The following is a 243,793-nucleotide window of genomic DNA, read 5'->3' on the forward strand; positions in this document are numbered from 1 at the left end:
ATTTTACAGTGATTCGAAAGACGGACAAGACGGACGGAATAGCACGGGATCCGATCTCAAGCGTTATACGGGGGTTAACGGACTTGTTCGCCAGCCAGAACCTGAGACGTACACTTGACGGACAGATATCGGGTCTTCAGCCAGGTGCGGGGATGAAAGACGGCACAGATTCACAACAGCTCACCCCTAGTTGCGCTCTTCGCCCCCTGAGTGTCCACGCCAGCGGGGTTCTTCGATAGCAACTGAAGTGAGCGTTGAAACAACGGGGAAGGAAAGAGGGTTAGCCACTCCAGAGTGCCTCCGCACCCCCTGAGTATCCACGCCAGCGGGGTGCTTTAGCAATAGGGGTGGAACTTAACCCGGGGTAGGAAGGGATGAAGGGAGGCTGAAGTTCCAATATAAAAGAAAATAACGGCGTGTCGTCTTACCTTTGGCTTGGCCACTTGCACTCACAAGAGGAAAGAAAGAACAGTAGAAAAAAAGAAAAATAACTTAAAAAAACTTCTTCTAAAATTTCCCCCGAAAAAAAAACTATAACACAATTGGTGAATTCTCGAAAATACTCGGCGGCTAATCGGTGGTCCAAACTAAATACGGGAAAATCGCAAAACGGCAGCAAGTTAATCATAAGTGAAAATCGTAAGTCCGGCGAAAATCGTAATAACTCGTAAGTCGTAAGTGAACAATCAGGCTATAATTCGTAAGTGAAGTGGCCTGCGGGGAAACATCTGATTTTATACCCACAGGGGGGGTGCGGAAATCAGATGTGCCCGACAGTCGAAATTCGGTAAATTTGCGTCGATGAAAACGTCTTAATTTCGACTTATCTGTGCTAGCGAACAAAAAACCTCGGTTATCTTCCAATTCAGGATGTTTTATACGGTGCGACATCGTTTTTAGGAAATAAAAACGGGATAAAAAAGGTACGGTATGTTTACAATTCCGAACGATGTCGAAATCCTGAATTGAAAATTCGAAAAGATTTTTCGGAAATTAATTCGAAACAAAATTATTTAAAAATGAAAACTAAAATAATTATTCTAAAATGGGGGAATAGGTTGGAAAACCCATTTTCTCATTACACTGTTTTCAATTCATTCAGTTATAATTTTCAATGTCACCTGCCAAGAATCTTAATAATAAACGCCCTCTATTCGGTTATTCCTCAATCTGAATCATAAACATTTAACAAATTATATGTATTTGCAAAATGTATCATTGAAATATGAACTCTCTCAATATTATAAAATCTTAGGCAAAATGAAGGTTGCTCTTTTTTTGGAAATCAATTCACATAATGAATATATAGAGGTGGGCAAATTTCGATGTTTTAGCACTTCAGTTTTTTAACCAAAGAAGACTGACCAAATCTTATACCCTATTCTCGTTCTCTTTTTCTGAGAAACTTATAAGATTAGTAGTCATTTGTGTGGCCACTTTCTTTTGTTTTCGAGTTATAAGCGAAACTTGGACGAATCCCGATATCGAAATACAGACACTTTTTTATGCAGAAACCAGTGGCATGCTCGGCCTTTTAGCAGGAATTTTTATTACGAAGCTTTGAACCAAAGTTATATTTTTTCAATGGGAACACTAGATTTCTGTACGATTTTTCGAAAGCTTAATTTTTATTGATTTCAAAAATTTATTATATCATATGGTTTTTATCAATATAAATAATAGAAAATCATTAAAAACCTTTTTTCTCAATATTTCTATGGTGTCAACTTTTGATTAGCATGGAAAAATATATAATCGTATGATTACCACAGTCTTCTTGTATTAGTCCTTTCATTATCATAAAAATTTATGAAGTATACCTAGATTCAAATTCTGTGAAAATTGGTAAAAAGCAAAGAAAGAATGAAATTGCCGGAAGGAGTCTGTTCTTGTTATTGGAAAGTCTTTTTTTCTGTGCTCGTCAAAGGTTGAAACCATATAAATATTGAGAAAACGGCCATTTTCTATTATTTATATTAATTCAAACCAAATGATGTTATATAATTTTGAAATAAGTAAAAATTTAGCTTTCAAAAAATTGCACAGAAATCTATAGAGTTACCATTTTCGTAATTAAAAATCCTGCTGAAAATGCGAGCACGCCACTGGATTCTATTTAAAAATTTGCCTGTGTAATGTTTTAATTTCAGAGCTGTATCATCAGTATCACTGGAGATATAAATTCATTCCATTCATTCCTATATCGCCGTTTTCTCCAATTTTCGCTTATAACTCTAAAACAAAAAAAGATGGCCACAAATGACTACTACTCTTATAAGTTCCTCAGAAAAAGAGAACTAGAATGGGGTATCAGATTTGGTCTTTCTTCTCCGGTTTAAAAGCTGTAGTACTAAAACATAAAAATTTGCCCTGTACAAAAAATCTATATTTTTTGAGCAATGAGAACTTCCTCATATTGCACAGCAAACACACAAAAAAACATATTTTCCTTGATCGTACTTACCCGCCATTAATTTGATAATTTCGAAAGGATACATAATTCAATAAATAATGCATTTCTGAAATATATATTTTAGGCAACGTTCTCTTAAACACTTGGTGTGTTGATGTCGCAAAATGAAAAACAATTGAAGGGAGGGCTTTTGCTTTCCAAAATATTAGCAGGTGGCAATGAAAATTATAACTAAATAATTGGAAATAGGACCGTATTCTCAAAAATAAGCATGCAATATGATTCCGTTCGTTCGTTTATCATTTGGAACAAGTGTGTCATAAAGAGTGAAAATAGAATTTGATTAGCAAAATATTCTGAAAACCAAAGTTTCACCACTGATCCAGAAAATATAGATTTTGATATTTGAAAGATGCATCTCAATATTCTGAGGACTGCCCTGATAATCTTGAGATTGCATTATCCATCTTGAAGGGTTATTGGAAGTCAACGAGCCCACAAAATTTCATCAAAACCTGACTACCTACTCATTTCCAAGTTATAGATATCAAAAATTGCCAAAATCCATAAGTCACCCTGTATCTCCGAAACTAATGGCCAAGGTACAAGGTACAAAAAAATCAATTTTCCTGAAAGGCCTATTTGAGCTGCATTCACCATTAGCCTTTGGCAGGGCCGTCGCTATAGGGGGGGAAGGGGGGGAGCGTCCCCCCCCGGAGCACATTCTAAAGGGCGCCAAATAGACCGCGCAGGCGCGAAATCATAACAAACTGCGTGCCCCGCCATCTAGTCGATTCATGGGAACTACAGTGGCGGCATTGTAAAGTCTCGTTGTCAGAGCGGTCAGCGGTGTGAACACATGAGTTTAACCATTTAAAAGCATTTTATCGTATTATGGATCCCTGCCAAAAAAAGCTCAAACCGTCTGGAGCGGAATTCAGAAAAAGGGCGCAGAAAAGGAAAATTGAGACAGAAAAAGCCGCAAATGTGATGGATACATGAATAAAATAAACATAACATAAAATTGAAAACTCTTTGAAACTCAGAAATTTGTCTAGAACACGCTGGGTTGCTAGAGCCGAAGGCATAAAGGCCGTCAATGTTTCCTACGAAGAGATAATTCAACTCCTCCAAGAAATTGCCGAAAAAACTGACTTTGACAGCACCTCTAGACCAAAAAGTTCAGGATTGAGAAAGAAAATTTTGAATTTTGACTTCATTGTAACCCTTTATTACATGTTCAAACTAAAAAATTTAATTGAATCTATCGAGACTCCCGAAATAAATGTGATCGATTGCAATAATATATTAGAATTACACATTCAAATTTTGAAAACAATGAATGAAAATAGCTCATTTATCGATGATTTGATCGCCAGCGCAAAGCAGTTTGCTGAAAAATTCGACATCAATGTTGAAGAAGACTTTAAAAAATTTCATCGGCGTCGATTAGGACCCCAAAAATTCGATAGCAGAAATGAAAAGGAGACAATTTTGGGTTTATATACATTTTATAGAAAAGAGTTCAAACAAGTATTAGACACGCTCATTAATAATTTATCATTGAACGTGATATCAGTAATAGAAACGTTAGATCCAATATTTAAAGTTTTCCATTTTCCGCTGAAATCACAAAATTTGAAACTGGAGTACTTAGAAGCATTGATCAATATGATTCCGCCAAAGCTAGATAGGCCAGACCCACAAGCATTACTTACCGAACTCATGATTTTATTTTCTGATTGCGAATCATGTAAATCATTAACTGAAGTAGCTGGTGTATTGGCAACGAAATATAAAATGTTATAACTCGCCGATTACATTTTAAGATATTTTAAGATTTGTCGTAACCGCTGGTTATGGTACCAGTACTAACGAGAGAACGTTTAGTCAACTTAAGTTAGTAAAAAATGTTCTCAGAACAACAATGTCTGATCAGCGTCTGAACGATTTGCTTCTACTGAAATGCGAAAAAAAAATCGCAGCAACTCTTTCTCTTGAGTCAATAGTGACTTCTTGGAGCCTATTTAAAGAAAAAAGAATTAAAGTGTGATCTGAATAGCAATATTTATGAGAATATTTTCTTGTTTCGTAGATTAGTTTAATTAATCACAGATTTATTATTACACTTGTTACTTAAAATATTTGTGAGGTATTTTCATTTACACTCATGTTCATTTATGATTAACTCTTTAAAAAACTGAAGGTACATATTTGTATTACATATCATAATACACCTTTTTCATATTCTTGTTTTTTCGATATACTGTAAATTTTTTTTAAAGAGGGGCGCCAAAATTCGAATTCCTCCCCCCTCGGAAAAGCTCTTCGCTACGGCCCTGGTCTTTGGCAGACCACTTGTGAAACAGATACACTTCAAAAGATATCCAACTGAAATTTGGTATTGGAAGTATTTAAATGGAAAGTTAACACCTTGGAATATGCCGATTTCGATAGCAAATCTACAGGGTGAATTTTTTCTGAAACACTATGCACTGTTTTCTTTCAAAACTTTTTTTTGTCACCCACTGTTAATTTGAAAAAAATGTAGTTGTAGTTCTGTCGTATATCATATTGATTTCGAGAAAAAAAATTTGAACAATTCTCACGCAATCCACAAAAAAATCCAAATTTTCATAAAAAATCCAGTTGTAAAATACTAGATGTGAAAAATAAATCGAATAAATTCTGCAATTTATCGTATTTGGTTGCGCTAGTAGTTAATATTTTGAAAACCGAGAACGCTCATATTTCCAAAACGGCTCATTTGCGGACCCATATTCATATGATTCTTTTTCAATTATTTTGAGGTCCCAAAATATTGAAACGTTGGTTTTCATTAGTGTTGTCAGAAAAAACTTTTTATTTTTATTTGACAGTGGATAGTAGGTATATCCCTCATAAAATGTATTTATTCTGTTTTCATGTATCATACAAAGATATGTATGGTACCTCGTTGACAACTTTCCTCTGCTTACACTGAGATCTGGAACGAGAAATAGGTTTTAGGATCTGTCACTTGTTGCCATTTCTTTACGCCCGCTCCAATGTTTTCAGATTGTAAAAGTTTGTAACACTCTATTTCAAAAGAATATATATATATATATATATATATATATATATATATATAATTTATTTATTTGCAGATGAAAACAAACACTCCATAATAAAAAAGCTCTTGGAAAGCAGAGAAGAATTCATTTTCCAAAGTAATGGAAAACCTGTTTATCCTTCACACAATTTGTGGGAAAATTTAACGAAGCAGTTATATAATGATCATCAGATTAGTATCAGTAAAAAGACACTATACAATTATGTATTACAAGATAAATATCAAATCAATTCACAAAAGTACAGAGTGACAAGTGAACAGGAATTCGAGGAATTGGAAAGTGATGAAGAAAAGAGCATTGGAATACCAAGTCTTCAATTCAAAATTGTATTATCTGCAGATGAATGGGCTTCAATAAGACCATTCGATAAAATTTATGGAAAGAATTTGAAATCATATGAAGTATTGAAGCCTATGGAATGGACTAATATATTTGCGTCCCACTTCTGGGACATGACCAAATTACCCTGTGCTATTTCATTCAAACGAGCTCAAGTTTATAGTTCTCATAATACAAATCAATATATAAAAATTGAAGGATCGTGCAGAGAATGTGAATCAAGTTTGGAATGTACGGCAAGGTACGTACCAGATTTTGATGGCCGAATGATTTTCGATGCATTATACAAAGGCCCTTTTCGAAATATTAGTCACATAAAAAAAAGGGTTCTGAAAGGAAGTTTAAGGCAAGAAGTGGTGAGTAAAATTATGACGAGTCAAAATTTACCGAACAATTTTAGAAACGAATTAGCCAAAAATATGATGAACCCCGGAGATTATGAACCAGCAAGCCTACCATCCGCAAGTGTGATACGAGAAGCAGTTTATGAACAGAAACGAAACATGAGAATGGATAAGGATGAAAGTTGGTCGATATTCAATTTCAAATTTTCACATCCATACAACATGTACATCAAAGATATTGGCATAGATCGTTTCTTTCTTCATTATTGGTCTACCGTACAATTACATGTATATAATGAATATTGTAAGAATACATTTTCGAAAATTGCAATAGATGCATCTGGAGGTATTGTGAGGAAACTCAAACGACCAGACAACAGGCTATCAGGTGCAATTTTCCTCTATGATATGGCAGTAAGCGATCCTTCAACTAAAATGCAATATTCTGTTTGCAATATGTTGAGTGATAGCATTGCTTATTGGTTGAATAATTGGAAAAGAGATGGGGCCGCAACACCTACAGAAATTGTCTGCGATATGTCCTTGGCATTACTTTCAGGAATAGCCAAATCATTTGGAGGGTCATATAATATCACCGAATATATTAATAACCTGAAACGTGTGTTCGAATGTGCAGGTGATTTTTATGAGCTCTGTCATTTTCTTCATTATTTCGTTTCGGAAAATCAAGAAAATTTCATTTAATTAGTAAAAATAAAGATTCTGCTTGTGCCGATATCTCTATTGGAGTTCTTTTCAAAATTCGATCAAAAATGGTCAACAAATTGTGTGGATTATGCGGGGAACCAGTTAAACGTCAAAGACCCGGACTGCAATGTGGAAGTTTTTGTGCCCGATATTATCACGGGGAATGTGTGGGTATTGTTGGTCAACAACTAGATAGTCTACGTATCGAGGGAATTTCTTGGACCTGTTCACATTGTCGGGGTCGTTCCCGTGTGTCTGTTGCGAATCCGCACTCAAATGATTCGCCTACCGATGATTCATCTCAGGGAACGTTGGAGGAAATCCGCACGGAGCTGAAGATGATAAGAGAACAGCAGGCGATGATGTTGGAGTCCGTTAATTTTTGTAGCAACAAAATTTCAGACTTCGAGGTTCAGATGGCAAAAATGAACACCTATTTCAAAAAAACCGATCAATTATTAGATGAAAATGCAGGGTTGAGGAGAGAGCTGGAGGCATTGCAGGTTAGGATTGCCGACATAGAGCAGGTTTCTCGTTTGAATAATGTTGAAATACAGGGTGTTCCTAAAAAAAAGAACGAAAATCTTTTCAATGTTCTGCAAAGAATTGGGGAGCACATCAACTGCGAGATAACTACGTCTATCGTGGACAGTGCAACCAGGGTTCAGACCAACCGTGCTTCCGGGGCCAATCGGGATAAGAATATTATAGCAGGCTTCACTTCGCGCAGAGAACGGGATAAGTTTCTCCTGGCGGCCAAAGCTAAAAGGATGGAAAATGATGGATCCCCGAGGTTGTCCCTGTCTGGTGTGTCTGAGGCGTTCTATATCAATGAGCACTCAACCTTGACTAATAAACTTCTGTTCAGGGATGTCCGACTTGCAGCTAAAGCCAAAAAATACAAATACGTCTGGGTCAAGAATGGTGCCATATTCTGTAGAAAAGATGATTCTTCCAGGATTGTCTTGATCAAGAATCGGGGCTCACTTGAAAAAATTTAATTCTTTATTTCTTTTTCGGAACGTTATGGATAGGTTGCTGGTTTACGGACAGAACGTTAATGGATTGCGCTCGAAAACGGCAGAATTCAAACTTAATTCACAAAACCTTAGTTATTATTATTAATTTTCGAACATCTTGTATCTCAATATAAGATCTATAAGGAAGAGTCAAAAATTTGAAAATTTGAAATGTTATATTAGAAATTACAATTACCCAGATATAATTGCTATTACTGAGTCCTGGCTCCGTCAATCTGAGATAAAATACTACAGCATTGATAACTATGTGGCTGTATATAAATGTAGAAACTTTAGAACCAGAGGTGGTGGTGTGATCCTATATGTTAAAAAGTATTTAAAATTTGAAGTCGTTGTTAATAAGGAATTTGAACTCCTGGATAAGTGTGAATACTGTCAGATCTATATAGAGGATTACAAAACTCATATTCTGAATATTTATAGAGCACCTAAAAACAAATTACATAATTTCATTGCTAAACTTACTGTATATCCAAATGTTATTGCAATAGGTGATATTAATCTGGATTTGAAAAAGAAAAAATTGAACTTCGTTAAAGACTACATTGATCTTGTTCACAGCAATTATTTTGAATTCCTCACCACATCAAAAGTTACACGCATGAACTCAAATCAGGGTTCCTGTGTCGACCACATTATCATGCCCAGAAAATTGACATGTAGCTCGAAGTTTTATGACACCCCTGTATCAGACCACAAAATGATCAAAGCAAAAATCAGTTTACCCTATTATGAACCAAAAAATAAAATAACAAAAATATTCTCACGAACTGATTACAACAATTTCAAGGAATGCATGATAGAGAAATGTAGACAAAATATTCAAACAACAGATGATTTGATTGGTGCTCTAACCTCCGCAAAAAAAAACGAAACAATGAATTATCATAAAAAAGTATTAAACAACAATTTTTGGTTTGACAATAAAATTAAAAAACAAATAAAAATAAGGGACAATGTTTATCGGAAAATGAAAAAAAATACCAACATATAAACAAATATAAGGATGATTTTAAAGCCATCAAAAAAGAAACTTACTACATGATAAGAAGAACCAAGAAAGAATATATAAGAAATAGAATAAACAAAATTGGTACCAATAGCAAACAGTTATGGTCCATTATCAATCAAACACTCAATATTGAAAATAAAAAGCAGAATAATAAAATCAATAAAATCAAAAAGGATAATATATCTATATCTGAGGATGGAGAAATTGCTGAACAACTAAATGAATATTTCACGGAGAATCCTTCAACGTTGCATAGCAAACTCAAAGATTTTCCTGATACCTTCGAAGAAATAGTAAGTGACAGATCCATCTATTTACAAAAATGTACTGAAGAGGAATTGAAAAATGTAGTGAACTCTCTCAGTACTTCATCTGCTAGTGGAGATGACGACTTGACGGCAAGAGACATCTCATCAGTCTACAATATTGTGGAAGATACACTATTGAACACTATAAACTTTTCACTCAGAACTGGTGTTTTTCCCAAAAAATGTAAAGTATCCAAAATTATACCGGTTTTCAAGAAGGGAAGGAAAGAAGAAGTGGAGAACTAACGGCCAATTGCATTAAATTCTACAATCTCAAAGTTAATTGAGAAAATAAATAAAAAAAGACTGGTTGGATTTTTCAGATTGTCTCAAGAACAGTATGGTTTTCAAGCAAATAGTTCAACGCTGGGACCAGTGGCAGACCTGGTAGAAAATATAATAAAAAAAACAGACGACGGTTATTATGTTGCTACAATATTCATAGATCTCAAGAAAGCATTCGATACAATAGATCATCACAAGCTCATTGAAGAACTGGAGCTACTTGGAATACGAGGACCAGCCTTGAAACTTATAAAATCGTTTCTACTTGACAGATAACAATATGTTGCAATAAATGGTAAAAAAAGCAGAAGAAGAAAAGTCAAAACCGGTATACCTCAAGGATCAGTCCTCGGGCCTCTATTATACCTGCTGTATGTTGAGAGCTTATCAAAGGTGAATCTACCAGGAAAATACTATATGTTTGCAGATTCTTATTTTACCACAATGATCTGAAGGAACTTGAAAGAATTGCGAATAGTGCTCTACTAACATTTTTTAAATGCTTGTGTTGCCACAAACTCGTAATCAATGAAGATAAGACAGTCTACATGTTGTTTAGCTCCATAAAAAAAAGAAAAAACAAACACGATATTTCACTGAAGATAAACGAATGTGTAATCAAGCGTGTGAACTCTTATAAATATCTGAGGTTGGTTGTTGATGATGAACTTGGATGGAGCAATCACGTCGACACTGTAATCAATAAAATCAGCAGTATGATTGGCCTTTTTCCCATATACGAAATTACCTTACAGACAAAGAAAAACTGATGTTCTATAATGCTCATATAAACAGTGTACTAATTTACTTATTAGTCATATGGAGCAATACCACCAAATTCAACATAAATAGGTTGCAACGATCACAAAATAAAATAGTGAAATTCCTATTCAAGTTGCCATTTGATACACCTACCACATTGCTGTATAGTAGATATCCCATTTTGCCTATACACAAGCTCTATTTGCGAGAATCGTACATGTTTGTCTACAAGATCACCAATAGTCTCTTGAAGAACGGCCTTACAGTGGAGAGCAACATCATCCATCAATATAATACAAGAAAAAGATTCAAGCTGGATAAAAACACAAAAACAAACTATGGTAGAAGAAGACCTAGCTCTGCCGCTGTAGAACTTTATAACAAATTGCTCCTTGCCATCAGATCTTCCAAATCTCTGGGGACATTTCGAACTGGTATACGAGAACATTTAGTTGTGTGATTTTATTGTTAATATTCAATATTTCTAACTTGTGATAAGAAATTTATGTAGCAAATGAACTTATACCTTGTTAATATTTCTGTGAGAACAACTGTATGTTGATTAACAGAATAAACTCTATTATTATTATTATTATTATGACTTTAGCCTTGCGGCTTTCACACTCCTCTCCAGAGGAAAATTCACTTATCCCAGATATCTCAGATATCAAAAGGATTAAGCTCTGTTGGAGCCCTTTCCAGGTTTTCGGGCTCGTGGTGGTGGTCGGGTCCGGGTCGCTCCTCGCCTCCTTGCTGTAGGTTGGATTCCTGCTCCACCCGCACTTCCTGTCGGAGCAGACGGTGTTCCTCTGAATTTCCCATGTACTTGCGTACAGTTCTCGCCGTTCCCAGCAGTACCGCCTTCTGCATGACTTTATAGATATTTTCGTCCAACTGAAGCTTCCTCAAGTTCTCTAGCAGTTTCTTCGGTATCAGGCCTGTAGATGATAGGACAATAGGGATGGTCTTGATATCTTTCAGCTTCCACTGTCTCCTGGTTTGTTCCTCGAGATCTCTGTACTTTGAAATTTTTTCAGTGTGCCTATCTAGAAGATTGTTATTATTTGGAATCGCCACATCGATGAATAGTGCTCTGTCCTCATCCTTATTGAGCAATATGAGGTCTGGTCTATTGTGGGTTATTTTCCGGTCTGTGAGAACCGTGCGATCCCAGTAGAGCTTGTGATGTTCATTTTCCAATACAGCATCTGGATGGTAATTGTAATAAGGAACCTTTTTCGAACTCAGAAGTTGGTGTTTCAGTGCCAATTCTTGGTGAAGAATCTTGGCAACGGCATCATGTCTATTTTTGTACTCCGTGCCCGCGAACTTCTGACATCCCCCGGTGATGTGCTGGATAGTTTCATGTGTCGCACAGCCATAACGACAGCTATCGTCCGCCACTGAGGCATCCTTGGCGATGTATTTCATGTAATTTCTTGTTGGAATCACCTGATCCTGGATGGCGAGCATGAAACCCTCTGTCTCAGGAAACAACCTTCCGGAAGTCAACCAGTAGTTCGACGCAGATATGTCGACGTAATCATGGTTGACCTCATTCTGGTGCCTCCCATGTAGAGGTTTGCCAATCAGTTTCTGCATTTTACTTTCTGCAGAGTGTTCGACGGTTTCCAAGTGATCCTGGTGTAGCTTTAACGGTGTGGAAGTATCAGCAACACAAACTACTCGATGGAGTTCTGACGAAGCTGCCTTGCTCAAGAAATATTTTCGAAGTCCTTCAATTTCCTGGGACATACGGTTGGACAAATCAACAATTCCTCTACCCCCAAGATGTCGTGGCAGCTCTGTCCGTTCTATTGAGCTTTTGGGGTGATGTTTATTGTGTTTAGTCAGCATCGTCCGTATTTTTCTCTGTAAAGCTGCTAAATCGGTGGTCGTCCAAGAGATAATACCAAATGAATAGCTCAGCGCCGAGCAAGCGTAGGTGTTGATCGCTTTTATCAGGTTCTTGCTGTTAAGACCAGTTCTCATTATCCTTCTAAATCTTCGGGTAAACTCCTCCGTTAATTCTTTCTTCATCTGGGTCTGATTGATTTTTCTTGCCTGTTTTATGCCTAGATACTTGTATGTGTCTCCTTCCTTCAATGCTTCAATTTCTGCACCTTCCTTGAGTTTGAACGTACCATCTTCCATTTTCCCTCTGGTTATGTTTAGCAGTCGGCATTTTTCTAGTCCAAACTTCATTTTGATGTCTTCCGAGAATCCTTCCACCATTTTCAGCATCAGTTGCATTTGTTTTTTGGTAGATGCGAAGAGTTTCAAATCGTCCATATAAAGGAGATGATTCAGTTTCATCATAGTTCTACTGCCGCTCTTGATGGAGAATCCGTAGTCCGTAGAATTCAATCTATGAGACAAGGGATTCAGGGCCATGCAGAACCACAGAGGGCTCAGCGAGTATCCTTGGAAAATTCCGCGTCTTATTGGAATAGGTCCTGTTGTAATGGAGCAATCTGCTGCTTTCATTTGAAGACTAGTACGCCAGGTTGACATGGCGTTTTTAAGGAACTTAACAATATTGGGATCCACCTTGTAAATCTTCAAGATCGTCAAGAGCCATTCGTGAGGTATAGAATCGAATGCTTTTTTGTAGTCTATGTACGCAGCGTAAAGATTCCTTCGCTTGGAGAACGCTTGATTGCAGATAACTGAATCTATTATTAGTTGTTCTTTGCACCCTCGGCTGTCTTTGGTGCATCCTTTCTGTTGCATGACGATGATGTTATTCCTTTCGCAATGGTTGTAAATTCGATTCGAAATGCACGATGTGATTAATTTGTACATCGTTGGAAGACATGTGATTGGTCGGTACTTGGATGGGTCTTCTGTATTCCTTTGGTCTTTAGGTAACAGGTATGTTGTGCCATGTGTAAGGAATACTGGCATTCTTTCAGGATTTTCAATGACATCATTTATTGCGGAGGTCAATTTGTCATGCATGATCCAAAGTTTCTTGATCCAGAAGTTCTGTAATCCATCAGGCCCAGGTGCTTTCCAGTTGTGCAGTCCTCTGATAGCTGATTTGACTTCTTCAATTGTGATCATGTCATGCTGCATCGGCTCATATTTTATAGCTTCAGATTTTTCATCTTCAATCCATCCGGTATTTCCATTGAACTGAGGTTTCGTTGATAATTGTTCGGTCCAGAATTGTTCAATGGCTTCCTTTGGTGGTAACTTTCCATTTTCTCCATCCGACGATGTGAGTGACCGGTAGAAAGATTCTTCGGACTTTTCGAATGAATTATTGTCTCTTTTCCGGCTATAATTGCTTTTATATCTCCTCAGGCGTTCTGCATACAGACTTAATTTTTGCTTCAGAGTGTCAAGGCAATGGTGTGCTGTAGCATTCTCCGTCTCTCGTTCGGTGTGTGTTCTGTTTCTATCGATGATTTCTTTGGCAGCTTTCACAACCTTCCTTCCGCGATTCCCGTTCAAGTACTCCGTCAGTCGTCCAATATCTCTTCTTAGCCTTTCTGTTTTGTGTTGAAGACGTTTCTGCCATGCTGGCGCGTGTAATTTGTGTAATTTTGGACCATCGTTGTTCGTTCGGCGAATTTTTGCCCCCATGGTTTTAGCTGTCGTTAGCGCTGCACAGTGAAAAACTAGATGCAGATATTCCAATGAACTTCCGTTCTGTAGGTATTCAGGTAAAACGTCCTTATTCAAGATGTCGATTATAAGTGACAGTTTCTTGGATGTATTGAGTCGTGGAGGTGCTACTCGATGAAGAGGATCTGTTCCTTCCAGTTCGGCAAAGTATCTCCTCATGTCAGAGTCAACTTGTCGGTGGAGCTCTTCCCTATCGTCCTGGTATTCAGGCTCACTTGCGTTGCAAGATGGACTTTCAGTATCAGTTTCTTCTGCCTGTTGTTGCCCCGGCATGTGAATTTCATCAGAGGTGTTGGTGTTATTCTCTATTGTAGGCGGACGCTGAAGTTCTCGTTTGATTGCGTCGATTCGGGCCGTAGGTATTAGTTCATTTCTCAGAATTACGCGGTACTGGTCTGCCACCCGTTGTTCAGTGACATTGAGATTTGGGTAGGCGTTGCAGAATTCCTCATGGAGCCTTTTTCTATAGTTGTTCGTGTTCTGCCCTAGTCCCGTGATGGAGTTATATATGCGCACAATAGTTTCATTCATGGACGTTGTCCACTTCATGCGCTTTCTAACTAACCCCGCTTGGGTGAGCACTGGCTGAATATCCTGCGCAGCACCTTCAGCGGTTCGAGTCGACAATTGAATTGGACTCGTTGGTTGCTATTGTTGCTTTGGAGCTGTAGCTTCTTTTGCAGCAGGAGCCCGCTTCCTCAACATCCTACCACCGACGTCCCGCATGCTGTCATGTCCAGCGCCGGCTCCAGACATGCCCTGACGATCCCCAGGCAGCGACTTGTTTCCGAGGCTTCTCGTTATCACCATTTTCATGGGTTTGTGCTCCCCTTTCTCGGTTTGGGTGAGGGGTAGAGAAATGAGATATTATTATTATTATTATTATTATAGTGCGGATGTTTATCTCATTACTGAGAGCAATTTGTGTCATGGAATAAGTGACTCTGAGATCTTTGACTTGTCACAGTATGGGGTCTTCCGTAGAGATCGCGAAAGTGCGGACTGTGCTAAAAGTAAAAAGTGAGGTGGTGGTGTCCTAATTGCTGTGCGGAATAGCATTTCGGTTACTCATCAGCCACATCTTCAAAGTGATGCTGAGGATTTGTGGGTCACCATATTCGACCATCATCATGGTTGGAAAATACACATCTGCTGTGTCTATCTACCACCAAGGGACAACTCGGCCAGAATGTGCTTCACCACTAAACTGCAGAACAATTTTGATCATCTGTCAGGTGAAGCAATGCTTATATACGGTGACTTCAATTTTCCGCACATTGAGTGGACTTCCAGTGAGTGTGGTTCTTTTTTTATTCCAACAAATGTCGATAACACAAACTCACCTTTGATAGATTTTTTGGCATTTGCTGAGTTTTCTCAACATAACTTCATAAAGAACATAGACGATAGAATTCTCGATTTGGTGTTTTCTACGAGAGTTGAAGTTACGGGTTTAAATGAATGCGACATTGCTTTGGTAACTTCTGAGTCCTATCATCCACCAATTGAATTTTATATGCGATTTCCCGGTAATGTTGCACTTCGTGATGAGTTCTCCATATTTCGCAATTTCAAGAAGGCAAATTACATTGAACTAAATAATTTTTTTTCAAACCATGACTGGGATTCCATATTGATGAACAAACCTGTCAATGAGGCTGTCTCAATATTTTACGATGTTCTTGCCGAAGGTTCTGATTTATTTGTGCCAAAAATTATAATAAAAAACAAAAGGTTTCCTAAGTATTTCTCCAAGTCAACTATTAAATATATAAAACAAAAAAATTTATCGCATAAAAAATGGAAGAAATTTCAACTACCCTATTACTTCGAGAAATTCAGGGGATTTAGAAAATTAAGAAGGATCAGTATTTCTGATGATTTTAAAAATTATATTGAACATATTCAAATTGGACTAAGAGATTGTCCGAAAAAATTTTGGAACTATATAAGAGATAACAGAAAAGATGGAGGTATACCAAATAAAATGTATTCTACTGATGAATCTGCTGATACTGGTGAGTGTATTTGTAGTCTATTTGCTTCCTACTTCAAACTCTATCAGCAGGTCCGTCACATATCTGAGCAATATACCAACAACATTGTATTGAACTGTATTTCTTTTACAGCAGATAATGTACTGGAGAAGATTAATTCTATAAATGTACATGAGGGTGCGGGCTTTGACGGATATCCTTCTAGTTTCGTTAAAAACTGTGGCCCCTCTCTATGTTATCCACTTTCAATTTTATTCAATAATTCCGTTGAGTCCGGCACTTTTCCGGACATCTGGAAGGTTGGATTGTTGGTTCCAATTTATAAGAACTCTGGCAGTAGAAGTTTAGTCGATAACTATCGCGGTAAGTTGTCAATTTTTTGCAAGGTTTTTGAGAGTATGGTTCAAGATTCAATGTTCGGTGTTTTGAAAGCCTCAATTATTGACTGTCAGCATGGCTTTTTCTCAAAACGCTCAATCGAAACGAATCTGGTCGTATACTCACAGTATGTTGCTTCGGCATTGGACGAACGAACCCAGGTTGATTCGATATACACGGATTTCACCAAAGCGTTTGACAGAATTGATAACCTTTTGATGACTAAACTTGCCAGGATCGGTATTCATGGGGATCTTCTGAGATGGTTTCCTTCATATCTATATAATAGGTCTCAGTTGGTTACGGCTATCGGTTATAAATCCGCGCCATTCGTGGTAACATCTGGAGTTTCACAGGGCTTTAATCTTGGCCCACTATTGTTTATTCTCTTCATAAACGATTTGAAATCCTGCTTTAAATTTTGTCATATTCTTTTGTATGCGGACGATTTGAAGGTATTTATGAAGGTTGCGACAATCCTTGACTGCATAAGAATTCAACAATATCTCGATGAATTCACTGACTATTGTCGGACCAATATGTTGGAGCTCAATATTAGAAAGTGTATGTGTATTTTATTCTCTCGAAGCACTGAACTTTTGCACTTCGATTATCATTTGAACGACTTTATACTTAACCGTGAGACTAGAGTGAGAGACTTAGGCGTGATATTTGACTCAAAGATGTCTTTCAATCTACATATAGATTATTTAATTGATTCCTGTAGCAAATTACTCGGTTTTCTCTGCAGGACATGTAAAAATTTTAATGATGAGTCGGCCATAAAATCGATTTTTTATTCACTTATTCATAGTAGACCGAACTTTGCCAGTGTTATTTGGAGCCCACAATATAATATACATAAAATCAGGCTCGAGAGACTTTAAAATAAATTTATCAGATTTCTAAATTATAAAATCACAAAAGTTCACGTGAACGAGGGAATGGGGGAGCTCCGAATTAAATATAATATACGATTATTGGAAATAAATAGACTTAATAATGATTTAATTTTTCTTTTCAAAATATTGAATGGTTTCTATGATTCCTCTGAATTGATATCAATGGTCTTACATCATGTCCTTCCAAGAAATACTAGAAATAGGCAGCTCCTTGCAATACCACCTTATAGTACAAATCTCGGTAGAAATTCACCTTTAATTAAAATGTGTATTGAGTTTAATACGTACTGTGGAAGCTTTGATGTCTTTACAATGAGTTTGTTTAGATTTAGAAGAACATTACGAAATATTATTAAACTGAGTTAGAATAAGGGTATCTTTAGAACTGTTTATACTGAGAATTATTTTGTTTTTTTTTTTTTTTTGGACTTGTATTCTGAACACCGTTTTGTTTACTTAAAGTTTCATGTGATGCATTTGTGGGTACTGTTGTGGGATTCATCCTGTTTGTATCCTAAATTGATAAATAAATAAATAAATAAATAAAACCTCTATAACTTGTTGTTTCATGGAATCCAAAAAAACATACCAACATTCATCAGATGTGATGTAGCTCATGTTGTGAAATTACTTGTCCAACTGAAACCATCCATTATCAAAGATCACGAACGAAACAATTTCACGTTAGAAGCCTCACTAAAGTTCTTCTCTGCTCTGATGTAAGAGATTTAGAAAATATTCTCTTTGCAATATTTGTGGTATGTTTGAGTGAAACTGATGGAACAGATAAATCAGGAAAACCAACTCTATCTCAACGGAAAAAAGAGTTTCTAAAAAATCTGATAAGTGAATCAACAGAAGAAAAAATAATTTTAGAAAATGTTTGCGTGGATGAAGGAGCTGACATAGCAAATACGGAATTTCTTGAATATGATGACTGCGAATCGAAGTTCAAAACTTGGTCTTTATCTATTTTGGACAGAGCGAAGACGGCAATTGAGGAAGAGAACGATGGGGATCACGATAATATGCAATACTTGCCATAGATTATAAAACCAATAATCAATTTGTGTAAATTATTGCCGCTTTGGACAGCAGTGATGACACCTATCTTGAAAAATAGTGGAACAGTCTGTTCCAGTGCCAGCGTAGAAAGTAATTTCCATAATATAAAAAACCGAATTTTTCATAATTTTCAATTACCCATTAGGGTAGACGACATGATTAAAAGGCATGTCGACAGCATCGAAGGAGTAATGCGTCTTGCTAGTTCCAAAGTTTCAACAGGCCAACTACTGTTGAAATATCTTCAGAGCCATCGGAAAATTGTGACAAATTAGCTATAGAAGAGGACTTATCTATTGAAAATTGGGGAGGCGAGGGTATTGTTAAGAAAAAACGCCCTAGAAAGTCATATTTAGAACCGCAGAAGGAAGTGGGCTTTAATCAATCTTGCAGAAAAAACTCAAATTATACCAATTGCCCATTTGAGAAACGCTAATGCAAGTGATTTGAAACCAATAAAAATAAATGGATCAAAATATGTCATCACAAATACATGTGCCATAGATTCTCTTCTACAAATTTTAAGTAGTGCATTTTGTGATTCGCCTCAATTCAGATCAACAATCCAGAACTGGTCTGAAGGTGAGGAAATTGCTGAAAACTACATAATTTCTATTGTCCAGAAACTAGTGTCTGGAAAAATGACAGCTCAAGTTTATGAATTAAGATGTAAACTTATGCAAGCAGTTCAAGAAGAACAAAGTTTACCTAATAATTTGAAGGTAATATCATGTGTCACAACCCTTACAGAGCTGCTAAAGAATTTAATGAAAGCCAATTTTTTACCTTGGTGTAAAACTGCTAGGGTTTTCTGTAATGGCTGTAACTATGAAGAGATAATTCGTACAGCTTCTGTACCAGTCAGTGGTAAGGATGATATCGAAAAAAGTGTGGAAACTTCCCTTCCGAAGAGAAAAATCTTTTGCCATAACTGTAGGAGGATGTCGAGAGAAATAGCATATACGATCAATGATTGTTTTCTATGCATGAAATGGACAGATGAAAAGGGAGCAGATCAATGTTGCAAATTGTCGGAAGTTAGAAGTTGCATTTCTCTTCTGCAAATAACTTATAATTTGAGAGGGATAATAGAAATAATTGGGGGCGACCAGGATTCTATAGGACATTTCGTGGCTTATGCAAAAAGATTAAGAGGGAAGTGGGAAAAATACGACGATTTGAACAAGAAAGCTGAACATCATATTCATGAGGATACGAAAGTGTCAACAACCCTCCTGATATATACTTGCCAAGAATATATATTTTTGTTTCTCATTTTTTCTGAAATTATTAATTTTTGTTTGTACTATATATTTATATATAGCCAATTGTCAATAAAGTTTCAGAAGTTTTTTGAATTTCTTCCCCGTTTTTTCAATTTTCTACTGAATAACCACTGGTATATCTATGGGAGATGATTCCCCAATATAAGGGTCCTGTAGCTTTCCTCGAACAACTGAAGAATAGGAGAATCATCACTTGGAAGACTGGACCTGGTCGAAAGGCCCTCCCAGTCAAAAGCAAGATTTGGCCATTATCAATTTGAGTACTGAAGGCATTTCTAACGACGAGGGTGATCCACCACCAAGATCAGCAGAAGATTTTTGACGCAGAGATGATATTCCTCCCAATGCAATTGAAAAACAAGTTATGTACCTATGATTATCTATTTTTTTCTTCAGTCATCATCAAGTCTCGAAATAAGTTTGGATGAAGGCTGTATTATTCGCCTTTTTTCTCGTTTTCTGCTCTGTTTCTTTGTTTCAGATATTTTTTCGAAATGGAAAGAGGATAAAGAAATTTTTATGTCAATGTAAAGGAAGCCCTTCAGTATTAAAAGCTTATTCTGTAAACAAATTTGTCATCACTACACTTCTCAAGGGTAGACAGGGTTTTTTTACTGAGGTTTTTCCCTAAGCTCTTGTATCATACTCTAAATTGTATGGTACCCCGTTACACTAACCTTTGCTAGAACTCATACATATGCTATATTGTTTGATAACTAAAAATGTATTGCTGACATTCAAAAGAATATATATATGTTACGGCTAAAGATAGGTGTGAACATAAACTTAAGATTAGCCGGCTAAACTTAGGTTTAGTTTCGGGTATTGGCTAATGTTAGTTTCTTCTATCTTCAGCCGGCTAAACTTAAGTGTAACCACATCCCATCAGCTTAAAATGTACAAGGCTTGAGGCGCAAATTTTTGGCAATTATAAAAGAATGTAAAGAAATAGTAGGTAATACGAGTGCAATGAAACTATTAATGCAATGCAATTTTTGTATGAATTTCACATATTTTAATAGCAGGAAAGCATTCTGTTAAGCAGTTGAGAAATTGGAGAATGAACATATATTTGTTTCAACTGTGTCTCAACGAATTCTTATTGACGAATCTAAAAATCTAAACGCTTGATGACAAAATTCGGAATTGCTATTTTGAGTGTGAGGGAAAACTGTAGTGTTAAAGATTATTTTTCATCTTGTTATTATTCATAATTTGAAGAGAATTGAATGAGCAAAAGGAGAGAATGAAAATGAGAATGATGCCGCGAACTTCCTCATGAAAATACCAAAGGTCAAATTCTAGAAAAATATAAGTAGAATCTTGTTTGTAGTTAACCGGACTATTTGCCTGATAAGCTTTACGATGAATGCACTTGTATACCCCGGGATGATTCATCAAGGGTGGCGTATTTTGGAACCCGTATGTTCAATGACTCGAGAAGAAATTTTCAACAAAATCAGCTAGAAAAAGTGTTTTCAACTATGTTCATGTTCATAGTTTTTTTGTTGTTCTTTTTTGCGGAAGAATTGGTTCGAAAGAAATTGCAACTTTAGAAATATATGTAGTTCCAATTTCGTAATTTTTCCATAAACCCAATTATTGAATGGTGGGGAAAATATAATTTTGTTAACAGGAAGAATTTTCTATGTCTAATATCCCATTTCCTTGTGGGGTGTCATCATGGTTTTTCACAAATTGGGCTTGATTTGAAGAGCCTAAGCAGATGAAAATAACTGGTTAAATGTTAAATTGAAAACCCATGGGCGTTATGTAATACAATCCCAATACATTCGATGCTCTTTTGCATATTTCAATTTTTAAAATTAAAACAAAAAAGTGGCCGTGTGCTTTCGTTCTCTCCAATCCGTCCATTCATGACTTTCATGAGACATCACCTCTCCGCGTGTACATCGAATACATTTTTAGCCGTTCCGTTTTGGGTAATGTGCACATTAGCCGGCTAAAGATGAAATGCCCTGACGCAGATGAATATTTTATCGAACTTTAGCCGATCCTCGAATATAAACCTAAGTTTAGCCGGCTAATCTTAAGTTTATGCTCACACCTATCTTTAGCCGTAACATATATATATATATATATATATATATATATTTATATTTATAAATATTTTGTTTCTGATTTTATACTACAAATGTACTCAAACACTCTACTTTCATAAATTGTTTGAATCAGTTGTTGGAATATTTATTATGACTATTAAGACAAAAACTTGAAAATAATAATCCTTTTTTTTTTTAATAATGAGATATTTAGATCTCTGCATCTTTCCTCAAGGAAACAAATAACCTCATCACGTGTTTTGAAAATTTTTATTTCAACATTCTTTATCTATCAGCTATATTTACTTTCTTCTGGATTACGATGAAGAATCATCGGTTTTACCACTACCATCCAATTTTCTTCCATTCTCGTCAATTTTACTTCAACATGATTTGCGTTGGACTAGAATTTACAAACATAAAGATTTCTAAATAGAATGCTGCTTTCTCTTCACAAGATATTAGTGTTCTCAGAATAATAATAGTCTCCTTCCTTGTTTCGAAACGTTTTTAATGTTTTGTTCTTCATTCATTCAGCTCCAACTCTCCATAACATCAATAAGCTTGTTGATTTTGCGACATAGTATACGAGAAAATATGAAGAATACTCTTATTTTAGAAAACGTTCATTCATTAGATAGCGTCCAGCTTAGATTCAAATGTTGGGTTCTTTGAATTTTTGGTAATTTCATGGTACACGTAATGGTCATAATGAGAAAAAAAAACAGGAAGACGTAGGTGATACCTTGTGTCCCAAAAAGGTTCATCAAATAGATGAAAAACTATATTCCGAAATTCATTTCATTCGATAAAACCGGTTGTGAGGTAGAACCAAGGATACATTTCTTATGGTTTTTAAACAGCCTGTATCTTTTGAACCGAGCCGATTAGGAAAATATTGTGAAGGAAAAAAAATTTCTTTTGACCTCAACAATCCACTGTTAAAATATGGGATTGACCACGCTGGAAATTACGATGATATGAGCTACAAGAATCTTATTTCTCCAGATCTAAGCTCTTGTATCTCATGCCGAATTATTATTATTATTATTATCATTACAATTAGAGTTAAGAATAACCTATGTAACTCACAATAAAAAAAAAAAAAAAAAAAAAATTACATACGGCTCATGCTTGTGAATTCGGAAAAAAAAATTAGATTAAATTAAAGTAACGAAATACTGTCCATATAAAAGAAAAACTAAGTCCTCCACTGAAAATGAAACACGCACTTCCAACTGGTCACAAGTATGATTATGAGTACCCCGTTACACTAACCTCTGTTAGAACTCATACATATGCTATATTATTCGATGAGTAAAAATGTCGTATTTTGGAGTTAACAGAAACAACATCAATAGCGGAAAAATGAATCGTTTTGTTTAGTCACGGCCAACTAATAACTAAAGGACGGATTGTCTTACTGCTGGAGCAATAAAGCTGTTTATCGAAATGGTTTTTTTTTCGAACAAAGTGCCCTGGCGAATTTGATCACCCATTTTTCGACCAATGGTACTGGTCATTCGCTCGCACATAGCTAGATATCAATGAAAATCGCTGACTTTTACGTGGTCCACCTAAGGTGGCCAAGAAAATTCAATTTCCAAATTTTCCAAACCTATATTAGATTTTTCAGTTTTTTCTTCAGCACTCGACAGCACTTCGCTAGCATTGCTTTTTTTCGAAATATCGATGGAAAAAGCTGGGTTTCCCGGGCTCCACATAAGTTGGCCGGAAATTCAATTTCCAATTTTTCCCGATCTATATAAGATTTTTCAGTTTTTTCTTCAGCATTCGCCAGCATTTCGCTAGCATTTTCGATTTGGAAATATCGATGGAAAATGATGGGTTTTCCGGGCTGCACATAAGTTGGCCCGGAAAATTTAATTTCTAATTTTTCCGAATCTGTATGAGATTTTTCAGTTTTTTCTTCATCATTCGCCAGCATTTCGCTGGCATTTACTATTTTCGAAATATCGATGAAAAATGCTGGGTTTTCCGGGCTGCACATAAGTTGGCCCGGAAAATTCAAACTTCAATTTTTCCAAATCTGTATGAGATTTTTCAGTTTTTTCTTCAGCATTCGCCAGCATTTCGCTAGCATTTTTGATTTTGGAAATATCGATGAAAAATGCTGGGTTTTCCGGGCTGCACATAAGTTGGCCCGGAAAATTCAATTTCCGATTTTTCCTAATCTATATGAGATTTTTCAGTAATTTCTTCAGCATTTTCATTGAACAATTTTCCTCTCCGAAATGCCACAACTTCCGGGCTAACTTGATAGACCTCTGGCGAACGTATATGTTTATATGAACTTTTCGTCTTAAAATTACTCATAGAATATGTCCCTAGAATCATTCAACTGAATTTTGTATATACTATACAGAAAACTGTAGGATCATGAATTCTTTATAGCAAAATGCAAATACATTAACCAAATAGTATGTAGTGGACTGCTTTTTTTTTAATAATGACATAACGACTGCCCTCTAGTGGACTTTATCAAAGACCACCAGTAAGAAATGAAAGGTTAGACAAGGTTTTCTGTACTAGCTGTTGAATTGTAAGGGGAGATGGCGCAAGCGTTAAGAGCCCTCTGGAAGACGCTCTTTTTCAAGTAGGTACTTGAGATCGAAAAGGCAAGAAATTCCTAATGAAGAAGGGATTCATTAAGCGTCCTTTCTTGAAACGAGTTAAACCGGTTTTTCCTGTTAGTTAGTTTTTTTTTTCTGGAGTGAATTTTTGAGTAAGACAAAGCTTGTTTTTTTCTTTATTTTGTTCAGTGAATCCCATACGTAAGTTACCACTCATTTCATTATTACCGTTTCTTAATTTATTAATTTGAAGGTTTTATTGCGAATATGAGGTTTTGGATACTTGATGCATCATATTAGTTTTCATTGTTAAAGTATTTCGTTAATTACTCGAGGGCCAATACCGTCCCCGTCTCTATTTTATGTGCTTCACACACAATATAACTCATTTTCTTTATTGTAGATAATAACATACTTTCTGAGTTTTTCTTTCTTTGAACACGTCATAGGGACGCCAGACGCCATTTTGTACGCTACCCCTTTTTGCTTCCAATTCTATTCCATTTATGATTTGAGGGCTAGTTATTATAATAAACTTGTTTCCTGGTGGATGCGCTTGTGTTATGTAATGTTCATAGTATTAACTTCTTAATTTCTACATATTTTTTTTTTGTACTTATCTTATGAATACGTGTAAATGTCACTGAAGCGTCCCCAAGTCAAGCCAATGATTCGATTACTTAGGTACGACCAACAGGGTAAATACTGTAATTGCATTAAGGACCCTTAATTATCATTTTTCCTTTTCTTTTATTATTATTATTTTTTTCTTCACTGGTGGAGTTGGTCAATACAGGACATATTTGAACGTGATAGCCAAGAGCGGAAATAATTCATATTTGTGTTACGGGACAAACATACAACTTTTGTGGATTTTGCCCTTCCTAGTATCCTGCAGGCCGGGTACCCTTGTACCTGCGTCGATTTCTGAGGCCGGATGCCCTTGCAGCTGCGTCTCTCTCCCCTGAGGCCGGGTACCGTTGTAACTGCGTCTCTAACCCTTTAGGCCGGATACCGTTGTATCTGCGTCGATTTCTGATGCCGGATGCCCTTGCAGCTGCGTCTCTCTCCCCTGAGGCCGGGTACCATTGTAACTGCGTCTCCAACCCTTTAGGCTGGATGCCCTTGCATCTGAGTCTAATCCTTCCAACAACCCCCTGACTGAACCCTACCCAATTCAGAACTGTTGTATGCTGAACGTAACTCATCTCACTGAAGTATCGGTTAAGAGCCATCATTAAGGAGCTGATGGCTGTATATGTAACTGATTCCACCAAGTGTGCATTTCACGTGAGATTTTCTCTCGCCAGTTGAACCTGTTGCCGTAGCTACGTAGAATCATACCTGTATAGGATATTATGTAATTGCTGTTGTTCTAAGGGGAGGTTTTCTCGCAGCTCTTTTTCCTTCCCTCTGCTGCGCCCTAGAGCTATGACATTGGAGATCGTCTCCAATGAAACCCGAAATAAACGTTTCTTGTTTGGGTTTAAATGTGTTGTTTTCTTTCGAATCTCCCAACCTCCCGTCAATTTTTCTATTAGTAATCAGGGTAAGTACTTTGGGTTGCCTACGTAATGTGGAGTCCTACCACAACCAGACGATCACGATCTTTGGCCATAGAATAGTAAGGTGTCTTTAAAGTGCTGTCATTCGTAAGTATCTTCGAAGTAAAAGAATTCTACAAGCATCACTGACCAGCGCAAGGTAATTCAAGGCCAGGACAGTACAGAGTGGTGCCGTGACCAGGATCCTTGTAATGAAAGTAGAAAGTGGAGGTTGAGAGATTCAATACTTAGATATTTTAATTGTTGTTTTTTTTTTTACTTGCATTCTCAACATTTTGAACATTGTTCGAATTATTAAACTGCCGTTAACCTCTTTATTGTACAGATTTATTCACAAGATGGAAGATGCTAACTTAGACCAGAGTGGGCTAGCGACTAGGGGCGAAGTGAGAGCCTTGGGGAGGAAATCCAGCGACAACGGGAACTTCAGAACCAGCATACCCAGCTTCAGACACTTCGGACCCTCCTTCGCATGTCTTACACCGAGCTGTGGGTGCATCACCCATTCTGAGGACCTACCCTACGGAATCACGATCGACTTGTGGTCGTGACAACCCTGGTGCTGTCCCTCAACCCCTGGGACCATCCTTGAATGCTAGCGTGGCAGAGTGGCAGGGGGCGACGCTGTCTTTAATAGCGATGTGCAGCGCTTCCAATTCTGAGGCTCCTACTTATCGGAATGCTGTGCGGGATCATCCAGCGAGGTTCTTTAAGGCGTTAGAGGATCACTTCAGCTTGACTCATACTCCGAAGTCGGACCATCTAAACCTTGCCAAATCCAGGTTACGCGGTTCTGCAAAAGACTGGGTGGAATTCCAGTCCGATGGTTGGTCCACCTATGACGATTTCAAAGGGGAGTTCTTAGCTGCTTTCTGGTCTGTGGATCAACAACATGAAGAACGACGGCGCCTAGGCATGAGGAAGTACCAAGCTACACAGAACGGAGGCATGGCGATGCACTTTCTCCGCCAAGTCAATCGTTATCTTTGTTCTCGCCACCTTTGTCACAGAGCACGATGCTGCGAGAAATAATGCAACAGTACGATACATCTGTTCAGTCACTGTGGGCCTCATTGGACAACCCAACGCTGGCTAACACTATAGCATTTTTGGAAAGGCAGGACAACATCATAAAGTAAAAGCGATAAAAACTTACAAATATAACCCCTTTACATCATCCCTGTCGAATGAATGCTTTTGCTTGTTCTACTGACTTATGGCCATTTGATATCTAACATTAACAATCTGTATATTAACCCAGCACGATAACTATTTCGAAGCTTACACAATGTAGGGGCGTAGTTATATTAGATGTACAAATATTCCGTTGCTAGCAACAAACATTGAGTAGGATAGTAAATATCTATGATAGAGTAGACATCAGTAGGTAAGTAGTAGAGTTTTTTTTTTATGCCTTTCTCAATATGAAAGCTTACTAGAAACTAGGAGAGTCAGGATAACCAAGTCTTGAGGCACAGTACTTTCGAACAAGGGACTAACCTGTTGGACTTCTAAAACCAATTCATAGGGTGGATTACCTACCCAATGACAGCAACAGTGTCGCAGACGCTCTTCGTAGATGCCATGGTGATTTAGGTTCAAACTATTCCAAGGGAGGTCGCCTACCTTATTGCGGCTAAGCTAAACTTTTTCAACAATAGCTCACCCCATGATTCTGAGTTTTGCCGAATTTAATCTTTTTTTCTCTCCATTAGAGAACCCTGAAGACATCTGTGACACTTAATGACGTCGTAATCCATTCTCTGGACAGTAGGGATGCTGCCATTTCTGGAACGCCAGAAATGTGGAACCAACTCTTTTCGTCCAGACCCAACAGAAGTACCTTAAATGTGGCAGATGAACCTTTTTCGATACCCGTAAGCCGTCAACATCCAGGATGGCCAAGGAGTATGCAGTCATGGTGTGGCCAGCGACAAATGCTATCACTGACCGGAGAAATGGGGATACTGATCCAGATAAGGTATAGATGTTGAAGCTCCAACTCTCCTCGTATGGTGCTCCTCGAGTCGAACCTTCAAAGGGGCGACTGTAGTGGACTGCTTTTTTTTTTAATAATGACATAACGACTGCCCTCTAGTGGACTTTATCAAAGACCACCAGTAAGAAATGAAAGGTTAGACAAGGTTTTCTGTACTAGCTGTTGAATTGTAAGGGGAGATGGCGCAAGCGTTAAGAGCTCTCTGGAAGACGCTCTTTTTCAAGTAGGTACTTGAGATCGAAAAGGCAAGAAATTCCTAATGAAGAAGGGATTCATTAAGCGTCCTTTCTTGAAACGAGTTAAACCGGTTTTTCCTGTTAGTTAGTTTTTTTTTTCTGGAGTGAATTTTTGAGTAAGACAAAGCTTGTTTTTTTCTTTATTTTGTTCAGTGAATCCCATACGTAAGTTACCACTCATTTCATTATTACCGTTTCTTATTTTATTAATTTGAAGGTTTTATTGCGAATATGAGGTTTTGGATACTTGATGCATCATATTAGTTTTCATTGTTAAAGTATTTCGTTAATTACTCGAGGGCCAATACCGTCCCCGTCTCTATTTTATGTGCTTCACACACAATATAACTCATTTTCTTTATTGTAGATAATAACATACTTTCTGAGTTTTTCTTTCTTTGAACACGTCATAGGGACGCCAGACGCCATTTTGTACGCTACCCCTTTTTGCTTCCAATTCTATTCCATTTATGATTTGAGGGCTAGTTATTATAATAAACTTGTTTCCTGGTGGATGCGCTTGTGTTATGTAATGTTCATAGTATTAACTTCTTAATTTCTACATATTTTTTTTTGTACTTATCTTATGAATACGTGTAAATGTCACTGAAGCGTCCCCAAGTCAAGCCAATGATTCGATTACTTAGGTACGACCAACAGGGTAAATACTGTAATTGCATTAAGGACCCTTAATTATCATTTTTCCTTTTCTTTTATTATTATTATTTTTTTCTTCACTGGTGGAGTTGGTCAATACAGGACATATTTGAACTTGATAGCCAAGAGCGGAAATAATTCATATTTGTGTTACGGGACAAACATACAACTTTTGTGGATTTGCCCTTCCTAGTATCCTGCAGGCCGGGTACCCTTGTACCTGCGTCGATTTCTGAGGCCGGATGCCCTTGCAGCTGCGTCTCTCTCCCCTGAGGCCGGGTACCGTTGTAACTGCGTCTCTAACCCTTTAGGCCGGATACCGTTGTATCTGCGTCGATTTCTGAGGCCGGATGCCCTTGCAGCTGCGTCTCTCTCCCCTGAGGCCGGGTACCATTGTAACTGCGTCTCCAACCCTTTAGGCTGGATGCCCTTGCATCTGAGTCTAATCCTTCCAACAACCCCCTGACTGAACCCTACCCAATTCAGAACTGTTGTATGCTGAACGTAACTCATCTCACTGAAGTATCGGTTAAGAGCCATCATTAAGGAGCTGATGGCTGTATATGTAACTGATTCCACCAAGTGTGCATTTCACGTGAGATTTTCTCTCGCCAGTTGAACCTGTTGCCGTAGCTACGTAGAATCATACCTGTATAGGATATTATGTAATTGCTGTTGTTCTAAGGGGAGGTTTTCTCGCAGCTCTTTTTCCTTCCCTCTGCTGCGCCCTAGAGCTATGACATTGGAGATCGTCTCCAATGAAACCCGAAATAAACGTTTCTTGTTTGGGTTTAAATGTGTTGTTTTCTTTCGAATCTCCCAACCTCCCGTCAATTTTTCTATTAGTAATCAGGGTAAGTACTTTGGGTTGCCTACGTAATGTGGAGTCCTACCACAACCAGACGATCACGATCTTTGGCCATAGAATAGTAAGGTGTCTTTAAAGTGCTGTCATTCGTAAGTATCTTCGAAGTGAAAGAATTCTACAAGCATCACTGACCAGCGCAAGGTAATTCAAGGCCAGGACAGTACAAGTATCTACAAATAGAGAATCCCATTCCTGTAAAAAGTGTAAACCAATCGTCGTGTTATAACGACATTGCGAAATGTGCAAAAATTGGTGGTACCTAATTGTCCAACCAAAATGGAATTTTGTGTTCAACTGCTGAACTTTTGTGTGACTCACGTATTCGATACAAAAATATTGAGTCATAAACAATAGTAATCTTCTTTAGTCATTAGCTATCCAAGCTGTGGTTCATTACTCAGTTTACGAGATTTCTCTTCTGAAAACTGAATTCTGGCAACATTGTTATCGTTATACACTTCTGATGATTCATGACGCTATGCAAAACTTGATGACTCGTAAGTTGTGCAACGGTATGAATATTAGGCCTGTTGCCATATATACTGATTTTCAGGCAATCTACTGATCTACTGATATACATCATTTGAAGGAAAAGTTGAAAGTTTTTTTTGAAAATCTCAACAGCACAAATCAGCAAAAATGTAGCACAACTTTACAAAAATAATTGAACTTCATAAACACGAAAGTGCTGGGCTTCTAAAATCTCAATTTTTCGGAAAACTAGAAGGATTTTCGTAAAAATTTCAACGGCACAAGTTAGCACACGTCTAGCACAATTGTTCACATATGTCAGAAGCTCTCCTCGGACTGAAAATCGCAAAAAATCAAGAATTTCAAGGTTTTTTGATCCACAAAAATTGATCTGTGGGAGGATATTGCCACAAACTTCATTTTAATCATGTCTGAGATGCCTTCCGTCATTCGAGAATAAAGGGTGTTTCAAATTACGCGGGTTTTTCTTTAAATAAATAAAACACATAATTTGCAATCGTTTTCAAAAACTTTTTATTGGTAATTGAAGTATAAGTTGACATTTATGTACGACAAATACTATCTGCCAAATGGCCTCCTCTTGCAGCACTACAGACGTCTACTCTTTTGTTGAAATTTTCAATGAAATTTTGACATAATTAAGACTCTATCTCACTAATGACACGAATAATTTCATTCTTTAGTTCAGGAATCGATTGATGGATTATTCTTAGAAACCTGGCTTTTCACATAACCCTCAAAGAAAATAGTCCAACCATGTCAAATCACATGATCTTGGTGGCCAATTGACATCAGCGCTCCTGAAGATTATTCCTCCAGGAAATTATTGTTTCAATAAATCAGTTGTGTCATATGTGAAGTGAGGTGTAGCGCCATCCTGTTGAAGCCACATGTCCTCTTCATCAATATTCATTAATTCAGGCCACAAAAATTCGATTATCACCGTACCGGTCTCTTGAAATTTTTTAATAATTCGACCAACAGTGCTTTCAGATGGACGATTATGTAAACCATAAAATTCACGTAATTTTCTAAAAACACTTTTCAGAGAACGCCGATTTTCATGAAATAATTTAACAATTTGAACGCGTTGTTTTATCGTGTACGAAGACATTTTTAAAAATGTCGTACATCATACTTTTTAAATGTCAAAATACCCAGACGAATTCGGTGCGCCATCTATATTTTATTTATTCTTGAAAAAAAACGCGCAAATTGAAATCCTTTATATTCAGCTTGTTAGCAATTGTCAGGAACCAAACCACTAGTTCACCTTGAATATTTAAGAAATGACGCAATTTGACAGTCAAATTTTATGAAATATCGAACTGATATTTCGAGAGATTTTTTTATTTATAGTGAAATCATTCCTTGAGCCTGAGGACACAACAGAATATTATGATATTCATTTTTCATATAACTGAAAACTGCAAGGCCAAATTGTATGGTACAATGGAATCTAATTTGTAATATATGCATCCAAATTTGGAAACTGTTCCTATGATTCCAATATCACATCGAAATAAAACAGCGGCCAACGCATTGGCTGTAAGATTTCACCGATTTTCTGTTCATCGTTTTTTCATCTCATGCTCCTTATCTCCCAATCATCCCCATAGCGCAGCTTCAATCTCGCAGGCGCAGGCACAGGAGGTTCGTGGACATTTTATCTGCAAGTTGAACGCGGGTTGTGTTTCATAATTTCGATAATCATGTATCATGTTTGTTATTGAAGTGCACATAACCAACTGAAAGAACTAAAGTTCTTTTTAGGTATGTTTGATGAACAGATAGTTTAATTAACAGAAATAGGTAATTTGAACCAGTTTTAACGTGAATTGAAGTAAGCCTAGCATTGAAGGAAAACATTGATTATGCTGTGTTATTGCTTGGAATATTTCGGGGCAATTTTCGGCATTTCAAAAGGGGTCAAAAAGTGGGATTCAAGCAGTTCTAATGAATAATTCGAGGAATTTCTTCGAAATTTGGATTAGATTGAGACAAAATCATCTCAAAATTATTTTTCTTATAATTGTTAAGTGCTGATCCTTCATCATGAATTTTTCAAAATTCATGAAAGATATGAAATTTAGACCTACAGAATATCATGTATCATTTCACCTTTCTATTAAAGCTATACAGTTTTTTCAGGAATCATTACTGAAACAGTCTCTTTAGCTCCAATTTTAAAAGAATAATATATTATTATTTTCATATTGAAGAAGAAACTGGTTCAGAAATCTCAGTCGAGTTTCTTCATCAGACAAAGCAGAATATATAGCTGAAACAAGTAAGTTTATGTATCTTCTATTTCGAACATTACCTCGCAGTTTTTGGGCAGTTTCTTGCTGAGGATAGCATAGATCTTTTTAATATGTGAAATTGAAGAAAAAGTTAACGTACGAATTATTATCACTAAAATTTTATACCGCTTATGATTTTTCAAACTATAATTGTAACACTTGAATTGTTAGATTCTTTCTTCTGTCGTCCCTGCTCATTTAAAAGTTTGTTTTTTACCAGGTCCAAATTCATTCCTGCAGGATTTCGAGTAAATATAATGGTCTGATAGATCATTTCCTTGTAGAGACATGTTAGATTGATTTTCACGGAACTTTGAGGAAAGCAGTTGGTCAAAAAACTACATTCAACTAATGCCAACGTTTCGTAGATATATTTCTACTTCTTTAGGGCTACAAAAGAGAAATTTACAGAGATTAAATATGGCACAAATATATCTGGTATAAAAATTGAATAATAGATTAAAAACAATGGTTCCAAAACAAACACATATAACAATTGGTTACAAAATCGTACAATTAAAACTATATACTAAAATTACACTTTTTCGATTTTTCTTTTTTTTCTTTCTATTTGGATTTGACAGGAACACATATTTAAAATCGAAAAAACCTTACCAAAGTCGAACTTATGTTTTACACACAAAAGATCTTAATATTAGCTTGTTGAGCAAATTGGAATCAAACCTGAAGAGAAGCTTAGGAAAACTCCGTCTAAAATTTTGAGGCAAAATACAAATCATCACAACGACGTATTACATTCAATGAGTGTTCCGAAACTGAAATATTTATTTCGATTTTAACCTGTTCAACACAGGTGGAGTCTAGAATATGTTGTTGAAAAAGTTGAATTCCCAACTCACTGTAATGAATATTTGTTTTTGAAAAGATCCAATATATTATCATATATCAAGCTCAAATTTTGTGTGTCAGTTCGGCAATTAACGGTATCACTGAGTTTACTGTATATCATTTCACTGATGGTTCTTTTTGTATAATTTCTTTCTATGTCTAAAACAGAAACCGCTTGAAAATTAAATTGATGTTTATTATTAAAATAGTGGGTTGCAAGGGCCGTCTTTGTATCTTTAGATCTAAATTTTTCTTGACAATCGTATTTGTGCTGTGTTTCGCAATCACGAAATATATACCAAAATATATTGTTTGTTTTTCATTATGGGGGGACTTCTCACAAGTTTTTTCTTTGTTTTTAAATTCAAGTTTTGAATATTCTGCCAACGAGTTGCGTACAGCTACCTCTTTTGTTGGCGCATGTGCGTAGTGGTTAAGCAGAAACAGGAAGAGACAATTCTTAAGAAACCGCCACGCAGTTAAATTCTATATTTTCTATTTTCGCTATTTTCCAAAAGTTTGGACGCATTTCAACTATTTAACTTGTAATCAAGCCGCTATAGTTCGTGAATACACACCAAAGGACATAGTGTTGTGTTCATCTCCAGAAAGAAGGGCCCTTCAAGCAGCAGCAGAACCATCCTTTTAAGGGTAAGTCGTAAATCGTTGGTTTTGTTTCAATATTTATTTAATTTATTGATTTGTGAGGGGTCCTATTCGCTATTATTGAATTTTCAACTGAAATCTCGAGGATTGAGGTCCAATCAGTCCACTTTAATTCTCTCCGGCCTTTAACAACTTAAAGTTCTTAAAGCACCAATTTTGAGCTTTGTAACATGGTCCTTCGAGCCGGATGTTAAGGCCCTTCGTCCTCTTTGATTTTGTTGAAAATATACTCTAAATACTAATTTTCATTTTTTTTTTTCAAAAATTAATTAAATCTCTTTTCACTGGTCATTTCAGGCCAATCGCTTCGAAATAACGTTTTGAATAATTTTAATATATTATTCAATACATTCGTTTTGATTTACCGCAAAATTTCTAAAATTTTTCATTTCCTGAAAATTCGATTTAATTCATTATAAATTCAACCATCTTGAAGATAATTTATCGCCTGAAATCATATGCTCTGTTCAGCCGTTATCAGTGGTCATCCTTCAACGTCATATTTAATATTTATTCAGAGGTTCGCATTGTTTACAAACACAATATTATAGTTGCGTATTGAATTCACTCCTTTTATTATTGATACAAACTTTTAAAAATGTCTGATAAATTTCGTAAACAGGTCGCTCTGAGGCAGAGTTGTATAAAGGAGATGGAAATAATTAACAATTTAGCTATATCAGTTAAAAAGGATCATAAGCAACAAACGAAATTCAAAGTTCGTTATACTTCTCTTGATTTTCTGAATGAAGAATTTCAAAAATATCATAGTGGCATCCTATCTTTGTTATCAACTGATAAAGACTCAGATTTGAACGCAGAAGATGATCTTAAATGTAAGTTTCTTGAAATGTTTTATGATGTCAAATCGATTTATGCTGAATTATTTGAAAACGATGCAATGTCTCCTTTGAATGCGACTGTGGCCGCAGATAAAATTATTTCTGAAATTTCGCACGTGAGGTTACCTAAAATTGATTTGAAACGGTTTTCTGGCGATATCAGAGAATTTCCTGCATACAAAGATATGTTTGATGCCTTAGTTCATTCGAATTCAAATCTCAAACCAGTTGAGAAATTTAATTATTTGATCTCTTCTCTAAATGGTACGCCATTAGATCTTATCAAACACCTCAAAGCAACTAATGAAAACTATCAGTCAGCTTATGATACCTTGATAAAACGTTTCACAAATCCTCGAGCCCAAGCTCGAGCTTATTGGCTCCCTATTGAAAACTTCGCTCCTTTAAAAACTGAAAATCCTTTTTTACTCCGCAAACTATTGGACACTTTCTCTATAAATTTACAAAGTTTGAAAAATATGAACGTAGATATCCAATGTGATTTTGTCCTGACTCATATGTTCTTATCCCGACTTGATCCTGATACTGCTAGAGCTTTTGAGAACGAATACGGTTCAACAGAAATTCCGGAATATAAAACTTTGTTTGAATTTCTGGAAAGGTACTGCAATGGGTTGAACAATATTTCTGGAAGCAGTATTCAAAAACCCATTTCTAGATCCACTAAACCATTAGCAAATAAATCTTCAAATAATTTTCTTGCACGCCGAGATTCTAAAGCCGCACAGTGTTCATTATGTAATGAAAATCATAATCTCTACAATTGTGAACAATATTTGAATAAAACGCCCCGCGACCGGTTTTCATACGCCAAGAGTAAATTTCTTTGTTTTGCTTGTTTGAGTGACATGCATATGTTAAATAAATGTAAATCAAAGTCATCATGCCGAAAATGTGGAAGCAGAAAACATCATACAACTTTGCATTTTGAAAATGAACATTTTGAAAAATCTGTTCCTATAAATTCGAATCGATACCGGAATGAAACGGCGACGCCCGGTGCTGACATTGCCGCATCTTCTTCGATTGCGTTCGATAATAATAATTCGTTCGCTGCGCAACAACGATCCCGTACTGTTATGCTGGGTACTGCATTGATTGAAGTGCGAGCTCGTGATGGTACGCACAAGAAATTTCGTGCGTTACTGGATTCTGGTTCAGAAATTTCGATTATATCGCAAAAAAGTTTTAACGTTTTGAATCTTCCGAAAATTAATTCAGACGTGGTCATTAACGGCATCGGCAATACCCAAGTTGCGAACAATGGCATTGTTCAACTTTTTTTGAATCCCATTGGGAATTCTGATATTTGTTTAACTGTTGACGCCCTTATTTTGCCCAAAATATGTGATAAAATACCTCCTTATCCCTTAGATTCCAAATCTTGGAAATATTTACTCGGTTTACCTCTCGCTGATCCGCATTATTATATTCCTAATGAAATCGATGTTTTATTAGGATCAGATATATTCGCAAATATTTTATCAAATGACCTCATTTATGGAAAAAATGGAGGTCCAAACGCGCTTCGCACCATTTTTGGGTATGTTTTACTTGGAAAAATTGAGAAAAGCCCAGTAGAGATAAAATGCAATTCTTTTATTAATACACTTTCAGAAAATAATTTGGACGATACCATGAGAATGTTTTTCGAAATTGAAACTGTACCTGGAATTAATTTAGATATTCATAACACTTGCGAGGAAATTTTCAAAAATAACGTTTCTCGCTCACCTTCTGGAAGATATATTGTTCCTCTTCCATTCAAAGAACTGAATCCAGCTTTTCCACAAAGTCGCACTATAGCAATTCAACGTTTCCTCGCTTTAGAAAGGCGTCTTCTACGCCAGCCTATTTTACATGAGCAATATTGTTCTGTAATTAAAGAATATCTGCAATTGTCACAAATGGAAATTGTTGATCCACCACAAGAAAATACTAATTTTTTCTATTTACCCCATCACGCCGTTCTACGACCAGATCATGCCACTATGAAGTTGCGTATTGTTTTTAACGATTCCGCAAAAATGCCTAATAATAAATCACTTAACGATTGTTTATTTATTGGTAATAAATTACAGAATGACATAAGCACAATATTATTGAAATTCCGGTTACATTCAGTATGTTTCACTGCAGATATAAAGCAGATGTATCGTCAAATTTTGGTGGATCCTTCATATACAGATTATCAGCGTTTAATTTTCCGCTTTTCCCCTAATGAAAGATTATTAGATTTACGTATAAAAACATTATGTTTTGGCTTCAATTGTGCCCCATATCTGGCGATGCAAACCATTCACCAATTAGTAGAAGATGAAGGTAGAAATATGCCTTCAGCCTCGGTTGCGTTAATTGAGGAGACTTACATAGACGACGTTTGTAGCGGTGGTGATTCTCTAGAAAACGCTTTAAAACTCAAAAACAATATAAATGATATTTTGAATAAGGGTGGATTTCACCTTCGCAAGTGGTCTAGTAACAGTTCTGAATTTTTGTCTAGCATACCTGCCGATCAGATATCTTCAGGCACGCATTCACTTGATTTGCAAGATAGTTGTTCAATTAAAATATTGGGACTCATTTGGGAACCAAAAAATGACTCCTTTCAATTCAACGTTGAAACAATTGATCGCAGTTGTACCAAACGCAATATTCTGTCCGAGCTGGCAAGAATATTTGACCCTCTAGGGTTTCTTGCACCTATTACTTTTTTGTGCAAATACCTGATCCAAAAGATGTGGTTAGCAAAATTAGATTGGGATGAATGTCCGCCTGATGAAATATTACGAGTTTGGTCAAAATATAAGAATGAATTGACATTATTGTCCAACTTACGTATTCCACGTTTCATAAAAATTCCTCAACATTGTATTGCAGAATTACATGGGTTCTGTGATGCAAGTGAACGAGGTTATAGTGCTGTTATTTATTGTAAAGTGACAGATAGTGTTGAAAATATTAATACATTTTTTTTATGTAGTAAATCTTAAGTGGCCCCTTGTTCCAAAAAATTAAGTATTCCTCGATTGGAACTATGCGGTGCAGTACTTTTGGCGAAAGTTTTAGAATGGGTTACAATTACTTACCGCGATAAAATTTGTTTCGATTCCATTCACGCTTACACCGATTCTGAAATTGTGCTTGCCTGGTTGAATTCGTCGCCTCACAGATGGCAGGTTTTCGTTGGAAACAGGGTTTCTTTCATACAAGAAAGGATACCTGCTTCATCCTGGTCACATGTCCGATCCACAGAAAATCCTGCGGACCTAGCTTCACGTGGTATGTTTCCCTCGGAAATCATCACTAATGAAGTATGGTTTCAAGGACCTAAACATCTCCTTTCCATCAACCAGAAGTTCGATATCGTTAATAATTTCGAAACGCAAGAAGAACTTCGAAAGTCTGTTTTATTGGCATTTGAAGAAAAACATTTTATTGACGATTTATTGATAAAATATTCAAATTTTTCTGTTCTTCAACGTATCTTGTGTTATGTTTTACGATTTATTTTTCGCTCCACCGAGCATGTACATAAAGATCATGCTTTATCCCTATGGGAATTAAATCGTGCTACCTTGACATTTATTAAGAGAACCCAACAGTTATATTTCAATGAAATATTTGAAACAAAAAATTTCCCTAAACCTTTTAAGAAATTGAATGCATTTATAGATTCTCAAGGAATCATAAGAGTTGGCGGTAGACTCACTTATTCAAAATTATCTTTTGATAAAAGGCATCCGGTATTATTGCCCCAGCGGTGCAGACTTGCTGAATTATTAATTGATTCCTACCACAAAAAATATCTGCATGCAGGAACAGGAACGCTCCATTTTTTAATTGCTCAAAAATATTGGATTTTATCTGCACGAAGGGCTATACGCTCAGTCCTATCAAAATGCTTAAAATGTTGGAAAACGAATCCTGTTACGTCGCAACCAATAATGGGAAATTTACCGAATATCAGAATCTCTCCAGCCAAACCGTTTTCTCACTCAGGAGTAGATTTTTGCGGTCCTTTTTTCGTCACAATGAGTAGGCACCGAGGAGTTAGATCTTCTAAGGCTTATGTGTGTATGTCCACCAAGGCGATTCACCTAGAATTGGCGTCCGACATGAGTAGTGACGTATTTATAGCTGCCCTACGCAGATTTGTGGCACGACGTGGAAAATGTTCACATTTATACTCCGACCGTGGGACAAATTTCGTCGGTGCTAATAGGGAGCTAATAGCTTTAGCAAAAAAATGCGCTGAATGTGAGTTACTCACTCATCATTTTCTGCCAGGCAATGCCCCTCACATGGGCGGATTATGGGAGGCGGGGGCGTACGGTCAGTAAAAACTCACCTCAAAAGAGTGATAGGTGATCAAATATTAAGCTATGAAGAGTTTTATACGCTCTTAGTACAAATTGAGGCGGTACTCAATTCTCGCCCTCTTACTCCGATGAGCTCAGACCCGAATGATTTATCGGTATTAACTCCAGGACATTTTTTAACCTTGGAACCATTAGGTTCTGTTCCGGATGAAAATTATCAGGACATAAATATAAGCCACTTGAAACGGTGGCAACTTATTCAACAGATGCAACAACACTTTTGGCGCAGGTGGAAAAACGAATACTTGCATACTCTCCAGCAAAGAAATAAATGGTTAAAATCTTCTCATATGCCAAAGGAAGGTTCTTTAGTTTTAATAAAGAATGATAACCTGCCTCCTTTAAAATGGGATATGGGACGAATACTCAAGCTTACACCCGGTTTAGATGGTGTTGCACGAGTTGCTGATGTTAAAACCAAGTCGGGTATTATAAAACGACCTCTGAACAAATTATGTCCTTTGCCTGTTGAATAATTTTCAACACAAATGATATCTGCTGAACAAGCATATGCTACATTTTTTCTTTTTTTATTATTCGTGGGTATTAAATTTTTCATTATATCTCCACCTTGTAGAGATTTAATTTTTTAATTAATTATTAATTTTAAGAGCAAAAGGCTCATTACAGTCGCCTTTGGAGGCGGGAGTATGTTTCGTAATCACGAAATATATACCAAAATATATTGTTTGTTTTTCATTATGGGGGGACTTCTCACAAGTTTTTTCTTTGTTTTTAAATTCAAGTTTTGAATATTCTGCCAACGAGTTGCGTACAGCTACCTCTTTTGTTGGCGCATGTGCGTAGTGGTTAAGCAGAAACAGGAAGAGACAATTCTTAAGAAACCGCCACGCAGTTAAATTCTATTTTTTCTATTTTCCCTATTTTCCAAAAGTTTGGACGCATTTCAACTATTTAACTTGTAATCAAGCCGCTATAGTTCGTGAATACACACCAAAGGACATAGTGTTGTGTTCATCTCCAGAAAGAAGGGCGTTGGTTTTGTTTCAATATTTATTTAATTTATTGATTTGTGAGGGGTCCTATTCGCTATTATTGAATTTTCAACGGAAATCTCGAGGATTGAGGTCCAATCAGTCCACTTTAATTCTCTCCGGCCTTTAACAACTTAAAGTTCTTAAAGCACCAATTTTGAGCTTTGTAACATGCTGACTTATTCTATTTTTTAGATATTGTTTAGTTTGGCCAATGTAACTCTTCGAACAATTACTGCAAGGGATCTTATAAACCAATTCGCTCTGATCCAACATAGGGTCAACGTCTTTCAATTCAGAAAATAATGAGCTACAAGTTGAGATGTTGTATGAAACTAATTTTATATTATTGGAAAACGATTTTATGAGCATATTTATTTTGTAAGTGAGTCCAGGGATGTAATGAAATTTTACATAATATATACTTTGAGTACTATTCTCATTTTCCGCACTTGCACCTATCGGTCTAATTTTAGTGTTGTTATTCCTAATAATTTTATCACTAAATTATTTCGGTTAGTTATTCAGCTTTAAAAGGTCTCTGATTATTCCTAAATTATCTTTGTGAAAAGAGCTGTCGCTAAGATTTTTAGACCTGTAAATAAGGTTTCTAATTGCTGCTACTTTATATGAAAAGTTGCAGTGTGAATTATAATTTAAAATTCGCCCAGAACTAGTCGGTTTTCTATACCAGTTTGTGATCAGAGAGCCATCATTTTTTTTTGTGAACTGTGACGTCCAAAAATGGCAAAGAATTGTCCCTTTCCATCTCCAAAGTGAATTGGATGCGATGATGGAATTGATTGAAAACAGTTAAAAGTTCTTCACATTTGTTGGTCGGAATTATTAAAAACAACATTATTAAAAACTTATGACAGAACTCATTCATGAGTGTAAAAAAAGATTGTCTTTTGACATCCTGGTTCTTAAATTGTACGTGGATGACATGTTTTTAATAATTCCGACCAACAAATGTGAAGAACTTTTAACTGTTTTCAATCAATTCCATCATCGCATCCAATTCACTTTGGAGATGGAAAGGGACAATTCTTTGCCATTTTTGGACAACAAGACACTGCACTATTATGTTCCTTGCTTTCGTATCTTTAATTCTGCAAATTTCGTCGAATCAATTGGGGGTTCCATTTCCAGGGCTTCCAAAACTTCATAATGCTCCAATAATAGTCTTATTCGAAATTTCAAGTTCAGAAATGAGTTTCCATCGAATGGTTTTACATTTATCAGAGTACTAGGAGTGGCCATAATGGTGTTCCAGAACTTTCCTTCGTAGCGTCGTATGGGCGGATTTTGCAATTTTTTTCCACTTTTGAAATATTACTAGCTTACTGACACACTGGATCCATAACCTGTTGAAATCCGTGGTATAAATCAAAAGTTTCTGTAGTATATTTCTATACGATTTATTAATAAATCTTTTGATTTATACCAAGGATTTCAACACGTGCCAGTAATTCTATGGTAGCAACATAAGTCGTAGGGTTTCATGAAATATATTTATTTCCGCAATCATGAGGTTTTCGTATAGAAAGATGATATATCATCCATTGCCTATTTTGAAAAGTCAGATGAAAAGCAGGGTGCTTCAGTTCTTTCCACATTTAGTGTTATGTTATTTGCTTGACACCATTCATTCACCTTCTCCAATTGTACTTGAGTGGGAATATGACAGCTTCAATAGTGTTTTCGATAACAGTAAAGTTCGAATCGTCTGCATACAAAAGAACAATCAAATTTCAAGGAAATCTGCTGGATCATTTACATACGGGAGGAAAAGCAGGGGGCCCAAAATACTTTCCTGCCGTACCCCAGTTTCAGTTTGAGCACCTTCAGAGACGTAGGTAACACCATTCTTCTTGGTCATTGTTCTCTGCGTCCTATTTTTCAAGTGAGATTCTATCAATTTCAGTTGATCATCTCTTATTCCGTAAGCTTTCAGTTTTTTTAATAATAGGTATGTATGATCAACGATGTCAAAAGCCTTACAAAAATCCATGAACACAATTAGCGGTATGCTGCCATCTTCCAGGGCACTTATTTAATTCTTCACCGAGTTCAATATAGCCGTCTCTGTTCTTCTATTTTTCATGAATCCATGTTGATGAGGAGATAAAATCCCAAACTTTCTGATAAAATTATCGACAGTATTTTCTCAAATATTTTGAAGGAATCAGTGAGAACAGTAATCGGACGGTAATTTGATAAATCATTCTTTTTTTTTATAGAGGTTTAACTGTAACGATTTTGAGATAGTCAAGAAATACACCCTCCACACAAGCTTGATTCAACATCTGATAGAGTGGTTTCGCTATTGAACAGATAGACTGCTTGAACAAACACTTTTATTGGTACCTAGATATATTGTCATGAATAAGAGATTTCTTGGCTTTGATGATTTTTGCTGTAATGTAATAATGCACCCTTCAACTTGATCAACGGCTTTCCACTGGTCATGGGGTAATAATTTTTAAGATGTTATACACATAAACTTGAAGGCCTTCGAAGGGAGAAAAATGTGGATTCGAAACGTCGCACGAAGGACAGGTCTTGAAGTTGATATTAGTTCTGGGGAGAATGTTTAAATGAAACTCATGCAGAAATTAACGAATACCTACATCTATTGAAAATAAAATTAGTACTTCTCTACAAACACGTCCTTGGTCGAAGTCGACCTACTGAAATCTTCAATTCTTTTAAACACAAGCAAAGAGCGGAAAACAATAAACCATATTTTTCGTTAACAAAATCTTGAATCAAAATTCAACTTCTCAACTTAGCGCACAAAAACAATCAATATTTAATCAATGGATTTCAGAGAAGCTTTCAGGACTCTGGACAAACAAAAATTTCTACCTTTTTCTACGATCGTCGCTTTTCTGCTGATGCTGATGGAGAACTTTTTCGAACACCAGACTTTCCACGCAAATTGTAGAGTCAGCTAAGACCCACCCCGGGTTGTAACGCTACGTAGAGAGAGGGACTTTCCACGCACAAACCGCCAAGTTTTTACACTCAATCGCACTTCCCGTACTTTTCCGTCGCCAACGATTAACGCTTTCGTTTCAACCTTATCCAAAACTCCTAAAATCCTCGAATACTATTTTAATGATTCCGACTCAAACTGGCTTTAACGTCTTTAACTCCAATCCACTTATATACTATATATACTGTTTCTACTTGAACCAAAATTAACAAAGGTCTGGACTTTTCCTTCTACACAACTTTTCCAAAATCTCTGAGTAGACCGAGTTTCCTATACTATCCTGTGATCTACTTATCGATTTTATTTTAAGTCCCTATATACCTACTTGTTCTACTGATTGACTGACTATACAAAATACTTATATTTCCTATGCCTGTTCGGACTGACTCGAAGGGAAATTATTTTCAGATCACTTCCCCGGACCGACTTAAAGGGGTATTATTTTTGATTACTTTCCTCGGACTGACTGACTAGCTTTTCCGAGTTACTTTTTCTCCGACGCTTTGGGTGGTACCAAAACATTCCAAAACCAAAATCATTGGATGATCATTCTTGATGAGTTGTAAAATCCCAAGCTCGGCTTCTACAAGATTTTTCAGCTACTTCGAATTCTGAAAACCGATTTCCTCTCAGGATCACTAGACCAATAAATCTTCGCTAATCTACATAGCTGAGCATTTACGCCATCACCGGATATCGGAATCAATTACAGATTTCCTTATCGTGTAACATGAAAAAACACTTTCAACTGTTATCGGGGAGGTTATTATTTAAATTCCCTCGACATCAATACCGTCTGTTCTCAAGCGCCTCAGAGTGTCATATTTCCGCATAATAAACGCCTTCGCAGCACGGCTAAAGATAGGTGTGAACATAAACTTAAGATTAGCCGGCTAAACTCAGGTTTAGCTTCGGGTATTTGCTAATGTTACTTTCTTCTATCTTCACCCGGCTAAACTTAAGTGTAACCACAGCCCATCGACTAAAAATGTAGAAGCTAATAGAAAAGAAGAAAGGTATTGGCAAGGCATGAGCAGCGCAAATTTTCGGCACTTAAAAAAATGTGAAGAATAGGAATATAATCAAACTATTATTGCAATGCATTTTTGTATGAATTTCACATATTTTTAATAGCGGAAAAGCATTCTGTTAAGTAGTTGAGAAATGGAGAATGAACATATATTTGTCTTGTCTCAACTCAACGTAATCCTCTTATCGAAGCTAAAAATCTGAACGCCTGAACTTTTCAACTTGTTATCATTTATAATTTGCAAGGAAATTGAATGAGCAAAAGTAGAGAATGAATACAAGAATCATGCCACCAACTTCGTCATCAAAATACCAAAGGTCAAATTCTGGCTGATAAGCTTTACGCTAACTGCACTTGAATCCTCTGGGATGATTCATCGAGGGTGGCGTCAGACCGTATTTCCCCTTTTTTCAAAGGTATAGGTTGGAAAGAAATTGCAACATTGGAAACTATCGTTTCTAGTTCGTAGAAAATTTTTCCGTAAACCCAATTATTGAATGGTAGGGAAAATATAGTTACTTTTGTTCACAGAAAAAAAATTTCTATGTCTGATATCTTATATTCCATTTCCTTGTGAAGTCATATTCTGGTTTTTCACAGGACAATTGGCAATCCACGTTCCTGTTGTCCTGTGGAAAACTCTATATCTAACTTCTGCATGTGAATTGATTTAAAAAAACTTAGGCTCGATTTAAAGAGCATAAATCTCCCAAACAGATGAAAATAACTCATCAAATGTTAAATTGAAAACTCAAGGCCGTTATGTGAATCCTCAATACAATAGCATTCGATGCTTTTTTGCATATTTCAATTCTAAAAATTGAAATAAAAACGTGGCCGCATGCTTTCGTCTTCTCCTATCGAATCATTCAAAAGACATCACCCCTCCGCGTGTCCATCGAATACATCTTTAGCCTTTCCGTTTTGGGTAATGTGCACATTAGCCGGCGAAAGATGAAATTCCCTGACGCAGATGAATACTTTATTGAACTTCAGCCGTTCCTCGGATATAAACCTAAGTTTAGCCGGCTAATCTTAAGTTTATACTCACGCCTATCTTTAGCCGTAACATATATAAGTTTTAGCGATACATCGTTCATATTATCCCTAATTTATTCGAATTCTCTTATTCCGCTTTGTTACAGCATTGATGAGTTTTTCTTCTGCAACAGCAAATAGGTAATAGTTATTTTCTTATCAAGTGCAGAAAGTGATACTTGCCCGCACGAAACTGCCGTTGCCCGAACGATTCGAAGCAGAGTTCGGGTAAGCAGTTGAGTGCGGGTAAGACACTTTCCGCAAGAGTTAGAGACAATATTTTTTCTACAAGCTCTTGAAATATATAAATATATTCATTTCACGAAACAGATCATATCTGCATGTCGTTACCATGAGTTTCCCATCGTTGACGTTCGGTGCATAGAGACATGACAAAATTTAATTTACTCTATAATATTTGCGTGGGGAAAAGTGACTCTTTGCAACTTGAAATGCGTGCGGGAAAAAGGTTGAACGCGCACGCTTGTGGAAAAAATGATTTTTCAGCTTGATTGACATTAGGAAGTGGAATGTTTTTTTTTTTGTATAACCATAAAGTCAAATACAATTATTCAATCTGTGCGGACGTAAAGACGTATTGACGATCACTCCGCCGATACTTTTCAGAAGTGCCAATTGACGTACTTAATTTCCATATTCATATAGAAGCTGGTTGGGGAAGTTTCCCTTCTTAACACTAGGATCGAAAACTTGGAGAGACATAATCGACAAAATAACGTGGAAATACAAAATGTGCCTGAAATAGCTGGCGAAAATCTGATTGAAACTGTGACGACAATTGGTTCCAGTATGAACATTAAAATCGAGCCGAGTTCTGTGGACTACGTTACGAGAGTTCCTACAAATATTAAAGATAAACATAAAAATATAGTTGTCAGATTTACTACGAAGAAAATGCGAGACGATTTCATTGCCTCCTACCGCAAGAAGCGTCTTTCTCTGAGGGGAGTCCGTGGTGGCTTGGCTGTAGGGGGAATATCTGAAAGACTGTACATAAACGAGTATCTGACACTCACAAATAAGATCATTTTCAAAGAAGCCCGGGACCTGGCTGAAGCAAAAGGATACAAATATGTTTGGACTCAAAACGGTAACGTGCTGATCAGAAAGGACGACACATCAAAAATCATACATGTTTCTTCCGACGCCGTTCTGAAAAAACTTTAATTATAGTATAAATTTCATAAGTGTCAGTTATGGCTGAATCCGTTAGTTGTTTTTACCAGAATGTGCGTGGTCTCAGAACTAAACTGAATGATTTGATATTCTGCAATAGTTATATAGTGAATAATGTTCAGAAATGTGATTCTCCTGCTGTCTCGGAGGATAAACACCATCCAGCGCTCGAGTTTCTGCTGGAACTTGAAAATATCAAATCTTTGAAGAAATCGGATGAATACTTTTTCAATTTTAAAAATGCCGATTATGATTTTATCAATCGAACATTGCTTGGAATACCATGGACTGAATTGTTAGATTGCAGTGATGTAGATTCTGATGTTGAGACTTTTTACGGTTTTATTTACGATATTATTGAATTATGTGTTCCAAAGTTCAAAGTAAGAAAAAAATTCCCTTCCTATTTCTCTAATCAATCAATTAAACTCATCAAGCGTAAGAATAAAATACACAAAAGGTGGAAGATTCATAAGAATATAGCGGACGAAGTTGAATATACATAAAACATTACGGTCCTTATGCAAATATAACATTAATAAAGATTTTATGAAGTATAAAAATATAGCTGAAAACGAAATTAAAATTGATCCTAGGAGGTTTTTTAAGTTTGTCTCCGTCAAAAGTAAAGTTTCCGATTTTCCCAACTCTATGTCTTTCAAAAATAAAACAGCAAATGGAGGGCAACAAATAAGCGATCTATTTGCTGAATACTTCGAAAGTGTGTATGCTCATTCACATTTCCACAATCAATCTGGTAATACTGATACTCCTGATGAACTCAACAACTACTTTCTTAGTGGAGTTGAAATCGACGTTGGAGATGTGGAAAAGAGTCTTAATTCGTTAAATGTGAACAAGGGTGCAGGACCCGATTTGATACCCAGTTGTATTATTCGAAACTGTAGCGAAGCACTTTCTATTCCCCTAACTATAATATATAATAAATCATTAAAAACAGGAGTGTTTCCGAAAAAATGGAAGGAGGCCACCATTATACCTATTTACAAATAAGGTAAAAAGGATTTTATAAACAATTATAGACCTATCAGTAAACTTTGTATTTTTGGTAAAATATTCGAATCAATTGTGTACCCTCACCTCCTTCATCTAGTTCAAACTCAAATAATTCCCGAACAACATGGATTTTTTAAAGGACGGTCCATTGAGACTAATTTAATTACTTTCACTGAATACCTTCTTGAAAGTTTAGATAAAGGCATTCAGGTCGACGCTGTTTACACTGACTTTAGCAAAGCCTTTGATAAAATAAATATTCAATTTCTGATCACCAGGTTGAGGGAGGTTGGAGTATACGGTTTCCTTTTACGTTGGTTCATATCCTACTTGAATAAAAGATCTCAATATGTTTCAGTAGAGGGATTCAAATCTCGGTATTTCGCACCGACTTCAGGGGTGCCTCAAGGATCCCACCTGGGTCCACTCTTATTTATTATATATATAAACAATATTATAAGGTATTTCAATACTTGTGAAATACTCCTCTTTGCCGACGATCTCAAAATTTACTTCAGAATCAATGACTATAATGATTGTATAACCCTACAGAGAGAACTATGTAAATTTGAGGAATTCTGTAAAAGGAGCGGACTCATACTGAACTTGAGTAAATGTAAGGTGGTTTCTTTCACAAGAAATAGAAATATTATTCTCTTTCCCTACGCAATTCAAGACGTCGTGCTTGGTCGTTCAACTCATGTGAAAGATCTGGGAGTTGTATTTGATTCTAAGCTCAAATTTGATTTACATATCGACCATGTCACCTCATCCTGTAACGTGTTGCTGGGGTTTATACTGAGACAGAGTCAATGGTTTTCTGACCGAAGAACTGCAGTTATTCTCTACTATAATTACGTTTTCAGTAGACTAAATTTTGCCTCTTGTGTTTGGAGTCCCAAATATGACGTATACATAAACCGTCTCGAGAAAATTCAAAGAAGGTTCCTCCGCATTTTGGTGTACAGATACAACTTGAGTCTGACTCGGGGAGATCCCGGTAACTACTCCACTAGATTGAAGTTTTTTAACATGATAAGCCTCGGTGATCGCAGAGTTGTTGGCGATATTGTTTTTGTCTCTAAATTGTTGAGCAATCGTGTAGACTCTCAAGACATCACTGGGCTGATTAACTTGCATGCGCCAATTCGAAGATGTAGATATCCGGAAATCTTCCATCTACCTTTAACGCACACCAACAGCGCGAAAAATTCCCCTATTTCCAGGATGAATCTAAAAGATCAAATCGATGTATTTTTCCAAAGTGAAAAAACCTTGAAAAATTCACTCAAAAGGGCTTTTCTATCTCGCTATTGAGTTGCCTCACCTCTGGCTCTGCATCTGTTATTTTTCTTTTTTTTTTTTGTTCCAATCTTTCACTTATTATTAGGTATATATATTGGGTATTAGTAATAAGGCACTTTTGTTGATTTTTTGTATTATTACTTTGTGAACACTGATTTGGGTATTGGGTTACCTGTTTGTGTTCCTTGTGAATGAATAAATAAATAAATAAATATCTATACCTGAAAATTGTGCAATTTTTCTCTCTTCTTTTTGTCTCGTGATTCATCATAAGAAACGATGGTTTCTTGTGAAAACTGTGAACAATTAATAACAAATCGAAATCCAGCCATTAAGTGTACTGGTTTTTGCGGGGGTTCTCATCATGCCAACGGAACATGCAGTGAAATTGAAAAGGGTCAGCTGGCCGTTATCACGGGACTACCTGGTGCTGGTTGTCGGTGTTCGTCATGCAGAGGTGGATCCTCGAATCCAGGAGGTGACTCATCCGGTGTAATCACGGAGACATCTCGTCGTTCATTTGGCGGTGTTTGCATCGTTCTTTTGTGGCTACCAATTGAATATACCTAATTACGAAATAAGTAGTTATCAACGAGTGTGCTATAATAGTATACGTAAGTGATACTTACTTTGAGTTACTCATCAAAAATTTGAGAGACCTTTTCTACCCCGACTTCGTTTGTAAACAAACGAGTTTTTCACCCACTTTATTCTGTCAGCATAAACACACGGCTGATAGTATAAACGGATTCTTTACTGCCTACTAATAGGCAACCAATAATACATTATGATGTATATAAAACTACATATACGCTGATAGTTGACACCTAAACACAAACTTCAAACCGAACACTCTTGAGTACAAGGGTGTTAAGCATGGCATCCATGAACCCTGCTGAACACAATACAACAATGTCGAAAAACACTGGACATACAATGAGCTCCCAATCCTACGTAGCTGCTGCTAAAACAATTCCAAAAATCAATTTTCCTAAAAGAGAACAAGCTATAGTGCTACATGCAGAGGACAACCTGAAACTATTCGACTACGTCCAGGCTATAGGTAACATTATCCAACCGAAAAATATCTGTTTCGCTTCCAGAATATCTAACAACAGGATCTGCGTATACCTAGCCAACATAGAACTAGTAGACCAACTTATTAAAACCCACCCAACTGTAACTATAGGTGACACATATTTGAATGTAAGAAGGCTAGTTTCACCAACAAAGAGGATTGTGATTTCGAATATTTCACCATGCATCCCACACGATCTCGTCTGGGAAGTCTTAACTGACATCGGACTACAATTGGCTTCCCCCGTTTCATTCTTGAAAGCTGGTATACCTGGAGATGAGTACTCCCATATACTTAGTTTCCGAAGACAAGTATATATTTTCCCCCCTAACGAGAATTACGAACTGCAAACATCCACCTTAGTCCAATACGACGGTAATGAATATAGGATTTTCCTTTCAACAGACAAAATGGAGTGCTTTATTTGCCGCCAAAATGGCCACGTAGCATCAACCTGCCCTAACCCTCAAACAATACAAGTACATAACACCCAACCACAGACACAAGCCCCAACAAACTATGTCCAAGCTCATCATCCGTCCTCTACGATACCACAAGCGGGTGAGATTCCCGCTCCCAAGAGAGGGCTCTCGGAGATCTTATCATCTTGTGATCAAACCAGTCAACAAGAACCTACCACCGATTCTGACCCTGTAAGTGAGAATTCCATGCCACCCCCACAAACTTCAATGAAAAGGATTCCCGATAACAAAAGAGTCAGGAAGAAGCGCAAAATAGAGGTACCTGAGGACCACACCTTGAGCGACTCCACCAAAACAACAATTTCAACTGCTTATCAAGAAAACCCAGAATCCTTCCATGTACCCTATGATAACCTAATTGCGTTTCTAGAAAATTCTTATGGAAGCCCCTCACCATATAACGAAGCTGAAAAATTCACAACGAATGTGAAAGCACTACTACAGGACCTACATAATATTTACCCATACGTAGAAAGAGCAAGCAAAAACCGAATCACCACAATTTCAAAGAAAATCAAAGAAAAACTTAAGGATGAAGAAATTGAAGTTGAAAGTCTCAATAGCCTTGACACAAATACAGAAGACGACGACCCTTCTGACAGTTCTTCCCAAGTATCTACACACTACCAATAATAACCATCCACCTTCAAATTATTACAATGGAATTGCAAAGGGTTTTACCCACGACTAGAACGGATTCAACAACTTGTCTTCGATACTCTTCCTGACATTCTATGCCTGCAAGAGACGAATTTCAAAACCAGTCATAATCCTCACCTAAAAAACTATTCAGGTCATCACTTCATCAGAAGAACAAACACCAAAGCTAGCGGTGGTGCAACTATATTCATCTCAACAGAAATTTACCACAGAGAAATCAACCTACATACCTCTCTCGAGGCCGTAGCCGTTACTACCTGGTGCCCCAAAAAAATTACTATTTGCAACGTTTATATTCCGCCGAAACACAACCTCTCTTACTCCGAATTAACAGATCTCGTGAACCAATTGCCTACTCCTTTCATCATGGTAGGCGACTTCAATGCTCACAATACGGCATGGGGCTCAGAAACAACATTTGGTAAAGGAAAAGTGGTTGGAGATGTGATAACAGATCTCGACCTCAACATACTTAATACGGGAGAAAACACATATTTCAATGTGTCAACCGGGGAATTTTCATCTATTGACCTCTCTTTGTGCGATCCTACTACAGCGACTCATCTCTCCTGGACCACTCTGGACAGTCTATATGATAGCGATCATTTTCCCATTGTTGTAACAGATAGCATATCCAACCCCTCAGATAATGTTATAAAGTGGAGAATGACCAGTGCTGACTGGGATTCCTACGCGGAAGAGGTGAACTCTCAAGTAACAGCTGCAGAATTCATGAATAACATAGATCAAGCTGTCCACCAATTCACAAACATCTTAATATCAGCAGCGGAAAAACATATCGGACGAATCACAATAAAAACAAACAAGAAGATAGTCCCATGGTGGAATGAAGCCTGCAAACTCGCCGTAAAACAATGTAAGAGTGCACTGAACCGTTACAGAAGAACACGACATCAAGAACACTTGCTAAATTTCAAAAAACTCAAGGCAATCTCTAGAAGAATTCTTAAGGAAAGCAAACGGAAATCTTGGATGAATTTTGTATCTTCAATCTCCCCGAATACAACACCTACTCAAGTTTGGACCAAAATAAAACAAATAAAAGGTCAGAATACAACCTTCGGCATTCCTTCCATCCTTGACGAGAAAGACGAACCCATCACTAGGAGTCAAGACATAGCAAACACGTTGGCGAAACATTATTTTGAAAAAACAGTCAATCAAGATATTCCACAACGCCCCAAGAAACGAACGATGAATATAGGACAGTCTGAAAAGACTATCAATCACCCCTTTACCTTACAAGAACATAAATTAGCCCTTTCCTCTATGAGGAACACTGCAGCAGGCCCAGACGAAATTCCAATGATATTCCTAAAAAAACTGAAGGATGAGACACTGCCAAAACTACTGAAGTTGTACAATAATATCTGGACAAGTCATCAATTCCCCAAACAGTGGCAACAATCACACATCATACCAATTAAAAAACCAGGCAAATCAAAACCCACTCCTAATGTATTCCGACCAATTTCATTGACCTGCACACTGTGCAAAGTTCTTGAAAAGATGGTCAATGCGAGACTGATTTGGTATCTGGAAAAATGCAATCTCTTACATCCCGCCCAATCAGGCTTCAGACAAAACCGCAGCACAACAGATAACCTCGTCATGCTTCAGACAGAAATAGCTCATGCATTTGCAAACCAACAAGACCTTATAGCTGCATTGATAGACATCGATAGTGCCTTTGACACTACAAGTCGAGAAGCGATTTTGAACAAGCTTCATGATATCAAACTTGACGGAAATATTTACTGTTTTCTGGAGAACTTTCTGACCGATAGAAGTTTCAAGGTGTTAGTGAATGGCAAGTCCTCTGACTCTTTTGTCACCCATAACGGCATCCCGCAAGGCTCAGTGTTGAGCACGACGCTATTTTTACTAGCCATCAATGATATCTGTACCGTTATTGAGGCCCCAATCAAATTCGTCTTATACGCCGATGACCTGCTTCTCTTCTGCTCGGGCAAAAGTACCAAAAGTACATGTAAACTTTTGCAACGGGCTCTGAATAGTATCACCACATGGGCTAAGACAATAGGATTCAATTTCTCTCCTTCTAAATCCAAACTAATCAAGTTTACTAGAAGACACCTAACAGTCCCACCACAATTAACGATATACGATACACCCATAGAACTCGTTGATCACCTACACTATCTCGGAATGACATTTGACCAGAAGCTAACGTGGTCACTTCATATCAAGAAAATCAAAGGCTCCTGTATGAATACCATGAACATCCTACGAACATTGTCTCACCATCACTGGGGATGTGACGAAGAAATACTACTCAAAATCTACAGATCACTCATTCGTTCAAGACTTGACTACGGCAGTATGCTTTATTCCACATCTAGTAAATCAAATTTAAAATTGCTCAACAGCATACCCAACACTGCTCTGCGCCTCTCCCTTGGAGCATTCAGATCCAGCCCATCAATAAGTTTACACGTTGAAGCACAAGAACTTCCGCTCAACTTTCGCCGACAGCAAACTCTCCTTACCTATATATCCAAAGTGTCTGCTCTTCCGAATCACCCAGTGCGACACCTGCTTGAAACTTCACAAGAGCCACCTACTATGAAGCCCATGACCTTGCTCTCAATTCCACAAATTGCAAAGCGAAATTTGGGGCCTATAGATGTTACCTTAACATCTCCCATTACGTTTCCGAAACACACCCCATGGTCTAGACACCACCCAAGGCTAAATACCTCTCTGCATAGACACAGCAAACTAGAAACTTTGGGAATAATTATTAAGCAACACTTATTTGAACTAATTGAGCATGAAAAGTTTGACGAAGAACTATACACCGACGCCTCCAAAGACGAGCAGGGAATAGCATGCTCGATCATCAATGAATCGAATGCCCCGGTGTCTTACAAACTCCCATCCATCTGCAGCATCCACACTGGTGAACTCTTCGCAATTTATAAATCCCTTTGCAGTCCTCTTATCCCAGGTCAAAAGCTCGCAATACTCACAGACTCTTTATCTTCAATTGAATCCATAGACAACATTTACTCGAAGAACCCTCTGGTACAGCGAATTCTAGAACGATGCCATACCCTTAAAGCGAAGGAGAATATTTCCACCACTATAATCTGGAAGCCATCACATATTGGTATAACAGGAAACGAAGCTGCAGATCAGGTCGCAAATCAAGCACGAACTTCCGACCTTCCTGTGACCCAAATCCAACTTCACACAGACCTCAAAAATGCCATAAAGCTGAGTTCCTTACAGGAATGGCAAGTCCAATGGGAAGGAGCTAGCACTGGACTACATATGATACAACCCAAAATACATAATCCACCACAAATTAGTTTGGGCAGAAAAGACAAAACCGTAGTGAGAAGACTTCGAATAGGCCACACCAAGCTAAACCACAGCTATCTGATGTCTTCAGATAATCAGCCCAAATGCGAACACTGTCACAATACCCGTCTAACTGTTGAACACCTACTATGTATCTGCCCATATTACGAAGATGACCGACGACGACTTGGGCTGAGAGAGAATCTTGGAAATATCCTCAATTCACAAAATCAAATTGAATTAACTCTTAAATTTCTCAAAAAATGTCAACTTTACAATAATATATGAATTCTCAAATGTTAGTTCTTCAAGCTCCGAATACCTAGATTTATATTTAGAATAAGTTAATGTGTACTGTACCTCGTGTCAATGATCTCGATGTCGAGACACGTTAATTCGAAATAAAATAAAAAAAAAAAATACAATTGATAGTACACCACGAAGAATTAAAGCTCTCATGCACAGCAGCAAAAGGTGGCTCAACAAAATATTAGAATTTCATTTCCAACTACATATGTCGATAAATTAATGAATCAATAATTTTTTCATTGAATATAACGTATTATTTGTGAAAACCATTGTAAGAAGATGTATATTGCACATATATGTATATTCAATTTAATAATTCAATATTCAACACCAATTTTGAAGCGTTTTTAATTTAGATTTTGCATCGAATCACTTGTGCGCATAGAAATCATAATTGTATATACTTACTCTAGAATGCTAATCCAGTAGTAAAAAATGGGGCGAAAAATTGACAGTTGTCGTTAAAGCGAATTCGCGACATTAGTTTATTTCAACTCGAACGTTGCCTAGACTTTCCTACCTTATGTCAGTCGAATTGTTTATTTGGTATAAATGAGGAATAAACATATTTCATTCGGTGAAAAAACTTATTTTTCGATTCATACAGGACTTCTTGTCGGTATCGAACACATGCATGGATGACTAATTGTGTTTATATATGCTTTGTTTTAGAAAATCAGTACAATGATGTTGCAGGATTCAATGAAAATATATCGGAATCTCGGAGATGACGTGTTATAAGTCCAAATAAAAATTTGTCGATAGAGGTATTATTGAGTATTCATTGATTGTTTGACCAAACCGTGAATTGGCTGAAGATTGGAGTTTTATAGCGAATTCCATGGTAACAACTGGTGCTTACTAAAACTCACAACAAAAATTCCAGAAGATCTAAACTTAATATCACCAATGCAATTCGATATTATCGCAGATTCGATTAGATGAACAGATACCTAAGCATTGAGTGCATATTATAAACTCCGTGCAACAATTTTGAAATATCCTGATCTAGTGCAATACTACTATATACCATCAATGGAATTCGCTATCAGAGGAACTCGATAATTCATTCAAGTTTTGAATTTTTTGTTTGCATTTATTATTTTTAATATGATAGACAAGTACACAAGAACATTTCAGAAAATGTGACTTAAAACTCCTTACCTCCGAGCAGATCGTGCAACAGTGAAAAATCAAATGACTGAAAGAAAACGCGTTGTTGTCCGACATACGTTCGTTATATGAATTGTTCCCTCTTCATAAGATTCGATCGACAGAATATTCAGAAACAAGGCAACGTTCTACTAGAAAATAAACTAATGATGCGCATTCGTATTAACGACCACTGTCAATTTTTTGCCGCATTTCTTACTAATGGATTAGCATTCTAGAGTAATAATATATGTTAGCAAATGTTAATTTGACCCCCCTTAAAATATACTGATAATGTCCGACGACGAATGTCGAAGGAAGAATAAGAGTATAGAACCTATGCTCTGTGAACTCTGTGCTCCAATGTTACCTGCTCTCTCTTTTGCACAGGCCGAACAGACTATTACCAAAGAGTAACCAACTGGTTACTCTTTGCTATTACTTGAACTATCTTGTCGGGCGATACGCTTTGTACCTGACCCTGTGTTAGAGCACCTCCACGTGCTAGATAACCGACCGCCATCTTACTTTGTGAATAAAAAGTATCAACCACGTGTTTTATTATTATTTTATTATTATTAATTCTAACATCAGAAGTGGGATTAAATTTCTTCTTTCGAGAAAAGAAATTGAGGATCCTATTTTGTGAGTGAAAATCGTTTGTGTTTTGTGAGAATCTACAAGAATAAGCCAAAATGGATCAGCAAAATCTCAACAAAGCTCGCGAAGAAAGTGAAGCCATTTCGGTAATGCGGATAATGGAGAACCAGGAGTTGCTAGCCAACATGTTTAATTTAAGGAACGACACTGATCACGTGGTGATCGCACAATTGTCGTTAGCCCAGTTTGACTCCGACGATACACCCTTTTCTACCAAGGAGTGGATTGAGGAAGTAGATCGAATTAAACTCGAAACAGGTATGTCTGATACTGTTGTAGTATTAAAAGCTGGGCAAGTCATGAAAGGCCGTGCAGCCCAATTTTATCAAAATTGGAAACCGATTGTTAGAAATTGGTCAACATTTTCTAGGAATTTAGACATAGCGTTCCCTGAGAAAGGAACGAGGCTTAAAGCTAGCATGTTGATGAGTAGTGCAAATTTTAGTTCGTTAGTAGAGTATGCTCATGCCAAGTTGAATTCGATCAGGAAAGTTTGTGAAAAGTTTTCGTGGGAAATAGTGTTGAGCTTGATAGCACATGATATCACAAATGTAGAAGTTAAGAATAGATTATTAGTGCAAGAACCTAAGAATGAAATGCAGCAGCTGAAATTGCCTTCTTCATAGGATTCCGACGCTCCATATTAGTCTCAGATAATAGTAGAAAACTAGAAAAATGAAGCAGCTACTGAAAACAGAATCAGACAAAACCTTTCATGGGAATTGTAAGAACTGTGGAAAATTTAGGCATAGAAAGTTAGATTATTGTAAAAAAACGTTGTTTTAATTCTAATCCAGAAAATAACAGTCTTGAATGTAATTTCTGTGATAGAAAGGGACATACCTACTGAAGATTTTTATTTTGTTAAGAAAAAGAGAGAAACAAGTTCAGTCAAACTTTAGTTACCCAGTGTTCGTAACAATCAATTAGCACATTAGATTTGAATCTAGACTTGTCAGGAGTGGACGAGCGATTAGTAAAGTATTGAATAAATCGAATATTGTCAAATAACAAAAATTTTCAAGCATGTCGACTAACTTAGTCGAAACATACCTAGTGAAAATAAGATACTGGCGCTTTGTTATGTTTCAGGAAAATCAAAACCAATTGCAAAAGTTTGATCTGTTTTGTACGTGAATTCTTATGAAGATTTACTCAAGACAAGCGCTCTCAAGAATGTAAAATGTTCCCGTTGAGCAATCCAGGAGTATAGTATAACGCTGGCAGGTCTCGAACATCAGGTTAGGTTACCGATTGATGTTAATCAGAAAATTTCCATGAAGGTGACATCTATCGAATGAAGAAAAACTGAAGCCAACATTTATTGGACCTTTCGATGTGCAAGCAGTCCTACCAAACGATCTATATGCCTTGAGAAGAGTAGGAGTCCAGAATAGAACCAATGAGATCTTGGCCTAAAAAAAGCAAATTGTGATGAGTGAGTGCTAGTTTCAATGATGCGCCATGATGAAGTGAAATATTCTCATGTCCATCAGATTTTATGTTCTATACTGTTCCTTATGAGATTCTTATTGTTATGTTATGATCCATTGTATTGTCTCATGTTCATTTTATGTTGAATGTTTTCCAAAGCACTTGAAATTTCATGATAAGTTTTCGGTACTTTAAATACGAATATGTAAAATTGACAAGTAAGGCCCAGACGGGATGTCGCTAGGGAGGCTAACTCTGTGCAATTGACAAGTAAGGTCCGGACGGGAGTCCCTAGTTGAGGCTAACCTCTGTGCAATTTCACAGTTGTGATATTGACAAGTAAGGCCTAGACGGGAGGTCGCTAGTGAGGCTAACTTCTGTGCAATTGACAAGTAAGGCCCGGACGGGAGTCCCTAGTAGAGGCTAACTTCTGTGCAATGTCACAAACCTAATTTAACAGTTTATATGTTGTAAATGACAATTTTATCAACTTTTGAAATTCCAAGTGTTTTGCTGACCTGATCTGTAAACAGTAAGCGGTGGTGGTTTTTTTCTCGCTTGGCTCTTTTTTCCACCTATAATAATGCCGCAGCGCGAGCCAGCGCATCAAACAGAGCCATGTACACAAAGATTCAACTGTTTTATGTTTACAAGCTCCCTTTAACAATGTTGTTTGATATTAAGATATTGTTTATGCCTACTAAGTGAAACGAGGACGTTTCAGTGGTCAGTATGACCGTGTTAGCAAATGTTAATTTGACCCCCCTTAAAATATAGGTACTGATAATGTCCGACGACGAATGTCGAAGGAAGAATAAGAGTATAGAACCTATGTTCTGTGAACTCTGTGCTCCAATGTTACCTGCTCTCTCTTTTGCACAGGCCGAACAGACTATTACTTGAACTATCTTGTCGGGCGATACGCTTTGTACCTGACCCTGTGTTAGAGCACCTCCACGTGCTAGATAACCGACCGCCATCTTACTTTGTGAATAAAAAATATCAACCACGTGTTTTATTAATTCTAACATATATAATATGATTTCTATGCTTGTGCGTCTAATAATTTGGCCAGGGACTGTACAAAAAATCTTACAAAAGAACGAAAAAGCGCTGAATTTGATCAGGTCGATTAATAACACGAAATGGGGATCTCATCCGGCTGTTTCTTTGACCTTTTATAGAAGTTTCATTCGTTCCATTATAGACTACGGTTCAATTTTCTATCGTAAAGCTTCTAAGACGAATTTGCTAAAACTGGACAGACTGCAGTACAAATGCATACGTCAATGCTTAGGATCACTAACATCCACGCCTATATCATTCCTATTGTCTGAATCAGGTGAGATGCCGTTAGATTTGAGGAGTAAAGTTCTCGGTTACAAGTTCCTCATTCATATCAAAAGTAAGTGCAGCCAAATATATGATCTTCTTTATAACCTAGCAATAATGGAACTTACACTACCATTATGGAAAAACAAAAAATGTATACCCTTAACTGAACTTTTTATGGAGAACGTTAATAGCTAGAATAATATATATGAGAACCCTATTCATCCAAACTTTGTTCCACCATATTTCTCATTATTTCCCGAAATCACATCAATTTAGATTTTTTAGATGCGAACTTCAATGAAGTCCAGGAATATGAGGCAGCTGCTGAATTTCGAATATACATTGAAGAACATTTTCCAAAACACCATAAGCTACGGACGGATCTGTTATACATGGAAATTCTGGATGTGCTTTACTCGATGAGACAGGGAACGAACATATTCTAGTGCGTCTTCCAGAGAAACATACTTTAACTAATGTATCAAACCGAGATATTTTCATAATAATAGATTCCAAAAGTGTTTTGCAAAAATTGATGTGTTTCAACTTCTCTTCAAAAAATAGTCACCTCCTGACTGAACTTGTTACACATTTATATGAAGCTCAAAAACTAAATGAGAATATCACCTTTTTATGGACTTGCTCACACAGAAACATAACAGGAAACGATAGGGCAGATTATCTAGCTAAGAAGGCGGCCAAAGGTCTAAGAGCTTCAAAAAGGAGATTTTCAGAGAGTGGAAACAAATTTTCGGTAATGACGGTAAAGCGAGAAAATATAAAAATATTGTTAATAACGAACCACTCAAAATACCCTGGTTCAATAAGACATCGAGAAATCGACGTTTTATTGTGGCTATGGAGAGATTAAGATCGTCCCATGGTCTTTGTGGACAGCACCTCCACCGGATTGGACTGAAAACGAACCCACATTTTAGTTGCGGAGAAGTGGAATCCTTCGAGCATATCTTCATGGAATGCCCTAGATATTCAAGTTATAGATCTGATATGATGTCGAAAATTTTCGAAATTTTACGAGTTGGGCCAGTTAATTTTGACACAATTGTTGCCTCCAGTAATGTTCAAATATATGACATATTATACGATTTCATAGTGCACTGTAGGATACAGGTTTGAGTGAACCTGTCGTTTTTCCTCTGTTTTTCTTTGATTAGGTTTTATATTGTTAACCGATGTCTCTTCCCTATGTTGGACATCCTACCATTCCGAGGCTCATTTCTGTTTGTATAAGAAGAGATAAATCACTTTGACGAGCCCCTCAGTGTTTTGTATCCCCGTCTATCCTTTTGAGCTGGTCTTTGGTAGTTGTTAGGTTATACTTGTTCTCTTGAAATGAAAGTTTTGATGATGACTGGATAGTGTGAACACTAAGGTCATAAAACTGAGGGACAAAAAAAAAGTTACAATTTTTCAATTAAAGCGTTTCTTCGAAGTGTTTCATTAGTTTGATTTAGTTCATGAGCATTTTTGTCGTTAGGGGAATATTTTTGCTTGTTTATATTTTTGATAGAATTTCTGTTATTTTCAATATATATTTTATTTTATAATTTTTGTAAAATGGCAAGTCCGTTTATGATCAAATAAATAAATATATAAATAAATCAATAAAATTCATTTTATAATCAAAGAACTTAATGATTGTGTAACCCTCCAGAAAGAAATAAGTAACTTTGAGAAAATTTGTGAGAAAAGCGGTCTCATCTTGAACCTGAGTAAATTTCAGGTAGTTTCGTTCACAAGAAATAAGAATACAATCCTCTATCCCTATGCAATGCAGGACACAGTGCTCTGTCGTTCAACTCACGTAAAAGATCTAGGAGTTGTATTTTATTCTAAAGTTAAATTCGATTTACATATCGACCATGTCACTTCGTCCTGTAATGCGACATTGGGATTCATACTTAGTCAGAGCCGATAGTTTTCTGATTGAAAAACTGCAGTTATCCTTTACTATAATTGCGTGTTCAGTAAACTAAATTTTGCAACTTGTATATGGAATCCCAAATACGACACATATATAAATCGTCTTGAAAAAGTTCAACGAAAGTTCCTCCGCACTTTGGGGTACAGTTTCCATTTAGGCCTAACGTGAGGAGATCCCCGTAATTGCTCCATTAAACTAAAGAACTTCAATATGATAAGTCTCGGTGATCGAAGGGTTGTTAGCGATGTTGTTTTTGTTTGTAAATTGTTGACCAATCGTGTGGACTTCTCAAGACATTACTGAGGTGGTTAATCTGCATGCGCCAATTCGAAGATCTAGGTGGCCGGAAATTTTCTATTTACGCGTAACGCATACAAACAGCGCAAACAATTCCGCTATCTTCAGGATGCTGCATCACTGTAATAATCTGAAGGATCGAGTTGATGTGTTTTTTCAAAGCGAGAAAACCTAGAAAAATTTACTTGAGAGGTATTTCCTATCCCTATATTAAATTTCATTCTCTTCTAATTTTTGTTTTTGTTTTTGCTTTTTGTTTGCTACTTTTTTCTACTAAATGTTCAGTTATTATTATATTAATGAGACACTTTTGTTAATTTTTTTGTATTGTTAATTTGTGAACACTGTTTTGGGTATTGGATTGGATTACCTGTTTGTGTTCCTTTGTGAATAAATAAATAAATAAATGAATAAATAATTTTTTGCACAATTTTTGACTACTTCCTTTGGATCCCTAGAAGGCAAGCGAGACTGTGTATTTTTTTCATATAAGCGGCAACGTCGTAACATTGAAAATATTTTCAAAACAATCCTATGATTCGATCTCTGTAAACTTCTAATTGCCACCAACCTTGAATATAGCTATCATAATATTATGCTCATTCAATAATATAGTATTTTGTATTGATCATTATGAAGATCAAGTTATATTAAATACCATTCATCCTTCTATCTCCATTGCAGATTATGCAAAAATGCAGATATTGGTTCTTCTGATACCTCTTCATCTTGCCCTGATAAACCAATGTTTTGGTCTTCCCGATATTATAAGAATAGGTAAGTTTGAAAAAATATTAAACAATTGTATCATAAAACGTTTTCCGGTTGTGCTCAAAGTTAGTTTAGTTTAAGTTGCATTTCTGAACCAGTTCTAAAATCAGAGAGAATTTGGAATGTCTGCCAAAACAAAACAATCTATTATCACATGCAAATACGGGATTTTTTTTTAGGCATTGGAAAATATAAATTCCGATGTTCGTTGGTAGACAAGTCAACGGATATGTTACGGATTGGAAAAAACCTCGGAAAAAACCCATGAGATAGGCGTAGGCGATGTAAACTACTGAAAAATGGATAGAGGTTTCACTAACAATTCGTTTCAAAAAAATTCGCCGCAAGATGTTTATTTTTATATGATACCACCAGAGATTATTGAGTTTATATTCCTGTTCTTTTCAAGAAAGAATTAAGAGTCTCATAAGAAAAATTTCAATTGAGAAATTCTAGGTTTGATCTTCAGAGAAAAAAAATTAAATGATGAGAAAATCGAGTCTCGATGAAGCAAGTATTTAGTTGCTCGTCTCAAGCATTCTTCATGTCGAGGCATGATTTTAATGGGACAATTTATGAAATTCTGGCACAAATTGGTTCAAATCTTAAGCATTCTGAAACTGCTCCAGATTGTTAAGCGTTTTTTTTTTAAGGTATGACAATTATCTAGACATCTCTACCCAGACTTGCTCGATGCCGTTCAAGTCTGGAGAGCGAGCTTGCCAGTGTATCCTTTCATTAGCATGTGTTTTCAGCGCTTCATTAACTTCATTAACGACTACGGTCAGGACTGTCATCATATGATCACCAGTTAAAATGAAACTATAAATCCCCTTCTCCCGATATAGTGCTGAGCTGAATATTCTTAAGTATTAGGAGGGAAGTGACTTCATTAGACAAATTACTCTTCGTATGAACTCTTTACTGTTGAACTCTACATGTTTCGAGCTTTACAAGCTCATCTTCAGGAGTTAGATTCATACAAGTGAAGCTGCAAAAATATCAAGCGACTTAGCAACAAAACGAACCGAACAAAAAGATGAATCGACGTACAAACAACAACATCAAAAAATTGAACATTGAAAGGTAGAATGTCGAAAAATGAATCAATGAAATTAAAAAAAAAATCATTCTGAAATAAGTCACATCTCAATCTTCTAAAAGAATTCATAACACTCAAATTGCTGACTTCATGTTATTGGACTCAAAATTATATATCAAATGTAAGTGAATCGTATAATAGGGTACTCTAGCGATTTGTCAAAATCAGCTGACCGTTCGTTTCCGTGGGGCACACAAAACTTTTTATTATCACTGTAAAGAGGCATTTCTGAGAAAGTTATAGTCTAATCACTCTAATTTAACGTCAGGAAGAACATCTTTTCCATAAACATGCACAGAACACAATACTCCACCAAAACAGCATGCGATTCAATAGAGGGAAAAGCTTGTGTGCCCCACGACAACGACCGCTTAGCTGATTTTGACAAATCGTTAGAGTTTCCTATAAAATTCAATCGAGCAGAAAACGCTATCAGTCAGACAGATGTAAAAATTATTTGTGAGGTTATGAAAGTCTAACCCCGAACATCAAACCCGGACCATAGAAGAAACTTCGCGGATTGTCAAGCAAAATAAATTGTAAGACTACAAACTCAAAAGCGTGAAGCCAAGAGGGAAATCGAATCAAATCGTACAATATCGCCACATACTGACGATTGGATGTATTCGATGTGTTCAACAAATTTACTCTATAATCTCTCGAAAACTTAGAGATATACAGGGGGTTTTCTTTGTGGGAATAAGGACAAATACTTAAGAACTTTCAAAATATATTTGGCGACGTTTCGCAGATTTTCATCTGCTTCATCAGGCCTCTATAAATTAAAGCTCTATTGGAACACTTTGAACAACATTGAATGCTAACATCAGTCATTAAAATATCTTAATATAAAATACACATATCATTCTCAGAACCGTCAGAAAGGGAATTTTAAATTTTTTTTTCAGAATCCCTGTATAATATTTTGTGGTATTCTTCATTTCATGAATTGAAGTAATCATTCAACAAAATCTACAAAAAAAACTGATTCAAAAAGTATTTAATTGTAGCTTCCGCAAGAGAGAAAGCATTTTAAGTGAAGAAATTCAACATTTTCATAAAACATCAAATATCTCGATAACTGTGAGACTTTCATATGAACGATTTTTTCACATCAGGTAGAGCACATTCTGATCTACTTTCCGTTTTCGTTTGACGTGGTCTTTACGGGACACCCTGTATATCGAACTGCATGTAATCTCAAGATAGCTTATAAACTCCAGAACAGTCACCCGGATTCAACCTATCTTTGTTCTTAACTAAAATTGTTTGTAAAGAGTTGCAACTTCTTATGGAAAATATAATATTATCCTTCTTTAATATATTCAGGACGGAATGTGTGACTTTACGACAGTAAGTAATGGGAACATACACCAAACGGTCAGCATCCACCGGGTTATCAAAACCCAGTGAGTCACTAACAGGGATAGGCAGAGTACCACTTGAAACAATATTGCTAGAGTTCCCATGTATGGGATCAACCTGCAACTGCCTCAAGAGCCACCTCTGAAAAAACATATTGAAAAATTTGTCGACGAAACTGATTGAATACCCATTATTAACAACTAAAGCTACATTCACAATCAATTCACGGGCCGAAGTGCACTTCGGCACGGAAGCTTAGCAGATGGCGTTCTCCGTTACCATTCACAATGAAATTCAAGACCAAATTTCTTGCAAGTCGCAAACTATCACTTCGGCAAGGAATTTCGTGCCGGCTATAGATGATGCTGATGCTTATGTTTTGATCAGTTACATTTTTGATTCATTTGAGTATATGGTTCCAAGATTATTGCGAATGGTAAATTTCGTGCCGAAGTGCACTTCGGCCCGCGAATTGATTGTGAATGCAGCTTTACTGTTTTATATTAAGTAACTCCTTTGTGAACCATAACTGAGACGAAGGCAAAGTAAACAACCTGTGAAACAAGTGATTTAATCCCGCCAACTTATGCGAGAAATGGTGGAAACAGTCAGTTCTTGCCGTTCACAGCATTACCGTCTTCTGCATGACCCTATAGATATTTTCGTCCAGCTGAAGTTTCCTCAAGTTCTCTAGTAGTTTCTTCGGTATCAGGCCTGTAGATGATATGACAATAGGGATGGTCTTGACATCTTTCAGCTTCCACTGTCTCCTGGTTTGTTCCACGAGATTTCTGTACTTTGAAATTTTTTCAGTGTGCCTGTCTAGAAGATTGTTATTATTTGGAATCACCACATCGATGAATAGTGCTCTGTCCTCATCCTTATTGAGCAATATGAGGTCTGGTCTATTGTGGGTTATTTTCCGGTCTGTGAGAACCGTGCGATCCCAGTAGAGCTTGTGATGTTCATTTTCCAGTACAGCATCCGGACGGTAATTGTAATAAGGAACCTTTTTCGATCTTAGAAGTTGGTGTTTTAGTTTTCTTGGTGAAGAATCGTGCCCGCGAACTTCTGACATCGCCCGGTGATGTGCTGGATAGTTTCATGTGTCGCACAGCCATAACGACAGCAATCATCCGCCACTGAGGCATCCTTGGCGATATATTTCATGTAGTTCCTTGTTGGAATCACCTGATCCTGGATGGCAAGCATGAAGCCCTCTGTCTCAGGAAACAACCTTCCGGAGGTCAACCAGTAGTTCGACGCAGATATGTCGACGTTATCATGATTGACCTCGTTCTGGTGCCTTCCATGCAAAGGTTTGCCAATCAGTTTCTGCATTTTACTTCCTGCAGAGTGTTCGACGGTTTCAAAGTGGTCTTGCTGTAGCTTTAACGGTGTAGAACTATCAGCAACACAAACTACTTGATGGAGTTCTGATGAAGTAGCCTTGCCCAGAAAATAATTTCCTTCAATTTCCTGGGACATACGGTTGGACAAATCAACAATTCCTCTACCCCCAAGATGTTGTGGCAGCTCGGTCCGTTCTATTGAGCTTTTGGGGTGTTGTTTATTGTGTTTAGTCAGCCTCGTCCTTATTTTTCTCTGTAAGGCTGCTAAATCGGTGGACCACCACCGATTGATAGCTTTTATCAGATTCTTGCTGTTAAGACCAGTTCTCATTATCCTTCTCAATCTTTGGGTGAAATCCTCCGTTAGTTCTTTCTTCATCTGGCTGTGATTGATTTTTCTTGCCTGTTTTATGCCCAGATACTTGTATGTGTCTCCTTCCTTTAATACTTCAATTTCTGCACCTTCCTTGAGTTTGAATGTACCATCTTCTATTTTCCCTCTCGTTATGTTCAGCAGTCGACATTTTTCTAGTCTAGTAATTATTATGACTTTAGCGTTGCGGCTTTCACACTCCTCTCCAGAGGAAAATTCACTTATCCCAGATATCTCAGATATCAAAAGGATTAAGCTCAGTTGGAGCCCTTTCCAGGTTTTCGGGCTCGTGGTGGTGGTCGGGTCCGGGTCGCTCCTCGGCTCCCTGCTGTAGGTTGGATTCCTGCTCCACCCGTACTTCCTGTCGGCGCAGACGATGTTCCTCTGCATTCCCCATGTACTTGCGTACAGTTCTCGCCGTTCCGAGCAGTACCGCCTTCTGCATGACTCTATAGATATTTTCGTCCAACTGAAGTTTCCTCAAGTTCTCCAGTAGTTTTTTCGATATCAGGCCTGTAGATGAAATTATAATAGGGATGGTCTTGATATCTTTCAGCTTCCACTGTCTTCTGGTTTGTTCCTCGAGATCTCTGTATTTTGAAATTTATTATTATTAATACTATTATTTATTTTATTATTATAATCTAGCAAAATACTGTGGACTGAGTGAATTTCTCACATATTCTCCATTAACTGCATTTGCAAAAAGCTGTGGATCCTCTTCCAACTCCTCTTCTTCAAAATTTTCAATAGTAAGTATGTCATTCATGTCGATGGCTATGTTGTGCAGCACTGCAGTTGCAACTATAATCAGTCGTATTGTGTCTAATTGCAGCCTCATTCCAAATTTCAGAAATGGAACCCTACGTTTCCATACTCTATACTGTCTTTCCACAATATTCCTGGTTCTAATGATCGATTCATTGTATAAATTTTCAGCAGGTGTTCTCAGTTGCTGCAGTTTTGTCATGAGGTATTTTCTAAGAATGTAGGAACCAAATGCATTGTTTTCAAAATTATATTTCAGCAATGAATTGTTGAAAATAGTTTGATCGTGTACTGATCCAGGCCACCTACACACAATATTTCTAATTTTTAATTTGGCATCACTTACGGTTTGCACATTCAATGCAAAAAACGATTTTCTGCATCGAAAAATTTCTGCATCATTACCACCTGGTGAATCTATTCTGATGAGTTTGCAGTCGATAGCTCCAATCACTCGAGGGAAAGAAGCAATCTTATAAAAGTTTTCGGTTATTTCTTCCATTTCAGCTTCTGTTTCAGGCATTTTTATATATTTTTGGCTCCAGGAGGCTATTGCTCTAGATACCCTTTTAACAATTCAACTGCGAGATGCTTCTGAAACACCCATAAAGTCTGCTATGGTGATTAACATATTACCAGTAGCATAAAATCGAAGCGTTAGCAGAAGTTGTTGTATTGGTGCAATGCAGCCGCCTCTGTAACAATAATTTCACGTCCTTCAATATGTATACGTCAACAAGGATAATGGGGAATAGGACGGCCATGAAACACAACTTCTTAACCGAGCGGCGTTTCGTCTATATATATAGACTTCTTCACAGCCTTAGTTAATTGTTGTGTGCTTAAGGTGTAAAACATAAACCATTGAACACATAGGTGTGGATAAAATCATGGTCAAATATTTACAATAAAAATAATAAATTAGAATATACATCAAACTTAAAATATACGAGATAGAAACACACAATAAATGACCCAATTGACCCTAATCATTTATTGTATGTTTCTGTCTCATATATTTTTAAGTTTAATGTCCGTTCTTATTTATTATTTTTATTGTGCATATTTGACGACGATATTATCTATACCCTATGTGTTCAATGGTTTATGTTTTACACCTTTAGCCTACAAAAATTAACTAAGGCTGTGAAGAAGTCTAAATATATAGACGAAACATTGCTCGGTTAAGGTTTCAGCTCCATAGGTCATGACCGGCAACACACATTGATCAAACACCTTCATCTTCAAACATTGTGGTATGTTGCCTCTAAAGACGTTCTCAAGTTTTCTATAGGCTGCCCAGGATAGTGTCTTCCTCTCTAATTTCGCACGATGTTTGTCCCTTGAGATTTGTACCTCGTGACCAAAATAATTATACTTGTTCACCATATCTACTTCGTCATCACCAATGATAGTTTGCTCACTGGGAACTAAATTTGTCATATTATATTTTGTTTGTGAGATATTCATTTTCAGACCTATGGATTATAAAAAGTAAATTTTATGGTTTTGACTGTCACAGTTACCAGAAGAATAATAATTACTAATTCACTGATTCAATGATCTCTGCATTATTGGAGTGCAAAATGCAACTGCATTCCTCGTTATACCATATAATCCGTCATTTTTTTGGCTACCTCTAAATTGGCCCTTAGCTGTTTCATCATTCCTTCTCCTCACTTTTCACCAAAGTTTTTTCCAAGTTTTTTCTCCACCATGTTTGTGCGTCAGTCTTTGTCGGAAATATGCTTCTGTCGGATACCTTGATACTATAATCTTCATCAAATAATCATTGCACATCAATGCACAATACGTATGATAAGCTGAGGTAACAGAATGTCCTCGTTCAAACAATTCGAGGATTTTTGATTCAGCTTCTTCTCCTAGGGGTCTCTCACGTACTGCTTCTATATAATTGAGTTTATGATTATGTCCATGTTTGAATTGGACAATGCACGGACACAGAATGAATGGAACATTTATTTGACTACATCTTTTACTTGTAACAATTTCTTGTAGAAGTATGAGATCATATGTCACCAATAAATTAAGAGTGGCATACTATATTTAAAGATGATATATAGTCACAAAAGCTACCTGTCACAAGAGATAAAAAAGATGCTCTGCGATACACTCGTCCTCTCACACAATTTCTGTAGTAGTGTTTTTGTGCCTTGTTTGGATAGCCTCCATCGATACCGAATTCAGAAAGTTCAGAACTCATGCTTAAGGCTAATATATGGTGTGCGACGTAGGGAACACATATCTCCGGCTCTAAAACAATCTGGCTGGCTGAATATGGGCAATAGGGCTCAGGTACACATGGCCCTTTCTTTTTCAAGATAATGAAGTATGCAACTCCTGCGTACCTCCATCGGAGGCTGACGTATCGAACTGATGTTCATAATTTAAATTTTAGAGGAAGAGCTTTATGGACAGTTCCTCAACATAAAAAACAGATTTTCAAGAGATCATTTTCTTACAATATTGCTAATGTTATGAACTCAATCTCTTCTCTGGATCTTGAACAGTCTCCAACTATATTTAAAAAACATCTGAAAAGACTTGTTCTACAATCGTAGAACTAACTAAGATTAAAATAAAAAAATAAATCAATTAATAGGTCAGAATGTAACAGCGGACTCTCAAATATATTTAACCTCCCTTCCTTCTGTTTCCACATCCCTTTCCTTCCTCCATATGATTCAAATTTCATTAAGGTTAAATTATGCCAAGTTTTCTTCTAGTTTGAGGCTTGAACAGTTTCTGGGATCAGATAACTGCAATTATTAAGGCCTATTGTATTTTCTCGGTGTTTTATTAATGCTTGTAAGAAAAAACTGTAAGAGTTGTATATTTGGGAAAATGACAATAAATGTATTATTATTATATATGCACCGCTTCTGAGATATGGCTCATGAGGTGTTAAATATAAAAACCTATTCTTCTTCGTAGTTTATAAAATTGTAACGACATCAAATATTATTTCAAATGTGAAAATTGAAAAATCGATTTCAATCGGTTTCAAAAACAAACTTCGAATACATTAGCGTTAGTTGGATGTAGTTTTTGTACAACCCACTTTCCTATTTTTCTGTAAAAATCAATTACAATATCTCTGGGAAGCTTCAGAATATCAGTACGTGATGTTATATCTAAATCACATCAGAATTAGATAGAAATCCAAAAATGTCATAAAACATTGGGTATGTTATTTCAACAAACGAGGATAGTAGCTTATTCTTTCACCAACGGAAGTGACAGGAATTTGAAACTATTCTGCTTCATTTGGACTGCATCGTTTGGTGAGTTCTTGAGTTCGATATTGATAAGCTCAAAAATGAGCGAAACCTGTCCATGACTACTTCGAAATGTAGATTTTTATGCCATTCCGATTGGTTTTATTCAAAATTTTCTAGTCATCACTGATTACACACTCGGAATGAACTGCATGAAAAGATTCGTGTAGTCCTCTGTATAATTTCGGGTCGAAAAATTACCCTCTACAAAATGCAAATATCTAACTGTAAAATAAATCGATGGTTAGTCGATGATTGAACTGGAAGCGCTCAAACTATTCAAAAAAAAAAAAATAACAAGCATCAATTTAGTTATAAAAATTTTCTTCCAGGAGGCTTATTCCATCCTGCGGATGACAAGCAAGAACTAGCCTTCAAATATGCTGTTGAAAAAATTAACAGTAACCGATCCATATTACCCAGATCCAAATTGAGTGCCCAGATTGAGCACATGCCACCTCAGGATAGTTTTCATGCATCAAAAAAAGGTAATGCAACTTATTACAACTAACTTCCTACAAGATACACACCGTCGTATGACTAGTTGAATGCACAAGAGGAGTTTTATTTACTATTTTCTAAAAACTTGCTTCGAATGACCTAGCGCTGTCCTAGGGGGCCAGTTCATTCCATTTTCGTCGGGGTATGTATTGTGTTGATCGAAAGAGGTCATATAATAATAATAATGCTTCATTCCTCATATTATCAAGAATACAATTTTATGATAAGTATGGGACCGAAACCATGTCAGCATCTACACTTTCTCGACAAGATGGTATTTGTGTTAATACTTTGAGCGATGGTGGCTTGCTAGAACGATTGAGACCGTAACATTTCTTGACTGTGAATCAGCTGGTGATATGTATCTGAATTCATCACGTTTATTATTCCCCTACCAGAAGGCGAGACCCATTCATGATATACCTATGTCGTTGTTCGTGTGTTTTAATCCTCTTTATTACCATAACATTATATACGCTTTATTTCCAAGTTTACTGTATACAACAATAAGCTAGGAACAAGGTAAATAAATATCTTACAGAATTGAAGAAATAACAAGTTGAATAAAATAAACACTCTATTTACTTAATAAAAAGTCAGGTTAGGACGAAGGGCGCTCACTTGCGTCGTATAAACACTGGTGCGAGTCTGCACTCGAATCCAGTAGCTTGGTCAACAAGATTTTGAATGAAAGACATCACTTTTTTTCATAAAGATTGACATCCAAAAAAAAATTGGATTTCGGTATGACTCAGTCAATGGCAAAATGTGGAACCTATTTTCTTTTGTGGAACCTTAACAGTAGAACGTTATGAATGAGGAGAAAGCATCATTCCTTCTCATAGCTAAATTGAATTTTGATAAATTATCCAATATTTATTTTCATGTAATTCAGTTCTTCAGTTTAGTCATGAATTTTCAGTAATGACCAAATCAATTCAATATTTACAGAGAATTAATAAACATAAATATTCTTGCTGTGCTATATTCATATTACTGAAATATTATTCACAAAAAGAGCACGATCCGTTCCAGATTCATGTCTCTTACGTATGAAAATAGTTGACATCGGTTAAAATTTTAACCAAGAATTTTCCTAACCGCCTAAGATTTTTTGGATTCTTGTGATCTGACGCAACGGATATAATACTTTTCGCACTTTGGGCGAAATTAACTTTTCGTTAAAAGTGCCTTCCACATTCCATACAAAATTACGATGTTTGGGTTGATGTCATCATTGTTTATATTTTGGGAAGATGAAGTAATTCAAGATAAAACCTACGTTCAGACAACGAATATCGATGTTTGAAATTCCATAGCCTACTCGACGATTAATTTTTTTGAACGCAAGTTAGTTAGGATTTCATTTGTCTAAACGCTCTTTTACATGATTCTCCAAATTTCATCATCTCATCATCTCTCCGAGCCAGCTCCTGAGTGATGAAAATATGATTCACATCCGAACCATTTCATCAAAAAATAATCCCATAAAAGATGAAGAAATGTATTTAGAAAAATAAATTATTCGCAAAACCTCATGAACGAGATGATTCGTTAAGGGGAAGTAATACCTCAAGAATCTCCATTCAAAAACGGCATTCACTAGTTCCTAATTTAATTTTGATTTTTTTTAAATTGAAGTTAAAGGACGTCTTGATGCACCCCGTCTCTTTTTTCCCAATTTATTTGTTTTTTATGAGAAAAAAACACTTTAACTTTAGTGTCAATAAAACTTGTTTTCACCATCATTTTTCGACGGTTTTTCGACATACTTCGATAAAAATAATGACGGGGTTTTATTTATTCGTATGGCATACAGGCTGTGTAAACACAAAAATAGAAGTATATAAAAAACAGTACACATATAAATATAGATCATAAGTATACCAAGACAAGCTAAAGACTAACTAAATATTGATATCTAAGTTTCCATGTTAGTGCTGTAACATCAGCCTTAATAAGATCGCTCCAGTTCCCTTGGAAAGACCGTAATGGGCAGTCCTCTCTAATGTGTGTGATTGTATGGTTTGGGGCTCCGCAGTCACACCCCGGAGACTCCACAGCACCCCATCCGTAGAGTGAGTCTGCTCATCGGCCATGGCCATGGCCATGGTAGTTATATCTTCCTGTACAGATAGATTTGGGTTATTCTGTATCTTACGGTCATTCATTCATTCATTGCTGCATCGCGTTGCCGAGAATTAATCTACAAAAAGACCAAAAAAAGGAAAAAAAAAAGAAGAAGAATAGAAAAATAATTAAAAGAAAAAAAAAGTGCGAACAGACTTATAATTTTACAGGGATAATTGGTCTGTGTGCTCTTCTGTGACTGTAGGGACCCAGCCGTGACCTACAGATCCTACCACACTCCGGGCATGGATAGTCAGCAACCAGATCTGGCCGCCGCTGTATTCTTCTCGAATCTCCATTATAACTGTGTACCAAAGACCTCCACTGTGACCTGTCTAACTCTAGTTGTTCCCAGTTATGAATTTGAGGAACGGACATGCTGGGGAAGTTGATTAGTTGAATCAGGGAACAAATTTTGGCTGAAAAAAATAGAGCATTACTTAAAGCAGTTAAGAGAACACCAGTGAGCAGTTTCATAATATAATTTGTGATAATTTATCAGACTCCCAACTCCGAGCAACAAATCTTATCACCACAAAATTTAACGAAGGAGATCATGCAGGACTGGGAGACATAGAGACCGAGGTTACGCGCAATAAACGTTGTTCGTTCCGATTGGTCAATCCATAAAGTAAATCAATGAGTACAGGTATTTTCTGTGGGTCAATCCAAGGTAACGGAAGCGGAAGCAGAGAGTCGTACCCACTTGTCATTATCGGTAGCGCTGAAATCATCGTTTCGAAATACTCACTGGGCAAATAAACTAAAGACAACGGTATCTACCAAGAGACCGTCACAAACTTTTACAAATCTACACATTTCATAGTGAATTTTCGAGTGGAATTGAATTAATTAAAACAATTGCCTAAGCATCTATTATATTATTATAGTTTTGTCAAAAACCAAATGTCAAAACTCTCATGTAGTTCCGTTGGTCCATAGTGAAAAACAAAGTTCTTGTTGAAAAACCCATTATAGTATAGGAAAGTATTCAAAGGAAAAAGTATACCAATTCAGAGAAAATTTAGCAGCATTCAATATTGTTACAATTTTGTTCCCTATTTTTTCGATCGACCTAAGCTCATAAACGACAGTAAAAAATTCAAATTATATTCGGTCATTTCAATATTCATTGGCCATACAAACCCGAATTCCACAACATAAAATCTTAAATTATCGGCTATTACCAAGTTAAATTCGATTCTCCATAGCCAACAGAGATGTTAATAATTCTTGAATGAACTATATTCATATAAACATTTCCATCAAAACATGTAAATTTGTTGACTATCTTGTCTTGTCTATGATTTTTCATTGAGTTGAATGTTTTCAGTGTGTCATCTTTTGAGAAATGGTGTAGCAGCTATATTCGGACCACAGTCTGCACACACCGCAAGCCACGTGCAGTCAATATGTGATACTATGGAAATACCACATTTGGAAACGAGATGGGACTATAGACTCCGTAGAGAGAGTTGTTTAGTTAATCTTTATCCTCATCCTACGACACTTTCAAAGGTAGAGTATACAAAATATGTTTTAAAATACACCTCTCAACAATTGATAGGGATCACTCTCCTTCCATTAATTTTTTTTGATAAGATACTTGATTATGTTCAGTTGATATACAAGTTTTTTCAAGAAAATGATGAAAAAACGATTTTCAATTGAAAATTTGATTAATTCTAGGTTTGAATAACAAAGAACCAAAATTGAATGAAGATACAATTCAAGGTCTCGGTGAGGCTAGTATTCGGTTAGTGACCCACGAGCTTGTCTCATGCATTCTACTCTTCGAAGCATACTTTCGATGGGACAATTCAGGAAATTTAAGTACGAATTGGTACGAATATTCACAAAAACGTTCTGAAGCTGCTTCAGTTTGTTAGTGGGTTGTTTTTAGGAGGATAGTTGTCTAGACACCTTTGCTTAGGCATGCTCGATGCTATTCATGTCTACGAGCTGTCCAGATCAATGAGCTTCCAGCGCTTCATAGACCAGGCGACTTCGGTGAGGACAGCCCTTTTCGTCGATCAAAATACCACATAGGCCATATGGCAGCATTACCATAAAGCATTTTCACTGTTTCATTACGCATCTACTTTCCATTATAGAACAAGAAGAGGATGATGATCTCTTACTTCGATACTATCTCAGTATCGAAAGAAGTTCAACCCATCCGATTTTTGGAAGTCGAAATGAGTAAGGCTACTACAGAAGAAGAACATTCACATTTCGAGAATGACCAGTCCAGAAGTTTTTGACGGTTTAATAAGAGACACTTAAACCTTATGATCACTCGAAATACACAGACGTCAGCGAAACTAAGATCATGAGCGCGCAGTGAAGCTGGCATTCGACGTCATAGACTTTGAAACAGAGACGAGGCCGTTAGTGGAGCTCAATTCCAATGGCGGTCCATATATTTGCGTGGCACATTAATCTCTGTTATTAGTTCACTTACGTGGCGAAGCTACATGCCAAGAGGATGTGAAAAATTGGTGAAATACAGCAAGTCGTCCGACAAGTGATGACGTAGATAAAGGCTAATGTTAAGCTATATTGACAGTAATATGGTATTTTCAAAAGTTCAATTCATTGCACGGCACCACCTAGTTTTATGTGAGATACGTCTATGCGAGGTCAATGTCATTGTGAGCGCTTGTGTGACGTACGAGGTGACGTATATGGCGGCAAAACCCGAATTCCAGATTATTTCTGATCTCCTATTGCTCCTCCTTAGCTGTAGTTTCTTGGCTGACGTTCTGATCCTAGCTTCAAAGGTCCACTTTCAGAATTAGGCGATATCTAAAATATTACAGGTCGCTCAACTAGACGGAAAGTTAGGGCAAACGGGCATTAATCATGTCCACCATTGAGACTCGGTAAATTATGACCATTCGCGAGCGATAACGATCAGTTGTACGAAATGCAGAGACAGCTAACCACCAATTTTAGAATAATTTTTCGTGTATAGTGTAACATCCTAACGGATATAATAATTGGAAATTTAGTGTCCTGAAAGGAGGACGGGTATTATTAATAGTACCCGTCCTTCTTTCAGGACACTAAATTTCCAAATATTATTTCCTTAGCGACGAACGCAATATCGGGCGTTTTTCACTTCCCGAGATATTGCATAAGACTCAAAACCGAGTCGTTGCGAAACATCGAGGGAAAAAGGAATATACGTAGAGATCTATTTTTTGAAAGAACTGTATGACCTGTATGAAAGGTAGTCATTTCTCCGCCAGATGTCACATCTGTTTGTTATATCTCAGATGTTGTTTCTGGCATGGAATATAAGTTCTGCATTTCATTTTGGTTGTCATCATCGATCTGAGTTATGGGGTACTGATGACGGCAAATAAGCCAGAAACCGGTCTACCTACTACTCTTTCGATTGATGACGACACGTTCCATGCAGTTCACTTCTCAATTTAGATTTCCTACTAGTCCACTTGTATTATCCTAACGGATATACGAGTGGTTTATTTATGGGAGAATTCCATACGCGATCCATATCAGTTTGTTGAGCAGCGTACGTTGTAATTCTTCAGTTTGCAACGTTCCCTTCTCGTCGCGTCGCGTCAACTCTAGTATGTTCAACTATATGGTATCAACTATATAGTTATTTTTGCCCGAGAAATCCACGTTATTTTCGCTTCGAAACCTGAGATGTATATAAATTTTGATGTATTTCGAAGAAATTCATTCGATTTCGTACAGTTTCTGTTTGAAATTTTTGTATATATTTGTTTCGTAAAAGATTCAAAAGAGGGTCAATTTATAGTAAAAAAACCTGGGTACAAATCTTGAAAAGCAATTCATATGAGGCAAAAGTTCATTAGTGCCTGCAAAATATTAAACAAAAACAAAAACCTTTTTTTCTCCAACTTTCGAAGTATTCTTTGGAATCCTCCATTGCTAATTATTTCAGTAGACAATCAGTAGCTCCTAGTTGATCCCTTCTATTATCCATTTCCGTACCCATAGCCTCTTATCATTCATCAAGATATATTCCTCCTCAACTTCTTCTGAAAAAGCCGTCAGAATGAGCTTAATTCGACCCCCAACTCGAACAGTGCGAATGCGAACGATTTTTGGATAGTAGCGGTCATATAAGCTACTAAATTACTCGATACTATGCTACCAAACTACTAGCCTGGTCTAAACTAGGTACTCACTCATTTAGTTCAACGTAATTTTCTTTGGTGGAAAACTGACGAGCTTCTTCAAAGTGTAACATTTCACCTAACTTTAATGACTCCGGATTGAAGGGTCGAAGAGAACATTTCGAGTTACATACGAAAGATTGGTACACCGACTAAACAAAAGTGTTCAAAGAAAAACATTTCTGGCTTGTGTGATTATTCAACTCTTCACTTCTGGGTAAACATTCGACAGAAACGGAAAATTTGTTTGATATCCCTCTACAAAATCATAGTATTATCATTCAGAATGGAATAGGTGCACTATTTTCAACAAAGAATTAGTAACTGATCCTTCGAATAGATTTCCTGGTTTTGATCTTCCCAGGAAAATATGGTGTATTCTGAATCGTATAAGAACAGGTCACGGACGTTGCAATAGCATGCTTTTCAGGTGGAATTCAGTTGAAAGCCCTAGTTGTGAATGCGGGGAACCAGAAGAAATCATAAATCATCTAGTTAAGCATTGCCCAATTTATAAATTTCAGGATGGTTTTAGAGCTATACAAGCAGTTTCCGAATTTTTTTTTGAATTGGGTTGTCAATTTTAGGTCAATCTGACATATGGAATCTAATTTTATTATTTTACGTTTTTCTGCTTTTGTTTTCTCTTTATTTCAGATAAATGTTCCTGTTATCTTGGAGAAGACTTTCTGGATTTTCCTTTTTGTTGGAGAAAGAATCAATTTTTGCAGTGCGAGATGCCCTTCAATATGGAATATTTCAGCTTATTTCGTGAACAATTACAATCCACTACACTCACGGGGAGAAAGGGTTTTTTTACTGAGGTTTTTCCCTAAGCTCTTGTATCATACACCAATTTGTATGGTACCCCGTTACACTAACCTCCGCTAAAACTGTATCTCATACACATGCTATAATTATTGTTTGCTGTTCAAGATTGTAATGCTCTATATCAAAAGAATATATATATATATATATATCATTCAGAAAAATTATCATGTCTGTGTTGATACTATCACAGAAATTATTCAACATTGAAATGGCACGAAAAAATACGTCTCCTTATGAATTTTGTTTTCGACTGAATAATATCAACTTGAACCTTTGTAGGCCTATGTGGATCTAGTGAAAGCCTGGGGATGGAAATCGTTTACAATAATATACGAGAATAACGAAGGTTTAGTAAGACTTCAAGAGTTACTCAAAGCCCATGGTCCATATGAATTTCCAATAACAGTGCGACAACTTAACGGTGGAACAGATTACAGGTATTTTTTCGATTAGTTTTCATATCATAATTCAAGGCAATTTGGATAGGTCATTGAAATCATGAACCCCCTATAGAAAATTATACATTGTGTATGAGGTAAATAAAAGAATTACTGGGTTTTTCGGAAGTTGAAACTTTCAATGTATGATACAATTACAATCATCAAATCTCACAGGATACAATAATACGTTCAAATTAAATCCCAACAGAAAGTTAAGGTTATAAATTGATTTTTTTGTCTATCGAATTCAGTTATTACACAAAATTTTTGGATGTCAGACAAATCAACTGATTGATTACTTTGGCTGTGACGGATATACATATTGAGAAAAGAGTAAAGCACATGCTCCAACTGTTCAATTTGATTTCAGAAACTTTTTATGTATATTTGAGTAAATTGTCATGCATCCTCCTATTTTATGCCAGTAATGGATAGAAATTTTGTTGCTGAGGATACTAGGGATATAATTAAGGTTTTTTCATCGGTGTTTTTTTGTTTTCACCTTACTTATGAATTAGTCACAAACATTCGACTCAAATTGAAGCAACGGACGAGTTCAGGAACGTTTGCCAACCTTGTAAATAATAGAAAAAACTCTTTCAAAGGAAACGTATTTTTTTTAAATTATATTTGTGCATTTGGATTGCTTTCATGATTTTACAATCCTTGGAATGTCACCGGCTCTCAAATCTATGTGATATAAAATAAAATTTATATTGGATTTTCAAGTTTTGACATTATTCAGGTGTTCTTTTCGTGAATTATATTTATGATTTCATCAACAGACTAATAATTTATTTATTATCAGACTATGGTTTCATCACAGAACTCCCATAGACCTATAATACATGGACGCACTGTCACGTGACTTTTCAGTAGATCGAGAGGTTGGGTGCATTAGAGAGAGAAGGGCTTATGCGTTCTAATCGAATAAGAAAGAGATGAACTGATTCCGTGTGGGCAATGTCAAAATCATATTTGACGAAGACGTTGCCCACAAGGTGTTCATACATTGAGTATTATTCACATTATATTTATTCTTGAATGAAACTCACATAATTTTTATATTTTCCATTTCGAAGGAAGAAGTGTGAAAGCTGCAAGGCTAAAGTCATAATAATCCATTTATTTCCTATACAGGAAAAAACCCAATTATAAGAAATTAGATGAAATAAAACATTATATCAACTACACCTAGAAAAACTAAATGTACATTTGAGCATTACACCATCAAATGAGAGAAAAGAACAACTCAATAGACACTTCACACAATATATTGCAGAATAGTTCAACAATACCTAACAGAGAATCGAAGTTGCCGTCACAAATCCTAGATATAAAATTGAAAGTTCGGCACATTAATTCAATCGGAGGTACAAGCAAATAAAAAGTTCTTGTGATCTTAAATTCTGCCTTCTTACTGTGAAATTGAGCATATAGCTCTATTATTGGAGGGTAATCAATTATGATATTCCAAACATCAAACAAAAATTTCACTGCTAATATTTCTCTTCTTACCTTCAGAAAAAACAGCAAATCTATTCAAGCTCCGATTATAACTTCATCTTGAATAGATATGCTGTTTTTTCGAAAAATTTCAGGATTTTCCTTGGAATAACAAAATAAATTGTATTCCATATCATTTGGAGTTAAGAGCCGACGACCTTCTTAGGATTGTAAAATGCTCAAAGCAACCGAAAGGCACAAATATTATGAAGAAAAAAACCTTTCCATTGTAAAATTTAAGTCAAATATTTACAAGGTTGGAAAACGTTTCTGAACTAATCCATTGGCATGAAGACAAATATTCGGCTGAACACTATTGATAAGATTCTTTCGACGCCAGGAAATCGTCCAAATGTCGCCTAACCCGAAAGCCGGACGCAGGGTAACGCCATCGAACTGTTGGAAAGCGTTCTTCTAGATATACAACTATATGAAATAGGGATGGTGAGGCGGAAATCATTAAGATTTGTGATCGCAAAATATAATATATTTTTTTATGGAAAAAGAAATTGTTCATTAGGGTTTTAAGACTTCTGAAGTTTTTGTACAGTTGAGTTAGTGAGCTGAATTGCTGAATATCAATATTTGCAATGACTAAATCTTCTTGGACTTCACTTAACTGTATGAACATTCTGAAGTAATGATTAAATTAAAATAAAATGGATTCACATGATATTCTCGATGATTCGAGGATTGAAATTAATATGATATTTTAGGCCCCTTCTGAAGCAAATCAAGAATTCTGCAGAATCGCATATCGTTCTCGATTGCTCGACAGAAAGGATATATAATGTTCTGAAGCAAGCACAACAAATCGGCATGATGAGCGACTACCATAGTTATCTGATCACATCATTGGTGAGTTATTCCATTTATATCTGTCTAATTTGTAATTCGAATAAATTCCGCGAACTCGAACCTCAGATTTATGTGAAAAATCTTGAGTAAGCTTCTTCTACACTCATTACCAAATAATTATTTGACGAGCCTTAATATTGAAACGAATACACTGGACCGAAAACTAATGGGACATAAAAAGCAGATTAGCACAAAATTGCATTTTACGCTCAACTTGATGTATTGTGGAAAAATTAAAAAACTGTGCCAATGTATAAAAGTTTGAAAGTCGCTGTAGTTTTACTTGAGGATGGGTTCATGCCTAGTATTCTCTTGAGCTCGAGATCCACTAAAAACCCTTAACTGCTTCTTCATAGGTTCCGGCCATTTTGCCTATTAACCGGTTGACTCTGGGTTTCTCACACGATCATAGTCGTGTTGATAGTTGTATGCTGCCTATGCTTTTATAGGTTAAGCTCTTCTTTGGTTACTTAAAATCCTTAAATGATCTCTCGGTCTTCGGTGGTAGGTTCTTGACCTTCTAGCTTCTTCTATTGGATCGTAGTCGACTTATCTTCGTAGTTCCTCATTTGGCTTTGTAATAAATCGGAATAAGAGAATTCGAATTAATTTGGGATAATTGAAACGATGTATCGCTAGTAGCTTCATACATTGTTGCAGCAGAGCTGCGAAGGCGTTGGAAATATGATACTTTGAGGCGCTAGAAATCAGACGGTATTAAGTCGCGGGAGTTTAAATAATAACGTGATCCATAAGAGTTGAAAGTGTTTTTTTTCATGACACTCAGTAAGGAGATCTGTAATTGATTCCAATATCCGATGATAGGGACTTCAGAACGGGTGAAAACGGTCAGTCATGTTGATTAAGGAAATTTATTAGTCTGGAGACCCTGAGAGGAAATCAGTTCGCAGAATGCGACTCAGCAAAAATGTGCAGTGTGTAAAATTCTTCGAATGTAAGAGTATGCGAGGCTACAACTCGTCGCAGATGGTGTTTGGCAGACTTGACTGCAGCCTCCCATATTCCTCCAAAATGGGGAGCAGCGGGCGGATTGAAATGCCAGTTGGTCCCTTCAGCAACAAGAGTTCTACAAATATTATCTATGAAGGCAGTAGATTTTTCAAATAATTCCCTAAGTTCTTTATCAGCTCCAACAAAGGTTGTCCCACGATCACTATAAATATCGGAGCAAAATCCACGCCTAGAAGTGAACCTTCTGAAGGCAGCAATGAATTCTTTGGATGAGTAACCAGAGACCAACTCTAGATGTACAGAACGTGTGCCTAAGCAAATGAATAAGGCAATATAACCTTTATAGGTTTTTTGGCCTCGACCAGGAGAAGCTCTTATGTTGTAAGGCCCGGCATAATCCACACCAGCCTTAGGAAAAGGACGGCTAGGTCGAGTTCGAAACTCGGGTAAATTGCTAAACTTCTGATACATTGCGCTTTTTCTGTATCTCAAGCAAGAATGACATTTATGAATTATGCTTTTCACCAGCTGTCGTCCACGAACTATCCAAAAGTCTCTTCTTAGTGTGGCAAGTGTTAATTTAACACCACCATGCAAAGTTTTAGAATGGTAAAATTTAACAAGAAGTGATGGTAATGGCGATTCAAATGGCAAAATCATAGGATGCATTTCTTCAAATTCCAGAAATGAGTTCTGCAGTCGACCACCCACTCTGATCAAACTCTCACTCAGAAAGGGGTCCAACCTCAAAATTTTGCTATTTTTTTGTATTGGGCAACTTTCTCTCAGCAATTTGATCTCTTTCGAATAATAAGATTGTTGCACTAAATAAACCCATGCTAGACGAGACCTGTTCAATTCATGAGTGTTCAATTCTAAGTTATAAGAAGTCTGAACGTTTTTGAACCAACTGAATGAAAACATTGTGCACTTGTGAGATAAGTTGATTTTGTCCACCAATTTACTGAGAAATCGTAAAATATGAGCTGTAATTCTCAAGAGTTTCTATACACTTAAAAATCTCTCAAGTAGATCCCAAACTGGTTTAGGATGATATGATACCAAAGTAGAGGTGAAGCTATGATTATTAATTAGCGATGAGCGGGGACTCTCAACTGAATTTTGAGAGGTGGATGCAAATGGTTCATTATCTCTAGACAGCCATTTAGGACCTTGCCACCATAACTGATAGTTAAGCAAGTCACTTGGCTTCAGACCTCGAGAAATACAATCAGCTGGATTTTCAATTCCTCTGACATGTCTCCAAGAAGCATCAGGAACCAAAGTATGTATTTTGGAGCACCGATTCGCAATGAATATAGGCCAACGTGAAGGATGATCATTCAGCCAAAACAAGACATCAGTGGAATCGGACCACAGATGTACGTTACAGTTTTTTATGTGTAAAGCATCAACAACTCTTCGAGAAAGTTTAGCTAGCAGAGTAGCTGCACACAACTCCAACCTGGGGATAGTAAGTAAGGGTTTTATAGGAGACACTTTTGTTTTAGCTTGAAGTAAATTCACTACAACCTCATTTCCATTGATAATACGAAGATACACCACAGCTCCATAAGCAAGTTTTGAAGAATCAGCAAAACCGTGGATCTCGCAGAGGTTAGCATCAGGATTATAACCCAACCAGCGATCGAGTTTGAGACCATTTATAACGCAGAGATCTCGGTACCAACACAGCCATTGCCTGGTCATGTCAGTATCCAACTTGTCATCCCAATCGATTTTATTAATCCAAAGCTGTTGCATGAAAATCTTTGCTGTGACAATCACAGGGGAAAGCCAACCAAGAGGATCAAATAGTTTGGCTATTTTAGAAAGAATAACCCTCTTAGTGATATTCATTTCGTCGCAGTCAGAGGTACTTTCGACTCTGAATATAAAACTATCTGTTTCTGGATTCCAACCGAGACCGAGAATACTGAATGAACTACTATCAGTAAAGCTGTAGGACTGAGAGTTTGATCCCTCACAATCACAAACGTTATATAGGAGATTATTGTCATTAGCTAACCATTTATGTAAAGCAAAGCCACCAGAGCTACAAATATCAATAAGCTGTTTTTGCTTGAGTAAGGCTTCCTGTAGCGTATAACCTCCTGAAAGTGTGTCATCCATGTAAGTCTCATCTTGTAAAATACTTGCACCTAATGGGAAAAGATGTTGTTCATCCTTGGCAAGCTGTCTAGTAACCCTAATAGCTAAGAAAGGGCTAGAGACCATACCATATGTCACCGTTTGAAGCTGCCAAATTCTTATTGGTTCATTCGAATTGAACCTCCAGAGTATACACTGAAAGACTTGATCGCTGGGATGGATCAATATTTGACGAAACATTTGTTGGATATCTGTAACAAAAACGAATTCGTATTTTCTCCAACGCAGAATTAACGAAGTTAAATCGGGCAACAAATTAGGACCAGAATAAAGATGATCATTTATTGAACAATCATTCAATGCTTTAGCAGAGCCATTGAACACAGTTCGCAGTTTAGCTATGGAGTTACTTCGTTTCAGGATCCCATGATGGGGCAACAAGTAACGAACATCAGCAGAATCGTCTTCACTCACTCTCTTCATATGGTTTGAGTCTATATAGCTTTGCATAAATTCCCTGTAAAGACGACCAAATTCAGGATCTTTTTCAAATTTTCGCTCCATTCGTTCCAAAGATCTTTTAGCAATATCATATATACCAGGAAAGCTCAACATAGACTTGTCATCTATCTTGAATGGCAATTGAACTATATAGCGACCATCTGGCGTACGAGAACAAGTATTAGCAAAAAATGTTTCGGTTGCAGTTTCATCAGGAGTAAGATGTCTTTCAATTTCGGTGAATTCCTCCAATGCAAAAAATTGAGATAAAAGATCTCTCACCTACATCTGATCATCAGAAACCTGCAGAACTGAAGGCGAGCATTCTAAACATGAACTTGGCGTATTCCCTGATACTATCCACCCAAGAAATGTCTTCATAGCTACTGGCTCACTTGGTTCACCACGTACAATTTCACCCTCAATAATTCTCGCATGTATAGATGAACCCAATAGTATTTCTATTTGTCCCCTGTTAGCAAAAAAGGGATCAGCAAGAACAAGATGATTTATGTGTGAAAAGGCAATTTCACTACTATCGAGATTAGGTGCATAAGAAGTTATTCTAGGAATAACAAAAGCTTGAACTGAGCAACAAAAGTCTGAGTTGAACCGAGGTTTCAGAGTAAAAGTTACTAATTTGCGACAAGTGTAATGTTTTCTTCCTCCAACACCCGAAATTGGCAAATTAACTGGTTGACACTTCAAGTTGAGTCTTTGATATAAAGTTTCAGAAATAAAGGAAGCTTGAGAACCCTGATCTATCAGAGCCCTAGCAATAATTACATTATCATCATCAGAACAGACTTTCACCATAGCCGTAGAAAGTAAGACGGTATTTGGAACTCTACATTGATTAATAGTTATGTTTTTGGCAATGGAGCAATTTATTGATTGCGAAGTAGAAGGACCAGAATGTTCGTGGTTATCATTCAATTGCAAGCTTGTAGGAACTGAGTTATTTGAATCGTTTTCAGTATGAAGAGAAGAATGATGTTTAAATTGACAAATCTGACAACGTTTCTTAGAAGTGCAATTCTTAATATTATGGTTAGCAAGGCAGTTTAGACAACGTTTCTGATTGAGAACAAATTCTTTACGTTGCTTAGGGCTTTTCTTCTTATAACTATCACAGTACATGAAGAAGTGATTTTCATTACACAAGAGACACTTATTTGACTGACTCACCACTTGATGTACTCTGGTATTAGAAAACAAAATTGGTTTTGAATTTTTAGGTGGCGAAGAATGGTTAGAATTGGAGAAAGTTTTATTGCTATCCTCTAATGCTTCCAGAACAGTAACTTGATTTTCCAAAAAGGTCATCAATGAAGCAAAAGTTGGGGGTTCCAAGGAGCTCGAAACGTTACCTAAATGTTTTTCCCATTGTTTGCGCGTTTCTGAATCTAATAGAGAAACAACATGATATACCAAAATATCATCCCAAGTGTTGACAGGACCCTTGAGCTAACGGGGTGCTGATGCCAGAAATTATTTTCTTAATTTCGAAGGAAGATTCCTTCTTCATCGCTTTCATAGCAAAAATTGAGGATAAATGGGATGTAACAAGGCGACGTTTGTTTTCATATCTGTCAACTTTTTCCATGCAATAGCAAAGTTCTCTTCAGTAATCGCGAAACTGCTGACGAGGCGAGCTGCATCTCCCTTTAAGCTTAATTTCAAATGATGCAATTTTGTGACATTAGATATATTGGTTTTTTTAACAACCAACGTAGTGAAAAGATCTCGAAAGGATTCCCATTCATTAAAATTGCCCTTGAACTTAGGTAGTGAAATTGGTGGCAATTTTTCTGAATCATCGAGTTTAACGTTTTCAGATTTCACTACTGGTGCAGTTGACTTTGGAAGAGAGTCTAGAAAGGATTGAAATTCAGAGCGTCTTTCTAAGTAGGATTGTTCAGCAATGTCAAATTCATTTTGTTTGAAATAACTGGATTTTTTTATTTCATCACTGATTTCACGCAAGATCTGATAATGGTTTGTTTCGAACTTTAACCAAATTTTATCTAAGTTTTCCATTCGAGTTTTGCAATTACTCAGTGTCATTTTTGAGGCACCATCTTTTTTGAAATTTGTGTAAGACCTCGCTATTCTAGCAGATATAGATTGTTGCTCGATCAATAAATCAGCCATTTTGTTCAATAAACGGATAATAGGAATATGAAAAGCAGAAATAGCAAATAAAGCAAAGCAAAAGCAGCACCAGAAAACTCAGCCTTACAAAAGCAATATAAAATCAAACAATTTGCAGCAATTATATGAAAGTTGAAAATTTCAAAGCAAATATGAAACAAGCAAAAGAAAATTTCAAGCTTATTCGATTATTCGATGAATAAGAGCGTAATTCAGATACTATCTATCATGAAAATTCAAATCATATGTGGCATTACAATCGTAAATATTCAAGATAAACAATGAAAATGATGAAATATATGGTTTGACAAGTGAAAGCAAATCTTTCTAATGTCCAGCAACGAGTAGAAAAAACATACAGAGTTCTGCAACAAGTGAATATTCAAGGATTTAAATTAAGTTATTCACTGCATTATTTTCTTCCAAGAATGTGAAAGACAGAATTCCTGAAACGATGATGGAAAGTTGGTTACCTTATGGCCGATGATAAGATAAACTTCTTGACGAATTCTCCAAAATTATGTTTCCTTTCGCCTTAGGGCATCAGGTAAATTAATGCTCAGGAAATTAGTAAAACAGCATGAAGAATATGGCTCTTTGTTTCTAGGTGTGATATTTCCGACGAAACCAACAAGCAGATGAAAATATGAATCTCACCAATCCAATTAATTCGCTGATCGGTTGATTAATTGACAGACTAATTGACCATATGACTGTCTTGAAATCGTCGTTGAAAATTCCGTGAATCCAAAGCAATATTCAAAATTCGGCACGACTGGACCACTAATGTTAGCAATGGACTTTATTTATTGCGAATCGGTGCTCCAAAATACATACTTTGGTTCCTGATGCTTCTTGGAGACATGTCAGAGGAATTGAAAATCCAGCTGATTGTATTTCTCGAGGTCTGAAGCCAAGTGACTTGCTTAACTATCAGTTATGGTGGCAAGGTCCTAAATGGCTGTCTAGAGATAATGAACCATTTGCATCCACCTCTCAAAATTCAGTTGAGAGTCCCCGCTCATCGCTAATTAATAATCATAGCTTCACCTCTACTTTGGTATCATATCATCCTAAACCAGTTTGGGATCTACTTGAGAGATTTTTAAGTGTACAGAAACTCTTGAGAATTACAGCTCATAATTTAAGATTTCTCAGTAAATTGGTATACAAAGTCAACTTGTCTCACAAGTGCACAATGTTTTCATTCAGTTGGTTCAAAAACGTTCAGACTTCTTATAACTTAGAATTGAACACTCATGAATTGAACAGGTCTCGTCTAGCATGGGTTTATTTAGTGCAACAATCTTATTATTCGAAAGAGATCAAATTGCTGAGAGAAAGTTGCCCAATACAAAAAAATAGCAAAATTTTGAGGTTGGACCCCTTTCTGAGTGAGAGTTTGATCAGAGTGGGTGGTCGACTGCAGAACTCATTTCTGGAATTTGAAGAAATGCATCCTATGATTTTGCCATTTGAATCGCCATTATCATCACTTCTTGTTAAATTTTACCATTCTAAAACTTTGCATGGTGGTGTTAAATTAACACTTGCCACACTAAGAAGAGACTTTTGGATAGTTCGTGGACGACAGCTGGTGAAAAGCATAATTCATAAATGTCATTCTTGCTTGAGATACAGAAAAAGCGCAATGTATCAGATGTTGAGCAATTTACCCGAGTTTCGAACTCGACCTAGCCGTCCTTTTCCTAAGGCTGGTGTGGATTATGCCGGGCCTTACAACATAAGAGCTTCTCCTGGTCGAGGCCAAAAAACCTATAAAGGTTATATTGCCTTATTCATTTACTTAGGCACACGTTCTGTACATCTAGAGTTGGTCTCTGGTTACTCATCCAAAGAATTCATTGCTGCCTTCAGAAGGTTCACTTCTAGGCGTGGATTTTGCTCCGATATTTATAGTGATCGTGGGACAACCTTTGTTGGAGCTGATAAAGAACTTAGGGAATTATTTGAAAAATCTACTGCCTTCATAGATAATATTTGTAGAACTCTTGTTGCTGAAGGGACCAACTGGCATTTCAATCCGCCCGCTGCTCCCCATTTTGGAGGAATATGGGAGGCTGCAGTCAAGTCTGCCAAACACCATCTGCGACGAGTTGTAGCCTCGCATACTCTTACATTCGAAGAATTTTACACACTGCTGACGCCTGCTTGAACTCTAGGCCTTTAACGAGTTTGCACGATGATATTAGTGACATACAGCCGCTTACTCCGGCACATTTTTGATTAATTCACCTTCTTTCATCGTTCCTGAACCTTCTTGTTCAGATTTCAGAATTTCTCCTTCTGAGAGATGGAAAATTGTTCAGCAAATGCTTGCTCATTGGTGGAAACAATGGTCGCGAGAATATCTGCAGTCACTTCAAGTTAGAAATAAATGGCAGTTCAATCAACCTTCTCTTCAATCGAATGACCTTGTTTTGATTACAGCTGAAAATACTCCCCCCGCCAAGTGGCCTTTGGCACGAGTTGTAGAAGTATTTCGTGGTAAAGATGACTTGGTTCGCGTAGTAAAATTACGAACCGCTACCACCGTCTTAGAACGTCCTGTTCATAAGTTGATTTTGTTGTCAAAAGCAGTGCCTGAAGGCGATGCCTATTAGTATATTGATTTTTTGATGTATCTTTGTATTCACAGCTATTTTCATTTGGATATTTGTGTTGACTACAATTTCTTTTTGCCTCTCATGCCCTTATTCTCATTTATTTTCGATTTGTCTGATATGCTGTGTAGTATAGCTTTGTCATTTTACACATATAAAATGAAGTGGGTGGAATGTTAAGGATCAATAATTATTATATTCGCATCCACAGATCCGTCACTGTAAAAATGCATTTATTTTATATTTTCATCACGCATGCAGCGAAAGAATCTCGACATATGTTGACGGAGATTGAGATAATGTGAATTAGGCAGATTGTATTCGACTTTGACAACGAATGAATATCATTGTTAATTAAAAAGTCTTTCTTCCTGATTTCCAATAAACTACGATCTAATAAACAACTTATACAGTCCACTTCTCCCTGAAAATGGATAATAAATAAAGTCCATTGCTAACAGAGGCGCTAGAAATCAGACGGTATTGAGTCGCGGGAGTTTAAATAATAACGTGATCCATAAGAGTTGAAAGTGTTTTTTTTCATGACACTCAGTAAGGAGATCTGTAATTGATTCCAATATCCGATGATAGGGACTTCAGAACGGGTGAAAACGGTCAGTCATGTTGATTAAGGAAATTTATTAGTCTGGAGACCCTAAGAGGAAATCAGTTCGCAGAATGCGACTCAGCAAAAATGATCGTCCCTTGATTTCGATTTTGGGACGTTTTGGTACCACCCATAGTGTGGGAGAGAAAGACCGGGGAAAAAGTAGGTACCGCGGAAAAAGTTAGTCAGTCGGTCCGGGGAGCGTTATCAAAAATAATACCCCTTTAAGTCGGTCCGGGGACGTGATCTGTAAAATATCGAAAAAATATACCCCTTCGAATCGGTACGGAATACTAGAGAAATTACAAGTCTTTTGTAGAGTCAGTCATTAAAGAAAGAGAAACAGTTGAGCATAAAAAAAGTCCAGTCCTTTGTTTTTGTTGATTTTGTTCACGTAGAAACGGAATCTCAGGAAATAGGTAGTTGAAGAGAACGGAAATAATTTGGAGATAAAGTCAGTCGTTTATTTTGATTTGTAGTGAGGCCATGTATAGAATTGTGTTGGAATTTTGGATAGGCAAACTTAAAGCGTAAAACGTTTGCGACAGAAAAGTGCGGGAAGTTCGGTTGAGTGTAAAAAATTCGCCGATTTGTGCGGGTAAAGTCTGGTGTCGAAAAGTTCTTCATCGGCAGCGTCATACAAATAGCAGTCGCAGAAAAAGGTAGAAAGTTCCAATTTTTATTTGTCCAGAGTCCTGAAAGCTCCTCTAAATTCATTGATTAAGTATTATTATTGCGCGCTGAGTTAGGAAGTTGAATTTCAATCCAAGATTTTGTTATGAAAATTATGGTTTATTGTTTGGTGCTCCTTTGCAGGTATTTTAGAAATTGAAGATTTTTTTGTTGGTCGTCTTCGACCGAGTACGTGTTTGTAGAGAAGTTCTAATTTTATTTTTCCAATAGATTTATTGTTGAAGTTTTTCATGAGTTTCATTTAAACTTTCTCCCCAGAATTAATATCAACTTCAAGACCTGTCCTTCGTGCGACGGGCCGAATCCACATTTTTTCCCTATCGAGGGCCTTCAATTTGTGTATTTAACATCTTAAAAATAATCACCCCATGACCAGTGGAAAGCCGCTCTTCCATTGATCAAGAAGCGGGGTGCATTATTACAGCTTTGTCGAATATCCTTTCCGCCTTTCTCTTCATAAATTCTGTAACTGGTTCCCATTCCAAGTCCTTGTAGATTTGTTTGTTCCTAACAAACCAGGGTACATCCATCGTCATTCTAAGGAGTTTATTCTCAGTGGCCTGTATTCTCTTGATGTGGGTCTTGGCTGCGAAGCCCCATGCCGCTGATCCATATGTGAGTTGTGGTCGCGCGATAGTTTTAATCATCGTCAACTTGATGTTCTTATTCATATGATTTCTTCTGCCTATGAGTGGATAAAGTCTAATCATTGCGGCTTTTGTTTTATCAACTGCACATTTGATGTGATTTTTCCATGTAAGTCCTCTGTCAAGCTTCACTCCTAGGTATACTGCTTCATTTTTCCATTCAACCTCTTCTCCATCAACTTCAAGGTTTTCTTCCATCCTCAATCTTCTCTTTTGCAGTCATATTGCTTGAGTATTTGTTCCATTGATTTGGATTTTCCATTCGATGCACCATTTGAGTGATTCATCTATGGCTTCCTGCAGTCTCTGGTGAATGATCTCTGGGCGTCGATGTCTGAACGCTATTCCTGTGTCATCTGCGAACAAGGTGAGCATATTGCTAGCATTCTTCAGGATATCATAAACGTATATTACGTAAAGCCGAGGTCCAAGTACCGATCCTTGAGGCACTCCCGCTTCCAATTGTCTGGTTTGAGAGGTTGCTCCATCTATCTTCACATAAAAGTTTCTATTCCTTAGATAGTTCCTTATAATCTTGCATAGCTTGGTCGAATATCCTGCTTTTTTCATCTTGTAGATTAGGCCTTCGTGCCATACTCTATCAAAAGCTCTCTCGATATCCATCAGAACTAATTCTGTGGCCTGTTTGGTCTGCATTCCTTCGGTGACGTATTCTATTAGCCACAGCAATTGGAGTTCAGTCGAATGTTCTCGTCGAAATCCAAATTGTTCGGGTGGGATTATCTTCAACATTTCTGTTTCCTCATTCAGCCTTTTGGCGATAACCCTCTCGACGACTTTTCCTAGTGCTGATAGTAGGCTGATTGGTCTATAATTTTGAGGAAATTTCCGTTCCTTTCCAGGCTTGTTGAAAACTATCATTTCTGCAGTTTTCCATCTCTTTGGGTAGTATTCGGTCCTCATCACTCCGTTTGTTATATTCGTCAAGGCTGCTATTCCTTTTCTAGGCAATTTCTTCAACATATAATGCGTTATCCTATCTTCTCCCGGTGCTTTCCGGTTTTTCAGTTTCATTATGATCTCTTTGATTTCTGTTGGTGAAGCCGGTTTTGGAATGATTTCGGTTTCCGGTGGTTCCATCATCAGTTCTTCGTTTGCCTCCACTTCTTCTTCTAGATCTTCATTGTCATCATCATTTCTGTAATTTATTCTGGCTTCTCTCTCAATTGTGTCGGCAAGTGCTTCGGCTTTTTCAAGTCTCGTATATACCATTCCGTTTGCTCCATGCAGTGGAGGTATAACTGTCTGTTCTCGTCGTAAGCGTTTTTGCATTTTCCAAGCCGAGTGATCTATTGTATTCAGTTCCCTTAATCTCTGGTGCCATCTGTTATTACGCAGTTCTGTTAGAGCATTTTTCAATATCTGACTATGCTTATTCAGTTTCTTCTTGTCTTCTTCTCTTTTTGTTGTTCTGTAGATTTTCCTGAGTCTTCTGTTCTTTTTTATAAGTTCCTTTATATCCCTTGGCGTATCTCCATGTGAATGTTTCGGAATTGGTTTCCTTATTCTCTTGGTGCTTTCTTCATAGGCTTTTTTCATTTGATATTCCAATTTTTCAACTGCTTCATCTAATTCATCCCGGGTGTTTATCTGGGAAATTTCCGTGATTTTCTCCTGAAGTAAATTCTTATATTTCTCCCAGTCTGTGCGATCCTTGGTTTGTGTCTCTTCTTCGTTTCTTGGGCCATGTCCCACTATGAATTCTATGGGATTGTGGTCTGAAGTCCCGTCTTCTATTGTATCAATGCTGATTTCTTCAGTGATGTCTTTCATTACGACAATGTCCAGTACATCGTGTAGTTCATTTACTCTTGGTATGTAGGTCGGTATATCAGGTCATATCACAACTGCATTAAGTTTTTCAGCATAAATCTTCAGTCTTCTCCCGTTGGTATTTTCCACCCTACTATTCCATTCCTGCGATTTGCAGTTAAGATCACCAATTATGATTTTCGGGTTTCTTCCTTCTAGTAGCATTTTTAGATCCTCTTCCAGCATGTCCTCATCCGGTGATTTATAATTCGAAATAATCTTCACTTGTCCTCGATTGGTATTCACAATAATCGATATTGCTTCTACTTCTTGACCATTGAATATTTGGTCGAAATGGTGATCCATATTCCTTCTAGCCAGTATTGCAACGCAACCTGTGCTGTTAGGTCATCATCTCTGTAGATATCGTAATTGGGAAATGCTATCTGAACGTTGGGGTTGAGTTTTGTTTCTTGGAGAGCTATAACATCCGGTCTCTTCTCTTCAATCAGTTCTTCGAATTCGGGTCTGCGGGCTCTCATCTCTTCGACGTTCCAAGAGACGATTATGAGATTGTTCTTTATCGTCGTATCAGCCATTGAATATTCTTAATAATTTGCTGCATCTTCTTCTCAATCCCTTTCTCCAAATTCTGCATCATCGTGCTGAGGAGGTTTTTCGTTAACATATCCAGTTCCTCAGTGATTCCAGAAATTCCTTTCCTGGTTGTTTCCTGACGGTTTTTGCCTTTTCCGTATTTTTCTCTGGTTTCTTCGTCTCTTTGACTGCTTTGTTTGCAGTTTCTTGGGGTTTCTCCACTTCCGAAGAGTTTTGGGCTGGCTTCGGAGTATTTTGTATTGGCCTCGAGCTGGTTTGGTTCGATCTTGGCGATCTCTTGTTCTTTTTTGTCACCAATTTCCATTCGCTACATCCCTTGTAGCTGGCTGGATGAACTTGTTTTCCACAAAGAAGGCAAGAAGCATTACGTTCGTCATTCTCCCTGGTAAGCGTACACTCCTTGGAGCTGTGATTACCGGAGAATTTCACGCACCTCCATGGGAATGTGCATTTGCTCTGGGCATGTCCATACCGTTGACAACGATAGCACTGTCCAGGCCCTGCTGTTCTTTTTGGTTCGACAACACAATTTATGTTGTACAGCCTCTTGATTTCGAAGATGCCCTCATTCTGGGTTTTCACCAGTAGTAAGGGCATTGGCTTCTTAGTAATGTTCGAGGTCACCCGTATGACCTCCGCCGAGTACCTAAGAAAATAAGCAATCTAATTAATAGATGACGATCTCGTGTTCCGCTTCTACCAATCAGATTGGTTCATTTGGTCATTTCTGATTTTTTATGTCTCAGTTATTAGTAGGCCGGCATAAATCCACTTCTTTATAGTGTACCTGCACATCTTCAATAGGATTGAGATTCAGTTTCCTTGAGGGCCATTTCTTGAACATCGGCTTTCGTCAAATACTGCCTGGTTATTTGTGCTATGTGTCGAGCATTGTCGTGCATAAGCAGAAAATGACCTCCTGTAGAGGGAATTTGAGGTATCATATGTTCTTCTAACCACTCGCTAATGTACCATCAGCGTTAATACTTCTCTGCAGTCTAAGGAGGTTTGTTTCTTCCAAAAAAATTCCACTATCGGTTTAAATAAAAAAAAAACAAATTGCGTAGAACAGATGGGGCTTAAAATGTAGTACTAAGAAATATGATTATGTTTTGAAATTTTTCTACAATATGTTTCGATGCTTATCATGAAACGTTCGTTGAATCGATATCAGGATGATGAAAATGGAAACACCAGCAACTTGTCAAATTATAAACATTATTGGTCGAGAAACTCAAAATTTATTTAATTTTGAATTCAGGCGTATTTTTTTTGTCCGATTAAATTTGCGGCCCAGTGTAGTTTTCCAACTCTAGTTTTCAAACATTCAATGCTGGTTATTACTTGATAGAAGTATCACACAAAATTAAGAAGTTGTAGTTTGAATGTTCTATCAACAAAGTTCATCTATTTGAGTTTGCAGGATCTTCACGCAGTTGATCTTGAAGACTTCAAACATGGTGGCACTAACATCACAGCTTTCCGTTTAGTGGACCCTCAGAATGCTGATGTAGAAAACGTATTGAAAGAATGGAACACAAATGAAATGAAACCTTCTTCGGGGGAAATGACGAGTGCTATCAGGGTATGTTGAAGAATAGTTCTTACGAATAACTTCAGAACTCGGATTATTCATTTCACAGCGGACAAGTTGCGAAATGAAATGATATTGATTGAATGTTCTATGATCGCGATGACAACAAAAATTGTTGACAAATTTGAAATTGATTAATATTTCCAAATTCATCTTCTGGTCAATGACTAACGTCAAGACATCAAGAAGAAGGAAGAAAAATTACCGTATTTCCGTTGTGTTCGGTTTTAAGACATAAACAACTAGTTTTATTCGTTAGTTCATTTCGATTACTTTTGAGAGTGAAAACCTTCACAAGTCTCTCGTGACTTGTGATAACTGAAAGAAATATCATTTTTATATTAGCCTTATTGTGGCTTTCGCACTCTTTAGAGGAACATTCACTTATCCCAGATATGTCAGATATCGAAGGGATTAAGCTCTGTTGGGGCCCTTTCATGATTATCAGGCTCATGATGTTCTAGACTGGGGTGCTCCTCGGCTCCCTGGATCAGGATGGTAATTGTAATGGAAAACTTCTTTTGCCTTAAAAGTTAGTATTTTATAGCCAATTCTTAGTGTAAAATCAAGATCATAGTCTATTCTTTTACTCCGTGCCTGTGAACTCTTGGCATTCCGCCAGAAGAAGAAATCAAACTCGCGGCTTTCCTCGCGTAATATTCCATTCAGCTGAAATAAAGCTAGAAGAAAAATTCCCGCAAGATTTCGGTCAACGTCAAAATAGAGATAAGAAATATCTTCAGGTAATTTAACTTTCAAATTCAGGTATTGTTTATCCTTAGTCATCGATTTACAGGCATTTTTAACCATATTTGAACCAAATAATTCTGGATGATTGCTTTTTGCAGGAAAGAAAGAAACATTCTTTTTCAACATCTAATACAGGATAGTTTTGCTTTATTCATAAGTTTCATATATTTTTATGATAAAAATAATCCAAAATTATAATCAAACTTGGTCAAAGCAGAAAAAATTTACAAAAATGAAGTAAGGTGAGAAATTTTTTGAAAACCACCAGAACTCAAATATCTCGGAAACTGTTGATTTTTGATTACCAATAAATATGGTTCAAACGACAGCAAATGAGTGATACTAACACTTCCTCCAAGGCTCACGTCCAATTTGGAAACACCCTATATTTTTGATTTGAAATCCGATGATAAAAACAGTTTCAAACAAAAGTTACTTCTTCTTCATGAAGAATGAGAATCTGCACTAGAAAATATACTTTTCCATTTAAACTTGAAATAACTATGTCAAGGTCAAGGTTGAAAGAAAATATGTTCATTTAGACCCCCCCCCTCCCTCCGATTTCTAACCACTTTCATTTGAAAAATATTTTTTCTACAAGCGTGCGCGTTCAACCTTTTTCCCGCACGCATTCCAAGTTGCAAAGAGTCACTTTTCCAAAAGGTGCGGGAAAAACGCCTGCTATTTCTTTCCCGCACGCAAATGCGTGCGGGAATGGATTAGCAGGGGTTTTTCCCGCACGCAAATATTATAGAGTTAATTAAATTCTATCATGTTTCTATGCATAGAACGTCAACGATGAGAAACCCATAGTAATGACATGCAGAAATACGTCTGTCATTATTTATGAATTTCAAATGAGATATGATCTGTTTCGTGAATTGAATATATTTATATATTTCAAGCGTTTGTAGAAAAAATATTGTTCCTAACTCTTGCGGAAAGTGTCTTGCCCGCACTCAACTGCTTACCCGAACTCTGCTTCGCATCGTTCGGGCAACGGCAGTTTCGTGCGGGCAAGTATCACTTTCCGCACTTGATAGGAAAATAACTATTTTCTACAAGCGTGCGCGTTCAACCTTTTTCCCGCACGCATTTCAAGTTGCAAAGAGTCATTTTTCCAAAACGTGCGGGAAAAACGCCTGCTATTTCTTTCCCGAACGCATTTGCGTGCGGGAATGGATTAGCAGGGGTTTTTCCCGCACGCAAATCTTATAGAATAAATTAAATTCTATCATGTCTCTATGCACCGAACGTCAACGATGAGTAACCCATGGTAACGACATGCAGAATTACGTCTGTCATTTTATATGAATTAATCAAATGAGATATGATCTGTATCGTGCAATTGATATATTTATATATTTCAAGCGCTTGTAGAAAAAATATTGTTCCTAACTCTTGCGTAAAGTGTCTTGCCCGCACTCAACTGCTTACCCGAACTCTGCTTCGCATCGTTCGGGCAACGGCAGTTTCGTGCGGGCAAGTATCACTTTCCGCACTTGATAGGAAAATAACTATTTTCAGAGTACGTAATTTTTGAGATAATTTACTGTCTCAAGTTAAATGCCATATTCTGTATATTATGATTTCAATGGTATGGCCCGACGTGTCTCTAAAGTGTATGAGGTATCGAAGATGTCCAACACATTAATAAGTCTTCTCTTTTCTCCAATATGATGTTGATGCATTTCTTATTGTATTATTATTATGATTGAAAATCGAATATTTGATTGAATATGCACCCAAAGCATTTGGAACCTCAATACACAACCCTTGTGCAATAATTGTTATGGAAGGCATCTACCAGAGCTCACCTTTAGAATCTGACAGAATAACGTCCAGTTTCATAATCGAATTTAACGTCACTTTAAGCTTAAAGCTTCTTTTACTGTCATTTTCACGGCCGTTTTCACAATCGAACCTAAAGTCGCTTTAATTTTAAAGCATCCTTCAACGTCCAGTTTCATACTCGAATTAAACGTCACTTAAAGCTTCCTTTACTGTCATTTTTAGTAGGGTTAAAGGAAGCTTTAAAAGTAAAGCGACTTCAGGTTTGATTATGAAACCGGCCGTAACCCTACTAAAAATGACACTTACGGCCGGTTTCATAATCAAACCTAAAGCCCCTTTAATTATAAGGCTTCCTTTAACACTACTAAAAATGACATCAAAGGAAGCTTTGAGCTTAAAGTGACTTTAAATTTGATTATGAAACTGGACGTAAAGAAAGCTTTAAGCTTGAAGTGACTTTTGATTCGATTACGTCCAGTCTCATGATCAAATTAAAAGTCACTTCAAGTTAAAAGCTTCCTTTAATGTCATTTTTACGGCCGGTTTCATAATCAAACCTAAAGCCCCTTTAATTTCTAAGCTTTCTTTAACCCTACTTAAAATGACAGTAAAGGAAGCTTTAAGCTTAAAGTGACGTTAAATTCGATTATGAAACTGGACGTTAGTAAAATTGAAGGAAGCTTTAAACTTAAAGCAACTTTAGTTTTGATTATGAAACCGGCCGTTAGCTTCTCAATTGAATACGTAGTTATATTACTGCAGAACTCAACACATCTCTCCTTGAAAAATTCAATTCTCTAACATTGAAATTTTTTTTCAAGTCAGAAACAGCTCTAATGTATGATGCGGTCCACCTTTTCGCCAAAGCTCTGCATGATTTGGATTCTAGTCAACGGATAGATATAAAACCAATGAGTTGTGATGCTGTAGACACCTGGCCCCATGGTTATAGTTTGATAAACTATATGAAAGTGGTGAGTTTTCAGAGTACAAGTTGTTTATTGCTCACATCAAACTTTTTTCTCGAGATAACTTGTTCCAGCATATTCTATTCTTTTTTCATGTTTGAGGAACCTAAAGAAAAAACTCACTTTATTAGCAAGATTTCCGGTGAATTAACTTAACTTCTTCTTGCCGTGAATCTATGCTATTTCACAAAAACACTGTAATATATTCTACCACAATTCAAATGTAGAAATTGACCAGAGATATCATCAAAAATAAAAACTCCGAATAAATCAGCAGCAATAGCATTAAATAAAAATTATTCTAATCCATTGAAAAATATTAGAGAAAAAACAAAGCAAATTTTTTCAAATCCACCAATTTATTCATCCGTATATTAAGTACATAACAAAATAAACTAGAGGTGCATATGCATAAACCATTTGAGTTCTCAAAACAGGTGAAGGATTTACATAAATTTCAGTTATAGTTAGAAATCCATCTACATAATACAAGCGACTATCTCTACATAAATTAATGGGTTTGATTCAATTCAAAGAGTTCCAAAATTGCTTGATTTGAGAGGATTATTTTCAATATCATGTATTCTATTTCAGGTAGAAATGAGAGGATTGACAGGAGTGATAAAATTTGATCATGAAGGATTCCGTAGTGACTTTGCATTAGATATAATTGACCTAACCCGCGATGGACTGAGGAAAATTGGTACATGGAATTCATCAGAAGGTGTAAATTTCACCAGAACTTATGGAGAACAATATACTCAAATTGTGGAGCTCATTCAAAACAAAACATTTATTGTCACAACAATACTGGTGAGTTAGTAGGATTGCGCAGTGAGATATATTTTTTCGTCGACATAAACAAAAAATCACATTTTAACTACTAATTTCCGAACGAAAAGTCGACTCTTTTGAAGGAAAATACTTTTAGTCCGAAAATAATTGTCGTACGGCCGTTCTTTACTAAGATATAAATATAAGATATATATATATATATATATATATATATATATATATATATATATATATATATATATATATATATATATATATATATATATATATTATATAAATATAAGAAGAGAGTGGTGACTTTGATTTGGTGGCCATAAGTGGAACTTGGCTGCAGAATGAGACTTCGAATTCGGAGCTGTTTCCTGTGGGTTATGATGTCTTTCGTTGTGATAGAGATCAAGTAGCAACTGGAGCGAGGAGAGGTGGTGGTGTATTGCTGGCTGTACATAGTAAATATAATGCAACTCTTATTGACTTAAATAATGTGAGAAGGTGTGTTCCAACTATTGATTTTGTCTGTTGTAAGGTAAAACTGAAGTATTCTACTTTGATTATAATTGTTTTATATATTCCTCCAAGTACTGAGAACCGTACATATGAGTTATTTTTTGATATTCTGGCATCACAGGATATTTTGCTCAGTGGTGGCTTATTAATTGTTGGCGACTTTAATGCCACACTGTATATTGAGGATTCATTGGACAGTAAAACTTTAGCTTTAAAATTGTTTTCCCAAATATTGGAATTGAGGCAGTTCAATAACATCTTGAATGTAAAGCGGAGACTGCTGGATCTTGTATTTTCTAACATAAAATGTAATATTCTGGAGGATACATTTTCGCTTGTAAATGTTGATCCCTACCATCCTCCTATTCACTTCGTTCTTGAGAGTGTATCTGTGCGTCGTCGAGATATCGGAATTGATCACTATAATAGTACTAATGAATTTAATTTTAGAAAAGCTGATTTCTTGACGGTGTATAGGATGATTCTCGATGTTGACTGGTCAGGAATTTTGTTAAATCGGGTCAATTCAGAGGAGGCCTGCGAAGTTTTGTACTCCGTGCTTCATGAAATTTTTAATAGAACAGTTCCTCGTAAGTCTTCTAGAAGGAGACGTTTTCCTATGTGGTACAATGCTGAGGTTGTCGGTCTTGTGTTCAGGAAAGAGAAAGCTTTGAAACGGTTCAAAAATACAAAAATGATTTCTTATTACAGTGAATATAAGCAACTAAGAAAATTGTTAAAATCTAGTATATCCATTGCTCATGCTAATTATGTTCAATCAACAGAACAGAAAATTATGTCGGACCCGGCTCAGTTTTGGACCTTCATAAATGACAGAAAGGGTAATTCTCGTATTCCGGGTGAGTTGGGGGATACTGATGGAAATGTTAATAGCGGAGCGCGTAATATTGCAGACACGTTTGCTAGGTATTTTGAGAGTGTTTATCGGAGTCCGCGGTCTGTGCCGTCTGAAGATTTTGCCCGCGTGGCTGACTCATCTCTTGTTCATATTGATTCCGTATGTGAAGATGATTTAATATCGGCGGCCAAGAAATTGAAAAACAAAAATACAGCTGGTCCCGATGGAATACCGAGTTTTCTTGTTAAGGATTGTATACGTGTATTGGCGGTACCACTCATGCACATTTTTAATTTATCCTTGAGAACGGGTGTATATCCTTCAATTTGGAAACTTTCAAAAATCATTCCAGTTTTGAAGAAGGGAGACAAATCTGACGTGACCAACTATAGACCCATCTCTATATTGTCAAACTTTTCTAAGATTTTCGAGATCATCTTGCACAGACGTATATTTCCGGAAATTAAAAACAAAATAATATGTGAACAGCATGGATTCATACCGCATCGCTCGAGTCTAACAAACTTGGCGGTGTTTTCACAGACACTGGTCGAGATCTTAGACCAGTCTGGGCAACTAGATGTTATCTACACTGACTTTAGTAGAGCATTTGATAGTGTGGATCATCGACGGCTTATTATGAAGTTGAAGTATATTTATGGATTTTCGGACAGTTTGTTGGGACTCATCACTTCATATCTCTCAAACAGGAGACAATATGTCAGGGTGGAGAACTCTAATTCATTTTTGTTTCTTGCATCATCCGGAGTTCCCCAGGGCTCAAATTTGGGCCCATTATTGTTTATACTGTTCATCAATGACTTACTGGATGAAATTAAAGTTTTGGGTTTATTATTTGCGGATGATTTCAAGTTTTATCTCAGGATAATATCTATTCTCAACTGTGCCACATTACAACTAGCAATTGATCAATTGTATCGCTGGTGCAATCTCAATAACTTAGACTTAAATATAAATAAATGTCAGGTAATGTCTTATACTCGTAAAAAAAATGTTATTATGTATCCGTATAATATTGGTGGAAAAGAGCTGGCACGTGTTACACAGATTAGGGATTTAGGTGTGATATTTGATGAAAAATGTTCTTTTGTACCTCACATTGAAAATCTGATATCGTCATCATTCAGAGTATACGGTTTTATAGTTCGTAACAGTGTGTATTTCGCAAGCACTAAAACTCTTCTATCCCTTTTCAATTCGTTGATAAGAAGTAGACTCGAGTACGCCAGCCTTATTTGGCGACCTATATACCGGTGTCATGGGGATCAGTTGGAGAACGTTCAGCGTAAATTCTGTAAATTTCTGGTTTGGAGGGAAGACTCTGTATATCCTCCAATAGGGTGTAATCACAGACGTCTACTGGAAAGGTTCAATGGACAAACATTGGAGATCAGGAGGGCTGTATTAGCCCTTAAAACTGTTTACAATTTGCTGAACAACAGGATTGATTGCCCGGCATTGTTAGAGAAGTTACCAATTTTTATTCCACGGTTAGAAACTAGAAATAGACATTTGTTTTATTTGAACTCTGGTAGGACTAATCTGAACCTACAATCACCAATTAATTTTATGTGTAATATTTACAATACTGTGGCTGATAAGTGTGATGTAACTGTTGATTCTATAGATAAAATAGTGGACATATATGTTAATTCTATTGAGTAGAAATTTTTTGTTCGCAATATTCTGTACAATTTTTTTTTCTCATGGGGGTCAGTTGATATTCGGTTGGATTTTTTTTTTTATGTTTATGGGTTTGGTCATTTTTCATGTTTAACATTACAAATTTTTGTTTCATGCCTATGCTGTCATACGTTAGTATAAATTTCTGATGATTTCTCACAATTTTCCTGTAATTGGGTGTTAACCTGTTGGAAATAAAGGACTTATTATTATTATTATTATTATTATTATTATTATTATTATTATTATTATTATTATTATAAGATAGAAGAGTGAATGAATTACTTTTTTGAAATTATCAAATTATTTCTTCACGAAATCAGCTAGATTTCACGATTGAATTCGGTGCGTGGTTTAATGTAAGAAGAATTAAGAATGGGTAGTGATAGCAATATGGATATTACTAACACTAATCCACAGCTGAGGGAATTTGCAAATTCAGCGACCTAGATGAGGTCATCAAACGGGTAACTACTCATGTACTTTCATAAAGGTATGTGAGGTTGACGAAAAAATGTAAAGGCTCTAGGCAAAAAACCGTTTTTATGGTTTGCCTGCTTTTACGGGCTCGACTGTAATGAACAATTTGTCCATGGTACATAAATAACTATTTTCGTCGACTCAAACAAAACAAAAATTCTACGTTGTAATTTTCAACGAAAATTCGATTCTTTTGAAAACAAGTAATTTTCGTCCCTAATCTATTTTCGTACGGCTGTTCGTCACTGAAATATTACATAGAGGGACATAGATAGAAAAATTCTCGAAAGATGGAAGGAGCATTACTCACAGATCTTGAATCAAAATAACGACCCGGATTTGTGTATTTTAGACCTGCGTATAGTCCGATGACATCGCTTGATGACGAAATCTCAATGTCGGAAATCATAAGTGCGATTAAATATGAAAAATGATAAGTCACCTGGTCTAGACGGCATTCCAGCGGAGATATTCAAGGCCTTGGATGAAGACATTGTCAATTGTCTCCTAACACTATTCCGCAAGATCTGGGAACAGGGAGATGTGCCACAAGACTTCAGAGACGCTTTAGTTATCAACCTCTATAAGAACAAAGGCGATACGTCGAAATGCAACAACTACAGGGGCATATCGTTGCTTAGTGTGGCCGGTAAAATTCTCTCTTGGGGAAGCTATTGCCTGAATCCCAGTGCGGCTTTCGACCAAATCGAGGTACGGTGGACCTAATTTTCACACTGCGACAGCTGCAAGAGAAGGCCCGTGAACAACAATCAAGGATCTCTTCAGCCTTCATCGATTTAAGTAAGGCGTTCGATTCGGTGAATCGGAGAGCGCTACGGAAAATCATGGCACGTCTTGGAGTACCCGAAAAATTCTTAGCATTGTGTGAAAGCCTTCATACCAACAACACCGCTAGAATACAGCACAATGGTTCTACAACCGACCATTTCTCAACCAACTCTGGAATAAAACAAGGCTGCGTATTAGCGCCTTTAATGTTCAATATTTTCGCCATAGCTGTGTCGATGATTGCTGACATGAGTATGCCTGTAAGAGGTGTTGGGATAAGATTCAGATTTGATGGAGGCCTGTTTAACCTGAAGCGCCTCAGAGCAAAAACCAGTACCAAGTTTATCACTGGACTTCAATATGCAAACGACTGTTCACTTATCGCTAGCAGCTCGGAGGATCTACAGATAATGTTGGACACCTATAAACATATAATTATGAATTTTGGGATGAAGACTTGGTTTTTAAAAAAACACTTTATTTACAATAGAGAATATTTGAATATTCTGTGTACACTATGACTATCGACTAAGGCTCTAGATCTATTTCTTCAATGAAGGCAATGAAGAAGATGCTTTTATACAAATATCTTATCTAAAGGATGTGACTCAGCACTGCAGGTGTTCACTGCTGACTTTGCAGGCTGCAGCATAGTCATATACAAAGCTTATGGTTAATCTGGATAAGTTACATTGAATTAATATGGGGTGCGATTACATAATTCCTCCCCCCTTTGGATAAAGGTATCACCTCTTTGAGGTGTAGCTTTAAAATTATGAAAAACTTTACAAATTACCCAAATAACTGTTAAAATTATTATAAGAATCAAAATAATCATAAATGTTGATATTGATGAATTCCATTTCCAGTCTTCAATTTCTTCTAGCTGGATATTTGGAATCTCTTCATCCTTGAAGTTGAAGATTTCTTTCTCTTCTTCCTTGGAGTGATTAGTAAAAAATATAGGTTTTGGTAGAACGATGTATTTTTCTTCGTTTTTAACTTGAATGGGGTAAATTTCCTTTTGATTGTTACTAATAATACACTTGGACTGGATTATAGCCATTGGCGGAGTGAAATGATACTTTGTCCGCTGTGGGCATTTTTCTTGAATTTCCAAATTATTAATCGATAAAATATTTCCATCTTCCAATGTTTTTAAATTTGGTGTTGAGGGTGATTCTCTTCTGGGACAGCTTTCTAAATGAGTTTTCAAAACATTTTTCATGCATTCTGGAGGCCTGTCGAGGGAATCTTGATCACAGAGGTAGTCTTCCTCTACTTGATGACATTGTTTCGTGGACCATCTTAGTTCTTCGTCTCGAGTGAGCATATAGGGGCTTGTGAAAGGAAGGGACAAATTCCGTTGAGGGATATAGAAAAACTTTTATAGATTATATTTTTCCTCATAAACCGTTGCAATTGAAATTAGAAATAACAATGTTTTTTCTTTGAAAATGACTTTGGTATGACATATCTGAAAATAATCTTTTAAATGATGCATTGGAATGATAGTATCGTTTTTGACAATTTCCGCAAATTTTGTGTAAGGGAGAATAGATTCATGCAGGATGTGCAATCTTGCAAAGCTCACTGCTGTTTGAATCTCATCCAAAATATTTTTGATGTCTTTAATTTCAAAATTCATGAGATGCATTTGTTCAATACGTTCTAATTGAGGTACAGTTCGAAGCAATTTGAAATTTTCAGTTAGTTTCTGAAATTTATTAATGTACTTATTTTTCAAGTCATTTATAATAGTAGCAATTTGTTTTTGATTCCTCATAAGTGTCTCTTCGTTTTTCTTTATACTTTCAAAATAACTTTGGTAAAGCTCTTCGTCATCAGAATCTAATGTTCCAAATAATATCTTTGATATTTTGCCTCCAACATTAATCAATCCTCTTTTTTCTCTAATTCTCTGAGTTAAAAGTTCTTCTAATGTTTTTACTTTTATTAAATTTGAATGCTGTAAATACTGATAATGTGCTGTCTGAGAAAACCCTAGTTGTTTATTTTTGAAATGATCAATCTCTTTTTGATATTTGAGTATTAAATCTTCAATTTGACTCAAATCAATATAATAAATCAACTGTATATGCCTTTTTGTAATGTAGGCTTTTCCTAATAAAATTGGAAGAATATTATTTTCTAAGGGAATAATTGTGAGGTTCGTTATTAATTCTACTGCCTCGAGTATTATGAAAATAAATGTGACGTATTTCATCTTGATCTGAAACAAAATATTCAACTACTTTTTTCTTTGTTTTAAAATTTTCTTATGATAATTGTGTTTATTTTTATTATCCTGAATTCTATGTGTATCGATTTCGCGAACGTCTACTTTTTTGTATACGGGATCAAGTTTACGCGTTATTGGATTTTTGATAAAAGTTGGGTTTTCATTTAATTCATAAGTACTTTTTGCTGAACGTTTTTCATTTAATTTATCTAACTTTTCGGTTGCCCTCTTTTGATTTTTCTCCAAGTGTTTCGTTATATCATTTAAATTCTCAATATAATTCTCAACGTAATTTTGAATTTTCTCATTGTGAGTTTTTTCGATTGGTAAAGAATAATTTAGATCTGCTTTTATTATTTGCATGGGTGTTAATTCTAGGCTGGAATGATTTGAATTATTATAACTTAACAAGGCTTGTGCCAATTTACTTGGGAATGTGGAGTTTTTGGATTCAATAGTTCTCATTTGTTCGATCAGGGTTGAATGGAATCTTTCCACTAGAGCGTTTGAATTAGGATTGTAATTAGTAATATAATGAATTTCAATTTGATGAACTCTGCAAAAATCTTGTACTACGCTATTTTTAAATTCAAGTCCATTGTCACAGATTATTTTTATAGGAATGCCATAATGACTGAAAAACATTATTAATTTATTAACAATTTCCGTTCCCGTTTTCTGAAGTAAAGGGTAACACTGACCCAACCTTGAAAATGAGTCTACTATGCTCAAGCAATAATTTTGTCCAAATCTTATAGTATCACAATAAATATGTGTGAAAGGTTTTGATCCTATCGGGTTTGGTTTAAACTGTAATTCAATGGGTGTTCTTTCGTACTTATTCTTTTGACAAATTTCACATGCATTAATATAATTTTGAACATCTTTATTCATATTCGGCCAATAATACTTTTTTCTCAAACTTATTAAATTTTCCCTTAAGCCACGATGAATAGTCTTGATTTCATGATATTGTTGAATTCTCAAAAGTTGTTCTTCTTTATCTTCTATATCTTCTAGTATAATATTTGAAATTTTGAAATTGAGGGTTTTATAATCGAATTTATTATGTAAAATGTTTATAAAAGGTTTTTCCAATTCCTGAGACGCAAAATATATTGTGTATGACTTTTTAGGTCGTACGAATTCTTTGATAAACTGAAAAATATCTTTATCAATTGAATTAATGGACACTCTGAATCTGAGTTTATCTCCAAATAATTTAATTTTCGTAACATTAAAATTCGATGCTGTTTTGAAAATAATTTGTAACGGATAGGCATTTACGCTTCTTTCAGTGTAAGGAATTTCTAAAATGGGGTTTTCAATACCACTGTGAACTGTGATATCGCTACGTATAATAACGTTTCCTGTCTTTAATTCACTTAAATCTTCATTTTCTAAAACTGGTAATTCCTCATTAGGGTTAATTAAAAGTTCAACACATTCGTCTAGTTCATCATCTGATATGTGATTAATCACATATCATATGATGAAAATATGGCGGAAAATGTGAATGACGCGTTAGATCAGTGCTCTGAAGAGGGTACTGATTCTGAGGTGAAAAATTACCAAAAAAAATTAAGATACTATAAATGCTGTGCTAAAAAGGCGTATACGTCGTTTACCTGCAAAAATTGTGGAGCTCTGTTCCATGATTCTTGTGCAAGAAGATTAACAGACAAAAAAGTGTTATCATTCCTGAATGAAGTTTATGTTAAGTGCTGTGATAAACCAGCAAGTGAAATGGATAACGAATTAGTTCGAGAATTAGAAATACAACTCAGGGAGGAAAATACAAAAATGAGGTATGAAAATCAATTACTGCAGAAGGAGATTGAGCATTTAAAATATGTTCTAATAGAATTTCAAAAAAATAAAGAACTTCTCATCAATGAGATAAGTGATAAAAACATTATCCTGAAGGAAAATAACAGACTTTTAACTGAAAAAATTACGCTGCTACAAAATAGACCTATAGAAAAAATCGTGGAAACAAAAACAGAAAAAAGGACTCAAAACAATGTTGACATTCCACTGTCTCAGACGTCAACTTCGAAACATGCTTATAGTTCTGTGCTCAAAAATGCTACAGAAAGTGGACCATCGAATAAAAATACAGAAACAACAACAAATAATAAACAAAACCTCAAAATTCAAATACTATCAAACCAAAAATTGACGCCTACAACTGAACTACAATCACAGAAGATAATAAATGACAGAACATATAACCATAATAACCTCAAATTACCAACCCTGGAAAATAAACAAATCGATATAACGGAAAATGTAAACAACAAAAATTCTTCAAATGATTGGGAACCTGTCATGAAGATACCTAAAACAAGACGACCAAAAATGACTGGAACAGCAACAAGTAACGACACCCAAATCAACTTTCAAGGTAGAGAAATTCAGAATAAACGAGTATGGCTTTTCGTCTCTAGAGTCAAAACAGGAGTGACAGAGGAAATTATAAGGTCTTATCTCATAGAAAAACTGAAACCAATAAAAAAAGAAACTATCATAGTTAATAAAATAAACACATATCATAAAATAACTGATAATGAATGCTTTCAAATAGGTGTTGACTTTGAACATAAAGAAAAAGTATATAATTCTGATTTTTGGCCTGTAGGTGTTGCTTTTGCACGATTCAGTTTCAACTACAACAGGAGTTCACCGAGTATATCTTCGATAGTAAATTTTCAACCAGATCCAACCAAGTCTCAAACAGTACAGAGCCCTTGAACTTAACAGTTTTAAATCTCAACATACAATGCATCAGGAATAAATTAGATCAATTAAATTATACACTGAATGAGATTCTTCCTGATATTGTGTGTATTACCGAACATTGGGTCAGTGAAAAAGATAGTGAAATATTCAGTAAAATAAATACAGGAAATTATAAAATCGTAGATTTCTTCTGTAGATCTAACCACAAAAATGGTGGCACCGTAATACTGATTCGTAGTTCATTGAAGCACAAAAATATACAGTATTTTCAAAATTTCAAAGAAGAATTTCTATCAGAAATGGCAGCTGTGGAAATACCTGAGGAGAAATTGATTGTTCTTAGCATATATAGATCCCAGAAGGCAAATTTGGACCAATTCATAGAAAAAACAGATGAAATATTACGGGAAGTCAGTATGCAGCGAGAGTATGTCAAATATAGATGGATTATATGTGGCGATTTCAATGTGGATATTTTGGTTGACAGCAGAGAAAGGAGAAAACTGCTAAACCTATTCAGATGTTATAATTGTAAATATCAGATGAATGAACCATCAAGGATGACCACAGAAAGTTCAACATGTATAGATAATATTTTCTCAAACTTTGACTCCGACTCCAGTAGAACGGCCAATCTGCACATGGGGGACCATCTTGCTCAGATCATAACCTTTCCATCGGAGAAGATGAATATTAAAAAAACCGACGGTAAAAAGAAGTATAGGCGGGTAACTGAACAGGGAATAAACAACATCAGGGATAAGCTTAACTCTGTTGACTGGAAACTAGCCCTCTCATCGCTTCAGCGGAAGAGAGCTTCAATTTCTTCTTTCATAAACTAAGAAACTGGTACGAAATAGAGTTCCCTGAGAAACAGAAAAGGGTACAAACTCTTACAAACAAGAATATCATCATGGCTGATGAGAGGTTTATACAGGTTAGGCAAAGATTGGAAATACTCGACACTTTGTTTAGAGTAACTCGTTCCAAAGAAATATATAGTGAATATAAGAGGTGTAAAGAAAAACAAAAGAAAATTATAGAAGAGATCAAGAAAAAACGAAATGAAAAACTGATTAATAACTCGAAAAATAAAAGCAAAGCCATTTGGTCTATTATAAAGAATGAAACCTCAACAAAGAAGCCTAGAGGACGGAATCAAGAACTTAGTGCTGACAACCTGAATGATTACTTCTCTACCATACATGAAAAAATTACCAAAGATATCGCCGGAAACAAAAACGAGGCCATCAGATTACTGAAACAGACCAGCCAAAGAAACAGTGATTTGAGTGAATTTCAACATATCACCGAGTTTGAAATGATAACCACCATCAAAGGCATCAAGAGCAAAGACACTACAGATGTAAATGGAATGAACACCAAATTTATCAAAGCGATATGCAACGAAATATCTCAACCCCTCACAATGATTTTCAATAAATGTCTAGCTGAAGGTGTCTTTCCTTTTGAACTGAAAAAAGCAAAAATCATACCAATACATGAAAAAGGTGAAGAATGTGACCCATCAAACTATCGACCTATTGCTATTTTACCTGTCATATCCAAAATCTTGGAAGAGATAATAAAAACGAGACTACTTAAGTATTTTGAGGACAATGAAATTTTGAACAACCAACAACACGGATTCAGACACGCCAAATCGACATCGACAATGCTCCTTGAGCTGATGAACCTGATTATTGAAGCTATGGATGAAAAATCGATATCACAAATAATTTCCAAAGACCTAACAAAAGCTTTTGATACGGTAAACCATGAAATTCTGGTTAGCAAGCTGCGGTACTATGGTTTGGATGGTTCAGCTTTGAAGTTGGTTTGTTCTTTCCTATCAAACAGAGAACAGCAAGTACTATGGAATGATCTCCTATCGCAGATAAAAAGCATATCAACAGGGGTCCCTCAAGGGTCAATTCTTGGACCTCTGCTCTTCATTATTTACATGAATGATCTGAACTTAAGTATGGAAACATCCAAGAGAATATTAAGAACCCTTCTCTTTGCAGATGACACCTCCTTTTTTATGAGGGATGCTGGTGTTGAGCAGATACAGCTCTTAGAGAGATATGTGCACGCGACTTCAGGCAATTGGTTCCACTCCAACTGTCTATCCATCAATGAATCCAAGACCCAGAAATTGCAAATAAGAAGTAAGAAGGAGAACACTATCAAACTCCTTGGAATAACTATGGACGGAGTTTTGTCATGGGAGCCACATATTGAGGAAATGAAGAAGAAGCTATCTGTATCTGTATATTCAATATCCACAGTAAATAAAGTGTCTTCAAGGCAGGCAGCCCTGATTGCATATTTTGCCAACTTCCATTCTGTGGCAACGTATGGAATACTCCTATGGGGCACCTCACCACTGATCCATGACCTTCTGATTCTCCAAAAAAAGGCTATTAGAATAATCATGAATCTTAAACAATCAGACAGCTGCAGGGTTCCTTTCCGAGAGTTGGGGATTCTGACCATACCAGCAGTATATATCCTTGAATGTGCTGCATATGTTCATAAAAACCTGGACCATTTTCCATCCAATGGCCTATATCACCACTTCAATACTAGAGCAAGAGATCAGCTCAGCATTCCACAGACGGAAATTTTCACAACAGGGTGTTGACTTCTGGGGCCCAAAAATCTATAACAAGCTGCCTGAATCAGTGAAGACGCTGTCAGAGAGAAATTTCAAGAATACTGTGAAGAGAATCCTCTTGGAAAATACGATATATTCCCTTGAGGAGTTCTTCAAGAACTGAAATGAATTTTTAATTTTGTTGACGAGGCATGTAATTCTTGATGCTATTGTTTATTATATTATATTATATTATCAAAGAAATTTCGTCATCTTCGATTCCATTAAACTCTTCAATATACTCGTTTTCTGATCTTGATAAATAATAAATAACTACATTGATTTTTGATTCGTTGAAAATATATTTGATCATATTGAAAATGCATGACCATTCCAATCTATCTAGACCACTTGCTAATCGCGGTAATGCTAAATATTTGTCATTATTATATTCGCATAATTCTTTAAGCTTGATTAAACATTCAAAAACAATTAGGTTTATTAAAATAAAATTCTTTTGTTATTAAATAATAAATATTCTTATTGTCTTTTCTAATAGACGCGACTTCACCAATACCCTTATTTTGTAGCTTTAATTCATCTACATTTCCGTATTTATTTTTAAAAATTGACGCGATTCCTTTACTCATTTCTAGATCTCTAGATACACAGTGTGCAAATGAATACTTTTTTGGAGCTTCAAATAAATTACCTTCTTTTTCTTTAACATTATTTGATTAAGGAATATTATTATTTTCATTTAATTTTAAGAAGTTTTCATACGTTTTCTCATTGTCAGATTTCCATATAATTCTACTTAATGCATCGGCATTATTCATCGATCCTTTTCTATACTTGATTTCATAATCGTATTCTTCTAACTTGATTCTCCAGCGCATTAATCTTGAATTCGGTTCTTTTAACGAAAATAGCCAAATTAATGGTTTATGATCTGTATAGATCGTGAATTTCCTTCCGTAGAGATATGGTCGAAAATGTTTACATGACCAAACAATTGATAATAATTCTTTTTCTATTGTGCTATATCGAGTTTCAGCGGGATTTAGAGTACGACTTGCGTAGGCGATCGGAAGATCATCAGGTGGTTCTCCTTGAGATAAAACTGAAGCTATCGCAAAACCTGACGCATCAGTTGTCAAAACAAAGGAAGCATTAAAATCGGGATATCGGAGTACCTATTGGGTGATTCAATAAATTATTTTTGCATAATTCAAAGGATTCAATATAATCAGAATTATCAATATTGATTTTTGCATTCTTTTTCGAACACATTGTCAATGGTTTGGTAATTTTTGCAAAATTGGGAATGAATTTTCTGTAGTATCCTATAAGACCAAGGAAAGATTTAATTTCCTTCTGTGTTTTAGGAATAGGATAATTTTGAATAGCTTCTAATTTATTTGGATTTGGTTTGATTCTTTCAGGGGTAATCACATGACCAAGAAATTCAATTTCTGTTTTAAAGAAATGACATTTATCTAACTGAATTTTCAGATTATCTTATGCAAGTGTTTCTAGAATATTATGGATATCAGCTAAATGCTGTTCAATAGTTTCTGAAAATATAATTATATCATCCATATAAATATAGCATATCTTTCCAATAAAATTTTTCAAAACTTCGTTCATTAATCTCTGAAAAGTTGCTGGCGCATTCTTAAGACCGAAAGGCATTCTTAAAAACTCATAATGTCCGTTTTCGACAGTAAAAGCAGTTTTTTCAATCGAATTTTCATCCAACTCTATTTGATGAAATCCGGATGCTAAATCTAAGGTTGTGAAATATTTTTTGTTACCGAGTTTGTCTAAGATAGAGTCAATTTGGGGTAATGGATACTTATCGTCAATAGTTTTTTCATTCAACTTTCTATAATCTATGGCCATACGCCATTTAGTTTTTCCGGATAAGTCCTGTTTTTTAGGAACAATTACTACGGGAAATGACCAAGGAGATATACTCGGTCTGATTATTTTCTTTTCTAGTAAATCTTCAATTTGGTTTTTCACCTCTTCACGATGAATCTCTGGATAACGATAACTAATTCTGTGTTTTATTTTACTTGAAAAATTCAATGGTTGACCCGGCAATTGAAGGACTTTATCATTAGTTTGAAAGATTTTGATAAGTTGACTTTTTATTTTGGGTTCTAAATGACTCAAATCTATAGGAATTCTTGTTGGATTTTGACAAACTTGTTGATATTTAAAAGGGATTTGACAAAAATCATTTTCTAAAACCATATTTTCGAAATAAATTCTCAAATCGTATTTATTGAGAAAATCTGCTCCTATTAGACCATCATAATTTTTATGAAATTTATAAAGAACAAAGGGATGACAATCATTCATTTTTAATTCGGAAAATAAAGGCAATAAAACTTTTTCGTTTGACGTTTGAGATCTGAAACATGCAGTAAGGGTTGTATCTTCTCTAAAAATATTTTCTTTAAAATTATTATAAGCGAGTTTTGGATCAATTAGACAAACTGAACATCCACTATCAATTAATAATTTACACTTAGGATATTCAAATTCTACATAGGGTAATTGATTATGATATTCTAACGTTTGGTTTAAGTCAATGCGAGTTTTTCGGCTGATTGACGAAAATTTTGATTGGGTTGCATCTTTGACGTAGAAGGTTTTGATTGACTATAGAAATTCTCTTTTCGCTTTTCTTCTTCAGCGTGAGTTAATTCTTCGAACGTAAAATTAGGAATATTTTCATTACGATGATTATTAATATTTGGATAATTTTCATTGCGATTATTATAAAAGTTTCGTTGTGGATTAACATTATATTGCGTGGAATAATTTGCTCGTTTTTGCGGGTAGTTTCTAGTCTGTATAGACATTTTTTCAGGCGGACTATTATTTCTATAATTAGGGTTAGGCTTGAAAACATTAATATTTTGATTTCGTTGTGGATTTGATCTTTCGAAAGTTTCACGATATGAAGGATAATGAGTTTTCACTGACCGCTGTTGAATCTGAATCGGCTGAGACGGAAAATTATGCTGATTATTATAAAATCTATTAAAATTATTTCTCGGCTGATGATTGAACGAATAATTATTTCGGTACGTCGACTGATTATTGAATGCTTTATTCGACGGTTGCATATTCTTGGTGCGACGGCTCTTATCTAATAATTCATATTGTGCCATATTGCACAGATAATCCTTCACGGCATTGACCGTTTCGTCGAAAGAAAGTGCATTATTGGTAATTAAATAGGTTCTCAATTCTACAGGAGCATTCGAAATTAACACGGTTTTACAAATTTTATGAATATTAGATTTATAAATTTGTTTCTCTGGATCAGGCATTAAATCGGCATCAATTCTGTAATTTATTCTGATTTTCATTGCAATAATTTTATCAATGAAATCTAATAAATCTTCATGAGGTTTTTTAGTCAAAAATTGTAAATTATCAATCAAAACGTCTAAATTAATATTATCACCGAATTTGCTATATAAAAAGTTCTTTAGTAATCCCCAATTATCAGGAACATCAGATGTAGAAACCTCAGCTAGGGCTCTATCGGTCAGTTTTGATTTAACGACAGCATAACAATAATTCTTTACTCTTTGATTTTCATCCGCAAACATCAATAGATATTGTTCGGAACTTTTAATGAAAGAATGAAGTTCATTTTCAATACCAGAAAATTTAGCCAAGAGCATACCAAATTTTTCAGCTAGTGACAAATCTATTCTCTCTTGTGCCATCTTATTTATTTTCTTTTTACGACCCGAAAAATGTTTTATCGACGTAATCGTGAAATATAAAAATATTAAATATTATAGAGTAATTACGGTATCAAGATAAATTATCAATATTAAAATAGTAATCGGTTGTTTCTTAGTAAAGAAACCTAGGAAAAACTTTTGAAAATCGGTTTTCTAAAGAAACCTAGAAAAAACTATACAAGTTTACTAATTTTTTACCAGATAAGGGAAACTGGGGAGAAATAGGAAATGCTCACCGATAGTCTTGAACTCGTTGAGGTTGCTACTCCGTCAATCGGACTCCCTGGTCTTCTTCCACTGGTTCTTCAGGGTGTGCTTGATGGTTGAAACCAACAGGTATCTGATCTGGAGCTGGTACACTGGACTGGCACTATTCACTTCTTCTTCAGACCTGGCACAATCCCATCACCTCGTCGCCAATTATGAATTTTGGGATGAAGACTTGGTTTTTAAAAAAACACTTTATTTACAATAGAGAATATTTGAATATTCTGTGTAAACTATGACTATCGACTAAGGCTCTAGATCTATTTCTTCAATGAAGGCAAGGAAGAAGATGCTTTTATACAAATATCTTATCTAAAGGATGTGACTCAGCACTGCAGGTGTTCACTGCTGACTTTGCAGGCTGCAACATAGTCATATACAAAGCTTATGGTTAATCTGGATAAGTTACATTGAATTAATATGGGGTGCGATTACATAATTATATATACGAAGCTTTAGGCCTTAGACTCAATATCGACAAAACCAAAATCCTGGTAAGTCCGCCAGAAAGCCTTCCAACAGATATCAGCTTGGAAAATGAAATTCTAGAACAAGTCGAGCAATTCAAATACTTGGGAAGCTTCATAAATACTAGGGCTAACCTTGACACGGAAATACACAACCGTATCAATTCGGCATCACGGGAATTCTGGAAACTAAAGGATAGAGTGTTTCAAAATCACGACCTCAATCTGAAGACCAAGACGGCTGTTTACAAAGCAGTGGTCCTCCCAACGCCCCTTTACGGAAGCGAAAGCTGGACGCCCTACAGGCTACATATTAAATAGCTTGAATAAACGCAACAACGTCATCTAAGACAGATAATGCACATCAGATGGTTCCACAAAGTTTCGAATGCAGAAGTCTTGCAACGCGCGAGTTGTACAACAATTGAGACTCACGTAACGAGGGCCCGACTCAGATGGAGCGGCCACATTCTGAGGATGCAAGACACAAGACTCCCCAAAATAGCTCTGTATGGCGAATTCACTGAGGGAGCCCGGAAACCAGGAGGCCAGTACAAGTGGTTTAAGGATGCACTACATTAATCCCTAAAATCAGTTAATGCCAATCATAACTGGGAATAACTAGCGTTAGACAGGCCACAGTGGAGGTCTTTGGTACACAGTTATAATGGAGACTCGAGAAGGATACAGCGGCGGCCAGATCTGGTTGGTGACTATCCATGCCCGGAGTGTGGTAGGATATGTAGATCACGGTAGGGTCTCTACAGTCACAAGAGAGCACACAGTCGCAATTAGCCCTGAAAAATTATAAGTCTGTTCGCACCTCGGTTCGCACCTTTTTTTTTAGTTTTTTTTTCTTATCTTTTTGTTTTTTTCCCTTTTTTCGTGTTTTTGTAGATTCATTCCCGGCAACGGGATACAGCAATGAAATTAAATGAAATGAAATGAAAATGACATAGAGGGACGATTGAATCAATTTTGTGAATACGGAATTTTACAAAAACATGCCTGTGGCAGTAAATGTCGTTTGCTGTAGTCAAATTAATTATTTAAGACATCGTTTTTTTTTTTTTTTTTTTGGTGTAGCAGGGGGAAAATCTGCAAACAGACGAACACACCCTCTGCTGAGGGGGAACAGTGTGGGGATTCTCACTCTCTGAGCTCGAGACCCACTAAAAACCCTTAACTGCTTCTTCATAGGTTCCGGGCATTTTGCCTATTAACCAGTTGACTCTTATGGTTTCTGGACTCTCACACGATCATAGTCGTGTTGATAGTTGTATGCTGCCTATAGCTTTTATAGGTTAAGCTCTTCTTTGGTTACATTTAAATCCTTAACTGATCTCTCGGTCTTCGGTGGTAGGTTCTTGACCTTCTAGCTTCTTCTGTTGGATCGTAGTCGACTAATCTTCGTAGTTCCTCATTTGGATGTTGTTTGGCTTTGTCGAATATCCTTTCCGCCTTTCTCTTCATAAATTCTGTAACTGGTTCCCATTCCAAGTCCTTGTAGATTTGTTTGTTCCTAACAAACCAGGGTACGTCCATCGCCATTCTAAGGAGTTTATTCTCAGTGGCCTGTATTCTCTTGATGTGGGTCTTGGCTGCGAAGCCCCATGCCGCCGATCCATATGTGAATTGTGGTCGCGCAATAGTTTTAATCATCGTCAACTTGATGTTCTTATTCATATGACTTCTTCTGCCTATGAGTGGATAAAGTTTACTCATTGCGGCTTTTGTTTTATCAACAGCACATTTGATGTGGTTTTTCCATGTAAGTCCTCTGTCAAGCGTCACTCCTAGGTATGTTGCTTCATTTTTCCATTCAACCTCTTGTCCATCAACTTCAAGGTTTTCTTCCATCCTCAATCTTCTCTTTTGCAGTAATATTGCTTGAGTCTTTCTTCCATTGATTTGGATTTTCCATTTGATGCACCATTTGAGTAATTCATCTATGGCTTCCTGCAGTCTCCGGTGTATGATCTCTGGGCGTCGATGTCTGAACGCTATTCCTGTGTCATCTGCGTACAAGGTGAGCATATTCCTAGCATTCTTCGGGATATCATAAACGTATATTACGTAAAGCAGAGGTCCAAGTACAGATCCTTGTGGCACTGCCGCTTCCAATTGTCTGGTTTGAGAGGTTGCTCCATCTATCTTCACATAAAAGTTTCTATTCCTCAGATAGTTCCTTATAATCTTGCATAGCTTGGTCGAATATCCTGCTTTTTTCATCTTGTAGATTAGGCCTTCGTGCCATACTCTATCAAAAGCTCTCTCGATATCCATCAGAACTAATCCTGTGGCCTGTTTTGTCTGCATTCCTTCGGTGACGTATTCTATGAGCCGTAGTAATTGGAGTTCAGTCGAGTGTTCTCGTCGGAATCCAAATTGTTCGGGTGGGATTATCTTCAACATTTCTGTTTCATCATTCAGCCTTTTGGCGATAACCCTCTCGACGACTTTTCCTAGTGCTGATAGTAGGCTGATTGGTCTATAATTTTGAGGAAATTTCCGTTCCTTTCCAGGCTTGTTGAAAACTATCATTTCTGCAGTTTTCCATCTCTTTGGGTAGTATTCGGTCCTCATCACTCCGTTTGTTATATTCGTCAAGGCTGCTATTCCTTTTCTAGGCAATTTCTTCAACATATAATTCGTTATCCTATCTTCTCCCGGTGCTTTCCGGTTTTTCAGTTTCATTATGATCTCTTTGATTTCTGTTGGTGAAGCCGGTTTTGGAATGATTTCGGTTTCCGGTGGTTCCATCATCAGTTCTTCGTTTGCCTCCACTTCTTCTTCTAGATCTTCATTGTCATCATCATTTCTGTAATTTATTCTGGCTTCTCTCTCAATTGTGTCGGCAAGTGCTTCGGCTTTTTCAAGTCTCGTATATACCATTCCGTTTGCTCCATGCAGTGGAGGTATAACTGTCTGTTCTCGTCGTAAGCGTTTTTGCATTTTCCAAGCCGAGTGATCTATTGTATTCAGTTCCCTTAATCTCTGGTGCCATCTGTTATTACGCAGTTCTGTTAAAGCATTTTTCAATATCTGACTATGCTTATTCAGTTTCTTCTTGTCTTCTTCTCTTTTTGTTGTTCTGTAGATTTTCCTGAGTCTTCTGTTCTTTTTTATAAGTTCCTTTATATCCCTTGGCGTATCTCCATGTGAATGTTTCGGAATTGGTTTCCTTATTCTCTTGGTGCTTTCTTCATAGGCTTCTTTTATATGATTTTCCAATTTTTCAACTGCTTCATCTAATTCATCCTGGGTGTTTATTTGGGGAATTTCCCTGATTTTCTCCTGAAGTAAATTCTTATATTTCTCCCAGTCTGTGCGATCCTTGGTTTGTGTCTCTTCTTCGTTTCTTGGGCCATGTCCCACTATGAATTCTATGGGATTGTGGTCTGAAGTTCCGTCTTCTATTGTATCAATGTTGATTTCTTCAGTGATGTCTTTCATTACGACAATGTCCAGTACATCGGGTAGTCCATTTACTCTTGGTATGTAGGTCGGTATATCAGGTCCTATCACAACTGCATTAAGTTTTTCAGCATAAATCTTCAGTCTTCTCCCGTTTGTATTTTCCACCCTACTGTTCCATTCCTGCGATTTGCAGTTAAGATCACCAATTATGATTTTCGGGTGTCTTCCTTCTAGTAGCATTTTTAGATCCTCTTCCAGCATGTCCTTATCCGGTGATTTATAAGTTGAAATAATCTTCACTTGCCCTCGATTAGTATTCACAATAATCGATATTGCTTCTACTTCTTGTCCATTGAATATTTGGTCGAAATGGTGATCCATATTCCTTCTAGCCAGTATAGCAACGCCACCTGTGCTGTTAGGTCTATCATTTCTGTAAATATCGTAATTGGGAAATGCTATCCGAACGTTGGGGTTAAGTCTCGTTTCTTGGAGAGCTATGACATCCGGTCTCTTCTCTTCAATCAGTTCTTCGAATTCTGATCTGCGGGCTCTCAATCCTTCGACGTTCCAAGAGACGATTATGAGATTGTTCTTTATCGTCGTGTCAGCCATTAAATATTCTTAATAATTTGCTGCATCTTCTTCTCAATCTCTTTCTCCAGATTCTGCATCATCGTGCTGAGGAGGTTTTTCGTGAACTTATCCAGTTCCTCAGTGATTCCAGAAATTCCTTTTCTGGTTTCGGCTTTTTTGACGGTTTTTGCCTTTTCCGTCTTTTTCTCTGGTTTCTTCGTCTCTTTGACTGCTTTGGTTGCAGTTTCCTGGGGTTTCTTCACTTCCGAAGAGTTTGGGGATGGCCTCGGTGTATTTTCTGTTGGCCTCGAGCTGGTCTGGTTCGATCTTGGCGATCTCTTGGTCTTTTTAGTGACCAATTTCCATTCGCTACATCCCTTGTAGCTGGCTGGATGTCCTTGCTCTCCACAGAGAACACAAGAGGCATTTCGCTCCTCGTTCTCCCTGGTAAGCGTACACTCCTTGGAGCTGTGATTACCGGAGCATTTCACGCACCTCCATGGAAAAGTGCACTTACTTTGGGCATGTCCATATCGCTGACAGCGGTAACATTGTCCAGGCCCGGTCGTCCTTCTCTTAGGTTCAACAACACAGTTCATGTTGTAGAGCCTTCTCACCTCGAAGATACCCTTATTCTGGGTTTTAACCAGCAATAAGGGCATCTGATTTTTTGTTTTATTTGAGGTCATCCTTATGACCTCAGCATCGACGATCCCTTGATCCTTGAGGTCGTCAAGTATCGTCGGGATATCTGCATCCAGCGGTAGGTATCTCACTACCGCGTAAATTTTCTTCTCCTCTTCTCGTTGGAGAGTGTAAAACTCTCTGTTGATTTTGTGGAGGAATTCAGTCATCCTTGCGATGATCTTGTGGGGTTTGTGGGACGACCCTAATTCCGTCCTTCACAGTAGTCGCTCTGCTGTAATTTATTCCGTAAGACATCGGCTACATTTTATTAATTTGAATGTGTTGTATTAATTATTAGTTCCTACATAGAGTATCCACTAGAATTTACAAGTATTGAATACATGAATTCTTTTTACAATTGTCTGATTTTTAAAATAAATATTATGGTACATGGTATAATTAGTATCTAACTCAAAACGATTTTCTCAAGAAAAATGAAAAATTAAAAACCGGATTCAGTTAGTTGTGTTACTATGTACAATTATTTACAAATTAACATTATTTACATAAGGTTTAACAGTTGAGGGGTTGAAGGAATATAGGGAGTAGTTGGTAGGGTAAAGGGTGTTTGCTATGAGGATCTATATTGCGGAAACCTCGTTTTTGTAATGTTTTTTGTGAGATCGTTCGCGCGACACTGGTGTTGGAAGAAGTTGTTCAAAACACTATCTATGTATTCGCGAATGGTTGGGATTTCGCTAATTTCATGCAATTCTGATACTCGGGTATATCTGTTTTTATTTGTTATGAGTCGGAGGCAATTGTTCTGGAAAGTTTGCGGTTTGCGAAGTTTCCAGGGACGAAGGTGGCAAAAAACCGGGGTTGCATAAGTTATTAGGGGTTTAATGATTGATTTGTATAAAAGGGTTTTGTTTTTTAGGTTTAGTGTGCTTTTTCTACATATCAGGGGATATAAGGTGTTTTATGTGGGTGTGAAAATTCAACCTTTGGTCGAGGTCGGCAACAAGGTATTTCACCGATTTTTTCGGTACTATTTGAGGGCCGTTGATTTTTAATTGATTTAATATTCTTGTATCGTTGTACCTTCTACTGAAAACTACCTGTTCTGTTTTCGTTTCGTTTATTGAAATTTTCCACTTCTTCTAGAATTCTAACAGGAGGTTAGTGTTATATTGTATTTTACAGTTTGCCGTGGTTGCCCAACCTGAGTGTGCGTATATTGCGGTGTCATCTGCGAATAGTGCGCGGTTCATACCTGGAAAGGTAGGGAGGTCGTATGTACACATTGAAGAGTTTCGGCCTTAATACGGAGCCTTGGACTACACCGGCTTCTATATCTGATAAGGTCTGATTGTGTGTTCCCGACTTTAACTCTAATTTTGCGGCCTGTTAGATATGAACGTATAGTTTTAATGATGAAGATGGGGAAGTTGCTTTTGATCATTTTGTAAATTAGACCATCAATCCATATTTTATCGAACGCTTTCTCAAGATCTAGGAATATCATAACGGTGTGATTCTGTTTATTGAAGTTTTTTATGATATCCGTGACAATTCGACATATTTGCTGAACGGCGCTGTGCTTTTCCTTGAATCCAAACTGATCGTTGTCTTGCAAAACTACTTTTCTGACTACTTTGCCAACTTTTTCTTATTTTATTTCTATAGTGAATTAGCTCGATAATGTGCGCCGGGAGTTTGTCTTCAGAAGGTTTTTTTATTATTTGCGGTACTACTTCAAGTTTGGTGGTTTTAACCGCTTCGGTGAATTTTTCGACCTCCGATTCAATGATAGCAGCGCTAGTTATTTTGTTGTTTATTTTGATTTTTGTATGTAATATTTGTCGGAAAGTATTCCAGTTAGTGTACGTATAGTCAAATGTAAATTGTTGGGGTTGCACGCAGATATTATTCAAGTGTACTGTGAAAATAACGGGATTTTGATCTGAGGGTAGTGCGGGAATGGATTCGGATATATTGTTAAAATTCTTAGATATTATGAGGTCGATTGTTGAAGGAGTGGTATTGTTGGAGGGAAAATATGTGGGTTCTTCTGTGGAGTGTAAGTTACAATCGTGGTTAGATTCAAGAAATCGCAATAGCGTATTTCCATTTGTGTTTCGCTCTCGACATTTCCAACTTTCGTGCCAGGCGTTGAAATCGCCTATAAGGAGGGTTTTATTTTTCCTGAGAAGACGTCAAAGGCAAGATTCAGTGAAGTTATTGCCTTGATTGTTATAGACGCTAATAATAGAAAGTTGGTTATTTATGTGGGCAACGATATTTTCTAAAGAACAGGAAATTTCCGATAGGGGTACAAAGGGTATACCGTTTTTAATCAGAATTGCTACACCCCCGTTTCCAGTGTCGCCTGGACGATCTCTTCTCAGTACACATATTTAAGTAAAGGGATTGTGACGATTTTATCCGCAATTCATTGAGGATCACTATGTCTATTTGGTGGATTTTAATGAAGTGGGATAGTTCCGAGAAACACCGTTGGTATTCCAGGTACAGATTTTGATCTTACAATTCATTACGTTCCAAGTTGAACAAAAATTCAAGAATTTGGAATTTAGTGGCACTATTTGTTGATTTTACTAGAAGGCTATTTAGTTTCTTCATTACTTCAATAAACTTTTTAATATCAATGTGATCGCTCAGTATCCTAAATTCTTTTTGCATTTCTGCGAATATATTTAGAGGGGAATCATTGTTGGTCTAACGATAGGGGGCGTGGTTCGTCATTGGGGTGTTCACATTCGAAGTATTACTGCTCTTATTCGCACTTTCACTCGCGACACTAATGCGGTTACCACTCTCGGCGCTTTTCTTCCTCAACTCCATTCATTGAATGAATGAATGAATGAATGTTGCTCTCTTTTCAATTATTTTTATGTACGTGTCACATTGTACAATGTTGGCAAGATGGTCTCCTTTGCAATTGGCACATTTCGCAGGGGATGTTCATAATTATTTTCGATTTTGCGTTCACGGTTTTTATGAATTCCTCCTCTGAGGAATTCATTTTGTTTGGTTCGTTCACTGCTACGTTCACTTTTAGTTCCACTATATTTCGCTCGTTCTTTCTTTCGACGAAGTTCCGGAAACACTTCACTATTAGTCACTACTGCACTCACAGGTACATAACTCAGGTCGGAGCATAAGGGCACGTCTAACCAGTTCGGAGTCTTTAACTCGAATGCGCGATTGCCGGTCAAGTCAAGTGCTCCTCCCAACTGAGCTACCAGAGGTCACGATTTCCATCTGCCTTGACGGACCTATACTGAACCAGAATTCATTTGTTAGTAGGGGTCTCCTTGCGAACAGAATAAGCCGAAACTTTGAATTGAGAATTGCAATTTAATGTCTGTGAATTGAATATCAATAAATAAGTTAACGGCATGCAGACAATTATTGAATTCTGAAGAAGTACACCTCCGGGCAGGATCCAGCAGATTCAGTATAGGTCCGCAGATGGAAGTCGTGACCTCTGGTAGCTCAGTTGGGAAAAGCACTTGACCGGCAATCAAGAGGGGCGCGGGTTCGAATCCTGCCCGGAGATGTACTTCTTCAGAATTCAATAATTGTCTGCATGCCGTTAACTTATTTATTGATATTCAATTCACAGACATTAATTCCACTTCTCAATTTAAAATTTCCGCTTATTCTGTTCAGTGGTCGGAGAATCCGTGGATGTCGCTAAATGTCGACGATGCCATGGGTAAGGGGTAAAAATCTTGATAATCACTGAAAGTGAATGTTGCTCCCTTACCACCTAACAATCTCTTACCCTTGCGAACAATAAAACGTTCGCAAGGACACCCCTACTAACAAATGAGGTCTGGTTCAGTATAGGTCCGTCAACGCAGATGGAAGTCGTGACCTCTGATAGCTCAGTTGGGAAGAACCCTTGACCGGCAATCAAGAGGGGCGCGGGTTCGAAAAAGTAAAATGCTCAATATTTTTTGGATCCACCATTAAAGATGGAAATAAAACTTTAAGCTGGATGAATTATAGGTTGTAACATTCCTGTGAATTTATAATCATGTGAGAATAATAGTTTCAGTAGTTTCCATTACATTGAAACCAACAATTTTCATCTCGTTATAATCAAAGTATTGGGCAAGGCGCAAATAGTAACGCAGGTTGGTGAGGTGACGCAGGGTGACGCAGTTTTTTCCTGCGCTGCACGTACTATCTGACAAGTCAGTATAATGCACGCTTTATTTGCGCATCCTTGTTCTTTTCTATGTTTTACAAAAACCTGCGTTTCTATTTGCGCCTTACCTTAGTGGAGCGGCAGCGCCGTGAAGTTTATTCCTCGGAACGCAGGGAACATCTATGAAAAAAATAAACTTCTGCGGCAAATTATTTTTTGTAAGTTTTTGAAAAAGTTCGAAAAAAATGTTGCTTCTCATAACTCATCTATTTGAAAATAATCTAAATGACTGGATGAAGCAAGTCAAAATAACCCTCAAAAGTAGTAAGAGGTATTGAATTCAAGCAATAATTCAGTATACAGTTTTTTTTTGTGAAATCAATAGTTCTCGAGTTATTTGCAATTGATATCTAAGACTGAAAACAATTTGATGAGCAGAGTGAACTTTGATGGAGCTTGATTGTCGTAATTAAACCAGAATAATTTTATAACATTATTTATAACACATGCCGGCGGCAGAAAAAGTGTAACTATGCAGAAAAGGAAGGTTTCGAAATCAATGCATGTTCCGTTGGTTCCTACATTTTCTCCTTTTACAAGCTAACGTCACCCCTCTATAGTTTTCATTTAAACAAATAAGAATTGCCTGACCAGTGTAATAGACAAATATTATACGTTAAATTTCAAAGAAAAAGAACCGAGCAGATCCCTGCTAGAGCTTTCTGACATATCCTCGTCTGCTGAAATTGAGTCGAACATAATTAGGTGGAAATAACTCGCTTTTTTCAACGGTTTGGAAGGTTTCAATAAAATATTGTGTTTTCGGGAGAGGCTTCAAAAAATTAAACTATATTCATGCAAAGTTCAAAGTTAGTGATAGACCAAACCCTCATCTAAAATCTAAACTTGACAATATTGTTGTGGACTTCATTTCTATCTGGAAATCAATGGAGAGCATTTCGAACATTGTTTATTGCAGTTTATAGAAATAAAGTGTTGAAATTCACAGTCTCATGATTTTATACCATTTATTTCTTTCATTATAGATTCAAAATGCTTATGAACAGATAATGTCTTCACCGATTTGAGAAAAAATAGAAGCTTCAAGTACAGAATTCAAATTCCGCCAATAGATTGTGTCATACACAATCCACGTTGCTATTTGAAAAAAAAATGACCACCTAGTCGAATGATATTATTATAAGGATCCTTTATCAAAAACCAATTAAGCGTGTATTTTCGATTGAATTTTATTTGGTCTCAAAATATATTCTCGTTAACATTTTATTTCAACTGTATACTCCATTCACTTTTATTTTAGCACTCGGTTTTTGTAACTAAAACGGAGTAAGGTTGGCACTGATGAAATGTCGTTAATGTCATAACGTCGTTGCCAGTTGCCACAACTAATATTAATTAATATTACAAAAATGCCGAAACTGATTGAAAAAGAGAGAAGACAGGATTTCTGGAAGTGCTATTCAGAATCCAGGTCTGCTCAATTAAATAGTAGGAAACCCTGGTATATACAGGGTGTTTCATCGGTAAATGAACATAGAGTAACCTGATCTAGAGCTACCCTAGGCGAGTCCAAAAAACCCATATATGATAGGTCTAATCAATTCCATAACCGAGATACAGGGTGCTGTTATGGAATTGATTAGACCTATCTAATATGAATTTTTTGGACTCGCCTAGGGTACCTCTAGCTCAGGTTACCGTATGTTTATTTACCAATGAAACACTCTGTACAGTAGATTTTTTTAGTGATTTGATACCGCATGAAATTCATTTTGGGGATAGATTGATGTTCAAGTATCATGAAAGTGAACGTTAGTCGCCACGCAAAGGTGCATGGGGCTAATGGTGGCGACGCGACGCCGACGTGTTAAAGTTGCCGAAAAAGAAAATTTTTCAAGTAATTTGATACCGCACCAAAATCCGTAATATCATTGTTCGGATCATTCTGAATGAAAAAATAAACGTCAGCTGCATAAACCATGGTGGATTATACGTCAGCCTCGTGTATGAACTGCGGCATCGGTTTGATGCTGCATGAGTTTCACACAACTGACTGTTTTTACCTCAAAACTAATGAAAACCATTGCCAGCTGCATCCTCAACAGTGGAAAGACCGTCAGTCAGCGTCCTAAACATGCGCACGTTAAGTGCGAAGTGCAACGGACATTTAACTCTAAAAGTTAGAGTTCAATGGCAACGGAGCGTCTTATGATACTGAAAATGGACAGACGGTCTTTACCAACAGAATCAGGAACCACACATTTTAATGTGTGGTTCCTAGAGAATCACGAAAAACCCCCATATGTAGTATCTAAGAGTTCTAGATTCTGATTTACAGGGTGTTTTTCAAATTTGAATGGAAATCAAAACCAGCCTATCTCATTAACGGACTCACCGGTTTTTCCGAAATTTAGAATGAAGATGTCTTTCGATTAGCAAAAATAAACTATAGAGTGATGGATAAGAAATAGGTAAAATAAAACAAAAACTAAGCTGCCTTTAGTGTCTCTTTGCAATTAAGGCCTTCCCTCTGAATACATTTCTCAGCTCTTTTATATTGGAAGGCCTTAATTTCGAAAAAACAATGAGAGCCGCTAAGTTTTTGATTTATTTTACCTATTTCTTATCCATCACTATAGTTTATTCTTGCTAATTGAAAAACTATAAATGATTGTTGAAAACCAATCCTTGAGTTACGCTTCAGGAAATTGATGTATTCGATCAAATGAAAACTGAAATTAACATTCAATAATGAATATTGAATTGATTGAATTCATAAGATACAAAATTCACCTTGTTATGAAATGAATAGGATATAAGATATCGAAACGAGAGAAAAAATTATTATCACTATCAAGAAAAAAAAAGCCCTCAGCAACCTGAATGGTACCATGCAATTTGGCGAATTGAATTAATTAATCTCACAGTTTATAAAGATATCGGGAAAATCATGAAATTCATTCTACAGGGTGGTTTCGCGAACTCTTAAGAACTGTCCAAATTGATGTGATACGGTCCCGCAAATCGAATGATATTTGATTGCAGGTCTCTGGAACCTCATAGAAGCTATCTTCTTTCCAAATTTCGGATAAGTCAGTGATTCTGTTCAGGAGATTGAGTGGTTTTAATTTTCATTCGAATTTGAAAAACACCCTGTAAATCAGCATCTAGAACTCTTATGCTATGTTCTAATTGGTAAACGATCGCGCGAGCAGGCGATCACGTTGGTCGGTCGCATCGCGTCTTGATCGCGCGATGAAAAATGGGTGTCCTAATTCGGAACGCCTATTCGAGCGAATAGATGTGGTCGGTCCGATCAACTCACCATCGCGCGACCACCTCACACTGCGCAGTTGCTGTTTTTCAAGTTAAAATGACTTCTAGAAACGAAGATGCTGAATTTTTGATAGGAAATTTGCACTTTCCGATACTTCTCGTAGAAGCGGCTCTTTCAAATAAGAGGAAAAAAACTAATGAAATTAGTTAGAACCTGATCCGAATTAGGTGAATTTCATCATCTTTACAGCGAGCTGAAAAGTCAAGAAGATTTGTTTTTTCAGTACACGAGAATGCCAACTTTCAACATTTGACTACATTTGCAAGGAAATTGAGCGAGAGTGCCGTCATAAAGTTACTAATTTGAAAATACCAGAATTAAATTTTGTTGGTCCTCAGTTATATGTATGCATTAATTTCTCAACTCACTTATAAAATTTCAATCCAATGAGCATAGTTTCTGTAAAAAAATTCTTCATGCATACACATCATACTGATGATGATGCCTTATTTATCCAAATTGGAATATTTTGACAAAAACGAATATATTATATTTAGCTTGTTTGTATATTCAAATATATTAACAACAATATTTATAAAAGGTTTCAAGGACCACTATTGTGCTACAAGAAAAGTAGGATATTTAATCTGCGAATAGGATATTTCATCTGCGATGAGGTTTTCGATTTTGCTCCTCAACCTCAATTCTATTCCCTTGAAACATATTTCATTCATTCATTTTCATTCAATTGTTTTCTTCATAAAGCCAACAAATTTAAGAAAAGTGTATCCTCATCGACAGCAGTTGCGTCTTCATATTTTATCTTGAAAGCAGCACTTCATTAATTAGATTTTCCTCAAAGTCCATTCTGTCCAATGTTCGATAGCGCGATCAAAAACAAACTTGCTTATTCTTGAGCGATCAATCGCATTGAACGCTCGGTAATCAATTCGGTCACAACCCTTTATAAGTATAGGTTGAGGCGATGTACTCGACGCAATACCGAAACAAACAAGTGCGAGCGTCCTCCTCCATCGCGCGAGCCAATTTGGTGCTGTATTAGGACATCCAGCTTTATTTGTTCACGTTTGATTTTTTCATCGCGCGATGTAACTATCAACGCCATCGCCTGATCGCGCGATCCTTTGCCAATTAGGACATAGGGTTAGATACTACATATGCTTTAGTGATCCTCTAGGATCCTCACATTAAAATATTTCCCATCTTATCCGGGACACTATGTATATTCTGCACACACATTCTGCAATTATTATTTTCTTAAGTTGCCCATTCCACTTTCGAACCTTTTAGAAGTCTGTAAAGGCTCCTTTATAAGATTCTGATCAACTTATAATATTGAAAGACTTCTTTTTCCTTTTCTGAAGAAAGCAGCAATTGACACTTTATCGGAAAAAAGTTATTTTTTAACAATTCAAATGTGAATTATTATCCGCTAAATGGTTCTGGAGGTAAGGACCGTCAGTTCATTTTCAGTATCAATTATAAGACGCTCCATTGCACTTAACGAGTGCGTGTTTAGGACGCTGATTCACGGTCTTTCTACCTTTGAAGATGCAGTGGACAATATTTTCATTCGTTTTGAGGTAAAAACAGTCAGTAGTGTGAAATTCATGCAGTATCAAATGAATACACAGGGGTGTAAGGGGAAAGGATGCGTTTTATAGCCTCTCCTCTCAAATGCCAACCTCACCTACTCATCGAACAAACCCCAATGAAAAGCACATAGCTTTTGCAGCATGGAACGTCAGAACCTTGCTAGACAACCCCAAGGCCGACCGACCAGAGAGGCGTACTGCCCTAATCGATAAGGAACTGCAACGAACATCCATTGCAATAGTTGCTTTAAGCGAAACACGCTTTTCGGACGAAGGTAGCTTGGTAGAACAAGCGTATACTTTTTTCTGGAAAGGCTTGCCGGAAGGCGAAATCAGACAACATGGCGTAGGCTTTGCCATTAGAAACGACCTGGCCGCCAAACTACCGAAAATCCAGTTGGTATCTCAGAACGTTTAATGACCCTACGTTTTCCTGCAGCGAAAAACACGTTTGTGAACATCATTGCAGTATACGCACCCACTTTGAACTCCTCTGACAACTTAAAGGACACTTTCTACGAAACACTCGTTGCAACATTAAGTAAAATCCCAAAACGGGAACGAATTATTCTCCTTGGAGACTTCAACGCTAGAGTGGGCAGAGGTCAAGACTCAGAACTATGGCCGGGAATAATAGGGAAACACGGCACAGACAGCATCAATTCGAATGGAGAACGTCTGCTGGCTCTTTGTGCAGAACACAATCTGTGTATAACGAACACCTATTTTATTACGAGACCCAATTCAAGGGGGACCTGGCGCCACCCGCGCTCAGAGCATTGGCATACCCTCGACTATGTGATCGTGAGAAGGAAAGATCTGAAAGAGGTGTTGGTCACTAAACCCAGAGCAGATCTGGAGTGTTGGACTGATCATAGGCTGGTAATCTCGAGAATGAAAATCTCAATGCGCCCAAAATACCAACGCAAGCCGAAGTATCTAAGAGAGCGCCTTCAAATATCCAAACTACAAAACCCTTCTACAAAGGACAGATTCACAGCTGCCGTCAAAGATAGCCTAACACCACCGGATTATAACGACGACATTGAGACTCATTGGCTCCGTTTCAAGTCATCCCTTACAAATACAGCGAAAGAAATACCGGGCACAGAACGCTACCGAAAATCCCCAGACTGGTTTGCCGACAGCGAAACTCATATCGCACCCTCTTTGGACGCAAAACACAAAGCGATGAAAACCGCAATTAACAAGCCTGGCGATGTTGCAGCCCAAATAGGTTTCATAAACATAAAACGCGAGGTCCGTCAAGAAATAAGAAAAATCAAGGACAGCTGGTGGAAAGAAAAAGCTAGGGAAATACAAGCTTACGCCGATAACCATGACTACAGGCGTTTTTTCGAAGCTATTAAAACTGTTTACGGTCCAAGCAGAAAAGCTAGCTTTCCTATAAGAAATGCTCATGGAGCTATTCTAACTGATGATAGAAAAATTCTCGAAAGATGGAAGGAGCATTACTCACAGGTCTTGAATCAAAATAACGACTCGGATTTATCCATTTTAGACCTGCTCCCCGCGTATAGTCCGATGACATCGCTTGATGACGAAATCTCAATGTCGGAAATCATAAGCGCGATTAAAAATATGAAAAATGATAAGTCACCTGGTCTAGACGGCATTCCGGCGGAGATATTCAAAGCCTTGGATGAGGACATTGTCAATAGTCTCCTAATACTATTCCGCAAGATCTGGGAACAGAGAGATGTGCCACAAGAATTCAGAGACGCTTTAGTTATCAACCTCTATAAGAACAAAGGCGATACGTCGAATTGCAACAATTACGGGGGCATATCGTTGCTTAATGTGGCCGGTAAAATTCTCTCGAAGATTATGGCTAATCGTCTGGTTCCACTCTTAGAGAAGCTCATACCTGAATCCCAGTGCGGCTTTCGACCAAATCGAGGTACGGTGGACCTAATTTTTACACTGCGACAGCTACAAGAAAAGGCCCGTGAACAACAATCAAGGATTTATACAGCCTTCATCGATTTAAGCAAGGCATTCGACTCGGTGAATCGGAGAGCGCTCTGGAAAATCATGGCACGTCTAGGAGTACCCGAAAAATTCCTAGCAGTGTGTAAAAGCCTTCATACCAACAACACCGCTAGAATACAGCATAATGGCTCTACAACCGACCATTTCTCAACCAACTCTGGAATAAAACAAGGCTGCGTATTAGCGCCTTTACTGTTCAATATTTTCGCCATAGCTGTATCGATAATTGCTGATATGAGCATGCCCGTTAGAGGTGTTGGGATAAGATTCAGATTTGATGGAGGCCTGTTTAACCTGAAGCGCCTCAGAGCAAAAACCCGTACCAAGTTTATCACGGAACTTCAATATGCAGATGACTGTTCACTCATCGCTAGCAACTCAGAGGATCTACAGATAATGATGGACACCTATAAACATATATACGAAGCTTTAGGCCTTAGACTCAATATTGACAAGACCAAAATCCTGGTAAGTCCGCCAGAAAGCCTTCAAACAGATATCAGCCTGGACAATGAAACTCTAGAACAGGTCGAGCAGTTCAAATACTTGGGAAGCTTCATAAATACTAGGGCTAATCTAGACACGGAAATACAAAACCGTATCAATTCGGCATCACGGGCATTCTGGAAGCTGAAGGACAGAGTGTTCCAAAATCACGACCTCAATCTGAAGACCAAGACAGCTGTTTACAGAGCAGTGGTCCTCCCAACGCTTCTTTACGGAAGCGAAAGCTGGACTCCCTACAGGCGACATATTAAACAGCTTGAACAGACGCAGCAACGTCATCTAAGACAGATAATGCACATCAGATGGTTCCACAAAGTTTCGAATGCAGAAGTCTTGCAGCGCGCGAGTTGTACAACAATTGAGACTCAAGTAACGAGGGCCCGACTCAGATGGAGCGGCCACATTCTGAGGATGCAAGACACAAGACTCCCCAAAATAGCTCTCTATACGGCGAACTCACTGAGGGAGCCCGGAAACCAGGAGGCCAGTATAAGCGGTTTAAGGATACACTTCATCAATCCCTAAAATCAGTTAATGCTAATCATAACTGGGAACAACTAGCGTTAGACAGGTCACAGTGGAGGTCTTTGGTCCACAGTTATAATGGAGAATCGAGAAGGATACAGCGGCGGCCAGATCTGGTTGGAGACTATCCATGCCCTGAGTGTGGAAGGATCTGCAGGTCACGGTTGGGTCTCTTTAGTCACAGGAGGGCACACAGTCGCAACTAGCACTAAGAAGTTACAAGTCTGTTCGAATTTTTTTTTTTGTTTTTTTTTTTTTCTTCTTCTTTTTGTAGATTTATTCCCGGTAACGGGATACAGCAATGAATCAAATGACTTTTTTTTCTTGAATTTGGTCGAGTTCATACACGCGGCTGACCTATAATCCAACATCGTTTATGCAGCTGACGGTTATTTTCCCATTCAGAATGATCCGAACAATCATATCACGGATTTTGGTGAAGGATAAAATCACTTGAAAAATGTTCTTTTTCGGCAACTTTAACACGTCGCCACCATTAGCCCCACCATTGGCGCGGAGACTGACGTTCATTTTCATGATACTTGAACATCAATCTACCCCTAAAATGAATTTCATGCGGTATCAAATCACAATAGTACGCTACCTCCCCTACTAATATTCCAATATCTACATTATATCAGACGGCAGTGAACATTATTCATTATTCAATGTGAGTGAATTTATATAATGTTTAATCTGAATCTAAAAGACCTACATTTTAGCTGAATATTTCCACAATCAGAAAGATTGGGAATTAAGAGGATGACAAAAAATTTCCTTCTATTGGGAGACCTAAAAAGTGGTGGCCTTTGAGAATTTTATTTTAGGGTGAACGAATGCGAAAAGTTACTACAGGATTTCCAATAAATGTCATCGTAGAATAAATTACGGAAAATTTATTTTTGTATTTTACTTATCCCATGCATTGTAAATGTCTTAAAGAATCAATAGACTATTATTATTATTATTATATCAAAATATTAAAAATAAACAGCCATAAATATAAGCAAGGACAACATAATCGTTGATTCATGTGAATTTGTTTTCAAAGGTGAAGCTTCTCTTCTCTTGAAACTTCCTTTAATTATTTTGACTTCCATTATTGATGCAGGATGATTTTTGTTGAAAAATTTAACATTTTTGTAATGATGCGTTAATTCCTTCGAGAGATCAAGGGCGGTCCTAGACTGATTTTCTGGGGGGGGGTAGTAATTGAAAGAACAATTGAAATTTCCAATTAAGACTTCAAATAACACCCTGTAGGTATCTTTAGTTTGCATTTGCAGTACCATATTTTTTTTCTTTAAATTGTACAGTGCATCCCATTTTGGGTGAGACAGCCAGGGTTTCTCGCTTGTTATTTAAGATAGAGCCGTGCGGTTTTCACGTTTCTGTCCTACTTTTTTGTGAAATTCTGCGTAAAATCCAGTGGCCTACTCAATTTTTGTTTTCGGGGTATGGTTTTAAAGATACGACACAAACCTATATTTTTTTCAATGTAACATCCTGTATTTCATTACTTCGTTGAATTCGTTATTTTTTTCAAAATTATGTATAACATTATGTAGGTATGATGTTCAGAAGTGCTAAAAAACGCTAAAACATCACATAATGATGATTTCAATAAGAGGATTATTACTTTTGATTATTAAGAGTAGTATTTCATGTATGATACAAACATCCTCGTTGTTATTATGGCTACTATACATTTGGAAGCATTGTTTAATCAAGTAGGCATTGAAGAGAAAAAAATAAATCTGATCTAGCTGTTATCGCTATGAATTTTTATTGTGTTTAGACACAACAGTCCCGAAGAAATTCGTGCATCAACAGAGAAATTAAAAAACAGCCTTTCATAATATTGAATGCACTATAAAGTATAAAGTCTTTATACCACGTATTGAAAAGGTTTGTCAATTATGTATCAGGCAAAACGGACAGCAATTTGAACAGTTTAATTATAATTAGTAAAATATTATGCAATGTTGAAAATTTGTATCAATACCAATCAATATTTTATTGGTATTTCTTCTCTATCTAATTTGTATTATGAATTTTTATATTATTTATGTGCTGCTATTAGGTAGGTACTGTTACGAACCGCTGAATTCAAATTTTATTTATATATTATTTTGTTAAAATCCATCAACAGAATCGTAACTTATAAAAAGCAAATTTTTTCAATTAGTCTATTCAAGGAGTGACTTTTCTGGAAACTATTCTTGATTGACAACTCCCTATTATTTTTTTTGTATGTTTCCATGCCATCCAAAATTTCCTAGCATTGCATCTATTATATAATGAATAAATTTCTTATAAATTAAATAAAATTTCTTCTAATTCCTAGTACTCATTGCAAAAACTAAACTAAACAATATTATATTGGGGAAACGCAAACAATAACAGTACCTTCGTTTTGTTTTTCGTGTTAGTGATGAGTGTATTATCTTTGATAGAAAAGTCATCTAATTGATTCTTCTTCTCTAAAATCATCATTATGTGATGTTTGTAACGGCCGAAAATTCTCTACCAAATTTTGGTTAGAAAACGGCAGAGATTATTTTGTATGCAACTGAACACAGAATTCTACCGAAAGTGCGTATGTAACGGTACATAATTCACGGCGCATGAATTCTCGAGTAAATTTTCTAGAGAACTCTCGGCTGTTGCAAACGGGCTTCAAATAACAATCGAGAAACCTGGCTGTCTCAGCCAAGATGAGATGCACTGTAAAGGAATCTCTACTTTTCATTTCATTATAATATTGTTTTTTCTTAGTTTTTTTATATCAAAAATTCAAAAAATCCTATTCGTTGTGGGCTCTGGGGGGGGTAATTACCCCCCCCCGTAGGACCGCCCATGCGAGAGATACACATTCTCAACCACTGCATCATATGCATTTCATCTTGGGGTTGATTTTTTAAAATCTACAACTGATGTAACGTCTTCAACCTTCAGACAAAGAAGGTAACCAACATTAACTCTCCTCAAGCTACTGCATATTTTGTGTCAATAATTTATTTTTCTTCCATAGCAATAATAAATATATCCAAAAACGGATCTCTTGTATTTTCCATATAAATAACTAGATTTGGTACGCCTTCTATCAGTTCGTATAAACGTCAATTATGTTCGTCACATATTTTCGACTTTATATTTTCCGAAGTGATTCGATATTGTGATTAAATACGTAATTACTGAGACTTTTACGTAGAACTGACAACATAGCGCTGATTTAAAACCAAAAATTTTTTTCACAAGCGTCATAACCCCACATTTTCGTACCAAACAGAGTGGAATGTGTCAAATTTCCATGGCCAACTGAGTGCTAAAATAAATGTGAATAGAGTAAAGGTATATGCATTTTTCATCTTAAAAATAATCTGGGAAAGTTTTATACGTATATGTCGATAAAAACATTTGGTGGGGCAATATAATTCGCAGTTCAGATTAATTCTTCGTGGTATATGATGATGATTTTTTTTAGTAGATAATTGGTCTTTAGTGATACCAAGTGAAACAGTTCTTATATTTGAATTCTAGATTCGCACGTTTCAGATAGATGGCTCTTACAGACAAATTCATTTCAGAGTGCCCCATACGTTATGAGGAAAGAAGCAAGTGAAATGCTATCAGGCAATGCCCAATACGAAGGCTATGCTGTAGACCTAATTCACGAGATATCTCGATTATTAGGATTCAATTACACAATTCGATTGGCACCAGATGGACGATATGGTTCTTATAATCGCGAAACTAAAGAATGGGATGGCACCATACGTGAACTTCTGGACCAAAGAGCTGATCTGGCCGTTGCCGATTTAACGATTACATATGAAAGAGAACAAGCAGTGGATTTCACAATGCCGTTTATGAGTCTCGGTGTGAGCATCCTGTATAGAAAGCCCATCAAGCAACCACCTAATCTATTCTCATTCCTATCGCCATTATCACTTGATGTTTGGATTTATATGGCAACTGCATATCTTGGTGTATCTGTATTGTTATTTGTGCTGGCAAGGTGGGTTAAATAAAGATCTCTATTTGAGGTGTCCGCAGATTACTCTGACTTGACTTGGGAGCACGTCATAATGCGCATGATTCAAAAATCTAATAAACCCTATGGGGTTTTGTGTGGAAACTTTCAAATTGTTCTGGCGTGACGTGGAAATGTATGTCTCACGTCACGCCAGAACAATTTGAAAACCCCCGCGCAAAATCGCATGTTAGATATTTGAATCATGCGCATTACAACGTAGTCCCACGTCACATCAGAGTAATCTGTAAGCACCTTGAAAGCAGTATGAACTTTGTCATAATTTTCTGCTAATTTTGGTGAATATATATATATTATCATTTTTACAGATTCACACCATATGAATGGCAAAATCCACATCCATGTAATCCAAATCCAGATCAGTTAGAGAATCAGTTCACGCTATTCAACTGTATGTGGTTCGCTATAGGCTCATTGATGCAACAAGGCTGTGATTTCTTACCAAAGTGAGTGGAAGTATTGTTCATTACGAAATATCATTGAAAACATGAAAACAATATCTCAGAAGTTATCAGATGGATTGATTTTTTTTAATGTATTTAATGCTCCCGGATATATTAATTCATAAGCGGTCGTCAAAATCGTACCGGCCGGTAAATTCCTTTAGCGCTACAACTTTAGGTGATTCTGGGCCGACCTACACATCTGCATTAATCTGCTGCTCTCCATCACATAAACATAAATTTGACACGTTTCCTTAAATCCAAGGCAATCTTATCGGTCTAGGGTATGCTTGGGTTTCCAAGCGGTCGGTTTTCCTTCCATATCAACTCGACGAACCGATGAACTGTCTTATTACAACTAATTTTTTTGAATTTAATATTTTGAATACACCCATCGGAAAAATAATCCACACACTCTGTTAGTGCAACTTTCATACTGTCTTTTGTTAAATTCAAATTATGCATCAGGCTTCTTCAATAAGGCACTTTGCGCATGCTTGGTTGCGCGAGAGAAGAATCGATTCATTCAATCGATAGAGACGGTCACCGACACTTTTGCGATTTTTCCACGAGTTTTTCACGAGATTTTCAATTTATTTTTCAAAATATTGAGATTGTGTGCTGGAGGTAAAACTTCGAGCAGAAAGGTGATCCCCAGGACCACATCACCGCCATCGAGGGTAAGTGTCAGAAGGGTTTCGATGCATATTTTCATTTTTTGTGTTAGCGATATTTCCAAATTTCAAATATAGTCCACTAAATTTCACAGAAGCGCTAACATTTTGGTCATTCAGAGCCGAATTGACTAGTAGTCATTTCATATTTTTCCAATTTCCTTTACATTTCGAATTTTCCAGTAAGTCACCATTGAATTCCATTCATAATTTTCACAGCGCAATAAACGCTTATCGCGCTCTTCCTCATAAAAACCTGGCACCGTATGCTCTCGATAAGATCGATTCAGTCTTCGTTCTAGCAGATTCAACATATTCCTATATATTCGTCAATTCATTTCCATATTTCCGATTTCGTTGAAATAAAAATAATAATTTTATATTGCTATATACAATTTCGAATTGAACACCTACATATCTTAATCTTTGTATATCTGAAATAAATAGATTGAGTTATAATGAGTAATTTAAAGAAGATGGAAAACAAAAGAAAAATATATACCAGCTTAATTTCCGAATTATACCATCGCTGTTCAGAGTTCAACTGACATCTCTAAAAGAGGGCAGTTGAAAACTAGGTATGAAGATATTTCAAATATTTTTGATCGCTTTTCCGAATATTATAATGAAGTTATCATGTTAATAGAACGAGAAGAAGAATTCGAGTTACAAGAAAAGATTCGAAAGGATACTGAATATTTTTATTACGAAGGTCTTTCCATCTATCATAGTTTCAATAAAACTGATGCTCCCATTACGTCTTCACTCAGTGTTGAGGCTACTGCAAAACTTCCACCACTTAATATACCTTGCTTTGCCGGAGATCCGAAAACTTGGTCAACCTTTCATGATCTCTTCGAGAAATTGATTCATGAAAATTCCAATCTTTCTAATGTTGAGAAGTTTAGATATCTTCTATCTTTTTTAAAAGACGAACCTTTAAAATTACTGAATGGTATCGCTATTGATAATGATAATTACAACACAGCATTCAAAAAACTTACAGACAGATATCAAAATAAAAGACTTATAGCTTTCAATGCACTGGATTCCATTTTTTCTGTTTCATTAAAATTTTCTGTTTCATTAAAAAACAATTCCGCCAAAGATTTTCGTGTGTTACTCAATACATTTTCCGAATCGTTAGCAGTGCTAAATGCATTAAATTTCAATACCGATGCATGGGATTTTCTACTTTTTTATACACTTCTAGGAAAGTTAGACATAGAAACACGTACCAATTTCGAAATTCAAACTGATTCCAGTAAAATTCCAGAATACATAAAACTTTATACTTTCGTGGAAATCAAATGTAAGGCTTTAGAATCTGTTCAACATTTAAATATTCCTAAAAATAAAGTTGCTTCATCGAGCAAAGAAAAGTATTTTAACAGAAATATTGATAAGATTGGTAACACCTTCTCGTTACAAACAAATGTTCAGAGCGATTCCAGAGTTAAGTGCTATTTTTGTAAAGGGTCACATACTTTAAACAAGTGTTCTGAATTCTCTTCAAAATCGCCGAAAGATAGATTATCATTCGTAAAACAGAATAAACTCTGTTTGAATTGCTAACATCATTCTCATAGCCTTCAAAATTGCACCTCTTCATTCAAATGTCGTACATGTAACAGTCGTCATCATTCGTTGATACATGTTTCAAAGAATAACCCAGAATTATCGAAACCAAAAATTGAAAATAATAACTCTTCGACTTCCAGCATAGAGAACAATTCAATTTCTTCCACTCTATCGGGTAATACGTATACTGTAGTACTGTTTTGTTAGCTACTGCAGCGGTAGACATACGTGATAGGTATGGAGCATTTCAACAAGTGCGAATTCTTATCGACTCAGGAAGTCAATCAAACTTTCGGGGTTGAAAAGACATCAGTATTCGACAGCAATTTTTGGTTTGAACGAAATGTCTTCAATTTCCTCAAAAGGCATAACATCGTGCGAGATTAAGCCTAGAAATTCTGAAGGCCCAGTATTTTCTTTCGATGCTATTGTTATTCCGAATCTTTGCTCCAATATTCCTTCTTTCACAATTAAAAAACAACAGTGGGAACATTTACAGGGATTACCTCTTGCAGATGAGAATTATTTTCTTTCCAGATCAATAGACATTTTAATTGGCGCTGAATTATTTACTCACATTTTACTAAATGGTCGTGTTGTGGGTAAATTAGGTCAACCTACTGCTCTTGAAACTATTTTTGGTTGGGTTCTTTTAGGTAAAATTGATAGCTTTCATTCCGATTCGTCAATAAAGACATTTACAGTTCAATCTGATGCCCTTGTTGATATCTGTATTCCTAAAATTTGGGAAATAAAACAAATTCCTGAAAAGCAGTTTTTCTCCGTTGAAGACGAAAAATGTGAAACTTTCTTCGAAGAAACTTTTACTCGGGATTCATCTGGTAGATTCATTGTTTCACTTCCTTTCAGAAACTCAAAACCAAATTTAGGTGATACTTACACTCAGGCGCGTCGCAGATTTCTATTACTCGAGAAACGCCTGATTAAAAATCCGTCATTGTATTCATCTTATTCTAACTTTATGAAAGAATACCTTGAAACCGGACATATGTCTCCTGTAACATTGAAAGACCAAGTTGAGGGTTATATTTGCTACTTACCACATCACTGTGTCCTAAAGCCAGAAAGTGTAAGCACGAAGCTACACTACAAACTACACGTAGGTGTAGTTTGGGACGTATCGGCAAAAGGTTCAAAGGGGGTCAGTTTGAATGATACATTACTTCAGGGTCCCAAATTACAAAAAGATATTGTTTCATTACTTTTACTCTTTCGTCTAGACGCAATAGTCTTTGTGGCTGACATTAAACAAATGTTCAGGCAAGTTTTGATTTCACCCTCCGATCGAAACTTTCAGAGAATTTTGTGGCGTTTCGATCCCAACGATCCTATTTCAGAGTTTATATTAAATACAGTCACTTTCGGTCTCAACTGTAGCCCATATTTAGCAATGCGAGCACTTTTAGAACTAGCTAAAATAGAGGAGAAAAACTTTCCGAAGGCCAGTCACATACTTCAACATCAAATTTACATAGACGATATTCTTGGAAGTGCCTCGTCTGAGTCTGAGGCTATTTCACTTCAGAAAGATTTGATAGATCTACTTAGTCGGGGAGGTTTCGAGTTGAAGAAGTGGGCTAGCAATTCTCCTAAATTACTTTCGTCCGTTTCGCCTTCCGACTGTCAGGTTGTTTTATCCTTTGATAAGGATGACCCTCCTTTTCTCAAGGTACTAGGTCTTCAATGGTATCCGTCTCTTGACACATTTTCATATAGTTGTCAAACATCCACTAATGAATGTACTAAGAGAGGCATTCTTTCAGATATTGGTAGGGTTTTCGATCCTTTGGGGTTTTTGTCGCCTATTTTATTGAAGGCCAAATATATAATGCAGTGTATTTGGTCTATGAAAAAGGACTGGGATGAGTCGCTTCCTCTTTCAATTCAAAATCCATGGGAGCAATTGAAGTCAGAGTTATCGGAGGTTTCCAAATTGAGTTTACCAAGACGAATTCTTGTTGATGATTTCGAACGATGTGAATTGCATGGTTTTTGCGATGCTTCGACATTAGGTTATGCAGCTGTAATTTATCTCAGGGTACAAAAGGCCGACTCTATTAATGTATTCCTTCTTTGTTCCAAAAGTAGAGTTGCACCTTTGAAGACACTTACCCTTCCTAAACTTGAGCTTTCAGCAGGAAAGCTGTTGGCGGATCTAGTCGAATTCGTCACAGATACGTTTTCAGATCGGCTTCTTTTCGATCAAATTACTTGCTGGACCGATTCACAGGTAGTACTTTCGTGGCTCAATGGTTCACCGAGCCGTTGGAAGACTTTTGTAGCCAATCGTGTACATCATATACAGGAGTTAGTCCCTCCAGAATCATGGAGTTATATTCCTTCGTCCTTAAATGCGGCTGACTGTGCGTCTCGAGGAATGAATCTCTCTCAGCTGCTTTACTTTAGGACGTGGTGGAATGGGCCGGAATTCCTATCGCTCGAAAAGGGTAAATGGCCGATTTTTCAGTTTCAGGATAAAACCGGTCATGAAGAGGTAGTTTCCGCTGAAGAGAGGGTGCTTTTTTTTTATGTAGATGTTCCAACAGACGACTTGAAGAAGTTGATGAATAGGTTTTCCTTCCTTGAAAAAATTCAGCGAATTCTAAGTTACTGCTTAAGATTCTTAAAAAATTCCAGAACTTCAACACTCAAGCAAACTAGTTTTAATTCAGTTCAAGAAATGCACGAATCTCTAATGTGTTTGATAAAATATACTCAGAACTCTGTCTTCTCAGATATTATAGAAAAACTTAAAAAAGACTGCTTGTTACCGAAACCATACCACAGGCTTTCACTTTTTCTCGATTCCTTGGGTTTCCTCAGGGTGGGCGGTCGTCTCAAAAAATCGGACTTCATTTCTTATTCAGCTAAACAACCCCCTTTGCTACCAAGTTCACATAGACTTACGACCTTAATCATAGAATCTACTCATAAACAATACTTACATCCGGGAATGAAAACTTTACATAACTTACTTCTCCAACAATATTGGATATTGTCTGCTCGTCGAGCGATTAATAGGGTTATCTCAAACTGTTTTCGTTGTTTTCGAGTTCGTCCAAATGTATTTAAGCCTCCTAAAATGGCTGATCTCCCGACATTCAGGATCTCACAGCTGAAACCTTTTTCACATGTTGCCGTTGATTTTTGTGGACCTTTTTTCGTTACGCCGCATCGCATGAAAGGCGCAAAATATTTCAAGTCTTACGTCTGTACTGCCACTAAGGCAATTCACTTAGAATTAACTCAAGACCTTTCTACAGATAGTTTCATCGCTGCGTTTCGGCAATTCATTTCTCGTCGCGGTACGATTCAAGCGTGTTATTCGGATAACGGCCGAAACTTCATTGGAGCCCAAAACGAATTTTTTGACTTGGCGCAGAAAACTGCTCAGAGTTTGACTTTCGAGTGGCATTTCAGCCCTCCCACGGGATCTCACTTCAATGGCCTCGCCGAAGCCGGTGTCAAAATGGTCAAATCCCATTTAATTCGCGTCGTAGGTGATCAACGATTGTCCTACGAAGAGTTCACAACTTTTATCTGTCAGATTGAATCAATTCTTAATTCTAGACCTCTATGTTCTCAGAGCTCAGATCCTAACGATTTGATTCCGCTTACGCCAGGGCATTTCTTAACACTGGAACCGCTGAATTCTGCTCTACCGGACGCGGATCTTTCTCACTTGAATCTTAATCGACTGTCACGATGGCAGCTTATACAAAAAATGCAGCGTGATTTTTGGAAAAGGTATTTTCTAGAGTATGTGAATACTCTACAACAGCGATTCAAGTGGTCTGATCCAGCCAAAGAAATTGAGGTGAACGACCTTGTTTTGATAAAAAGCGATGTCGTTCCTCCACTCAAATGGCCAATGGGGCGAGTTGTTGAGGTGTTTCCGGGAGAAGATGGACATATTCGGGTGGTTACGTTAAAAACAGCCGCTGGAATATTCCGTAGGCCGACTGTAAAACTTTGTCCACTTCCAAAAAATTAATTCAATTCATTCATTAATTCATTTGAAATAACCATTATTTTTTTTTTTTTGAGTAGAAAAATTTGTTTTTATTCGATTTGAAACGGTGGTTTTATCCATTATCCTTCGGTTTCAAAATTAAACTTTAATTTTCAATGGTGACTTACATAATGGTCTCGAGTGACAAAAGTTTTCTTTATTTTCATTTCTTTTTGTTTTCTCCAGAAAACCCTATGAGGGTTTTGGTGGCCGGCTATGTTAGTGCAACTTTCATACTGTCTTTTGTTAAAATGCACTTTGCGCATGCTTGGTTGCGCGAGAGAAGAATCGATTCATTCAATCGATAGAGACGGTCACCGACACTTTTGCGATTTTTCCACGAGTTTTTCACGAGATTTTCAATTTATTTTTCAAAATATTGAGATTGTGTGCTGGAGGTGAAACTTCGAGCAGAAAGGGGATCCCCAGGACCACATCACCGCCATCGAGGGTAAGTGTCAGAAGGGTTTCGATGCATATTTTCATTTTTTGTGTTAGCGATATTTCCAAATTTCAAATACAGTCCACTTAATTTCACAGAAGCGCTAACACACTCAATAAATTGATGTTCATTGATACAGTTGTTATTTCAAGTCCAATTTGATTAATTTTTTTTTTTGTATGTGAGTTCATAAGATCTCTATCTCAAGTTTTGAATTTCAAAATAATTAGAAGTGCCTCATTCTATACTGAGTGAAACGAAATCTGTTTTCTTACTCTAATTTCAAAACTAATTTCAGTTTTTATTTACCACAATTTTTGTGAAATATACAGGGCTTTTAGAAAAACATTACATTTCACAATTTCTATATGGATTAACGCCTTACATTAACTAGAGAATATGAAGATTGGGGTAACGAATAAATAACCGAGCAATTTCCTATTCACAGACGAGTAAAGGCTTTTGAGCACCGGATGGACGTGAAGCAATTAATCGGAGAACTGGTGAACGTCTCATCCAAATCCATTTTTTGCCTGGAGATAGTTATGCAGGCGGTTCGGTAATGTTTGGGGTGGCGTAAGTTTTGAAGCTCGGTCGAATTGCAGCTTTTATCCGTGCACAGGAGGAAAACAATTCTTATGTTTCTCACTTGTTTTCCGTTATTCTCCATTTTTTTCGGATTTTAGGTTGAACTTATGAACGTACTTTAAATAATCAAAATATTGTAATAAATAAAAAAAGAAATTGTTAGGGAAAGATGTGTCTTGATGATAAGATTCGAAATCACATCGGGAAATTTCTACAGACATACACCTAATTTTCTTGAAATTCAAAACTTGAGATAGATTTTATATCAACTTACCTACAATTAAGAAAAAAATTAATCGAATCGGACTCAAAATAAAACATTTTTATGAATGAACTTCATCGATTTATTTATTGGAAGAATCGATTATATTTCCTGTGAGTGTATATCTGGCTATAGGCCACTCTAACCCGCTGTCAAAAAGACGTAAAAATAAAATTGTGGCAGACAAATGTAGTAGTTGTGTACGCAAATATAACACATAAACGGTAATATTATTTTACTTTCAGTTAATATACTTACATGAAAATAGCATTATTTATGTTAAATGTTAAATTTGCTGGTGGTGTTAGTCCTGGTGATTCTCCCGCTTAAAGTGTTAAATTTGCGTTAGTAATGGTAATGAAAATATTCAATAACTTGGGCAAATCACACAGTATTTTAGCTGGCAATAAATAATAATTATAATTATTAAAATATCAATCGAAAAAAATACCAACGCCCCAGATGAAATTCGTCTGCCCATGCAAGAACAGCCAGAAGAAATTGCAGTCGAAATTCTATCGCAAGTTAGCCTGAATACCAGGACGATAGCGAACAGCTGCGCCGGCAAATTGAATCTGACATGAGGAGATACGTTGCTGAGTTTGAAGGAACAAATCCTCTCCATCTAATAGCAATTCCCCGACTCATTACATCCAAGAAATTATCAGTTGTAATTGACATCTTGAATAAGGACCCGAGTACCTCCCGAACCGAAATTCATTGGAATATCTGCATCTAGTCTTTTACTGTGCAGCACTAACAAGAGCAAAAAACTTGAGGCAAGAATTCGCCGAACGAACACTGAAGGTCCAAGATTACATAAAATACAAATGCCAACATGTAGAAACGTGTACAAAACAAAATAGAAACTCTGGGAAGAGACTACTCGAAAGGGGATCGGGGAACGAAAATAGTGCAAATGGCCGAAGAAACCATGACTAGGAACAGGACACACGCAGAACGAGAACTGAAGAATACTACAGCTCACCACTGTCTAGACACATTAAAGCAGAAGCTAACTCTGTATGCGAAACATTTAAGGAGATATAAAAGCAATTATAGCCGGAAAAAAGACAACAATTTATTTGAAAAACTTTCTACCGGTCACTCACATCACCTGCTAGAGAAAATGGAAAGTTACCACCAAAGGAAGCCATTGAACAATTTTGGACAGCACAATTGTCTACCAAACCTCTGTTCAATAGAGATATTGTATGGATTGAAGATGAGGAATCTGAAGCTCTGGATTACGAACCGATGCAATATGACATAATCGAAATTGAAGAAGTGAAATCAGCTATCAACTTCACAACTGGAAAACACCTGGACGTGATGGTCTACAAAACTCCTGGATCAAGAAACTATGAATAAGGCATGAAGATTTAACCATGATCAAGAAATATCCTGAAAAAATGCCATTCTTTCTTACACATGGCACAATATACCTGTTACATAAAAAAAAGGAATACAGAAGATCCATCCAAATGCCTCCCAACGCTGGATAAGTTAATCACATCGTGCATTTCACACCGCATTTATAACCATTGTGAAAAGTATAACATCATAGCCACACAACAGAAAGGATGCGCCAGACAGCCGAGGATGCAAAGAACAGCTAATAATAGATTCAGTTTCCTGCAAACAACGATTCTCTAAACGAAGGAATCTTTATGCTGCTTATGTAGACTACAGAAGAGCATTCGATTCCATACTCCACGAATGGCTCTTGATGATCTTGAGGACTTACAAAATAGATCCCAATATTGTTAAGTTCCTGGAAAACTCACCAGTCTACAGATGAAAGCAGCAGATGGTCCCATCACAACTGGTCCTATTCCGATAAGAGCAGCAGTAGAACTATGATGAAACGGAATCATCTCCTTTACATGGATGATTTGAAACATTTTGCATCTACTGAAAACCAAATGGAACGGATGCTGAAATGGTAGCAGAATTCTCTGCAGGAATGAAAAATGAGTTTGGATTGAAAAAATGTCATCCTCTCAATACAACGAGAGGCAAAATAGAAGACGGTATCTTCAAACTCAAGGAAGGTACAGAAATCGAAGCATTGGAAGGAGGAGACACGTACGAGTATCTAGGTATCAAACAGGCTAGAAGGATCAATCAGAGCCAGGTGAAGAAAGAATTAGCTGTGGCGTTCACTAGAAGACCCAAAAGTATAATGAAGACTGATCTAAATAGCAAGAATCTCATCAAAGCGATCAATACCTACGCTTGCTCAGCATTGAACTACTACTCATTCATACATCATCATTTGGACCACCACCGATTCAGCAGCCCTACAGAGAAAAATAAAACAATGCTGACGAAACATCAAAAACATTACCCTAAAAGCTCAATAGAATAGAGCTACCACGACATCTTGGCGGTCGAGGAATTGTTGATTTGTCCAGCCGTATGTCCCAGGAAATTGAAGAACGAGAATATTTCCTGAACAAGGCTGCTTCATCAAGCAGTTTGTCATACCGATAATTCTACTCCATTAATGCTGCAACAGGATCGCAAAGAAATCGTCAAAGACTTTGAAGAAAGCAAAATGCAGAAACTGATTGGCAAATCTTTACATAGAGACACCAGAACGAGGTGAACCATGATAATGTCGACATATCTGCGTCGAACTACTGATTGTAACAAAGTTGTAAAAAACAGCACCTCATTTACGTTAAAGTATAAAGGTCAGATTCTTGATGTTTTCTTTAGAGTAGTATTTAGAATGATGTCATCCATTGCCGGACACTTAGTATGATTTCAACCCCCTGCCGGTCACCCCCAAACTCCAAAAAATTGTACCTAGGTAAACTTAAAACTAACGTTATAGTATAAAAGCTGAATTTTGTTTATGTTACTTAGGGAACTATCGAAATAAGTAACCCCAGTAGACGGACAGTTTTCATGGTTTTTACATCTTGCCAGAGGCCTTGAATCAGCCGTAAGAGCGAGGGCGCAGCAGTGTACAGGGTGTTTCCTAATTGAAGGTCAATATTTATGAGGGTGATTGTTGGGCCCATTTTAAGGAAAAAATTCTATATGAACATATGTCCTAAACGTCCGACCTTTTGAGATACAGGGTAGTAAAGTTTTAAAAAAAAAATCATTATTATTAATATCTTCAATACTACTTCAGATATTTTAATGAAATTTGTCATACATGTTATATGAATCAAGAGGCATTTTTTAATGTATCGCTTTTTTTTAATTTCCACCAGTGGCGTTCATACGTAATTGGACCTACCTATTCTGGCAGACATCGTTGGTACGCCACATATATAATAATAATAAAAATTATTATTGAAATTCCCAGGAAGAATCACAGCGTACAAGACCATATTTTCAGTTTGAAAGAATTGATGAGGCGGACTTTGGGAACAGATGGGGTTCTCTACCTGACTTTTGTAGATATAGAGAAAGCTTTTGACAGGGTGATACGGGAGACAGTGTGGCATGCGTTAAGAAGGAGAGGAGTCAGTGAAAAGCTGATAAGTTTAATAAAGAAGTTATACGAAAATACCTTGAATCAGATTATGGGTAATGAAGGGAAGAATTTCAGAGAGTTTCACGACGATAAGAGGACTGAGGTAGGGAGGAGGATTTAGCCCACTATTGTTCATAACCCTTATGGACGATATAATAGAGAAAAGCAGACAAAGAACTAAAAAGGTTACAGTGGGATTTCATAAAATGGAAAGGGTATGTGTTTTGGAGCTAGTGTTTGCAGATGATGTAGTAGTGGCTAAAAGTGAAGAAGAATTACAACAGAACTTGAATATCTGGGATGAGGTTATATCGGAGTATGGGGTGAAGATGAATAGAGGAAAAACAAAGGTTATGACAGTGGCAAGACAGAAAAGAAGAATGGAAGTGTATTTGGGAGGGCAAAAAGTCGAACAGGTAGACAGATATAAATATCTAGGAGTTAATTTTGAGCAACACGGGGGGACGGGTCAATGAAATCGACAATAGAATAGGGAAGACAGACTATACTACGCCATGAGGTCAGGCATTATGAATAAGAGAGAAGTATCAAAGTCAACAAAGCTCAAAGTGTATAAATCCATCTACAGACCAATTTTGGCTTATGGATGTGAAACAAGGAGCCTGAACTTGAGAGAAAAGTCAAGATTGCAGGCTATGGAAATGAAATACTTAAGGAGAGTAATGGGAGTTACTAGAAGAGACAGGATAAGGAATGAATTAATTAGAGGGGATTTGAAAGTGGAATCTTGGGAAAAATTTATTGAGAGGAGACAGTTGAAATGGTGGGGACACTTGAATAGAATGCAGGAGGATACAATTACGAGGAGAATTTGTGACGCCAAAGATGTCAGAAAGAGGGGACGGGGAAGACCAGAGAGAAGTTGGAGACAAGTCATTGCGGAGATATTGAATAAGAGGGGAACGAACATATAAATATAAAGCAGGTAGATAAGTTATCAACACGGTGATAGGTGATTCACTATTAAACCGATAGATAAATCAAACCTATTAAATTTTACCAATTGCGACAATAAATTTTCAATGTTCGGAAATTCACTCACCTTCAATGCGAAATTAAAACAGTTCAATTCAATAAATCAGAAATAATAAGAAATCTGAAATAATTTTCACTGATATAACGGCGTAATAACAGTTCAGTTTTCAACAACTCAATGCAGTAATCGGTAAAAAGAATAATCAAAAATTATTTTCAATGGGGTTCAACAATAGGAAAATTTCCAAAATATAGTCCAATTCAATTCACAGTATAACAGTTCAATACAGAGTGGAAGAGAATAAAACACAGATCAAGTTTATTTTTTACAGTTTTTTGTTTGAGAAATAGTTACTGTTCTGAGGTTTTACTCACTGATTCGGGAATTCACTCACTGTCCGGTTAATGTCTCTCACCTCTGTTGTTTCCTACTAGATTTTGAACAGTCCCTGCTCGGGCGCCATTTTTGTAACAGCTCTTTCTCGGTATACTCGAGCGTCAGCGATTCTTTAAGGGAAAATAGCAAACCTACTCTGGTAGCTACGAGCCGAAGACAAGGTTCCTCGGTGTCTGGGGTGTTAGCGACAACCAGTGAAAGTCAAAATCAACGTACACAAATTATATTTGTCGACTGGTACAAGAAAACACAAATGGCACTATTATAAAATTCGTACAGTGAAAGACTGGAGATCAGTGAATTCACAGGCAAAACGGACGGAATGAAACAGAATCCGATCTCAAACGTTATACGGGGTTTACGGACGTGTTCGCCAGCCAGAACCAAAGACGCACACTTAATGGACAGGCATCGGACTTCAGCCAGGTTAGGGGATGAAATACGACGACACAGAATTACGACGGCTCATCCTTGGGGGCGTTCGGCACTCCCCGGGTATCCACACCAGCAGAGTGCTTCCCTAACCGTAGGGGTGAACACAGGAACGAGCGGGAGAATTTTAGGAAGGGTAGCCACCCCAAAGTGCCCTCTGCACACCCCGGGTATCCACACCAGCAGGGTACGTTATTGACAGTAGGGGTGGAACTCAGACTCTGGTATAGGAGGGGTGTAGACGGAGACTGAAGTTCCAATGATATATAAAACTATCAGTTTGGTCACTTGCACTCGTAAAAATCACAAACCACCAAATAAAAGTAACGAAGAAAAAAATGAAATTATATTCTGAATCGTAGAGAAAAAAAGGGAACTCAAACGAAATTTTTCAACAAAACTCAACGGCAGCAAGATAAGCTTTTACGGCGGACGGCACTATATCGAGGTACTTAATCGTGAGTCAATCGTGAATAAGTGCGTAGGTGAACAGCAAGTGAAGTAATCGTAAGTCGACAGCAAGTGAAGTGACCTGTAAATCAGATGTGCTTCGACTGTCCAAATTCGGTAAAATGTGCGTCGATGAAGACGTCTTAATTTCGACTTATCTGTGCTAGCGAACAAAAAAACGCGGTTATCTTCCAATTCAGGATGTTTCATACGGTGCGACATAGTTTTTCAGAACTGAAAACGGAATGAAAACGGTGCGGAATGTTTACAATTCCGAACGATGTCGGAATCCTGAATTGGAAATTAATTCAAAAATAAAATTACGAAAATGAATCTAAAAGGATTATTCCAAAATGAGGGGGTAGGTTTGAAAAGTACCCTTTCATTACAACGTACTTTTAATGATATAGATCGTTTGTCCAACCAAGTTCACTTTTGTCCAACCAATTTTTTCATTTGTCCATCCACAGAACAATAGAAATCCATCTATGCAAATTTTGAAAAGTATGAAGTTGGCACCCCAAATGAAAATTTTCAAACCAAAATTTCAGGATCGTGTGTCCATCGTAGGTCCATGATTGTCCACCAATTTTTTTTCATTTGACCAAGAGATATGGAAAAATATTTTTTTTCGGTGCATTTTCTCAACAGCTCAGCTAAATTGCGAAAAAGATGGTAAATATCGTTCTTCAAACGTTAGTCCACTTTTGTCTATCCAATTACTTCATTTGTCCTCCTACAGAATCATTCTTCTTGTAATAAATCTGAGTATTTCATCCATCTAGGTGCAACCGTTCGGTCTTGACGAATTGTTAACTGAACCCAGCTTTTCCAGGATTTTTCGAAGGTAAGATTTCGAGTCGTTTATCTCTCAAGAAAATAAACCGTAGATGGAAGTGTTATACATAAAAAAAAATTCATTTCATTATATTTTCAGACACTAAACTATCATCACAAGTGTTATACATATTCTGAAAGAGCAACTCTTCTAGTAGTATATCTGAGAATTTCATCCATCTAAGTGCAACCGTTCGGTCTTGAAGAATTTTTAACCGAACCCATATTTTTCAGGATTTTTCGAGTCAGCTTTCAAGTCGTTCATCTCACAATAAAAGTGACCGTAAATACAAATATGATACAAATTCTGAAAGAGCAACTCTTCTTATAATAAATCTGAGAATTTGATCCATCTAGGTGCAACTGTTCGGTCTTGACGATTTTCTGCTCAGAAAAAACTTATTTTTCCATATCTCTCAAACGGTGCTTAGACAAATTAAAAAAAATGTTGGACAAACATGGACATACGATGGATAAAGGATCCTGAAAAACAAAATTACATTTGGGGGTGCCAACTTCACACTTTCCAAAATTTGCATAGATGGATTTCTATGGTTCTGTGGATGGACGAATGAAAACATTTGGTGGACAAAAGTGGACTTTGATTGAACAAACGATCTATACCATTAAAAGTACGTTTCTGCATTTTGGGGGTTCTACTCAGAAAATGCACAGAAACAACTTCTTTTTCCATATCTCTCAAACGGTGCCTGGACAAATGAAAATAAAAGGTGGACAAACATGGACCTACGATGGTCAAACGATCCTGAAATTTTGGTTCAAAATTTTTCAACTTCACATTTTCAAAAATTTTCAAAGATTGATTTCTATGGTTCCGTGGGTGGACAAATGAAAAAATTTGTAATGTAATGTTTATTAATCCCAGTTTTAAATATAGAAAATTGTCTTTCGTGGCTTAAATTTTTATTCTGTAAATAAGATAAATACTCTTCGCCATGTGGTATAATTTGGTACCGATTGTGGTTTCGTTAATTGGCAATACGAGAATCTTATTCTATTGCGCATGAAGAAATTTTCAGTGATGAGCAATCGAAAAGAATTTGAGTTAATTGTAGAATATGGGTACTACAATACCTCCCTCCTTATAATGTAAATAAAAAAAAATACCTACCCATTTATAAGAAAAATTACCTACATCTAATATGACCAATATCCTTGAAAATTATCTATAGTTTTATCTATCTACAGGTTTAATCAATCTTTTAGGACGGGAAGACATAGTGTTATTATCACTGGGGTGGTTATCACTTGTCGTGTTATTCATTTTACTGGGATTATCACCTATTGTCGTTTCACTGGGAGTATCACTTATTATATCTTTCGGTATCTTTCGGTTATTGTATCTTCGATACACTGAAGAGGGTTCACTTTCATATGTAATGTCGGAAATCGTATTGAAAGGGGCACCTAATCCCTTATCCTTAATGTTTTCGCTTGGTGAATTATCTGACAAACTACATCCAGAAAGTTCTGGCAAATGTAACCTTCGCTTTATTTGATTTAGGTGACGCTTCCAAATGACATTGGCTAAATCGGGTATTTTCACAAGATATAAAGTCTTTCCAATTCTTTTAAAAATTGTACTTTTTATCCATCTAATTTTATTAATGTCTCTATAATCTCTAACTGTGACCTCACCGTTAATGTCAAATTTTTTAGAACGTTTTCCTCGATGATATTTTTTCTGTTTGACTTGATTATTTAGAAAATGATCTTTCAAGCTTGAATTCATATTTTTCATTTCAGGCAAAAGGATATCGAATCTCGTTCGCAATTTCCTACCAAACATTAGATTTGATGGACTCATTCCAGTAGTACAGTGAATAGTGTTTTTATGATCAAAAAGAAAATTGTTGATTGCTTTATTAATATCTCAGTTTGGGCCTTCACCAAGAGATCTTTTCAGAGAATCTTTCACAATTTTAACTGCATTTTCTGCGGCATCATTAGATGATGGCTGATATGGAGGAGAGGTCAAATGCTTCATATTGTTTCCCTCCAAGAAATTTTGAAAGTCCTTAGAAGTGAAAGTGGTAGCATTATCTGTAACATAATTGAGTGATTTCTTTCAGAAAGAATTTGAAATTGGGATCACAGGGATAGGACGAAAACCATTCAACAAATTCTTCAACAGCCGACGTTTCGCATATATATTTATGCTTCTTCAAGGCTAAAAAACATACAAAGATATAAAACAATTATAAGTGAACGTCAAGGATACACAAGAAAAGACATAACTTACCGCATCGAATAACTGTTAGGTTAGAAAAACATTAGCTGAATAGCAGGTACATACAGGTGAAGTCTGCATTCAGACTTTACGGTTTAAAATATAATTCGGAATACTATAAAGGTCTACAGGTTATCGAAAACAAATCTACAAAATTTCACCCTAACAACAAAATATTACACCGCGCAAGGAGACAATTATTATGAATCAGTCATATCTCATAAAATCAATGCAATCGCCAGAAATCAGACAGAAACAATGCAGCGGCGTAGAAATTCACACTTCAATTCCATATATCAACTCGAAATATTGATCATCTAGAACTTAGAGATATAATGTCAGTCCTGAAATTAACAGTTTCATTTAAACGTATATAAATCATCCCACTTATGTTTCTCATCAAATAGTTCCTCTCCACATCCAAAATCTTAAAGTCGACAAAATCAAAGCTATGGCCATTTTCGAAATGGCGGTCCGCTAAAGCTGTTTTTTCCCTCTTGTTCATATTAATATTACGACAGTCATACTCGTGTTGTTTCAGCCGGTTAGTAATGAATTGTTTAGTTTGGCCTACATAACACTTTTCACAATCTTTAGAATTAATCTTATAAACTATACAGGAACATTTCAATCTGCTAGTCTCATCCTTAAGCTTAGTGAAAACAGAATTAACAGTTTTTAAGTTATAACAGGCAAGTTTTACCGATAATTTTGATCTAAACAATCTGTTCATTTTCTGTGATAGGTCGGGTATATATGGAAAACTGAAAAATTTCTCAGCAGTCTTGTTTGCTCGATTCTAGTGGGTGTTAGTACAACTGTTAAAAATACCTGCATGCCGCTTAAACCTTCCTTACATTATATTTCCAGACACTAAAACTATCATTACAAGTTAAAAATACCGCTGATAAGTCCTCTAGGATAGTTGTTGGCAACTAACATGTTTTTTATTATTCTTTTATTATCGTCTCATATATATATATATATATATATATATATATATATATATATATATATATATATATATATATATATATATATATATGAGTCACTAACATCGACTCACAAAGTGCTGGCTCGGCTGATACAGGAGGCAATAAAGGATCCAACAACCGTACCTGATTATTTTACACTCGGCATGACGCTCATGATACCTAAAAAGGGAAACCTGTCAGAACCGAAAAACTACAGACCGATCACCTGTCTGCCCGCAGTCTATAAGATACTCACTTCGACCATCGGCCACAAGATCAATACTCACATCAAAACTAACAAAATCATGTCTTGGGAGCAGAATGGATGTAAGAGGAAGGCCCGCGGAAGTAAGGAGCTATTGGTGATCGATAATACTATCACTAAACAGGCAAAGAAGAAGCTAAAGAACATCACAATTGCTTGGATCGATTACCACAAGGCGTTCGATTCTGTTCCGCACTCGTGGCTTCTTGAAATACTCAAGATTTACAAGGTCAACCCTAAGGTGATACATCTCCTGAAGTGCCTAATGTCAACATGGCGCACATCGCTGACATGGAGCAATAAATCAGTATCCTATAGAACCTCAGAAATAAACATCAAAAGAGGCATATTTCAGGGGGATGGCCTAAGCCCGCCGTGGTTCTGCCTCGCACTGAACCCCCTTAGCAGTATGCTTAACAGATCTGCATACAGTTACTCGATGGACGCAAGGAACAGAATCAGTCACTTATTTTACATGGACGACCTCAAATTATTCACCAGAGGTAGGAAACAGCTGGAGGGGCAGTTAGAACTGGTTAGAAAGTTTAGCGAGGATATAGGGATGACATTAGGACTAGAAAAGTGTGGCGTGGTCGATGTGAAACGCGGTAAACTGGCTGAGGAAGAAAATGTAACGCTTTCCGATGGACGGACAATATCAACACTAGGAAAAGAAGACAGATACAAATACCTGGGCGTGCAGCAAACGTTTGAAATAAGGCAGCCAGAAAACAAGAAAGAAACTGAGACCGAGCTAACGAACAGAGTAACCCGAATAATGAATACACAGCTATCGGCCAAAAACAAGATAGAAGCCATCAACATCTGGGCGATCCCAGTATTTACGTACACAGCTGGCGTAATCACCTGGTCTAAAACAGACCTAGAAAGACTCGACCGGAAGATCCGAGCTATCCTGACACGGAACGGAATGTTGCACCCGAACTCAGCAATAGAAAGACTGTACTTACCTCGTAAAGAAGGAGGCCGGGGCCTGGGCAGCCTGGAGGACATCTACCTGAAAGAAGAGGAAAAAATGAGAGAGTACTTCAGGAACGGATACTCACCTATCCAGCAGTGGGTGGCAGCACAACGTTTTCCATCCACGCCTCTGGAGGAAGCAGGCACTCAAGAACCTGCTACAGAGGAGCCATCTGAGAGGAGGAAGCAAAGCTGGCAGGCAAAACCTCTGCACGGAAGGTTCTACGCCAGCTTGCACCAGTCTGAAGTGGACACGCTGAACTCTAACACCTACCTGTCTCAAGGATACCTATTCCCCCAAACGGAGGGTACACTCTTGGCAATACAAGACCAGGTTGTGCCAACACGGGTCTACACTAAGCTAATAATGAAGCAGCCAGTGGAATCTACAAAATGTAGACTCTGCGACAAAGCCGAGGAGACGGTCCAGCATTTGTCCTCGGGCTGCTCAACAATAGCCGGCACAAAATATCTATCCCGCCATGACAACATGGGGAAGGTTGTGCATCAGCTGATGTGCTTGGAGGAAGGCCTTTTACACCACTTTGTGCCACACCATATATACGCCCCTCAAAAGGTTTTAGAGAACGACACCACAAAAATATACTGGGACATGACCATAATCACGGATCAAGGCGCCGAGCACAACAGACCGGACATGGTGGTATGGTCCAAGAAGAACAGAACAGCCATAATCATAGACTTCTCAGTCCCACTCGACCAAAACCTATCTAAGACCTACAGGGAAAAGATAACAAAATATGAGCCGCTGGCAAGACAAATGAAGAGCATGTGGCACTTAGATAAAGTCGAGATAAAACCCTTAGTCATCAGCAGCAATGGGTTGGTCCACCGAAAGACGACAGAGCACCTCCTAGAAATGAAACTGCCCTCGAACACTATTCTATGGATGCAGAAGGCGGTTATACTGGGGACGGTCGGCATCATACGCCAGGCAATCTTCCCTCACTGACAATATGACTAGTCTTGGCCAACCGGCCCGAATAGTCATACATATCCCACGTTCGTGTGAAATCCAAAAAAAAAAAAAAAAATATATATGTATATATAGATATATATATCTATTTATATATATATATATATTTGTCCAATAGACGTTTCCAGCCCCGATACGTTTCTAAGGCGACCTGAGACCCACATGATCCGAATGTTTTCTTCGAGTATATATGATGAAATAACGTTAATGAGAATTATAACTCCTTAGGCACACTTAGAGGGGAAAAGAATTCCTTCATTTGAAAAAGTAGCATAATCGATAATATTTTCCAAACCCGAGACATTGCACCAACTTTACAATCCCACATATACTCCAGCGGTAAATATGGCCAACGTTCACGATCCCGGCGCTGTTGCCAGTTTGACGGGACTGGAGCCGACAATTTCGATGTATAAAATGACGCGAAAAAGTAGGTGTTACGGTAGAAATTCGTATATATGTGAGTTTGTTGGGAAAGAAGTATTTTCTCAATATTCTCATGAAGCAAATTTCCTTTTAACAGATTCTTCTCAAATTTTGACCCATCAATAACATAACCTTGAGAAGCCTGCATACATAAAATGATTGTAATAAAATATGAAAAATTAATTTTTAGCTTCCTTCTGAAATCTACAAGGGGGTTCCTGAAATTCGTGCAAATACTCCAACTATCATAAAAATGAGACAAAAATCAACAAAATTTATTAGAACACTGTTGAAAAAAATTGAGATCTAGAGAGCGAAATATGAATTGTTTTAATATTCCAGAGCTAGACTCATCACACCTAATTCAATGTGTTCAGTTTTATAATATCATCCTGTATGTCGAATTAAAAATAATTGTTTCACTTTCCAAGAAGTCCATGCCAAGCCCAGAATTCCTCCTCTAATGTATTTTCCACATTGAAATAAAAAAAAGAAGCAAAATCTAATTAATTCCTATAAATATCGCGTCAATGAATAGGTATGAGATGTGAAATATTCCATAACAAGCTCCAAAACGACCAGAATAATCGTAAAAGCTTTCCTCGATAGGTACAATCATTCATTAATGCGAAACACTGAAATGAAATAACACAAACAAAAATGAAAAAATTGATAACTGATGTTCAAATTCCGTCAATATTATTTTGAAAGTTTTGCGAAATGTGAACCGTTTGTTTGTACACATCTGTCACGTTGAATTCTCCTATGAGATAAAGCCTTTCGATCCATTTTGCCACTGTTTCTTAATAGATCACAAAAATTCATCATTCAATTGAATGCATTCAATTGGTTTCTCGTCGTCTGGATATCCTCCTCATAAACCTCCTTCAATTTTACCCACAAAGAATTGTATACAAGGTTCAGATCTGGTAATCTATAAGGTCATGGTTCCCAGTTGGGCCTCTTGGACCAATTCATTTAATTGGATAGGTATTGTCCAGGCCATTCCTTACTTTGAAAATGTGTTTCTCCGATTTTTATGCCCTGTGGCATACCAGGAGAAATATTTTGTGGAAAGTTAATATTATACAAATGCAAAGGACTAAGGGAGATGATTCCTCGATGAAAATAAGCAGGGGTAGTTCCTATGAATTTTTTTCGAAATGGACCTCCCATCCAAGATACAGCCTTTGAAAGGCGATGACGAGTTTATAGTAGTTGATTGTTTTACGGGTTCTAAAGAACACTGAGTCATAAAACTATACATAATATGAAGCACTAAGTAAATATTATTACTAACACAATTTTTTAGATCTCATAATTTCATTATTGAGGGTTGAACATAACAACCCTTTATGATTTTCCTTCAAAAATTGTTTTCGTGGGATAGATATTCAAAAACCAAAATTCTCTTATGGATTCCTATTCGATTCGGGAGAAAAAATCGCCTGCAAAGTTTCGATACATTCGATACTTTCTCGGAAGAAATATAAACTTGCAATCAGTTCTGATTACTGTTCATTCCATTTCGTCGTAAAAGTTTTCCATAGAATGAATATTCTGAGATATTGTATGTCGGGAGATAAAGATGTTCTATGAATCTTTCTGAAGGTTAAATTACTAATTTCCGGAAGAAAATTATATCCCTAATATTTTAATTTAACAAATTGAAATTTCTTTCGATTAATGAGCATAATTGACAACAGTACTTTTCATTTTATTTCAGATACAATAACGCAAAACTATAATAAATGTTCAAAATGACTACCTCTCGCTAAAATATATGCATCAACTCTCTGTCTCGTAGACCTTCGTATTCTTTCGAATATCCCGGTAGTATTTCTTATGGTTTCACACGATGATACTATTCGATCTCTGGAGTATTAAACGCATGATCTTCAGTGAACTGAGCATCATCATCATCACTGCAGATTCTCATATACAAAGAAGGTTTGTGATTGGCCATACAATTTGAAATATTCAAGGTTGAATATTATCTCCAAGTTCTAAACATTCTACATACTGCATGTGGAGAGGAAACTCTTGTATACTGCGCAATACTGTTGAAAATTTAATTTTCGACTGTCACGGTTGAAATCTAATTGATTATTGGTTTATACAGCGTGTCCACTTTTAAAAGGGCCAAACTTCATGATGAGATAATACAAGTGATTTGGAACGAAAAATGTCATATAACACATAATCGAAATGTTATCGGTCATTCTTTAATATAACATTTTTTGATTTCACGAAATATTCCCAGTTTTTCTAATAGTATCAATCACACTACAGTTATCTCGTAGCCTAATTAAATTTGACCACATATCTGGAAACAGCAATAAATCTGCTACATGATGAGAATTCGTGTGTACGAAAAAATTTTTTATTGCGGGCTTGGTAAGGGGATGGGATGAATATCACGATTCTGAAGTGAACAAAATTAAGCCTATTTTTCCAATGGTTTTATCAATGAAAAATTATTAATTATGGATATGTTTTCTTTTCAACAAAAAATATCCCATTTAGATTGCTTCCGAATGACATATAAGCTTTTATTCTTGCTGCTAGTCTTCTTCCATTATATTTATTTATTACATAATTGTTTCCAGTAGAGTACAAGCCTATAAACTCGAAGTTTATAGATTACATACATGCATACATAAACTGTGTGGATAAACGAAAATGAAAGCGAAAAATACAAAACTGAAATATCATATACAAAAAAGAAAAAAAAATTAGATATAACACCACAGTTCCTCACAGAGAGGACTTCTACCTGTCATAACTGTTTTTGAAACCGTTTACCGAGGTCGATCGCACTACGCATTCAGGGAGACGGTTCCAGTTGTGAAATATACGGTTAAGGAGAAAGTGTTAACATATGAATATAATGGCTAACAAAATAACAACGAAAAACTCGACACATTCCAAACCTTAATTCGATTGAATGATTGAATATTAAAATTATTCACATGGAAATCATGAATTTATCTGCAAAATCAAATAACCCAAATTTTAATGATATAGATTTTATGAAAACATGTAAAGAAAACAAATTACTACTAGTACTCATACTCGTAATAATTGCTCGAAATGTCCACCGCCTTGTTCAATACATTTTATACATCGTTTTTGTAGTGAATCTGCAACCCTGCGAAGTTTCTGACGCATTTCAGCATAACACAATGTTATTCTTTCGATCAGGACCTCTCGAGTCTGAACGCTAATTTAATAAACTTTTTCTTTCAAGGTGTTCCAGACATAAAAATCCAAAGGCGTAAGGTCGGAGCCTCTTTGTGGCCATCTTACGTAGCCCTCAACTCATGTTGAAAATGAGAAACCATGGTCGCATGGGGGTTTTCTCTTTTCCATACATGGGTTGAGGGGCAACGTGTGGTTGGCAGTCATGAGAGGTGAACTTTTCGGACGAGTAATATTTCCCGATCCGATTGATCCAAAGCATCTTGACAGACATATTGGAGAAAATGTCTGGTTTCAAATGAATGGCTGCCCAGCTCATAATAGCCGGAATGTACGGGACTAAATAAATCAATATTTTGGGGTGCAATGGATTGGAAGGTACAGTCTGATAAGATGGCCAACAAGAAGCCCCGACCTTACGCTTTTGGATTTTTATGTCTGGAACACCTTGAAAGAAAAAGTTATCACAATATTTTGAATAGAATCTGAGTGCTGTTATCGAATTCTTTTCGTAAGCAAACTAGATTATCACACGTCCGCAAAACTATAAACGTCCGATGAAGTCAGGATCTTCGCCAAAAAAAAATTAATTTCAACTTTACCCTACTCTACCCTCTGCCGTCAATAGTCAAACGTTCCTCGCAGATTCCTTTTAAATCGTCTCAGTCGTCCCTGAAGGTATTTAATTTTAGTTTATCGCAACATTCTTCAGGTGATTCATTCTGGTCCTTGAATGTTTTCGTTTCAGGTTAATCCGGAATACAAAGGTTGAAAAGTAATCTATACTCCATTCACTTTTATTTTAGCACTCGGTTGGCCATGGAAATTTGACACATTTCACTCTGTTTAGTACGAAAATGTGGGTTTATGACGCTTGTCAAAACATTTTTGGGTTTTAAATCAACGCTATGTTGCCCGTTCTACGTAAAAGTTTCTGTTATTACGTTTTTATCACAATGTCGAATCACTTCGGAAAATATGTGACGAACATAATTGAAGTTTATACAAACTGATTGAAGGCATACCAAGTCCATGGAAAATACAAGAGATCAGTATAATATCATAATATGCACTAGCTTTTGAGGAGAGTGAATGTTCGTTATCTTCTTTGGCTAAAGTTTGAATTCGTTACATCAGTTGTAGATTAAAAGATAAGTAAAAGGAATTAAAGGCAGTTTCAAGTCAAGATGAACTTCACCTTCGAGCAAAAATTTCACATGAATAAAAAATTAACAGGACAACTGGCGCGTATTTGTGGCTGTTCATATTAATACATTGATACTCGTATAATAAAAATAATTAGATATTTATTGGTACCATGACATTTATAATGTATAGGACAAGTCAAATGAAAAATAGAAAAATCAATTTTTGGGAACTTATTCTACGATGACATTCATAGAACCTGTAGTAAACTTTTCAAAAAAAATACCCCTTCATTTTTTTTTTTTTATTTTTTTATTTTATTGATCACAGGAATACTAACAGGTATTTCAACCCAACACAGTACTCACATATTGAAATTTTAACTTAATCATACATCTACAGAGCCTAATATTAATTGCACACAATCATGTATATATTAACCATAATATTTAAAACAAAATTAAAAATAAAGTAACAAATTAAATTAAATCCCCAATTAACCACAACAGAGTGGACATAGGTATACCAAATTAACTTTTGTCTCAAGAGGTGAATCTCACCCTCAAGCACCTCCTGAACTGAGCCAGAGAAACGGAAAACAAATCCAGATCGCTGAATTCGGCATTGAACACTGACTGAACTCTACAGATGGGAGAGTTCTGAGTCACATTCAGACGACGGAATGGTATAGCAAACATCTCCTTTGACCTTAATCTTCTCTCCGGGACCCTGAAGGACACAGTCTGGAGCATGGAGGGAACCGAAAGAATGTTGTTCAGTATCTTGTATAGCAGACACATGTCATTTATCTTTCTGCGGACTTCTAAGCTGACCAAATTAAACATACCTTGAGCATCTCCATAATCATGATTTAAAATTTCAACTCCATTCTTGTAAGACAAATACCTCAAGAACTTGTGCTGCACGCTCTCTATACGTCTAATGTGACACTTATAGAAAGGATTCCAGACAGGTGTCGCAAAATTCAACTTGCTGAAAACAAAAGCGTGATACAATGACAAGAGTGCTCTATTACTTTTGAATGCTTTTCCATGACGAAGTGTGAATCCTAGCATCCTATTAGAAGATGAGATGACGCTATTAATATGTTCCACGAACTTAAGTTTGGAATCAAAAATCACACCCAGATCCCGAACACTCTGGACCTTTCGTAGCAGCACCTGATCTAACATATAATCGAAATTAATGGTATCTATTTTCCTTGTGAATGTTATTGTCTCACATTTGTTCAAATTCAAAAAAAGATAATTTGCCCTACAGTACTCTGAAAAACGATTCAGGTCTTCTTGTAGCAACATGCAATCGTATATACTTTTTATCCGGAGGAAAACCTTTAGATCATCTGCATAAAGCAGAAATTTGGCATGATGAAAACATTTGAAGATACTATTCAAATATATTATAAAAAATAAAGGACCCAGATGAGAACCCTGAGGCACTCCAGAGGTGCTGAGAAATATTTTCGATTTTTGTCCTCCAATACATACAAATTGCGATCTGTTGGAAAAGTATGATTTAACCCACCTCAACAAATCCCCGGAGACTCCCATCTCCGCAAGTCGATGCAACAAAACACGGTGATTGATTTTATCGAAAGCCTTGGTGAGGTCGGTGTAGACCACGTCGACTTGATCATTGGACTCGAGTCCACCATGAAGTGAGTCCAGGAAACTCAACAGGTTAGTTTCAAGATTTCTGCCCCTGAAAAATCCGTGTTGACCTTCTATTATCATGTTCTTAACATGGTGAGCAAAAAATCTGTAAACAAGTGCTTCAAACATCTTGGGAATGGCCGAGAGAATAGAAATTGGTCGATAGTTGTTAACGAGGGTCTTTTCTCCCATCTTATGAACCGGCACGACTCTCGAGATCCTCCAGCGATCCGGAAACTCGCCAGTGCGCAGGGATCTGTTGAACAGAATGTGCAGCGGTATTTTTGAAGCACTGGAGCAATTTTTCAGGAAAAATGGAGGAATCTCATCCGGGCCTGGTCCTTTGCTCTGGTCCAACGTACGAAGAGCCTCCTCAATGCTCTCAACAGAAATATCTATATTGGTTAAATAATTACTACTGTACATATTTCCCACAAACTCCAAGTCACCATCAGGAGAAAAAGTGTCCTCCTCATAAACAGAACCGAAGAAATCAGCAAACAGATTAGAAATATCTGAGGGTGATGTTGCCTCCATATCTCCCTGCCTCATGACCAAAGGAATTCCGCTATGACCCTTCATATGTGATATATGCCTGAAAAAACTAGATGGATTCTGTGGGAGCTCTCCCTCAATTCTCCCAAGGTAACAACCGAAATCTCTCGAAATAAGTTTCTTAGAGAGCTTTCGAAGATGATGGAAACGTTCACGGTGATCTATGTTATTATAAATTTTAAATTTTTTGTGGACTTTATTCTTCTGACGAATGATTCGTATTGTCTCCTTAGAGAAGAAATCAGGAAATTTCTGATTTATTCTAGTTTTAGGTATATAATTAACTATCTGTTCCTGGATTTTGTCATATAAAATATCCAAACTAGCGCTTATATCTAAATCTTCGAAGAGAAGATCCCAATTAATATTAGAAAGTTCGGCATTTATGGCATCATAATTTCCTTTCTTATAACTATATCTAAACACAGATCTTGCCCTTAAATAGTCATGAACACTGATGTCAAGGAAAAACTCAACTGCCGGATGATGCCCATCCTCAGCGACCATAGGAGTATCGCATCTACTAGTTCTGTTAACCCTTTCCTTGTTACAAAAAATCAGGTCCAGTAATTTACTATTCATATTGTATATATTATTAAATTGTTTCATTTCCAAAAAATTCATAGTGTCAACAAAACAAGCATATTTATTATCTACGGTAGTAGCACATAAGACACTGTTTGATGTCTGACTCACCCATTTCAAGGATGGACAATTGAAATCACCGCAAACTAAAACTACATCCCGATCACGAATGTTCCTTCTATTGTCCTCCAATTTCTCACCGAATATCTCGCAAGCTCTCTCGTCTCCAGATGCAATGTAGGCACAACAGATGAACAACCTTTTCCCCGCTAAATTAATGACCACCCAAATGTCTTCCTGTTCACTATTAAATTCCGGAACCAGCTCAGCATTTAATTCTTTTCGCACGATAATTATCACTCCACCACCGTCTTTTTTCGATGAACTTGTTAGGTCTCTATCACGTCTAAAGATAGAATAATCTTCATTTATCAACTCACCATCAAGTATGTTATGGTTCAACCAAGATTCTGTAATCAACACCACATCGAAAGAGTTATTGATCACATTAAGTTTAAAAGCTGGTAATTTTGTGCGCAATCCTCGCACATTTTGGTACAGAATGTGTAATGCCATCTTAAACCCTATTCAACTAGATGTTATTATTATTGATGTTCATGTTTATGGGGAAATTTTTTTCAATTCAGCTTCGTCCTTTATTTGTTTGATCTTAGATGTATCATTCATTCTCATGAGAATGTTACCGTTTTTGACCCATACATACTTATACCCATTCTCCCTAGCAAAGGAACGGACGGCCTTGAAAATATATTTGTTCCTCGTAGTAAGATGTTCATTCACAAAAAATCTTTTCGCCAGTCCTTCCAGCTCAAAATGATTTCCTGTATTGGAACTGTTACGTTTCGCCTTAACCGCCGACAGTATTTCATCCCTCTTCAGTCTGGAGACTTTTTTTTTGTAGAATACTCATCTTCGTAATTTTATTTTTGAATTAATTTTTAGAAAAAAAATCCTTTCAAATTTCCAATTCAGGATTCCGACATCGTTCGGAATTGTAAACATTCCGCACCGTTTTTATTCCGTTTTCATTTCTGAAAAACGATGTCGCACGGTATAAAACATCCTGAATTGGAATATAACCGTGTTTTTTGTTCGCTAGGACAGATAAGTCGAAATTAAGACGTCTTCATTGACGCATATTTTACCGAATTTCGACAGTCGGGGCACATCTGATTTCCGCACCCCCCCCAGTGGATATAAAATTAGATGTTCCCCCGCACTTCAATTCACTTAGAATTAATTCACTTTGCGCTTGATGTCCGATCGCTTGCCGAGTTTGAGAGTCCGCCGAGTTAACTGCCTAATTTCGTTTCCGGGGTTTTTACTGAGAATTAACCGATTTTGTTTTATTTTTATTTCTTTTACTGTGGGGATTTTTCTTTGGAAGGAACATTAGTTTATTTTTTTTGTAATTTTTCTACTGTGAGTGAATTAGAACCAGAGATAAGACCACACTCCGTTTTTTTTATATATTATTGGAACTTCAGTTTCTGTTTACACCCCTTCTATACCCGAGTCTGAGTTCCACTCCTACTGTCAATAACGTACCCTGCTGGTGTGGATACCCAGGGGGTACAGAAGGCACTTTGGAGTGGCTACCCTTCCCAGAATTTTCCCTATCGTTCCCGTGTTCACCCCTACGGTAAGGAAAGCACTCTGCTGGTGTGGATACCCAGGGAGTGCCGAACGCGCCTAAGGGTGAGCCGTTGTAATTCTATGTCGTCGTATTTCATCCCCTAACCTGGCTAAAGTCCGATACCTGTCCGTTAAGTGTGCGTCTTAGGTTCTGGCTGGCGAACACGTCCGTAAACCCCCGTATAACGTTTTGAGATCGGATCCTGTTTCATTCCGTCCGTTTTTCCCTGTAAATTCACTGATCTCGAGTTTTTCACTGTACGAATTTTATTATAGTGCCATTTGTGTTTCCTTGTACGAGTCGACAAATATAAGTTGTGTACGTTGATTTTGGCTTTCACTGGTTGTCGCTAACACCCCAGACACCTAGGAACCTTGTCTTCGGCTCGTAGCTACCAGGGTAGGTTTGCTATTTTCCCTTAAAGAATAGCTGGCGCTCGAGTACACCGAGAAAAAAGGCGTTACAGGGTATAACTGTTTGAATGAACGGACCTGAATTCTAAATAGCACTTCCTGAAACCCTATCTCTTTTTTTCAATCACTTTCCGAATTTTCGTAATAAAAATTGATATTAGTTGTGACAACGGCGTTATGGCATTAACGAAATCTCATGAGTGCCAACCTCACTCGGTTCTAGTTACAAAAACTTGAGAAAATAATTTCATGACCAACCGACTGCTAAAATAAATTTAAATGGAGTTTACAAGCATCTTCACTTAAAATGTTCAACGATATTGCACTTTTGCGATTTTCGTCCTCAATCTGATTTGTAACAAAATAAGATTATATCTTGTATCCTTTTCTGAATATCGACCATTCCGAATTTGCGGGGTCGAATTCACGCAAATGTCCGACGTAGTCCGTCGCCATGTTTCTCGGAGTTCTGGCTGAGTGGTAGAAAAACTATTGTATATGTTGTATCGGAGTTTACTTGAAAATCCTCGTCGCCACTTGTAATGTTTGAAATGTTAATTCCAGTTTTAAATATAGAAAATTGTCTTTCGTAACTTGAACTTTCATTCTGTAAATAAGATATACAAATACTATTCGCCATTCGCCATGTGGTATACTTTGATACTGATTGTGGTTTCGTTAATTGGCATATGAAATACGAGAATCTTATTCTATTGCGCATGAAGAAATTTTCAGTCATGAGCAATCGAAAACAATTTGAGTTAATTGTAGAATATACTACAGTGGACAAAAGTGGACTTACGTTGGACAAACGATCTGTACCATAAAAAAAAAGTTTTTGCGATTTGGGGGTGCTGCTCAGAAAATGAACCGAAAAAAGTTTTTTTCCGATATCTCTAGAACGGTACCTGGACAAATGAAAAAAAAGTGGACAAACATTGACTTACGATGGACAAACGAACCTGAATTTTTTGTTTCAAAATTCGCATTTGGGGATGCCAGCTTCACATAGCTCACTTATTCCATTCTATTCTGTCACAAAATTCAGTATATTATGTCCTCCGAACGAAATGACTAGATTTATGCTTGAGCAACGTTGGGATTAATTAGAAAATTATTTCCAAAATACAGATAATTGGTCGGACCAACAGTGCCCGTTATACGCAAATTTATTGCTAAAGTTCGTGAAACTCTTTCAACCAATATCGAAGCTGTGACTTAGAGTGTGTTTAAGAATCCATCAACATCATCTCGTCATGGTTCTCAAGAAGTGATTATTTCACGCACTAGTTTACGTCGAATTTTATAGAAACATCTCGGTATGAAGCCTTACTAAGTTTAATTGGTTTGACAGTTGAAGCCGCATGACCATCCAGTTCGTTTTCGTTTCTCTAGGTGGGCAACGAGAAGCTGCACGATGATGTCGATTTTGATAAAAAAAAATCATCTTTTTGTATTAAGCTCATTTTCATCTTGGTAGGTACGTGAATAAGCAAAATTGCCGTATTTGGGACTCTTATAGGTGGTCTTAGAGTAGCCAATGCACCCATTGCGAGTGACTGTTCGGTGCGGCTTGTGGAGCAGAGGCATCATTTGCCCATATTTCTCTTGAAAATGAGGACGGTTCAATCATGACGGTCAGTGGAGACACCTATTACACCATGATAACCGATGTTTGTTGTGCCCGCTCTTGATGGTATATACCATCAAGTGTTAAGATCGATATCGATTTATTGCGTCAAACAAATGTTTTATGACCGTTTAATTAGTCGAAATGGGAACGTCTGTTGGCCGCCAAGAAGCTGAAATTTGACACCTTTGGACTTTTTTCTGTGGGGCGCCTTTGAAGTCAAGTGTTATGCCGACAAATCAGAGACAACTGAGCGTTTGAACGCCAACATTCGTGATGTCATTGCCGAGATCCGACCCCATACTCTCGAAACAGTGCTCGAAAATTGGTCCCATTAATTGGGGTACTGTGAGGCCAGTCGCGGCAGCCACATGAATGATAAAATGTTTCGTTTCTAACAATTCTACTTCACACCAAACATAGTTATTTTCCTATCAAGTGCGGAAAGTGACACTTGCCCGCACGAAACTGCCATTGCCCGAACAATGTGAATAACAGGCGCTTTACCCGCACCTTATGGGAAAGTGACTCTTTGCAACTTTAGAATCGTGCAGCAAAAAAGTTGAACGCGAACACTTGTAGAAAAAACCGTTTTTGTTTTATTGCATTTTTAAATACAAAATTTCAAATGGCCTACCCATTAAAGTAAGTTACACAATATTATGTATTTCCATTTCGAAAAATGGAAAATGAAAATATTCATCATTTGAATGGGAGAATGGAAAAGCAGGTGCTTTTCACGCACCTTTTGAACCAGGGTATATTTGAGTTGCTTCGTTTTTGCTACTTTGCAGCTGTAACGTCTATTTTCATTGGCCGCTAGAGTTCATTAATATTTTAGAGGTAATTGCTTAGCTGCTCTGCACAAAAAATTATTTTTATAATTCTTATATTATTTCGCTATGTAACCAGTCCGGCCCTTGCGGTCGGACCTTTCGAGAACCAGAGCGGTCGAGAGCTTCCAGAATAACCGCGAAGGTACCTGAATGTTTCCGGCGCCTATATAAGCCCAGCGGAGGAGCAGGTAGGCAGGTACAAGTACAGTTACAGTGCAAGCGATTAGTGGAAATAAACAAGAGTGGAAATAAATAGTAGTGTAATAGTTAGTTGTGAGTTATAAGTGTATTAAGTGTAAATAAATAATTTTAATAAGTTGGACGTTTTAATCAAGCGAAGAAAACGTTACAGCTATTTTTATTTCTTCAATATTCCTAAAGCTCTGTTATGCAGGAACAAAAAAAGGAGCAGGGAGCAGACGAAAAGCTATTCGGTACCCATATATCATAATAGTTACGAATCACGCATTGATGTATTCAAATAGTTGCCTTAAATCTCCCCAATTCATTCAAACAGTTTATAACCTGACCGATATGAGTGATAAGGTTCATATAAATAACAAAGAGTTTCAAACTAGAATTAATCGAATACAACTTGTTAGCAATGGACTTTATTTATTATCCATTTTCAGGGAGAAGTGGACTGTATAAGTTTTTTATTCAATTGTATTTTCTTGGAAAGCAGGAAGAAAGATTTTTAATTAATAGAGCGAGATTCTTTCGCTGCATGCGTGATGGAAATATAAATTGAATGCATTTTTACAGTGGCGGATCTGTGGATGCGAATATAATAATTATTGATCCTTAACATTCCACCTACTTCATTTTATATAGGTAAAATGACAAAGCTGATAGAAAAAATAATACTAATACACACATTATATCTAATAAGGGCATGAGAGGCAAAAAGAAATTGCAGTCAACACAAATACCTAAATGAAAATAGCTGTGAATACAAAGATACATCAATTAATCAATAGGCATCGCTTTCAGGCACTGCTTTTGACAACAGGACGTTCTAAGACGGTAGTAGCGGTTCGTAATTTTACTACGCGAACCAAGTCATCGTTACCACGAAATACATCTACAACTCGTGCCAGAGGCCACTTGGCGGGGGGAGTATTTTCAGCTGTAATCAAAACAAGGTCATTCAATTGAAGAGAAGGTTGATTGAACTACCGTTTATTTCTAACTTGAAGTGACTGCAGATATTCTCGCGACCATTGTTTCCACCAATGAGCAAGCATTTGCTGAACTATTCTCCATGTTTCAGAAGGAGAAATTTTGAAATCTGAAAAAGAAGGTTCAGGAACGATGAAAGAAGGTGAATTAATCAAAAAATGTGACGGAGTAAGCGGCTGTATGCCACTAATATCATCGTGCAAGCTCGTTAAAGGTCTAGAATTCAAGCAGGCTTCTACCTGCGTCAGCAGTGTGTAAAATTCTTCGAATGTAAGGATATGCGAGGCTACCACCCGTCGCAAATGGTGTTTGGCAGACTTGACTGCAGCCTCCCATATTCCTCCAAAATGGGGAGCAGCGGGCGGATTGAAATGCCAGTTGGTCCCTTCAGCAACAAGATTTCTAAAAATACTATCTATGAAGGAAGTAGATTTCTCAAATAATTCCCTAGGCTCTTTATCCGCCCCAACAAAGGTTGTCCCACGATCACTGTAAATATCGGAGCAAAATCCACGCCTAGAAGTGAACCTTCTGAAGGCAGCAATGAATTTTTTGGATGAGTAACCAGAGACGAACTCTAGATGTACAGAACGTGTGCTTAAGGAAATGAATATAGGCAATATAGCCTATAGGTTTTTTGGCCTCGAACAGGAGAAGCTCTAATGTTGTAAGGCCCGGCATAATCCACACCAGCCTAGAGAAAAGGACGGCTAGGTCGAGTTCGAAACTCGGGTAAATTGGCCAACTTCTGATACATTGCGCTTCTTCTGTATCTCAAGCAAGAATGACATTCATGAATTATGCTTTTCACCAGCTGTCGCCCACGAACTATCCGAAAGTCTCTTCTTAGTGTGGCAAGTGTTAATTTAACACCACCATGCAAAGTTTTAGAATGGTAAAATTTAACAAGAAGTGATGATTATGGCGATTCAAATGGCAAAATCATAGGATGCATTTCTTCAAATTTAAGAAATGAGTTCTGCAGTCGACCACCCACTCTGATCAAACTCTCACTCAGAAAGGGGTCAAACCTCAAAATTTTGCCATTTTTTTGTATTGGGCAACTTTCTCTCAGCAATTTGATCTCTTTCGAATAATAAGATTGTTGCACTAAATAAACCCATGCTAGACGAGACCTGTTCAATTCATGAGTGTTCAATTCTAAGTTATAAGAAGTCTGAACGTTTTTGAATCAGCTGAATGAAAACATTGTGCACTTGTGAGACAAGTTGACTTTGTCCATTAATTTACTGAGAAATCGTAAAATATCTGTAACTCTCAAGAGTTTCTGTACACTCGAAAATCTCTCAAGTAGATCCCAAACTGGTTTAGGATGATTTTATACCTAAGTAGAGGTGAAGCTATGATTATTAATTAGCGATGAGTGGAGACTCTCAACTGAATTTTGAGAGGTGGTTGCAAATGGTTCATTATCTCTAGACAGCCATTTAGGACCCTGCCACCATAACTGATATTTCAGCCAGTCATTTGGCTTCAGACCTCGAGAAATACAATCAGCTGCATTTTCAATTCCTCTGACATGTCTCCAAGAAGCATTGGGAATCAAAGTATGTATTTTGGAGCACCGATTCGCAATGAATATAGGCCAACGTGAGGGATGATCATTCAGCCAAAACAAGACATCAGTGGATCGGACCACAGATGTACGTCGCAGTTTTTTGTGTAAAGCATCAACAACTCTTCGACAAAGTTTAGCTAGCAGAGTAGCTGCACACAACTCCAACCTGGGGATAGTAAGTAAGGCTTCTATAGGAGACACTTTTGTTTTAGCTTGAAGTAAATTAACTACAACCTCATTTCCACTGATGATACGAAGATACACCACAGCTCCATAAGAAAGTTTTGAAGAATCAGCAAAACCGTGGATCTCGCAGAGGTAAGCATCAGGATTATAACCCAACCAGCGATTGAGTTTGAGACCATTAAGAACACAGAGATCTCGGTACCAACACAGCCATTGTCTGGTCATGTCAGTATCCAACTTGTCATCTCAATCGATTTTATCAATCCAAAGCTGTTGCGTGAAAATCTTTGCTGTGACAATCACAGGGGAAAGCCACCCAAGAGGATCAAATAGTTTGGGTATTTTAGAAAGAATAACCCTCTTAGTGATATTCATATCGTCGCAGTCAGAGGTACTTCCGACTCTGAATATAAAACTATCTGTTTCTGGATTCCAACCGAGACCGAGAATACAAAAGGAACTATTATCAGTAAAGTTGTAGGACTGAGAGTTTGATCCCTCATAATCACAAACGTTATATAGGAGATTATTGTCATTAGCTAACCATTTATGTAAAGCGAAGCCACCAGAGCTACAAATATCAATTAGCTGTTTTTGCTTGAGTAAGGCTTCCTGCAGCGTATAACCTCCTGAAAGTGCGTCATCCATGTAAGTCTTATCTTGCAAAATACTTGCACCTAATGGGAAAAGATGTTGTTTATCCTTGGCAAGCTGTCTAGTTACCCTTATAGCTAAGGAAGGGCTAGAGACCATGCCATATGTCACCGTTTGAAGCTGCCAAATTCTTATTGGTTCATTCGAATTGAACCTCCTGAAAGACTTGATCGCTAGGATGGATCAATATTTGACGAAACATTTGTTGGATATCTGTAACAAAAACGAATTCGTATTTTCTCCAACGCAGAATTAACGGTTAAGTGAAATCGGGCAACAAATTAGGACCAGAATAAAGACGATCATTTATTGAACAATCATTCAATGCTTTAGCAGAGCCATTGAACACAGTTCGCAGTTTAGCAATGGAGTTACTTCGTTTCAGGATCCCATGATGAGGCTACAAGTAACGAACATCAGCAAGATCGTCTTCACTCACCCTCTTCATATTGTTTGAGTCTATATAGTTTTGCATAAATTCCCTGTAAAGAAGACCAAATTCAGGATCTTTTTCAAATTTTCGCTCCATTTGTTCCAAAGATCTTCAGAGATTCTTTCGCTGCATGCGTGATGTAAATATAAATTGAATGCATTTTTACAGTGACGGATCTGTGCATGCGAATATAATAATTATTATTGATCCTTAACACAACTGAACCCATAAAAATTCAATGTGTGAAAAAACATAAAAGATAATTCGAAATTCGATTTTGATATTCTGAAATTTTTCTTCGATATTGAAACATCAAGTTCAGAATATGTCGAATGAGGCCGAAAATCTGAAAATCTTCTCCGGGGAGCACTCGATTCATTCACCAAATTTAAAAGAATTATAATTAGATATTTTATTTCTGATACTGAAGGATAGACGGAAGTTTTTGCTTCATTTACTTTTAAAGCTCTTGAAACAAGTACAACAATCAATAAATAAATTCCATATTATATTATAATTATACTTCCAAAGGCAAATAATTGGAAAGAATTACTCGGTAGATAAACTAGAATATGAGTTCATCATTAGATTTAAATATTCCGCTTAAAAAAAAGTTATCAACTACGACTACAGTAAAGTCTTGTCTCGTTGGTCTCTTGAGCATCTCTTGCATCTCTAGTTATTTTTGACCTGCAATACTCTTAACAAATGAGTACCTAACAGCTAACTGGTTTTAGCCTTTTTTTTATTTTCTTTTGAAATAAGGGAATTCAGCGAAACACCGATTGATAGAAAGTTGCTCACCAATATTTTATTGGATTGCATCATGAATAAATCCATTCGAAATCCTGTATGAACGATTTAGAAACCAATGCCTCCAATTCTTTCAATGACAGTTGTGTAAGGTTTTATTTTGGATGGGTATCAAATGGTAATTACCTTTCACTCCTTTCAGAGAGAACTCTACTCTCCAAAAAAAAAAAGAAAAAAAGTGAGCAGATAACAGCAGATCAAAAAAAATTTGCTAAACTTACAAAGTACGATTTCGGCGACCTCACTATATTGTATTCTTCATCTGAAATTCTCCATTTATGAATGTAAATCCAATTATCCTTTATTTTCTTTGAACTAGATGAGTACCTATATATTAATAATATTTTTTTCAAGGGCGGTTTCAACCAGAATGGTTGCAGGAATGTGGTGGTTCTTTACATTAATCATGATATCTTCATATACTGCTAATTTAGCAGCTTTTTTGACTGTGGAACGAATGGACTCTCCGATCGAGGGTGCGGAAGATTTGGCAAAGCAAACAAAAATCAAATACGGAGCTTTGAGAGGAGGCTCAACGGCTGCATTTTTCAGAGTGAGTTTTTTGAGCGGTACATCTGTTGACATTGTTCCTTGCCATTCTCAGAACATTTTCATTCTGCTATTCGTTCTTATCAGAAAAATTTTTAATTTGAAAAATGACGCCCAAAAGTCGTATTCTAACAATATCTCACATTATACGACAAAAATATTCATGAACCAAACTAAACTATAGAAAATTTCCTATAAGCTGTGTCCTTACCGTTCTTTCTGTAAAATTTATGGTTTGGCATAGAAGCACCTCAAATTATACTTGCAACATGCATCCTGCCTAAAAAAAAATAAATTGCTCACCACAATCTCCAAAATAAGCGCAATCTCCTGCTATCTGATGGACTGGATGTTCAGTTAGTACTGAATCGGATTGTTGCTGAATTTTTGCCGCATCATTCTCATCGCAATCCTCTTCGTTTTCGATTTCACCATAGAACTGCTAAAAAACAGTTCTCGTTACATCGAAGTCATCTGATGTAACTTGCTAACTATAACAGCTACTACTAGAATTTTCATTTCAAGACCATTTTTGTTTTTTTTATCTCAATTGATCTGCATTTTGTTCAGTCCCATACCACTGCTGAAATTGTTGATAGGTTGGAAAAGAGTGCTGCTGGATCCTGGTTCTGACAAAGTGAAACAATAAATTTCACTCCTTGAATTCAGCTGAATTCAAGGAGCTGAATTGGTCAAGGAAGTGGGCAACGCCAGTATTCAAATACAGCAATTTCTCTGCCGCTGCTCATGCCACTGCCTTGCTATTCCTGCTGTGGAAGTACTTTGTTCAAAGGGCAGTACGAACCGGTTCAATGGAGTAACGATAAAGTGCCCAAGTTTTCGGAGTTACATAATATCGAACCTCTAAGTTACACATAAAATTCACGATGCCTGGAGAAGGAAGTAAATCTGAAAAATATCTCAATTGAAGAACTCTTAAGAAGTTATGTAGGTAACAGTTCAATGTTATTTCTGGTACCTTGCTGACTTAGATTTCTATTGGTTTTGTGAATTCCTAAAGACAGATGTCAACACACCGAAAAGTATTTTCAACGACTGCACGAGAGCTTGTGGAAGTGTACAGTCGAAAGTTCGTTCATTCATACCAATGACGTTATTTCATTAGGAAGGTTTCACCACATTTTTGTCATGCATATGCCCCATCACCCAGGAACACATACAACATATTTGGTGTTAGGTAAATTTCGTTTTTTATAATTTTCAAGAGACAGTTTTGAAAATTCTCCTATCACTGCAATGATATTTCTGACACGGGATACAGAATGTGTAAGATAAATTGGAAAAGAAGACGACTTATGCGAGATTTTGTTCATCATTTAACCACGTATTGCTGACAAAACGGAAAAATTCAAGATATTCTGAAATCCAGAGGCAGAGAATGAGGTACCAAGTAGATGGCCGATTTTTAGAAAATCCTTCTACAACTTACTCTACTTCCTGTTCATCTAGTAGGTACTTCGTTCCAGGCTTCGAGTGTTTATGTCCCCAAGCTTATTTTGTCTACGCTTACCATTCCTAACCCTTTTCTACCTATTCAAAGTACTCCTAACGTTCTCGTCATCACCAAGGATCTTGCCAATTTCCTACTTTCCATGTTCAAATACTGTAACCTCAAGCGCAAAATCAGCTACTGTGCCATACAATATAAACGGACATCAAATAAATAAGTGAATCCATTATTTCATATTGCAATCTACATTACATAAGATGCAAAAGAGTGACGTCGAAACAATTGGAAAGCACAAAGCACTTACTATCTGTTGAGAAATTCATTCAGAGAATATGGTTTCAACCTCATCAAAAACTCCATTAATGTTTAGGACATATCTATTATAAGACCCAAAAACCTTCAGCTTTTAGGTAAATGGTTGCATAATTTTATGCACATATAGCGTGGATGCTTCTCTGTTAGAGTAAGACGATGTACAGGATAATGAAAATCCCTGGATCTCATAAGGTATCTATCATTGACATGAGGATCAAACTTTGTCCTGTTTTGAAATGAAAATTTCTAACACTCCAAAATGTAAACTCCGTATAATGTAAGTATATTGTTCTTCTTGAAGACGGCACGACTCCCGGTACCCCATTTGGAACATAATTCTCAGTATTCTCTTTTGAATTCGTGTTATATCTCTGTCGATATACTTTACTTGATTTATATAATTTGATACAAATCTGCTTCATTCAATTTGGGATGAACGCAATGATACACCTTGGAACTTAACTCGTTTATTTCTTAATTTCAACTAATTGACCCGACGCACATCTGTACAATACCTGCGCAACTACCGTTGCTATGGATACAATATGTAACAATTAGAAACACCTCATTCATTCTGGTACTGGTTTTACGGCAAAGCCCTTTTCACAATTACGGAAAATATTTTCCAATAAAAAGTCTATACAAAAGAAAAAAAAAACAAACAAACAAAAAGTATTTACACATGCAACCGTATAAGCACCCATCCATAAAATTGAATTTTTCAATATTTCATACTTTCCAAATTTCATTTTGGGCAATAGGTAGGATCAGATTTGAGATGTTGGAGAACTTGTAAGAGCTGGGGTTCGAAGTATTTCTTCAAAGTGAATATAGATATTGCGAAAATATCAGCCTGACATTCGTTTGTCAGCCGAAGTGCTCTTGATAAGGGACTGTGAAAGCTATAATTGTTTGGGGCAAAGCTTATGTGGAAAACCTCTCGAGTTCTAAGTAGTGCCGGACTACAATTGAAATTCAATCTGCTCATCAAATATCTGCAGTCAATGAGGTTATTCACCAGTTTGAAAATGAGCATAATGCTGAAATTATCTCGTCTTAAATCTAACGATCGCCGTCCAATTAATTCTTGATTATAATTTTCGGAAGATAACGACAATCCAGTTTTATAAAAAACCCACTTCAAAAATTTCCTTTGCACACGCTCAATGCATTGCCTATGAATGTTATAGTATGGCGACCATAACACTGCTTAATATTCTAATATACTTCTTACGTTTTAGTAGTAAACAGTTTTCATTGTATCGAGATTTTTGGAGTGTTGCATTGATCTTTTAATAAACCCTAGCATTTTGAAAGCCTTGTTGGTGATGTATTGTATGTGTGGGATAAAACTCATTTTTGAATCAAAATAAACTTCTAAGGCCCGGTACTTTCACCTTCGAATAAATTTCATGCACTGTCAATAAGTCAAATAATTTCCTATCTGAAGGATACCTTATTTCGGTGCTTTTAGATGAAATTATTTGACGAATAACAATTCTGTCAAAACACGGTTTACTACTTTTCACTGATTATCTAAAATAAGAGACCGCATTGTAGAAATTGTCATAATTCCAACTACAGAGCAAATATTTCGTGAAAATCACACAAAAAATAACCATACATCCAGAATCTTAAAAATTCAACCAATAATGACGTACCGACATTCGATCTATGACAAATAAAATCTTATTAACAAGTTTCAATGACAGATTTATTCGATGAATAACACTATCTGATCGTGAAAAGACTGCATTTTTACTTATCCTAAGAATAAGACTTATTTATCGAATAAATTTAGTTATTCGCACGTGAAAGTACCAGGCCTAAGTCTCTGATTAAATTTACGCTATTTAGGCCCGGTACTTTCACGTGCGAATAAATAAATTTATTCGCATTTATTAAGTCTTATTCGTAAGATTAGTAAAAATGCAGTCTTTTCACTTTCAGATAGTGTTATTCATCGAATAAATCTGTCATTGAAACTTAATTAGAAGAGTTTATTTGTCATAGATCGAATGTCGGTACGTCATTATTGGTTGAATAAAATTTATTCGAAAGTGAAAGTACCGGGCCTTAGAGTATGTTGATAACTGAACGTATATGGGCATTTTAGTCTTCCAAACCTCATCACCTGGCATTTGTCAATATTAAACTCCATGTGGTTCTGCAAGCACCAGATCATTATTTCACCGAGATCCCGCCGAAGGAGTTCGCAATCAACAATAGATGAAATCTGTCTGAAAATCTTTACATCGTCAGCGGATAGCAAAAACAGACTAAACCTGATCACCCGTCCAATATCGTTGATGAATACAAGAAATATAAGTGCTGAAAGAGGTGATCCCTGTAGAATTCCCGATTCCATAATAAACTCGTCGGAAAAGACGCCAAAACAAGAAACTCCCAAAATGATATCGCTAATACGATCAGCTATCCAATCTAGCAGGGAAGGTTCAATTCCTAGTGCTCCCAATTTTGCAATTAGTAACCAGTGTGCCACAGAATCATATGGTTTTTCAAAGTCAGTGTATATTGAATCAGCTTGCTTTCCTTTTTTCACAGACTCGAGTATAAAATCGGAATAAGTTAGTAAGTTTGTTGTAACCGATCTTTTCTGAATGAAACCATGTTGTTCATCTAAAATTATATTGCAGAAAAGGGGAGAGATCTTTCCTACAATCAAAGAGTCGAAGAGTTTCGCGATGTAAGTTGATTTGCAAATAGGTCTATAATTTTTACTTCGTTTTTGTTTCCCGATTAAAAAATGGGAATTATGATATTGTGTTTCCACTGTATTGGAAATATGCCGAATTTTAATGAAAGATTGAATAAAATGCTTAAGGGGTATGCTAAGACACCCCTACAATGTTTTAAAAATATGGCTGGTAAACCATCAGGGGTTTCATCGTTTTTTTCATTTGAAGATTGTAACCCCATCATCACCTCTTCAACGCTGAGAGTGCAATCAGTTACATCGATATTATGCTCGTATTGGATATTCACATCCCTGGGCTCGGTAGATTTGAAAACTCTCGAGAAATGAGATTTGGAGAAATTTGCAATTTCACGGGGCTCATTAGATATCACATCGTTTAGGGTCATCGTATCTGGTATGTCTCCATCCTGCTAGCGATCCGTAATGAATTTCCAGAAATATTTTGGATTATCATGAATAGACTGTTCTACATCAATTCATTCATTCATTCATTGCTGTATCCCGTTACCGAGAATAAATCTACAAAAAAAAGAAAAAAAAATTTCGAGCATACTTGTAATTTCTTAGGGCTAGTTACGACTACATCAATTATATAACTGCTGAAACACAATCTGTTTTCAGTTTTGCACCTCTCTCTAATTGTGACGAAATCTTTATAATCTTTTTATTTCGGGTTTGCCTGTACTTTCTATGGGCTGCTTTTTTGATTGAAATCGTGTTTTTCAAATCAGAAGAAAACCAATGAGGAAAGTTGCCTCTTGATTTCATAACGTCGTAAAATGAAGTGATACTTGGAGCTATTTCATTTTTAATTAGGGAATTCCAATCCGTTTGAGATAAACATGATATAATGCTACCAAAATCTGCCGCATTGAAATCTCTTAAATATTCATGATACCGTTCACTCGAAACAAATGGAATATCGAAGCACAATGGAGGGTGATGGGGATCGCAACTAATCAATTCATCATTGGCTTCAAATGACGTTTTCGTGAGAGACAAAAACGAGATCTAATATAGTGTTATTTATGTTTTTTATTCTGTTTATTTGCTTAATATCGAGCATGGTAATTGCATTACTACATGACACATGTAGAATCCCCCGATAAATCATACCATATATCACCTGGCAAGTTAAAGTCACCACCGCATATTAGTTTAATATCGTTTTGGTATTTGTCGACTATTAATTCAAGCTCGTTTACATAATTCTCGTATACGATTTCGACCGTATTCGGAGGAAAATATACATTCGTTGATATATATTTTTCTGAACAGAATTTTGCTAAAACGAAGATAGCTTCCACACTAGGATCGGATATAATCAAACAGGATTCAAACATTTCCTTTATTGCAATTAGAACTCCATCTCCCAGCCTTTTCCTACTAGTACCAGCATCTCTATCCTTCCTAAAGACTGAATAATTATTTAAACCTAGTTCTGAATTATTGAAATCAGCTGATAACCACGTTTCAGTGAGCATAATTACATAGTAATCGCAGGTTGAGACGGCAAATGCCAACTCATTCAATTTGGTACGTAAACCTCTTACATTTTGATAAAAACAAGATATGCTTTTCTTGTTGACATGAGATTGTGGAAAACTTACAGGATGAGTGCCTTTGACATGAGAAATCGTGATGAAAAAGCCGAATTTTTATTCCATTGGTCCAGGCCTCGAGATGCAGAAGTTCTTCTTGAGAAATGTCGTTACTTCCGAGCTTGAACGACTTTTTGGATTTTTCGATTTGAGGTCGAAGCAAAGCACGTCCTTGTCGGGCCGTCTCATCTCGGCGTATGCTGTGATATTTTCAACTGTTGTGCTCGAATGAAGTCCCCCAAGCCCTATCCTATACAATTCTTCCCCTTTGGTGCCGGCTGCAACAGATCATTTGAGCCGCCCAAGTCTTTTCTTCTGACTAGGTTTCACTAATTCTTCGCCTGATGTACCCTGATGGTTGTGAGACGCTGTGGTATTATCCTTCGTTAATTTCCCAGTTTTGAGAGCATCGACGAAAATTTGTTTCTTTAATCGTTTGTTATGATCTCTGCTGCCAGCATTGGTTCCCCTTTGGTTATCGAGAAGCAATTCCGATACTTTCCCCCGGTCGCCTACCACCATAATCATTCATTCATTGCTGTATCCCGTTACCGGGAATAAATCTACAAAAAGAAGAAGAAAAAAAAAATAAATTCGAACCGACTTGTAACTTCTTAGTGCTAGTTGCGACTGTGTGCCCTCCTGTGACTAAAGAGACCCAACCGTGACCTGCAGATCCTTCCACACTCAGGGCATGAATAGTCTCCAACCAGATCTGGCCGCCGCTGCATCCTTCTCGATTCTCCATTATAACTGTGTCCCAAAGACCTCCACTGTGAACTGTCTAACGCTAGTTGTTCCCAGTTATGATTAGCATTAACTGATTTTAGGGATTGATGTAGTGTATCCTTAAACCGCTTATACTGGCCTCCTGGTTTCCGGGCTCCCTCAGTGAGTTCGCCGTATAGAGCTATTTTGGGGAGTCTTGTGTCTTGCATCCTCAGAATGTGGCCGCTCCATCGAAGTCGGGCCCTCGTTACTTGAGTCTCAATTGTTGTACAACTCGCGCGCTGCAAGACTTCTGCATTCGTAATTTTGTGGAACCATCTGATGTGCATTATCTGTCTTAGATGACGTTGCTGCGTCTGTTCAAGCTGTTTAATATGTCGCCTGTAGGGAGTCCAGCTTTCGCTTCCGTAAAGAAGCGTTGGGAGGACCACTGCTCTGTAAACAGCTGTCTTGGTCTTCAGATTGAGGTCGTGATTTTGGAACACTCTGTCCTTCAGCTTCCAGAATGCCCGTGATGCCGAATTGATACGGTTGTGTATTTCCGTTTCAAGGTTAGCCTTGTATTTATGAAGCTTCCCAAGTATTTGAACTGCTCGACCTGTTCTAGAGTTTCATTGTCCAAGCTGATATCTGTTTGAAGGCTTTCTGGCGGACTTACCAAGATTTTGGTCTTGTCAATATTGAGTCTAAGGCCTAAAGCTTCGTATATATGTTTATAGGTGTCCATCATTATCTGTAGATCCTCTGAGCTGCTAGCGATGAGTGAACAGTCGTCTGCATATTGAAGTTCCGTGATAAACTTGGTACGGGTTTTTGCTCTGAGGCGCTTCAGGTTAAACAGGCCTCCATCAAATCTGAATCTTATCCCAACACCTCTTACGGGCATGCTCATGTCAGCAATTATCGATACAGCTATGGCGAAAATACAGTAAAGGCGCTAATACACAGCCTTGTTTTATTCCAGAGTTGGTTGAGAAATGGTCGGTTGTAGAGCCATTATGCTGTATTCTAGCGGTGTTGTTGGTATGAAGGCTTTTACACACTGCTAGGAATTTTTCGGATACTCCTAGACGTGCCATGATTTTCCAGAGCGCTCTCCGATTCACCGAGTCGAATGCCTTGCTTAAATCGATGAAGGCTGTATAAATCCTTGATTGTTGTTCACGGGCCTTTTCTTGTAGCTGTCGCAGTGTAAAAATTAGGTCCACCGTACCTCGATTTGGTCGAAAGCCGCACTGGGATTCAGGTAAAAGCTTCTCTAAGAGTGGAACCAGACGATTAGCCATAATCTTCGAGAGAATTTTACCGGCCACATTAAGCAACGATATGCCTCTGTAATTGTTGCAATTCGACGTATCGCCTTTGTTCTTATAGAGGTTGATAACTAAAGCATCTCTGAAGTCTTGTGGCGCATCTCCCTGTTCCCAGATCTTGCGGAATAGTATAAGGAGACTATTGAGAATGTCCTCATCCAAGGCTTTGAATATCTCCGCCGGAATGCCGTCTAGACCAGGTGACTTATCATTTTTCATATTTTTAATCGCGCTTATGATTTCCGACATTGAAATTTCGTCATCAAGCGATGTCATCGGACTATACGCGGGAAGCAGGTCTTAAATGGATAAATCCGAGTCGTTATTTTGATTCAAGACCTGTGAGTAATGCTCCTTCCATCTTTCGAGAATTTTTCTATCATCAGTTAGAATAGCTCCATGAGCATCTCTTATAGGAAAGCTAGCTTTTCTGCTTGGACCGTAAACAGTTTTAATAGCTTCGAAAAAACGCCTGTAGTCATGGTTATCGGCGTAAGCTTGTATTTCCCTAGCTTTTTCTTTCCACCAGCTGTCCTTGATTTTTCTTACTTCTTGACGGACCTCGCGTTTTATGTTTATGAAACCTATTTGGGCTGCAACATCGCCAGGCTTGTTAATTGCGGTTTTCATCGCTTTGTGTTTTGCGTCCAAAAGGGGTGCGATATGAGTTTCGCTGTCGGCAAACCAGTCTGGGGATTTTCGGGAGCGCTCTGTGCCAGTATTTCTTTCGCTGTATTTGTAAGGGATGACTTGAAACGGAGCCAATGAGTCTCAATGTCGTCGTTATAATCCGGTGGTGTTAGGCTATCTTTGACGGCAGCTGTGAATCTGTCCTTTGTAGAAGGGTTTTGTAGTTTGGATATTTGAAGGCGCTCTCTTAGATACTTCGGCTTGCGTTGGTATTTTGGGCGCATTGAGATTTTCATTCTCGAGATTACCAGCCTATGATCAGTCCAGCACTCCAGATCTGCTCTGGGTTTAGTGACCAACACCTCTTTCAGATCTTTCCTTCTCACGATCACATAGTCGAGGGTATGCCAATGCCCTGAGCGCGGGTGGCGCCAGGTCCCCCTTGAATTGGGTCTCGTAATATAGAAGGTGTTCGTTATACAAAGGTTGTGTTCTGCACAAAGAGCCAGCAGACGTTCTCCATTCGAATTGATGCTGTCTGTGCCGTGTTTCCCTATTATTTCCGGCCATAGTTCTGAGTCTTGACCTCTGCCCACTCTAGCGTTGAAGTCTCCAAGGAGAATAATTCGTTCCCGTTTTGGGATTTTACTTAATGTAGCAAGGAGTGTTTCGTAAAAAGTGTCCTTTAAGTTGTCAGAGGAGTTCAAAGTGGGTGCGTATACTGCAATGATGTTCACAAACGTTTTATTCGCTGCAGGAAAACGTAGGGTCATTAAACGTTCTGAGATACCAACTGGATTTTCGGTAAGTTTGGCGGCCAGGTCGTTTCTAATGGCAAAGCCTACGCCATGTTGTCTGATTTCGCCTTCCGGCAAGCCTTTCCAGACAAAAGTATACGCTTGTTCTACCAAGCTACCTTCGTCCGAAAAGCGTGTTTCGCTTAAAGCAACTATTGCAATGGATGTTCGTTGCAGTTCCTTATCGATTAGGGCAGTACGCCTCTCTGGTCGGTCGGCCTTGGGGTTGTCTAGCAAGGTTCTGACGTTCCATGCTGCAAAAGTTATGTGCTTTTCATTGGTGTTTGTTCGATGATTCACTCGCTCAGGCACCCTCCCCCGGAGATGCGAATGGTAGGGTATTTTACCTCCGGATACGAATTTTGTCCTGTTCGACTGATCCATCTTTTTGTAGGAGCTGCGTTAGAAGGTGTTCAAAAACTGCACTGGTAACGCTGTCAGTGCAACTTTGGTTGCGGCTACGACTAGATTATCTTGTGGCACAGGTATCCTGAGACAACAAGGTCTGAGACGTAACTTGAGCAACGCAGAGAGCAATTTCCTGCTCAAGCCAATGTTTAGGCTACGTAATTGTGGGAAACAGAGTTATACCGCTCATGTTCGGTCGCCAGAGCCTCGTTCGTAAGAACAGGGTGCACCGTGAGTAGGTGAGGTTGGCATTTGAGAGGAGAGGCTATAAAACGCATCCTTTCCCCTTACACCCCACCATAATCTCCCCACCGTTGACAGGTTCTCTATTGGTTCTACGAAAATCTCCAGATGACATAAGAAGACGTACCAAATCGATGTTAGATTCGTGAAAGTGCCCACTAACAAAGCTACGGAATATTTGATTCCGCCTGTGAAGTTTGTGTAGGTTCTATAATTGTTATCGGAATTTTGATTCGTTAAAATTTTCAAAGTTGGTGTTTATCCCCAGTGTCCAGATTTTTTTTAATCGTTGGTACTGCAGGAAACATCAGGTGAGCTTATTTTTTGTATCTTTTTTCTGATTTTTCTCATAGCGTAGAAAACTTTAGGCTTTATACCATAGTTTTATATTAGACTATTTCAGTGAAGATTCCTGAATATTTTATTATTTTCAATAATAATGAGGGTTCCTATATGGAAGCGACCGATGCTGAAGAATTCGGCGACGGCTAACACGAGGAGCTTGTAAAGCTCAGGGAAGAGAATGGGCAATTGAAAGCTCAAATTGTCAAACTGACCGAAACTGTGTCACAGTTGGTCGGTGAGATGTGCCTCTTGAGAGAGGAAATGACCCGAAATAATATGCCAAAATCCCCCACTTACGCCACAATTACAAAACCGGTAGCGGGTTCCAAAAATAATTCCCTTAAAGGAATTGTTTCACAACCCGAAACAAGGAAAAATGATGCAACGTTGGTTGCGAAGGCCCCAAACGCGCCCCCAACTAAACGCGCGCGAAAAGAAAGCTCCTTTTCTGATGAAGAGACCGTCAAGAAGACAACGGGAGTGCCTAAAAGGGCTAAAATCCAACCCATCACGATGATGGGTACATCAGATTGGGTAGAGATCTCAAAAGCTCTCTATACCAAGAAATTCAGCTATAAACGGGCTACTGTAGTGAAAGACGGAATCAAGATCATAGCCACAACTGTAGATGACTACAGAAAAATAACTAAACTATTCGACCAACTTGGAAAGGAGTATTTTACATACTAGATAGAAGAGGAAAAGAAAATTAACGCCTTCATTAGGCATCTTCCAATAGACGCAGATCTGAAATTGATTGAAAATGACCTGAAATTCCAGGGAATCGATGATGCTGAGGTGTCTAAAATGACATCAAACAAAACGAAAAAGCCGATACCATTATATCTGGTTAAAACCCAAAAGAAGGAGATATTCGACATCCAACGACTCTACAACCTTTGTATTACAGTCGAACCAAAAAAGAAGGCAGAAAGTCCAACCCAATGCTTCAGATGCCAAAGGTACGGACACGCACAAAATAAATGCTCCTTCCCGTGAAGATGTGTGAAGTGTTCAGGAAACCGTAGCAGCAAGGATTGTGAACTCACCAGGAAAGGTGAAGAAAGAAACGCTACATGCGTTTTATGTGGTGAAGAAGGCCATTCAGCAAGCTACAAGGGATGTAGTGAATTTGAGCTGGTGACCAGAAAGAAGAGAGCCGGCCAAAAACAGACAGAACCGAAAAAGCCGTCGAATGAAGCAACACCTGCACGAAAAGTTCATTGAACTGTAGAAACCAAACCTGCAGAACAGGAAAAGAAGAATGAAACTTCTAAACCTATGCAGAAGAAAGAAGAACAAAAGAAGACTCAATTAAAACCGACTGTAAATAGTCAACCAGAAAAAAGAAAAATATCTGAACCAGCCGATGATCTAGATATCTTCACGGAAAAAATGTTCAACAAGATAATGTTGAAATTTGAAAGAGAAATGGAGAAAAAACCGCAAGCATTATTCAGTAAACTGAATTAATGGACTTAACGGCTATTAGGAAGAAATCCCTCAAGATAATCTCGTGGAACATAAATGGGATCAACTCTCGGAAAGCCGAGATAGAAGAAATAATATCAGAGAGACAACCTGATATTATAGCCCTACAGGAAACAAGAATAAACCGGAACAGACGACAGCATTTCATGAATTATGAAACATATAGACAGAACTACAAACACCGGAGGAGGAGTAGCAATATTGGTGAGAACAGATCTGAAACACTACTTCGAAAGCAAATCCGAAGAAACAGAAGGAGAATCAGAAACATTGACGATTGTTGCCGAATTAAATCGACAAAGAGTCGAAATTACCTCGGCATATAAGCGACCACCAAACAATTTATTGGAAGAGGAGATAAACAACATGTTGGAAGGAACAAACCCAAAAATCTGCATCGAAGATTTCAACTGTAAATCTCCATTATGGAACAGCAGAACAGAGAATAGAAATGGCAAAACACTCAAGGATTTCGCCGAAAAACAAAATGCCATAGTGATTGGACCAGAGTTACCGACATATCTTGCTTTTGGTATAGGAATACCAGATGTAATAGATATCGCGATATTGAAAAATATATTTCAAGAATTCTCGATTGAAACTTTGGAAGATGGAACCTCAAATCACAATCCTGTGGAATTGACAATTGGAAAAGAACCAAGAGAAAAATTGATGGAAATAAGAGAATACACCAATTGGGAAGGAAATAACAGAAATTCCAACAATAAGCACTCCAGAGGATCTGGAATGTGCGGTTGATAAACCGCGATTATATTGAAAGCTTACGAAAAAAGCACGAGAAGAGTGAAGAGACCAGCACCAAGTCATCCGCATGGCGATACGCCTAAAGAAGTAAAAGATCTTGTACGAGAAAATCGAAGACTGAGAAGAATATATCGGATGAATAAAAATGATCTGAATAGAAGGAACCTCAACCGCCATAGCCAAGTTCTGAAAAATGCCCTGAAAGATCTAAGAACAAGCAGATAGAACAAAAGGGTTCAAGAACTGAACACAATCGATCATTCTGCATGGAGAATGCAAAAAAGCCTACGAGGAGAAAAGACTAAAATTCCACCTCTACACGGAGAAAGGGGAATGGCGTATACTAATAGTGATAAGGCAGATGCATTGGCGGACTCGATCGAACGAGAATCGAGAATAAACTACAGGATAGACGACGATAATGAAGATTTGGAAGAACTGGTTGAAGAAAATGATGAAGAAATGGATGAATTACCAGCGGCTGCTGAAATAGAGAAGCCAACATCGCCAAATGAAATCAGGGAGATAATTAGAAGTTTGAAGAAGAGGAAAGCTCCCGGAAGCGATAAAATAACGAATGTTATGTTAAAGAAATTACCTAGAAAAGGTATAGCCGCTCTAACAAATTTCGCGAATGGAATCATGACGAGAGAACACTACCCAGAAAAATGGAAAACAGCGGAAGTCATAGTATTCAATAAACCATTCAAAGAGAAGAAGTTCCAACAAAACTACAGACCCATAAGTCTATTGTCGGCGTTAGGAAAAGTAGTAGAAAGGATTATCGCCACAAGGCTAAATGAGGAAACCGAAAATCTGAAACTGATACCACCAGAACAATTCGGATTCAGAAGAGAGCATTCAACAGAGCAACAATTATTAAGGCTCACAGAGTACATTACAGAGGGATTCCAAAATAAACAAGCCACAGGTATTGTTTTAGTAGACGTCGCCAGAGCTTTCGACAGAGTATGGCATGAAGGATTAATATATAAGATGAGAAGTGCTGGATATTCGATCAAAATATGCAAGTTGATCAGGAATTATCTCAAAAATAGAAGATTTCACTTGAAAGTAGAAGGAGAATGCTCCACAATAAGAGATTTAGAGGCTGGAGTACCCCAAGGGTCAGTGCTAGGGCCACTTCTGTACAACACATACATTCACGATATTCCGAAGAATCCAAGAACCATGCTAACGTTATATGCTGACGACAGAGGCATAGCAACTCGACACCGAAACCCAGAAGTAATAGAAGGAGTTCTACAAGAAACGATTGACGAAACAAATGACTGGTTCATAAAGAGGAAAATCAAGCTCAATGGACAAAAGAGCCAAGCAATATTATTACAGAAGAGAAGACTGCGACCCACAACGAATCTAGAAGTTGACGGCGAAGAAATCGACTGGAGAAATGAAGCCAAATATTTAGGAATAACGCTTGACAAAGGATTTACTTGGAAACGTCATATCAAACAAGCAATCGACAAAACGAAAGCAGCGATGAATATACTCTATCCTCTGATAGGAAGAAGAAGCCACATGTCGAAAGAGACAAAATTGAAGATAATCAAAGCCGTTGCTAGGCCTCAACTGACTTATGGATCAGTTGCCTTGGGTTTCGCGGCAAAGAGCCATATCAAAAGAATTCAGGCCACTGAAAAAAAGCTGCTTCGATGTGCAATAGATGCACCGTGGTTTGTCAGGAATAGACAGATTTATAAGGACCTGAAATGGGAAACCATAACGGAATTCATGAACAGAAGAGCAGAGAAAGTATTTGAAACAGCGAAAAACCATCCGAATCAAGAACTTAGGAGACTAGTGAACTACGACTCAGAGGAAGACAAAAGGAGAATGCAAATTTACCGAAGGGGACCAAGAGATCAATTAAAAAGAGATTAAAATAAGAACAGAAACTTATTGAAAAATCCAATAAAGTGTTATCCAATAAAGGATGACCACATAAATACCAGCACGATAGTGTGCGAGAAGAAAACCGACTAAATGATGAACGGTTTATAGGCAAATGTCCGGAACCAATATTCAAGAAGCAGTTAAGGGTTTTTAGTGGGTCTCGAGCTCAGGAAGTTGAGAAACCCCACACTTGTTCCTCCTCAGGAGAGGGTGGTTCGTCTGATTTGCAGATTATTTTCCCCCTGCTACACCAAAAAAAAAAAAAGATGTTAGATTCCTTCAAGGATGATATTTCATCTCTAAGGAGGGCAAAAGATTTTTAAATCGTATCGGTGATCATCTTGGTTTCGTCTTCCTGCTGCCGGCATGATGGTCCCGCCCCATAATGCTCACCTACATTGGAGTTATTACGCAATTTCGACTGCACCTCGCCAATGCAACCATCACAGAAGAAATGTAAATTTTTGGATTCCGAAATTGCCTTCCAAAAGCTGTCCTTTATTTTTGCGCATTGGATGTGTTGATTCTCTCCACAAAAATTGCACACAATGTATTTGGTGTTAACGATAAAGTTATCTTCACACACTGAGCAGGCGTTTGCCATCACGATTGAAAAACGAGAGTGCATGTAGACCTTTAAGCTAAGATTCAGGCACGAATATAATCGATGACGAGAAGATAAGTTTTTGTATACTTCATCTGTGATATTTCCACAAATAACAACCGAATATTCCTCAAATAATCTAATTAACGAAGAACTTCAGTGAAAATTTTTCCACAATTTGATGATCAACCCCGTCTCTCTCCCGGTGAGAAGATCCAAACCAGAAAACCGAAAAACCACTTCAGAAAATCCAAAAACTTCCTGGAGCACAATTAAAACGTGTCTAGCAAGCGAACGATTCTAGCAAGCAAAGCTTTAGCATAATAACGAAGATATGGGAGTTTATACGTGGATATGTTGAAAAATTCTTAGCCTTCCATAGAAAAAAACAAAATTTCGATGTCAAAATATTGTATTACTCAAGATATTCTCCTCTCAATTAGATACATTCATTACAGCGAATCTACAACGTCTCTAGACCTTTCTAAAAAAATGTTTCTTCTGGCTCTGCCAACCAGACCTCCACAGCTTTTATGAACTCCTGGTTGGAAGAAAAATTTACGACCTTAATAGATAATAGTCGGAGTCAGCCAAATCTGGTGAATAAGGGGGGTGTTCTAGTAATTACAACCCTAAATCAACAGTTTTTTGCATAGCAACATGAGATTTGTGTGCAGGGACGTTGTCCTGCAAAAACAAAACATCTTTGGATAGGTTTCCGCATCTTTTCTCTTTAATTTCTTCCCGTAGAGTGGTCAGTATTGTCAAATAGTAATCTACGGTTATTGTTCAACCCTTATCCAAAAAATCATTCATGATTACTACATGGCAATCCCAAAAAACTGAAGCAAGAGCTAGTCCAGCAGATTTTTGGACACGAGTGTCGCCATTTCATCGATTGTTGCTTTGTTTCTGGATCGTAGAAATGTACCCAAGTCTCATCCATAGTAGCAATTCGGTTTAAGAAGTCTTCATCGTTTTCAAATCGAGCACGAATCGAACGCAATGCTTCTACTCTTGCACGCTTTCTGTCAACATTCAAACATTTCCATTTTGCAGCAATTTTTCTCATGTCCAAATTGACGTTAACTTTATGATGAACGCGTTCGTATGAAATATTCAGTGCCTCAGATATTCGTTTTAGCCCAATTTGACGGTCTGATAAAATCATGTCATGAACTGCATCGATATATTCGGGCACTGACACAGAAACTGGCCTTCCCAATGGGTCATCATCTTCAATGAAAAGTTTATCTCTACTGAAGCTTGGAGTCCAATTTTTCACGGTCGCATACGAAGGTAATTGATTACCAAGGGTATTAAGCATATCTTCGTAAATCTTCTTACCTCTTGATCTTTTTGAATAAAGTTACTTGATGATGGCTCGATACTGCAAATTTTCGATTTTCACAATTTCGGTGTACATCTTCTTTTCTTTTATTTATTGCGTAACTCTTTTTTACTTTTTTGACCTCAAACTTCATACTGCTACTTCCTATGGTAACGAAATATTTTTTTTATGCATGGAACTGGTCTAGGCTAACTAGATATCAATACATCCTCGTAGATTTAGCATTTTTTTATAAATCACCCTATATCTCCGAAACGAATGCCCTAAAGGTAAGCGTCCACAGCTCCACATCGTACGCAACGCACGGATCGCTTTAAAATAATCAAGCGATGTATCCGGGCAGTACGAAACGTATCACTTATATGAGTTTTTATACAAAGCATTCTGAAATACTTTCGATGCGATCCGTGCGTTGCGTACGATGTGGAACTGTGGACGCTTACCTTTATGGGACATTTTAAATCCAAATTCTCATTCAGTTTGAGGTCCTCTATCTCCATTTAGCCGTTGTCCCTTACGTCACTAATCACCCTGTATATGTTTTGAAGAATATTATTCTGAAGATATATTACGAGTGACAGACACTTCCTATGGGCCAAAACTCTTGCCAAACGCTTTGAAGCTGCACAAAAAATAACAGACACATGTCTGATATTGAGATTTGTTATCGAGCTAACTGTTATATTTCATAAATCAGACAAATAGTAGTGACCAACCATCCCCTAAACATGAAAATTATCTACCCAGGAGTGTGAGCGCCATAGTATAAAATATTTGAATAATTATTTAAAAAATACTTACTGCTTTCGATTCAATATTTTCACTTCTCTAATCGAATAAGATGAACTTCGAGAATAAGGTAATAATTAATTAATATGAAAGTGAATCAATTGGAAAACTTTTTAATTATATGGCAGCTTATAAGCGCAGATTACAATGCTGTATATTCGTGTTAGTGCTGTAATATATGGCTTAGCTCCATAATTGGGTTGTAATCTTGAGTTTTCTTTCGATTATTGGATTTTTGGCATATTTTATAGGGAAGAAGAGACGTTTAGGGAATTCGAAATCGAACTATTCCCTATATATATATATATATATGTATATATATATATATAGGTTTAGAATATTTTTTCTTGTTCTTTCTTTGAGGTTTAAAAATTGTATAGCAATTGTAAATTGGCTTTGCCGTTTATATTCAATAAATAAATAAACAAATAAATAAATAAATATATAAAATTTGAAGCACAATTAAAATTTGATGAAATACATGTTCGTTTTCCCTGAAGACCTTCAATAATCAAGTATTGTATTCTCGATGGACATTGGAAATTTTTCGAAATTTGAGTTCAACATAAATTTCAGCCAAGGTAAGAGGACCAAGAGTAGGATCAATTCAGTAGATACACTAAGAATTATGACTCAAAAATAATTGTACTACATTTCTCATTTTATGCACTTCTACCTTCAACACTTGACGATTGTTTAACAAGGAGAAGCTCAGCAGTTGAAGTGGAGGGATTCTCGTAAATTGCTAGGTGGTTCCCCTAGGGGTTTCACGACAATAAAATGCTAATTGTTTTGGTTAGCCGACAGAGTGTTGATATTATTTCTGAATTAATACATACATGCAAGTAAAATACTTCATAAATGTTTTTGTGGTGATCTTCTGCTATAGGCATCCTAAAATTTTTGGATTAACCGTAAGTTTGATTATCCGATATCACTTTGGTCCACATTATTTCGGATAATCGAGACTGTACTCTACTGCAATCGATTGCTACAAAACCTGACATCATCTACGAAAATATAAAACAATTATACTTAAGAGACATGCCTGTCCAGTAACTATTTAAGAATTCGAAATGAAATAATACCCGATTTTGTCTGAATTAACAAGGGACTATGAATGCAGTCAGTGTGTCTATTGTGTATAAGTATGTGCTGTGTATGTGCAAGAGTTGATACTCTTAGGTATGTGTATGTGTGATTTTACTTATTCATTTATTTATTCTGAAACAGGGATACAAACGGGAAAATTCCCATCACAGATTCACTTATAAACTAAACAATATTCTCAACAAGCATGATGTTCAGATAACTTAAACACTAACAACATATAATTACATAAACCATAAACTACTACAATTGGAAAATGTTTTTGATGTCCCTCCTGAAACTGGACAAGATAGTTAAAAAAATGTTACTCGGTTCCGGGCCGTATGTGAAGCCTCGGGTAGGTTGTGGCCAACTAGGGTTTTAACCTGGTCTATTCATCTCTTAAGTGATCTTCCACGTGTTCGTCTTCCTTCTACTTTCCCTTTATCATGAGTCTCTCCATTGAAGTGTCGCTCCTATCAATGTGTCCAAAATACCTTAGGATCGATTGGTTGATTTTTGTGACTATGCGTGTCCCAATTTTTAGTTCTTGGATAATGGAGATGCTCGTTCGGAGGGCCGTCCTAGGTATTCGTAACATCCGTCTGTAAACCCACATTTCCAAGGCGCTCACTGTCTGCTTATCACCCTCCTTCAGGGTCCAGGTTTCGGATCCATACATGGAAATAGGGAAGATAAGGGAATTTGCAATGCGTAGTTTAGTGTTTCGGGTGATCGCTGTGGACCTCCATATTTTGGTTAATTTTGTTGTTGCGCTCCTTGCCATCGCCATCCTGCGTCTAATCTCAGCCTCGCATCCTCTAGAGTTTGTTATCATGGATCCTAAGTAATTGAACCGGTCTACAACCTCAAATCCAGCCACAGTTTGAAAATGGTTGATTGTTATGAAGGCGGTCTACAATCATCGTCTTGGTTTTCTGTTTGTTCAATTCTAAGCCATATTCTTCGCTGATAGAGCATAATCTAGCCATTATCTCATTCAGTTCCTCATTACTGGCAGCGATGATCACGGTATCATCCGCGTATCTCAGGTTATTAATCTTCCTGCCCCCACTGATATTTCACCGTTCCATTCTTCCATTACTCGACGCATAATATATTCTGTGTAGATATTAAATAGGATTGGCGAGAGTATGCATCCCTGTCTCACTCTTGCGCTGGATTTGAAACTACTCGATAGCGTGTTATTAGCTCTGATTTTAGCGTTGTTGTTCTCATAGAGTCGCTTTATCAAATATACAAGGTGAGGTGGAGTGCCCATTTCTAGTAGGATGGTCCAGAGTTTATTCCATTTTACCCTGTCAAATGTCTTGGAGTAGTCTACGAAACATAGGTACATTTCGATGTTGTATTCTCTCGATTTCTCTATGATCTGTCGAAGATTCAATTCGCCCTCTAGTGCCATTTCCAGGCATGAAACCGGTTTGTTTGTCTGATATCCGCGGAAGAAGGAATGTTTTAAGGCGCTCATTGATGATAGTTAGGAGTATTTTACTAGCGTGAGGAATCAGGGAGATAGTTCTGTAATTACCGCAATACAGGGGTGATCCTTTTTTAAAGATAGGTACCAGGATGGAATTTCACCACTCATCGGGCCATTTGCCGGTATTCCAGATCAATTTGCATATCATATGTATAAGGTCTACCCCTGTCTCTCTAATTGCTCTGAGCACATCTGCGGTGATACCGTCAATTCCTGGAGCCTTGTTGTTCTTAAGACTTGTTATAGCTCTTTGGACTTCTGTTCTTAGTATGGCAGGTTCCCTGTTAAGATCCCTAGGGTCCATATTATCTCGGTTAGTGCTGGCGTTTGCGCTACACAGTTTTGAGCAGTACCTCTTCCAGACCTCGACAATCCCTATGGGATCCGTTATAGTGTTTCCAAATTCATCTTGAATAATTTGCGTTCGAGGCTGGTATCTGATATATCTCGATAGGTATCGACCCTGTTGAATAGCTCTCTAGATTCATGATAGTTTGCATGTTGTTCTATCTCCTCGCATATGTGGTTTATTTGTTTGTTCTTGTCTTGCGTGTTTTATTTCTTGGTTTAGTTGACGTAGTTGTTGCTCTTTTGTGTCCAGATCCATGTTGCAGCCCCTCAACTTCCTTCTTTGGTCGATGAGTTGAATTGTGGTTTCGGTCATCCATTGCTTATGGGGGTTTGATTTGTTCGTGACAGGCCGTTCAGCAGCATCCCTTATCCAGCCTTTCACGGCCGTCCAAGCTTCCTCCGGATCCTTTATGGCATCAATTCTGAGACAGAGTTCAGGCGTGCCTGGAAGGTAGCGGGTTCGGGTGGTGTGATCCTTTTGGATATCATCGCGCTTTTCCCCTTCTGCAGCTTTATCGCATAGTGTGCTTTGAGTAGTTTATGGTCGGTGTTGAAGTCGGCGCCTGGTTTTGCTTTAACATTAGTTATAGATGTTCTCCATGTTTGTCTTATTAGTATATAATCTATTTGATTCTTGTATCGTTTATCCGGAGAAGTCCACTTCGAAAGCATACGTGGATGGTGCCTGAAGGTGGTGTTCATTATAGTGAGGTTATTTTCTAATGCAAACTGAATTTGTCTTTCGCCGCGGGGATTCCTTGATCCTAAGCCGTAATTGCCCACTGCTTGTCGTATATGATCATCCCATTTCGTTGAGCCAACCTTGGCGTTGAAATCTCCCATGATAATCAGGGGTTCTTTGTTGGGAATCTTTGAACTTAGTATTTCGATTGTATTATATACATGTTCGATCTCTTCATCTGTTGCATCTGAAGTTTGGATAATGTGTATCTTTGTAGGCTTTGCAGATATTGTGATCATTATTAAACGGTCGCTGACGGGCAGGTAGCTCTATACACATTTTGCCACTCTTTTCGATACCAGTATGGCCACTCCATTTGAGCCTGTTTTTTCTTGTCCAGATATATAGACTACGTTACTAGGGGTTTCGAAGTGTCCTTGACCTTTCCAGTGTGTATCTGTTATGCCACATATATCGATGTTTTCTCTTATTAGTTCTCGTTCGAGGATATGTAACTTGCCAACCTGCAGTAGACTCACATTCCATGTGCCTAGGGTGGTTTGCAGTCGGAGTTTCAGGGCGTTTCTTCCAGGCGCAGACTTCGCAAGTGTCGCCTACGTCCACTTGCCCGGTCGCCATTTCTCATCAGTCAGCCCGGAACCGACCTGACGCCGAGTGCCGCTCGGTTCGCATGGAATCATATTCCTCCTATCCTGGGGTTTCATATCTTGATGTGCTCTTGAGAAATTAATCAGGTGGTTTCTCCTTGCCAGCCTGATCCTATGCCGTTGACCATTTTTGGTTCTTCCGCCTGAGGGCGAAAGGGTGCCTGGAAAGGGATGGTGTAGGATGTATGATAAGAAGTAGGGATTTTGAGGTATGGACAAGGTCCCCTCTCGATGCTGGAGTGAAAGGAAGAACCATTTCAATATCAGACATGTGAAAATAAGTAAAGTTCATTCATTTTTTTGTGCAGCTTCAAAGCATCTGGCAAGGGTTTTGGCACATGAAAAGTGTCTGTTACTTATAATATTACTTCAGAATAATATTCTTTAAAACATATATGAACATCAGCTTTGTGAAAATAAGTTGAGTTACACTTACTTTTAGTTACCTTTTCCACCTTGTACCAGCCCAGGTGTCACTAAGCAAGCTCCACAAGTTCGCAGGTATTCAAAGAACACGAGACTCTACTGAGATACTAAAGTTTCATCTGTGTGAAAATAAGTTATGTCTGCTCGCTCTGGGATCTTACTCTGAAAGTAATCTAGTTCACGGTCATATAGCACGTGACGAGGCTCTAAAAAAGGACCAGGTAAAAAGCGTACCACTCGACAAGGAATTTCGATATAATTGTTCCCACTAAGTACCTATAGGTCGAGACTATGAGCCTTATACTAGATAACTCAACAAAGCTGGTCAAATAGATTAAATCCCTACACTTATCATTAAAAGAAAATCACCTAATTGGAGGGTAGTACTCTTTCAGATGACTGATATGAAAGATCCCTCTCTCTTTCTGACCCCGAGCATGTCGTAAAAGATAGGAACATGTTTTCCAATCACATAAGGACCCTCGAAAAGTGAAAAAAAATTTTTTCGTTTAACCCTTCAAAAGAGATGACGTCGGGTTCGCGCGAAGCAATACCAAATCTCCTATTTCGAATCCCTTATGAGGATTAGTAGTCATTTTATGTCGTATGATTCTACGTGCCGCCTTATTCTCGGAACTATTTTTTGCTAGTATTAATTTTTCATCCACAGTGATATCCCCATCAGATTGAGTTAGTCTATATTTATCAGGCAAAAGTTTTGAAGATTCGGTACGGAATTGTATTTCATGTGGGCTGAATCCGGTACTTTAGTGAACCAAAGAATTGAAAATTTGCATAAAGAATTTTACTTCAAAAGCCCACTTCGATTGTTTTTCATGACAGTAGGTTCGAACCAACCGACCGACTTCTCGCATAACTCTTTCTGATGGATTAGCTTGAAAATGAAGAATGAAAGAAGAAATATGTTTGAGGCCCAAATGTTCTAGCGTTTCTTTTCATTTCCTAGAAGTGAATTGTGAGCCATGATCAGTTAGAATTGTTTCGACATGACCCATATTTGGGCAATGATCATGTATTTATAATGCGATTGAGTATAGCCACACAACTGGCCCTTTTTAAAGTGTATAAAGTAACCTATTTTGAAAACACATCTAGCACAACGCAAATATATTCGTTTCCACCACGATTTCTTTGAAGCGGTCAGTATATATCTCAAGCCACTAGAATGTTCTTGGTAGATGGAATAATCGCATTCAATTCCGCTTTCGGCATTTTAGAACATTTGGCTTTCTGACAAATATCACAACGTTTTATGACTCTTGATATCACGCGCCATATTATTTCACCAGACTTCACTTTTCAACACCCTGCTCCAGGTCTTGTAACTTCCGAATAAGCCGATGGTTTCGTGGAAAACCTGCACAAATTTTTGTATCATTGACTGAGGAACACATAATCTATAAAAACCGTCATTTTTATTACGTAGGTATGTACAAAATATCCCCACGTATAATAAACCTTTTCTGTATTTCAATATCATGTTCAATCCTATCTCCCAGTTTCGGATCGGATTTTTGCAGTTCAGGTAAATCTATCAACAAACTTATAAACTTCTGCGGTAACTTAAGAAGGGTCACAACCCGGAACATTTTATCAATAAGTGTTGGAGGATGTATTGCTGAGTATCTGGACAATGCATCAACAACGATATTCTTTTTACCCGGTATATTTTTGATATCGAAATCATATTCTTGAATGGCCAATGCATATCTAGCTATACGCCATGATAATAATCTACACGTTTTAAGGTACGTTATCGAGCTATTGTCCTTATATACGGTAAAATGCTTCTCTAACAAATAAATTCGGAATTTATTCAACGGCCATATCACACTTAGGGCTTCCCTCTCGTTAAAGCTACATCTTCGCTCCCTATCCAACAATTGGCGACTGGCCTATGCAACTGTTTGATGCTTGCCATCGACAATTTGAAATAATTCTGCCCCAATACCTACATCAGAATTATGAGTTGCGAGAGCAAATGGAAGATCTTCCCTCGGATGATAGAGTAAGATATGATCATAATAGTCTCTTTCACCTTCTCGAAGTACTCATCTTCTAAATCAGTCCATTTCCATTTTGTTTTTTACACATTTGTCCTGGGAATATGACCGCCTGACACTATAGAGAGCATGTCATTGACAATGTTGTGCCAAATTTTCACGCTGCTATTGGTGAAACTTTTCAATTTCTAGACGATAACGCAAGACCGCACCGTGCAGTCATAGTTGAGAATGCGCGCGAGGAGCTTGGAATTCCACATTTACCAATACCTCCGCACTCACCAGATTTGGATTGCATAGAACATGCATGGGATATGCTCCAAAGAAGATTAGATAATCATCAACCTACACCCCAGAATCCTTAAATGATCTGAGAGAGCTTTGTAACAAAGCAAATTTTCAATTAGTTTTGTTTCCGAGTTATTCATTTTCATATTTCCGTAACGTGAATTGATTAAGTCGACCGGTTTCAGGCCGCGCGGACCCATGTGTTCCCGAATCGCGATGTCTTCAGCGTGAGGTCAAGGGGGGATATCGTATGCCGAATTTGTTTAATTGCGCATTTGACAATTGTATAAAAAAGGGCCGTGCCGGGTATAAATTCGAGCGATTTCGTAAATTCAGTCAATGAAGCCAGAGTGTTCCATCAACCGTCCGAGAAGTATACCTGATAGTAAGTACATTCAAGGGTTACACATGGGCAAGGTCTCAGGTATGATTATTTTAATTACTCTTTTGGTTAATTTGCCGGTTTATTTATTTTCCCACATACCCTTCTTTCCGCCGTGGAGTTGTGTAGTAGCTTCAAATGGCCTACACTACCCCATGGACTTTCCCAGTATGCGTAGGTGTGTACGCTAGCTTCAAATGGCGCGTACATGCTTCCGTGTCATCCTTCCACCGTACCGCCCGGGTCCTGGAGGCCATGCATTAGCTTGAAACGGCCTGCATGTCTCCTGGTATCCTAAAAGTACAGGGGTGTACGATGTTAGCTTCAAACGGCCCATCCTACACTCTTGTCAGGTACGTTCCGCCGTCTCTAGCTCAGCCCACCCTTACCGTACCGCCTGAGTTCCTAGAGGTGATGCATTAGCTTCAAACGGCCTGCATCTCTCTTGGGAGCCCGAGTGTGCGGGAGTGTACGATGTTAGCTTCAAACGGCCCATCCTACACACCTGCCAGGTATGTTCCTTTGTTACCTTTTTTTACCCCGCCTTTCCCTAACCGTACCGCCCGAGTTCTTGGAGATTATGCATTAGCTTCAAACGGCCTGCATCGCTCCTGGAATTCCGAGTGTACAGAGGTGTACGATGTTAGCTTCAAACGGCCCATCCTACACAACTGTCCGGTATGATCCCCTTCGAACTAGACCACCCACCGGGGTTACGGGGGTGGGTACAGCCCCCGTGATTTCGGAACACCTTGGATTCCGAGGGCACCCTCGCGGGTGCGTTCGTCGTCCTTGTTCCGTGGTTTAGTTTTTCCCTCGGTTCACCAAAGTATACCGGCAAACCGCCGTCCGTCTTAACGCCGGTCTCGCTTATAATGACCGACTTTGCCCATGTTACTACCCGCCGCTTGTACGCAACGTAGAGTTAACTTGCACTGTTTTCACTTACGCTCTTGCTTCATTCTAACTCCGACCGCTTCATCCCGCATTCTTACTTTGCTCACTCATCACGCTTCGACATTAAAAGCACGTTACATCCTGCTTCTGCTTCTGCACCGCTTATTCACCCTATACCCTGTACGACATCATTATGTATATAGAAGATATTGAATAGAAGTTTCATGGTTATTGTGTGTTTTATTTTTCTCCCGAATAGAGTTTCTAAGATATTTCAGAGATAGGGGACTGTCCGAACTTCATGAACATCTGACCCCTGGACATAACTTTCTCTGACTGTAGCTCCTGGTCACCTGTAGGATACCGCCTACAGGTTCCGAGTGTCCTCAACACTTTAAACTAGAGGTGGCGCCCGAGGTTTCTATCTTCGGAGAAGAAGACGGCAACAGATGGAGACAGGAGGTCGTCACAAAATGGCGCCCGAGCAGGGACCGTTGTTTGTGAAGAGCTGCCAAAGCGTCCCAACAACTAGACGGGAGAAGAGAGGTGTCGAAGACTTGACCTGGAGATGAGTGAGCGCCGACCAAGAAGCGACCGTTTTCCGTCCGAATAACCGTATTCCGCCCGAATAACCGTATTCCGCCCGAATAACCGTATTCCGACCGAGTAACCGTATTCCGACCGACCGCAGCCGTAGCGACAAATGGTGTAGGCTCCTGGAAAACACTCTGAGGATCTGCGCATGGAAGTTTCCCCTACTACCTCCTAGGTGGGGAAAAAGGTATAAATGGAGCGGTGTAAGTGGCTAGGAAGAGAGTTGAAGACCACCAAGTGGAAAGCAGACAACTAGGAATCCAGTTAGCCTAGGAAGAGAACTTTTGACCAGACCGAGGACCGGACATGACCAGTAACGCCGAGGAAACCCAACCGATCACCGCCCCTATGGACCAGAGTACCAGCTGGATTTACAAGTTGAGGAAGGAAGAACTCGAGGTGGAATTGGATAAATTCCATCTTCGCAGGGATGGGACGGTAGACGAGATGAGGAAAAGGTTGGCCAAGTTCATCAAGAATGGCCAAGCGACCCCAAACCCAACGATCCACTTGACACCACCTGCTTTCCCGACACTACCGCCGCAGAATACCTCCAGCCACGCCGACCCCGTGGACTTACATAAGTATGGAGTGAGCTTCGATGGACTACAAGACCCGGCTGCATTCTTAGAAAGGATAGAAGAAGTCCGTCACCAACTTAACCTAGATCCAGAAAGGATATTGGCAGGCCTACCGCAAATCTTGACCGGAGATGCTTCCCTATGGTTCAGGAACAATAAACGCAGCCTCACTACGTGGTCTGCTTTCACCGAAGCTTTCAGGACTTTCTATTTTCCGACCGACTATTACATCACCCTGGAGGAGGACATCCGCCGACGCCAGCAGCAACCCAACGAGGCCGTTACAAAATATATAACCGACCTCCAGACCATGATGAGGAGACACGGAGGGTACAGCGAAATTCAAGAATTGTCCTTACTTCAGAGAAACCTGCTACCTGACTACCGCCAAATGCTCTGGGGCCAAGACGTCCAAGATATACCCACATTCCTGAGAAAAGTCCGGGAAATAGAGACTCTCAAGATGGAAATCCGCCGCCAGAATGACCCGTCGACAACCGGAGAGTCCGTGAGAAGATCACCGGCATCAACAGGAGCACGAGCGACATATTCTGCAAAACAAGAGCATCCGGCCAGATCTCCGACTTGTTGGAAATGCGGACAAACCGGCCACTTAAGAGGAGATTGTAGGAACCGAGCAGTGTTGTTTTGTTCAAGATGCGGACGAAAGGGAATTATGAGTCGCGATTGTGACTGTCCCAGGTCGGGAAACTAAGTAGGGAAAGGTTTGCTACGAGGCCATGCCCGACCCCTGTTCCCTCCGCCTCGTGTGCCGTCACCGAACACCAGGGAGACCGCCGTCCTCACCTCAATGTCGGGATATTTGGGAAGGTGTTCCGAGCTCTTTTGGACACTGGAGCCTCCAGATCGTACTTCGGGGACACCGTTATGGAACTGTGCAAGGCCAAAAGACTGCCTACAACCCAGGAACGGATACCGAACGCCCTGCTAGCTGACGGAAGTATAGCAAAAATACCGTTGTCCGTCAAGCTTCCGCTCAGCATCCAAGGAGAATCGTACGAGATGCCCCTGATGTACTTGCCGGGGCTGAGTCATGATGTCCTGCTGGGGATGGATTTCCTTATTCCGAACAAGGTACAAATATTTCCGGCCGCCGATGAAATTATGATCAACGGAAAACCGCTACCGACCCAGTCTCTTAACACTATTGCTGAGAGGCCGACGGGATCCCACTTGGAGCTGACACCGAGGGAGCAGCAACAACTACAAGAATTCTTAACGACGGAATTAGCCAAGTTCAAGGACATCAAAGGAACAACACCGCTAGTGGAACACAAAATACATCTCCTAAAGAAAGAACCGATAAAACAGCGTTACCGGCCCCAAAATCCCAAAATGCAGCAGCTCATCAACCAGGAGGTAGACCGAATGCTGGCTGAAGGAATCATCGAGCCATCAAACAGCCCTTGGAGCAGCCCGGTCGTTATTGTGAAGAAGAAGGATGGAAACCCCCGATTTTGCATCGACTTTCGTCAGGTAAACGAGGTCAGCCGTAAAGATGCGTACCCCTTACCATATATCTCAGCCATACTCGACCGACTACGAGCCGCAAAATATATTTCGAGCATCGATCTGAAGCAAGGATATTGGCAGATTCCGTTAGCAGAAGAATGTCGACCAATTACCGCTTTCACTGTACCATCTAGGGGTTTGTTCCAGTTCAAAGTTATGCCCTTCGGATTACACTCAGCGGCCGCAACGTTCCAACGACTATTGGATACCATCATCGGACCGGATATGGAACCCCGAGCATTTGCATACCTGGATGATATCATCGTCTTGGGTAAAACATTCGAGGAGCATTTAGAAAACCTTCGAGAAGTATTTCGCCGACTTCGAGAGGCCAACCTGCAGCTTAACCCAGAGAAGTGCGAATTTGGAAAACGCGCCCTCAAATACTTAGGCCATGAGGTCACGGCCGAAGGAATCCGTACCGATCCGGACAAGGTTAGGGCCATCTTGGAAATGAAAGCACCTACTACCGTTCGTGCATTGCGACGATTTTTAGGCGTTTGTTCCTGGTACCGAAGGTTCATAGCTGATTTTTCAAAAGTAGCAACTCCGTTAACGAGCTTGTTGAAGAAAGGAAGGAGATGGTCCTGGGGTGAAGCTCAACAAAAATCCTTCGAGGATCTAAAGAAATGTCTCACGGAATCCCCAGTACTAGCATGTCCCGATTTCGATCGACCCTTCCAATTGCAAACAGATGCTTCAGAAGACGGACTTGGAGCGGCGCTATTACAGAACCAAGAGGGACACGACCGTATAATCGCCTACGCCAGTCGCACGTTACAACCTGCTGAACGTAACTACTCCGTCACGGAAAAGGAATGTTTGGCTATAGTATGGGGAATCGAGAAAATGAGGCCTTACTTGGAAGGATATCATTTTACCGTCATTACCGATCACCAGAGTCTGAAATGGCTTCATTCCATCAAGAGCCCAACAGGACGTATAGCCCGGTGGAGTGTTTTCCTGCAGCAGTACGATTTTGACATCAAGTACCGAAAGGGAGTCCTGAATAAAGTGGCCGACGCCTTGTCCCGAGAACCTTTGCCGGAGCCGACCAACACAATACACACCGCCAAAACCGGAAAGGAAGAGAAGGGTACACAGAACTGTTCTTGGTATGACCGGAAAATAGAGGAAGTCCACCAGCAACCAGAAAATTATCCAGACTATGCGGTCCGAGAAGGAAGACTTTTTCGCCATTTCTGGGATTTTAGCGACTTAAAAGAAGAGGAAGATACAGAACCCTGGAAATTGTGTGTACCGACCTATCAACGGGAAGCTGTCTTGAACGAAAACCATGATCGACCAACGGCAGGACACCTAGGGATCGCTAAGACCGCCGCTCGCATAGCCCGCCACTACTACTGGCCCAATATGTATCGAGAAATCAGCAAGTACGTCCGGAACTGCCCCACCTGTCAGGCGTATAAACCACTGCAACAACAACCACCAGGAAAAATGCAGCCGAACCCAGTTTCCCAACCATGGGAAACTGTGAGCACAGATCTGATAGGACCGCTACCCCGATCATCTAAAGGGAATGTTTACTTGGTAATGTTCCACGACCGTTTTACTAAATGGACTGCCTGCCGACCTATTCGCCGGGCCACCGCAGCGGCCGTAACCAAAGCACTTTATGAAGAGATCATCACTCGCTACGGGTGCCCCAAAACAGTCATCTCCGATAATGGGTCACAATACACTGGCAAGCTTTTTCGTGGAATGATGGATGAAATGGGTATTCAACATCGAGTCACACCAGTTTATACACCCCAGTGTAACCCCGTAGAGAGGACAAACCGAACCTTGAAGACCATGATAGCGCAGTTTTGCGAGAACAATCATAAGCATTGGGACAGCCATCTGCATGAACTCACTTTCGCCCTCAATAGCTCCCGCCAGGAATCCACAGGCTTTACTCCCGCCTTCTTGAACTTCGGCCGAGAATTGGAAGCTCCAAAGACGATCTATCGCGAGGCCACGAAGGACTACAGAGAAACCGATGACACCGACCCTAGTCCGACCACCATACAAGAACGCGCCAACCGCTTGGGTAGACTGCAAGAAATCTTCACTCTAGTACGTCGACACTTGGCCCAGGCTTTCGACAAACAGAAAAAGCACTACGACCTACGACACCGCGCTTGGAGATGCCATATCGGTGATAGGGTGATGAAGCGGGAGCATCCTCTTTCGCGCTCCGTTAACGATTTTACCGCAAAATTAGCCCCTAAATTCACCGGACCGTTTACTGTTTGCCGGGTGCTGTCACCCGTGGTTTATGATTTGCGGGATGAGCGCGGAAAGTTAGTCAGGCAGATCCACGTCAAGGATCTCAAACCCTACAATGAACCCCTCAACTATTTTCCAGAAAGAATGCCCAAGTCGACCAAACCCTTGAAGATGAGACCACCACAGAGGAAAAGGGAATGGAAACCGCTGTTCCCCGACCTTGTGGTGGTCAGGCCGATAAGCCCATTACCCCCAACTCCTCCGCCGCCTCCGCCTACCAGGGAGGAATTGATGGCCGAGTTCGAACGTTTGCTTTCCCAGACACCCCCGGGGGAGGCGAACTGGACGCCGTATATGCGGGACCTGGCCAGGAGCCTACGTCCGGTAAATTGGCCGGCCGACCGGTACTTCCGCTTGAAGCTGCTGGTGGGAGGACGACAGAGATGGATCAAAATCCCGGCCAATATCTAGCGCCTACTTTAGTTTTTTTTATTTTTTTTTATTTTGTTTTGTTGGTGCCAAATTAAAGATAATTTGAAGACTGCCTGTACTTGTTTTTGTAGACCTTTGACCCGTGTGCTTCCAGATATTCAATATGGGAGATGCCAACATTTTGGTGCTGCAGGAGGAGGTGGAATTAGAGGGAGTTGTTGCACCGCCGATTCCGGACCCCCAAGGGAAGGCCCCGGTTTACCTACCGGTAGCGAAGTACCCGTTGTGCTGGCGCTGCGGATACCCGGACCACGACCGGCGAACCTGCAGAAGAACCTCTTTAATATTCTGCTCCAGGTGCGGACTGGTGGGCACCAGGTCCAGGGATTGTGGATGCCCGAAGGGAGCCACCGAAAGGCCCAGGAAAAAGGACATGGGAGTCCAGTGTGAATTAATCCGTGTGACCGCATCCGGGGCTCCAGCCTGGTCACCCGGAAAGTGACCGTTCTTTTGTTTTCTTTTTTTCTTATTGTGATTTTAGAATAAATTTTATTTTGTAGTAGAGATTATAAAAAAGTTTCTTTTTTTTTAGCCGAAGAAGGAGGGGGATGTAACAAAGCAAATTTTCAATTAGTTTTGTTTCCGAGTTATTCATTTTCATATTTCCGTAACGTGAATTGATTAAGTCGACCGGTTTCAGGCCGCGCGGACCCATGTGTTCCCGGATCGCGATGTCTTCAGCGTGAGGTCAAGGGGGGATATCGTATGCCGAATTTGTTTAATTGCGCATTTGACAATTGTATAAAAAAGGGCCGTGCCGGGTATAAATTCGAGCGATTTCGTAAATTCAGTCAATGAAGCCAGAGTGTTCCATCAACCGTCCGAGAAGTATACCTGATAGTAAGTACATTCAAGGGTTACACATGGGCAAGGTCTCAGGTATGATTATTTTAATTACTCTTTTGGTTAATTTGCCGGTTTATTTATTTTCCCACATACCCTTCTTTCCGCCGTGGAGTTGTGTAGTAGCTTCAAATGGCCTACACTACCCCATGGACTTTCCCAGTATGCGTAGGTGTGTACGCTAGCTTCAAATGGCGCGTACATGCTTCCGTGTCATCCTTCCACCGTACCGCCCGGGTCCTGGAGGCCATGCATTAGCTTGAAACGGCCTGCATGTCTCCTGGTATCCTAAAAGTACAGGGGTGTACGATGTTAGCTTCAAACGGCCCATCCTACACTCTTGTCAGGTACGTTCCGCCGTCTCTAGCTCAGCCCACCCTTACCGTACCGCCTGAGTTCCTAGAGGTGATGCATTAGCTTCAAACGGCCTGCATCTCTCTTGGGAGTCCGAGTGTGCGGGAGTGTACGATGTTAGCTTCAAACGGCCCATCCTACACACCTGCCAGGTATGTTCCTTTGTTACCTTTTTTTACCCCGCCTTTCCCTAACCGTACCGCCCGAGTTCTTGGAGATTATGCATTAGCTTCAAACGGCCTGCATCGCTCCTGGAATTCCGAGTGTACAGAGGTGTACGATGTTAGCTTCAAACGGCCCATCCTACACAACTGTCCGGTATGATCCCCTTCGAACTAGACCACCCACCGGGGTTACGGGGGTGGGTACAGCCCCCGTGATTTCGGAACACCTTGGATTCCGAGGGCACCCTCGCGGGTGCGTTCGTCGTCCTTGTTCCGTGGTTTAGTTTTTCCCTCGGTTCACCAAAGTATACCGGCAAACCGCCGTCCGTCTTAACGCCGGTCTCGCTTATAATGACCGACTTTGCCCATGTTACTACCCGCCGCTTGTACGCAACGTAGAGTTAACTTGCACTGTTTTCACTTACGCTCTTGCTTCATTCTAACTCCGACCGCTTCATCCCGCATTCTTACTTTGCTCACTCATCACGCTTCGACATTAAAAGCACGTTACATCCTGCTTCTGCTTCTGCACCGCTTATTCACCCTATACCCTGTACGACATCATTATGTATATAGAAGATATTGAATAGAAGTTTCATGGTTATTGTGTGTTTTATTTTTCTCCCGAATAGAGTTTCTAAGATATTTCAGAGATAGGGGACTGTCCGAACTTCATGAACATCTGACCCCTGGACATAACTTTCTCTGACTGTAGCTCCTGGTCACCTGTAGGATACCGCCTACAGGTTCCGAGTGTCCTCAACACTTTAAACTAGAGGTGGCGCCCGAGGTTTCTATCTTCGGAGAAGAAGACGGCAACAGATGGAGACAGGAGGTCGTCACAGCTTCTGCCCCATTTATGGAACCAAATTCCTCAAGAAGTGTTCAACAACCTCGTGTGTAGTATGCAAAGAAGATGTCAAGCTGTTATTGATGCCCGTATAGGCCATACATTGTATTCATAGTCATAAAATGCTTGAATTCTCTGGGAATAAAATTTCGTTATTTTACTCGATTTTTCTCAACCACCCTGTTTAAGCTGCAGACCTACAGGCTGAAATTTTTTGCAACTTGAAATCATATTAATATGAATTTTCATCATAAAAATCTTATTTTAACTATATTTTGTTGCAATTTAAGTCAATATCCCTAACTCATGTGGAGCAGTTTATATCCATTGCACGATTCTCAACTGCTACTTCTTCGACATATTCAGAAATAAGAAGGTTTCAGTGATTTCGTTTTGGAAATCGAGTGGCTGCCAAATAGTTGAATAAATCAAAATTTCGTGAAGTCCACCATAGGAATTCTGGTAATCTAACTCAATGAAAAGAAAATATTTTTGCCCTTTAGATGAAATCATTATTAAATCTACTAGTAATTGTTTTTGTAGAAGTACCCTTATATACAAAACTATCGTTAATGTCATCAAGTGATTCAAGGAGAAAATAAAGTTTAATCACTGAACATTATCCTTCAGAATTGTTTTGTACGCACGATATTCATGCATTAAAAAAAAATTTCATGTTAACAGGAATCTAACATATCCACTTATCAGCGGATGTGGTCTTTCATGGAATCACAAAAACCCACAGTATTCACTACCAGTAACATGGAAGGCGTTGACAGAGTTATCAAGGGTAAAGGAAGTTATGCCTTTCTGATGGAGTCAACATCCATCGAGTATGTCATCGAAAGGAACTGTGAACTGACCCAAATTGGTGGGATGTTAGATTCGAAAGGCTATGGTATTGCCACTCCTCAAGGTACGTAGACAACCAAGTCTCAAGCGAATTGTTATTTAGATGTTGATAAGTTGAAATAATTTCTGTGTGTGTCTACTTAAATTGATTGGTTCCGTGTGCGATCATAAATCATCGTCGGATCGAGCAAATTAATAAACAGCCAGTTTCATAACTAATTCTGAATTCTCTACAATTTTGAGGCTACTTCCAGAAAACTCGAGGAATCTTCAAAACTACAGATGCTTCAAAACTTATCATAAGACTGTACGTCTTCGGAAATTGAATGACTTAGTATATGCAGCGTTGAAAATTCGGCAGAATTGATGTTTGTTGTCTTTTTCTAGCCCCTTGTTAGAGAATTCAATATTTAGCTTCATAATATCAGGATTTTATTATGACTTCAGCCTTGCGGTTTTCACACTCCTCTCCAGAGGAAAATTCACTTATCCCAGATATCTCAGATATCAAAAGGATTAAGCTCTGTTGGAGCCCTTTCCAGGTTTTCGGGCTCGTGGTGGTGGTCGGGTTCGGGTCGCTCCTCGGCTCCCTGCTGTAGGTTGGATTCCTGCTCCACCCGCACTTCCTGTCGGAGCAGACGGTGTTCCTCTGAATTTCCCATGTACTTGCGTACAGTTCTCGCCGTTCCCAGCAGTACCGCCTTCTGCATGACTATAGATATTTTCGTCCAGCTGAAGTTTCCTCAAGTTCTCAAGTTTCTTCGGTATCAAGCCTGTAGATGATATGACAATAGGGATGGACTTGACAACTTTCAGCTTCCACTGTCTCCTGGTTTGCTCCTCGAGATCTCTGTACTTTTTTCAGTGTGCCTATCTAGAAGATTGTTATTATTTGGAATCGCCACATCGATGAAAAGTGCTCTGTCCTCATCCTTATTGAGCAATATGAGGTCTGGTCTATTGTGGGTTATTTTTCGGTCTGTGAGAACCGTGCGATCCCAGTATAGCTTGGAATGTTCATTTTCCAATACAGCATCCGGATGGTAATTGTAATAAGGAACCTTTTTCGAACTTCGAAGTTGGTGTTTTAATGCCAATTCTTGGTGAAGAATCTTGGCAACGGCATCATGTCTATTTTTGCGCGAACTTCTGACATCCCCCGGTGATGTGCTGTATAGTTTCATGTGTCGCACAGCCATAACGACATCTATCATCCGCCACTGAGGCATCCTTGGCGATATATTTCATGTAAATCCTTGTTGGAATCACCTGATCCTGGATGGCGAGCATGAAGCCCTCTGTCTCAGGAAACTACCTTCCGGAGGTCAACCAGTAGTTCGACGCAGATATGTGGACGTAATCATGGTTGACCACGTTCTGGTGCCTCCCATGCAAAGGTTTGCCAATCAGTTTCTGCATTTTACTTTCTGCAGAGTGTTCGACGGTTTCCAAGTGGTCCTGCTGTAGCTTTAACGGTGTAGAAGTATCAGCAACACAAACTTCTTGATGGAGTTCTGACGAAGTACTGATTACTGATTACTAGCTTTGTTTTGGTTCGCACTTGAGGCGGTTCCGAATCGGTTCAAATTAGTGGAGCAGCAATGGTGTGGGAAGCTACACGCATGCTACGCGCGAGCTTACGCTGAATAAATAAATGTGCGACTGTTTTGAACTGTTCTGGAACCATCCTAAAAGCGAACCAAAACAGGCCTACTGATTGCTGGGTGTGTTGGACGGATAAACCCAAACCTGCCACTGCGACCAACGGTCTATTGTACCACACAAGCATGCTCAAAGAGCTAGATCTCTCCCTCTAGTCCCATCCTACCCAAAAAGGAGATGATGTCGGAGGGGGAGTGATTCTTGAGTTCCTCTAGGATCATCTTCGGAGAGCCGAAAACTCCAAGTCTGACCCTGTCTGCCGCCGGGCAGTCACAGAGGATATGCTCAATTGTTTCGTCTTCCTTTAAGCAGAGTCTGCAGAGTGGGTCATTGACGATGTTGAGTTTTTTGAGGTGGGCTCTGAGTCTGCAGTGTCCTGTAAAAACCGCTATTATGGATCTCAGATTAGTTCTAGAAAATTCTAGCCAGCGACTGGTGTATGGGCTGGGAGGCACTGAAATAGCCCTATGCGAGTGACGCAATCCAGGACGGTTGCGCCAGTGCTCCAGGACCTTTTGCCTTATCCAGCTGTTGTTTCGGTCCCTGATTAAGGAATTAGAGATTTTTATACTGGGTTCCGGGCCAATAAGCGATGATGTCGCGCCTTCTCTGGCCAGAGCATCCGAAATATCGTTGCCACTGAAGCCAGAGTGTCCAGGTATCCAAATCAGTTGCAGTCTGTTTGAACTTCCCAATTTGGTGAGTTTAGATCTGCACTCAAATACCTGTGCCGAGTTGCATTTGTCAGCCGCGAGAGATTTGATCGCAGCTTGAATATCCGTAAGGATTTTTATTGATCTGCCCGCACAGCCACTATCAAGTAAATGGCCTGCGCACAGATCAATGGCGAAGATTTCTGCCTGAAAAGCTGTCGCCGACTTTCCCAGACTAGCACTGAGTTTAGTCAGCGGTCTACGGCTGTAGACTCCGGCTCCAGATCCCTGACTGGTTCTGGAGCCATCAGTAAACCAGCAAGTTCCTTGTAAATAGAAATCCTTGTGACGGAGCCATTCGTCTCTGCTTGGAATCAGAGAAGCGAATGTTCCCTCAGTGCTGGTTCTTGTGATTATTTGATCAGTTCTCATGCCCATCACCTCATCAGCCTCCAGTTGGGCCGACAGACGACTGGGCACGAAAGTGAGTTTGTCAGGCTCGTTTACGGTAAGGTGGTGGAGCCTGTGGGTTGCTAGTCTTGCCTCTCCCTGGACAAAAATGTGAAGGGGAGGGAGGTCTAATAGCATCTCCATGGACGCAGTTGGAGTAGAGCGGAATGCCCCCGAAATCATGAGGCAAGCCGTTCTCTGGAGTTTGGAAAGTTTGTTTTGGGTTAGAGCGCGTTCAGTGCAGGACCACCAGGCGACACAGCCATAGGTGATCAATGGTCTGATCACCGTGACGTATAGCCAGCGGAGCTGCTTCGGCGCTATCCCCCATGTCCTTCCACAAATCCTTTGGCAGGCCCATAGGGAGTGCCTGGCTTTGTGGACGACTTTTTCCACATGGGAGTTCCATAAAAGCTTCCTATCCAGGGTAATGCCTAGATATTTGGCCTCCTCTACGAGTAGAATGGTCTTGCCGTAGAGAGTTGGAGGAGAGATTTGAAATTTCCTTCTGACGAAGTAGCCTTGCTCAGAAAATAGTTTCGAAGTCCTTCAATTTCCTGGGTCATACGGTTGGACAAATCAACAATTCCTCCACCCCTAAGATGTCGTGGCAGTTCGGTCCGTTCTATTGAGCTTTTGGGGTGATGTTTATTGTGTTTAGTCAGCATCGTCCTTATTTTTCTCTGTAAGGCTGCTAAATCGGTGGTGGTCCAAGAGATGATACCGAATGAGTAGCTCAGCGCCGAGAAGCGTAGGTATTGATAGCTTTCATCAGATTCTTGCTGTTAAGTCCAGTTCTCATTATCCTTCTCAATCTTCGGATGAACTCCTCCGTTAGTTCTCTCTTCATCTGGCTCTGTTTGATTTTTCTTGCCTGTTTTATGCCCAGATACTTGTATGTGTCTCCTTCCTTTAATGCTTCAATTTCTGCACCTTTCCTGAGTTTGAACGTACCATCTTCTATTTTCCCTCTCGTTATAGGTATTCAGCAGTCGACATTTTTCTAGTCCAAACTTTGATGTCTTCCGAAAATCCTTCCACCATCTTCAGCATCAGTTGCATTTGCCTCTTGGTAGATGCGAAGAGTTTCAAATCGTCCATGTAAAGGAGATGATTCTGTTTCATCATAGTTCTACTGCCGCTTTTGATGGCAAATCTGTAGTCCGTAGAGTTCAATCTATGAGACAAGGGATTCAGGGCCATACAGAACCACAGAGGGCTCAGCGAATCCCCTTGGAAAATTGCGCGTCTTATTGGAATATGTCCTGTTTTAATGGTGCCATCTGCTGCTTTCATTTGAAGACTGGTACGCCAGGTTGACATGGCGTTTTTCAGGAACTTAACAATATTAGGATCCACCAGATAGTTAAGATAGTCAAGAGCCATTCGTGAGGTATGGAATCGAATGCTTTCTTGTAGTCTATGTACGCTGCGTAAAGATTCCTTCGCATGGAGAACGCTTGATTGCAGATAACTGAATCTTTTTGTTGCACGGCGATGATGTTATTCCTTTCACAATGGTTGTGAATTCGATTTGAAATGCACGATGTGATTAATTTGTACATCGGTGGAAGACATGTGATTCGTCGGTATTTGGATGAGTCTTCTGTATTCCTTTGGTCTTCAGGTAACAGGTACGTTGTGCCATGTGTAAGGAATATTGGCATTCTTTCAGGATTTTCAATGACATCATTTATTGCGGAGATCAATTTTTCATGCATGATCCAAAGTTTCTTGATCCAGAAGAAGGCCCAGGTGTTTTCCAGTTGTGTGATCATGTTGCATCGGCTCATATTTTATAGCTTCAGACTTTTCATCTTCAATCCATCCGGTATCTCCATTGAACTGAGGTTTCGTTGATAATTATTCGGTCCAGAATTGTTCAATGGCTTCCTTTGGTGGTAACTTTCCATTTTCTCCATCAGACGATGTGAGTGACCGGTAGAAAGTTTCTTTTCCGGCAATAATTGCTTTTATATCTTCTCAGGCGTTCTGCATACAGACTCAGCTTTTGCTTCAGAGTGTCGAGGCAGTGGTGAGCTGTAGCATTCTCCGTCTCTCGTTCTCTCTTATTATTATATTCATTATTTCTACTCATGTCATTAGTTGGAAGATTTTAGTACCTACGCCCCGAATATTTTCGACTTTTAGTCGAAGGTCCACAGCTTTCACCAACCTCGATTAGAAAGAAATTCTGGCTTATTTCCTGTCCAAATTAGGTGAAGGAAGTCGTACATGAAGGCTTAGTCTGCTTTAGATATATCGAAAAGTCGATCAATTACTTAATGAGAAATCAACCCAAGGAAAAAATAACATCAACACGACCATTTCACAATTGCGGTGTGGACTATGCTGGCTCTTTTAATCTACGGGAAAAGTCCTGGGAATATGGAACTACAAAAGGTTCATCGCCGTTTCTGCATGCAAGTCGATTCGAATTTTTATTTTTGACAGTTGGAGAATTTTCAATTATTTTCAGTTCTAATAACTCAAGGACATTGAAAATTGTTCGAAAAAAAATATAACCGATTTCAAAAACTTGTTGCTTGGAAACAGATTGCCTATAAGCAACAAGCTTTCAAATCTGTTATAAATTTACATTGTTAAAAAATCGAGGGTGTTATGATTTTTAATTAAAGAGTAGTGGACTGTATTAAAAGATAATTGAGTTGGAGATGGTATAAAAACATTTATTAAGTATCATTCACAATCATAAAATGAATATGTTACCTGCATGAAGCTAATACAGTAAAAAGCAACTAATATTAACCACATCTATAAACTCAGAGAGACAATATCCAATTAAAAACAAGAGATGGTCCAGAGCAGTTCAAATGAGAAGTCACTTGATGTCAGACTTAGACGTTGAGGAGTTCAATAAATTCAATATCAACACAACGGTTACACAGTGATAGGGCAATCAATTGAAAATTGATTGCGAGAGCCTCCTTTTTCTATCAGAAAACGCGAAGGTTAGAATACTGAATTTTAAAGAGAAGACGCGAGAGTACAGAGAAATAGGCCCGAGGTGAAACTGCAATGTCTAAGTCTGATCATCAACGAGAAATCGATACATTGAATTTGAGTTGATCAATAATGTTAATGTAAGTATGAGCAGAACAAGAGTAGCACAAGTTAAATGAGAAGCGCAGAATTAATGAATTTGAGAAGCACTAGAATATTAAAAATAATATGAAAAGGGCAATAAATTCTAATTAAATGAGAAGTTCAATGATAATTAATTAAATGAAAAGGACAATCATAATTAATCTGAGAAGAACATAGTATAATTCATATACAGTGAGATGATCTTGAAGAGTGCAAAAATTTATCAATGAATTCAACATTTACAGAGACGAACTGCTTACAAGTAAGCACGATTAGAACGTTCATCAGAAAAATAGAAGAAACAATTGATAAATTAAGAGAAGTCATGAGAGTACTGAGTTGAATAAATCTCTAATCGTAGATTTTGAGATGTGCTGAAGGCTGAGAAAACTAACATGCATGTTGAGTCCGATGAATGAATATAGAAGAGAAACAATGAGAGTACATATTATAAAGAGTAGACCATACCAAGCGAGTAGACATGAGTGTTCGAGCAGACTTTCCAGGGTGGAGCCTAGGTCGAGGTGTGTCGAGCATTATCACTGATCGCTTAACGAAACTTGAGGTGTGCATATCCTGTTCTGTGGAAAACAGCTACATCCAGGGTCCACCTTGGAGAATATGAGGATTCATTCATCTGAAACTCAACACCATGAATTAGTCATATGTATAAGAGGTGATCATACGAGGTGTTATAAAAATGATAAAACTGATTCTAATAATAACGAGTGTTAAGAGAAGACAGGAAATCAGATATCAATTTTATAGAGATGAACTTGAGAAGTTTCAATCCTGGTGCTACATACCCATTTTCATGTGAGATGATCTAGAGAAGTCTGAAACTCTATATAAATTATGAAATATGATAAAATATATAGTTTTGAGAGGACAATAGTTCGATTTGAGTTGAGAAGACATTTCAATTGAGCAGTGCTCGCAAGGATTCTGAATCTATTTCAAGATTCTACAATCCCTTGCACGTGGACTTATTTCAGCAGAGTGAAATTATCATGAAAATGGAGTAATTAATAATGTTGAGGAGTCTGAGTGTACTTTACCTTATGAGAAGAACAATTTAGCACCAGGATTGTGCGAGAAGACTTAAAAATTGAGAACAACTAAAAGAAGTGAACTTAAAATGAGGTGTTACAAAATCACATTGATAGCAGCGCGAAGTTAATTCAACGGAGCTAACAAAGAGAATCTTTAGAAAAAAAATGTGTAAATGTGTGGTTTTTCACTCCTGAAGAACACTGAAAGTGGGGCCGCTGCGTCGTTCAACCAGCGCACCGCCGAATCGGAGTACCATACGCGGCCACCGGAGCTGGTCAGGAGCGTAGACTAGAGAGAGGTCGGAGGAGGGCTTCGCTCAATTTTAAACATTCCGCCCGCCATAACTAACAGCGTTAGTTATCGAGATGACTAGAGAGGTTGAAATTTCTTCTTGGTTGCTTCTGGAGAGGAGACTGGCAGAATTGCAAACTTCGAGATCGGTCTAGTTAGAGTGGACGTGGAGGTCTTGAGGGGACCCTGGGTGCATGGTCATTACTCGCCCTAATGGCCACTTACAAGGAGGTAATTGCTCGTCGGTGATGAGAAAGGGGACGAGATGGTCTGAAGCGTTCTTCTGGTAATTGTCCCATGAGTTGTTGAGCTCTTATACCTCGTTGCCTTGCACATATAACACACTTCAGGATGTGGGATTTCACTGGGGCTCTTCTTCCAATGATCCAATATTGTTGTCGGATGGTGGACAGTGTGAGTTGTGTACCTCCATGGAGTGTTCGTTTGTGAGCAGAATCTATAATCAGAGAAGTCAATTGAGAAGCTCGAGGAATTATTGCAGGATGCTTGCTATCTGGGTCTAATAGAGCGTTGGTGATTCGTCCGCCTACACGAATGACACCTTCATGGTCGATGAACGCCGTGAGTCTACTGAACACATGTGAGGATGACAGAGCAGTACCATTTTGAAGAGCCTTGAGTTCTTGAGGAAAATACACTTGTTGAGTAGCCTTGATCCAATAGATCCTTGATTTTTCCAAGTCAGTTGAGGTGAGCGGAGTTGAGAAGTTCAGAGTTGAGGAGTGTCTGAGTCGGGCGAGGACTCTTAAACAGAGAGAGGTGATTCTTAACAGTTTATTGAGAGAAGAATACCTGTATATAAGATCCCACGAGTAGTCTTGAGTTACGGCCGTGAGGAGGTTCTTGGTGGGTCTTGCTTCAGATTCGGGGTCAATTGTCGTTGCCGGCTGACGATTGGGCCAGGAATCTGGTGACTTGGAAATCCATGGTAGTCCCGTCCACCATAGAGTGCTGTTCAGTAGTTGAGATGACGAGAAGCCACGAGAAGCACAGTCCGCTGGATTTTCCTTGCCGGAAACGTATCTCCATTGCGCAGTTGGAGTTAGGTCTTGGATGAGCTCTACCCTGTTTCGAACAAAGTCCTTCCAGCGTGCTGGGTGAGAAGTGATCCACGAGAGAGAGACTGTTGAGTCCGTCCACAAAGTCGTTGAGTGTATCTGTGTATCTAAAACACGATGAGCATAATTAGTTAACCTGGCCAGGATGAGAGATGCTGTGAGTTCGAGTCGCGGGATTGTGAGGCGTTTCAAAGGCGTTACTTTTGTTTTCGAGCAGAGCAATGTGACTTTGGATCCTGTGGACGGTGAGCGGACTACGAGATAGAGGACTGCTGCCATGGCAAGTTGAGAAGCATCAGAGAAGCCGTGAAGTTCTATGGTAGCATTTTCTTGGGTGCCTACCCAGCGAGGTGCTCGTACATTGATCAATGATTTGAGATCTTCTCTGATATGTTACAACATCTTTCTGTGAGTTGAGGTGACAGTGGTTCGTCCCATGACAGTTTCTGGAGCCAAAGTTCCTGCAACAACATTTTGGCCCTGATCGTGACAGGGGATACTAAACCAAGTGGATCAAAGAGTTGAGCGATATGAGATAACATTGTACGTTTAGTTACCACAGACCCAGATGAGCTTGAGTTGATCTTGAACGAGAAGTAATCCTCTTGAGGATACCAGAGTAGGCCTAGAAGTTTCGTTGAAGTAGGACAGTCGTCAAATGAGATCGGCGATGGTATCATTTCCTCCTCGGTTACCATCTTGAGCGTACTTGGAGAGTTCGATTGCCACTTTGCTAAGGGGAGGCCGCCCGCCATGCAGAGATTTTTCAAGTCGATAGCGATTTCTGAGAGTTCTTCCTTCGTGTCTGCACCACCATATATATCATCAACATAGCGACCTTTGGTGAGTGGTGGAATGGCGAGTGGATACTTGTGACCTTCATCTTCGATGAGCTGGAGGAGGACTCGAATGGCCAAGAAAGGAGCAGCCTTGGTTCCATAGGTGACGGTGGTGAGGTGGTACGTCGCTATCTCATCTTCTGAGTTTCGCCAGAGAATGCATTGGAGATCCCAATCGTCTGGATGCACCATGATCTGTCTGTACATCTTCGTGATGTCTGTGGAAAACACAAATTTAAAGCGACGTACCCAGAACAATACATCAATCACATCTAACTGAAGTTTCGCTCCTGTGTGCATGATGTCGTTCAGTGAGAGGCCTGTTGAGGTGGGACTGGAACCATTGAACACTACTCGCAATTTGGTGGAGGAGCTGTCTGGTTTGAGAATTCCATGATGCGGCAAATAGTATCTGGGATGCGAGATGTCTGAGGGAGCCTTCTTCATGTGCTCGAGTTGTTCGTATTCAGTGAGGAAGTCCTTGTAGAGCTGGCAATATTCTTGGTTTCCCTCGAACTTGCAAAATTGTCCTTGGAGGCATCGGAAGGCACGTTGTCTGGAAGATCCCAAAAGATTAGATGATGATTTTAATGGGAGTCTTACCATGTATCGTCCAGAAGGAAGTCGAGAGTGAGTGGTCTTGAAGTGGTCTTCACATTCCTGCTCGTCAGCAGTGAGGTGACTTACGGAGGTGGACTTGACTTCTTCTTGTTCCCAGAACTTTTCGAGAAGGCTTTGAAGGTCAGATTCTTGAGGGGCATGGTATTGAGGAGACGCACTTGAGCAGACTTCTTGATGAGGGCATATTGGACCTAGGACCAACCATCCAAAGATCGAGAGCTGAGCTGTTGGAGTTGACCCATCTGGCCCTTGTCGGAGTTGAGGAAGAATGATGGAACCATAGACATCAGCACCCAATATGATGTCGATTGGCCTTGAGGTGTAGAACTCTGGATCGGCGAGCTTCAAATTGTCGAGGTGAGGCAAACGTGGTCGTGTGCAACAATTGAAAGATGGTAGACCAGTAAATGGAGATGACAAGATATGAGCATTTATATTCACGGTTTTGTGATTGTGAAGAGATTTCAGTGTGATCAGTACTGATCCTCTTGATCTTGAGGTGGCTCCACCAATTCCAACGATGGTGACTTTGGATTGGCTTCGAGGAAGGCTGAGCTGTCTTGAGAAGTCTTCAGAGATGAACGAGAGTTCCGATCCAGAATCGATGAGGAGTCTTGCGTTGTACGAGATGACTGGTGTGATGAGCGGTCGATAATGAGATGAGCTGTCTTCGAGGGGTTTTGATGACTGCCTGAGCACTTTAGGCCCGTTTCGAGGTGGCTGGCTTGGCTTCGCTGGTCTTTTGAGTTGGCTTGGATGAGAAGGCTTGAGGTGACTTTGGTGAGACGGCTCGGCTGAGCGGGTCGTGTGGCCGTTTTGGCCATTAAATGAGAAGGCTATTTTTGAGCAGATCTTAGAGGAGACTTTGGAAGAGGCGACATTAGAGGCGGCATCGTGAGAATATGAGGATTTCGGTCTAGAGCTGGGTCTCAAAATAGAAACGAGGACTTAGTTGAGACGAACATTGAGGGGTCGAGAAGATCTTATAGCAAAGAGCAGCCAAGAGCAGATGTTTGTCCTCGTATTGAGAAATGAGACTTCCCCAAGCTATGGGAAGTGAGGTGTGCCAGTGAGAGCCAAGCGACAGATCTACTTCAGAGGAGTCGACTGTAGAGAAGATCTGAGGTAATGGAGGCGTTCAGCATTAGAAATTGAGGAGTTGAATTACTTGAATAGTCGCCAGAGAAGACTGGTAATGAGATGTCTGAGCAGACGAGGACGAAGCAACCGGTTGAGATGGCGTTTGAGATGGCTCGAGAGACTCCTTGAGATGACGAATGATGTGGAGATAAAGCATGAGCAGGCTTATCAAGAAAGAATTTCTCTTACTCAAAGTATTCGTGGTCGAGGTGCACAATTCCTTGAGAGGGCAGAGAGGAGAACTATGATTAGTGAACGATGATAAAATTCCAACTCAATTATCCGGCCCGAAGGACCAAATGTTAAAAAATCGAGGGTGTTATGATTTTTAATTAAAGAGTAGTGGACTGTATTAAAAGATAATTGAGTTGGAGATGGTATAAAAACATTTATTAAGTATCATTCACAATCATAAAATGAATATGTCACCTGCATGAAGCTAATACAGTAAAAAGCAACTAATATTAACCACATCTATAAACTCAGAGAGACAATATCCAATTAAAAACAAGAGATGGTCCAGAGCAGTTCAAATGAGAAGTCACTTGATGTCAGACTTAGACGTTGAGGAGTTCAATAAATTCAATATCAACACAACGGTTACACAGTGATAGGGCAATCAATTGAAAATTGATTGCGAGAGCCTCCTTTTTCTATCAGAAAACGCGAAGGTTAGAATACTGAATTTTAAAGAGAAGACGCGAGAGTACAGAGAAATAGGCCCGAGGTGAAACTGCAATGTCTAAGTCTGATCATCAACGAGAAATCGATTCATTGAATTTGAGTTGATCAATAATGTTAATGTAAGTATGAGCAGAACAAGAGTAGCACAAGTTAAATGAGAAGCGCAGAATTAATGAATTTGAGAAGCACTAGAATATTAAAAATAATATGAAAAGGGCAATAAATTCTAATTAAATGAGAAGTTCAATGATAATTAATTAAATGAAAAGGACAATCATAATTAATCTGAGAAGAACATAGTATAATTCATATACAGTGAGATGATCTTGAAGAGTGCAAAAATTTATCAATGAATTCAACATTTACAGAGACGAACTGCTTACAAGTAAGCACGATTAGAACGTTCATCAGAAAAATAGAAGAAACAATTGATAAATTAAGAGAAGTCATGAGAGTACTGAGTTGAATAAATCTCTAATCGTAGATTTTGAGATGTGCTGAAGGCTGAGAAAACTAACATGCATGTTGAGTCCGATGAATGAATATAGAAGAGAAACAATGAGAGTACATATTATAAAGAGTAGACCATACCAAGCGAGTAGACATGAGTGTTCGAGCAGACTTTCCAGGGTGGAGCCTAGGTCGAGGTGTATCGAGCATTATCACTGATCGCTTAACGAAACTTGAGGTGTGCATATCCTGTTCTGTGGAAAACAGCTACATCCAGGGTCCACCCTGGAGAATATGAGGATTCATTCATCTGAAACTCAACACCATGAATTAGTCATATGTATAAGAGGTGATCATACGAGGTGTTATAAAAATGACAAAACTGATTCTAATAATAACGAGTGTTAAGAGAAGACAGGAAATCAGATATCAATTTTATAGAGATGAACTTGAGAAGTTTCAATCCTGGTGCTACATACCCATTTTCATCTGAGATGATCTAGAGAAGTCTGAAACTCTATATAAATTATGAAATATGATAAAATATATAGTTTTGAGAGGACAATAGTTCGATTTGAGTTGAGAAGACATTTCAATTGAGCAGTGCTCGCAAGGATTCTGAATCTATTTCAAGATTCTACAATCTCTTGCACGTGGACTTATTTCAGCAGAGTGAAATTATCATGAAAATGGAGTAATTAATAATGTTGAGGAGTCTGAGTGTACTTTACCTTATGAGAAGAACAATTTAGCACCAGGATTGTGCGAGAAGACTTAAAAATTGAGAACAACTAAAAGAAGTGAACTTAAAATGAGGTGTTACAAAATCACATTGATAGCAGCGCGAAGTTAATTCAACGGAGCTAACAAAGAGAATCTTTAGAAAAAAAATGTGTAAATGTGTGGTTTTTCACTCCTGAAGAACACTGAAAGTGGGGCCGCTGCGTCGTTCAACCAGCGCACCGCCGAATCGGAGTACCATACGCGGCCACCGGAGCTGGTCAGGAGCGTAGACTAGAGAGAGGTCGGAGGAGGGCTTCGCTCAATTTTAAACATACATACATACATATACTTCATTCAAATTTATTTTAGCAGTCGGTTGGCCATGAAATAATTTTCTCAAGTTTTTGTAACTAGAACGAAGTTAGGTTGGCACTCATGAAATGTCGTTAATGTCATAACGCCGTTGCCACAACTAATATCAATTTTTATTACGAAAATTCGAAAATGCCGAAAGTGATTGAAAAAAGAGACAGGGTTTCAGGAAGTGCTATTTAGAATTCAGGTCCGCTCATTCAAATAGTTATACCCTGATATTCTAAAATCCACAATACGTCAGACGATAGCGAACATATTCAATGTAAGAGAATTTATATAATGTTTCATCTGAATCTAAAAGACTTATATTTCAGCTGAATATTTCCACAATCAGAAAGATTGTGAATGAAGAGTATGACAAAGAATTTCCTTCTATTGGGAGACCCAAAAAAGTGGTGGCATTTGGGAATTTTATGTTTGAGTGAATTAATGCGAAAAGTTTACTACAGGATTTTCGATAAATGTCATCGGAGAATAAGTTCCCTAAAATGGATTTTTCTATTTTTCATTTGACTTGTCCTATACAATGTAAATGTCTTAAGGTAATAATAAATACCTAATTATTATAATTACATCAATATATTAAAATGAATAGCCACGAATACGCGCAAGTTGCCCTGTTACTTGTTTATTCATGTGAAATTTTTGTTCAACGGTGAAGTTGCATCTTAACTTGAAACTTCCTTCAACTCCTTTTACTTATATTGATGCAAGATGATTTTTGTTGAAGAATTTAACATTCTTGTAATTATCTGTTAATTCCTTCGGGAGATACCCATTCCCAACCACTGCATCATATGCATTTCATCTTCGGGTTAATATTTTTGAAATCTACAAATGATGTAAGCCAAAGAAGATAACGAACATTAACTCTCCTCAAGCGAGTGCATATTATGATATTATACTGATCTCCTGTATTTTCCATGCAAATAACTGGATTTGGTATGCCTTCAATCAGTTTGTATAAACTTCAATTATGTTCGTCACATATTTTTCCGAAGAGATTCGACATTGTGATAAAATACGTAATAACAGAAACTTTTACGTAGAACGGGCAACATAGCGTTGATTTAAAACCCAAAAATGTTTTGACAAGCGTCATAACCCCACATTTTCGTACTATACAGAGTGAAATGTGTCAAATTTCCATGGCCAACCGACTGCTAAAATAAAAGTGAGTGGAGTATACATACATACATACGAAATAATTTATTTGAAGGTGTGATAAATAAAAGAACAATTAGAAAAGTTCATTCCTTTTTTTAGATTGCTTACAAATTTCAAAATTATTTGATGAAAGATATAAAATGCAACACCCCTCTCGTTTTTTCCTTTTTGTTTTCAGATTATTCTTGCTTCGTCAATCAACATGGTGAAAAGAATGAGGAAGAAGGATAGTAATATGAATTTATCACAAAAAAAAAATTTTTCTTTGAAAATTTGTTGGGAGTCGAACTCGCGACTTTGTTGTATAACCCTCACCTGTGGAATGTGAATTGAAACTAATCGAAGGATATGGATTTTCGTCACCAAGCAACGGTTATTCGACTGCACTATCTAATTCTAATTCTGTGAATCACCGTTTCTTGGTGACGAAAATCCATATCCTTCGATTAGTTTCAATTTACCTCCTGAACTCGGATTCACTTTGATTTTTAACCTTCATGATTTAGATTTCATGTATTCCGCACAAATGGAGATACGATTTGGTCCTTCATGATGATCTACCTTCATCACGTCATACCTCCCATTAGATTTCACCTTTGTGATTTCATGTGGTCCTAGGCATTTTTTGCGAATTTTAATGCTTGTTCCAAAATGTGTTCTCTTCATAGCTATCAAATCTCCCGTGTTAGCTGTGGTTTCCTTCTCCTCGGATTGTGAGTTTTTCTGTTTTCTTCCTGTACATCTGAAATATACTTGTTGCACTCTGATCCAAGTATTCCTCTGAATTCATTATGCCCCTTCTTCATAGCCTTTTTTTAGTAATTCTTGCTATTCTGATATTTTCTTCTGGAGCTATAAAATCACTTCTTCGTAGTGTTCCGTCTTAAGTTTCTTCTCTTGTAATTTCTGGATACATTCATTCGAACATGGCTTAGCCTATTCCTTCCTGTTATTGAATAGATTTATTGAATTTTCATGCCTCCAATCATTATTCCCATTGTATCCTTCTAATTATTTTTCCAACGTTTCATCTTTCTTCAAATCACTTTTACTTACAGTACCAATTTTGTCACCTTTTTCCTCTTTGTTCAGCTTCAACACGAAATTTTTCTTTTCTTCCTTGAAAACGACAACTTCATCGTCTATTAGGATAACATCTGCTTGAAGCAAAATATCATTTCGAACGATCGACTGGAAATTCAATGTTCCTTTGTGAATGACATAAATTCGTAAGGTGAGTTCTTCACCTTTGATGAGAACATCCTTCTCAAATAAACCCATTGTTGAAACGGTTCTCGAACCGATACCGAACATTTTGTTGACACATGACCAAAAGTAGAACAGATGAAACTTTTCACTTTTTCAGGACATACGTTAGTAAAGTGACCTGCCCTTCAAAATTGAAACGATGCCTTGACGTTTCTTTCTTATGTTTCGAATCACCTTCAATTTTTTCAGTTTCTCTTTTCCATTCCTTTCCACATTTATTATCTCCATCTTTTCTTTGCTGTTGCGTTGATTTGTGACTCTTTCCTTTGAATTCACTGAAATTCCTCGATCCGTATAAAATAATCAGGAGTGTCACCCTGAACACCTTCAATAATGTATTGAATCGCATTTTTTTTAATCTTCTTCTTCCAGTGCCTATCCGTTCCGGATGTTGATCATACATGCTATCTTCACCTTGCTGACTGCTGCTCGGAATAGCTCGGTAGTGTTCACATCATACCAGGTTCTGAGATTTTTCAACCATGAAATTCGTCTCCTTCCAACACCCCGTTTTCCCATCACTTTGCCCTGCAATATGGTCTGCAGTAACTGAAATCTTTCTTCATTTCTCATTATGTGCCCAAGGTATTGGAGTTTCCGAATTCTCACAGTTTCTACCACTTCTATGTTTTTACCCAACCTTCTGAGAACTTCCTGGTTAGTTATGTGATCTATCCACGATATCTTCAAGATCCTCCGATACAACCACATCTCGAATGCCTCAAGCTTCTTTGTTGTGGCTTGAGTGAGAGTCCACGACTCTACACCGTAGAACAAGACGGAAAAGACATAACAACGCAGGAGTCTTATTTTGGTGTTCAGTGCTATGTGATGGCTTGTAAACAAACTTTTCATCCTGCCGAAAGCTGATCTGGCTTTCTCAATTCTGCAGCGTATTTCCCGCGAATTATCCCATTCTTCATTCCCATTTGTTCCAAGGTAAGTGAAGCTACGTACTCGTTCTATTGGTTGTTGATTGATGTTAAGCTGACCAGTATTTATGTATTTTTTTTAATATTGACCATTTTATGATTCTTTTCTCTGACGGAACGAAAAGCGAACGAAGTGAAGCCAGAGATTTTTTTCCGAATATTATCATCTGGAGTTCGTTCCACTCCATTAATTCAGAAATTTCCTCAAAATCTTATATCTACTATCCTCCACGTCTCGGAATGTTAATGCAAACGAACCCGTCATTTGCGTCTCTCGAATCGATCTACTTTTTGTGGTTTCGTCATTTTCATCCTCTTCTCCATCAAAACCCTCTTATCCTGAAACATCTTCATCATCTTCCAGACTTAGAGGTAAATTGTTTGAGTGGCTCAAGTCTTTCCTTTGAAACCGAAAGTTCCGAGAGAGTGGGAAATATCTATTCAGATACAGAAAGGGCTGTATCATCAGGTGTACCGCAAGGCTCCGTGTTACCAGTCTTCTTCCTGCATTATATATCGGATATACCATCAGGCCTCAGGTCGATCTGTTCCATGTTTGCTGACGATGTCAAGCTTTACAACTTACCAACTTCTCTCCTCTCATCTTCTTCAAGCGGATCTGGATCTACTTTCTCCATGGTGACTGGTTGTTACCTCTTAACAAAGAAAACTGTTATGTGTATCCTAGACCATCGACGGACACCATCTGCAGACGGTAACTAGACATCTCGATCTTGGTGTAACTGTTAATACATATCTCACCTGGTCGGATCATATTTCAATTGTTGTTGGGAGCCAAAGCAAATAACATATCTTCTCTGAAAGTCCTTCACGGGGTCTGATTGTAGTGTGTACAGTTTCCTCTTCAAAACCTACATCCGCCCCATAATCGAGTACGCTGTACAGGTCTGGTGGCGTTCAACCAGATTTGATATAAATACACTTGAATCTCTTCAACTTCAAGCTTCTCGTTTACTCAAACCATCCTATTGAGAATGATTGGCCATTTGTGGATTTGACAGCTTTGCCGATCATCGTGAACGGGGAGACCTCATATTTGCTTGCAGGGCTGTGGATGGTCATCTTGACGAGGATTCCCGAAAAATGTTCACGTTGATTTCCAACAACCTTAGAGGTCATTGTTTGAAACTTTCAAAAAAACCCTACAAGATTACACCACCTCTTCATAAACTTTTTAGGGTTTTCACTCCCAATCTCTGAAACAAAATCAATTAAAAATGAAATCAACGATTTGCTCCTGCGTAAATTCTTGCACTAATTTGTCAGGAGCAAATTAACTGGAAAAAATTGTTGCCTGACAATGAACTCAAAATAAATAACGTTGAAATTATAATTCTTTGTAACGTTTCAGAGTCTATATCAGACTCCTTCATCAGACGAAAAAATCTACTTTTGAAAATCTTCTGAATTGTCGCTTTTTGTCTGACATTAATTGTCAACACACAGAAACAGAGACTGCACAGAAACGTTGATTCATTTAATTTTGAAATTACCGGATGACAGTTCCTTCTTTAGTAAATTGATCCAAATATGATCCACTCCTACCGAACAATTTGCCAAATTATTATCCTGATCTAACAGAATACACGCAGACTCTTTAATTTTTCGTTTAAAATGGTCTGGTTTGAAGTTCAACATACGAACGGTTTTCAAAACGCAAAATGATTTAAGATCTATATTAACAAAAACTAAACCTTTGAACGAAAAACAAAAATCAAAAAATTGTATTTACAACATACCCTGTATTTGTGGTAAAACTTATACAGGTGAAACGTCCAGACCTCTAGAAATAAGAAAACGCGAACATAAAAATAATATTAAAAATAGAGAAATTATAATTCTTTGTAACGTTTCGAAGTCTATATCAGACTCCTTCATCAGGCGAAAAATCTATTTTGGAAAATCTTCTGAATTGTGGCTTTTGTTTGACATTAATTGTCAACACACAGAAACAGAGACTGCATAGAAACGTTCTTTAGTAATTTACTAAAGAAGGAACTGTCATGCGGTAATTTCAAAATTAAATGAATCAACGTTTCTATGCAGTCCCTGTTTCTGTGTGTTGACAATTAATGTCAAACAAAAGCCACAATTCAGAAGATTTTCAAAAATAGATTTTTCGTCTGATGAAGGAGTCTGATATAGACACCGAAACGTTACAACTTAGAATTATAATTTCAACTTTATTTATTTTGAGTTCATTGTCAGGCAACAATTTTTTCTAGTTAATTTGCTCCTGACGAATTAGTGCAAGAATTTACGCAGGAGCAAATCGTTGATTTCATTTTTAATTGATTTTGTTTCAGAGATTGGGAGTGAAAACCCTAAAAAGTTTATGAAGAGATGCAGAATCCTCCCAGAATAAATTTCAATCGATATCTGGAAGATAACACCACGTCAGAAGTTTCCATCCAATAGGATTTTCAACCACTGGAATAAGCTACCATGTGTGTGAGGATTGGAGAGTCGACTAGTAGTCCTAGAACCATTACATGCGGAGTACCTCAGGGAACGGTGCTTGCACCTGTATTGTTTTTAGATTATGTGAATGAAATGTTCAATATCGGATTGGAGGCAGATATAATTAGTTTCGCTGATGTCACGATCCTATTTTTCACGGGAGAAACATCGGAGGCAGTTAAAAAGAAGGCAGAATATGGTTTTGGTCAGTTGTTGAATTTCTTTGACGTTAACAAGCTTATGGTGAACATGGAGAAGACAAAATTTATATGTTACACCAGTGATTTTAGAAGATCTCCAACGTTTGATAGACTCTCAGCAGAAAATGAATTCACAATAGGGAAAACAGACACAATAAAATATTTAGGAGTCCTTATAGACAGCCACTTAATATGGAAGGAACAGGCCAATTTAGTAGTGAGAAAACTGCGACCGATGCTGAGCAAATTTAAAAACATCAGGCAAATATGTGACGAAGAGGAACTAAAAACCGTGTATCATGCATTGATAGAATCACACTTAAACTATGGCATACTAGCATGGGATGGAATGGCCAACTGCCACTATGCAAGAATAGAAAAAATGCAGAAATGGATATTGAAGATTATTTACAAGAAACCTATTACTCATCCAAAGGAAGATCTATTAAGGACTGCGAAACTGCTTACTACCAGGCAACTATAGACCATATTAGTGAGGTTAGAATCACTCAATTGGCGGGAGATCCATATTCAAATTTTTTTACACTGGAATCGACTTTAAGATGGAATATCGCTAGCTAGAAGTAAATGTTAATATAAAGACATGCAAAATTGGGTGCCGCCATTATCAGAGGTTGTTTTCAAGTACATTTTACATCACAAAATACTCTTATATGTCCTAAAATCAAAATTGAAAACATTATTATACGGAATATATCCGTATGTCGTAGATCATTTCTGCTATACGTCAATGATGAACCGTAACAAGGAAAATGACATGCTACGCTTGCGCGTTAGAATGATATCAGCTTCAGAGGTTAGAAACGAAATGAAGCTACGACAAACTTCCATGGATCTTGCTGACCAATTTTATATTGACCCATTATTAAAAAAATATACCATTTTATTACGAAATTTTGTTTTCAACCTGTTAAGAAAGGATCATAGAACACATTCCAACAGAAATAAATCTTAAGAAACTCGCTAAAATATCCGAAAACAGGCGAGAAGTACGCGGCATTTTTAGTCCCATAAGAAATGCATAGGGAATTCAGGGACCAGATCCACGGATGGATCGCGATTCAAAATTCCCGCCTAACCTTACTAATATGGTCTATATGCAAGGACTCTCCTCATATATCAGCACAATACCACTACACCCGTATCTGAGAAAGGCAGAAAATTGAGATATAAGCACATAAACCTGCCTAAATTAAATAAAACGAGTACTCTTAGGACATTTACCTACCTCGCTCCATTTCTGTACAACAGGTTTCCAGAGTATTTTAGGGACATTCGGTCTCATTCCAACTACAACAGGCAGATAAGACACTGGATAGAACAACAACACTGGAACTTTTGGATTGCCTTCTGGAATAGAAATAATTTTATTTAGTTATTATGGATTTTTGGTTTTCATAATTACTCACATTCAGCATTAGATTGTGACTAGAAAGAATAAAATAAGCTCACTTCCATCTATGCATAAATGCGTATGTAGATAAGTAAAGTTATTAGTTACAAGTGCTTGGCACTTTTGTGGTCTTTAAATGTTTGTTGACGATTGTGTATTGGTGGATTTATTTGTATTTTTTTCGGTTATTTTGGGTCAATACACATTATTATTATTATTATTATATTATTATCCTCTGTTGTAGAAGCCCCTTCGGTTAACTTCCAAAAACAGATACGATGAGTGGAGTGATCAACCTCGCTACTTTTCGTTTTGTCACCTGTATATTTTTGTTTATAGTCTGAAGTTTGTTCCGTTATCCACATAACCCATCTCATTGTTTAAATAAATGAATGAGAATATTCCTTATCATCCAGTGACTTCAGATCATTCATGAAACCACAAATACGTACAACCACTTCATCTTCACTACCCAAATAATCAATATTTAAAAGATAACACACAGCAATGAGATCAGACAGCTGCACTTTTTGTTTCAATTCACTAGTCTTTTGCGCAAATTTTACAAAATTCTTATCTAAATGAAAACCACGTCTCAGATCATAAATACATGGAATGGACATTGACGTGCTATGAATGTATTTGTTGTAGTTCAAACATTCGATGCTTCTCTGTCTAGCTCGACACTATGGAGAGTACACTACTCTCCATACTCGACACTAAGGCAGTGGCGTGAAATAAATAAATTTATATAGCTCCTACATTTTTGTGCAGACAATTGACGTGACAATGATGTCAGATTCAACTATCTCAATTGTGATTGGCGACACTAAGCAATTATCTCACTCCAGTCTTTGGACAACCACAAATGTTTATTTTTCATTCCTTTTATCTATGTTCCAAGTAAGACGTAGTGCCTATTGGGTTCCTAATTGCGAGTCAACGAATAAATTTGTCAACTTCGATTTTGACTTTCACTGGTTAACACCCCAGATAACACGGAATATTGTCCCCTTCTCGAAGACACTAGGGGAAGTTTGCTATTTTTCCCGTTGAAGAATAGCTGGCGCTAGAGATACCTGGGGTAAAGTCGTTACAATGTATTCATCTTAAGGCTATTATTATGTCACGAAATATCAACCAACCACGTTCATGAAGAAGCACAAGATTTGCTTTGAAGATATAAATTAACAACGTCCTTCAAACAACGATATTAGAGGCCAATTATAAAGGGGATGCCTCGCATCCTCATGATTCAAACTGGCACGCCGATTTGCAATGACGAAAAATGAATCAAAGGGAGAGTCCTTGAGTGTTTGCGGCAATATTCTCGAAAATCCATGCTTTCCAAAGTTGATGGCATGTCGTTCGAAGTCAACTGTATTTAGATAACGAAACAAAAAAAATTGTTTGCAACATAAATGTTCCAATAAAAAGACTGAATTGAAAAGTTTTTCACTATTCCCATACTATGGTAGAAGAACATCTGTCGGTCGGCTAGTGACGAGGACCTCATTTTCATGTTTCGATTCTTATTTTCAGATTCACCGTTTCGAATGGCAATTAGCGGGGCTATATTGAAGCTCCAAGAGGAGGGTAAACTACACATATTGAAAACAAGGTGGTGGAAAGAAAAACGTGGCGGTGGAAAGTGCAGCAGAGTGAGTCAAATATGAAGCTTTTGAATTTCAAAAATTCTTCTATGTTTAGTTGTGCAGATATTATTGAAATCTAGGATAACTCCTTAATTCTGAGCTAATTTTTTGTGTTATATTCATATTAAAATACATTACTATATCTGCACCATATACAGGGTGTATTTGAAGGTGAAGCTTTTTTTTTAAAGAAGTTGGAACTGGTCTAAATAGGCCAATTCACCCAAAATCACCTATACAAAACTTTTTAGATGACAATAAAAAATTTTCAATGATAACTGAAATAGATCCTAATACTACACCATTTCCAGTTGTAATTCAGAAAGCATCAATTGAAGTTCAGATAAATCGAGTTTATTTCAGAAACCGTCAATTGTATTTCAGATTAGTCAATTTGATTTCAGAAATGGTCATTTGAAACTCAGTTTAGTCACTTTTATTTCAGAAAACATCAAATGTAATTCAGATTATTTAATTTAATTTCAGAAACGATCAATTGTAAATCAGAATTAATCATTTCTTATTCAGAAACCGTCACTTGTAATTCAGAAAGTACGAAAAAGTAGGAATATTCTTCAAGGTTATGTCTGATGAATATCTCACATAGCCTATTCAAGATACACCCTGTACTACTTGTCTACACTCTAGCTAGAGGATTCATTTGATAGCTCAGTACAGGGTGATTGATTATAAATGCCCCTTCTTGCCTTTTAACATTTTCGCGCAACCCTGGAGAAAAAACAGTTTCATACAAAAGTTTCATGATTCACAGTAAATTTTTGAAAAAACCTTTTTCAAATATATATATATATTATAGAGGGTGTTGCAGAAAACCTTGGCCTTACTTCCTTGTTTTTTGTCTATGTCATCTTTCCATTCTCCTGAAAATCCTGAATAATTTTTATCATTCATAATCTCACTCTGCTCATTCTTGATTTATATGGAGCAGAAGAGGTGCAGTAGCCATTGAACGACGGAGAGGATCATTGGACCTTAATCTATAATTCTTGAATTATAGATTAAGGTTTATAATCTATGATTTCGTACAACGTTTTTTTTTCTATTCAGAATATTCAACGGATTTCTACTCCGGGGGGAATATGAGTTCATAGACGGTCAGAGAAATTGATGGATAGAGTAAATAGAGGGATGAATAAAATATCCTTGCATAGAGCCCCAGCTCCAAGGTTCTAAATGAACCATCAAAATTCTGAAGACGTTGGAGAGCATATGTTTCTCATATTTTCTGGAATGTGTAAAACGGCTGGCCAATAAAATTGATAGAGTATCGGATTTACACCATTTCCAAATGTATTTCAGAAATCGTCAATTTTATTTCAGAAATCGTCAATTGTATTTCAGATTAGTCAATTCGATTTCAGAAAGCGTCAATTGTATTTCAGATTAGTCAATTCGATTTCAGAAAGTGTCAATTGTATTTCAGATTAGTCAATTCAATTTCAGAAAGCGTCAATTGTATTTCAGATTAGTCAATTCAATTTCAGAAAATATCAATTGCATTTCAGAAAACATCACTTGTAATTCAGATCAGTCAATTATTTAATTTCAGAAATCGTCAATTGTATTTCGGAAATCCTAATTCGAAATTACACACATTTCATATAGGTTACAGAAATGGTTATTGGAAATACGGTTTATCCTCTTGAATCCCGAGATCAGACTGAAAGTGAGATAACTGTGATATTTGGAAATTCGGTTTAATGTAATGTAAAAAACATTACTGAAGTTCTTTGAAAAACCGTTAGATCTTTTTTTGGAAGACATTTTAGGGGTTCGTGATTTCGTGAATGAGTCATGGAGCATGGAGTGATTGCTTCTGGTAGTTATTGATGGTAATCTTCACAAATTGAACGAAGAAACGAACGAATAATAAGATTAAAGCAGTTCCTACATTCAATCATGAATACAATTATTGAAAAGAGAAATAACGCAACAGTATAGGCCTTCTTCAGCTGCTCGCGTAACGCGTGAATTCAGTATCATTGACATCAGATTCCATGAGTTCAGTGTTTTAACAGTGATTGCGGGAATTTGGACAAAATGTATCTCTTTTTTCAAATCTTCATTGAAAGCTTGCCAACGTTCTGAAGAAAATTTCTCTTTTTCAACTCACACTTTTTCACATTTCTATGTAATTTGAATGATATTCGTACTTTCTGAATTACAAATCATTTAATCTGAATTACAACTGGGGCCTATAACACAAACCATACAAGTGTAACAAGTCTACATATATCTCGACATACATACATATGTACCTGACATCTACATAAGTCATCCTTTTTTACATCTCTACGTACTTTCTGAATCATAAATGACCGTTTCTGAAATACATATACTTCAATCTGAATTACAATTGACGATTTCTGAAATTCAATTGACTAATCTGAATTACATTTGATGTTTTCTGAAATTGAATTGACTAATCTGAAATACAATTGACGCTTTCTGAAATCGAATTGACTAATCTGAAATACAATTGACGCTTTCTGAAATCGAATTGACTAATCTGAAATACAGTTGACGATTTCTGAAATACACTTGGAAAAGGTGTAGTCAGACAACCCTAGAGCTCTAACTTCAAGGATCAACACGAACTGTTATTCTGTCCACGATCGAGAGTATATTCCTTTTTTTTTAATTAAAATGGCCAGGAAGATTTATCTCTCCGTGCATCCATTCCATCAATTTTCTTGGAATGCCATCTTAAATTTTGGAAAAAAAGAGAAATCTGCGCTCCATTGTGAACAGAATATCTGTTCATTTTGATCGTTGGAGGTGGGGTTCTAGGCTGTCAAAATAAAAGAAAAATTTTTTTGATAACCTTCTGATACATTCCTTCATCTAACAATTTTCTTGGATGGCCATAGACTGATAATTTATTTATTATTAGACTATGGTTTCATCACAGGACGCCTCAACTACTACTGTATCGTGTGATGAAACCATGGTCTAGTAATGAATAAATTATTCGTCTGTGGATGAAACCATAAGTATAACGCTCGAAAAACGAGAAAATACCTGAATAATGTTAAAACTCATCTTGAAAATTCAACAATTTTTTTTTTTTATCACTCTGATTTGAGAGCCGGGGACATTCCAAGGATTTAAAAATGATGAAAGCAACCGAAAGGTACAAATATAATTTATCATAGTTATTTGATCTGCAATCCACTGAAAAAAGCCAATTAAACAATCAAATTTGACATCAAACCTGCTCCATTTGGCGATTTGTTCTGTTAAAGAACATAGAAATGCTTTTGCAATATTCTCGGGAAGAATATACGAATTTGATTCTCATGTATGGTTTTTGTGAGACATGTGGCTTGGCCTCCTCGATCCCCTGATCTGATACCGTTGTATTATTTTTTATGGGGAGCGCTTAAAAAATAGGCAGACATTCATTCATTCATTGCTGTATCCCGTTACCGGGAATAAATCTACAAAAAGAAGGAAAAAAAATAGCGAACAGACTTGTAATTTCTCAGTGCTAGTTCCGACTGTGTGCCCTCCTGTGACAATAGGCAGTACAGATAAACAGCAGAGAGCAACTGCGACGAAGTTATGTCGTTATTATTTGGAATCGCCACATCGATGAACACTGCTCTATTCTCATATTCATTCAGTAATATAATCCCAGTAGAGCTTGTGATGATCATTAATACAACATCTAGATGGTAATTGTAATAAGGAACCTTTTGTGACCTTAGAAGTTGGTATTTTATAGCCAATTCCTCGTGTAGAATCTTGGCAACAGCATCATGTTTATTCTTGTACTCCGTCCCCGCGAATTTCTGACATCTCGCGGTGCCGTATAGTTTCATGTGTCGCACAGCCATAACGGCAACTATCGTCCGCCGCTGAGGCATACTTGGTTGTATATTTCATGTAGTTCCTTGTTGAAATAACTGGAACTTGGATGGCAATGATGAATCCCTCCGCCATGGTTGACCTCGTTCTGGTGTCTCCCATATAAAGGCTTGCCAATCAGTTTTTGCATTTTGCTTTATTGCAGAGTGTTCGACAATTTCTATGTGATCCTGTTGCAGCTTTAATAGAGTAGAATTATCGGCATGACAAACTGCTGGATGAAGTCTTGATGAAGCAGCCTTGTTCAGGAAATATTCTCGAAGTCCTTCAATTTCCTGGGACATACGGTCGGAACTCAATATTTCCTCGACCCCCAAGATGTCATTGTAGCTCTGTTCGTTCTATTGAGCTTTCAAGGTGATGCTTTTGATGTTTCGTCAGCATTCTTCTTATTTTTCTCTATAAGCATGTTATCGGTCGATATTCAGATGTATCTTTTGTATTCCTTTTGTTTTTAGGTAACAGGTATGTTGTGCCATGTGCTGTAAATATTGGCATACTTTCAGCATTTCTATGACCTCGTTTATTGCGAGGGCTGAATCTTCATGCATTATACAAAGTGTCTCGATTTTGTAGACCATCAGGTCCAAGTGTTTTCCAGTTGATAGCTGATTTCACTTCTTCAAATTCGAAAATGTCATATTGCATCGGTTCGTAATTCAAAGCTTCAGATTTTTCATCTTCAATCGTCTGCGAAGGCTCTGCAGAACGATCTGCGGGCTGTGGGTGACCGGTGTCGAAATTGGTTGTTGCCACTGAATCCCAGAAACTGCCATGTCTCACATCTGAAATATCTGAAATAATCCGCTCCGTTGACCACCAATAATGATCTGGGCGTCACAGTGTCTCATGATTTGACCTGGTCTCGCCACGTGGCGGCTGTTGACGCAAAAGCCAGACAGATGACCTAAATGATTCAGAAATTGTTTAAGGGCTGCAGCTTGGTAACTAGTAGTACACTTTATTGCAGCTATGTGCGCCCTTTGATGGAGTATGCTGGAGCGGTGTAGTGCCCTCTCCGAAGAGTAACCAACTTCTTCTCGAGTCTGTGAAGCGTTGGAACACAAGGATTCCTTTTGGGAAGATAAGGCCAGACTATCACGCTTGTTTGAGAGTAATAAATCTCCAAATCTTTAGAAATCGTCTAGATAGTGGAGATCTTATTGTGACGTATCGGGCACTGCATAGGCTTTTTGGCGTGAATCACGATCATTTGTATAGAAGAAGTTTCCCGGAGAAAATGAAATTCTGGAATTTCCAGTAATGAAAGTTATTTTGGGTGTGTGAAATTATTGAGCGAATTAGAGCCGTTTATTCCAAAATATTTCTTATTTATCAGCAGAAACTTGTAAAAAAATTATAAATCAGATCGAATCATCCAAAAAAATTTGCCATTAGCGTAGACAGAACGCCTGACCTGCTTCATATTGACCAACAACTAACTTTCATAGTTCGTTACGTCAAAGATCGTCTTCCAATTGAAAGGTTTCTGAAATGTAGGGGACGATGGGGTAATTGCGGACGCTGAAGGAAAATTATGTATAACACTTGTAGATAATGACTTATCATTCTGATTTTATTAATTTATTAATCTTTGATTCATCAACTATAAAATCATCATTTATAATTTCACGGGAATAATGAACAAAATTGTTTCTTTCAAGAAATACAAAACCCTTTCTGTCCGTATTTACCCGAATCATTTGGGGTAAAAGCGGACGTGTGTTGGGTTAGTTGCAGTTGCATCTGTATATTTGGGGTGATTACCTTGTTCGCAATTACCCCAAATGGCATTTCAAAAATAATAAAACAAAAGTTTGAGACTAGTACAATATTTTGTTGAATGTTATTTGTGCATCACCTCCATTGAAACAAAACAATCAATAAAAATTATTCACTATTCTACATCACTTTTTCTATATAAACTACAAGCAAAATAATGAATTCTCAAAATTAGATCAAAAGTTACAAAATTTTTTGAAATGACTTATCTTGAAAACTATGAACGAGCACCAGTAGTAACTGTTTTCTTCGCACTAAAGATGATTGAAACTAGATAACTTGGTCATGATAACTGAGCGTGTTAGAAACTCGTTTTGGCCGACCTGATGTAATTATAGAGATGCTACTGTCCAAAATAAGAGTAATACAACCAATAAAAGACACAAATTTGGAAAAATTGATACACTTCTCGACCGAAGTCACTAATATCGTAACCATAATGAAATCTCTACATTCTATTGGTCATTTACAGAATCCACAATTACAAAGAGATTTAGTGAGTAAATTGCCAGACGAGTTGAAAATCAAATGGGGTGAAGTAATAATTCAAAAGAAAAGACAAAATTGTGAAACCAATCTTGAAGATTTTGCTAATTGGTTGGCTACTTTTTCAGAGGCAGCTTGTCAAGTAAGTGTTAGTAGCTTTTCTGCACATTGGGATAGATCTAAATTTCCCTGGGACAAAACGAGATCGTCTTTCTACAATGGAAGAAGTACAGAAAGAGTGTTCACTCTTCACGATGGAAGAGTTCTTAAATGCAATTATTGTGAAGAGCCCGCCCATGATGACAATTGTCCAAAAATGGAAATGGATGATATGGAAAGTAGATGGAAGGTTGTAAGATCGAAAAAATTATGTTTTTCTTGTCTCAAGAGAAATCATCAAAAACTCAGGTGTAGAAACAAAAAAATTTGTGGAAAGAATGGATGCAAACTGTCACATCATTCACTTCTTCATAATGAAATCAAGAAATCAAATGAAAACCCGATAGTATCAGAACCCGTATCTATGAATATTGTTGGTATGGTGAGAAGTGAAACTACAGTTTTATTGCGGTTCGTTCCACTCAAAATTCATGGTCGAAACGGAACTCTCAAAATTTATGCTTTGTGTGATGAAGGCTCAACAGTTACACTCTTACATGACAAGATAGCCGATCAAATTAGAATACTGGGTGAAAAACAGCCATTATGTTTACAATGGACCAATGATGACGTGATAAAGGAAGAAAATTCTACTCGACTAGACATAAACATATCAAGAATCGACAATGATGACACCTTTCTACTAAGAGGGGTTCGCACAGTTTCGAATTTATCGCTTCCTGAACAATCTTTCAATTTACATGACCATCAATATTTGGAAGGTATTCCTATTGAGAGTTATACGAAAGTGACACCTGTTATGATCATTGGTCAGGACAACATCGATTTGATCATACCCAGGCGTATCCAATCTACACCAACAAACTCAATTGTTGCTTCTAAATCTAAATTAGGTTGGTCTGTACATGGACCAATCCAATCAGACATACAAAATAGATCGGAATATCACATTTTTCATATATGTGACGAAAGAGAACCTGAACAAGATTTGAAGGATATCATGGAAAAACTCTACACTACAGAATCTTTTGGAACAATTCCTGTTTCTAAATTTGAAGTAAATGAGGAAGATACCAGAGCCAACGAAATAATGAATAGAACAATAAAACAAGTTGGCGAGAGATATGAAATAGGATTGCTATGGAAGAATGATGAATGCAAAATGCCAAATAGTTATGCTACAGCCATGCAAAGATTAAATTGTACTGAAAGGAAATGTTTGAAAGATAAATATTTAGCTGATGAATATTGTGCCAAATTTGAAGATCACGTGAGAAAAAACTATCTACGAAAGCTATCAGTAGAAGAGATTAAAAATTGTGGTCCCCGCACATGGTACCTGCCGCACTTTGCAGTGATAAATCCAAATAAGAAAAAGGTAAGAGTGGTCTTCGATGCAGCAGCAAAATCCAATGGTATCAGTCTGAATGACATGCTGCTGACTGGACCTCATCAAATGAATTCTCTTGGAGCTATCTTGCTGAAATTTCGTCAGAAAAAGATCGCCTTTTGTGGTGACGTGAGGGAAATGTTCCACAGAGTACCACAAGGTGCAATCCTAGGAAGCAGAATAGCTGCAAGTGTAACTAGATCTTTAGAAATACCAATCAATCGAGTTTATTTTTGGACAGATTCAATGTGGGTACTTGGATGGATAAGAGATAAATCGAACAAATACAAACAGTTTGTTTCCAATCGAGTTGCAGAAATTAGAGCTTCGAGTGATGTGGATCAGTGGAGATGGGTTCCTACAAGTGAAAATCCTGCAGACTTAGCTACACGACAGGCACCTACCAAACCAGACATGGAGTTCTGGATGCATGGGCCACAGTTTTTGAGAAAATCCAAACAATATTGGCCGCAAGAAGATACTAAATTAGTGGAAAAACATCAAAGTACAGCCGAGGAAAAATTTGAAAGATGTTTAGTGATACAAGAATTCGAATTCCATGGTCTTCTCCCAGAAATAAAGCGGTTCTCTAAATATACGAGGCTATTATTCGCTACTGCACGATTTTTGAGGTCTACACATATTTTCAAAGATTTGTTACGTAAAACTCAATTAAAAGACCCATCTACTATTTCCCAAGACGTGAAAAGGGTTACTGACAAGGATTTAAAAGATGCTGAACAATTATTGCTGCAAAAGTCACAAAGGGATTGCTTCTATAAAGCATTAATGGACAGTAGAAGAGGAAAAAAACTAGATCGACAAAATGCCTTATATCCTTTATGTCCAAAGTTGAGAAACAGCTTACTTGTTGTCAGTGGAAGAACAGATTTGTCACCCGTCTTAGATGAAGAGACAAAAAATCCAATAATTTTATCTCCAGAACATCACTTGACGCAACTTCTAATTCAAAAATATCATGAGAACTTTAATCATCAAGGCATTGAAACCGTCTTGAATGAGCTGAGACAAAAATATTGGATCATTAATGGACGAAGGGCTGTGAAATCTGTATTCCAAAAATGTTTGAGATGTAGAATCACAAGAGCTAAGCCAATGGTACCTATGATGGGACAATTGCCAGAAATACGATTGCAGAAAGGAAAAAGAGCATTCATCAACATTGGTTTGGATTATTTTGGACCGATTTGTATCAAGATTGGTAGAAGAAATGAAAAAAGATGGGGAGTGCTTTTCACCTGCCTGGCGGTTAGAGCTATCCATCTAGAAATAGCTCATTCTCTAACCAGTGATTCAGCAATTCAAGCTATAATGAGAATGGTCTCTAGACGAGGAATCCCTGAAAAGATATTATGCGATAACGGAACCAATTTTCATGGCGCATCGAAGGAACTGAAGGAAGCTTTACGCCAATTCAGAATGGAAGAATTGCGAGAAAATTTGGCTGTGAAAGGAATTGAATTCTCATTCAATCCTCCTGCTTCCCCACACATGGGTGGAGTTTGGGAAAGATTGATAGGCTTTGTTAAGAGAGTGATTGGAAGAGTATTATTTCAACAAACGCTTAAAGAAGAGACTTTAAAAACATTTTTCGCCGAAGCAGAATTCATTGTCAATTCTAGGCCCTTAACCAGAGTCTCATCTGAATGGCAAAGAGCTCGTTCTTTATCAGAAAGTTTCTGGAAAAGATGAATGAAAGAATATCCTCCCACACTGACGAAAAGGAACAAATGGACTAATGATAATCAATGTATCAAAGAAGGTGATTTGGTATTGCTAGCAGATGAGAATGCTCCACGATTCCAGTGGCGTCTAGGCAGGATTGGGAACGTACATCGAGGGCCCGATGGAAGGGTTCGTGTCGTCGACGTTAAAACCAATGTTGGCGAATACAGACGGTCAGTTCACAAAATTTGCCGGTTGGAAATTGAAGACTAGACTTTTTTGGCTTGGGAGAATGTTAGAATTTGAGTTAAGTTAGATTTTGTATCATTGTTGCATTTACATTAGGATCATAGTTGATAGTTTGAAATAAAAAAAGGAGCGTTGACATTTATATAGATATGACAGAAAATAAAGACTGAAAAGACGTCCGACTTTTTAATTAAAAGACTTTAGAGTTCAGTAGACCAAGAACTGAACAGAGCGCATATAGAAGGATCTAATAGATATCCCTGTGTCCGCTCTTACCCCGCGTCCGCAATTACCCCATCGTCCGCTATACATACCTATTAAATGGCAAAAGTCTGAGTAACAATTTGAATTTTCCATAGATATACTTATAGATTAGAGAAGATTGCAGAGGACGAACATATGAAAATGCTTCGTTTGTTGAACGTCATCTGCTTGAATAATAGCCATAACTTGATTTTAGAATACTTCATCTACCAATGTGAAAAGATTACTTTTGAAATATAGTACCTGATTTTCAATGATACCTCTATTGGCTACAATATCTCAATACTCGCTACGGCAATTTCTGACCTTTTTATATTGCATCATAACAATATGTATGTCTATGTTCAGGGCCTTCTTTCTCTGATTCTGACCATGAAGTTTGATAGTCCAGTTTATGGCTCATAAATCAATATAATGATTTATGAGCCATAAACTGGACTATCAAACTTCATGGTCAGAATCAGAGAAAGAAGGCCCTGAACATAGACATACATATTGTTATGATGCAATATAAAAAGGTCAGAAATTGCCGTAGCGAGTATTGAGATATTGTAGCCAATAGAGGTATCATTGAAAATCAGGTACTATATTTCAAAAGTAATCTTTTCACATTGGTAGATGAAGTATTCTAAAATCAAGTGTTTAATGAATTTTCGACAGAAAATCAGTGAACAATGGTTCATTGATCACAAGTGATTCATGAATATCATAATGCTTAAGGAAACGCGTAGATAATGATAACTTCATGTATCCATGGTTAGTTATGAAATCTGTTTTTCTTTATTTTTTTTTATTTTTCAGGACGAAGTTCTGAAAACGAGTAGTACTGCGAACGAACTTGGACTTGCAAACGTTGGCGGTGTCTTCGTCGTCCTCATGGGTGGCATGGGAGTAGCATGTATAATAGCTGTTTGTGAATTTGTTTGGAAATCTAGAAAAGTGGCAGTGGAAGAACGAGTGAGCAGTATCTTGAGGGACACTTAGCGAAAAGTGTGAACGGGTCACCCATGTGATTTGAAGAAGTGACAATGATTTTTCATTGCCTATATCAATTGAAATAATAGTAGAATTATATAACTGATAACATTTCATCATTGATTTTTCGATTCTTGTAAGATAATTTGTCAAATCAGGATTTTTGAAAATATGGACGAGATTGTATTAATTACATGTAATATAATTCGAAATCGTTATTCCCTGATTTCTCGACAATGATCCGAAATAAAAAGGATTCAATTTTTTTATTCTGTTTTTCAATGTGAAATGTATAGATCCCACTGAATATTTCGGCGCAAATATTCTGTCCCTAAAAAAATTTTTTCTGTTCCTTCGAGATTATTATACGAAAAATCATTCGGTTGATCATGAATCATCGACTGAAACAAAATAATTTTTGATGGAAATGCAGGACGGTATGAGAGCCTTAAAAAAATCCTACTTTCACGGCTACTTAATAATAATGATAATAATTTATTCAACCTTTCAGATACCACAGAGGTATATAGGAAATGTCAATTGAGTACAATATAAGTAATATACAACCACTAGTTCAGTTCATCTGCAAAAAAAGTTCCTTCAATTCATAATAACCCTTGGAACACATAATTTTTTGATCTCTTTCTTGAATATCCTTTCATTCAATGACTTAAACCTATTCGGTAAATGGTTATAGAAAGCAATTCCGGAAAATTTTAGGTGATGATTCGTATTTGGCAGTTGAGGGCCTTGGTACACATATCATATTTCCGTACCTTGGTACCTTGTTCCATAGCTATGGAAATGATAATAATAATATAATAAAGGTCTTTATTCAATTTCATGAATTAGAAATACTCAATCAACAATTGAAAATGCGAGATCCAGTACGCTTCATCTAGCGCACTGTTCAATCTAACCCATCGATTCATTGCTTCCAATTGAGGAAAAAAAATGTAGCAACATACAGCTTATAACAATTATCAAAAATAAAAGCAAGTAGTGAAACCACCCAAACGTAAAAAATAAACAATTTTAAGTGAGACGATTCTTACACACATCAATTCATCAACAATGTTTTGTTGAACCAAAAGCTTGCTGAATACCAAGGCTCGAAGACGACTCAGATTACTAACCATCCTGACTTCAGTAGATAAATAATTGACGCACCGCGTACCTTAGTATGACTAACATCTACGAAATTATTGTGTTCTAAATATAGGAGGTGTAAGCGTTCCTTTAAAACGTATATTCAAGTTGTGAACATCAGAGCGGAAAGTAATCTTATTGTAGAGTTACTGGGGAGTAAGGCCAATTAATATTTTCATGAACAATAATGTAGCATGAAGACATCTTCTGTTCTCCATATCGAGCCAGTTGATAAAACGTAGAGTGTGGCTAGTTCTGTCAAATTTTCGTATTCCGAATATGAGACGCAGACAGGAGTTCTGAAGTTTCTGTATTCTCTGCTTGTCAGAGAAGCTTAAACAGGGACCATAAACACTGTCAGCAAAATTTGAATATCGGCCTGCATGAATCTCTAGGTTTCAGGCCGAATATGAGAGGAATAATCTTTTTTTGAGTGATAAACACCCTGCTGCACTCCGACCATACGCCCCACAGGATGGTGTTGTAATTAAGGTGACTGTAAACTAGAGAATAATATATATTCAAAAGGGTTTCAGTAGAGACAGACCCCTTCAGTTAATGCAGGGCGTAATACGAACTATTGAGCGTTCGGCACAAAAAGTCTACCTGAAAATTCCACCTCAAAAACCTATCAACGCGCCGTCCCAGAAACTTGACATGTTCCACGGTGAGAAGAGAATTCCCTGCAACCCTCACAATAATTGGACTGGATCCATCGAAATCACGGTTTTGAAACTTAATAATTTGAGTTTATAACGAGCGAGTTTTTGCAACACCAGTCAAGGAATCGCTCAATGAGTTCTTCACATATATGCTTCAGTTCTTCAATACTTTTCGCCCTGACCCCTGAAGAAGCAGCATCTGCGAACAGCATCTGAATATATGCAAACGTATAGTCCGGTAAGTCATTAA

General features: G+C 37.7%; 1 protein-coding gene and 1 non-coding gene across 5 annotated transcripts; both read left to right on the plus strand.

Moving 5' to 3' along the window:
• Positions 1 to 14,990: 14,990 nt before the first annotated feature.
• On the plus strand, positions 14,991 to 242,001 carry LOC123317996 (glutamate receptor ionotropic, kainate 2). Of its 4 annotated transcripts, none has more exons than XM_044904641.1 (15): positions 14,991 to 15,249; positions 62,090 to 62,182; positions 70,768 to 70,923; positions 74,400 to 74,584; positions 78,352 to 78,509; positions 80,735 to 80,876; positions 95,001 to 95,162; positions 98,537 to 98,689; positions 99,278 to 99,496; positions 136,266 to 136,696; positions 137,041 to 137,178; positions 174,155 to 174,353; positions 208,476 to 208,707; positions 230,777 to 230,895; positions 241,559 to 242,001. In XM_044904641.1, the coding sequence occupies exons 1-15, from the start codon at positions 15,147 to 15,149 to the stop codon at positions 241,739 to 241,741; spliced, it is 2,673 nt and encodes an 890-aa protein (XP_044760576.1). In that variant the 5' UTR covers positions 14,991 to 15,146; the 3' UTR covers positions 241,742 to 242,001. The 4 variants fall into 4 exon arrangements, with proteins under 4 accessions (XP_044760576.1, XP_044760577.1, XP_044760578.1 ...); XM_044904642.1 differs by lacking the exon at positions 14,991 to 15,249 and adding an exon at positions 31,699 to 31,832; XM_044904643.1 differs by lacking the exons at positions 14,991 to 15,249; positions 62,090 to 62,182 and adding an exon at positions 31,732 to 31,832.
• On the plus strand, positions 124,045 to 124,119 carry Trnaa-ggc. The gene has a single exon. It is a non-coding gene; the product is annotated as a tRNA-Ala (tRNA).
• Positions 242,002 to 243,793: the final 1,792 nt, after the last annotated feature.

This window comes from Coccinella septempunctata, chromosome 7 (genome assembly GCF_907165205.1).
Source record: "Coccinella septempunctata chromosome 7, icCocSept1.1, whole genome shotgun sequence".
NCBI classification, from domain to species: Eukaryota; Metazoa; Arthropoda; class Insecta; order Coleoptera; family Coccinellidae; genus Coccinella; species Coccinella septempunctata.

What these genes read in the sequence shown, in the direction of transcription:
- LOC123317996 (XM_044904641.1), top strand. Translation starts at nt 15,147, where the DNA reads ATGTGCTTCACCACTAAACTGCAGAACAATTTTGATCATCTGTCAGGT. An exon ending in AACGGTGGAACAGATTACAG is followed by an intron (nt 78,510 to 80,734) that starts GTATTTTTTCGA and finishes ATGATATTTTAG; the next exon opens with GCCCCTTCTGAAGCAAATCA. An exon ending in GGCTGTGATTTCTTACCAAA is followed by an intron (nt 137,179 to 174,154) that starts GTGAGTGGAAGT and finishes ATTTTTTTCAAG; the next exon opens with GGCGGTTTCAACCAGAATGG.